The sequence below is a fragment of the Beauveria bassiana genome (assembly GCF_000280675.1).
Source record: "Beauveria bassiana ARSEF 2860 unplaced genomic scaffold BBA_S00002, whole genome shotgun sequence".
Lineage (NCBI taxonomy): Eukaryota > Fungi > Ascomycota > Sordariomycetes > Hypocreales > Cordycipitaceae > Beauveria > Beauveria bassiana.
The window spans coordinates 371,931-643,745 of NW_007930837.1; the positions used below are offsets into that span (position 1 = coordinate 371,931).

A 271,815-nucleotide genomic window follows, 5' to 3' on the forward strand; every position below is an offset into this window, starting at 1 on the left:
GAACAAGTACAACCGCTTCTAAAGCTTCGAGAGATTGCCGTCGGTATTGGTATGCATTTACTTGACCATTCAGCCGCACTATAGGTACTTTAACATCTTGACTGACATTGTACAGCGGGAAAATGCGGCGCAACATATGTGGACAGAAACTTTTTCAAGCTAATGGCTGATCGATTCGGAGAGGCCTTTACCGACCTCGATCCTGAACAGATTGGCCCTGGAAGTACTTTCATGAACCAATTCGAGCAGCGCAAGAAAGATTTCAGCTATGGCAACATCAGCCGAAGAGCACACCGAATCCCACTCTTCATGCCTGCCTTGAAGTACACTTCCAGAACAGAAACCTTTTACGAGAAGCGCTCCTCGTCCATTCTCTTGACTCATGGGGATCTGATGGATATTTTCAGACCGGTTGTCAAAAGAATTCTTCTCTTGATTGAGGATCAAGTCTATCGAACGAAAGAAAAGGGGGAGACGCCTATCGGTACCATTGTACTCGTCGGTGGATTCGCCTCTTCACCGTACCTGAGGGAGTCCATTCAAGACTGGTGCGATGAGAATGAGATGCGCCTGACCACACCAATGTCTGGAGCGTAAGTATTTCTATCCCCTTGTATTAGGTTTTAAAAATAACAGCCATTTAGTTGGTCTGCAATTGTTTGCGGGGCTGTCCTCAGAGGCTTGGAAGGATCCATTGTTCGGGAGAAGAAGTGTCGTAGACACTACGGGACCGAGTTGGGCCAAAGATATATTCCTGCCCAGCATGAGAACTATGACCGTAGCAAGCGGCGTGTCTACATTCATGCATTTTACAACCACGAATACTTGGACGGATTCCTTCATTGGCAAATTAGCAAGGTGCGTTTACTATTAGCTAGATCGGACAATTGCGATACCTAACCCGAAATCACATATAGGGGGAAAAAATCGACAAGGACACGGAGATCAACGTTAATATCTATGCGAGTGTCAAAAGAACTCAGACTCACTCTAGAGAGGTGAAGTTATACTCATGCAACTTGGACACCGCTCCCGAGTCGATCGAGTCTCCCCGTGAGTAATTCGCACCTGTAGACCGTCGCTTGCTCTAACCTAGGAACTCAGGCGTGGAGTTGGTTGGCAAACTCATCTACAATCTGACTGAAGAACATATCTCCAGAGGGAAGAAAAAGATTCACGGAAGTGTCACTTGTTACCGAATCCCGCTTGTGGTCAATGTCAGGCTCAACGATGAGGCAGGCCATCTGGTCTATCGAGTGCTGCAAGATGGCGAGGAAATTGGAAAGGCGAACATTTTGTTGGATGATTAAGATTTGAGTAATATTTATGTGACGCCGGAGACTGCGCTTCAAGTGCGAGTCCTGGTCCGGGGCTGGGATGTCTGGTGTACGGCACGGACGACTTTTTCTCTTGGTGTGCCGACATGTGCGCTCCAGAGATTGACTGAAGCAAAGGCCACGAGCAGATCCTTGACTGCTACACCATTGACCATCCAGGTTGTCGCGCAAGGAGGGTCATGTGGTTGCGTAGTGATGGTCGAGATGTGGTGCTCATGATTGATGGCATGGTGCGATGGTGAATGAAGCTTGTCGCGATGGCTGCAAGTTTACTTTTGGGTGTCTGGTGATGTCCACTATAACCGCAGACTATTACCGCGATTTTATTTACAGAAGTACTCTGAATATCGAGCTGATACGATTCAGCTCGCAAGAATGTCTTTTGTCTTGGCATCTTTGCGAAATGGGTTGACGGTTCGTGAAGTCAGGCGGGCCAAGTTCTGGCAGACCCAACATTGAGCTTCCGAATTACACCTTCTCCTGAACTCCTTGATGTCAGTAGTTATCTAGGCGCGCATAAAAAGGTGTCTCATCCCACAGCGGTTGAAGTACTATTTGTACTTCCTTCACGCCTCTTCGTGCCACCCAACAACAACACGTAGTTGCTGTGCTCACCGTGCACACACGACGCTTCACTTCCACACTGCCCGCTTTCTACTAAATAACAAATACGGTGTCTTCTCCCAACAGACAAATCTCAGCATCGAAAAGGCCCCTCGGCAAAGACCCAACTCTATTTCATCATGTATTTCGCGCCGTCGCCAGAGCATCCGTGTCCAGACCATCTCCTCGACAACCGCACCAAGAGCTTCCAAGCGTCCATCAACCTCGATTTGGTAAAGGACCTGGCCCGCAGACACAATGACGACAAGTTTTGCCGCATATCAGAAGCTGTCCAGCATGGATATTACTTTTCCTGCATAAGTGTCACGTTTCCCGACGAAGGTAAAGAGTGGGTGGTGCGTATTCCGGTGCCGACGACTGTGGACAAGACGTGGGAAATGATTCAGAGTGAAGTGGCGACAACGAGGTATGAGACAAAACCCTCACCAGTTTGGTTTGTAATAATCTTTCTTTACTAACCTATGAAACTAGGTATATCCAGCGTCACACCTCTATTCCAGTTCCCACTGTCCACGCCTACGGAAAAGATGAACGCTTGACCGACGACGACACCACCCTCCAGTCATACATTATTACAGACCGAATTAGTGGTAATCCTCTTTCTTTGGATGATTTACTCGTTCTGAACCGAGAGAAGCGGGCAAGACTCTTTTCTCAGCTCGGTAATGCACTTGCACAGCTGCAGGAGTTGACATTTCCCACCACTGGCTCCTTGTATCCCGATGAAAAAGACGACACAAAAGTTCGCATCGGCCCTTCTCTCTGCCAGTGGGAAGTCGACATTTCCAACCGCGACGGCGTCAAACACGAGCGTCCTCCATTAACCACTGCCTGGGACTCTATCCACCTGCATCTCGGTGCCCTCGCTCGCGGCCCTGCTTTGCGAAAGCTCTTTTACTCTGAGAATGGCCGAGAACGTATTACCCGCGAAATGTTTGCGCTAGACGCCATAACTCGTCACGTCGAGGACAAACGCCACACCTATTGGCGGGAAGACGCCGGCTTCACACTGAACCACTCTGGCCTGTACTACCAAAACATACTTATAGACGGACAAGGCAACATCCAGGGCATCATCAACTAGTCCAAAGCTGAAATTTTGCCTCGCCAGCTCTCCGGCCCGCCAACTTGGATCTTGTGCGTCGGCAACGAGGACAACTGGCAAGAATACGACAATGTCTGGGCCGAGTTCCAAGACGCCATCCACCCAAAACACCCTTACCGTAAGCATCTCCAGTACTACCTGGACAACCTCGAGCACGCGTACTTTGCTACGACGCTGCGCTGGCCGCGCCACATTACCGACGTGTACTTTTGGCGCCGCTTCTACGACACGCAGCACGATAAACCCATTGACGAGCTGCTTGTCGAGTTTTTTGAAAAAGAGCCAGCGCGAAAGATAGAGCTGGAGAGGCGCATCGCAGAGCATAGGGAATATGCGGTCGAGGATATTGGACAGCGTGCTGGCGTGCTGTCTACGGAGCTGCCGAAACTGCTCGAGTTGTATATCAAGGTGAGGGATTTGATTGTGAATGCGACAACGGCGGGGATATTGTGTAAAGAGCCCTGTGCGTCCGACTCTCTTGAGCTTTTGGTTCCTTTGGTCGAGTCTGGGGGCTCGCCTCTGCCATCTGATGACTCTGGCAGATCTGGTAATGCTGCTTTCGTGGCCGACGAGTCGGTTTAGTATAAAAGGTTTGTGGTGTTTGGTGGGTTCTTTGTGCACAACAATGCTTTTGCTCGCTGAGGGTTTTTCTATTCTGCCTATTCTGCCGGTGTTCAATTGTCCTGGTCTTGACTACTTTGCAAATAACCTCGCAAACTCTTGTGTCCTTTCCCCCGCGCTCTTTTACTTTCTTCACGAGCCCTCAAAACAGCAAAAAAAAGTGACTACTTTCACCATCATTTTGCTTTTTAGAAAGAGCCCCGGTCTCCCCTTTCGCCCTCCCATCCATCCATCCACAGTCTCTCCTAGTGCCCGTTTCCGAGCCGCCGCATCAGATCCCTTTGCTGCGACTCGGCGACGGCCTTTCTATTATGCAGCGTCGTCAGGGTGTTTCGAATCTGGTTGAGCGCCGTCGAGTGATTGTTGACCGCCACCGACACCGAGTGCTCGGGCAGTTGGCCGACCGACGTGTACTGCCGCAGACTGAGCATGGCCATGTCGAGCTGCGCGGCCACCTCTTGCTCGTGGCGCCGCCAGTAGTCAATCTCTTGCTCAATCTGCGCAATCTTGGTGGCGAGCGCGGCGATGCGGCTGCGGTCCGACATGGTTATACGAAATCAATGGTTGTTGCTTCCAGTTTGGTAGGAACGGCTAATGCAGGACTTTAGTATCAAGTAGTAGCCAAGATGGCACGACAATTGTACAACCAGTTTGACCCATACCTTGTTGTATTTTGTATATCTCGAGAGATTAAAAAGATTCTGCAGCTTGTAAAAGATTGTTTGTATTGTCTTTGAGTCTAGTTTTTCAATTTCCCTCCTCATTGTCAGAAACCGTTCAATTGGCCGCCTGTACTTATACATCATGGCCTGTCTACAACCAGCGCCCGACGCCGTGCAACTCGAAAGCGAACGGAAAAAGTTTTTTTTTCTTCATGGTGGTGTTTTTGTGAGGCGGTCAAAATAGATTTTCTTTTTGGATGTGGAACATTTTTCAACCTGTAGAAACTGACTTGGCATCATGCCACACAAGAAAAAAGGCAGACAAAATCATTGCCCGAGCAAACCAAACAACCTGTACCGATGCATCATCCAGTGCTGCCCAGTACCACCACTACAAGTCGGTTCGCGATGTTTGCCCACCGGCGTTCCTTGCTGCTTTACACTCCAATAGCGCAAGAAGAAAAAAATGAGGCTGAAACACACCTCCCCCTCCTCCCCTGTCGTGACACATTTGCGCCTGCCTGCCAGTACGGATAGTGTCCCGTTGGGTAGGCTTGCAGACCGTTTACTTATGCATGCGTCAAGACGTGCACAAAGGTGTCGGCCGAGGGGAGCACATTGCCCGGAGGCTTGACTCGATAGTTGGGCAGACATGGAACATGATATATATCTTTGTTCAATCTCGGGTGGACGCAGGGGTCATGTGAGTCAATGTAAAAAGGGAATGGATGTAGAAGGAAGGATAAAGACGACGTAGGGCTGAGTTATACACAGCACTTTTTTCGGCCGCGACGGAGGTTAAATGAAATGGGACGCCTGTTTGGGTTAGCTTTGCGATTTTAGCGTCGATCGGGCGCCGACAGCGGACCGGGGGAAATTATTACAGGAAAAACGGAAAACGGATAAAAATGTACAAGTTTCTCATCTCCTCCATCTTTCATAAATCGTCAACACGGGCACGGGCAGACAGAGCAAGTTTGAATCAAGTGCGTTATTATGCATATACTATATATAACTCTAATCAATCTTTTGGTATTTTTTAAACAAAAAAACAAAAAACTCCCATGTACAATGAATCCACAAACATCATAATCATTAGGTGCTGCCAAAGTGGGGGGCGTTGAGCATGAGGCCCATCAGGCAGCCACCAATGAGACCAGCAATGGGAATAGTCATGATCCAGGAGAAAACCAGGAGGAAGACACGCTTCCAGTTGACGGCCTTGAGAGTGCCGTTGCATAGACCGACACCAACCGTGGCGCCAGTGATGCACATGGACGTGGAAACGGGCAGAGAGTATTGGGAGAAGATGAGGACGGTAATGGCCGCACCCAGCTCCATCGAGGTACCACGGCTAGGAGAGTGGTAGGTGATTTTGTTACCCATGACTAGTAGGAAATTGTTAGCAAAATTGAAGATTTGGGCAAAAAAAAAAAAGACAAAAAGAGGACAAAAGCTTACCCTTCATAATGTTGTAACCATATGTGATGAAGCCAATGCAAATGGTGAGGGCAATGACGGCAATCTGCCACAGAGGAACGGGAGCTTTGGCACCAGCAGCCTTGCCAGTGGACCAAGCAGCATACATGACAGCCCAGACACCGACGGCGTTGCCGACATCGTTGGCACCGTGGGCAAAAGAGGCAGTGCAGGCAGTGATGATTTGGACAAAAGAGTACAGGTACTCAACCTCGTTGGGGTACTTGGTAGCGTGGTCATAGACGCGAGCCATGCGCTGGCCCTCGGGAGTACCCTCGATGCCAACCTGAGCAGTGTGAATGTCGTAGTGAGCGCCGTAGAGGAGAGCACAGACAATCATGGCAGGGAAGCGCTTGCAGGCAGTGATGAGGTTCTTGGTCTCGTGAATCGAACCGGCGCCCATGGGATTGTTGTGCAGGGTGCGCATGGCCCAGGCCAGAGGGCCACGGCCCTGGCGGAGTCTGGCGTGGTGAGCCTCAAGAGCCTCCTGCATGAGCCTCTGGTAGCCTTGCTGGTTGCACTCGGCCAAGATGAGCTTGTTGTTGGTTCTGGGCACCTCTTTGCTGGCAAACGCGGTATCATCCTGGCCCTTGAGATTGTCGCTGGGAGGGCGGACGTCGGACTCGCTCTCAGGCTCGGGGGTATCGTGCTGGATGACGGCGTAGTTGGGGACCCTGGCCTTTTCGGCATCCGGGGGAGCAGGGCGCCAGAAGAGCATAGGACCGTAGAAGACGTGCCAGAGTCTGAGGGTATAGTCCTTCTTGACAACCTTGCCGTGGACATAGGGGACGAAGAAAAGCGCAGACATGGCAAACAGTCCGAAGCCAACACCAAGCGTGACAGCCACGATGTACCAGGCAGGCTTCTTGGAGAGACCCAGGCGGGGGGAGCCCTTGTAGACAATGGAGAGGGTGCAGACGGTGCCGGCAATGAGGAAAAAGAAGGGGGAAGTCCAAACGGCCCAGGGCACAGGGTTCTTGCGCACATGGACAGTGAGCTTGATGAGCATAAAGGTGATGGCGGCAAAGACGGCGGCAATGGCCGGGGCCATGCCGAGACCAGCAAAGATGGCACCGAGACCAGAGCCCTTGTTCCACCCCCACTGGACGCCGCCGGCGCCAACAGTAGCGACACCAACACCGGCAAGCGACGAGATGAGAGAGTAGGTGGAAGAGACGTGGGCAGAGTGGCGAGTGCACCACATCACCCACAAAGAGGCACCGGCAGAGGCGCAAGCAAAGGCAAGAAGCTGCACGCCAGCATCGTTTTGGAAGGCGGCGACGGGGATGATACCGTTCTTGATGGTCGAGGCACTTCGAGCACCGACAGTGAGCGCACCGAGCATTTCAAAAATGAGGCAGAGAATCATGGCTCCTCTGTATGAGACGGATCGGGACGAGACACTCGTGGCCCAGGCGTTGGCGACATCATCTGAGGAAAAGACGTGGTTAGTAAAGATGTATGTGACCCGGATTGATCGGTGAGTAGCGTACTGGCACCGTTGTTGAATGCTTCAAGAAGGGCAAAGCAAGTGCCAATGGCAAAGATGTAAGTGTACTCGTGCAGAACCATCTTGGCGGCTTCTTGGGTCCAACTCGGACCAGGGGCAAGCAAGACTTTTTTGGAGGAAGTAGGGGGGTGATATGTATAGCTTGATTGACACGAGGAAAGCACAAAGGGCTCTGCAGCTTTCTGGGGAATGCATTTACCTTTATAATGTGATATGGAGGAGCTCGCAGGACGCAGTGGCCCCATGTAGAGCCGTGTGGCGTTTCAATAGCCAACCCCCATAACGAGAAGTCTGTCGCATGTGCACGAATTGACAGGCTGCGAGGACCCCTACCAATGTCAGAAAATGGACACCGAGAGCAACATGGCATTGCCGCAAGGATTTCATGCCAGCAACGGTGGCGGTTTGGCGACGCTGGTATAGACTCCACGCTTCAACTGGTCCGGAAGTGGAACTAGCGATGCGCCACCAAATACGGTCCTTTTAAGCTTAATGCTTGGCAAAAGAACCACTTAATTACCCCGGGAGAGCCATTCATTCATCTGGGTTTACCCACGTGGGATCTCTCTTTGTGCCTCGTAGGCTGAGATTCCCCCTCCTCCTTGTAGCCCTCGGGGCGGCCTTGTTGACCCAGCTTGTCGTCGGTCGGGAAAGCAAGTCGCTCAGCGTCGCAACCGGGACAAAAGTTTCTTTCTCTTCCCTTTCCTACTCCACCCGGCCCTTCTCGAACCTGTGTACAGCCCGTAAGAACTACCAACAGTTTTCGCTGTCCAACTTCAGACACAGTCCATGTGCGCGTGCGTGCCTTGCGTGATTGGCAGGATCTGCATTCTCTCAGCCCGCCCTCCCCCCGACTCGCTTCCGTAGCTTTTCCTTGTCAAAAATGAACAGGGCGAGCCGAGGTGAAGAATTGATTTCCTTTTTCTTCCCTTCTAATATCACTTCCATGATTGGATTGTAATGCAACAGTCAACTCGAAAGGAAACATGCCAATAGACAACCCAGACGCCGCACGCCGTCGCCAAGCCCAACTTCGGTCAAGAATTAAGGAACCGACTTGGCAGATGCTTGTACTTGGCAGCCGCTTCCCCCCGTGTCTCTGGTAGTGGTGATCGCGCCCGCCAAGAGGCACGCGACAGCTGTACAACACTTTTGAAGCAGGCAGCCAATGACCAAACAATCGTTTTCGGGCGCTTTTTGCTTTGCGTGTTTTTTTTTCTCGCTTTTTTTTTCCGTATTCAAGAATAAATACCGCTCATCGGAGGCTGTACCATGATGGTAGGTATTCTCTTGCCTAGTGCATGTGCAGTGCCAAGATGTCAACAGCGACAGGGGGCACCCTCTCGTGTCCATCATCTTCTCTTGTCAGTATTTGCGGCTTAATTTATCCGAATGCTGCAGCTTTCAGCGCGCTGCAAAATTCCAAATCGGGGCTCTGTCCCGCGCCACGGGCGTAGCGACAGTTGTTGGGCGCTGACAGCCCTGGTGTCAGCTTTCATGCAGATCACTGTCGGCGCGGGGATGCGCCCCAATCTCCTGCAGCGACATGGCGAAACACCAAAACCTTCAAGACGAGAAAAAAACGATAAAGTCATGCGTGTATTGGTTCGGCGCGACCGTAGCGCTGCCGACAGTACGCCTGTGCCGGACGCTTGGTTTCGGCATGTGGCCGACGTGCCAGTCGTCGTGGAGCCGCTTGTCGACGAGCCGGTCGCACGGTCTAACGGCGATCCGCGGCGACTCTGGAAGCCCTGCCGCGCTAACTAGCTGCAGAGAATAAGGCGAATGTTCTTGAGCTCCTGTGGCCATGCGCATTTCAAGCTGTTCAAGGGAGTCCGCGCCCATGAAGATGAAGGACTATGAGAAACACGGGGCTGGTGATGGAGGAGCGCGTCACCTCTGAATATCTGAAAACGCTCATCAAAACTCTGAAAAACAATTGTGAAGAATCTCAATGAAAGTCTTGAATGCGCAGCAAAGTCTACAACGTTGTCAATCAACTCGATCAACTCGTCCAGCTTCTGCCTCTGGTAGAAGGCTTGGGGAAACAAGCTCGCAGCTCGCAGCAAGAAGTTGCAAGGGTCAGCCATTTCAGAATTGATCCAGTTCGAGTCGACATCGGTTTTCCGCCGTTTCCTATTGATACTTGTCATTATTGACTCGTGTGCAGCTTCTCGCTGGTTACTTCGCCAATCACATGGCTTTATCACTATCGCTGAAGTGTAGGCGTGCTGGGAAAGCGAAGCACGAATTCTGCAACCTGCTTCCTCAAAACACTTCGAAATTCTTGTCGCGCCTGTCAAGTGTGTATTCGTGCATGCTCAAGTATCAAGTGCGTGCGGCTTGCCACTTATCAAGGAAAGCAGCTCTCGAGCCTACCGAAATGTCGCTGGAGACAGTGATTGGAATCTGCCTGCTCAAAACGAGAAGCTGGCGCAATGGGCGGCACCAAGGGAGAAAATCTCTCAAGACAATTCAACGAAACAGACCCAAATATGCCGAAATGGATTTTCGCGAGCGCTCAAGTCAGCTATCGGCAATCATGAAAGCTACACGAGTTCAACGACGAAACTATTGGTACTTTGCTGATGAAAGTTTGTCGCTGGGCGCGATTTCTAGAAAACTGGTACTTTGGATTCGACGGCAGGTCCTGGCTGTGATAATTCTATGCTGACGCGGGCTCTCATCAAAGACGGGCTTTCATCAAAGACGGGCTCACATGGAAGTCGGGCACTTTGAAAACACTACCACCACTGTCAGTACTGCATCTTCGTTGCAGAAGTCACGATATGTCACTCCCTCTTCAAAGACGCGAAAATCACAACAGAGCAAAACCACCACTTGTTCCTGTCCGCCCTTATGCATCGGCTCTTTTCCAAAGAATCTGGCCTGCTTGAGCTGCGCTGCCAGCTGTCGGAGGAATCGAAAGGTACTTGACCGAAAGCTCTGGGGATCTTGGAGCAGTCTGGTTACTCGCGCCGAGGGGAATCGACCTGCGGTCACATTGTGAGTCTTTGGCTGCCTTGGAGAGATGCAATGGTGCAGATTGGAATCAACTTCGTCGCAGCTTGACAATTCCAACCGCGAGGACCATTCAGCTGCGAGGTCGATTCACAAACTCTTGGTAACAAAGCAGATTCTATAACGCCATTCAGCCACGACATTGACCTCGTAATTGATGCAGAAATGTAAGGGTTTGCGAGTGATTCAGCGACATCAACCGCCAGAAGATGGGAAAAGTCCAAAGAGAAAAAGGAACAAGAATTTACTCGTGGCTCACTCGTGGCTCCATATGACCTTGGATATCGTAAAAGGCGATCCCAGTCAGTACAGTCGAGATTGAGATGTCGATGCGCTACTTGCAAAAGTACCGACCAAACAGAAAACGGCTTGGAGACACACGTGCAGTTGAAGGCCTACCCCTGGAAGATCGGGTTCAAGACAATAGTGAAAGGTCTTTCTGTTTGGCAGGCTATTTTTTTTTTTTCAATCGACAGCAAAAGAGGATCTCGTCCAAACGTTTGACTCTGCCTCACCGGCCACGCAATGTTGAGGCCGCTTCGCCGATGGTGGCGCTGTCCACGCGTTGATGTCCCGCTGCTGCATGAAACACCTTTTCCGTTCAAGATTCGCATCGCTCCTTTCAGAATTCGCGTCGCGGACGAAACCATTCCCGTCAAATGATGTGCAGCTTCGAATGGATTATTTCAACACGCAGTTAGTCTTGAAATTGTTCATGTGTTTCTCGAGCTTCCAAGGTGCACAGTGCAGAACCCTTTTGGTCAATCCAAAATATGTTGCGCCGGCGAACGGATCGTTTCCACATGTTTCAAAGTCATAACGAGACCTGGTGGGAAAAGTTGAACAATAATTTGCAATATTACACTGAGGAAGAAGACATGATTGATGCAAGCCTCAAGCCTTTGAATAGATGGGGGGGCAAAGTCTCGCGGCAAAGACGTGGTCCAGTGGCTGCTCGAGCTCGGTGACGGTCAATCGTTTGATTGCAGCTCTTCATGAAGCCACCTCAGACAAGATGGAGCCTCGCAAGTCGTTCGGCGCTCGTTTTGCATTTTGCTGATGGCGTGAGTGGCAAAGTTGAAGCCAATGTGAAGCGCTTATCACCAAGATGTCCCAAGTGGCCAATCAAATTGACAAAGACCCACCTTAACATTGTACTCAGCCATCCACCCAACCACCCAGCCACCCGGGTGCACTGGGGCAGGCAACACCGGCCTCTGAGCCGCCAGCGTTTCGTTCTACCTTTCAGGGCCTCGCGGGCCATTCCCAGCGGGTTTGCGCCCACTACAATCGAAACCCCCGACTCCACCCGTTGTCGTCATCTTCCAGAAATAGCAACACGGCAAAGACATGAGCAACTTCGTTTTGAAGCTGTCCTGACAATATAATTTTTGCTGATTTGGCATTTTTTCTCAGACTGATTTATTGTTTCAGAAACCTTCATCTTATTCTTTCTTTGAATGGACTATAGTCGTGTCAATGGGAATACATGTTAATCCGTAACGGTTAACCGCTCGGATTTCGGATTCAGAGTTACGTCAACCCATCCTTGAAGATGCAGGGATCATAGACCCCCGTTTAAACCAACCAGCCGGGCAGTGCATCTGTAAAACGCCTTGCACTGCACCGCCAAACAACCTGCTTACTGGTTCGAGTAAGCCAGCCCGGGGCCAACCAAAATATCTTTTGCCTTGACGAACCTCTCTGTTTGCTTACACTTGGGTCATTGATGCGTGGCGTTTTTTCCATCTCCCAAGTCCTATTCACTCCGATCCGAATCGCGATTGCCTCCATTTCTTTCTCCTCTTACATCTATCTCCTCAGCAAATTCCGTCAACACCTTTTACAAGCCCTTTTTGCGTCTGATGCTACTCTCTTCTCCATCGCTACGCCAACCTCCAACACCTACCTACTAGTTACCCCGCCGGCCGCGACGAATCCCGCCCAACCATGGCCCGCGGCACCTCACTCGGCCTCAAGACCGTCCAGTGGCTCATCCGCCTCGTGCAGCTCCTCTGCGCCGTCATCATCCTCGGCATCTACTCGTACCTGCTCGCCGCCCTCGCCAACCACAACCTGCCCACGCCCACCAACGTCCGCGCCGTCGAGGGCGTCGTCGGCGTGGCCGTTGCCTACGCCCTGCTCGGCCTGCTGCTGCTGTGCTGCTTTGCCGGCCGCACCCTCACGTCCTTTGTCGCCATGTGTTTTGATTTTGCGTTTTTGGCAGCCTACATTTTCGTGGCGGTGGCGAACAAAAACGGCGCGGGGAGCTGCACCGGTGAGGTGACGACGGTGTTTGGAAAGGGCAAGGCCGAGGACACGCTCGATGCCGGAGGTGGCTTTACCAAGATTCCGAGCTATCGCACGGCGTGCAAGCTCGAGACGGCGTGTCTCGCCATTGCCATTATTGCCATGTAAGTCGCGGCATACGAGAAATCTGCCAGCACAGAACGAGGATGGGCTGCTAACAATAGAGATTAGCTTCTTCTACATCTTTTCCATCTTTGTCGAGCTCGCTCTTGGCCGCCACCACCAGCGCGAGAAGCGCCTCGCCAACTCGCCGCCCCAGATGCAGATGCCCTACGCCGAGAATCCCTACAACAACAACCCCGACCAACCCGACTCGCCCCAGCAGCAAGCCCCGGCCGCCGGCTTTCTCGGCCGCGTCTTTGGTCGTCGCCGTCGCGGCCAGCAGGCCCTTGCCCAAGACGACCCCAACATCCTCCCCGAGCACGCCCACCCCGCCGACATGGTCTCGGGCGGCGCCGCGGCGGCGCCCAACAACCGCGACTCGCAGGCCACCGCCGTCGGCCAGGATCCGCAGTCCCCGTACAACAGCAACAAGTACGAGACGGGTTATGGAAATGCCGGCAGCTTACCGACGTCGCCGCACCCCCACAATCCCATGGTGACGGGCCAGACGCATGCGTACGCCGGCGACTCGTACGCGCACGCCGGTGACTCGTACATGCACGCTGGCGGATCGTACACGCATGCCGGCGACCACTACGGTCATGCCGGCGACCACTACCACCACCATTACCGCGGAGACAACGCGGCGGCGGCGACGACTGCGCTGCCGTACCCAGACGATGGCCCGTATGACGGCCCGTACGAACCGCATCGGGCAGAGCCGGCGACAATTCCTCATTACCAGATGGGCCCGAGATATCCGGCCCCGAGTTATCGTTATGATGATGGCATCTATGATCGCCCGTAAAGAAGCAAATAAATGTATGATTTAAAACAACACACAAACGCACATGCACGTCTACACCACATTGGGTACACATTGAGTACACAGTTTTTTGTTTTTCTTTTCCTTTTTCGATGGGACGATTGAAAAGGGATGAGCATGGATATAGGTCACTGTCACTAGATATGGGTCAATGGATGATACCCCTACACGACGCCACTTTTCATCATTGAACAATACCTGTTAATAATAATGATATCAACAATTCTATAACCTCAACTCACGCTACTGACTGCTGTCTCCCACTACCAATTCTCCATCTCGCCTGTGCCATCATCTCCACCTACTTCTGCCCAGTTCAGGTCCAGCTTCTCCAGCTCGCGGGTGAAAAAGTCTTGCTGAAACGTTTGCCCACGCTGCTTCTGCTGCTGCTGCTGCTGCCTATCCTTGTGCTCAGTCGCCGTGGTGGGTATGTCGCCGAGCGTCTTATCCGGGTACCGCCGGACGTTGAACCAGTGGGTGAGGCCGCGCAGCGCCTGTTCGAGTGGCAGCGCCGAGTCCACCTCGGCGTCAATGTCGCTACCAGCCAGCCACTCGTCGCGCAGCTCCGGCCGGCAGTGCAGGTACACTGCCGTTATGACGCGCATGTTGCTCTGGCGCCATTTCCGCCCGCAGTATGGCACCTGGTTCTTGAATAGCTTTAGCGTGTACAGCCGCAGCTCCGGCTGCGGGATCCGTAGTGACTTGCGCAGTATCGTCGACGACTTGTACTGCACCAGAAGCAGGTTGCGGTGCGCCTTGCCCTTGCATATCTTTTGCATCACGCGCAAGTAATTGATCAGCGAAAAGAAATTGCGCCACGAAAAGTCGGTAATTGGCTCCATAGGCAGATCGTTGACTGGGTAGCCGAGCTCGTCTACCTCGGGTCGCATATTCCGATTGCCATCTGTCTCGGAAGGCTGGCTTGTCGGCTCTGCTGTCTGTTCATTATGTACCCCCTCTGCTGGCGGGGACCGGCGTCTTCTAATCGGTGGCGGCGCTGCGCTGTCGTCACTTTCCTCGGCCTCGTTTTCCGGCTCGCCCGCACCTTTAGGTTGGTCTTCGCCTTCTTCATCTTCATCCTCATGCTCAAGATCGCTATCCATCCTGTCCTTAAATCGGCATCGTAGATTGCAAAAAGTGAAGAAACTGTTGCAAAAGTGTTAGCCAGAGGATACCCATCAGTCAATCACTGGACAAACCTGTTCTCCAGCCGATCCATTTTGCTGTCGACAACTTGCTGTACGTCTTGATGTGCGAAGAGCTTGAGCACAAGGGGTATATAATTGGAGTCCAACAAAAGTTGAGTCAAATACTCGAATCGTAAAACATCTGCTTCACGTTAGCACCATGACCTGTCACTCGTCTTATCTGAAAGAGACTCACGCGATAGTCGCAGCCATTTTAGCAGCAACACCAGGATACCCGACATGGCCTTTGTCGTGACCTCCCTAGTTCTAGCAGCATCCACTTCCTCCGGCGACTGTTCGGGGGGTTCGCCGCCTGGTTTTCCATTATCGGCATTGGGCCCGTTGTTCATGCCGGGCCCGTTGTTCATGCCAGGCCCGTTGCGTCCCGATGTGCCTTGGTTCGTATGCGACTGCGGAGCCTGCTGTGCTACTATGGCCGCAACATTGGCAAACACTGGCCGCAGCAAAACAATAACCAAAGACTGTAAATGTGGCACTGCTTGGTGCTGTATGGGAGTTAGCATCGATTCGTCGGCTCAACAACAAGACACTCACATAAAAGCTTTCCACAGCTTCCAAGCGCTTCTTGTCCCGGTCGCTCATCTTCTCTTTCCGCGGACCATAATCGACAACTTCTGCTGGCACAGTTGGTTTGCGTACTTCCTTAAGTTCGCCTTTGGCCTCCTTGATCAATTCTCGTTCTTCTTCTGTGAGCTCGCTCAAGTCTAGTAGCTCTTCAATGTCATCATCTTCTTCCTCATCCGGTTCCCACCCACGCTCAAATTTGAGAAATGCCTCTCTCTCGTCCCACAACTGCCTCGTGGCTCTTGTCATCCGTACTCTCGTAGAGAACAGTTCGCCCGCTTCAAGGATGGACGCGGGAATATCGCTCCCTTCCCATCGGCGGTTGATGGTGTCGTTGAGAGCCGCTAGCCCCTTGCCGCCAGCGCTATTACTTGTGGCGTCAAGCGGTGGGTACATGAATGGAAAGTTCTGGTTTGTCTGATAATTTTGTTTCTTGCCGCCTTTGCCTCCGACACCCGGCGATGGCGGCGGTGATGGGGCTGGGGTAGCAATGTGCACTGGCTGATGTAGAATACTGGCGCCACCAATTTGTGAGTTCGTCGGCCCAGAAAGAATGCCATTGGAGCCGTTATTTCTGGTTGTATGTTGAGGAAGCGGGGGAAGTAAAGAGGTATTTTCGTCTTCGAGGGGAATGACGGGTCGTGGAGGCACGTATGCTGGATATTTGGAGGTTATTTCTTGGCGAAAGACATGGTAGTCTAGCGGCGAGGCAGTGATTGTTTGCTTCTCTTGGTTGTCGCTGAGCTCGCTGGTGGCCTTTTTGACTCTTTGCAGGTCATTGGTGCCGCCAAACACGAGCAAGATCGACTTCCAAAATAGCAGTAGTATTTGTGTTTGCGGGAGAACATTGTGGTCATCCCATCTCAGTTTGATTGTCGCCGTCATCATGAATTCGGTAAGAGGTGGCTGCAGCTCGAGCAGTTTCCCGTATGACGCAGCCATGTCTTCAGGATCGCTAAGAACTTCTTGCAGAGCAATATACATAATGGTCATGAGATTCATCAACTCATCGTATGGCTCCTGGGGACTACCCTGGCCAGCTGACTGTGGGTTCGGTACGTCTCCAGACCAATGCAGCTCAAATGCATGCCTCAGAGCCTCCCACACGACCGGTAACCCCTCCAGTGACGCGAGGCATTCGACACCGGCCTTGATCGCCTGTAGCTGCATCGTGCTTGCAATTGATTTTCCGGGTCCCTTGCTCCTGGTCGCTCCATCGCCAGATTTCTCATGTTCATCGTCAGACGCCGCGGTATTTGGCATAGCCGTGTCCCCCCAGCGCCCCAGTACCAGATAGACCAGCTTTCCGATCGAGGCCGAGCGCAGCGCCGCGTCATTGCATTGCACACCCGCGATCGCCGCCTGCACGAAGCGGGTGCGGGTGTCGTTGTCCGCATCCTCCCAGGCCACCTCGTGACCGCTCTGGCCGCTGGCCATCGTTTCGTGGTTCCAGTGCCACTCGAATGCCTTTTGCGCGGAGCTGAGGCGCACCCACTGCCAGAACTGGTACATGAACCACTCGTCAATCTCTTCTGCGTGTGGTCCCATGTCGGCGTAAACAAAGTCGTAGGCCGGCTGCTCGGGCCTGTTCACCTCGTTGACAATCTTGCGAAGCTGCGCCAGGGAGAGGGAGTCGGTGGGGAGCGGCGGCGCGGGCGCCTGCGGCATCGGGGTCGCAGAGTTGCCTCCGTGCTGCGATGAGTCGAGAGCTGCCCGCTGCAAAGCGTTGCGTTGTAGGATTGGCCTCGTGGTCGACGGAGGCGGTGCGACGAGGGGCTTCTCGGTCGCCAGCGTCCTGTCAGCCACATGGCCCATGTCCTGGACGTCCATATCCATGTCGGGGTCTGTAGGTTCGTCTTCTGCCGGCACCTCGGTCACAGTGGCAGTGGGAGCTGATGGGTGTGCAGCTAGGCCTTCCGCTCGCCCGTCGTTCTGTGCGCCGTCGAGCAAGCTCATTGTTGTGGACGACGCTTTGCTTTCCAAGGCCGGCCCCCGATTCGGCACCAAGGCGGAACTATAGACGTGGAGGCTCAATATATTCAGTCGAAGTATCTATAGGCGCTTCTCTTGCCGCAGGGTCCCCTTGTCGATCGTCGGGCGTCGAGCGTCGGGTTCGATGGCTCAGCGAAAACGGACCTGACCTGTTGGATTCGTGACTGGTCCTTAATGCTCCATCTATCGTCGATACGCGGGAGAGCTTAGCCTAAGATGTAAAGCGTCTTCCCCGGCATGTAAATCGTAAATGCTATTCGAAAAGCTCTGTCTTGTCTCAGAGCCTTGTCTGCTGATGATACAATGTTGTCGCGTGTTTGATGGTATTTTAGGTCTGCGGACCCAAAGCTATCCAGATTGGGGTGGCAGGACCGCCGCGCGCGACCGCCGCTCTCGCAGGAGCTCATTGGCTGGTGGGGTTGTTGTAGAAGTTGTCTACTTTTCTTCGTACAAGGTTTCCACGTCGTCATGTAAATACAACACACTCTCTTTTCTTCTCATCTCACAAATTCTTCTCAACTCATAAATTCATTATAACATTATTTACAGATGTTGTGCTCTTTGACTGGAAGGGCACACTCAATCGTTGCCACCAGAGTCGCTAGCAGTGTCAACGCCATCAGCCTCGCCCCCAGCCGCCACCTTCTTTTCCTTCTCCTTGGCACGTTTCCTCAGCTTCTTAATCCTATTCAGCCTCTTCTTCTTTTCCTTGAGGTTCTCCGCCTTTTCCGTCTGTTTCTTGGCAGCCTCATCCGCTGTCTGCGCCTCTTTCTTTGTGCGCTGACGCAGCAGAATCCGCTGCTTCTTGCCTGGCCTCTTCCTCTTGGCAGCCTGTTCCGTGTCAGGCTTGTCGCCAGGCCTTGCCTTGCGAGTCGCGCTCGTTGTGATTACCCTCCACGGCATCGTCACGCCCCATGACGGTCGCGTAGACCACTGCACAATCGTATCCGCCGTGACAGCCGCGTACCTGTACTGCTCCTTCTCCATGGCCGACGGTGCCTTTGCCACGTAGTATGAGCAAGGCCGTCGCCGAAGAAATGCGCCGTCACCCAGAAGTTCGTTTTCGTCCTCCAGAATCACCTTGGCAAGCTTATTTGTGCCGCCGGGGCCGGCTGTGCTGAAAAGATTGAATTCGTAGCCTTGTTCTGCGGCGCGCTTGTCATCCTCGACTTGAGCGACGTTCATCATTTGCTCAGGTAAGTCGGCATTATTTGGCAGTCGCTCTGAGGGTGCAGAAGGCTCGTCGTCGTCGTCCAGACCCAGCGCCGCGGCGATCTGGGCTCTCACTCGGGCTTGCATCGCCTCATCGTGGCCAATTGTATCGTATAAATCTGCGCCAGAGTCCCCCAAGTCTTCGCGTCGAACTCTGCGATCGACAAAGGTCAGCAAGGCGTCTTGTATTCTTTTGCTTTGCATCTTGAGAACAGCAAGCGCGCGTTCCACATTCGCGTGCTTTAGTGGCCAGTTTCGGGAATGCGCAATATCGTGGGCAGGAAACAGCTAGTCTTACCTCTTTGCTTCTGGAACTTCAAACATTGCACTTCGAAGACTCAGCTTGCTAAGAGGGTTGTGTGGTGGGAGGGTCGAGGATGCCGGGTGAACCGTGGCAGGATGGCGTGGCACTTGCTCCTGTCGTCGAATGCGAGCGCGCGGGTGCTGGATCACGAGGAGTCTGGGAAATAGGGCCTCTTTCCGAAATTGATTTTGTAGCGATAGTGATGCGCTCAATGGGAGAAGCGCGGGCTGAAATGAGCTGTCGCAGAAGATGCAGAGGCGTCGGCGAGCGTGGTCTCGCAACTTTTTTGGTGTCTCGCCCCACTAACCCGTCACTTTCTCTTGAAGCCTCGACGGGCGCAAAGTATTGTTGCAAGTGACCATCTCACAAAAAAGTATCCTAAAGAAAAAAAAAAAGTTCAGTTGTGTATATGACCTTAAAAAATAATATATCCAGAAAAGAAAAAAGCTGCTTCTTATCTCTTTTCTACTTCATCTCTGAACCAGATCTTATCTTCTTAGCCACCTTCTTTCCCGGGGGGCCTAGTCTCGACAACTTGCTAATCAAGAGCAAGCAAAGCTCGACTTTGTATTTAAATGAAATCCTGAACCCTCAGGTTCTATAAAAAAACCTGATATTTATTTCTTTGTCAAATTTTCAATCACCAAAATGTTGCAATATGTCCATAAGCGCCAAATCAGATATCCCAGCTGACAATGCTTGCTTACTGCAACGCCCAGACTTTATCAAATCGATATTCAGAGGCTCATCAACAAGCTTAAAACAACAAGCAGGGAGCTGAAATCACGTGTGCTACTACAAATGCGTAATCCAAGTCATTGTTTGCGTCAAAAGACAGCTGAAAGGTGTGTAGGTGCGCCACGGAACTACTCGTCGTCACTATCGCTAGCAAGCAGAAGCCCCAATTACGACGGAATTTCAGGATGCCATCTATTCAATCAATCAAAAATCTATAAGAGTTACACTCTTGCCAAGAAAATGGCCAGTCTCGACCAAAGGCACCCTAGTCGTTTCAGTCAGTCTCCGTACAATCGGAAATCGGGCGGCGCCTTCCGTCCGTCAGCTCGAGTCGTCGTGATTAGATCGGGATTTGTGGAGCAGCCTGCACCAGAGCGCAGCAGCCACGGATCAGCATGCCGAATTTTTCACCAAGGCCACTATATTCTTGCTCGGGATACATATTTACGAATGAATAATGCAAAGTTTGAAAACAGGCCAGAAACGCGGGCGACGATTGCAAGACCCAGTTGGGGGCCAAAAAGCAACGCTATAGTTGCTGTGTAGCATTGCATCTTGAAAGAAAGCCACCCCCCTCCCCCTCATTTGGCCCGCCACCATGTGGGCATTTGCATGATTCTTTTACTGGTATTTGGGACCAATGTCGCTTTCGTTATTGGTATAAGCTGTATAATATAATTGGACATGTCAACCCGCAAAAAGAAAAAAAAACAAGAAGAAGAAGGAAAATGAGAAAAAAGAAAACAAGTAGAGAAGAATACGAAAGATGGAAAGAAGGAAAAAGAAAGGAAAAAAAGAAGAAAAGGAAAAGAAAAAGGAAAAGAAAAAGGAAAAGAAAAAGGAAAAGGAAAAGGAAAAAGAAAAGGAGAAAACAAGGCAAATGGCTCGGAAAACCAAACTAGGAAATGGGGCGGCGGACAGACCCAGCGCGCGTGCAGTGTAACCTTTGCCACAAAGGTTACTCCGTACGGAATAAACAAGCATACAATACGGAGTATAGCATCACACGGAGTACCCTATTCATCAGTGAGCGAGGCGAGTGAGGGTTGCCAGTTGGAGACGTTAGTAGCTGTGGCCCATCTTGTCCTTGAAGGGAATACTAACCGGTTTTGATGAAAATCAAAAGGTACAGTTGCGAAATGGCGCATCCACTGGATGTTATCTCCAGCGCTTTATGCGGCGCTTCAAGATGGCGTTTTGTTACTGCGCTGACTGACTGGTATCAGTCAATCAGCGTTACCATGACCTCGATGCGAAGAAGACGAAACGTGTGTATTCATGAAGAAAATTGTGTGCAGTATTGTATGTAGTGGAGCAGAAATTCACATCATTGCCAACCAACTCCGGATATAAGAAAAAACGAAAGCCTCCCTTTGGTACTCCCAAAACAATCCTGCCCGTATGCTGTCCTTGTTGTCATGTCCTTGGTCGACAGAACGTGTGGCGTGACATGTTGTAGCAGGATTCGCAGAAGATCCTCCCAAGTGTACAATCCGCCATGGCCCAATTTAGAAGCAAACAATAATAGAGAAAAGAAAAATCAACGCATGCAATCCTCCCAATAATAATGTCTTGCGCCATATATAACTCAGAGAAAGCAAAGTCCCCGGCCGCCCAGTTCTGGTGGAACATGGAGGCATAAACCAAATCAGTCAAACTTTCCCACACAAAAGGCAGTCATGCTTATACATGAAGCAACCTAGTAATGAAGTTGTTGAAGCGATAAAGCAGAGCTTCAGGCTAACAGTCCGCCCACGTGGATCGGAACCAATTCCTAATTGGCACTCCACGAATAGTTGCTCATCGACTCAAAGGCACCTTTAGCGCCAGGTTGATAGAGAGCATTAGGGAGAGTGCTCTCCTGCTTCGCAGACCGATCAAAGGCATACGGGCGATGCGCGGCACTGTTGCCAGGATGGCTGGAGTAGCTCATGTTCGTGTTGGGCTCTGCCGCGCTGGGCGTCCAAGTACCGCCAGATGATGGGTAGTAGTCTCGTTGAGTAGCGGCAGGTGTGCTATCGGAGGTGTAACCCATAGTACCAGCATCGCTAGCGATAGAGGCGCGATAAGATGAATAGCGGTAGTCAGAGGCACTATCTGAGGCGGAGATGGAGCCATGCACAGACGACTGGCCATGGTGTCTGGGGCTCTTTGTCGTTCTGCCGTTGTCAATGTATCGTGGAACGTTTTCCGAAGCAAGTGCTCCAGCGGTGGGAGCATATTGCGATAGCGAGACAGGAGGTGCTAGTGAGGTGCCCAGAGGGAGTTCCGAGCCGTCACTCGCAAAAGCAGAGGCACTTGCCATGCCCATCGTCGTCGTCGGGAGTTGGCTCAGAGAATCAGTTTGCTGGTTCCATGAAGGGTAAGAGCTGTACAATTCATTGTCAGTTTTGCGGTGAGTTTGTGAGCAAAAGTCTACTAACTTGGACCGCAGAGCAGCCGGCTGGCCAGCCGTGGATTTCGGCGGGCTGAATGTAAAGCCAGATCGGGGGACCTGCATGTCTATGCTTCCTCCCCGCTTGATTTCCGGTTTGGTAGAAAGCGCACTAGCAATGACACCTACGCCAGTCTCAACCAGAGCCTGGCCCCGAGAACCGGCGCTTGATCCAAGTAGAGGAATCTCCTTGCGGGCCTGGAAGTTGCGCGGGCTGCGGCCGCGAACAACAATCGGTGAGGTGATGGACTCGGTCAATACCACCTTGCTATTGTCAGCAAGAGTGCCGTGGACCTTGAGGTGCAAGACAAAGTGCTGTTGCAGCTCTTTGCGGCGGCCATTGTTGGCAGTGGCACTGTTTCCGTCTCGTCAGCGAATAGTCGTCTTTACAGGCAAGGAATCATAGCTCACATTCGGAACTGGAGACGGCGCCAGCCGACGGGATATACAGCATATTCGCCATCAGAGTTGGGGCTGCTATCCTGAAAGGGGATCAAAGGCAGAGCCGGAGGCTCCTGATCAGGGTTCTGCGTCTGTTCGGGCGAGTTGGGTGGCGGTGTCTTCCAGGGAATTACAATGAGGCGAACGGGGTTGCCATCGACAGATTCGATTGCAGAGATGGTAACTTCCATGTTGCTCACGGGTACAGTCTCGTTGGTCTCGTTGACCACCGAAATAGGGCCTCTCGGCGTGACAAAAGAGCCGCTGATCTGGAAGAGGTTGCGTCGGTAACAAGTAAGCTCAGGTTGAAGTGCGCCGCCGTCGCTGGGATTAGAGGGCATCTCCGAGAGAAAGAACATTCCGTGCAGTTGAGCGGAAAGCTCAAGCTGCTGCACGCGGCCATGCTGATCAACCACAGTGCTCTTTTCTTGGGAGCGGCGGAAGGCGAGAAGCTTGTGGTCTTGGCTGACTGTGAGTCTGGAGGTATCGTCACGAAGATCCTGGACAATCTCTTGATAAGGCTGAGGTTCGGTCTGGGAAAACGATCTTTTCAGAGGAGGGTAATTTTGATGCGAGGAGAGAGGTGCAGGCTGAGGTCGATCAAAACTAGATCCCTCGTCCTGTGAGTAGCGGCCATATGGGTAGTGGTCCTGGCCAGCACGAGGTCGAACGCCAGAGGAAGAGAAGGTTGCGTCTATGGAACTGCCGAGGCGTGCAGAAATCTGCGAGGCACCGTAGTTGGGCCAGACATTTGCGTGAGGGGCATCTCCCCTCAAGTCAGTCATAGTTGGAGGATATGCTGTCGCGGTCATCATTGGCGCATTCTCGAACGGGATGTAAACGAGGTTTGCGAAGCCGCCTCGAGAGACGAGAGTCTACTAAAATGCAGAGAGGAGAGGCAAAGAAACAGAGGCTCAAGTGTTGGCTGCGTAGAGGGAACAAGTTATACAACTGGCGGTGCAGAGGAGCCAAGCAGATGCAAGAAAGATGTATGTAATGATGAAGAAAGCAATGAAGACAAGGAAGGGGGAAGTTGGGGGCGAAGTGGATGGTCTTGTATACTTGTAGAATCTCGCTGCATGAATGGAGCCCGATGGGACCCCAGTGCAAGAGCAACGACAGACGGCAGATGGTGAAGGGGCGTGTCCAACAAAAAGGCCGGCAGTGTGCCCGTGTGGCGGAGATCGAGGTTGGGGGGGACCGTCTTGACGCCCAGGAACGGGAGCTAATAAACTCTCTACCAGGCCAGTCGCTCTAATCAGAGCAGGCAAGTCTGGTGGCTCTCAATGGAACCCCCTTGTCCGTTTAGTCGGTGGGGGAGACCATGGCGGCCAACTGTGTACTTTTGTTCGAACGGAGTACAATGCTGCAGAGTACCCCTACAAGCACACCACCCATACCCGTCCTGGGTACAGGGTGCAACAGGTTCGAAAAGTCAGACGGGGGGTGGGAAGGGGGTGAGGTGGAGGCAGATCTCGTGCTTTACCGGCCACGATGGTAATTAGGCCATGAAGGGATAATTGGGCCTTGCAGGCAGAGCGGCGAGCGAGGTGCGTGCAAGAATAAGTGCGGCTGGTCACGACTTCTCAGAGGCCAAGCTGCTGCTCATTTGAAGACACCCCGTCTTAGAGACACAACTCGGCCGAAGCGATAGGCGGCGCATGAATCCATGCCGGCGTGAATGTCGGTGAAACCCAGACAGGTTTCTGCCATCAGTTTTTCCAATACTAGCAATTTAGCTTTGGGCTGCTTGTAATGAGATTCAACGTTGGGGTGAGCGACATAGTTGACAGGTTACTGAACAACGGGCCAGGTGGCTCCAGTTCAACGCTGCTTTCTCGGCCAGGCTGAATCTGCACAAAATGAGCGCGAGCAAGAAGAAGGAGGAGGCGAGTGGACTGTGGTGGGCTACCTTGATTTGGGCCGATGAATACTCGTAGTCACTCTGGGGGAGGGGTGCGTCGTCGGCACGCCCCCCTGTGGCAAGCGATATCTGTGATGTTCCGCGGGGACTTGACCTCTCATGGTCACACTCTCTGGGTGCTAGAACAGCGCCTATCTCAAGGTGGCTTTGGGGCAGTCTTGAGGAGACCATGGTGAAAAGAGCCACAATTAACGCTGTCGGGCTAATAAGAGGAACAAACTAATCGCTCCAGATGGTGCCCAAGCCATAGCCGGGGCCTGTGGATATCATTAAATGGGGGCAGGACTAAGATATGAGCGCACTGTGCGAGATGAGAAGGGGATGGGTGTGCTGGGTGTGCTGGGTGTGCTGGGTGTGCTGGGTGTGCTGGGTGTGCTGGGTGTGCTTGTACCGAGCTACCCTAGGCCAGCCTCCTTGGTTGTGAACATCTTGGGAAGTGACCAGCTCACTACTCACCGGAGATTTGGGCGGATCTCGCAAAGGAAAAGAGCATGCCATAACACTGTTGCCTACTAATCGAGAATTGCGAATTGAGGCGGTGCGAAAACTGCAAGAAAGGCGACGGTACTGCTTCGTTGCTTTCTGAAAAGGGCGCACGTTTGGCTGCTTGGTAGCGTTGGCGCAACGGGTCTACACTGGAGGTGACGGGAGAGGCGCAGCTAACTAGCATGCTAGAGCTAGTCCCTGCACACGAGGTCCTGGTGCACGAAGAATAGAACTCCTGCGGGATAACCTGCGGCCATCGGAGTGGCGATGCGTGAACGTCTTGACGGTGAGATGACCGGTCCACCGCGGCGCCGGATGATTTTGAGTGCCATGGATCGACCTGCCTTGTCGGCTGGTGAGCCGACCGCAACGCTCGTGTGAGGAAATGGCAAGTAATGGGAGGACACTGGTCGTGTTCATCAGTCAGGCGGTGGTCGAAAAGGGTGTCAGATGGTTTGTATGCTAAGAAAAGCACCATAGCGAAAGGAGCTGGCGCTATTGCAAATGTGGGCGGACTGGATGGTGGAGACTCTGGAGAGCAGTGGCGGCATTTCACTAAAAGGACTGACAGACTGCTGCGGAGCAGAGGCGGCGCTTCAACGCCACGGGTCTTGTTGTCTGGCGTAAAATAGCTGCTATCGCTCTTCATTGGTGTGTTGGTGTGCACCATGACAAGTCCGGAATGCCGAGCCACGGCATTCAAGCATCTATTTTTGGGGCATGGTACAGATATCGGGGGGGAATACCATCGCTAGCGACCAGTCAGGCCTGTGATTAGCGAAAGCGGTTTGTCGTGACATGGTGTGCCACATGGTGTCATGCTTCTTCTTCGTCTGAAGCAGAAATCGCCAAGTTGACCGATCGTTTTGTTTCTCGTGTCCAGAATAAATCGCTGTAGTATCCGTAGAATTGATCAAAAGAGCAGGCCTAAGTGTCCGCTGGTTGGCGCAACAGCTCGTCGCCGCTTGGCGCAGCTGGGGTATTAGAAGTTACCAGTAGCTAGACGTTGCCAGTAGGCGATGAATAGGGCTCTTTGTCTCAGCACTGTGCGACTCGGTTGGCTTGCAAGCCAGTCAGAGACTCAGAGTCAACTAGTGTCTTTAGAAGCTCCCACATGGAGCTGCTAGATAGCCTCTAGAGCAGTTGACCAGCAAGTCTTTGGCTTTATTGTGGATGCCAGGCAGTAAATGAAGTGTTTACCAGCACACCAGTTCTCACCAGTATTTAACGGTAGACACACAGCGCGAGGTCCGACGTGGATGGACATGCTGATAACAAGACATAATTTAGATGGGCGGAACACGCAGCATCTGGATCTGATTCCGTTCTAGTTAGCGAATGAGCTCGGACGGGGAATCAGGTCATTTTTTAACTAGGAAAAATGTCAGGGCGGCTTGGAGCATGGCACGGGAAGGGTGTCTCATTTTCGCAGCCACGGGCTACTTACCGCCTGGCAACTTGGCAACTTAGCAAAGCCCAAATGTCAAGAGGGTGTTGTCACTCTCGTATCTCAGCTCGATGATGCAGATGGCGTTCCATGGCCAAACGGCTTAGCTTCAAAAAGTTTGTAGGTAATTCGATGTGGCTTTGATGTGCAACGGATTTTTCTTTCCGTCTGCGCATCAAACGGCGGCGAATCTCGTTGACAGCTGCCAGTCTCAGCCACAGCAGGTGGCACATCAAGACCTGCGGACTATTACAAGTGGCTTGTGGCTTGCCGGACGGTTTGGGTAATGAAGAGGTCGTACAAGAAAATGTCAGATTATGCGACCCCTCATTAGCCCGCACAAGCTGCCGCCATCGACGACGATACACGAGTACGTGGACGGAACTGCACCAAGACCCGCAATTACTCAATATCATATGGGCACGCAAATCAAGGAAACAAGGAGAGTAGACAAGTTTTCGGCTCCGGGCCTAGTTACAGCACAGCAGGCTATTACACTGCACGCTCCGCGAAGACGGACGCCTAAGCCGTTAGAATTTTGCCGCACCCCACATGGCTCCGTGGATACCAGCCAAGGTATTGAAGCCGATTTGCGCAGAGAAAGGAGATTGAGAGAAATGGTCTGTCGCGTCAAAACGTTGAACTTCAGTACCGCCAAAGTGTCTATCCTTGCGCTCATGCATCGAGAGAGCAGGCATGGGCCTGAGAGATTGAGGACTGCAGAACTTTTGGTAGCGTCCTTTGCTAGCGTGCACATGTCTAGCCAAGCCCAGTAGCCACACAGTAATGAGGAGAGAAAGACACTGTACTGCTACCAGTGCTGCGGGACTGGTAGGCCATCAGTGCGAGAGCCGCCATCGCTATTGGGATCGCCCTTGGGGGCCGCCGCGGGCACTAACTCATTTGGCTCGCCTGCGATTCCGTGGACTATGCCGTCATGGTATTCCGGCTACGTTTGTGGGTGCTCTACGGACTAGAGAGGGGGACATTTCCGGGTCTGTGTGTATCCTTGAATCCTTGTTGGCATCTGCACCCGAAAATGACGCTATGGCTACCGCTGCGCCTGACTCGACAGCGGTCGAGCCGCAAAGACCTATCTTGATGCTCACAAGATGCAGAGTAGTACTGGAGAGGAGATGAGGCCAGGCGACAAGGCGCCTCTATGTAGGAAAGTAGACTGCATGCCGGGCACTCAGCGACAGTCATTGAGCGATGCAGTCATTGAGCGATGTGCAGATGATCAACCTCACCGTGATACGGTAACCAGAAAATCTCTCATCGCAGTGCATATCGTTGTGCTTGCGGCTTCCACAGCTAGATATGGCAGATGCTAGCCAAGCCCTGTTCGCTGGTTAGCTTGGTCTGCGCCACGCGGTCATTGTCACTGGTCATCAATTCGAGGGCGTTGCAAAAGTCCTTGATTGCTAAAGCTTACTAGTGCAGGTGACTGAGCCAAGAAATAGAAATATGCCATCGAGAGCGGTGCAAGGCACATGCAACCTGTATTTGCTGATTCAACGGCTGCATCAGAGGGGCGCAACAGTCGCTTGGGGGAGCGAAAAGGGTTCCTGTGGGCGCTTGGGGTCTAGTCAAGCCACACTGACCGTTACTAATGCTGATTGGGCAGTGGCTGGGAAGCCGTGGTTGCGTGGGCAAGAGGGTAGGTAATAATAAGAGGGGGACTTGGAGCGTAAGTACCTGCTGGGGGGCGGCCTGGAGCACCAGCCACTGCAGACTCGCCCGTGCGTCCACCCCTCCCTGGTTCCTCTACTGACAGCTGCCCTGTAAGGCAGGTACAAGACAACAGAACTGCCTACCAGTAGCTCTGCCCGTCACACAGTGTCGCACTGTCTGCTCATCATGGATACCCTGCTGTGGCGCCACAGATTTCACTGATACCTTCATCGTAGCCTTGCCTTGCCTCGCAGCCCACTTGCCCATCTACCCACTGTCTCCGATGACCTGTAGCATTGCTGGCGGAGCTGCTTGTTCGCCGTAAGATGGCAGGATTTCAGGGCTCTACCCATTCAAGACTCGAGTGAGGAAGAGAAATTACCCTCTGCAGCACGCCATCTCCCATGAAGAGCTCCAAGTACGGATAGCAAGCCCTAAGAGTAAGCCAAGGCGCCGATACCTAGGTACCTGGTACTACCTAGATAGTAGTTGTACCTACCTACCTAGGTACCTAGGCGTGCCGTGCCAACGGCTTGGGGGCGCACTGCGGTGACGATAGCAGGCATCCGCCTGCCTGTTCAGTCTACGTGCATCTGCCCAACGCCTTGGCTTCTGCGCCCTGGACAGCCACAACCTGCCCACCTGTTTGTCCTCCCGCAACTAATTACCCGTCACCGTTGTCGTATTCCCTCACCCAGCTACAAGCTGCGCATATCGCACATTAGAGTCATCTCAACTCACCTGGTGTTGCCATTCAAGAAACCTTTTTCGCTCCTGTCAGCCTGTCAGCCTGTCCTGTACGTCCCTCCGCACCACTGCCGCTAGGCCAAGGCACGTTCAACGTTCTGATCCGTGCAGCCATTCCAACCTGCTAGCATTACGGTGACGAATTTGGGCACCGCAAACTCTGGTGGGGGGGAGGGGCACAAGGACGAAATTGTACATACTGTGCTGTGCAAAGTACACTAGCAAAAGAGTGTCATGAAGACGCCGTCGGCCGCCCTTTTGGGGGAGGGGAATCGTGCCTGTCCTTCTGCCTGGGCCTGGAGCCAACTTCAAAGACCAATCGACACGCCACGGCAGAGGCTACCCCCACCGTAACATTCGGAACGGCCGCCGTCTTGATCTGCTCTTCTTCCCTTTCGTCAGTTCACCCGCCGGCTTCCACTGCCAATGCCCAGCGCCGCGTCTTCGTGATTCGCTGCGCACGCCATACCGGGACTATCACCTTCCGAGCTGAACAATGCTGCGGACTTCGCTCGAGATACCTTTACAGTCGCCCAGTCTACTGTGCTCCGTACCTTATCGCCTCTTCTCTTTTGCTGGAATTGAGCCTTGGGTGCTAGTCATCACTCCGGACATTATCGTATGCGGCGTGATGCACCCCAGGCCTTTGGAACTTCGATCTCAACGATTCTATGCTACCTCACAGCGAGGAATCGTCTTTGGGAACGCCACAGTCACCGCCAATACCACCTTTGAACGGCAGTTGCTCTCCGGGGAGGGGTGGTGCTGTCACCGGTTTCTCTGCGATGTAACCATCAGGGGGTGATCGGCCGTCTTCGGGCTCTGTGAGATCTAATAACTGCTCACTGGCCCCTCTGCTTCTCCTACCCGCCAGCCGGCCCTTCCAAGCCGACCAACTAGGCATCCAGTGCACCAGTAACGGTCGAAATCCTGCAACACTGTACGGATAATATGGACCGATCTCATCAGTAGCCCATCACATTCCTCATCTACTCGAAAAGCTTCATCATGGGACGCTACAGGCCAGTCATTACGGCGGATAATTGCAAAACCAAGTTATGAGTCCAGGAATCACACTGGCGTAGAGTGAATCTCTCTCAATTCACTCACCACAGGTGCTATTCCTGTAGCATCGGCTCGGTCCTCAGCACGTTTCTGATTTGTGTTCACAAACACTATTGGTGCTCGGCAGTCTGCCCTTGAGCTAGCCAAACTCTATCGACGGTTTGGGCAATGCATGAACAGCCAGAGCCACCGCGGAAATCAGGCATCTGCTCGGCAGGAAGCCCGCTCACGATTCAAGTTGGTCATTCATTTTCGAGATTTCGGAATGATCATAGTTAATGAAGACGGCCCGAAATGCTACCATAAGGCAATTGCTAGGCTAGTGTGCAGGTTGCCGACCATTGACCACACGATGGCACCTCCCATCGCACAGACCATTGGTCTTGGTACATGTTCAGAGCATCTGCAGCTCATGGCCATGTGGAACAATCTAGCCATCCTTTGTCTCGCTTTGGCCAATCAGTCCCCGGATCCTGCAGGAAGCAGTCTGTGGAATGGGCCAAGTTTTGTCTTAGCGTGGTGTGCCAGGGTGGAGGTCCCCAACGCTGAAGCTCATTTGTCTGTGTGGCTAGCCGAAAGCCAGCAAATTTGCGCCCAGCATGAAAGAAGGTTCCGACACACACCGAGCAGCAAGCAGCTCAACAGTTTGACGTCGTGAGCGCTTAATCGTGTGGCATGACAGGTCCGATCCTGGGTCGTGAGTTAGTCCAGGAGAACAGACGTATGTCTGATGACTCTCAATATAGTTCAGTCCAGACGCACTTGCTGCAAAACCACGAGAGATTCAACTAGGAATTACTGCGGCTGCCAAGAATCGACACAAACCTCTTCTTTCGCGCTTGCTTATTCCCCGGTATGAGAAATCACTCGTCGTGTTTTGTATGGATCGTGCGAGCAGCTATTGCAGGGAGGATCATAGAAACCAAAGAGGGGAAATATGCCTCGTTACGCTTCCCACATCCTTGGGGTATTCCAAGCTAAATCAATCAGGAAAGAATAGGGCAATTTCTCGAGACCTTCTCAGGGGAAGCCAGTGCCGTCAACTATGCCAGTATGGGCACCCAAAAACACGTTTCGACCACGATGTCGCAGCTGCTTCTTTCGGCCAGTGGATGAGTTCGCCGCCCTTTGGCAGATTGCCATGCAGGGCGTTGCCTCGTTTGCCTGTGACATGCTCATCAACCACGGCACGGGCTTGACCCGTTTTACGCACTAATTAGAACATGGCTTGCTTGTGGCGTAAGCAAACGCTGCGGGGAACGGGGTCTAGTGATGAAGGGGGCGTGAATTTCGGGATCACACACCCAAGCTGCAGCCTGCCAAACTCGTGGCGTGTTTGCCTCCCACCAAAGAGACTCGAGACGCCTGTGTACTAGAATTCATCCGAGGCGACACTCTCTATGTTGACTCGGTGACGGCGTTTTCGAAAGAGTCTGTAATCAGTGTAATCAGGCGAAGCGAAACGCGCGAATTCCCGCTGCTTTGCCATGGTCGACTCCGCCTACCTAGGATAGGCAATTCTTTGTCGTCGCAGTCCTCGCGTCGCGGCAGACGAGTTCAAGACGACCTCGCTCGACCCAACTGCTGCATCAAGTGGCGTATTGAACTGAGCATGCCAACTATAGCGCAATGCCGGGCCACATGCCCGAAATGGCTTCTATATCAGGACATGATTCCTGCGATGGCTTGTGCTGCACAAGTAAGTCAGTGAGAGGTCGCAAGCCACATCAAGGTAGGTTAAGTGATTTGGGGTTGTGCACTCGGTCTCTCTTTTGGCCATTGCCTGCAAGCTCCGAAAGCATATCGACTTCCCGCAAGGTTCAGACGAGAGAGACTTGGTCGCTCGACGGCTGGCACACATAACTACTCACACACACGCACCACGCAGACGCCACACGGCCTGCTCTCGAAGTTTCCGATATTAAGCTGAAGAGGGTGCGAACAATGTTTCCACACATGTATGTTTTATCCTGCACTGAGGTCTACGAGGTACACCGATGAACTTTACCATCCCCCCCGCGCATTTGCCCCGTAGCTACCTGAACGCTAACCCAGCACTAAAGGCAAAGGTGTCCCGCTTAGTTGAGAAGTTGAATGGTTGGGGCCTGTCATATTTTGCCCGGAGCGCACTCCAGGATCGCAGAACGAGAAGAGCGCTGAACGTCTGCTCGTTCGGCTCATGCCTGTCGATCTCTACAACGAGGCATGTCCAAGCTGTTTGTTTCGTAAGGTAACGCCATGGCAGCTTTTCGTTCTGCCTACGAAGCATGCTCTGGCTGTTAGTGCTCTGATGACGAATGCTTGTTGTCCGTCTGTAAGGTAAACTCTATTTGACTGATTCACGTTGGTTTCTTCGGCAAGGAAGTAGCCGAGTGGGCTAGGCGATGGACCTCACTTTAGCCTCTTGCACATCCGTGTGTCTGTGCAAGAGGCGAGGCAGCCGACGTCCGGAAATGAGACGCTCAACAACGAGATGAAAGCCCTAAATGCACAAAAAACATGAGGAGGCTCGAGACGAGGACAGGAAATGGGAGACTCTACTACATCGGAAGCCGCCCGTAGCGCCCAATGCTGTATGCGCTGATTTACATGCCTAGCCTCATCCTCTTTCATGACCAGTGGCAGTCTCCTGTCGTGTCTACCTGCCAAGATGCGCGAAGAATTTGAAAGGCTGCCAGGGATGCCAGAGGCGGCTACCGAGGAGATAGGGAGCAAGCAAGCGAGTACACGAAGGTATTGCACAATCTCACAGGGGACCCCCACACAACGAAACCTGCATTCGAAGCCTTGCCAAGCATTGCAAAGGGCAACGGCTCTTTCTCCTTCACCACTACCTTCAAGATCTTGGCATTTTCCAATGCAACCTTTCGAAGCTCTTTTCTGTTCTCTGATGCAGAAGTTCCCGGACAAGTAGTAGTGATTTGTCACGGACGTTTACATCAGTGGTACTTGGATGCCACTTGGTTATGTGTTCTGTTTTCCTTCTTTCTCCTCGAGAGAGCCAGGAGAGCGGAAAAACGCCCCGTATGGAGACATAACGATCATCTACAAAGACCTGTGTCTCAATTTCGTCTACTCGGTCGTCTCGAGAGCCGCTGTTCTAGGCACTGGCTCAAGTGATGGGCGTTGGAAACCCCCAGAGACAGCGTAGCGTAGCATTCAAGTGGCAACGTGCCAAGAACATCTGCCAACAGAAGAGAGGCGAGTGACTTGCCTGGCCGCCTTGCAGTAGCAAATCCTCATCGCAATGGGAAGTCAGCTTCCGCCCCTAACGAAACATGGACGGAGCAAACGAGATTGGCCGAACAGAACGGTCACTTGTTCGCACAAAAGGACCAAAGCGAAGAGATCAACCACGGTAGCGAGGTGAACTAGCCCTGGTATAGCTGAAAGGCCGGTATGCGAAGAGGGTCAAACAATGTGCAGTAGCCCATCTTTTGCCTGATCTGTCCTTGTTGGAGACTGGTGCGTTTTCACGTACAGGACATCTTGGTATGATCCGTCCAGTGACACGCGAGGTTGCCTTCCGCTTGACCTCATTTCAGCTCCCGACTGCAAGAGCCGGACAAGAAAGACATGAACTAGACGGGACGAGCAGCTCACTGGTACTTGGATTGACCTTGGTCTAGCTTCACCTCGGTTCGAGTGTTTTGAGACACTTGGTTCATGACCTTTCCACAGCTTCACCCCTTCTTTGCTGCGTCTATTTGATCACCTGGCTAGGTGTTTCCGCTCTTGTCCCTTGGCTCTACGCTCTCCGGGGCCGAAACGGTGTACTGTTTTCTCCGACTGATATCTTGTTACTTGAAGGCATTACTGATATAACAGGAACCTCGCAAGACAAAGGAACGAAGTTGAGATCGCGACTGAATAGAAAGGCTACATGCCGGGGGCCAAGGGAGCTTCTTTCAGTTTGCAAGTGCCCAGAGAGCCCAGCCGAAGATTTCTCATTGGGAGCTACAAGGCTCGCCTTTCGCAGAGTTAAGACATGCCGCATCAGTAGGGCTGTCGACTTGGATCACTTTCATTCCGCACTATTTCAGAGGCGGCGATGATCACCGCCACCAGATCTCAAGGCAGGCTTGTTGCTCTTTTCTCGTATTCTTAATCGTGGCAAAAACTGCTTCGACCCAAGTCTTGCCAGGTCTTGCCATGGCAGACTCACTCATTGGCAAAGAAAACGTGCCTCTTTGCGTCTGCGCCAACACGGGCCGGGGTTACGTGTGTGGCTGGCCCGGCACGCACCCTCCCTCCACCACGACATAAATCGTGAGACTAGGCCGCCAAGCCACCCACCCTCCTCCGTTCCATGGTAATAGCACCTATATTACTATACGGCCTGAATCCCGAGACGTGTGGTGAAGCTAAGCGGTCCCAGGGAAAAAGTCAACCGAGGCGACACGAGACTGCGCCGGAAAGGCGGCGGCTGCCTAGACACGGTATCCATTTGTGACAGCCAGAGCGGTTGCACGGAAAATCCACAAAATGCAACGGGGACTTGTTGATTAGTCGGACGGAGAGTTAATATAAACAAAGTTCAATCAGACTTTGATGAGAAAGTGGGTAGAAAAGTTGGCTACACTGGGCACGCCATGGAAAACATGCGATTCGTCCAACTCGTGATAGGTCGCCTGCGCTGGTGGGGGCCGATGATATAGTTGCGGTGCACGGCATATAGCCCGCACAGGATCTTTGTGCCATCTTTCTTGTTGGAGAGCCGGGCGTCGATTGGAGTCCGAGCTGCATATCCAGCGGTGCGAGCAACCCATGGGCTTTCAAGCACGTGCCAAACTCTTTCGGTGCAACGAGGCCGGAGAGAGTCGTTTTCTGGGAATATCCTGTATCTCATGGCGTCGCAGCGCAACTGCGGATCTAGAAAACCTTGCAACCGTTCTGCCCAGGGCACTGGGTACAGGTGCTTGGCAGGGCATGGTTATTTGGGGGGGAGGGGGGGGGGGGGGGGGCCGGGATGTGCTGACTTGATATCCAGGGTGGACATGGCTGAATATGGAGTTTACACCGAAACAGGCACTGAATGACCAACGGAACAAGACAAGAGCAGGCAAGACTAGCGAGACATGTTCTATGCTGGAATCAACAGGGCAGTGCTTTTGCTCTTTCAACAGAGGTCGCCGTCATGGGCCTGAAAAACGGGGTACATCTCCCACCCTGCATTGGAGAAGGGCAAAGGAAAAGCTTGTTCCGCGCAGCAGATGTGGTTCTTGTTGATATGGGCCTGATGTGGTTCACGATGTGATTTGTCGAATCAGTGGCCGAATTCGCGTGGGTAAGAGGTGAGCCGTTGTTAGCCCATGGTCAGCGCCGACGGGAAGTAACTGCTTGGCGGTGGATCGTCGCCCTCTGCATTGGTTTTTGTTCTTGTCTTTCCATTATAAATGCTTGAAATATTACAACAAAGATGAGGCAGAGACTGGCAACTCGATTCTAGGGCAGCAAGTGCTTCTACTGATGGCCTTTTCCGCGCCTTTCACTTGGCTGATGACGGCCCGACGGGCCAAAGGGTATTTGACTTGCGGGCGGCCGAAGGCGCGGCCAGGCCAGAGAATAGATTGTTATATCCTATCCTGGTCATAATGGCAAGGGGGGGAGGGGAGGGGGTGTGGCGATTTGAGGAAAGTGAAGGCATGGACGGGCACTGTTCATCGGCCGCCAGCTAGAAGTTGTAAATTCGGGTATGAAATACGTACGACACAGTCTGAGGTATGAAGGGTTTATCGACAGAGAGTAAGTTTGCACCGAAGATGAAGTCCTTTACTTGGCCCATAAAGTTTGCTCCGCGATCAAGGAGGCTCAACAGCGGAAACAGCAACGGCAATCTCAAAACAGAGTTCCGAGAAGGGCGACGGGAATTTCCCGGCAAGGCAAAGCTGATGGCGAGCAAAACGGGGATTCCCGGCGAGGCCAACAGATGATGAGAAGACGAAAAAGCAAAGTTGGCTCATCCGAGTCATCGCAAGGGAACAGAATGAGCACATGGCACATTCTGAAGACATGGCACAGAGTCCGAGAAATGGGAAACGTGACGATTGAAGATGCTGCCGAATCGGGACGACATCAGAAATCGAAACCTACACGGTTGTATCGCAGATTAATCTAGACCTGGCATCCACCGACCGGCCTTACGAAGGGGCAGGGAGGGAGCTTGCTTCTTTTACTTTTTTTTTTCTGGGGAATGTGCCCAGAATAATAAATGACCAGATGGATGCATTAGAACTCCCACTGTTTTGAACTGTACCACGCCAATCATGTCATGTATAATTTGAGAACTTTGGAAACCAGGGAGACGAACCCGGTTCGATATAGATTAGATGCGCCATTGTCCAGATCGGGCAAAAAAAGGGAGTCGTACCCCCCCGGAAACCCCCCAAGCGGCTAATAAATAAACTTTGTTGCTGCAGACGGAGGATGCTTTCTTTTTCCAACGTGGCGTCCGCTTGTCAATTTCTGTACTTAAAAAACTCGATGTTTATAATTTTGTTTGTTTCCGCACACGGCAAAAATCTGTTTCTATTTTCGCTACCCTCCTGTACCGCAAAAGTCGAACGACTGTAAATAGTTACATGTTGCCAGAGATGTCGCGGTGTTAACAAGTGGTCTGGCACTGAAAAGAAGAGATGAAGAGGCCCAACTGCCATAATTCCAACACTGAGCCTATGACTGCAAATCTTGTGCTACTAATTCGTCGTGGTTTAGCCCTGTAGCTGCTGCAGTTTTGCTGCAAAAAGCTTGTTGCCTGTATCGACAGGGATGTTTGCGATTATCGATACTCTATTATTAGAGGCCTATCACGATAGTTTGACTCATCTTGGCAAGCCCCATGTTTCCTTTTTTTCCCTCCTTCCCAGCACGGATTGATTGACATGATGCCGGAAACCATGATTTGAGCGCAACTTTCATGTCAAATGCCCAAACTACTCGTACAAAGTTGTATATTCCGCTAAGATTCCGGTATTAGTATCCTCTCCACAGTGATCATATATCATGCGTAGTATATCCTCACACCCGCGTTCCCCCTCCCTTGTCAACTATATACCCAGTAATAGGCTACAGACAAGAAGAAAAAAAAAAGAGACAGGTTGCTTCAGGTAGTCGTCACCCCCCCCCCCCCCCCTAACTTTTCAGCACCCCTTTTCCCCCCTAGACCTAAATAATTTCAACCTGGCCCTCTTTCGGAAAGACCTAGAAATCCGAGCCAAAAAAGGCCGCGGGAAAAAAATTCACCCAAGGGGAAGCGAGAGATATCAATCACGCGCTCCACTCCCCAACCTTGGGGGAGGGTCATAATTGCATTGGTGGGTGTGGCTAGGATGAGGATGAGGGGAAAGGGGGGCCCGCCACCACCAAGGTAATATAATTCGCAGGCTTTATTAGGACAACTGAATAATAATGCGAATATGCGCATCGGCATACGAATGTTTGGCTAAAGGGGGGGGGGGGGGGGGGCGAATATAACGCAACAAGGAAGCACATTGATTCGTTATGTCCTTGCCTTGTTTCCGTCTACCTTGACATTGTGCCGGTTTGTTCCGGGGGGTAGCGGGCTTATTCTTCTGCATTTTTTTGCTGTTCTTTTGCATCAACATACTGGTATACATATTTGGGTTATTTACCAGGACAATCCCCAGTCCCTTGTTTTTCTGTGCATGGGGGGTTGGACACACACACATGAAAAAAGATACTTGTCAGACATGTAGATTGGATCCCAGACGAAAGCAATATGCATTGGCGCTTTTGCCCCTGCCTTTTTGTTCTTGCAGCGGAACCTATGAGCATTTCGCCTGAATTTATTTGACAAGAATAAAAAAAAAAAAGAAATCAAAGTAGTTGTTGTAAAAAATTAGTTGTCGTAGTGGCATGAGAGCGAGCGCCTCAAACAAGCCGGAGCAATAGCTCGATCCGGTCGTCGTCTAACCCCTTCTCCGCGGAGTATGTTGTGTTACTTTTTTTTTTTTTTTTTTTTTAAATTATTCGCTACTTTGCTTTGCCGCCTATGCAGATGTGCTTTCTCTCAATCTGCACCATTGCCTAAAAGTAAGATGCAATGTGACTAATAAAAGGAACATGATTCGCGCCACACCTGACATGAAAAGATGCTTCTAATGGACCTTTGATATCATCAAAGTCGAATGCATGAAAAAGGTCAATGCACACAAATAGAAAAAAGAAATTGGGCAAAATTGAACGGCCTTTGCCCGCAAGGAAACCTCTGGTTACAGAGTTGCAATGGCTTAAAGCCGAAAGTGGTCGGGGTCTCTGCGGGAAACGCCGCCTCTAGCTCAAACAAAGCGACGAATTGGTTATCCCTCTTTGATTTTTGCGACGAGTTATATATCAACCTCATGACGCTTCATTACTTTTTGGCAGAGTTTATGAAAGACCTCAAGGCCAAGTCGGATTTCGGTATACAAAGCAATAATCTTCCTTTACCAGCCACATGCCAAAGACTCTAGAGCAAAACATAAATGTCACTCTATTTTTACCGTAATAATTAATGTACAGCCCCCAAAGGCGCTCGCTTGCTTTTCAGCGCCCACCTAAGTATTTAGTCAAAAGAGGCAAGTCTATCGGTACAAGGCACCGCTGGTACAGATACAATAATGAGGGAAAAGGAAGGGAGGGAAGGGGGTGAGCGTTGAAAGGCGGGTGTGTGTGTGTGTGACTGATTGGATTTCTACATCAACAGAAAAGATCAACATTGATCCATGACCGTGTGTGGTGATGGCTGACCAAACCGCTGAGACATGGTCGTCTGCCCTTTTTCTGCGTTTGTCCCTCCCAGCCTGCCGGACACACGCCACGATAGTACATACTCCCCTCCCCCCCTTCCCTTTTTCTTTTTTCTACTCAACTGTCAGCATACACGATCCGTCTCGCAGCGGATGGATAGTGTGAGACATGACACAGCATTTCTTGTGATTGTAAAAGTCCCCCGACCACGTCAATGGTGGGAAAAAAAAAGAAAAGGTAGCTAGCTGATGTTTCCTCGCAAATCTAAATATTTGGGGGCTTTTTTTCTCCGCGGGTACGGCGCGGCGCCGGCCGCCCGAGATGCTGTCAGAAATTAGGCGAAAAAAAAAAAAAGGTGAGGACAAAAGTACTTTTCTCAATATGGAAAGCGACTTGCTGCAAAAAGAGGACATGTGTAAAAACTCACACATACATTTTGGAGGAGGGGGGGCGTAGGAGAAGACAAGAGACACAGAGAGATAGATAGAGACGCAGGGCAAGGGTAAAAGGGAGGGAGGGATGGGGGTGTGGTCGTGACCTTGGCACATGGCCATGATGATTGTTTTAGTTTCTTTCTTTTTTTTGTTTGCCTTCTTCTTCTTCTTCTTCTTCTTCTTTTTCTTCTTCTCTTCTTCTTCCTTCTCCGGGACTTCTTCTCCCCCTTCGTGTAGGCAGTCCCCCCCCCCCCCCCCCCTGCAACCTGCCGGCTTTTCCGTCTTTTTTCGCCTCAAAGTGCGGCGGTCGCGTGTAAATGGTCATGTTCCAGTTTGATAGCGGCAACAACATGTCGATCCCTCCCCCAGCGACACGAGACGATGTATGATTCTCATCGGCTCCCGCTGGAATAAAAAAGGCAGGACTTTAAATCATCCCTCCCTTCACCTGTAATACTGTCATCTGTTACTTCCGTACTTGCAGGGTCTATCCCGGGCACGAGGCTGAGAAAGGGCAAGAACTGGGAGGGGGGAAAGAGGGCTTGGGCTGGCCGGGCTGGCTTTTTCTTCCCTTCTCTTGCCATGTCGCAGGTGTAACATTGGATGGATCACGGTACCGAGAGAACGGATGAGGGGGGGACGATGTCCGCTGGAGCAGCTGCCCGTGAGAAGCCCACATTGCATTCCTGCTTGACCTCTTTTTCTTTTTTCTTTCTTTTTTTTTTTCTTTCTTTTTTTTCTTCTGACTAGTTTTCTTTAGAGAAACTTGTCCCCTGCTTCTTACATTTACTGCTGGCTGCGCATGACTAACTAATAAGGAGTATATACGGAGAAAAAGACTGAACCTTTTTTGAGTGTTGTCATCACTGCGCCCCCCAAGCGTCTGATTTCTTCTCTCTTTTCGAGACAAGATCATGCACTCCAGACTTTTGTTATGGTTTGCTTTTCTTTTCTTTTTTTTTTGTTTCCGCCCAAAGATGGCCTCGTGTAGCATTTCATGTCCCCTCTTCTCTTCTCATCTGGCATATGCCTCCCCCCCCCATGCAACGTTGAAGCTGTAACCCACCACCACCACCCAACCACCCAGAACAGTAAAAGCGCAGAATGCGGGCTGAAACAACACAACTCTTTTAGTATAAACGAGCAAAAGAAAAAAAAAATCAATCAGTCCTACTCAAGACATTTTTTCGTATTCTTTTGCTCGTGATGGCCGCGAGAATCGAAAGTAGAGGGGGGGGGAGGAAAGGCAATGACGCACCGTGCCTGCAGGGCGTCCCGTCACCTGTGCCACCTTTTTTAACTCTGACGTTGGCTCCGGGCCGATGGAATCAAGTACGAGGTTGGTGAGTAGGTTGCTTTTCCGATAATGGTCACCTCGTAGCTGGTAGACTCCAAGGTCGTCGCGTCTTTTGCTCCGGCAAGAAATGCATCTCTTGGCGGCGGATTGTCGCCGGATTGGTCTGCACCTCGGTGACGATCCAAACAAGCCTCGTCCGTGTTCCAGGCTGGGGGGAAGGGGGGTATGCCTTGTGCTTGTTCTAGTAGCCCATACGGAGTAGAATGCGCTTTCCGAGTACGACGAGTCTGGATATCAGTCCCAGGTCGTTGTTGTATCGAGAGTGACTAGCGAAAAGGTCAGTGTACTTTGGCTGTCATGTACGAGCTGGATGAGCGTCGGCAGTGACGTATTTGTTCACGATAGGTTCTGTTCCTCTATTATTGTTGACTCAAATCATTCTTCGCTTTGAATTGTAGTTGCATGTCGCTAGAAATCAAGCAATGTATTGCCATGCCAAGCAACCCGATGTCGCCATTCCATTCTCTAATTATGAAGTAACGTCTTGCCATGATTCTTCCCCCTCGAAACCTCTACTCAGCGCATCATAAAGTCAAAATCTTCATCGTCCGACTCATCATGAAGGCCATCTTCCTCATCATCCAGCGCCATTTCCAGAAACCTGCGAATCCACGCTTGCTGCGCCGGGTTGAGCTGCGCATCTAACCGCTCCAACTCTCGCTCCACCACTTCTTGCTCTCGTCCGACCAAGGGAATAAACTGCCGTCTCGCACGACCCTCCCCATGCAAGTTCCGTCGCCCCCCTCCACGTCCCGGGGCTGCACCGCCCCGTCCTCGACCGCGCGCCGCAGCTCCTCCGCGACCGGGTCCCCTCTGCCCTCTGTCGTTGTTGTTGTTGCCGCCACCACGGCCGCGGCCACCGCGTCGTCCGTCTTGGCCCGGCGCTACTGTAGCAGCATCTGCGGCATCGTTTCTGTGCACACGCGCTGCTGGGTCATCCATGACTCGCAGAACAAGGGGCGCTTCTCGTGCAACAGCTGGCCCTCGCGGCTGAGGCTGCTGCTCTTCCGGCAGAGGTTCATCATTGGCGCCATTCTCATCAAGAACTGATTCTTCGCCGTCGCTTTCCTCGTCTTCAGGGGGTAGAACCAGCATGTCCTCCTCCACAGGCGCTGGCATCGCCGCGGGGCCCGGCGCTTGGCCTTGTCCGCCGCCGAACCCGAGCCCGACGTCGTTACCATCACCACCCTCCAGCTCCCAGAGCCGCATGTAGCAGGAGGTCACCTTGCCATTGGGCTGCATGTTGTAGTGCTTGTACGGGTTGCTCGGGTCTAGCCACGCTGAGCAGAGGTAGCAAAAGTGCGTGTCGCAGCGCGAGCAGACCATGTGGTTGCAGCCATGCGTCTTTTGTGCCGGGGCAGAGCATGTCGGGCAGGGCGAGGTGTGCAGTTCGAGATATGCCACTGAAGCCTTTTCCTCGTCCGTGAGCTCTTCTTTCGTCTTCTTCCCTGTACAGCGCACGAATTCGCCATGCCAGGACTGAAGACACCTGCTGCAGAAAGCGAAGCTGCAGTCATCGCACACGCACAGTAAGTCGGCCGGGTTGAATTTGGCTTTTGTGGTAGCTTTTCCCTTCTTCTTGATGCTGTCCTCCACTTCCGTATCTTGGTCTTCTTCGTCATCATCGTCTGACACGTCAACGAGTTCGAGACCCCGAGGCTTTTTGTGCTTTTTGGAGCGGGCGGCGCCGTTGCACCACTGCCGCGGACAATAGATGGTGTTTCTGTCTGACTCCAGCTCCGTCTTGTACTTGAGCGTGACATATCTCTTGACGAGCTCCTCCGACAGGCCGATTTGAAGCAATTCGCTAGGGCTGATGAACGTCTTTAGCTTCTTGGTGGGACGCCCAGCGGAAGCGGCAGGACTCTTTGAGGCTCGCTCCTTGGCACAGTTGGGTGCCAAGCACCGTACAGTGATAATTTCGCCGCTTTTGATGGCGTCCCCGTAAAAGTCGCATAGACACTGAACGCAGAATATGTGGCCGCAGTCCATCAGTTTGTGGCAGCTCGTGCCTTTCTTCGGGTCTGCATATATCGTCAGCGAGAGTTGATAAAAACGGGACGTCATTCCAGCTTACCCAAGCATACGCCACACTCGACCGTTTCCCTATCAAAGGCTGCCTGTTTTGCCTTGATATCGTAATCCAGTACAGCGAGCTTGTGCTCCGGGTCGACAGCGAGGGTACCGTCAGTCCTAATGGTGCCAAAGACGTCATCAGCACCACGCTGGATATGATCAATGTATGTGTATGCGACCATGTCACGCCCCATTTCTTCCCAGAGTCGCGGCGCATCCCTCTCCAGTTGGGCGAGGGTTTCATCGCGCAGCCACTGCGACGTCATTTTCAGCTGGACCTGTGGAGGACACGATTCTGGGTAGCCATCCGGAAGATTGAAGAGTATCGAAATGGGTGGGAGATGCGACACTTGAAGAGAGTCGAGGGGTGGCGGTAGTGCTGCTGCTGCTGCTGCTGCCGCGCCTGGGTAGCCATTCTGCGATGCCGGGTCCTCATCGATGGTGTTTCCAACGGGCGGAAAAGTAACCGTCAAAGGCTCGGCCAGCTCGACAGGAATCTCGAGCTCAAAAGTGAACGGCGAATCGGCGCCCTCGGGCCGGTGCAGCTCCGGGAAGATGGCCTCGAGCGTTTCCAGCTCTGTGCGACGCACGTCGTCGCTGTCATCGATGGGATCCATGGTAGTATGTGTCGCGCGGCTGCGTCATTATTATGTGTCTCAGTCTTTGGGATCAAAACTGTAGACCGAAGAACTTTTGTTTTCTTTTTGCTTGATAAAGTAGGATCGATCATGTAGACATAACGAATATCGTACGTGGCGTGGCAATGTAGTTGGCGCTAGACGGAGGATTTTGTGTGCAATGTGGCGACGGGTTTTGATGGTGTGGCCCGTGCAGCGCGAAATGGATATCGCGGCGGTTGATGGTAATTATATCTCGAGCATGAATATGGAAGAGGAGAAGAACTTGTTGATGAACGGCTCCTGTTTGGGGTCCTAATGGGGTTGACCTTTGAGGATGGCGGTATGACTCTTCTTGGTTGGTAATGTAGGTACTTGCTTGGGCTGATGAAGGCGCTACAACTTTTTGGCTGGTTTGCCGCTGACTTGCGGCCGGCCGGCCCGCCTGGCCCACGCGTCTTCACCCGCCCACCGACAAACCTCCGCGCTGCTAGCTTCCCATTGCATCACCAGCATCTTCACGCAGCCTTCTGGAAGCACAAAAGGGGTCGCGGGCGAGTGTTTTGGCTCGGTTCTTTTTCCTCTCAAAATACTGCGGTGTCAGTAATTTTGGTTTCTTTTTTCCCTCTTCGATTACAGGTGCAGCATGCAATAAAACTCGACGCCCTCACACTCTATCCTCCACCCATCTGCGCGCATATTGCCTCCCCTTCGCCACCATGGGCTACGACGAAGCCGCCGCGCCACTGGCGTCTCTCTCCATCACGCACGTTTACTATGTGAGTCCCATTCCCCCCCCTCCAATCCATCCTGCACGCCCTTCCTCTCTCCCCCCAAGCGCCGTCATTTACTGATCCTTTGTCCGTTTTCACCGCCCTCCGACCCTCAGGACCCCGACGATCGCATCTCGCTTCTCTGCGCCTACCTCGCCCTCCTCCCGCAAGCCCTCGGCATCGTCTACCTCACCCTCATTTTCGCCTCGCGCGAGGCCGAGGTCGCGCTGCTCTTTGCCGGCCAGCTCGCCTGCGAAGCCCTCAACTTTCTCCTCAAGCGCCTCATCAAGGAGGAGCGCCCGCGCCGCATACACGGCAAGGGCTACGGCATGCCCTCGTCCCATGCCCAGTTTGTCTTTTTCTGGAGCGTCGCCCTCTCTCTCTTTCTCCTGGTGCGCCACCGACCAACAAACCCCGGCAGGGCGACGACGACGACGACGACGCCAGGCGGCGCTAGGCTCGTCGCGCGCCTCGCCGTCAGCGCCGCGAGCCTCGGCCTGGCCGCCGCCACCGCCTGGAGCCGTGTCTACCTCAACTACCACACCCCGAAGCAGGTCCTCGTCGGCAGCTCCGTCGGCGTGCTGTCGGCCGTCACGTGGTTCGGCGTTACCGCGGCGCTGCGCAGCTCCGGTCTGCTGGCGTGGGCGCTCGACCTGCCCCTCGTGCGCGCGTTTCGGGTAAGGGACCTCGTCGTGGAGGAGGACCTCAGCGAGGCGGGCTGGCGCCGTTGGGAGGAGAAGAGGTTGGCCAGGAACAGAAACTCGAAAAGCTCAAAGTCTCAATGAGAACAAGATGCATCCGACGATGGAACTCCCTCCTGACACTAAAGGACCATCAAAGGAATTTTGGCATCTCTCGTAAGATTACGTCGCTGCTACGCTACTTTGCTCATTCACATAAATATACCCCATGTACAGTAGCAAAATGAATCATGTTTATAGACCTCAGAGCTGAAATAGAACAAAGAAAAATAAGTATAAATCGTCTAATCGTATAGGAAACAGGGGAAGAAAACGCTAAGAAAAGAATAGCAAGGCCACGCCTGTATACAGCCCATGTTCCCGTCTATGCTTAGAAAACAAGATGATACAGTGTAGTACACGTCTCACAGACCTATTTCCCCTGTGCAACTTTCGACTCAAAAGAAAAGAAAGAAAGCCCTTCAAATCCATTCCGAGGGCCGCTTCTCCGTTACCGACCCCGTGCGCTCCCACGGCGACATCCGAGGATCCTTGTCCGACGGGCTCGACATGGTCGCGCTGTTTGCCGGGCCATCGGGACTGTACACCGTCGGGCTGAGCAGCATCTGGCTGTCACGCTCCTTTTGCTTGCGCTCCTTCTTGGCTGGCTGCAGTGGCGCCGGCGGCAGCTGCTTGGCCGGGTCGACCCAGACGGTACTTCCGACGCGCACAGAGCTGCGAGGAGACACGGGTTCCCTCGCCGCCACCACCGCGGTGGAGCGGACGGTCTGAGGGTAGATGGACGAAGTCGGGCGCGGCGTGGGCATGCGCTCTTGCAGGTACGAAAGACCGCCGCCGTCGGCCGTGCGGGGCATGTCGTTGACGTTGGAAAGGCGGAGGCCAATCTGCACCGTAGCAGAGGACCCCATAGACGAGTCCCGCTGGTGGCTCGGCACAAAGCCGGGCATCGGCGGCAGCAGACTGGAAATGTCCCGCCGTATGATGTCAATCTCCATGGCCTCAAGATCCTCGTCATTCACCTCGGCACTTTCGCCACGGGCGAGCGTGGGCGGCGTATAGGTGGCGGCGGGTAGAATCGACAGTGGCTTGGCGTTGAGTGCCGGAGTTTGCTGCTGCTGCGGCGGCGGCGGTTGCTGCTGCGGAAAGACACTGTACGACGCCTTGCGGGCGTGAGACCTGTTTGGCGAACCGGCAGAGTTGACAGATCCCGTCGCGCTCGATGTCTGCGCTAGGCCAATCTGGCTTTCCGCAACCATGCTTTGGCGGTTTGCGCCGCTAGGTGAGTCTGACTGGTACACGCGCGGGGGTAGAGAGACGGGCTGCTCCATCTGGTTCGTATACGTCTCCGCCATGAGTGATTTGCGAACCTGCCGCCTCCTCGTCTGCTTCTGCTGCTTCTCACGATCCATCTCGAAATAGCCCTTGCGACCGATGTTACTTCTATGGCAGGTACGCAAGAAAACGTAGAGGCCGCCATTCGTCAGAGCGGTCAAATTGGTGGCCACCATGGCAGCCATGGACAAATTACCGCGCAACTGAGAAACCTCCATGTCGTTGTGGATAGTAAGACTGGCGAAGAATGGTATCACAATGCTCTACTGAAGCGTTAGTGGTCGTTGTATACCAAGGTGGGTGGCAGATGAAGTCTTACGTTTGTAATGGCGCCAATGCACATGTAGTAGACCATTCGTGAGGCTGCAATCCTCTCGATGACGCCGCCTGTCGAGCTTTGATAGAGTCTTATAAATGTGATGACGCTGCCGAGCAGCAGACTTCCGGATATGATGGTAAAGAGGGCAAAGCATAGAACTCGATACCTTTGCACGAACCAAAATAGTGAGGCGAAGCAAAAGTTGGGCGGCTGCACCACACGGGTGACTACATATGTTGCAATGAGAGAGACGACGACCAGCGCTACGCAGACGGAGATTGTCCACTTGCCAAAGCTGTCAAAGGCCCGTCGTCGAAAGGCGCGCGCGGTGGTCTCCATCCCAAAAACAAACTGGATATATGGTACAATGAAAATGGCTATGGCAAGTTAGAAACTGCTTGATTCATGTCGAACTGATAGGCTGAGGCACTTACTGGGCAACATGACTTGTGAAATGGGCAAACAGCCAAGAATCAGCAGTCCTTGCAGGCCCTTTGACTGCTCAACAGCAGTAATGATCCCTTGAATGAATATTCCGATTGCCAAAGTGAATGGGAAGATATTCATGGGACCTATTATTTTATACATTGACGTCCTGTACAAATTGGTCAGTACATTGGCATCTTTTTCGTCACCGCCTTTCATGATTCCGTACCTCAATTTCATCTTGGGATCGGCCCTCTTGGCAGACCAGTAGCAGTCTCCAAAGATTCCCAGCGCCAAGACGAGTCCTACCACTGCATTGAAGCTCGCGAGAATAATACTCGACTGCCGTACCGTCTTGGAGGTGGCGAATCGTAGCTGGTTGATGACCGCGTTTGTCGAATTGGCTTGGAACTGAAAGCCGGTCCAGTCTGTGGTGAAAGATCCATTACCAATGATTCCCTCTGCAGCTGCCCTGATATCGAATACGTGGAGATTTCTGGCGCCCATATTTTCTTTCTCTTTGAACTTGGCTGGCTGGATTAAAGATTTGCTTGTTTCTCTGCTAGAAATAAGTCGGGTGCGGGAAAGCACACTGGCCTGGCCAGATGTCTATTCGGTATTGGCCGACATCTAGCTTTCGATGACTTTCAGGTGACTTTTCAAGCCAAGCCGTTGATGCTGTTGATGTGCTGTTTGTGCTGTCGTGCCTGTAGTTACTGTTCTTGCTGTTGTTGGACGTTGTTGCACTTTCGAGCTCGTTTGTCGACAAACACGAATGTAGGTAGGAGACGGATTGAATCGCTATTAGTGGGATGTAGGTAGAAGATGAGACTTGGAGAAGAGAGAAACAAACATGCAAAGAAAAAAGAACCTTTTTCAAAACGTGAGGAGAGACACTTCTTGAATCAGGGACCCGTGGGGGATCAAGACAGCTCCAGGCAGCCTCCAGCATAGATGTCAGGTCCACCACGCATAATCGGCATACCAAGCCCTCAGGGTATACACCCTTTCTGGTCCTCTATTGACCCCAAACGGTCGAACAAAGCTTCCTTCGGCATCTATATCTGCCGGCTCCAACAGGCTTGTACATCTCCCAAACACACCAAGCCAGCCCACCTCGCTGGCTCCCTCACTCCTCGGCGCCACCCTCATCAGAGAAGAACCCGGGGTTCGATTTTCCTTTCTTTTTTCCCGCCACAAAAATGCATGGGCTGTGCATGGCATCCGGTTCTCTTGGCATGCAAGATCCATAAAAGGGTCGGGGCTTTTCTGGGGGAATGAAGAAACGCCACGAGTCACGGAAGGTGGCAGCCAAGGTCGTATCGAGACTCCATCTGCATCAGCATACCACCTGCGGCAAAGCAAGGAGCAGTGCTAGTACAGCTGCAAGACAGCTGCAAGTCAGCCGCGAGTAATTTTAAAATCCCCATGAAAAAGAAAGCATTGGTTCGAACCAATGTTTTTTTGCTTTTCCTTTGTTCTTTTGACAAGATGAACAGGACTAACAGTGGCTTCCGCTGCCCTGCATTGAAGCCACATGGTGACAGTATACTCGATATAGTATTAATGCCCTTGACACACTCAGTCCACATATCGGGCCGGGGGTTACCATCGTGCATAAAAGACGGCTTGACATGACAATTTTGGAATATTAAATGGAATTCCAGCGGCAGACTCCGATATTCTCCGCCAGCAGTGGCTGGTGCGATGTAAAGTGGGTGGCGGCAGTGTGAAGCATCGATGCAACACTCTACAGTTTCGGGTGGCGGACCCTGGCGATTCAGTTTGAGCAAGGAGACGGCGACTTGCGTCGACAACTGGATTGGCCAATTCAGCCATCTTCTGGGGCTACCATCTTCCATTTCAAGATTTAGGCAGTCCACTTTGGGAGTTTTCGGGCCGGAAAAAGTGCCGCCTGTCAGACAGCAGCCGGCTATTCGCGTGCTATCACCAGGCAAGCATATAGCATGGCATGCGTGCACAAAAGGGTACGGCTTGAGGAGAGTAAGTCGGCGACTGCCGCTTTCCCGGCTATTGCAGTCCATCGGTCGAGTTCAACAAAATCGATTCGACCAAATCAATCAGTCATTCGTAAATCACAGACAGAATCATGCCATCTCTTGACGGTAGCTGCATACGCTGCAACACATTGCAATGCACCCTCGATATGGTTCCTTGCCGTAGGCACCTTGAACCTGCCGCACTATCGTTTCCGCTCGCAACATGTTCGAAGGGGAACCTCCGTGCGCGGGTGCAGAACGATTTAGCAGCGATGAGGCACAGCGGGTATCAGCTAGTGGCCGCTAACTGTTTGGCCGCTAACTGGCATGGCGTCGTTTTTATTCTGGGGAAAGATGTTGGAGCTCCTTGCCTGCGCTGTTCTTAAAGAAGACGGAATCGAATTGTCATTATTCGCCATGTTTGAGATGTCCTGCAGAAGCTAGACACTAGAGAAAATCGCCGTATTTTGGCTCGCTTGGTGGGTCAAATCGAGTTTCTAGAAAGGGAGGAAAGCAGCAATGCGACTGCTAGACGTGATTTGGAATGTAGTTTGGGTCAAGGGATACATCCGGCAGATTTTCGTTCTTTTTAAAAACCCTCGACGAGTAATAGAAGTTGTAACAGTTCGCCGTGCGTGAAAGATAGATCGGTGGCAAGGTCGAAGGCTTGGCTCAGAGTCAGTGGCGCGTTTCTTGACAATGCCTTGGTCAATGGTTCAATGCATCAAAGGCGAGAAGCGGCACCAGTTTGCAGGCACGCAGGCACGCAGGCACGGCAGGCAGCAAGGCAGGCACAGGGTATTCGTGTCGAGATTCACAAGCCAATCTGGCTTGTTGCATCATGATGAAGTTGCTCCCCAACCAGCGAGGCTGCTGACCTTTCATTTCGATTAGCGTCACTGGGGAACGTACATGGGCAAATTCTACTTTTCTCTGACGCCGTCATGAATGCCTCATAGAAACTGAAAGCGGAGAAGATAGTCTAGTTCTTCGGAGCCAAGTTTCCGGCGGCATCTCGATGGAGTAGTAGAAGTGCTAGAATGAGGTAGCTGACACGTCATGAACAGGCTCGTAGACGAGTAGAAATGCGTGACAACCTTGATTGTGGGTTTTTGTGCCACACTGTGGCACCCCGCCCCGTCACTTCACTGTGGCTTGCGCAACATCAAAAGATGCAATTGTCAAGACGGCAAAAGAGTCGTCGATTCGTCGTCCAAGTATTGGCCAGGATGCCTATATTCTGTGGAAATCGTGTCCTATATTCCTTCGTTGCTGGTAGTCCGCCACCTTTTAGACGGCTGTGCAACCTTGGCCTCCAGGCCGGAAAATGCAGATGACGTCAAGGACTCTGGCACGCCGCCTCCAACTCTTCCGTTTGATGGACAGGAACGGCCGATCACGAGCATCACAAGCAAGAAAGACGGCGCAAACGCCACGTACATACGTAATTACAAGTGAGGGGTATGAACCCTTTGACTTTGTTTGCAAGCCCACTTCCCGTATTCAGTTGTCTATATAAGTCCCATCTCTGCGCCCAGATCTCGCATCTAATTTCTATATCCTCCACACAATCTCTACAAACAAAACAAACCTCAAACTTTTCAAACAATCAAACAATCCCATCACAATGGATTCCATCAAGCAGGGTGTCAACTACGTCTCCGAGCAGGCCCAGAAGGCCACCTCCGGCACCAGCAAGGAAGCTAACAAGGAGGTTGCCAAGGACAGCAACGCCAACACCGGCACTCGGTAAGCACCCTTGGTCTATAAGCACAATGCTATATCCCTAGGTAGCTAACACTCCTTCAGTCTCAATGCCGCCAAGGATGCCGTCGGCGACAAGATCAACGAAAGCGGCCACGATGCCAAGGCCAGTGCTCACAAGCAGCAAATCTAAGCCTACCATTCTACGACAGCCAAGGGATGCTAGGAATGATTGCTCTCGATTGCTATAGAATATGAATACCCTATATTAGTCCGAATAACAAGATCTTTTGGTAAAATGGCCCTTTAATGTCGAGTGTCGAGAGTGATTCGTGCAAGTTGTCATGACCACTTCCAAAACCGATAGTTACAGCGGCGCCAAACGAACAAATCAAACAGTCGAAGATTTCTCACTTTATTGATCCTTCTTTGACGCACGAACAGCAAACGCGTGGGAGATGTCACGGTACGAGTACCATATAGCGTACAGCGGAATGACCACCCACAGCATATTGAAGAAGACGAGGTACACCCACATGTACATAAAGTTGCTACCATCCAGATTGATATTGCCAACGAGCCACTCGGGACAAAACGTCATGAAACCTGACTCACAATGTTAGCTTCCATCTTTTTCATCCTCCGTTCCATCAGCGTCCCCACGCTGATTGGATCGCCTTACCGCCGTACAGCTCGCACGTAGCCAGCACCACCATCCAGAAGCTCGCCTTGTCGTCCTTCTTGGCAATCAGGTACGCGACGTACAGCGCCACCGGCCCGTCAAAGAAGACGGTCAGCAGCTCGAGGCTGATGACGCCGAGATCCGCGCCGGCCCAGCGCCTGTCCGCGCGGGCATACACCATCCACAGCTGCGCAAACGGGTTGCTGGCGCCGCCCGCCTGCGCGCCGTAAACCCGCGCCGCGCCGTGCCCGAGGTAGTTGAACGGCGACGCCGTGAGCCCCGCGGCGGCCGGCGCCGAAGCCTCGACGTACGAGAAGAAGCAGTGGTACAGGAAGCTGCCCTCGAGGATGAAATGGCACAGCGCGTCGGCGAGATGCCACACAAAGAGGAAGCGCAGTGCCGAGGGGGTGTTGCCTCGCGGCGGCAGGAACTGGCGCGACGCCGCGTAGGCGACGCCGACAATGCCGACTGTCGCGGCGAGCGACACGAGCGTCGCGGTGTCGAACAGATCAGGGGGCAGAGCGGGCGAGCTCATTTTGTGTGTGTGTGTGTGTGTGTGTGGCTTGTATGCAATACAATCCGTTAGATGCAAGTTTGAACCGGCTCGTTGTTGGGCAGAAAGCGATTATAGAAGCTGGGGGTTGGGTTCAGGGGGGGAAAGGCGCCGAATTGGATCGGCGGGGGTCTGGCATCATGGGTGTGGTTGTACATGCGGCCGCAGACACAAATTGCAGAAGGAAGCCAGCCTCGAATGTGTTGATCGCTGCGTAGCGGGGGCAAGCACACCAGGCAAAACTTAGGTAGACGATATCAATGAATTCTATGCATGTCTCAAGAGCAAATGTCAGGCCACTTTTCGTCGTTTTGGTGCAAAAGAACTAATATGGGCTGAATGGCCCCATACTGAAGATGTGCCCTTTGAGATGGCCGTCGTCAATGTACATATATATACTTGTTCATTATCCAACCCTTATAAGATCCCATATAATACTATCCTCCGGCCCTCGACCACAAGTACAGAAGGAAAACGGCATCCGCAGCCCTCCCGTCTATATGCAAAGTAAAAAAAAAGACGCCATTCGAAGGAGCCTCACTGGTCCCAAGTCTTGAATTCCTTTTGCTTCTGCCTCGTGTTCCATCCCAACTTTCCGCTGATGCTATTCACCCAGTCCTCGCTTCGCCGGCCCTCGGTCTGCACCGACGCAAACGGGTACCGGCTCGCGCTAATCGTCACGTAGTCGCCTGGCTTGAGCTCGATGCGCTCGCGGCCATCAAAGCTGGCCCACGACGATGTCCGCGCGCCGTACGGCACGCCCACGCGCAGCACAATCGTGTCGGGCAGGATAATGGGCCGAAACGAGAGCGTGTGCGCGCAGACCGACGTCACGAGCATCACGGGATTCTCCGGATGGCACAGCGAGCCGCCGGCCGCGAGGTTGTACGCCGTCGAGCCCGTCGGTGTGGACACGCAGATGCCATCGGCCAGGATCGAGGAAAAGTGCTCGTCGTCGCCAAAGAGTTCCGTATACGACATGGCTGTTGGGGGAGGGCGGGGGGGGGGGGGGCTAGTTAGCTCATCTGCATCGGTTTGGCATAGATGACGATACTTACTCGGGTTCGGCCCGCGATCAACGACAACCTCGTTGAGAATCTCAAACGTTCCGTCTGGCCGATGCGTGTGGGCATCTTCTCTCTCCTCGCCAATGAGTTCTTCGACGAGATCTCGCTTCTTGTGCGTCTCGTTCTCGTCTTCTTCCTCACTTGTCGTGCCGCCCTCTCCGATTTTGAGGCCATCCAGTTGCTCGGACGCAGTCTTTGTACGCCGTATGCTGCGCATAACGGTGCTTTCGAATCGCAGCCGCAGACTGACGGTGACACCTTTGGTGAAAGCCGAGGTGAGGGTCGGCGCATACTCGTCAAAATCAAACTTGGTCAGAAATCCCAGGCTGCCTAGCGCAAAGCTGAGCACCGGAGGCACGATGCGCTGAAACAGCCAACTCGCATACAACACGGTCCCGTCACCGCCCAGCGTGATGACGAAATCAAAAACATGTGGCCTAGTACGGCACATGTCTTCATCCCAGAAGCGTAGTCTCTTCTTGACGTCTTCATATGCTTGAGCCCGATCCAGGCTGGAGTCTTCGGCCGCATACTTGTCGCAGATATCGTTGATGAGACCGTTCACGTTGAACTTTTTGTTGTCTCGCAGTTTATCCTGAACATACACTACGTATTTGACGTCGCGGTTAAGGCACAGCAGCCAGGATGCCAGCTCTCTCGTGGTAGGTATCAAGTCCTGGTCGTATATCTTGGTCAATAGCATAATGGACTTGACGCGCACACGGATGCGCATACTGCTGATCCGTCTGCTCAGCTCACGCACGCCCCAGGCCATGTCGCTGAGCTGCTTCTTGGTGAGCATGCGCGATGGGGCCTCGCGGTTCTCGGCATTCGTGTTCTCGTGGTGTCGCTGCTGCATGGCGAGGAAGTCCACCTCGGACGCGCTCCGCATCATCTCGCGAGTCCAATCCTGCTGGTCGGGCTGGCCAACCTCACCGCTGTCTAGACTCGTGGGATCGACAATAGCGCGAGAATGGCGCCGCTCGGAGCCGTGCGCGACGGTGGTCGCCAGCGACACGCTATTCGAAATGGAAGCTGGTACAAGCATAGAACCGTCGCCCTGGGAGCTGGCGCCTCCCAGCGCGGGATGCGCCCGGTATGACTTGGCTGGCTGGGGTTCGCCGCCATGTCGCTGGCTCTCAAGGTACTGCTGCACCATGCCTTGCCTGCGCTGCACAGTGACGGAGTTCCAGGTCGGATGTTCCGAGGACACAAGGGAAGATTTTCGTCTATATGGATTCGTGGGATCAAACACAACCTATATTGGTCACAATCTCACGGCATTAGCATCGCAATTCCGTGCACAGCCATGATGCCGACCCGCTCTCCCTCGAGAGATCGGATGCAACGGAAACGTGGCAGACTCGTACGAACCTCTACTGCTTTGCACTCCTCATCACTGCCATCGGAGCCATCTTCGAATACCAGGTCATGCTGCTTATCTGTCGTCTTTGGCACTTTGTCCTCGCTCGGGACTTTGTCGGCCTCCATTCTGTTTCTGCGATGATCGGCAAAGGCTTCCGGAAGCTATCGCGCAGTCGCCGAGTATATCTTGTAGCTCGAGTAGTATGGTCGCGCAAGTAAATCTGGTCGCACAGTACCAGCCAGTGCTAGGTGTTTAGCTTGGCAGTCAAAGTGCGCAAAACTATGTTGCCAGACAAAGTTTAAATTATGAAGCCAATGTTCGTCGGAGCTAGAGAGGTCGGGTTCAACCCCACCAAAAAGGTCGGAGCTTGTGATGACGCGGGGCATTGCCGCTGCTTGAGAGAACAGATCAACTGCGGGCGGATGATATATGGCAGTCTAAGGAAATTTTTTGTACATTTCTCGGCATGATTATCGCGACTCCCCGACTGGCAAATTGTCGCCTTTACGAGCCCGGGTCTTCTTCTTGACCGACGCTGGAGCATCCCACGTCAATAGCGCAATTGGGTAGAACGCCAATACGCTCAATTATACCCCCTCCGATAGCTCCTTCCACTCGTATTCCAGATGGCCGCTGTTTAATCGTGCCCTATCTTCGTGTGTTTGTCCTTCTACCACGCATCGCGTAGCATTCCCGTTGCTCCTATTTGGAGATTGATCTAGGGTAAGTCATGTTACCACGTCATAGAGCCTGCATTGATACGGGTCTGCCTGCGAGTATGTGCCTGGGACGGATGAGGAGAAGATTCTATTGCAGGAAATGTTGAAATCGGTAATTTGATGCATGTCTCTATGTGCTGTAATTTCACGGCATGTGCTTTCCTCTAATTGTTGTTGAAGCTGGAGATTTGATGGAGCCGAATTCAGGCTGCTTCTAGTCACCCGTGTCGACGGGTGTCGACGACATCTTCAGCCTCACAACACAGCCAACGACTTCGCAACAGAGACCTTAAGAAAACGGCGCTCTGATACCGCTCTGATACGGCGAACATGGACATCGTAATGGTAGGGGCCTGCTACCTGGACACCATTCTCACGCAAGTACCCTTGCCGCCATACGTACGACGCTCTCTGATTACTCCAACGCTAATTCATTGTCTTTGCACCTCAGTGTGCCACACTACCCAGAAGAGGACACAAAGCTGCGAGCCTCTAATCTGGAAATAAGACGCGGTGGAAACTGCGCAAACACGCTAGAAGTGCTTCAGCAACTGAATGATGTGCGTCCCGCCGACGCCTCCGCTCGCGGCGCCAACAGAGACGTCCCGGATGACGACCCCTCGCGACCGGACGAGACGGCCAAGAACCGCCTTTACCTGCTCGCATGTTTGCCAAAGCAGGACAGCCCAGCGACAAGGCAAGTGATGCAGTCGTTTGGCAATGGCACGCCCATTAGCTTCAAGCACTGCCTCTACCGCGCGGACGCGGCCGAGGCGGCGAGCAGCTACATTATCCGGAGCAGCAAGACGGGCAGCCGCACGCTCGTCAACTACAACGCGCTCGAGGAAATGACAGTCGCCGAGTTTGAGGCCGTCGCGCGCGATTTCCAAGCAGAGGGCCAATCTTGGTGGCACTTTGAGGTAAGCGACAACATTCGCTCATATATGTATTAGCATCATCAAAGGGCGAAATTATTGCCAGCCCCAATGATGTAGACCTGCAATCCTCATGGCAGTGGGAACAGAATCGGCTCATATTCGAGTCATGCAAAATCTAGGGTCGCATACCGGAAACCACGCTCGAATGCATTCGGATATTACGCCGCATTCTCCCTGGATCCAAAATCAGCGTCGAAGTCGAGAAGCCGGGGCGACAAGGGCTGCGTGCGCTGGCCGCCGAAGCAGACGTTGTCTTTTACTCGAAAGTCTGGGCAGAGGTAGGTTGCGAGGAGAGACGAGCAATCAGACGGCAACGCACCCCCTTTGCCGGACTGCTCATGCTGATTTGGGCTTTGTGAACAACAGGATCGCGGGTATAATTCGGCAATGGACTGTCTCACGGCCGAGCCCGCAGGACAAGCGTGCGTTCCGTGCTCTTCATGTTTTTAATTCCCCTTGCAACGGCTCCCTGCTATTTGAAAATCTAACCATGTGGCCAATTAATAGATCCCTGTCCGTGTGCCCTTGGGGAGCTGGGGGGGCCTATGCAATGTCTCACTTATCGGGGGACCAGATTCACTGCCCTATCGAGCAACAGCCTGACGAAATTACCGTCGTAGAGTATGTCTCTCTTTTCGTTTCTTCCCGTTTTGCCTTGCCCCCCACCGATTTCCGGATATGTCTGTCATGAGAGATTGGAAGAAATTTAGAAGGGGACTACGAGAATGAGACAAGGAAACTAACGTGGACCGACAAAACAACTAGCTCCGTGGGAGCGGGAGACACATTCATTGCCGGAATGCTCTACGGCCTCACTACAGGTGGTTACGAGAATACGCCCTGGGATGCGCGTCGCTGCGTGCGCTTCGCTGTCGACTTGGCTACGCTCAAAGTTCAGCGCGAAGGCTTCGCCGGGTTGGGCCACGACGTGATACAAACCCAGAAGCGCTGCCCTGTGACGACGGCGTGATTTCGGGGGCGTAGCCGTACATACCCAGCAGAAGCAAAACAAAACACACCCCGTGCCATCACACACAGCATGGATGGTTCTACATACATGCACAACTGTCCGATACCCGACTGCTGGTTAGCGAACTGCGCGCCCATTCTGGTTTGTGCTGATGCGTCTCATATTCTCCACCGCACCTCTTCATCTCAGGAGGTGTCGAGATATGAGGATGGCTGGTGGGTGTCCTTTGATAAATACGGAAAGAAACAGCCGAAAAGTCTCTTTTTGCGCAGGCCCAAAATCCGAGACACTCGAGTCGCGATCCCGTTATTAGACAGTATTGATGGAATTGGAGCTTGTGCGCTTGTGAAGCTCGAGGGCGGTGAAACAACCAAGGAGTTTTGAAGCACTAATAAAATAAGTTAAAAGCAAAAAGTTCTTGTTCGATACGGTGCAGTGTGAGTGGCAGCCATTGTGGGCTTGGCTTCAACTCGATGACTCACTGATCTCAGTGTCAGGTAGGCAGGAATAACCTAGTATCAGTATGCTTGCATGCCAGTCGCCATGTATGTTTGAGCGCCACATGCTAACCAAGTACCCCGAGTTTTCTGAGCCGGCGGCTCGCTGTTGACCATGTTCTTCTGAATTTGATGCAAAAGACCGAAGCCCTGCGACCATGCGGCTTACACTACAAAAGAGCTGGCCCGTTTTGCTAGTGGTGGTGGTGCGACGCGACGAGAAACAAAAAAAAAACACCATCTGTGCTCCCCGACCAGAAGAAATTCGCATCTTGCTTTTTGTCACGACTGTGGTGGTAGCGAGGTTGTGCCCTGCAAGGGCCGCAGCAAAAGCTGTTTGGCTGTGGTGCTGTCGCTTCTTGTCACCTGAACGTGGCGTCGCGACAAAGCAAAATTGGGCAAAACGGGCGGCAACAGATGGCTGCACATGCAAATGAGAGAGAGAGAAAAAAGTGACATGTCAATCATGTACAGTGCCTACCTACATGCGATTCCGAACAGCAAAGTAAGGCGATTTGATTTGCTCACAATCACTCGGGCTACCTCGAATGCACTGCAGCCAGAGCTGAGTTGCAGCAGCCTGAAAACATGGCCGACATGGTAAGTAACGGCTTGGTGACTTGTTAACCAGGTGCCAGCGAAACGCTTTCTGGGCCTTCTCGAATAGGTGTGGTTCCGCGGATATTACCTTCCCACCAGGCCCAAGGAACTCGGGTTAGCTGCAGAGAAAAGGGAGGTTGTCTTCCGCCTCGATTATAACGGCTTGCCGGGCGGGAACCGCGCGATCTAGCACCAGTATATGTGCGCGGAGAAAGGGAGCGTTGGCATAAATTGTCCTGCATCTCGGTACAACCAAGGCGCCAAACTGGTTGCATGGCGGCCCCCAATTCAATGACGAGAGGGGGTCTGCTGTCGGCTCGTTGAATATAGAAACACTCAAACACTCCCACCTCGAACAGATTTGCGGCCAAACCTCGACCCGGTGTCTCACCTCGTCCCTTCTATTGAGGTGCTTACACAGGCGAGTGGCGAGAAGAGCTGCGGCGGCAGCAGCAGCAGCAGCAGCAGCAGCAGCAGAGTTGCGAACTTGCGACCCTGTCACCTGTCCCCTGGCGCGATGCTTCAAGTCCCAAATTAAAACCCTTTTGAGGCTGTCCCGTTCTTAGGCATGCTTTGTTATGCCCGTGTCTTCTGGATCGTCGCGTAGAGGGGCGTGTGCTGTTTCTCGCTAGTTTCCTCCCAACATTGCGCCGCCTGCAGCTCAATCAAGGCGGGCAAAAGCACCTCATTGCTTTGTGGTGCCTGGCGCTGATCAGTGTGAGAATATGGCCCGGCAGGATCCTGTGCCGTCTGGCGAATACGGAGGACGTGCACACTTTATCGCCCGCATGAGCACTGTTCCCCTGCGACGGTTGTTGGCCCTTCAATTGTGCAAGGTAAATGACGGTGACGAGTCCGGTGGTGCATATTTGCCAACTATCCCACACACCCACTGAGTTGAAATGACAGAGCTGGGCAAACTGGGCTGCCTGCGCTCGCCAAGGACAATGTCCAGCGACCAAGCTTGAAATTGTTACACAGGCCTGGCCGATCCATCATGCGCCCCAGTAAGGGGAGGGAGGCAAGATGCGGAATGATGAGTAGCATTCCTCGTCAGGTGTAACGATGCTGTTGGCGATTCACATTACGTCGGGTGCCTTTCTTATATCAGTGTGGGTAATAAAGATGCTACAAGGATGGTCTGCTGCAAGTCCCTCACCATGGGACTGGCGCTGAGAAAGAGGCATTATTAGCATCAGCACGCTCTCGATATATGTAGCCTCCACGCTGTACGGATAGTTTCGAGCATCCCCAGGGAGTTTGGTTGCAAAGAACATTTCGCATATGAGCACTGGCAATCTGCGCCCGTGACAAGAGGAAGGGTTGAGGGAGAGGTTGCCGGTTTGCACATGTCACGGGACAGGTTGCCGCACCCAGACGGTCGACGCAGGTGCTTTGAAGTTAGCATCGCTGTTCAAGTCGCCCGGTCACTAGGTCCCGGTGATGCCGTCCCTGCCGCAAGATTTCTCTCCATCGAAGCGGGATGCCAATGACAGTATTACATTGCGTAACGGCAAGAGTTCGAGGACAGGGCCCCTCCTCCAGGGAATGTAGGTTTTTTTTTAACAGCTGCGCTGGGGCGAGCGAAAAAGACGTGTCAGGGAGGGCCACACCCAGCTACGAAATTGTTAGCATGGACAGGGTTGGTTTGGGCGAGAGTTCAGCCTCAGCTTCTAAGTTAGCAGACGGTGAGCAGCGGCATTAGAAACTCAACTAGCGCTCTTTTCCGTGGGACCAAGGAGAAAATTTCCAACTGTCAGCCGATGGCCAGACGAGACCCGGACGGGGGCGAGCAAGATGGAGAACCTGACGGAGGTGCCATCGGAGGAGCCGCTACCGCTCATGTGGACCCTGTACCGACGGGGGATCGTCCGTGACCCGGACATGGCTGGCGCAGTGGGAACGCATGGGTAGGCGTAGGCTCCTGGTCGTCATAACTTATTCTCAACTGGGCAGGTCCCTGAAGGAGAACAGAAGGGTGGTGTCGAACAAGAGGCATGATGTGGGCTCCGTCAAGATGCAACGCAGTGAGCATCCTGCGCATATAGATTTAGTCTCTGTTTTCTTCTTTGCGCAGCTCCTGCAGCGTCTGGGAGGCTTTTGCTCTGAATTGCCGTGCCATCGTCAGCTGGGAACCAGAGGGATCGTATTGGTACCAGTCATCACCGGTGGCCGCCGACAACATGAAGCACAGCTGGCAAACGACGGATGAGAAGGCGGCTCTGGTGTTGCTGCAGCCATGTAGTACTGTGGCGGCGTGAACTTTGCTTGTTAGGGCGAGCCATGCAACTCGGCTGTGCAAAGAATGCGGGTGACGAAATAAGGCGCCCATGGGGCTTTGAGTTTCCTACCGAGACTCATGGGTTTCGGCTGTCAAGCATGCATCCAACACTGCGGTAAGAATACCTTGCTTGGCCTCTGCTGTTGGTGGCAGAACGCACGGTATTGCGCTTCCGGTTGCCAGGTATGGCCACCATGAGCATGACGGCAGTTTTCCGAATCACTGAGGCACGTCACAATATATCAGGCTTTACTTCAGCCTTGGCACTATGGGCAAGCCACGCTGCTAACCATCATTGATGCCTTCACCCCCCGCCGGTTTCGGTACGCATGCTGAGCAGATCTATCGAGGGTCAGGTGGCTCCTGACCAAGAGAGAAACTTAGCTTATTAGCTAGCATGCAATACTGTAATGCCAACAGAGTGCATGACGAGTCACGAAGCTAATTAGTTCTACCGTACGGGAGCAGCGGAACGTCGAGATTTTTTTTTTAGCCGAGTCGGGGTAGAAGGGGGCGTGTGGGGGCAGGGCGTATCAGTAAAAATACAAGGCGAGCCCAGGAGGCCGGGATTACTACCAAGTAGTATGGGCATGGGGCTGCTATCACACTCCCAGGCTTGTGGTGCTTGGTGGCGTCGAAAGCCGCTGTGAGCCCGTCTCTGGCCTAGGCGTAGGAAAAGAGATTGAGAAAAAAGTGAGCCGCCTCCGTGTGGCAGCATTTGGGCGACTTGACCACGGTGAGCGGCCCAACCAAAAGAAAAACGAGGACTGAAACGTACAAAAAGACATGCTACCCGAGAGGGCAGCCGAGAGGGAGCAGGTGGATGGATGGTCTCACTGCGTCCCGTGGTGACGAGATGTGTTGGAGGGCCATGGGCCATCCATATCTCGTTACGCATCAAACAGGATCTCACTCCACTCGCCGTCAATAATAATGCCGAAGAAAAAAGAACAATAGCTGGCGAGCCATGAAACCTTACCTGTACATTGGCAACAGGTCTGGGGACTCTGGCTGCCAAGCACTGTTCCCTGACAGACGGATAGAGGTTGGCTAGAGTTGGCCCCAGTGTGTAACGTTATGCAAATGTCACTGCTCAATAGCCGAGAAGATGCGCGTGTGTAAATAGATTCTACACAACGAAAAGAGAGCACAGGCGATGTTGTTGCCTCCTCGTAGGCCTTGCCTTTGCGGCGCGCCACAGAATGAGCCCACGTCGTACATCTATTGCTGGTTGAATGCCAGTGCGAGGCTTGCCTCCACACTCGCGGGATTATCTAGGCAGCCCGCAAGGGGACCTACTGGCACATCACAACAATTGCTCAGTCTCCATCATGTCCACCCGTTGCTGCAGAACTGTGGTTGTGTATATTTAGGCCACTCCCACACGTTTTCGCACGACCAGGGGTTTGTCGTAGGATGGGGGCGTGCCAGCGGCTACAAGCATCGAGTAGCTGCTCAACTCAGTATTGTTCTGGCCAAAAGATGGCGGAGTGGAGCCAGGGAGGGAATAAAGGAAAATAAAGAGCAGGGTCAATCGTCAAAGAAACGGGAAGCAAGTCACCTTTCCAAACCTTTCCAAATGGAGGCACACATACCAGTACGGCGTGCAGGGCCGCAGATGCGGAAAGAGCATCGCCGTTGTTTGCATCTTGACTTGGTTCTGACTCAGTATACGCACCGGTACCACGGGCCTAACTGTCCCAAACAGTTGCCTTTTTTAGCTTTGGTAAAGTTGCGAGGTCCTTGGTATTACAGGGTGTTAGCTTCATTTCGTGAGAGCAGAAAAGACATGCGCCCCAAACAGAATAGAGAAGCCTTACAAGGGGACAAGTCTTGTTTTCTTTGCCCAGCCCCCGTTTGGCTCGGGCACTCACATGCATGCTGCCTGCTCACGGGGCAGTCCAAACTTAGATATGGAACACGTTCATCTCGATTTGTGTTGCAGTTGCAGCACCGAATTTGCACGTCCGTCAGCCACGAGGCGCACTTCCGCAACCGTAATGACATGGTCTCCCTGGGTTTGCGCATTCATGGCAGAGCACAACGGCATTGCCGTTTTTATGGTCCTGCCTGTGTCATGGCACGGGGCAGGCGTGAGGTTGCCGTGTCCGCAGCGCCGCCAAGCACGCGAAGTGCCCATCATTGTGCAGCGATGGCCCCAAAGCTAAAACGGGATGCCGACCGACAGTCTTTTAGCAGAAGCTCCTGTAACTGGCTAGGTCCGGCCATGGCTGCTTACCAGAACTTTGGAGTTGTTTGAGCCCCTCAGTAAGGAGTAGCGTGTCCAATATTGCAGGGCACGGCTTTCGGTGTCCCATGGGTCAGGCTACGGCGTGGCCTCGTATGGCATGAGTTGGATGGCTCTCGTTCGTCTCATTTGTTGGCGACTGCATGCTGGGAAGGGACGCACACACACATTCCGTGCCCACCGCAGAACCACGCCTTCCAAAGGGCGCATAATGAGCGGCGAAATAGTGACTTCGTAAGTGACGAGCAGGGGCCTGGTCGAGAAGCTTTGCAGAGAGCGCAGCCCACCAAAGCCAGCCATATTTTGCGTCGCCCCGCTGGAGACAGAGCAGGACGTTGACGGTGGGCTTTTCGCGGTGGCGGAGTCTAGAGGCTAGCGTCGCTTGAGCAATTCGAACAGTCAAGTTCTAGTTATTGCAACGAGACACGAGTTATTAACGAGTTGTGAGTGGTATTCGTCGTGCTGAACTGAACCATCCACCTCCACCTCTGACCGCCCCTGCCTTTCGCCCCTCCTTTTCGTCAGTATGGAGGATTTGCTGTAGGTAACTCTGGATCGCCGAAACCTGCCATTTTCCGTCCGTTTGCTCGACCGGGGATGCTACAGAGCGCACTTGGTGTCCGTCACGAGGAGTGACCACAGCGCCACCTACCGAACGCAGCATCACAATCCGGGGAGGGAGTGCGCCGGGGTGTAGGCATCATCGCGGACTGACCCGACTTGCATTGCGCGCCGTTTGGAGGGCGTGATGTGCTTCTGTCGTGGGAGGGCCGTCGCAAGACGCCTTGATGTCGGCTATTGTCAGCTCCCGTGAAGGAATCCAATGTTGAAGGGCTCCAATGTTTCGAAGTGAGGGTCCGCCTGACATATTTAACTATTACCACTGTAATCTGATTCAAGGCGCCGTAGCACAAATCGGTTTGAGCGCCTAGGATGGGTTCGAGAGAATGGGAAATGTTGAGACCAGCGGGTGGTGACACGGGCTAACGTCGCCACCAACCTATATCACGGCTAACATATCTTCACGAGCTCCTTGCCTGTCGGACATATTATTATTTTCTAGACAGAGCTCTCTGTAGCGCTGTGTGCTCGGATGGATGAAACCAGACGAGTGACAAGCCACATGTGCTGCACTCGAGGCGAATGGGACTTGATGGAGTAACAATTGCCGTAGGTTGAGCGTTGATATGCAGTTTGGTGATGCAACTCGTGTGTTGGTGTTGAAAGCTTGGACGCAGTGCTGTGAAGCATGCAACAAACGAGAAATGAGTAGGTACTAATCCGTACTGGTAGATGTGAAGGTGCTTCGCAGGGATTTTCACGCCGCGTTGTTCCGCCGCGGCGGGGCTCCGCTTCCGCTGGAAGAGGGGATCTGGTTGGCTGGCCGTCGCCGCGGGCTGAAAGTGCAAACGCGTCACGTTGGGAAAAAATCAAGAAGAGGAAAATAAATTAAATCTAGCCACTAATAATAACGGAGGAAACCTTGGACGAATAATTAGTTATCTTCTTGTATAGGAATAAAGTTCCAATATGGTAAAAGATGGGCAGCAGAGTCTAGCATGCTGGTGGCGGTAGGTGGATTTAGCATGTTCTAGCTGTGGGTGGTGGGCGCTGTAATGCTGCAGCGTGCCCTGTAGGTAGGTACCACCACTCAAAGCAGGGCGAGACCGAGACCGTCAAAGAGTTCGCCAGAAGCAGCACACCATCGTGTGGGTGTGCCTTTGCGGTCAGGCAGCAGGCAAAGTAATACCGAGCTGTTCATGCTGTGATTTGGCTGTGACAGCGTGTTGCTACCAGTAATCGCCATTGTCTTGGAGAGCGAGGAAATGCCGAAGCCCTGAGCTCGACTGCCTGAAGCCCAAAGGCACAGCTGGACACGGGCTGCGGTAGGCGGTGGATGCGTGGAGCCAACTGGACGCAACGCCGCCAAGCACTTGACAGCCGGCAATACCTCGCTAATAAAGGGACCTCTTACAAGGAGGAGAAGGTTGTACTTACCTACTCAGGCCCGCGGGTGACAAAAAACATCGCCGATGGACTCTGAATATTCCATAAGGTACACCACGTATAGAATAAGATAATTAAAAAGAAAAAGAGGAATTAGTCCTCTAATACCATCTATAATTCTTAGTATTTTAAAAATATTTATTTTGAACGGATTTAGCTGACAAGAGCGAATCTTAGCCGGGCAGGGCGGCGATGTTTTTTGTCACCCGCGTGTCAGGTAGTTGCAAACTTGAGCAAAGCGTGCCACCTGCAAACTAGCCGCTTCTTCAAGCTCAGCCGCCCTGGTCTGGAATCGCCTGTAGTTGAGAAAGAGATGGCGAATAGTGCACACACTCTCGGACACGTAAGCCATCCAGCATCCTCATGACTGATCCCGACATGATCATGTTTGACGCCCGTCGTGCGCATGCAGCAACACTGCAGGCAGAGCAAAACTCTGCTCGTGTCGCCACACTGTGGAACGGACATTGCCAACATTGCGTGAGTCTTGCACTTGATGCTTCTCCATAATATTGAACTAGACCTCAGATATCGCTTTGCTCATTGCACCGCATCACCGTCGTTCGTCCCTACGTGCTTAGTCCTGTCAGCGTCGGTCAGAACAAGCGAGAACCCTCAGCCCAAGAGCACAGTTGCACGGAGCAAATCTCACGAGTGGCAGTGGCGACGTTGATGAGATCGGCTTCATTTTACAACCCTCAACTGACATGCCGCTTGCCCTTGTTTTGCTACGTCAACGCCCAGCACGCCCTCCTAGGTGAAAATCTAGGCTGTGGGGAGCCATGTCTTTTCAAGGGTGCGACTAGTCAAGCCCGGTGAATGGGCGAGCAACCGGCGGGTTCAATCAACCTCAAGCCGAAAAGAAGAGCAAGAGGGAAAAAGTGATGTGCATACTGGTACCTCCGAACAACGCATACGAATAGACATCATACATGTCGGTGGCCCTGCGACAATGGCCGTACCCCTCTCCACATCATCCGCTCCCAGTCCAAGACAGGCATTGATGGAGCTGGAAACTCCCCACTCACAAGCCTTGTTGCGTTTGAATCCCAAGAAACTTCGACGAGGTCTGGGCTCACGCCCACCGACATCCACGCCACCCTCCAGATTAGGCCCTCTTGCCTCCTGTCCGCAGCATGCGAATGGCTGATGTACCGTCTGCGTCACCACTAAGTCGACACCACAGCGTGTCCCCAGCAACACCCTTCCGTATCCCTTCCATCAGCCCATCGGGCAAGAGCATATTTACATTTTATTTTATCTTACTCCTTTCCGTCATTGCCCCAGCTGCCTCTGGCGGTTCAAGCGGGGTCGGTTTGGCTGGTGCTGGGTTGTCCTACCCGTACCAGTAGTTTTTTTTTTTTTAACCAAGCTACTGGACTTGGTTCTTGCCGCTAACTCGCTCGCTACTGAAACAGCAATATTCTGTTGTCATTGATTGTCGGACGTGTCCCGTCCGCATCGCAAACTGTGTGCAGGCCGCAAAAACGCAGATCAGTCACAGGCGCTCGCTCGTCTCTGGCATTCCCGACATCCACAGCAAACATTAATCAAGAGCCGTGTTTACTGGCTGTGGCAGCCAGCCCGTCATGACCACCCCAACTCCTACTCTAGAGTTCAAGATCGATATCCGTACTCCGTACTTGACGGGCATTCGCCAGGAAAGCGGAACTAGTAGGTGGTTGGAGCGTCACGATAAAATTTCTGGTGATGAGAGAGGAGCATTCTTGACAGCATGTCCATGTGCATGTCCATGGTCCCATGCGGGACTGAGTCGCACAGCGCAAATGCACCGTCAAGACGGAGCACGATGCCGCTTGGAGCCTGCGCGGCTGTGTTAACGTCCTGATGCAAAGTCAGCTAAAAACGAAGTAAAAAAGTGATGAAAGCTCCACAAGGTCGCCCACACTTTTTGACGACACGCCATCGACATGGCTGGGACTCGGCTGGCGCTGCACTATTGTTGCCCCCCCCCCCCCCCCCGCCAGCCAGGTTGCTAGGGTGCTGGGCTAGGGTATTGGCGCCGCTCAGATGGAAGCTAGGTATGTCTTCTCCATCCCTTCTGCTCTTCTGCTGGCTGTGATGCATCAAACAGGTCTTTGCACCTGGAATCCATCTGATGAGACACCCCTTGCGCCTGCCCCGTATGGAACCACACCTCTTTTTCATCATCTTTTTCATCAGAGCCCACATCCAGCCATACTAGGCAGGCATGGACACCAATCCTTGGCCTTTTGGGAGGGGCGGCTCGGAAGACCTGCCCACTACATGCGATACAAGCTGGAGCAGAAACGTTGAGCCACCAAAATGATAGCAAAGGGCGAGAGCCCGAGCCCAGGATGCTGAGGCAAATCTAAAAAACAAACGACCCTGCCGTGCAAGTATACTCAGTATGCGAATAGCACGCTTAACCAGCAACGCGTCGTCGTGCCCAGCATTACTGGTATCGTACGAAGCACCCCTGCAGCGACTCAAGGACTCGGCGTCTTTCCCCAGGCGTCACCCACACGTTTGGCGACCCCAAGGATGCCTGCCTGCCTGCATGCATCCATCACAGCGCCGGCCAACCGCCAAGCTTGCTCCAGGCACAGAAAGCCCACCAACCCTGCATGGTCGGCGCAGCGTGTGCTGTGTGTGTGCCTCTTGTGCGAGAGTGTCCAGAGACTTCGAGAGTGCGTGTGTGCTGCGGCGATGTTAGTTAAGCCATCAAGCCCGCTCGACAAAGGCAAAAAGCGAGATCCCTGTTCGTGGTTGCAAGGGCTGGTGGCTGCTATCCGGCCCACATCAAGATCCGAAGGCCTGAATTGGGGCGTGTGCGTTTTGTGTGTCTTCAAATTGGATCTGGCGTTGCACTAGTTCAACCTAGCCATTCTATAACCTACCGCCGGGCTTTGATCGACCTCTTTCCTGTTTGAACGCCATTACCCAACTCCTGCCCCTGCCTGTGGTCCCGCACGACACTCCCCATGGAACTAATAAACGCCCCTTTCGATTTCGCCCTATTTGCTCCTTGTCGTGGCCATGAACTTGCAACCATACTTAATCCACGCCGGATCCATTCCTCCTCAGACTTGGATCTTGGAATTTTCACATCGACCAAAGTCTTTTTCATCCTTCGACAATCATTCTCCTGAAATACGCAGTTGCTACGAACAAAGAGCCCGTTCCTGCGTGCTTGAAGCAGCTCTCACACACTATTCGACAATCTTATACATACACCCCACCATCAACCACGAATAACACCAACACTGAGGGCAAGATGATGCAGCATCCTGCTCATGGGATGCCCGCGCACACTGCCGTAGGCTATCCTCAACAAATGTACTATGATGATTTCTACACGGGCCAAGCAATAGGCCGTCGACTTTCACGAGGATCCGCGGGACAACGAACAGGCACAGCTATGCGAGTCGTGAAGCCTGCCAGCGCCAACAACAGCCCTAGATCCGCCATGATGGCTGCCAGGAGGAGAACCATGATGACTGACGGCAGCAACAGTCGCCGCCAGAAGCAAGTCCTTGTGTATCTCAACACCGCCCAGAACCTGGGACCCCAAAGCCAAGAGACCTTTACCAATCAGGGACGACCACTGAGCTGGCATCCGTCTTCGCATCTCCTCCCTGCTCAAACCAACTTTCAACACACACCCGGCACCAACCCTCTCTCCACGCCAAACATGTATGCCGACTATCAAGACATGTACTTTGGCGTCGGCTCTCATTATTCTCCCATGGTTGAGTCGTATTCGACAAACACGTCTCCAGCTTCCACCTTTTCGCCACTTCCGGCCGCCTTTCCTCCCCTGGAGAATGACCAGTACTTTGGTGCAGACGGTTGGGGGATGACACAGAAGCCTGGCACGATCTACACACCGACTGAGGAGGGCCAGATAATTTCCAATTCCCTTCCTTCGAGCATGGAATCTGGCCATATGCAGCCCAATAACAGCGTCGATTGGAACAACTTTATCATGCATGGCTTCAACAGAACTTCGCCGCCCACACCAGAAGTCTTTCTGCAACCGCCACAACAGCAGCAAATGTCTGTACTGGAGCGGACAGAATCTCTTCATCAGGTAGAACCCGAAGAGGAGGACGAGGGTGAAATTTTGGTTGGCATGGGTCTGTATGATACGCCTGACAAGCGTCAGGAGGATCCGCAGCTCAACAACTATCGCTCGACTGTGACGTCTCTGCTGGGCTCTACTTTTTACCACACCGAGCCTATTGGCAAAGGCTTGAAACTCGAAGAGACGTGGGAGCCTCCTCCTCCCAAGCCGGATGACGAAGACGAGGATGAAGACGAGGGGAAAGACGCCGAAGGCGAAGAGGAAGCTGCCGGCGCTGCTTGAATTGAAGGGGACGCCAGCTTTACATTCTCACCTGTTTACATTTTACACATACTCCTGTTTTGGGACATTGCCAGGGGCAAATAATTTTGGGATACCAAGCGTTGATTTTGGGAAATATCATGAACGCACAGTACAGCATAGAAGGGACCTGGGACAAACGCATAGCATATCATGGGATTGGCCACGGAGTTATTGTACTGAGGGCGAAATAGCCACAGAGCTTTTAATTGTACTGTTTTTCAATGATTTATGGTTAATTTGGCAGATGCCAGAATTTCAACTATTGGCGATGGCGACCACAGGTATATGCTTTTCACAAGTCATCCTTAATACCTGACGCGTGTATGCTAGTTCCCCTACATGCGAGACTAGCCATTCGCTGCGGTTGTTGGTAGGGAGGAGCCAATTGCGGCAGACTGCAATTGCAAGATTGGCCAGTTCCGCACTGGTTCATAAAACAGAGAGTTTCCCGGAGAAAGGGAGGCAAAAATAGCGTGGAGGAGGGCGTGCGTGCAAGACATTACTGGCGCTCGCATTTCAACACACCCCCTTAAGCAACCCCCACCCCCTTCTCAGCATCCGTACTCCGTACTCTGTGCTACCTACTAAGAGACGTTGTACTCCGTACTGGTTGGTATCCGTACAAGGCTGTCACTAATAAGTTGTGCTACTTTCACACGCGCAAGACAGCGTTTTGCTGCAACGCAGCACAAGAAGAAGAAATGGAATGGCAGAAGCAGAAGCAGAAGCATATGCTTGTGCACACGTTTTGATACGAATGTTTTTGGTTTCGGTTTCTGTTTGGTCAAGTCCCTGTTTAAAAAATAGCAAGATCCTTTCTCACATGGGTCCCGCCCGGGGTCATCATTGATGGATGCAAGAGAGAGGCGGGGGGGGGGGGGGGGGGGTAGGCCAAGAGGGCCGGATGCTGATGACTGACGGTTATGGCCCCCCCTTGCAGAAAGCAAGAAGCCAGGCACGCAGTACGGATACTGTTGCCTGGCCTAACTAGGTTATACCACTCTTTCAATAATGAACAAGTGAGAGAATTTGCATCTCCGTATATGCTTTCCCCCATGTCAGCGTCAATAAAAAAAAAAAAGGAAAAAAAGAACAACTGGGTACTAATGTTTGAGCAAGTGCGCAGGGCTGCGTAGGTCTTTGGCGAAATGCGCACGCCCATCCATACAGGGGCGAAAAACCCCCAGACCTCAAAACCAGCCCTGTGACAAGGGAAACACTTCTGCACCTCGGCCTTTGCTTTTTCTCCCCTTGCGCGAAAGTGATTGGGTAGGGCAAAGACTTTTGTGTCGTGTGTTTGCTGCGGAAGGAACAAGGCGGCTGCGAAAGGCATGTATCTGCATTTGCCACTTTTTGCGAAACCCCCGGTATTCATTCAGAGAACCGAACTTGGGTCTTTTTGTGACGGTGACTACTGGTTAGAGGGCCCCTTTAAACGAGATGGACAAGGTTGCACGAAACTTGATGACGTTACTGAACAATCGCACAGGTTTGGCCCCTCCTCGAGACGCCCTCCTCGAGGCTTTTTAATTTTTATTAGAAATTCATTTTTTTCTTCTGCCGAGTATCCAAAACATGGCATCAAAATACTTAGCCACACCGTGGGAAAGCGGTCCAAGTTGTGCAACGAGTCACAAGTTACGAGGCAGGCTGCACACCAAAGGGCTTCTGTTTTCGTGTCACGGCCAACCCTGCCTTTTCTTTGGAGGCTGATCTGCTGCAGCTCCTGCGCAATCAATGGCGGCGAAAACAAGTGACTGTTTGGGCTGTACAAGTACAACCGCCTGCAGGGAGAGGAATAGAGAGAAAGCGCATGTGAGCAACGTGATTGACGCAACATCAGAGTATGTATACCTATTTATACAGTCGTACGCGCGGTGACATGCATGCCTGGCCGTCTTTGCGCCCGACCCTCCGTTCCCTCCACCCGCCGTGGACAGGTAAATAAATAGGCAGGCACAATCCGAAAGAGCTTGAATGAACAAAGACGGCATGCCGCGCCGCCGCTCGGCAAAAAGCGCACGCCCCTCCCCTCCAATCCCCGCAAATGCAGGCTGTTTTCTCTTGTAGATTGTGGTTGCAGAGTTGACGGAGAGGGGGGTCCATTAATAGTACACCGGTGCCTTGTCCCACAGGCCCTCTTTGCGGTACGTATTATTTGAATATTGTGTTGTGAAAAAAAAAAGTAGTTAATGCACACTGCCGCTGCAGTGTGAGTGGTATTGGAAATGGATGAACGAGGCAAGTGATTTGCTACTGCAGCAGAAGCAAGAAGAGACTCTGACAGTGGAAATGGAATGGGTTACACATGGCTGCTCTGCGCGACACGCGGCATATGCCGTGTGTGGGTGTTGAGCCGAAAAGCATAAAAAAAAAGAAAATAGTAAGGATAGGGAAAAAAAAAAAGAAATATTGCCGTTGCGAGTCATTGCAGCCGATTTTGAGACCAGTACAACAAGTAAAGTCATCTATTGTAAATAATTGACGAGAGGAAACCCTTCACGGGCATGGCGATGAGCAAAGAGGGCTTTGCCTCGGTCGTTGCCCGTCTGCCGTAATCAGACGATTTGATCATGACAAAATCCAGCAAGAAAACGGAGTCCTGACGCCACGGAAAAGCTAGGTTGGAAAATTGTCATTCGCATGGCTTTTTAGCCCGCCCAAAACAAGGCGATTACGAAGTGCTTGTCGAGTGGAGTTTGCAAAACGACCTGCCGTGATAATTAGACAAGAAGGCTACTTTCCCTGCAAACGAGCAAACTGCGCATTGTGATACCAGCGCAAGCAGCGGTGGACGACAAATGACCGGCAAAGGCTAGATGGGGGAGGGATTGAAAGTTCTCTCCATCCACAACTGTTTAAAAAGGGAAAGAAAGCTTGGCAATTCCAGAATTCGCGTACGGAACAAGCGGATAGAGTGGGTGAAAAGAGGGTACACCATGCTAGAAAAGAGTCATAGAATCGAAAGGGGGTGTGTGGGTGGAAAGAGAGGCACATGTTGGCTTTCTTTTCCGCTTGCTTTGTGCCTTCCTTAGAGTCCCGTAGCCGATCACGGACTTGACTATGAATTACGGCGTCATTATTGTGCCTAGAACTGGAGGGCTTTTCTCGGCTTCTTGTTTGTAGTCCCCACGGCATCCATCGGCAGACGATGCGTTTTTCGCTCATCTTTATTCAAGCTTTTCTTGTTGAATGATGATGTAGGAATAACTGGGACCGGGCCGGAGGCTGGATCCTCGCTCACGCCCCAGAAGGTTACGTGATGAGTCTGTTCGCCTCACCTGAGGGGCCAGCAAGATGGAGCACCGCGGAAGACTAGATTTGCTTCGATGGTTCAATTGGGGCCTCGCGGTTTGAATTAAAAACGTTTCCACATGGCTTTTGACGGGGGGGTTCTCAAGGGCCACCCTGGTGGTGGCTGACCGCCGGCAAGTGGCTTGCAAGTTGGGCCTTTATTTAATTTTCTCACTGGCCTGCTCTGCCTATCACGCTATTGCTGAGGACGAGAACCACGAACTGAGCAAGTAGTTAGAGAAGCAGTCAGGTGCGGCCTGATCAGGGTGAGGGGAGAGCAGAGAATGACGGCCGGTTAAACGAGGTTGAAGAGGTTTGTTGTGGTGCCAACTTGTCGAGCAAGGGTGCTGCGACATTGCATCGCCCCTGTGATGGATGGTTGACGAGTGGATGGGAAAAAGGACCAAATATAGTAGGGAGTTGAGGCAATATCAGATTGAAGTTGCGGGCTGCAGCAAACAGCTGCAATGTGAGGCAGTAGCCTGTCCCTGGGCAGACCAAGGCTCCTCATTATTATTAGTAGGTACCTTTCTAGATTATGTGATGTTGATAATGCTCCTTTATATTAGCGGGAGAGATAAATAGTAGAGATGACTGCACACCGCTATATGTAATTTTGTATCATTTGATCAATAGCTACATAATGATTCGTGGTCTCCTTCTGTTCACTGTTAAACCACTGGCGGGTGCTAAGAAGGCCACAGCTAGGGCTCGATTCATGTACTGCATGGGGTCTGAAGCCACTGTTGTCGGTACCTACTCAGTAGATTACGCGCTGCTGCTGTCGGTCGACAGCCATTAGGTAGGTACCTACAGTTTGATGGCGATTTGCTTTGAAATACCTTGGACCCACTGTCCTTGGCAAAACTATCAGTAGAGAGAGGCACCTGCGCCACTCCACACCTCAGCCACCAAACGTCAGCCATTATTACTGACATTTGCAAGCTTTTCTTCAGTAGTTTTCACCCCTCCCTCCATCAACCAGTCAAGGCAAATAGGAAGAAATAAACTCAATACAACCCTGTTCATCGGTTTCGGCTGCCAAAACCCTGGGCTTGCATTGTCATTGTTCATCTCTTTCCCTCTTTCCCTCTTTCCCTCTCAGTCAACGAACCCACTTCTTCAGCTTGCTTCTGAACGACGCCATGCTTCGCCAAACGATAACGACGTAGCAGCGCATACACACACCGCACCACGCACCACGCACTACACGTATACCAATGGTCCAGTACATCTTTACCCCGTGGCGCGACCGCCAGGAGCTGCTCCTCGTCCGCGACCAGCTCTACGCCGACACACAAGACGATGCCGATCCCGATGCCCGTCGCGCCCGTCAAAACCTCGCCGTCGCCCGCATCTCCATGTGGGTGCATCGAGGCAACTGCCCGCACATGGTGGAGTCGACCGCCCTGCTCTTCGCTGCGGTCCTCAGCGATGATATGGCCGCTACTCAGAGCGCCGGCTCTTCCACTTATGCCGTCCGAGCAGCTTATTCGGCGGCCTTTAGTCGGTGAGCTTTTTCTTGTGACCTCGCTTGTCTTCCCTCTACGTCCTCGCCTGTCCGCTTTTCGAAAGTTTAGAAACGAACCCTGTATCGTTACATCCTCCCAGCGACGCGGAAGCGGCGACGGAGTCTGGCGTGTACGCAGTACAATACGGCACGAACTCCGGAAACAAGTCGCACAATCGTACAAATATTCGGTCATCGTAAAAAAGAAACTGAGGAGAAATCACTGTATGCTGTAGGGCCATAAATTCGGCTAACTGGTTTGGGGTCTGTTCCCTCCACTCTCCTACAGATTCGTCACTGGTCTCCTCGACGGCCACCAAGACAAGCTGCGCAAGCAGAGCATGTATTCACTCGCCAAGACGATAGGCTTGCCGGCAACCTTTGTCGAGCTGCGCCATCAGGCCACCCACGAGCAGCTGCCTTCTCTCGCAAAGCTGCGCCCGGCCGCGCATACGGCCCTGGACTGGATCTGGCACTATTACTGGAAGCAGCTCGACCAAGCCAGCGACGCTCCTGCGCCGCAAGATCCTTGCAAAGAGGCGATCCTATGCTACCTACGCGAAGAGGACGAGAATCGCAGGCAGACGCTGATTGCGCGCGAGCTGAGCAGGTGGAAGATGGACAAGCTCATGGCTGCCATCAAAGAGTTGCAAGCGACGCTCCCCGGAAACCAGGTATATCTGAAATGTATGAAGCTGAAGCAAGAGCTGCTCGCGATGGAAAAGGCCAAGCCGCATGCGCCAGCAGCCGCAGAAACCGATCCTGCTTCGCAAGTATCGAAGCCGGCAACGTCTGAAGGAAATGGTACTCAGGAAGACGAATCAGACGACGACGATATTGGCTGGTCCAAATACAAAGGACAGTGGAAGCCAAAACCGATTGGCATTGTATGATGTAGTGCTCTGTATGCAAGGCGTTTCCTTTCAACTAGATACCCCAGCTCGACGCTATTCAACGGCGTAGACCTTGACAGATCACCGCGAACCGACATGTCAAGTACGTTGCTCTGGCATTTAATCAAGAATAAAGTCAAAGAAATGAGAAACAAAGAATTAGATGATCTCGCCATGATTAGTCGTCGCGTAAATTGTCGCATTGTGTCAACAGTCGTCCCAATATTGATGCTTACAAATCGACGTCATACATGTGGATGACCTCGGGGAGCTTCACATAGCTTCCCTTTCCACCCCGCCTTAGTACACAGCGTTCTGACAGCTCTCCAATCGATAGCGTTTCGCGAATAAGCACCATCTTAAGTGCGCACTTGTATAAAAACTCATGAATAGACTGATTCCGCGACGGCCCTTTTTACGACACAATATCGGGTATATTTCTGCGGCCGTACGCTTCTCTCCTCGCCAACATATCCACCACCCATTTCGACCGGGACTCCAAGTGCTGACGTATTTCATAGCTCGCCGTCTCTCGCGCCATGCATATCCAATCCATTCCCATGTGTAAGTTTCGCGAAGCCAAGTCGGCGGTGAGAGCAGCGAGAGGAAAGGAGGTGATGACCCCGAGAGACGTTGACATGATGAGATGCGGCGAGTTCTAACACGCATCACAGGGGTGGGCACCAGCAACAACTATGCCTATCTCGTGGTCGACGATAAATCTAAAGATGCCGTCATAATTGACCCGGCCAATCCCCCAGAGTATGTGTTATCGCATGTAGACAGGATAGGAGGGCAGCACACCAGAGACTGACTGTTGCAGAGTCGCGCCTGTTCTCAAGGATGCCACCGCCGCCGGCAAGATTAATCTGACGAGCATCGTCAACACTCACCAGTAGGGGCCCCCTTGTCATATTGCATTGTTAGGCCGGGCTAACGGCAGTCTAGCCACTGGGATCATGCGGGAGGCAATAAGCAGCTGGTAAGCTTCATCACCAACGGATGTACAAGGTTGTTGGTTCGCTAACATGGCGCAGCTTGAGGATCTTGGCAACCCCAAGCTCGGAATCATTGGCGGCAAAGACTGCGAAGGCGTTACGCAGACCCCCAAGCACGGGGAAGTCTTCAAGATTGGCGACATTTCCGTCAGAGCCGTCCATACGCCCTGCCACACCCAGGACAGCATCTGCTACTACATGGAGGACAACACGGGCAAGGCCGTCTTTACCGGCGACACGCTCTTTATCAGCGGTGAGTACTGCTCTCCTCTCTCCTCCGCTCTCATTGTCGAACTGTGTCTGATCACTGACTCAATTTCAGGATGCGGTCGCTTCTTTGAAGGCAACGCCACCGAGATGGACGAGGCTCTGAACAAGCGATTAGCTGCCCTTCCGGATGACACTGTCGTCTACGTGAGTTTCTGCCAAACTAGCCACCTAGCACGAAGCCGCAACCAGAGTGCTAATAAAGATGTAGCCTGGCCACGAATACACCAAGGCCAACGTGCAGTTTGCCATTTCTGTTCTGCAAAGCGAGCCCGTCAAGGCGCTGCAGGACTTTGCCGAGAACAACAAAGTCACCACTGGCCGATTCACCATTGGCGATGAAAAGGTGCGTTGATGTCGGGCAGTTTGGCAGTGGAAAAGAGGTTCTCTGACTGACCGATCGCTAGAAACACAATGTCTTTATGCGTCTCGACGACCCCGTCGTGCAAAAGGCCACTGGCGCCACCGACCCTGTGAAGGTCATGGCCCAGCTGCGCGAGATGAAGAACAGCTTCAAGTGAGAAGTAAATCTAGCTCTCGATTACAGGCGACGCAGGAAGAATGTGCTAACGCGGGCGTGCAGGCCACCTGAACCCAAAATGTAGAATCACATGTAGTAGTTGTTGCTCATGATTTGTTTTATAGATGGAAAATGTTGGCGAGACAATATCTATGGTTCATCCCGGGCATAGGGGGCAGATAATATGAGAATGCCAAATGTCGTAGCAGCGCGAATTTTCACGAATATTGAAGCAAGTCACAGAAGAGATAATGTCTCCAAGAACAGAGAGGCAAAGCTGGACGAGCCAGAACATATGCCGCGGGCCACTCGTTGGAACCAAGACTTATTTTTTGAAGGAAAAACAGTCTTGGCTGGTATTTGTTATTGCTTCACTGTCCACACTTGCTCGCCCTGGTGAAGAAAGAGGCGGCAAGCTCTAGCAAATTTTGAAGCGAGTTTTTGTGTGTCATCGGTCACGGTCAAGTAATATCGGTTCGGCAGTCACGTAAGATCGTTGTGCGTCGCGCGTCGAAACAAACCTGTTTGAGAGCAGTTTACATGAAACAATTGGAGACTGAAGAGTACTATTCGCCGTCGATCCAACGTTTGAACTGTCATCGAGGGCAAAAAGGAGTTGGGCTGCGGTAACTCTTTCATGCTTGTTGGTAGGGAAAATAAAATTTGAAAAGTAGTTAAAAGATATTTGTACACTTGTTGTAGTGGGTTCCAGCAGCACCGCACTGTCTGACAACAGCTTTCGCACTGTATGCCAGCACTGTGAGTGACCCGTGAAGATCGAGCTGCATCACCGATTTGACCTGTCCCTGGTGCACAACACAACCACGTCGCGAGACCTCAACCTGTACTCTGAATAATTTGCAAATGGTAACTCTTGCCACTAACAAATGCCATTCTCATCTTTTCTGTCGACTGCTAACGTTGTACCGCTACTCAGCCACCGAAGCGCAAGCCCGCGGCGGCGGCGACCACCGCGCCCAGAGCACCGCGCCAGTCCAAGCTCGCAAAGGAGCACAACGTGTCGGCGCAAGAAGAAAACGAGATCCAGGAAGCCTACAGTCTATTTGCGGAGCCCATGGATGGGGAAAAGCACGGCGTGTTGCCGATAGACGACGTAAAGTCTGCGCTCATGTACGTTGTTTTCTTTGGGGGGGGGGGGGTGTCATTTCTCCCGCTGATGATTCGAAGATGCAACCATGAAGAAGAAGATGCTGACTTTTTTTTCTGATTACACAAAAAAAAACAGCGCTCTTGGGATACCACCCTCCTCCCCTGCCGAGCTCAGAGAATTTCTCTCCATCCTGGACCCCGACGATGAAGGCTACGCGACCTACGAGCCCTTTTTCGCCATTGCCGCGCTCAAGTTTCACAATCAGGCAGAAGACGACAATGACGGCGCCGGCGCGGCGCACAGGGCGGCGCTGGACGAAGCGTTTGGGTTGTTTACGAACCACCAGGGCGGGCCAATCTCGCTGGCGCACCTGCGGAGGGTGGCGGCGGTGCTCAAGGAGGATGTGGACGAGGAGCTGCTCAAGGACATGATCCTCGAGGCGAATGGAGGTGCGGGGGTAGCGCGGGGCGTGAAGATGGATGAATTTGACGAGGTGATGCGGAGGGCGGGCGTGTGGCGGTGACCCGGGGGAAAGGGTTGGTTAGAGGTGATGAAGGGAAGCAAAGGGATGAGAGGATTATTAGGTGGGTAGATGTAGAGGTTGTGATGAGTTGTGTATTGATTCAAGGCGTTGGGTTTGCATACGTGGGTTTAGCTAGCATGGCGTTGGTTGGACTGTTATTGAGAGACACTTTCCTCTACACAAGAATATAAAACTTTATAGAGTGATACAGTCGTTACTTTGCAAGTCATTTGTCAAAGTCAAGACTCCGTGCTTTTCATCCCGATAGGCCAGCTATATGCGTATTATGCTATATGCTATAATTTAGGCCTTGGGTTTGCACACGCAGGTTTGGCCGCTGTTGAGACACTTATTTCTACATAACAATGAACGGATCTCTAGAATGTGGTGCCGTCGTAGTTTCCAGATGATGCGTCAAGACTGCATGCTTTTCATTCTGATAGGCCAGCTATGTTCGTATCCCAGCGTAAGAAAATGCCGATTAAAAACAAAATGAAGTAAAACGCCATGGGAGTCGATCCCTTGTACCCTTATGTATCCCGTTCTGTACATATTCCAAGACACGTACTCAAACCAAATAGCCCACATCATGCCGACAGAAGCAGCAACCCGTCTATTGCGGCGACTGCACAGACACCAGCGGCGCACCCCCACGCGTGACCGTCACGGGGGAGCCGGCGGCGCCCGGGGAGCCGCGGTTGTGCGCGTCCACCAAGCCCTGCAACTCCGGCGGCACCTTGAAGCCCTCGTGATCGGAGTGCTTTTTGTAGAAGTAGTTTTCAGAGCGGGCCTGCAGGTCCTCGGGCAGCTCGCGGAAGACGCAGTCAAAGATACCGTCGATGGATTGCTTTTTGCTTGCGTCGCGATTCCACACGGTGACGAGGTGGTACTTGAAGCGAACCGAAAGACCAACGCCGCAGATTGTATCGTCGCTGTCTTTTTTCCCTGTTAGCAAAACACATGGAGGAGATGATGAAGAGGGGGGGAAGGGGGGCTGTTACTCTCTCCCAACGCCTCTTGCAGCTTTTCGCCAATAGCCAGCAGCTGCACCTTTGTCCAAAACTCGGGCCCCTGAGCGCGGGGCACGCGAAAGGTCCAGCTGCCGCCGTTGATGTTGCGGCGGTCCTCCCAGACGGGGCGGAAGCCCGACTTGAAGAGGTATATCGACTCGCGCATCTTGATCTGCGCGACGGGGGTGTTGTTGTTATAGCGCCAAAAGTCCTGGACCGACTCAATCTGCGTGCCGAGCCGCTCGAGCTGGACTTTGTACTCGCCATTCGCGGCGGCGGCGGTCTGGTCACTGGACTGGCTTCTAATTATCCATCCGCCGGTTAGCCCTGCTCAGATCGTGTCGAGATCAAAGGCAATGGCCAAGAGCCAAAAGTAAAACAAGGGTGGGACTTTACCGATCAAAGTAGACGTCCCAGTAGTGCTGGGTAGGCAGCGTCCGCATCGCCTTGAGAAAGTTGCGCTTAGCCTCGTCGCGTTGCTCGGCGGGCGAGTTGGTCTCTGGGGTCGCGGAGACGCCCGAGAGATTGCGAGTGAAGAGCTGCGGGCGGGCGGCCATTTTGAAGGGAAAGTCTATTTCGAATGAGCCAAGAGAAAGAGAGAGAGAAAAAGGATAAGACTGCGTAAGTGAAGAGAAGAAAAGACTGCGGGATGCAAAGCAGCAAGATTGGCCAAGCTGGAATCGTCGTAGTTTGACAGACGGAGGAGGGCGGGGCTGGCGGTTAGCGACGCCACATGCTAAATAGGTACGGAGGTAGGACCCAGTAACTTAGAGTTCCGCAACAGCAGAACACCCCCTCGTAGCAAACAAGAATGGCCTTAGCGGCTAGCAATCGACCGTCTCTTGTACGGGCACAAGATTTGTCTCCAGATCAAGAGCACCAAGTTGAAGAGTGGGTTGCTAAGGAGCGGCGCTCTGGCGCCCTAGTAGGCAGAAAGTTGCTCAGATGGTACATTCAGCGCCTTACGCAGATGCCCGACGACAATTTAGAACCAGGCGTGGTCGACAACTTTCTCCGCCGCCATCCAGAAATCGCTAAAATGTTTACTCCCTTACCGCAGCCTAGCCCTAAGAAAGCGCAGGCGGACAAGCCCCTCACTGGCGACAATCGTTTGAGGGGCCTTGCATTTTTAAAGGAGCAGAGGAGGCAGGATGCCAGGAAGGCACTGTATGGTGACTCGCCGCCGCCGCCACGACAGCCAGCGCCGTACCCCGAGGGCGAGATCATATACCACTGCCACAATCGCTATGTCGTGCGGCATGGCGACTTGATTACGAAATACACAATCAGCCGCGATGGCATGGGCTCAGGCGACCATCCAAACGAGGCGCTTGCCCTACGCTTTGTCAAGGAGCATACCACTATTCCAGTTCCGGACGTCATTAGCAGCGATTGGGATCGTATAACCATGTCGTTTGTTGAGGGGCAGACTTTACAACAGGCTTGGCCTGTTCTGACACAAGATGAGCGCTCAGCCATCTTGCGAGACCTCAAAGAGTACATCACACAGCTCCGTGCCATTTCCGGCAATCATGTTGGCCGGCTTGACGGTCAGGGAGCTGTGGTTCCAAGCATTCTGACGCGTTCGGGAGGGCCATTTGCGACGCAAGGCGAGTTTCATCATTGGCTTGTTCGGCCGTCGAAGCGCGTAAACTCGCAGAGCATGTACTGGCACCAAATAACAATGCAGCTCAGCAACGATTGTCCCATTGTGTTTACGCATGGCGACATTGCTGCAAGGAATATAATGGTACGAAATGGGCACATTGTTGCGCTTTTGGACTGGGAGTTTGCGGGTTGGTATCCCGAGTATTGGGAGTATGTGTTTTCACTTCGTGGTTTGGACAATATTGAATGGGAAACACTCGGCGAACATGTCCCGTCTCTGTTTTCTACCCGCTATGACTTGGAATACATTCTTATCCAGTTTATCTTAAGTCTCTCCTGAATATATCTGTTGCAAGTTGATCAAGCCCTCGTACGTTGCGGGGCTCTTCTTCGATAGGTACCTTGGCACACTTGGTACCTAGTGGTGGCCGGGGTGGGAGGGGGAGGGGAACTTTTAGGGGGGATGATGGGACGAGCATGGGGCAGATCTGCAAGGCCGCTTCATTGTTTGCTCGACATTTCTAAAATGTCCGCAATCTCTGCCAAAGAAAGCTGCTAAATCAAACTTGCCGTTTCAAAAGATCGCAACCTCTTTCAAGGTACGCCGTCCATCGTCCTGGCATAACTAGGGGTCCGCTCTCGACCAACCGACCCAGCAAAGATGAAGCACCCACCTTGAAACAGCCACCGTCTGGCTACCTGACGAGATTACAACACCCAGCAGAGTATTGGCTCCTCGACTCCTAACCAGTCATCGCTCGATAAAGCCCGGACAGCCCCTCCTCATTCCGGCCCTCGAAACAGTACTGCCGATTGTGGCCAGTCATCCCCATTGCTGCCAGTTGGTTGACGAGCAACAATGCCCGTTCGTAACCGGGGGGCTCGTTCTCCGTTCATTGTCCAACAACTGGGTCTCGTGTGTTGGAGAACCTTGACTCCGCCGTCCTTGATTCGCCAGCACGCTAATGGCGATGAGGGACGGGTCCCGCTGTCATGATCCATCAGACGACTCGTTCAGGTCGCGCGGCAGCTTGGCAACTTGGCTAGTGCCAGACAGACTTGTTGCCTACGGATATATACATGGCAGCGGTACAATTGCATCATCACGAGCATAAACAGTGGCCAGTGGCCATCAATTCATTCGCCTCTATGCAGCAAGCTCGTCAGTACTTATATACGGATAATCAAGCGGTGTACCTCTTCCGCAGGGGTTCATCTCAGGGTTCATCGCGCAACCACATCGGCTGGAGCAAGCAATGACTCGCTTAATCCGTACAAGACGGTCCAATGAGGACGACGCGGGCGCACCACCACTCAATACCCGTCAATACCGATCCAGCCTACGAGCAGAATGGCTCTCATGCAAGAGCAGCCTGCATGAAAGGAAGGTCTTGATAGTGTTTCGTGTTTGAACGCGAGTGCCCGCCGTCCTAGGCTGCACGATGCCGTATCCCATCGGGATTGAGCGAGATGGCAATCAGCTTTCGCACTTGCAACGAGCAAAGCAAAAGAGGTTGCAGAACTCCATACCACACCATTCCTAGCTTAGCCCGCGTCGGCTCGCCACCCGGCCCTCTGCATTTCGGGCCGCCCGCCTTTTCGAACTAACACCAGCCACGACTCCACGCTACTGGACCACACCATCAGCCCAGAGATCAGCTAAAAGAAGCCTCCAACTCGCCAATGTGAAAGTCGGCCAAGGAGGTAGTCTCTGCAGCAGCTTTTCGCAAGATATGGTAGGCGCTACTTCTTATCACTCTTGGCCTAGACGTTCGAGGCTCGGCTGGATGGGGCCGGAGAAGAATCGCGACAGCTGCGAGCTGCGCCAACTACAAAGAATGCTATAATGCCCTTGTCTACGCCTTTTTACTATAGATCTCACTTTATTTAGCCAATATATTGCGCCCAAAGATTGAAAATCCATGACAAATCGGTTCACTCTCGAAGAAGACTGGCCAGGAGCCTTATAAATAGCTTGGCCCATCCCACCTTGATAGAGGAACTTGACTTCGTCGTCTCCTCCAGTCCACTGCTTCGACCAATACGACTTTTTGCACATTTTCTCTCCCAAGCTCAACAGTAGAATGCGCGTTTCTATTATTGCTATCGTCGCTTTCTTCGCCGCCGCCGTCGCTGCTAACGGCGGCTTCGTCGATAACACGTTTGGCGGAAAGTGCAAGTACCTCACCCAGCTGGGCGGTGGAAAGAAGGACCAGACGTCCATTACCGCCTGGTGCCTCGACAAAGCCGGCAAACGCTGGCAGACTACCATCAACTTGAACCGGTGTATTGGCAACAAACGCGGCAAGCTGGTCTGGAGGAACAAGTGCGTTGATGTTCCGCTGCAGCGACGTTGGTGACATGATGCTGATGATAACTTTTTTGCTAGTGGTAATTTTGACCACACTTGCCACCCTTGTATTCTCCATAAGCTCCCCCAAAGCCCAGACGACAACGTCGGCCTCAAGTGCGCCTGCTCGCGCCGTGGCAAGAAGCCCAGGTACACCGAGCTTGCTCTCTCCCCCTATCACAAGAGTGAGTTCTACTTTACCCTACGAGAACGGTCTTGATGTTCAAGATGCACTAATTTTTGAAAATAGAAAAGAGGCGTCGATTTACGCTCCTCAAGCTCAAGAACGGTCGCTTCGTCTGTGGCGTTCACCTGGGCGACAAGACGGAGAGGAGGGTACCCGACGAGACGGGGGTAAGAGAGCCCGACAAGACGGAGAGAGGGGGACTCGACAAGACGGAGAAAATGATATCCGACGAGATGGGGAGAAGGGAACCCGACAATATGGAGAGAGGGGAACTTGACAAGACGGAGAGAATGGTATCCGTCGAGATGGGGAAAGGGGATCACAACAAGACGGAGAGAAGCGGAGACAACAAGACGGAGACAGTGGAAGCTTCAATCTAAGCATGTACATGAGAATGATATGCTTTTTAATCAGGTAGACAAGATATGGCTTATTTGTCTGTCGGTCGTGGGTGGCGGCGCCGAGATTGTTGTGGCGTAGAGTGACACTCCAAAACTCTAAAAGTCCTATCAAATGCCTCTGAAGATGCCCAAGCTGTTTGAAAAGATATGTGGTCATCTATGAATCAACTGATAACATGATAACCTTGATGAACACAAATCTACTTTGTGCAGTCGGCACTTGCCTTGGCGTCGGGTGGTGCCCTGACAACGGCTTCGCCGAGTCTTGCCCCGACCAACACCGACGAGCTGGTCTATGACGCCGTGGCCCATGGTTGGGACCGACACGTGCTCTAGCGCAGGGATTTCGGCCACAGGTTTTTTTTTCATTTTTTTTTTTTTCATGTCCCTGCGATGGGCTTTTTCATTTGCTTCTGTGGCGTGCGAAGTGAAAATGGCAAATGTTGGCTGTCAAGGAAGCGACATATCAACAAGAATCGAGTTTAATCCATATGGAAGGACGCCACATGGAGCATGTGGCTGCGTCAACTTGAAAATAATAGAGGATGCACTCAGCCCTAATCGTCCAGGATAAGCTTCTTTTTACAAGTCGGCGGCGCCGGCGGCCGGCACCAAAGTTTCTTTATTTTGGCTCGGTCACGGCGCCGGCCAGGCGTGATAGTCTGACTGAGCCACCGCCAGAAGTAAAGGCCCCGGTGGCCCAGACCGACAAGATGGACAAACAAAGAGACGGCGCGTTTGATTATTCCAGCCATACTAGTAGATCTCCTACGGTTGGCGTAGTAATATGTACCTCTTCTATAGCGTTATCAACACCAACATTGGATTCGCGTTGAGCGAGTAAGTACAACTTCTAGAAGACACAATATCTGTGAAATGCGCTGGCAAGGTAAATAGATGGTAGGCTAGAAATATGACAAAGTATATGAGAGTTGTCAAAGTATAAGTGGCTGATACTGAAAGCCAAGCCGCTGTGTGACGCCATTAAAGTTAGTATACTGATTTACTTGTTGAAAAGTGGATATCATATAAAACATTCTCTACTTATACAAGGTATGTTCTTGCCTGTTTGTTATCTCTTCTCACTTCTCCTTCTGCATTTTGCTTCTGACAATTGTTCTCTTTATGACTCGCCGAAGAGCAGTTATACACTTGTCAAGTCTCTAGAATCCCTATCACGGCCTTTTATCCTCGTCTTACTTCTTCCTCTCATCCTTTAGTTCAGTGCGTGTTTGTGGTTGTCATTCTTGGCCGTCTTTGTCCATCACGAACAAGGCCTGATTCCTCCCACACAAGACCCAAAGACGATGTCATCAAGAGTCGGTCGTCTTCTTCACGCCATCTATCCACCATACCCGTCCACTATCCAAAAAGATCAACAGGAAATCCCAACATCTACCACTGTGAGCTCTCATCGTCCCACATCTCCGCGCGAGCTCCCGTCGCATCACGCCTGCACCTTGGACAGCACCTGCGTCCGCAACGTCGAGAACCAGCTCATCTCGGGCCTCGGCATTCTCATCGACTACCTGAACAAGGGCAACGGCGAGCTGCAGCTGTCTCGCCTGCGGCGCCGCGCCGAGCTCTGGTGCCAGGCTTACTTTGACTCCCTCGACTACACCATCGCCCATCGCGGCGCCGTCGTGCCGCAGAGCGTCCTCGATGTGCATCCGCACCTCTTTGACGTGCGCATCGAGTCGCACTCGCGGCTCGACCCTCCTCCTCCTCCTCCTCCTCCGGCGGCGTCGGCAGAATCGGCGTCGTCGTCGGCGCGCTCTACACCGTCGCTCGTCTCCGATAATGACACCGAGATGGAGTCGGACTCGGACGCCAACTCCCAATCGCCCGCCAGCATCGAAAAGGACGCCGATGCCGGCGACACCAAACAGTTCCCGCCGTACACGGAGCCTGTGCTGCTGCCCGACAAGGCCATCGATGCGCTCCTGGACCGATACGACCGCGACAAGGCGCTGCAGGAAGCCCGCCGGCAGAAACGTCTCCTCGCCGCCCTGTACGAAGGAGCCGGCATCGGCGCCTCGATGCCCCCGGAGCACCGCTCCCTGCTCTTTGACAGCTCCGTGCGCGCCGCCGACCTGCGCGGCTCGCCACTCCTGCACCACATGCCCGAGCTGCTCGCTTATCTGGCGCGCCTGCCGCCCGCGCCGACATACACGCAGTTTCTGCGCAACAAGCAGCGCCGCGTCGACGAGCACGACGTTGCGCAAAAGATTTACCGAGAGTCGCTGCCGTACGGGCCAATGACGCAGCCGTGCCCGCTGCCCGGCCTGGCGGGGTCGGTGCGCATGCCGCGTCTGGGCGCGGCCGAGATGGCGAGGCGCGCAAAGGCGGCCGAGGAGAAGACCGAAGATAAAGACGTCTTTATGTGCTGGTCCACGGACTGCGCCAAAGATCCGCACTTTAATCAGAATTCGCCGTCGTGCAAGAGGCCTCACAGCAGCAGCGACACTGACGACTCGGATTCGGACGACTCTGACTCTTACTCTGACGATGCTGATTTTCTTCCTAGAGCGCCGAAGCGCTTGGTTATTGGAGTGAGGTGTTGGTAACAATCTCACCGTTTGATAGAGAGTCAGTCTCTCGGTCAGTCGACACATCCTTTGTCGTTGTCCGATGGAGCTCCTATTTCTCTCAAGTTGACAAGTGAAGAAGATATATTTCTTCTTTTTGCCACATACAATGACGCTTTCAAATCTTGATCCAAAAAGAACCTTGATTTGACGTCTTTCACTTCTTCCCCTTTTGGTCATTTTTCCTCCCCAACTCAGCAAGCACGCGGGCTTTCACTACATTCGCTACATTCACCACAAGTAGCCTCATCTTCATCAGCCTCTTTCACTCGAATTTTTGTCTTTTGCTGGCCTTGTCACTCTTTGCGTTTTTCACTTATTCCAATACAGGAACAAGTACACGATTCCACGCCTCTATAACGCTCAGACATTTGGCGGCAATACTCCGCAGTCACTTCTTTCTCGGGTGTTTTGCTTTCCGCCACCCTACTGCTCTTCTTCAAAGCAGGGCTGTAAGAACATGTTTTGTTTATCCTGTTTCTCTCTTTTCTTTTTGTACTTTGGCTCCAACTCCATATGGAGCAGTTTCTTGGTTTCGGGGTGCTTTTCTAGCGAGTCACTTGGCCTAGCTGTTCGCGTGATTTTCTGTATAGTTAATGAAGAGCCCTTGAAGTGTTCGCAGGGCTCACGCACCTTTATATAAATAGAGCTTATAATTCAAGTGTTTAAATAATTCCTGTCCAATATACTACGCCGACTAATCATAAGGCGTAAGAAATGAATATTCATATTGCTAAATAAGCCCAAACACCGCGCTGCATTTAAAATTTCCAAGCTTAAAAGTCGCAACACAGTCTTTGCTTATACATTCTCCCTCACGCCAAGTGGCATGCGCACACTCGTCTCATCCTTGAAGCGTGACAGATCGCCACCAATGAGCTTGCGAAGGTTGCTCATATCTTGCAAGTAGCGCTGCATCTCCTCCTGCAAGTCGTGTCCACCATTGACTGTGTTGTCAGAGTCGTACTCGTACTCGTCGTCATCTACGTCGGATTGGTCTTCGTGAATACTGTGCGCAGCATTCTCCTTGTCATCATGGCCAAACTCTTCCTTGACCTGCACAGGGGGAATGGGGTTCTTGATGCTTTCAATGGCAAGCTTGAGATGCAACTTCAGGGCCTCATTCTCAGTCTGCAACTGCTTGATCTTGTTCTCAGCCACCATGGTGCGCTCCTCCATGAGACGCTGCATTGTCGAGACGCGTTGCTGGTACTCGTCGAGGCGCTCTTCGGCGTCTTTGGCATTCTTTTCGCGCTGTCGCGACGAGTCGGTCACAGACATTTGCAGCATACGGATTTCTTCGGCCATGGCGGATATTTGGGCGTCGCGTTCGGCAGTGGACATTTGGTCCTGGTTGACAACGGCACGGGTACGGATACGCTTGGCCTGGTCGGCATATCGCAGCGTCGAGAGGGTCTCGTCGTAATCGGAAGGCGCGATGCACGCAATCATGGCAGTTTTACTGTTACCTCCGAGGGAATCCTTGAGCAACCAAGTGAGAATGGAGTCACGGTAAGGGACCACCTCTTTGCGCTTGGCGCCGGGGCGTAGCGTCTTGGGATCGGCGAGGGCGGCAATGACGCGGCCGAGAGTGGTGAGCGACTTGTTGATGTTGGAGCCTTCGCGCAGACGAGCTCCTGTAGCCTCGGTAGACTTGGCGCGCTCACTGCCAGCCAGGTCAACGAGGCGAATGCGTGAGCTACGCTCCGTCGTCTCGTCCGTCTCCATGTCGTGATGAATTTGGCGCAACATAATGGTAAAGACCGCGTGACTTCTGCTACTGGTATCGTTCATCTTGGTGCTCGCCGTAGTTCTCGAGGCGTCGCCATTTTTCATGTGACGAAGAATCTCGTCGATGCTGCGAACGGGCACTTCAGTGAGATCCTTGACGTAGGGGCCCTCGGTCGGGGATTCGCGAATCTTGAGATAGTTGGGCGGATGATGTGTGTTGACAGGAACGAGCAGGTCACGGACATGTTCGTTGTAGACCTCGAAATAGGAGACGCGCACATTGTAGGCAATATTTGTATCTTCGTTTTGGGCCGCTTCGATGCGCTCAAACAAGTCTTCGCATGTGCGAGGGATCAGGCCTGGCTGATCGGGCGTGCCCATCATGGTATAACTCTTGCCAGAGCCAGTCTGGCCATAGGCAAATATGCATGTATGGTAGCCTTCAAAGTTGTGGTCGAGAAACTCTTCGCCGAGGGCATTGTAAACGTCTTCTTGGTGGGCGTAGTGGCTGTCATTTGTATCGTGGCTCCAAAAAGAAGAGTCAAATGTAAACTTTTTGTCCTCGACGACTTTGCGTGACTTGGATTTGGGGCCGGGCTCGTCGTCTTGGTCTGGAGCAAGCAGCGTGGTTTGCTGAGTAACGGGGTCCATTTGGACCAAGCATCGTGTGTTGCGTTGGAGCTCTGAATATGGTCAGATGGGGAGGACAAGGCGTGATGAAGAGCAAATGCACATACCTCTATTGAGAAAGGCTCTCACGCGAACGACGACTCTGACATTGCCGCCTCCATCCATCCTTGCGAGCATGGGCAGTGTACCATCGCGGGATCGCAGGGAAGGTGTTGAGGCGGTCGAGCGAACAAGGTGAGGCTCGGGGGTGTTGGGAGAAGAGTTGGGCAATAAACGAGCATCCACAGCCATGGCAATGAGAGTGTCGATAACTTGGTCGATGCTATCACGGCGTCGTTGACAGAGAATGTTCCACATTCGCAAGATTGGGGCATTGCCACATTTGTTTACTAGTGGGTGATGCTGTTGCCGGGGTAAACAGATGAAGGACCAGGGGTTGAAGTTTATTTGGCGTGCTTGGGCCAAGGTAATATTGGGCCATGGCTCTACTCTACTTGCTCGATACGGTCATTATGGAGCGAATAAAATGGTTTAAAAAATATCAAGAAATTGAATCGTATCATCTTACTGACTTTAGATTTTTTTTGCATGATTTCCACGCCTTGTAATCTGCCAAAGTGCAACCTTTCAGCAGTCTCATATGTAGGTACCTAGGTACCTGACTGACACTGGACAGGCCTGCGTGCCACCACATTCCCTGCAATCCCCAGTTACTGCGTGTGGCTGAAGCGCTGTGAGCCTGTGGCTCAGCTCAACAAGCCCCAGACTACTCCGTATTACCTCCACCCCTCCGTACTCCGTAACAAACGGTGAATAAAAATATCAGTTCATCAACTGCGAACTTCAAGCTAACCCATATCGGGCTGCGTGGCTCGCACCGTCGTCCCCTCTCAGACACAGCCAATCACAGAGAAGTGTCTGCCAGCCTCTCACCTCTCATTGGCTCGCTAATTCGTCGCGTCTTATCCCCGCCCCGTCAAAGCATGTATTTATGTACCTTTGTAACTTTGCTTCTCTCTCTCCAACCACCGCCACCAGCTTTCTCTAAATTGCCAGTCGCGTCGCGCGCGCTCCTCTGAAAACATCACTCTTCATCGCAATCTGTTTGCGCGTTCATCTCCTATCGTCGCTTTTTGCACTTGCGATTCATCCATTTTTTTCTCCTATTTTCGCCGCGTCTCAATCGCCCAGCTTTGAGCTCCGCGACCGTTGCCTTTTGCTCCATCGCGTCTCCGTTGGCCGTTTTCTTGTTCTGCGCGCAAAGCTATCAGCCATCACCATCACGCCTCTTTTCAGGCCCACCAGCACCCGTCGTCTTGCCCATTCCTCCTTGACTTCATTCATTTACTTCACACGCCAGACAAGTATTTTACATCATGGCAAGGACTGTCGAAGAGTCCAAAGTTTCCGCCGCCAGCGAAGCGCCCGTCAAACGCGGTCGCGGTCGTCCCCCCAAGGGCAGCGGTGTTGTCAAGAAGCAGCCTTATGTGCCGTCGGGTAAGCCTCGAGGTCGGCCGCCCACCGGCAGAACCAAGCCCGCCTATGTTCCTACAGGCAAGCCCCGTGGCCGTCCCAAGGGCTCTGGCAAGGCTGCCTCGGCCACCACTCCCAAGAAGGCCGCTGCTGGCACTGGTCGGGGTCGCGGAAGACCCCCGTCCGCTGCCACAACTACCACTGATGGAAGCGCCAAACGCGGCCGTCGTCCGCGTGCCTCCAATGCCGTTGGTCTGCAGACACCCACTACCTCCCAGCGTGGCAAGGGTCGCGGCCGCAAGAGCAACGCTGATGCCGCCGAGGAGCAGCTGGCCCAGGAGGATCAGGAGGCCAATGCCGATACTGTCGATGAGGACGCCGAAGATGCCGAGGACTTTGAGACTGGTGAGGACGCCGAGGGTGTTGAGGATGCTGAGGATGCCGAAGATGCAGAGAGAGATGACTGAAGCTCCGTGTAATGCTTTCGCGGAAGGATACGTTTTGTGTACTATTGAATTCATACCAAATAATTTTTCTTAAAAAGAGAAGCGTGCAACACTCGGAGATTCTTGGTCGGATTAGGTTAGGAATTTAGCAGGAACATGAAGTTTGCAAAATGATTCATGAGTACGTTTTGGTTCTGTAAAAACAAACGAGACGGCACACTTTGACACACAGTTTCGTCTTCTTATTCACATCTCTTGTGAAATTTATAGCGAGTACACAAACGATAGTTTACAAACGATAGTTCGTGTATCGCTTGCGCCGTTGGATTGGAGCGTGGCTAGTTGCCGGATCGGGCAGCCTGTTCTAGTAAAGTGGCGACTTGCGTGAACTTTGGACTCTTCAGCCTTGCTCAAGCAGGATCCAGTCCCAATCTCCCTCCCAGCACAGAAACCCAAAAAATAACATCATGGGCGATCCAGAGCCGAGTGCCGAAGAAGCCCTCACTAAAGAGGAGATTCAAAGCGGCCCCGAGGCGGTTCCCGCTGGGGAAAAGCGTAAAAACCCATGTACGCCTTTGTCCTTTGATACCCAGATCATCTCTCGCGCCCTATGGCTAACGCAAAAGAACCAAAAACCCCCTTTTTCAGTCGCCGCGCTCATGGCACCCAAGAAAAAAGCTCCAGCGCGCCCTTTACCCGGCGGCGGCCACTTGTTCAAGGACCGCATGGGCCTAGGCGCCTATCTCGCGGAACCCTCAGCCTTTCCCGCGTCAGTCGTCGTCGCCCACGACGCCGACTTTGTCGTCATCCGCGACAAGTTCCCCAAAGCCACAGTCCACACGCTCATCCTGCCGCGGTCCTCCGCCATTAACCTGCTGCACCCGTTTGACGCTCTCGCCGACCCGACGCTGCTGGCGGACGTCCGCGTGCAAGTTGCGCGCACGCGCGCGCTGGTAGCGGCGGAGCTGCAACGGCAGCTCGGACGGTTCAGCAGGGCCGAGGCGGCGCGGCAAGCCGTGCTCGACGGGGAAGAAGCAGCGGTCCAGGGCCAAGGTGGTGGTGGTGGTGGTGGTGGTGGAGAGATGATGCTGCCGCCGGGGAGGGACTGGGCGGCCGAGGTCATTTGCGGCGTGCATGCGGTGCCGAGTATGAGCCACGTGCACGTGCACGTGTTGTCAAGGGACATGCACTCGCACAAGATGAAGCACAGGAAGCATTACAATTCGTTTGTGACGCCGTTTTTGGTGGATATTGACGACTTTCCGCTGGCAGAGGACGATCCGAGGAGGGATACGAGGCGCGAGGGCTATCTGAACTGGGACCTGCGGTGCTGGCGGTGCGAGCGCAACTTTGGGAACAAGTTTGCGCAGCTAAAAGATCATCTAGAGCAAGAGTTTGACGAGTGGAAGCGAGAGTAAGTAATAGAAGTATCACTAAAACGACGTACGAGAAGACGTGGATAGAGATGCGGGCCTCGGCTTTCATACAGCATGAGCGAGGTGTAGATGGTGAAAAAAAGTCTACTCCAGAATATAATGATTTCATTCCACCATTCTTGTCTATGATATATCCATCTCATGTGTCAGCTCTATGCATGCGTACTCGAGAGCTTCAAGTCTTCCCCGGTGTCATCAAACGTTTTTTTCCCAAACCATGCAATTCCATCTACGCATCCAACCCGTTTAGCTCAATCAGCTTCGTCACCAACTTAATAACCTCGTTACCACGCAAGTCCAAGCCCGGCTTTTCCACCTTTTCCGCAATCAAGTCATCCACCATGCCGCGCAACCGCGCGACCAAGACGCCGATGCGCGCCCACCCCCGCAGCCTCAGCCAGCCATCCACCAACAGGCCGCGGCCCAGCGTGTCAAGCTCAATGGGGCCCGAAAACATGAGCAACGTATACACGTTGAATGCTAATTTGTGTCTCTGGTTAGCTGTTTTTGCTCTCGCAAGGTTTTTTTTTTTTTTTGGAGGGGGGGGGCAGTGTGATGGCATCAACTTACGAGAGAGATCCCGGATAAACACCTTGGATGTGGCAATGATGGAAAAGTACGCCATGTACGCCGCGTGCCCGGAAAAGCCCTGACTGTCAAAGATTGTGCTGCTCGGGTGCACAAACACCCGCCCGTTCTCCTGGTTAAAGTACTTGATGGACCGCGCCTCCGGATCCAGCTCCACCGCGCCCGACATGGAGCTTGCAAACTTCTTGTCCGGGTACTGGATCCTCGCAATCTGTGGCGTAAACGCCGACGCGACGAGCGCCCGCAGCAGCTGCGAGTTCTTCTTCCGGCCGCTTCCCGCATCGCCCGCCGCGGCCGCACCGACGGCATCCTCCTCCGCAGCCGCCGCTTCCCTTGGCGACACGAGACCCATCTCCGCGAGCGCCGTGTAGTACTGCGACTTGGTGTTGGAAATGTCCGACAGGGTCAGGTGCGAGAGGAAATTGTCGTCGCAAAACGCGCGGACCTGCTTCATCGGGAGTCGGTCGCGCATCAGGCCCTTCCACTCCGTGTACGCGGCCAAGTCGGTCAGCAGGTCGCCATCGCCGGCAAAGAAGCGCATGCGGGCGTCCTTGGCCGCATCGCGCTTGTCCTGCGGCGATATGAACGGGCTTCTAGTGCTGAGAATCGCCGCAATCGTCACGCAGTCGTCCAGGCAGCCAAAGATAGCACCAAACACCATGAGCTTGCCGCAGCGTAGGTCCGCCGGCAGCATGGCCAGCTGCTGGCCCATGGCCGTCAGCTCGTCGCCATCCAGCGCGCCCATGCGGCGGAGCAGCTTCATTGCCCCTTCAATGGCCAGTGCCTCTGGCGGCGTCGGCGATCTGCCCAGAAAACGCGCGACGTCGCGCATACCCATGGCGCGCACCGACAGGCACAGCTGCTCGAGCGGCACGCGGCGAATCTCAGGCTCGGGCCGCTCAGCCATTTGGTTCTCGAGATTCTGCGTGTAGAGCTTGTAGCACTTGCCTTCCTGTACACGACCAGCACGACCGCGACGCTGCTTGCAGGCCGCGCGTGAGGCCCACGTCTCTTCGAGTTTACGCATATTGTTGCCGGGGTCAAAGCTGGTTTCCTTGACCTTTCCGCTATCAATGACGGCGACAATGTCATCGATGGTAATGGATGTTTCGGCCACGTTGGTGGCCACGACAACCTTGCGCTTGCCGTGAGGTGCGCTCGCAAACACGCGCTTCTGCTCTCTGGTTTCCAGAGAGGCATGTAGTGGGAGCACATGCAGCGAGGTGATTGCTTGTAGCGCTCTGCAAGCCTGGCCAATTTCACCCACTCCCGGGAGAAAGATGAGTATTCCGCCTGGCTGCTTGTCATAGGTTAGCTCATAATCAATGGCTTTGACGGTCTCGACAATGAGGTTGTAATTGATGCGGTGACCGAGCTTCTGGATAATCTTGCCCATGAGCTCATCGCCAATGAACTCGCCGTCTGGCGTCTCTGCGTTATATCCCGTCATGCGGATAACATCGTCCAGGAAATAATTGTCGACAGGATATGTCCTGCCTTCGATTTCGACAGCGCCAACTTTCAGGCCTTCAGACGCAAAGTAGTTTATAAACGAAGCGGCATCCAGCGTAGCAGACATCAGTATCAGCTTCAGGGCGTCCTTTTTCATGCGCATCACTTCGCGAATCAAGTTGAGCAAAAAGTCTGTATCTAGACTTCGCTCGTGAACCTCGTCAACAATGACATGGCTAACATCGGCAAGTGAGGCAACCACATCGTCAACACGACCACCAGACGTTTGCAAGCGGCGAAGTAAGATACCTGTCGTCATAAATGTGATTCTTGTATCCTTGGATTGACGCGCTTCACCGCGAATCGCATAACCGACCTCTTGTCCCACACGGCCGCATCGTTCTTCTGCAACACGGTCGGCGAGACCGAGTGCCGAGATACGGCGCGGCTGTGTGACGAGCATGTTGGCACAGTCTCCCAGGCCCTTTTCGTACAAATCATCGAGGATAAACTGAACCGATTGCGTTGATTTCCCTGAACCCGTCTCGCCGCTAATGATGGTGACGTGGTTGTCCATGACTGTCTTGACGATTCTTTCGCGCATCTGCCAAGCCGGCAATTTCTGTCTCTTGCCGAGCATCTCCTTGTACGCTGAGCTTTCTTGGCGCTTGAACCAGGCTTCCTTGCTGCGCGCATCAGGGTTCCATTTGATGGCTCTTGGCATTGTCCGTTGTCTCCTTTTAGATTTGACTGCGTCACCTGGCTTTTGCTCGGCGGCGGCAGATGAGACTGCTGAGATGTCGACCAGCTGTCCCGGATGTTCAATGATATCGTTTATGTTTTGTTGAATCCAGTCCAGTACCAAATACACCTTCATCGGCTCTTCTCGCAGTGACGAATCCATGTATTCCAGAGCTTTGCGAATGATGCTCAATTTGATGTATGAAGGCAAGTTGGCAACGATGCCGAGGATCAGTGTATTCGGATAGTCTGAACCTCGTCGAACTTGTAGCGAGGCTTCAACCTGGTGAGGCGGATTCTTGACTGATTCAAGCTGTATCTTGACAGTGTCGGCGCCATCTCTTGAGAACAAGTTTCCGTACATTGATTCTAAGCTCTCCATCTCCTCGCGCCACTGTTCCTCTGGCGACCCCATATCCAGAAAGTCGAGCGACTCTTGTTCGCCCTCGGCCCCGTTCTTGGGCCCCGAGAACAACAGGTTCTGAAGTGCCTCTGCCGTCTTGCTCTCATCGCCGCCAACCTGGTCGTACACCCTCGCGCACAGTTCGAGCGAGTATCCGTTCTGCGAGAGACGTTGGATGGTACCATCCCTCTTGAGATCGTTTGTGCCGATTGTCACACCGGCGGCATATTTCTCAGGCAACGCCCACCGTGGCAAATCATCCTCGGGCACGTGGATGAGGAGCCACTCCAGCGTCTCTTCTCGGTCCTTGCAGTACTCGACAGCTTCAGCGACGTGTGTCTTGCGGAAGCCAATCTTGCAAAGCTCGGCCACGACACCGTCCTTTATAGCCTGTGACATCTGCACCGCATACGGGTTCCACGAGACACCACCGCGCAAGAGGGTTTCCAGTTGCGATCGCGTCTGCCGGCCCATTTCCACGTTGGGCGCATTCGTCCAACCCTTCATGATGTTCGACCCCCTATCACCACCGCCGTTACTACTGCCACCACCGCCTCGACCGCCCCCCGCATTGCTTAGGAGCACTAGACCAGCAGCACCAGGCATCTCCTTGGCCTTGGCCTTGAGCGCATCGGCCTCTTTGCGCTTCTTCTCCGCCGCCGCTTTCGCCTCCTGCCTCTCATGAAAGGTCTTGAAAGGGTCCGCGTCATAGATCCAGCCCTTGCCATCCCTGACGTCCTGCGCCTTGAGCGCCTGAAAGTCCTTCCAAAGCGCCTTGTGGTCTGGCGGCAGCACCGTGTGCTTGTTCTGCATGCTACAGACGCGGAAGAGCGCGTACGTCGCCGCTGCGTGCTTGGCCTCGATTGCCGTGTCCCGCATGATGAGGTGCTTGTGCGTCGGCGGGATCTTGAATGGCTCCAGCCGCGTCGTCAGCTGAGTCTTGGGGTCCTTGGCGCTCAGCGTCACAAACACGGAGAAACCATCGGGCGTTTTGCGCGTGTCGTAGTCGGGGCGATCCCACTTCTGCTTTTGACAGTACTCGCTCAGCAGATTCACCGGCAGCTTGCCCGTCCACGAGGAACCGCCGATGAGCTGCTTCACAGTGGGCTTGGGAGGGCCGACGGGACCGAGCTCGGGAGGCACTGCCGCCTCCGACTTGGCGCCCTTTTTGCCCTTTCCCCCATCTTTTACTGTAGCAGCCGGAGGAACAGCAGGTTTGGCTGGCTCCGTGAGCTTGGCTTTACCCTTTTTCACCATGGTGGGCGACTTTATGTCACACCGAGTGGAAGCTGTCTCGTCTGCGGACAAAATTTTCGGTGAGGCTTCAGGCTGCCATTAGTTCGCAGATGGGGCAGGATCGCGCGCTCAGTAATGAAAAAGAAGTGTGCTGGGCCTATATAAGCGAACTATATGCGGACGAGGCCTCAGGCGATGTCTTGAAAAGGCTTGTGGCGAATTGACTGCTGTCCGCACTGCAACACATGTATCCGTCCGGCGGCGACATCTAACAGTCACGCCCCACATGCACACCAACACCAAACTCTCTTCAGTCGTCCACAGAGAAGTGTAGCATGGTGTGAATTCATACAGATTGTCTGCTTTGATATTTTTGAAACTGATTTGATCCAAGTCAAGAGTTTTTACCCAATTGGCCGTGTACCCCGGACGTTGATCGCCGAATTACTTCATGCACTACAGCAGCAACTACAATTCGCATCACGAGACAGGGGGTGGCTTGGGGGAATTGGTTCTTTATTTCGCTACAACTAGAAGCGAGAATCCCTGGAGCGAGAATGAGCCACTTGGCAACAAAGTCTCCGGCTGATTCCGTTCTTCGCGGTGCAGGCTGCACTAGCATTGACTGCCCGAGTTGTATCGCTCCATCAATAGGCGAAGCTCACCATCAACAACTGCCGCCCCAGTAAATGTACTGGCGCTGTGCATAGACACTGAGCGGTCTATATGGAGCCTCTTCATTTTCCATCTGTTAAGGCTTGCGCTGAAGCCAAGGCTTGATGTCGCTCATCAAATCATCTCGAGGCTGGAGCTTTCAAGCTACCATAGGGCCTTTTATACTCTTCTTCCTTCCGTGCGAATGCATTAAACTGATTAAAAAAAGGACTAGTGCTATGTTGATGTTGGGGAATGTAGGGTCAACGAGTAACGAGGGGTATGTAGTGTTATGTCCAGGGAATAGCTTTTGCTCGCAAGCAGGAGCAGGCACGCACTGATGGGCATGGCCGTGTTGTGTTTGTTGTCGTCATGAGGAGTTGTAGTGGTGTGTCGGGAGACTGGATTGACATGTTGGTATATCATCCAGCGAGTTCATTCGCATTTCGCAGCGCGGCATAATTCATCGTCTCTACTGCAGACGCTTTACATGTCCATCGAGTCACCGCCGTTGGCAAAGTTGAAGCCACCAGCCTGGCCGGAGCCATTGGTACCGAAACCGAACTGACCGTTGGGGCCAGCAGGCTGGGCCATGCCCTCATCAGCGTTCTCCTCCTCGTCAGAAAAGTACTTTTCGATGATGTTGTAGGCCTTCATGTAAATTTCCTCGTTGGCGTTGTTTTGACAGTCGTGGATCTTTTCCATGCCACCACACTCCTCAATAAAGAGGGCGTACTTGTTGAGGTTCTCAACGCCTTCGCCAGCAGCCTGCTTGTCGAGGTCACCGATCTTGAGAATATTCTCAAGACCGTCAAGGGCAACCTGGATGATCTTGTTGTCAGGGCAGATGAGAAGATCACATAGGGGCTTGATGCAACCTTGACCGACAAGGTAGCGAATCTGCTCAGGCTTCTGCAGGCCACCCGATGTAGCGTTGCTGATAGCCCAGCAGGCCTCCTTACGGGTCTTGAGATCACCATTCTGTAGAAGGTGGATCAGAGGAGGGATGATGTTGGCATCGATCACAGCCTGGATCTGAGCTGAATTGCCGGCAGTGATGTTAGAAATGGTCCAGCAGGCCTCTTTACGGATGCCGTCCTTAGTGGAGCTGAGGAGAGACAGCAGGCAGGGAAGAGCACCACAGTTGATGATAACCTGAGTTTGCATGTCGTCGCCAGTGACTATGTTGCCAACAGAGCGCAGAGCAGGGGTCTGGACAGAGGTGGAGGCGTGGAGCAGAAGCTCGACAAGTCTGCGAGGAATGCCAGCCTCGATCACGGCCTGGATCTTCTCGTTGGGACCATCGGAAAGATACGAGATGGCCCAGCACGCATCAATAAGGACCTCGTCATCAAGAGAGTACACGAGCTTGGAGAGAACGGGCAGAGCGGGGGCAATCTAAACGGTCTATCAGCATACAAACACAGCCAACAGCGTATTAGCCAGCTTGCAATCTAGACTTACAGTGTTCCAATCCGGCTGGGGAGTCTTGCCACGGCAAAAGTTGCTCAGAGTCCAGGTGGCATTTCGAAGCATGCTTAGCTTGCGGCTGTCGCCAAGTAGGTTGAGTAGAGGCTTGAGAGCACCGCAGCTCAGGACGTAATCACGGCAGTGAGGGCTATCACCAGCAATGTTACCGAGAGCCCAGACGGCTTGCTCACGCACATCAGGTTCTGGACTGGCCAAGAGCTCAACAAAGATGGGCACGGCGCCGGCCTCGATGACGACCTGAGTCTGAGTAGCGGAACCGGAGGCAATGTTGGTCAGAGCCCAGGCAGCTTCGAACTGGACAAGGGTGTGAGGAGATCGGAGGAATTCGACAAAGCGGCTGACGACACCAGTCTTGATCACCTCCTCGATGGGCGGATTGCGTTCCTTTGATAGCAGCTTGCGAAACTTGGTCGTGGCCGCGATCTGCTGCTCCATCTGGTCGGAGAAGACACCCTGGACCATCTGGGGAAGGTCCTCATTGAGCTGCGAGGTTGACAAAAGTTAGCGACATGCTTGAAAATTGATACAGCATAGTGCAATGACAGGCTAACAGCTGTGCCGAAGCTCCTGAAGCTGCCGCAAATTCTTTTTGGCTGTGGTGGTGAGGCTCTGTGGGGTTGACCACAGTGTGATATCCCCCACATCCACAGCCGAATCATGCCAAGCACAGGACTTGCGTGAGTTGCAGACGAAAAACAGCCAACGCAGCGCGTTAGGGAGGCACGTTACTGTGCAAAATGTGTAGATCTCGGGATTGTGCATACCTGAGATTCTGTTGGAGTGGACTCATCGTCACTGTCGGGAGCAGCGCCGAGCGAGGCACCGGGACGGTTCTCGCCAGTAGCAATACCACGACGCTTGGCGAGGTTATCCTCGCGCTTGGCCTTTCGAATTTCAATCTGCTGCTCCTCACGACGGCGACGGAGCTCCTCGGGCTTAAAGGCGCCTTTGGCCTTGAACTGCGTTCGGCGATGTTCGGGGATGTAGCGATCAGTCATGTTGATTGCTTCGAGGTGTGTTTTTGGCGAGGAGGGGTTGAAGGAGGAGACAAGGTGGCGGCGAGCCCACGGTAGAAACACGCCTAGGAGAGGAAAGTGATAAACGAAAAGTCGACTATTCAGCTATATCGACGGAAGAAGGAGGATCTGCGGAAGAGAAGCAGTCCGAAAGAGAAAAGAATAACGGGTGGTGCAAGATGCAAAAAGCAGAAGTGTGACGGCGGGCAGAGTTTGGCAGAGCGGTTCAAATTGCGGTAGAAAGTGGACGTCCAAGGAGGGTCCTTTTTCGGTTGCCAGAGAGAAAGCGGTGCGGGGGGGGTCACTAAAGTGTGACGCTAACCTTTTTCGGCGGTGCACCACCCGCTGAAGCGGTACGTTTTGCTCCCTGTAACCGTCTGTAGCCCCCTGTAGCTCGCTACCAGTTGGCCTCCAACTCGCTAGGTCACAGAGCTTCCACCGCCCTTGGTCTTGCAGGAGGGGCGGCGCCCGTTCTCAAGCGTTTTGAAACCTGAGGCATCAGTCAGCTACAAGTACCGAGGACTTTGTCAGACAGTCAATACAGACGGTCTGACTCGTACTTGCTGCGAGCAGATACATACTCCGGCCCCCCTTTCGCCTGTCACATTTTGATGCCTTCTTTCTGCTCCACCAATCATCAGCTTCTCCAGCTTAGCCTGTCACGTGCTTCCGTGCCGCCCATGCCATTTCCTCGACAGCTAAACGCGTATAGCTTCGCTCAGACGCGACGAACCAGCCAGAATCACCTCTTCACCCATGCTACCAGTGCACGCTGCTGACACACGTCGTTGTTGTCAAGGCTCATTCTTCTTTGACTTATATACAATACACATGTCCTAATCAACAAATGGCCCCCGCAGCCACTTCCTTTACCGCTGCTGACCATGTCCTCGAGGGTCGATGCCCTACGCTAACCTTGGTCAACACGATTGGAGTAGTCGTAGATTTCAGAGCTCCAATTCCAACGAGGCGAGAGGGTACGCCATTTTAACCCTTCACCAGCCTTCTCGCAAGTATTAATCCAGTAAAAATCCAGATTTCAAAGCCCAGATCCGTTTTTACGACGAATCTACCCAGGATGACGACCTCAAGTCATTAACACTGAATCTCTTTGGTAATCCCAAAGACATGCCAGTACCCTCTTGTGGCGATGTTGTCGTCATTCTTGGCGCAAAGGTCGGTCAAATCATGACCCTCGTTCTTGGCCAGCCGCACTGACCGTACTGGCAGGTCCAATCATACCAATCCGAATTTTCTCTGATGACGAATCGGAACACTGACATCTATATATTTGCGGCTTCGGGTATTCCAAAACCTCCGCAAGACGCACAAGATGCCTTGCAACCACTTGTCAAGAAAGCAAGCAAGGTTCTTACAAAGACTGACCTTGCCTTTGTATCAACCTTCTACCATCGACTCGATAAGAGAAGGGTACCAGCAGCCGCTGAATACCACTCCAAGATGGAAATGTCCATGAATATCAAAGAAAAATTCAGCCTCCTCAAAGACGTAGCAAGCGATCGCTTCGTCAACGTCATTGTTGAAGTAGTCAAAAAGCCGTACGACTTGGGGGATAGGTTCACTCTGTGGATATCCGACTACACGGAGCACCCAAATTTCTTCAACTTTGCTATACAAAGCCTCGGATCTCATGCGCCCTCTGACCCATACAATTACGGCGTTTGCTCCAGCACTACAGACGCTGACTGGAGCGGCCCGTACGGCAAGCACAGCATGCAGATTACATGCTGGCAGCCGCACGCAGAGGCAATCAGGGCCAACGACATATCTGTTGGCTCCTGGGTTTCTATTCGGAATCTGCAAATCAAGTTCGGCCGTAACAGCAGCAACCTGGAGGGCTTTCTCCGCGGAGACCAGCTGTATCCAAACAAAATTTATATCTCGGTGCTCGATCCCCACGAAGATGGCGATTCCATGGATTCCCGATTGAAGGAGACAATTCGCCGACGCCGAGACTATAATCTGGAGAAGAAGAAGCAACTCAAGTCATTGAAAGACGCTGCGAATGCTGGTCAGAAACGACGTGCAGCGCTGCAAGATGATTCAAAACCTCGTAAAAAAAACGCGAAAGAAAGACGGGCTGAGAAACGGCAGGCTGCTGGGAATGCTGCAGTGCTTAAACCTAGCTCGAAGAACGGCCAACCCCTCATACCTGAACCGGTTGTTCCCGGAATCAAATTCAACCCTACCAGTCAGTGCTTGTTCTTCTGCCGACTGCACCTCAATTAACAATTATATCGCAGTCAAGTGTGAAAATGAGAAGCAACCACTCAGCACCGTACCAGAGCTGCTAGAACAAATCTACGTTGACACTGTGATCGGCAAGGACGCTGCCAAATTGCCGCTTCCCTTTATCAACGCCAATTACCGTGCGAGTGTCCGCGTCAAGGACTATCTCCCTCACAAACTCGAAGGTTTTGCATATCCAAAACTCAAAGGCAACATAAACGATTGTCTGTCTGACGAAGAACACGAGCCGTCAGACGACGAGGATGCTAACGAAATGGTTCGATTCGTCTCACGCGAAAAGATTGCTGGATGGGAGTGGCGCTTCTATCTGCTCCTAGAGGACGTCCGAGATTCGGAGACGGAACCCAAGGACCATGTCTGGGTCACCGTCGACAACCACGCCGCGCAGTGTCTGTTGAGCATGGATGCATGCGATCTCCGCAACAGCAAGGACACGCTGTCGAAGCTACGTCAGAAGCTGTTTTACCTCTGGGGCGACCTGGAAGAACGCAAGTCGCAGAAGCTGCTGCGCATAGAAAAGGCGGAGAAGCAGGCCCGCGCCCATGCCGCGCCAGCGCACAGCGACGATGAAGAAGTCAGCGCGGCCGTGGAGCCGACTAATATCCCATTCACGTGCTGCATCAAGCAGTACGGTGTTAAACTGCGGGAAGCAGACGAGGGCAAAGCCGACGCGGGCGAAGGCAAGCGCTGGCAGCGCATGTACGGTCTGTTTGGGACGCAAATTTCCCTGTAAGATGTGGTCAAGATAAGAATAGGCGTCATGCACAAACTCTTATCTATAATGCAGAATTACTCATCGAACTTCACAAAATTCCAAGATTCCAAGCATCCCTCTGTCAGATGGTGTATAAAGCTACTATGCAGAAACCACCAGAACATATATGCATGCATGACGGCAACTTCAGTGTAAACACCGTTGCGCGACAAATCAATTCTTCTCATTACACAAAAGACACTCCGCCAGGTGACCAGAGACCTAGAAAAAAACAAAAGAAAAAGACGAGTATACTATAACGAAGCGCGCGCATACAGCCGACACGAACAATAGTAATGAAAAAAAGCCCGCATCCTGAATCACAAATAGAAACGCAAAACATGACAAAGATCCGCAGATACGAGACCACCCCGTTGCCTTTTTTTTTTTTTTGCAAGAGAGGAAAAGTTGAACATATACAACAGAAGAAGAGGGCAAAAGAGAGGGCCCGTATGTGGGAAAAGGGGCTCAGGTCGCAGATAAGAAACCAAAGAGAGTAGATCCCTGATATACGCTGTCGTATCTTCTTCCTTCTTTCACAGCGTGACAAAATTTCTAAACCAAAGCAATGTCGGGTTAACCCCCCTTGAGCTCCTCTTCGTTGCTACTTTGATGCAACATCTCGCTCTTCAAGCATCGCCCAGTTTGGCAACATCGCTAACCCATGTTTTTTTTCCTAACTTTCTTTGCTTTATTCTGCGACAAAAACAGCGGCTAATCACCTAGGACATCGTCCTCGAAGCGGCTTTCTTGTTGGCCGTGATCATGGTCGTCATCGTCGTCAATCGGATCGTCCTCGAGCAGGCCCTTGCGGCGCAGGTCCTCGCGCGATCCCTCCTCAGGCTCGGGCTCCTCTTCAAACATGTTGTCAAGGTCATGCGCCGCCGGCGTCGTCTCCTTTTCAGCGGGCTTGTGAGCGGTGCTGGGCTTGGGCGCGGCCTTTCTCGCCGCGCGCGCCATCTTGTCCTCGTCGAGAAACGCCACCACCTCCTTGAAGTTGTTGCCGAGCTTGGTTTGATTGCGGAGCAGGCGGCGGCGCAGCTTGTCCACGAGCCCGCCGCGGTCGTCGATGAGGCGGCCGCTGATGGCGAGCACATACTTGGCTGTCAACTCGCAGAGTGACTTTTCGGCCCGTAGCTCGTTGGCGAGGCGCTGCTCGGAGGTGAGCTCGGCGTCCTCATCGTCCTCATCATCATCCTCTTCTTCGTCGGACATGGGGTCCTCGTCCTCCGCTGGCTCGTTGAGCACCTTGTCTTTCTTGGACTTTTTGGCGAATTGCTTTTCCGCGCCGTCAAAGATTGACGTCAGTTCGGGTACGAGGCCAGGCTCTATCTGCTGGATGAGGACTCTGAACATGTCGGCGCGGGCTGGCTCGCCAGAGCTTCGGAGCGCATTGATCCTGGGCCGAAGTGTGGCAAAAGATAGATGCAGGTCGCAGAGGCTGCCAGTCGCAAAGAGACGCAATTGATCGATGGCAGCGCGAGACGAGAACGTCTCAATGACGTGACGGCGGTAGGATTGGCGAAGTACAGAGCAACGGTCAATCTCAGCGTCGGGAATACTGACACCAGCTGCCAGTCGCTTTGATAGAGAGCGAATTTTCCACATGAAATAAAATTGACAGGCCTTGATCGCGAGCGTCACAATCTCATCCTCCAGATCATCAATCTCGTCCTCCTGTGGCTCGTATTTACCGCGATGGACAATGTTGATGAGGGTCTGGATCGCTGATGAGTCCGCATTCGTAGACCTCGGCTCAGCTTCCAAGATATCCACGCAATCCGCAATACTAGCCAGCTTGCTAATCTTCATCAACAGCGTTGATAATTGGTGAAGAGGCGCTGCCGCGAGATTTCCGCGAACAGAGAGTTCGCACGTATTGCTCACATTGCGCAGCGCGTCAATAACATTGTCCCACAAAAGTGACAGCTTGCTATCTGTGAGCTCTTCCAGTTCGTCATATTGACGGGCATGGAGCAACGCAGTAGCAGCTTCTGACAAGACTCTCTTATCGTCGTGTCTAATGAATTGTGTGCTTATTTCGTCCAGTAGTCTTCCATATTTGCTCGAGTCTTGGCGGAGCTGCTGGAAAACGTCGAGATCGAGGTTGTGCTCCAAACGCAAGACGATGGCAGCCGTTTCAGGCTCGGCGCCAAACTTGCTAAGAAGTTTCGGAATAATACTGGCAAGTTCAATTGCAATGTCCTCTTGAGCATCAGCAGCTTCACGATTCCCTCTCCGTCGGCTGCGATCAACGTCACCTCCAGAATGTGTAAGGGAAGATCTGATCCCAGAGCTGAGAACTTCGAGAAGAATGGATTCTTCTTCCCTCAGTGGCGCAATGGCTTTCTTGAAAGCAGCCTCTGGAGACGCGCTCTTGCCCTTGGCTTTGCTACGCGACTTTGTGCTCGTCGAGTGATCAAAGAGAAGATATCCAGCCAGAATCTCCCAGGACTTGATTTCGGGTATCTTCTCGTAAAGGGCCTGCGCAGCAAGTGTTATCCTCGTCTCAGGTACAACAGACTCAATGAGATCCAAGGAAACTTCGGTGCCAATGGAGCCATTATTCTGCTGCGCCTCATCAACCTGTGCATTGTAGATGGCTAAGGTTTCGGCGAGGCACTTGATGTCCAGCCACTCTTTGCGTGGTGATTCAAAATCTTCCTCATCGCCAACATCAATCTCGTCCAGGGCATCTTGGCCACCAAGCTCTTCCATCTTGCCTTCCTTCACATCTTCAACGCAAGCACCAAAGAAATTCACGACAGCCTTGCGTATTCTGATTTCATTGTCGAAAATGAGCCTGCCAATGGCGTCAATCTCACTAGGTTCGAGAAGAGCGGCGGCGCGCAGTGTGTCAATGACCGAGATGGCAGTAACTCGTACGGAAATTTCGGAGTCAAGCGTGGCTATTTCAATCAGTCGCGGCCGAAATCGATCGATGAAGTGGATAAGCTGTTGGGCGCTGCGCTTGAAGACCTTCCACAGCTGACGCAAAACTTCGAGTCGAGTGGGAGCGTTGACATCGGACAACATCCATCCCAGATAGCGGAGGTATCCAGGCTCCATGAAGACGGTAGGAAGGTCCCAGATCCAGGAACCAAGGGCCTCAACGCATTCAGTGCGGATTTTGGGGTCAACATCACGGTAGCGATGTACAAAAACGGTATCGAAATACGACTGAATAGCTTCACTGCAAAGGCTTCGGTGGCTATTTGCCTCCTCCAAGTTGCGCTGCACTTCCGCAGTCTTGATCTTGTTCTTACCGCGCTTAGCGGCTTGTAGCTGTTGCTCGATGTTGGCAATGCGACGATCGAGTGTACCGGCTACATCGACAAGTCCGGTCTGGGCCGCCAATGCGATGGTTGTGGCGGTGTGGCGAAACGGTCGCAGTGAGGATGAGGACATACTGGCCAGCCAAGCATGAAGGTTTTCCATCAGTTCTGTGTCCTGGTACATGAGATCCGTGTCGTGAAGCAGGGCGATAAGAGCGTGGAAGAAGGTGACGAGAAGGTCCCGGAACGATCGTGTACCTTTGGCTCGCGAAATGAGAGGGTATTCGAGAATATTTTGCTACTAAGCGTCAGCATATAACGGGCATGAAAATATGTTTCTGTAGCATATACCTCTTGATAGATGCCTTGAAGGTCGACAAGTCTATTGGGGATATTTTCGGGGTCGCGAATGTCGTCAGGCGTGACTTCGAGGTCGCAGCCAGCGCATTGCAGAATACAGTTGACTAGGTCACTCAGAGCAGCAGCATTGTCTGCCTTGTATCTTTCGAGCCATTGGTGGGCGACGGTTTGTGAAGGCTCTCCGGAGCCGAAAATGTCCACTATCGAGCGTGTTAGCCCAGTGAGGAGTGAGTGCGGTGAGGAATAGCGTACCGAACAGACCCGTTCCCTTGGTTCCTGCTTCAATTCGGACAGTCTTCTTTGGCCTGCTGGGAATACGCGCTGTGTGGCCGCCGGCGCCATTGGTCTTGGGCTTCTTAAGAGAGGGTTTCTTTTGGCGGCCGGCGCCACCAGCTCGTCGCGACCGGGGAGCGGGATGGTCCTCGTCGCCGTGGTCGTCATCCTCGCCGCTTTCGTGTTCGTCGGATTCGAGATCGTCGTCTCCCTCCTCGCCCTCGCCGCCGCGTTTGCGCTTGGTTGAAGCCGGGTGTGCGGACGCCTCTGGCTCCCACTTCTCGGGAACTTTGACGACGCGTCCAGATCGGCGGGGCGCATCGCCATCCTGGCTGGAAGCCACTGTGTCGTTCTCCATTATATTTCGTGCGTCTGTCAGTGTCGGCTATGCGACATCAGCAGGAACGTCGATGTAGTGTGGGAGGAAATTGTGCGATCGCGAGGCGCGCGACGGATGTTTGCTGCGACCGGCGCGTCTTTGGCGTCTTGGAGTCGTTAAGCTACCAGGGGACTGCTTTCCAGCAGGGGAGCAGCTATTTGTGGGTCAATGATCCTCACTGGCCTGTCGGATGATTGACGGTTAATATACAGATACACATACTCTCATAAAAAAACCACAGAAGCCAAGGTACCGGTAATTTAACGGGGGCATTGTCCTCGTTCCCGTTCTCTGATTCGTTCTTTGCCGTTCGCTCAGTGGGTAAGTGGGGTGCCAATGCCCCGCTAATCGGCTTCTGCGCAAAAAGACCGCCTCGGCCTGTCATGTCACGCATTCACATCTTCAATATTATCACGCCAAAGACAACCGCGAAACTGAACTCGTTGAGAGAATCATACTACATACCTTCACAAATGGGCAAAATAGACTATGCGCCACGTAAAATGAAGTCAAACATCTACGATCAAGACCTGCTCTCACCCGTCGCCTGACACAGTTTGCTATGGCTTCCTTCGTTCGGATGAAAGTGCAACAAGCTCTCAGTTTTTAACGTTAGTCCTGCGATCAAAGTCCTTGACCTTCAAATCACGCCACATGGCGACAGTAAATATGGTGACAATCAAGACGGACGTCGCTGAGATCATCATGATTCTCTGAGCATCGCCATACGCCTTATCGATGGCCAACCGAGCTGCGGAACCCACAGGGTATGACAGCTGCTTGGGTAAACTCGCGATAATCAAAGGAGCATCCTGTTTTGCCTCTGCTGGAAGATACTCCTGTACCTTTCTGGGGAAGACACCTGTCCAGATGGCCGCAGAGACGGTGCTTCCGATGGCACCACCGATGGAGGAGAACATGGCAAGCAGTGCCAGGACAACTGCGACATGCTTATGGGCGACAGCGGCCATGATGGCAATTTGCTCACAAATTACCAGGGTTCCGCCCGCCACAGCGATGAAAATTTGCGCCATAACGATATACCCAAGAGGTCTACCGGGTTGGCGAAAGTAAATCATCAAACCAGCGCCCAGGATTTGCAACGGCACGCCAAAGTAGAGCGAGAGCCACTTGAAGCGCCCGGTCCAGCGAATGAGTACACCGACAATCAATCCCCAGAAGCAACTTCCGATGTTGTAAATGCGGCCCACCCATGTCGCCTGCACAATGGACGCTCCGGTGACGACTTGGAGAAACGAGGAGAAGAAGGCCGACCAAATGTAGAAGGATATAAATGATAACGATACGGTCAGGCAGGCGCCGATGATGGTGCGGTCCACAAGGAGCTCAAAAGGGATAAACTTGACGGGAGCAAGATACTTTTCGTAGAGAGCGAATAAGGCGATGATCACGATGCCAAAGACGAGCATGCAGATGATCATGGGAGAGTGCCACCCCTCCTTCTGGTATGAATAAATGTTAAACGGGAGCAGAAATAGTGCCATGCCGGTTGCAGCAAGTAGGATGCCAAAAAGATCGAACTGAATCGCGTAGTACTTGACTGACTGCAGTAGAGTGCGTCCGCTGGGCTGCCTTGGGGGGAGAGCTCCCATTCTCTTGGCCTTGCGATGATTGTATAGAAACAAGAAGAATATGGGTGCTACGACTACGGGAACAATGATGCTGAAAGCACCAAAAGCCCATCGCCAGCCTTGAGGGCCGTTGGCGACGAACCTTTCCGCTGCGTAGCCGCTGGTCGGTGTTGAGATGATGAAGGGGGTGTTGATGAAGGCGAAGACAAAAGCACGATTCTTGAGCGCTGATGTATCGGCGGTGAAAACGAGTAGGCTGTAACCCACGCCGTTGAAGCTGCAAAACGATGCGAAAAGTTATTAGTTGACATCCTCTGGCAGTAGTAGGGAAAGGCGAGAGCACAAAGGGAACTGATTGCATGATCAACACCATGCGTCGAAAGGGGAAAAGATCGAGTCCCTTTGCCTGCACTGCAACGATTCACTCACCCAACCCAGTAGAATACTTGTGCTGCCGCATACGTCTCGACGTTCTGGCATGCCGCCATCATGATCAGACCAACGACCATGAAGAACACAGTCAGCGCCACGCCCTGAGGACGACCCCAGATGTCCAAAACTTTAGCGAGTGGTAGCTTGATGAGGGCGCCAATGAGCTGCGAAAAGACACCGGTCGTGGCCGTGAGACCGTGCTTGGAGAATGAGCTCGTCACGTAGGCGGTCAGTGTGACGCCCATCCCCGAGTGCATGGAATCTGCGAAATACACGAGCCAGATGCTGTGGTTCGCTCAAGTCAGCATCACAGTCCAGGTTTTTTTTTAACAAGTCAGACGGTCCGGACGCAAACTTACAAGGCCCATGCGAGGTAAATGTGAAATGGACTCCAGACTTTGACGCTGGCCTCGACCTCCTCGACACCTTTCTGCACCTCGTCATCTTCACTCTTCTCATGGCTGTCGCGCTCGGCATTAGTGACGGCGGGTGTCTTGCTGCTGTCCAACGGCCCAGCATTCGAATGCGACGTCGGTGAGACGTCGACTGACGACTCGTCTTTGCTGGACCAGATTTTTGGTAGGAACATCATCTTGGCCGAAAGACCAGCGGCAGACCAAATGTCCTCGAGTGGTTTTGATGAAGACTTTCAAGCGAGAAGTTCTCCTTGCCCTAGGTGTTGAACAGGAACAAAGCTTCGTCCTTTAGCGCTCGACTTTTAGGGTGTTGGGTTGGATCTACCTTGAAGAGGGTACAAGCCCAGGTTCAGGGTGTTAGCTAAGCAAGTCTCCTCTCCGGAAATAGATCGTACATATGCTTCCAATTGCGAGGTCTGGACCCTTGTGCAGGTCGCCGAGGCTTTTCGGGCAGAGAATCAAGTATGCCTGTTGTGTCGAAAAACTCGTCTCATGTGCAGGATGGGGGGGATGACCAGCAAAGGTTTCGCCTGAAGTGTATTGATCGGGTCGTATCCGTACAGGGACGCAACAGGGAAAAAGGCCTACGGCGCATCGGACAATGCCGAAAAGAGATATGGCTGCCTGTTGCTTTCTGCGGCTTCAGCTCGCAACAGTATTGATCGCCATCCCACTTGACCAACGACGGGGCCTAAAACTTCATGGCTGGAGCGCCACGCGAGCGCCAAGCAAATAGCGAGAGCAAATTTACAGGGATGCTGCATAGAAAATGCCTCATGCAAGTGAGGCTTGAAATCGGTGTTCAGCCGAACAGGCGAAGTTGTTTTATCAGATGATCTTATCTTATCTGATCCCACCTGCAATCCTCCACCTCCCCATGTAAATACTAAATTTCGGGGCATTTCCGAGAAGGCTGGTAGCGGCATTCACTCCGCTCGCCGGTATCGACGATTTTCTTCTCGCGTAACCCTGGATCCGGTTTTGACAGCAGTTCCATCAAAGTGCTAAGATCGCCATGCTGTCGACTTCCTCCAGGCCGCTCTCCAGGCCGCAAGTCTTGCCGGAGGCGAACAATGATGAAAGGCACGCAAGCAACTAGATTTTCCGAACGAGAGAGGCCCTTTGCGCCACTATGTAGCCCAATGATGGTGCATCAATCAAAGCCACGAACACTACTACGATGGGCTTCGTCGTAACCATCTCTGTGGGCTAGTGAGAACGCCGAGTGCCACACCGGAACCAGTTTCAATCACATCAGAAATTAGTCTTCCACCCTGCGAGGCTGTCAAAGCACTGGCAAAAACTGTGGCAAGGTAAAGAAACCCTCGGGTCGCGACCATCATAATTCTTCTCATGGCCTGCCGGTCTCTTTGCCGATGACAGCTGGGTTTCGAAGATGCGCTGGCGTATGTCGCTGACGCAAGGCCCTGACGAGTCACAAATTTCCCAATAGAGCCGGAATTGAAAGGACTAATCGGGATCAGTATCTGGTATAACTGGTCGACGCGCTTTTTCAGGATGCGACTGCTCAAGTGCGCCAAATTGGAGGTTGGCGCCGCGCTCGCTGGCATTTAGGTCAGTGGTGCGCGATGTAAGAGAATCCACGAGGAAGTGAAAGAGTTCCAATATTCTAGATCAAATCGCTAACCTTTGTGACGGGCCCGTCTGGATGAGAGAGCTATGTCGTTTGTTCGGATATCCGTCTCGCTCGGCGACGGCTCTCGCCCTTGCCTCAAGGCGCCATTCTTGTCGTTCCTGGCGTTACCAGCTGCTCAATACGCCTTTCTCTCGATTACAAACTGTAGTTTCTGCAGAGTCTCTGCACCTTGTTTTGTTTGTTAACGCGCTGACCAGAGAACAATGACATACCCATGGGATCCAAGCACCTGGCCATCGCTCTCCACGAGCACTCTTGTCATGAACCAAGACAGGTTGAGGAGGCCCGTGTGAAACATTAGACTTAATGTCAAGCTTGAAAACAGTGGCATGGAACTTTGGTCGCTGTAATCTAGATTGAAAACTGCTCGGTGCAGTCCAACCTCGGAGCACGAGATCTCGAGCTCCGTACAGGAAAGCAAGGGGCTACGAGCATAGCTTGTCGGCATCATACATCGGAACCTAAATCTTTCGTAGGCATCCAAACAAGTCGTATTCCGCAAATAGCCGTGTCGGTCAATCCTTTGCGCTATGTAGCGTACGGTCTTCACTCAGTTGACTTCATCTTCGAGGCATTGGGCATCAACATCACCAGTCGTAAGTCGTTGATCAGCTTGCAATGGCGATACAAGCAGCCATGCCAATGTTTATCGGCAAATATGTGACCCATCATGATGTGAGAAGCTTCTAAGCTGAGCGACAATTTTAAGGTCATTATCAATGCGGCTACCTGAAATTCCGCAGAGCATGACGCGCATCGTTGCAAAGTGCTACTCGGCAATGGTCGAAGGCACCGACTGGCACATTAAAGAGCCCATTTACAACGAGCGCTTCTTTGCGTGTCGAAACAAAAAATTGGTCGATCCAATGACTTGTGATAGAAAATGATGTCTGCGCATCATCTTTCCTGCGATAGAGTCTAAATTGGTGGCCGAGGAAAATATGAATAACCAGGCGTGGTCGCCCATCAAAATAGGACGGTGTGCAGCACCAATCAAATGCCTCCGGTTTCGGCTTCGCATCAGCATCATCAACACCAACAGCCATGCATTGACAGCGTGAAGCTCTTGAGCGTACTGACGAATTCACTGATCATTGACCATCTTCAGCTTCTTTATATCGGAATGTTCGGACAGAATCGGCTCCGATTTCGCGAACGTCAGGCAGCCCTCCGAAATGGCCTCGCCTTTCCCCCAGTCTACGGCCACCGCAGGAGGAGGTAGCATCGTGGCCGGACCACTGCCTTCCGGCGGCACCGGGCTCGAAATCATGCAATATCAATACCCTCTCAAGCTCATTTCGCCATCTGCTTCGAGCGATCAGAGCAGCGTCCTCGTTTTTCTGCTCTCGTACGGTGGTGGCCTGGTCGGCGGCGACTCAGTCGACCTTTCCGTCAAGGTGAAAAATGGCTCAAAACTCAGCCTGGTGACACAGGGACACACAAAGGTCTTCAAATCTCCGTCACCATCTGTCTTGACTAGTCAGGTCATGCGCGTCGAGGTTGAGCCGGGTGCTGCCATGTGCCTTCTCCCGGATCCCGTTCAGCCGTTCGAAGGGAGCGTCTACTCACAGACGCAGATTTTCAATACCAGGCCAAGTTCATCGCTCTGTCTGTTGGATTGGGTTACCCAGGGGAGAACCGCAAGAGGCGAGAATTGGAGCTTTGTGCAGTGGACAGGCCGCAACGAGGTGTGGCTGCAGGACGATGCAGGTAAAGGCAGGCTGCTCGTCCGGGACAAGGTCATTCTTGCTGGGGACGGCGGTTCCTCAAGCGATGGGCCTTTGCGCGAAATCATGCACGAGAACGGAATTTTTGGTACTCTAATTCTACGGGGGGATCTCATGAAGTCTCTGGGCGACTTCTTCCTGACCGAGTTCGCCGCTCTACCTCGACTGGGCTCCAGAGACTTTCGCACGGCCGAAGCTCGCAAAGCAGAAGATGACAGCATGACGGAACACGAGAAATGGCGCTCTTGGAGAATTGATTTGGAGACGGTGGAAGGCGTATTGTGGTCGGCTGCTAATGTCCGTGGCTGCGTTGTGGTCAAGTTTGCCGCGACGGCAGTAGAAGCTGGCCGAGAATGGATAGGATCGATGCTTCTCAGAGAAGGTAGTATCGAGGACACTTTCGGAGAAGATGCCTTGATGTGTGTTCGATAGTTTCTGCATATGGCGCGTTTCTTCTTGATACCCATAGAGCACAGTTGTGGTTGATACAGCATAAATTCGTTGGTGTAAATATTCGAAGATGCTCGAGATTGACCAGAAATTCTTCATTGTACATCTTCCATTATGTATCATTCATTAGTTTTCATAAATTTCTTGCGCATACCATTCGTCAATCAATCATTACCATCTACCGCCGGGGTCTTAGTGGGCAATGCGCTGTAGATGCCGCCAACTTGCCCACCAACATGGCAGAATCCAGCCCCACCACTTCTTCACTCCACCGCCTAAATTTTCCCCAAGCTTCGTCCAGCTTCAATTGTTCTCTTCCACAGCTATCTGCCCATTGACGCCATCGTTTTTGCTTTTATACTTTTGCGATTCTTGTCAACATGGTTCGCGGAAGAGCCCCAGCCCGCGGCACCCGCCGAGGGGCGGCCAGCGGCGGCACCGAACGACCAGCAACCGATGCGCCAGCGCCAGCGCCTACACCAACGTCCACTGACGCTCCGGCTACTTCCACCAGCGAGACGACAACTGCGCGACGCGGGTCTTCCACGCGAGGTACACGAGCCCCAGCTGCGGGACGATTCCGGCCGAGAAATGTTCGTCGAGACGAGGCCGAGCGAGATAGCTTGGCGCGGCAGGAGGAGAAGAAGGCAAGCGAGCGTGCTGCGGAAGAGCGCAGAGCTCGTGGGCGCTCACGTTTCCGCAGCAAACGCAGTCGCGGTGACACCATGGGAAGAGGAGGTTTCGGTCGCATCATTTCGGGGGCCAGCGGTCCATTTTCCTCGGGCATCGGAGGTGGTAAGTCTAGCAGAGAGGTACCGACTTTTGGAACAGAGCTCTGATACAAAATACAGGCCCGAGCAGAGGTGGCAGCGGGTGGTTTGGGGGTGGTGCCGGTGGCATCGGCGGTGGCGGCGGCTTTGGCGGTCGCGGGATGAAGCATGAGTCTAAGGGCCCCAACTTCGCACAAGGCCGGGACATCTACAGAGAAGCGCGAATCAACGCCGATAAACTACACATTATGTCGCCCGAGGAGGAATTGGACAGCGAAGACGAGGCCATGATTGCCGCTCTTAGCTCCAAGGACACTAGCAAAATGCCCATGGGTATATATCGCAAGGAGCACAAGAAAACCGGGATCATCGTGGCTACAACGGCTGAACTGGAAGCCAAGGAGAATGCTACCGGTGAGGAGGAGAGCCTCTGGGTGGACGGGGAGTCGGGGACGCTGCCGCCTCAAGACCAGCCCGAGGAGGGTGTTTGGGCGATGGGCTCTAAATCTTTAATTAAGGAGGAGCCTGAAGCAGAAGACTCCATGGATGTCGACCTTGATGCCGTGCCCGAGATGCAAGATAGGGCTGCTACTGCGGTACCAGCAAAGGTCAAGAAGGTTGTGCCCCAAGACCCCGAGAGCAAGATGATTCAATCAGATCTGGATCTACTAGCTCGGGAGCTTGGCGCCGTGTCTGTCAACGGTGAGAGCGCGCCCGAGCTCGCCAACAAGGACGGCCGTCTTTACTTGTTCCAATTCCCGCCTCTTATGCCGCCGCTCAGGGAGAGCAGCACGCCGCAAGGGCCAGCCAAGGTCAAGGCAGAAACCTCGGCGGTCAGCGTGGACGACATTCCCGCCATCACGGATAGCACGGCCGTGGATCTCACTGGCGAAAACGCCGCCGCCGCCGATGACGACGATGATGATGATGATTCCGACGAGGAGACGGAAGAGGAGCGCGCGCAGGCCGAGCTCAAGCACGGCTTCAAGTCGCAGTTTCTGTCGCAGGGCGGCATGATTGGACGCCTCAACGTGCGCAGGTCCGGCAAGGTCGAGCTGGACTGGGGCGGCCATGTCCTCGAGATGAGCCCGGCCGCCGGCATGAACTTTTTGACGACGGCTGTCATTGTCGAGGAGAGCGACGAGAAGCCAGTGGTCAGCGCCGCGGCGTCGGCGCGCCCAACGGGCGGCGACTGCGTCGGCATGGGCAAGATCATGGGCCGCTTCACGGTCGCGCCCGTCTGGAGCGAGGAGGAGGACTGGAACGTGGCGCCGGAAGAGCTCGAGTGCGCGTAAGATGAAGGGCGGAGCAGCTACGGAGAAGACGAAGACAGAAAATCAGAAGAAGAGGTCGAAGCCACGAGACTTTTGCTTCCCCTCGGCCGCGGAATGCTATTACTTCCTCTGTTCCTCCTGAACACCAGGTTTGGTTGTGCGTGCGACAGCTCTTGCGACGGGTTGCTCCGAGATGAGCACAAAGGCCGTATTCCGCCCATCGCAGATGGCCCATGGCCGTCGCATATCCTGCGCCGTACGCATCAGTCCCCCTCTTTTTTTTTCTTTTTTTTCTTTTGCCCTATTTCGTCGACCCTACCTCGTTCTTCTACTCCTTTCCTCCCCTAGCCCCCAAAGGAAAATTTTAACTGGGCTTTCTACCTGCATAACAAAAGACGACGCCCTGCGGGGAACACGGACATGCGCACTCATCCACGCTCTGTTACGCCCCCCTTACAGGTATTACTCTCGCCTTCGTCCGACTGAACAGGGGGGGGGTTCGCAAATAGCAGCAAATAAAAAGGCCGAATGGGGGAAAACGGTCCGGGATCTATCCCACCCGAGAGTTCTAGACTATCTGCAGAAAGTAACCCTTCTGCTTTTTTTTCCCTCTTTCTTCTGGAAAAGAGCGGAGTCGATAACGCCTTCCGGGTCGGCAAGCCGTTTCAAGCGTGGAGACCCTTGTTGCTCTTTTTCTTCAGCCTGATCCAGTCGCGGCGTCGTCTAGGGGGGCTGGAGGGGGGCCGGGGGGGGCCTTTGACTCGGGAAGAGGGCGCGATATTGCGTCTACCCGTCTAGCTGCAGCCAAAATGGACAATTCCCCGGTCGATTTCTGTTCACGTCTCCATCGTCTCTTCTCTGGTGTTTGCTATCATTCGCTCTTCAAGAAACAAGCGTGGGGAAGGGGTGTTTTAGGAGAAAAGTATTTGATGTGGACTTTTTTTTCTTTTTCTTTTTAATCGGGTCTTGCATGAGGCGGCGGGTGCCGGCTCTTTCCTTTTTTCTCTTTTTCTATACAGCGCTGCATTTTATGGTTTGTATTTGATGACTTGCATGACTAGAATATTGTTGACAATACAAAAATCATCTCATGTATTCTAGAAGCGAAACTGTCAAGTCGTGCCCACCTATAACCCAATGCCTCTATACAACCCGTGCCAGTGGAGTGTGCATGCCGTGGTTGCCTCCTCTCGGCAATACCACGTCCCATCTCATAACAGGTGGGGGGGGCAAGTCTTTGCTTATAGCTTTTGTTATTACCATTCCGTTTTTATTCCCTCTCTTGTTGCTTCAGATTTACGCCAAGAGATGCTGCCCTGAGAAAACGTGTCGACATATAGCCTCATATAGGGGCCTCTCCATCCAGGGATCCGGGTTCCCAGCGATCCCAGGCACAAGTTTCTCATAGATGAACGCTCGTCTTCCCCTCCCCCCCACCCATCCATCTGACGATTTCGAGGGTAAAGTGAACAAATATGACTCTGCTGCTATACGTCCAGGGAGCGCAGCTATTGACCTGCTCGCCTCTGGGTCTGTAACAATGCTCTGGTTTGGGAATTGGGTGGTTTTCGTTTCATTCGAATATATTTTACGAGACAAAGTGGTGCCGAGCGTTGTGTGATTGTAGTAGGCACATGTGTAGCCGGAGCAAAATGCCGACACCGCTCGAGTGAAAAGCGTCAGCAGACTTGTATACACTTGTGTCATGAGTGGTCGCTACCATGCGGTGCAAGGTGGTTAATGTAGTGCGTTGTGTAGTGCGTTGTGTAGTGCGTTGTGTAGTGCGTTATGATGCGTTGTGAATTATTTAGATGTAATATTCCATTGCCCTTCTATCTTGCCCTTGTATCTCTATAAAGCCAAGACGCTGCGATTTCCAAGTGTCATTGATACATGTAGCAATTCTTGTATACGCAATCATATGTAAAGATCATTTGCGAGCAATCATAGTCGCTTGAGAACGTTGGGTCCGTTGCCATCATAAGAGAAAATAAAAACCACTCCGTGCCTGGTATACTGTAAAGGTGCCGAAATGTACGCCGTAAAAAATGAATAGTACAACATTTAATCTATTCAAGGCCGGCGCCCATGCCGACTCGATGTACCATTGCCCAGATCCTGGCTCTGCTCCTCCAGGGCACTCATGTCCTCGACGGATCTGTCTGAGGCCGGGTATTCGCGTGGACTCCATGTCGGGGAAACTGTTTTGCCCTCAATGATGTAGACCTCACTGTTGGAATCTTTCCGTACAGGTGTGCCGCTACCACCAGCAGAGATGCTGACCTTGTTTCCCAGCATCGGGTCGTTATTGTAAGCCAAGGGCGGCGGATGCGAAGTTAGTCCGGCCGCATGGCGATGGTACTCGTCATAGGCCATGGCCTCACTGCGACTCTCAGAATCAACGACAGTGACGCGGTGCAGCGAGACATCGTTGGGTCCATATCCCGGCATAGAGCTTCCCTGCTTCTTGCCCGACAATCCTGTAGATCGCGTGCGGTGCGTTGATTCGAAGCCACGGATCTTGAGAACGCGCAGCAAGGGTCGAATGGTTGCGAGGCTCGAGGCGATGATTGCAACGCCAGGCTCTACCATACTCCAGAGTAAGGCATCGGTTGCAGAAACTATTACCAGATTAGTGTCAAACGGACAAGAAGATTTTCGTGGGACCACCTACAGAGCAGATCATCCGTCTCTGTCAGAGAAGCCAAGAACTTGACACGTATTAGTGTAGCAATGCTGGCGCTGCAAAATTGTCAGTAAGCTGCAAGTTTCTCAATAGCGCTTGTACTCACAAAATACCAAGACCAAGAATAAGGACTACCGTGACCTTGGCTTGCTTGGTCATTTTGACGTTCCACAGCATGGGGATTGGCAGCAGCGCCTACGCAGTGTCAGTCAGTATGGCAAACATTACTCAATAGAGGCGGTACATCACGTACGTAGAGCCAATCCGAAACAACAGTGAGGACACTGATGGCGTAGGCGGCATTGATAATGTCTTGCCCACTAGCGCAATGGCCCTCTGTGATTCTGTAATCCCACTGCTTGGCGACGGGCATGCACTGGAAAACATCCCAGAAAAAGACGCCCAGCGTATATAGGGTGACAACGACGAGACTGATTTTGATGATGATGGTGTAGACTTTTCTGGCGGATAGTCGAAGAAGAAAGACACCGATGCTGAGTTTGACGAACATCATGGACAGGATGTAGGCAATCGTCGCAATCGCTTGCCACTATTTCATGTTAGACAAATTTGGCCGGGTAAAGGACTGATTCGAGTTCGTACCATGAGGGCAGCAACTGTATCATCGTCAGACTCGATAGCTGCGTTGTGTCGTCCCATGCCTCTACGCACGCCTTCGAAGATGAACGCGCACATTGATGTAAAGATGATCTGTATTTAGTGTGAGCAGCTTGGCCTCGGGGGAGTTTGGCTGGCAGGTGGACAACTAACCTGAGCCACCAACATCAACCAATCGTCGGACTGGAAACTCCTCATGATCACGGCTCGGGTATATGTGCGTAGTCCAATCGTGATCCAACTCAGAACCAGTAGAGCGATGGTGGCGCCGACCAAGCGGCCGCCATTGTATTCGTTGAGATCGACTTCGGCCATTGTGAAAGAAACTGTGCTGATCTGCGTCTCGAGCCGCCGGGACTGACAATCGCGCGGAGGCGCGCTATGGTCGACGACGAGTCGACGAAACTGGAGTAGAGATGAGACGGGACGCAGGTTGAGGAAAGATGGCGAGGGCGGTTTCTATATAGAGTTGCGGGTCGTCATAGCCAGTGATATGAGGGGCGTATGCAAGGCACAGTAGCGCTAAAGCTTGGCAGGTCTGAATCAATGCATCGGCGACCTTGTAGTGTAGCAAGTAACTCTATCACAGTAGACGGCGGTTCGTGCCTGTGTCCCCAGTTCGGACAGTTCGTGAGAAGCCCAAGTTGAGAGAAGGGAAGTATGTAGATCGATGGATTGGCAAGAAACAAAAGCAAAGCCTAGCGAAGTTAAAGCAGTTAATATAAATGCTTGCCTCCTTCTGACTTTCGGCTTCCACTCAATATTTTACTACGACCGGGTGCTGCAATGCAGGCAGGCCAGACAGGCGCATGCATTGGTGGCTGCAAGTGTGTAGGGGCTCCGCCGGATGCGGTTCTCACTAGTTACTTAGTGAGTGCCACCACAATGCCACATTGCCACCACAGCTATGATTGGCAAGGTTTGCAGCTGATTAATTGTGACCCATGGGGGAGGAAAGCCCATCTCTCAGCAGGGTTCAATTGCAGGGGTAAAGGAGGGGCGGCATAATGGCACGCCCTCTGAGAAAGAGACCGTTGAAACGTTGCCCATCCTTCACTTGTACCGCGGTTCCTGAGTCGCGGTGGGCATGAAAGGAGACTCTGTACCCCGTAGGAAAATCTGCAGCGAGTGAATGAGTGGCTGACAATGTCGATGCATCGCCACCAGTCCTAAGTTGTCCGAGTGCAGAACCAGCGTCAACCGTGCAGCGGCTTCCTAATACCCCCGTCTTGGTGACGAGCCATCGATATTGAAAAGCGAGCATTGGTGCTGAGAGCCTAGCACATGCATCTCGCAACCTTGGCTTCCAGAACTGGCCTGGGAATTAGAGCAGAGGTTGTTGGTGCGCAGATATTCGTAGGGTGCGGATGTGGTTGGACAACAGATCGGTAGTAGCTTTCGCCGGTACCTCTGATCCACAACGTACGTCTGGCTGAAACTCTGTCGTCAACAAGGTGTGCTAGCTAAGCCAACCGCCATAAACTTTCCAGCCAACCACTGACAAGAAGCAGGCCCTGAGAGATTGGCCAATACACTGGCTCGGGGTACTCTGATGTTGGCCAGTTGTTATCTGTCTTATTATAGTGACTTGTTGGTTCTGATGGGATGTTTCGTTGCTGCTGTGTTGAAGGTCTCTGGCCGGGATTTTCAGTTCACCAAGAGACGAGTCAGCGACACGCAGCCAGAGCCGGGGCAGTTGCCTAGCTCGCTGCCAGAGCAGGGGGTTTTGGATGTCGCGTAACGAAAAGAATTCTCCGTAATTAGTCCACTCTGCAAGGAGGAGTTGGGTTGGCAGCGGGTGCTACCGATTGTGCCGTGTAATATGTACGACAGAGAGTCATTGCTCAGGGTGAGTGAATAACAGCGCCTGTACTATTTGCACGCTTTTTCTGACGGTCACTCTTTGCGCGTCTCGTGGCTACACCATACATCTCCCTGAAGAGCGACGAGGCTCCTATCGGGCCTGTTGCTTATAGCTGCGTCAATACTATTTCCGTGTACATGGCCGTCTAAATCATAAGCGGCTTCCCATTGCAGGTTTGCAAGCTTGGAATAGCAGCCCAGTGATCCATCTCGAGATCTCACCATTACTGCAATATAGCACTAGGGCTGCTACTCGGTAAATAGACCCTGATATTGACGAGAGATAGAGCACCAAACGATGGCACAGTGGTAATGAACACATGTCAAGCTTGGGTCGAAAAGATCGGCAGTGACAGTCGGCACAAGAGCCACTGTGGTAGGTTGCACATGGTTGAAAGGTGTCACCAAACTGACCTATCCATCCGGTCAATAATCAGTATCGCACAAGACGTGGACGCCAGGGGGTTCAGCTCGCAGCGGGGAGGTGAGACAGGCCAGGATGGCACATGGCAAGTCGACAATGGATGTGACAATTAATCGGGGATGGAATCTCAGAGTATCCCGGCGCAAGCGGACCAGCAGACTCGCGCCGCGCATACGCACAGACTGACAGGCATAGGTGAAAGGTTGCAGTAATTAATGAGGCGCGAATTGGCAGGCAAGCAGGGTTGTTTGTGAGTTGATCTGCTCACTGAATTCGAGACATGCGGCCCTGCCATCTTGAGCCATGACCGTTCCGATAATGTTCGATGGGCGTGTGCGAGACGGGAGAGGCGCACCTAGACTTCGCACAGACTGCGCATCATAGGTGGCCCCATGAGCAGCGAATAGCTGACCAGCGGGCGGCAGATATCCCCACGAGCATAAGCAGCACTTTGCGCTTTGGCTTCATTAGTAGATTCTGTTGAAATGAGCAAGCTATCCCGATTGCACCATTCACAGGGTGTGGTGGGCCAGGCTCGGTCAGGACAGAGTGTCTGTGTTGTCGATGTTCCGCAGATTGTTCTCCTCTCTGGTAGAAGTCGCGACCGCGTCACATGAGCCAATTCACGTAGCTTTGACAGGTGATGCAGATGTACACAGGACGATGCTCTGTTGCATGACGATGGAATTTGTGCTTGTTTGTCTCTGGCAGGGGGATGCCTGTTCGGCGAGGCACCTTTTGATGATGACGAATCATGAGCGCTGACTAAGAAGATCAATGCTGGGTGACCAGATGTCACAACTTTTAAAACCTACAGCGGTCTACAGCGCTATCTCTGATAACAGCCAAGAGCGCTGAAACCTGTGGCGCATTCAGTGTCCGCTATTTATGAGGCCCTGGTGCCTGTACGTAGGTACCTTAACATGTCTTGGATCGCTGAAGACAAACCCGTGATGAGACCCCCAGCATCTCGGGAAAACAAATAGGTCGGGCAACGAATGCAAGCCATCATAATTAATCTGCATCATACAACCCTTCTTCGTCGGCATCATCCAACCCGCAACATGCCAACGCGAACCGCCAAGAGGTCCTAGTATCATAAAAATTAGACGACAGATAGGTACCTTGGCACTGAAGGTTCATCAAAAGTCATTTGACCAGCTCTGGATGTTAACGCTGCGGTGGACAGTTCGGGTAGCGTGCCCGCGTCCGCAGCCGACAGCATCGGAATAAGCACCCCTCGCCAGTCATGGATTATTACAGCTATGTATGCTAGCTTCTCTTTTTACTTTCTTGAAAGCTAACCCATCAAGTCCAAGTAGCGCACATCTGCCGATGTCACGAACTCTCTGTTTCTGCATGGCACCCTGGACTGTCAGAAGCCATCAAAACGTTGACGACGTGGGCACCAGGTCGATCAGAGGCGGTCCAAGCTTTCGACGCTTCATCGTAGGCTGGCCCATCAGTTGGCGAGTCGTCGAATTCATTAAGCAACCTCTGGCTCGGAGCAAATTGTTCAGCGTGGCTTCACAGCAAAATGTCTGGCTAGACTGAGACAAATTCGCGCCGTGGCTGCTGGTCCAACTCCGCTACTCAACCATATAGCACTTTGCCTGGCTTCGCAAACCAAAAAGTATTATCGCAAAGCCAATCAACTACGTTGTTGGCGTACGGCAATTGTTCGTTCTAGCTTCCCAACCGGCTCCCCTAGCCGAAGGTCACGCGCCGTGCTTCTCATAATAGGTTCCTCTGGCTTGGACTAGCGACAAGCCGCCCACCACTTCATGTCCCTGGTATCCTACCATCCGTGGTCTTGTCCACTTTGTCCACTCTCTCTTCCGACTCCTCCGCAGCCCTACTTGAGCCGAAATCGTCACATCCGCGTCACAGAGGTTATCGAAGATGCCCACTTCTGCTCCCGCTGAAGCTCGGTACTTTTAGGCCACATTTCTTCCCAACTTTACTCTTCAAAGCCTCTTTTCTTCCCTTTTCATTATTGTCAACCTTATCTTGACCGGAATTCTACAGCGATACCTGTGCGCTCTGACACCTTTCTGTCTCACCCCTTTGTACGCGTGCGAGTGACTCGGACCTGTGTGCCCACCACCGTCGTCGCCACATTAAAATCGCCGGTCAAGGCCATCCGACTCCAATCCGCGATATTTTCGCATCGTGGGCTGGCTCCGAGCCTCCCGCACTTCATTTCATCTCTGGACGCTCGAGCACAGACATAATCACCCTGCCGAAAGAGGCAGGCCTGTGGCGCCAATCTCAGAGACAGCAAGAATGGGTATCGGCAAGGGCCACAAGGCTGGTGGAATCCGTGACGATGCTCCAGACCTCGAATTTACGTATCTTCGCTATGGAAAGCATAGTCTTCATCGAATCGGTGTCTGGGAGCAGCGCCGACCTGCCAAACCCAATACCTCCTACTGGCTCATGTATGTCTTATTAGGCAGTGCTTGTCAGAGGGAGACGCCCATCTCCCATATAACTCCGAACATGTACATCTGTGCTAACTTGTGCTCGTGCGAAAGATTTATCCATGGTGGGGCATGGAGGGACCCTCGCAACAAGCCAACCGACTTTGCTCCTTCCATCAGGCATCTGATAACTGCCGGTGCGCTTCCGGACGCGGTTCGTGGGTTCATTAGTATAGACTACCGGCTGTCTCCGTACCAAGAGGAATTTCCGCAATGTTTAGACCAGACACCATCCACAGAGCAACGCATTGCGCAGCACCCGGACCATGTCCACGATGTGCGCTCAGCCATGGACTTTCTGAGTCAACGATTCGATCTTGCCGACAAGTACATTCTCGTTGGCCACTCGGCCGGGGCCATGCTAGCTTTCCAGTTGCTCATGAGCAATGCGCAGTGGCAGCTGCAGTCTCCCGTATCGCTTCCGAAACCCGCTGCCATCATTGGCATCTCCGGCATCTACGACCTTGTCAACTTGAATCGTCGTTGTGACGGCAATTACACCGACTTTATCACCAATGCCTTTGGTGAGGATCAGGATGTTTGGATGCAGGCTTCTCCAGCGCAATATGACGGCTCTTTTAGACAAGCACTCCTACCACGTGGGACGCCGCTGTGGCTTGCCATCTCGCCCAATGATGGGCTACTCGACCTGGCCGAGACGGAGGCCATGGCCGAGAAGCTTAGAGCTGATGGCTTCCAACCTACCATTGTCAACGACTTGCATGGCGAGCACGACTTTGTGTGGCAGGACGGTGCGCAGGTTGCCAGTCTTGTGAACCGTGTGCTTGCCGAGCTGAGCTCCAACGATGTGGCTCGGATGATGCGGCTGCCGCAAAAAGTTTCCATGGCAGACTAAAGTTTTTTATCCCTTGTATATTTTACCTACATCAAGTACATAATCATTTCGTACATACGACGCATACAAGGAGTGAGTCAGGCGTGCTCTCTTGCACACTTGACCACCATTCAGACGATCTCTACTGTTGGCGCTCGCCTTCTAACTGGTGTCGCTGGGTTTTTTCTCTTCTTTCCTCTTTCCACATTGTGAGCTTTCATTCGCCCAGTGAAGATGCAAATCATCACACTTCTCGCCTCATCTGCAACGTTGTACCAGAAACGTGCAAGACATTGCCCCGCTCGCGTTTGTAGAACACCACCACTGGAGTAAAGCAAAGATCACACGCCGGTCTGTTCTTTTGCCAAGCAACATGATGCTTCTTGCAGTGGCGGTGAACCGAGGCCAATAGGCTGTCTCGGGGAGGTTTCAGTCCTCTTGGCCTCCTTGGCACTATTTACGCATTCCTGAGATTTACCAGTAACCCTCCCTGAGAAAGGCTCGAGACAAGGGAGACTGATGTTGATGAAAAGTAGTACGGTGGACTCTTCTTTGAGCAATTTTATCTTTAAAAAGCCAGAAAAACAAATGAAAGAGGCAGGAAAGAGAGCAATATCGCGGGGATAAGTTGCACGAATGCGCGTCAAACTGGTCAAGAAACGGCAACGGTTTGCGTCGGCTGCCAGGTTGTGTCGTACGCAATCCGTCATGACGTCTTGTTGTCGGTCGCTATAAATTTTAAACAGAGAAAGAGAAGGGTCATTCAGGCCATGGTTTGCTCGTCAGGAAAAGATGTCATGGCCAATTCGGGCTGCCCAATTCACGAGATCGGGATGGTTGTCGATCTTAATTCAGTCTCGTGGGACAACGTCGGCTTTGGCCCCTTCCCTAATCCCAAGCTACTAGATCAACTTTAGCCAGGATTTTGCGGCCGAAGAAATCCATACTTGAAGCCGTCTCGCTGCAACGATCGCCAGACACGCCCTGCCGTCATCACCGAGAGGCCAATCATTGAAACAATTTCTCATATACTTTCTTCTCGCATCAATCTGTCTCTCGATTAAAATCGCATCCATGCACCGCACCAGTCTTGCTGCTAAATCCCGTAAGCGACTACCGCATGCGTCGACAAAATTGGTGGAGGGAGGCGCCGTAGAATCTAGTGCGTGTGCACGGCGGCACTCGGCCACAGTTCCGGCCAACGCCTGGCTCATCCGCTGGGTGAACGTTGTCAGTATAAAGAAAAGACACGATTCACTGCCTCTTTACTCTTTTGAGCGCTACGTGCGACGATGTGGTCGGCGCGTCAGGACGGTCTGTCGTGGCTGCAATCGCGCGGACCAGGGAATAGAGCTAACACCCCCGAGTAGGCAGTCTCTGGCTGCAAGGGGAGTAGAGGCCAGCTTTCTTGCAATCAAATCAAGGCTGCGCGGAAAATTCCGAGTTGCTGCATCTTCGTATCCTCGCAAAGGAAGCAGAGACCAATCTCCATTCTCCAACGACCCGAAAGGGCCAGCTGCTGTCAATGTCGGGATCCTTGGCCAATTCTGGTGTCATTCGTCTCGTAATCGATGCAGTTCTGTATGGAGGGTTCTCGCATGAAAATAGTGCTTTCAAACACGAAGCCCTTCAACCGCAAGTAGTTTTCTTTTGCGGCCGTCTAATAGAAAAAGCCGCGAGCAACAAACACAAGCTTGTTGCCTACAGCCAGCACAAAAAGCCCCCAAACTGGCCAGCTTCCCCTAGACCAGGAACCTCGTGTGTCAGAAAGCTAGCAAAATTCCATACACGAGAGAGGCACCTTGCGCAAACTTCGCCGCGTCATATTCACTCAAAATTTTACCCTCCCAGAATACGGTGATACCCTACAACAGAATTATGACGTAGTTCTCGAAACCACACACACCGCCAGTGCGCCACCACCACAAAACACGTGATTACCCGATTTGGCAAGTCTCTCAGCCCGATAGTCCGCTCCACACCCTCTTGTCGATAACGATAACGCGTCCCCGGATCAAGCCGGCGCCGCCGCCAGCCGCCGCACAGGTTCAGGGTAGGCTGTTTTCTGTTACTGTGCGGGGAGAGGGGGGACTGCCGAGCCCCGCAGCGTGGTACTGACAAGAAGAAAAGAAGGGAAACCCCGCCGCTCAACCGGGTTAAATCGCGTGCCGATGCAACCCACACAAACCACCAATACACCGCTGCCCAAAAGCAAAAAAAAAAAAAAAGCCCGCGGAGCCACGTTGGCGACCGACCAGTGCGTGCGGTGCGGTGTGTGTGTGTGTGTGTGTGTGTGTGTGCGTGCAATCTTTGCGCCGCGCAAGACTACATCACCACGCCGCGTCGGCGCATGCATTTCAGACGCGGAAATGGTGTCGCGTTGGGGGGAAGCATTGGATGATGCCATTTTGAATTTTTCCTTTTGCGCGCGCACAGCTGAAACTAGATGATGTCGGGCGGGGGGAAGAGAGAGGGGGGGGCAGATCGAAATCGCCACCGTTTTCTTGGTGCGCGTTGGGATGTGAACGGTCGTGGTGGTGCGCTTGTAACTGAAAAAGCCAGTTCTCGCTAAAAGGGTCGTTCTCACTCGATTAGGGAAAGGACCTTACAAAAAGGAAATAATAAAATAATCAGTAGGGAATTATAGAGAAATCCGGTGTGCGCCTCGCCTCGTGCGGCACCCACCAAAGAAAACAGTCGCACAAACAGACACACTTTGTCATAATAAAAGATCAGTTAAAATCAAATGGCAACAAGAAAGCAACTAAAATAAGCGTACGCAATCAAAATCGATCGGGAAGTAAACAAACCGTAGAAGCAAAAGAAGATGACAACAAAAAAGGCCAAAAAACCAAGAAACAAATGGCACAAACAGCCAACCCGAAGCCTCAGGTAACAAATCTCTTCCCTCGAGACAATTTCGCAGATATAAAAAAAAAAAAAAGGACCTGAAAGATAATATAAAGAAACAAGCATACAGAAAAGCAAAAACATGCGCGACCCCAGTGCCTCCCCATCTTCTTTTTTTCCCGTTCCTCTGCCGTGTACCATGTGCGCGCATCCTCGGTAGGCGCGCGCGATTCCAACAAAACATCGTGCGCTTACCAGAGCGTACACTGTCCAAGTATCAAAATACTATCCTCCTCCCTCGCATCCGCCTCCTCTTTGCAAGTCCTTTTTCTCTTCTCTTTACCTGTCAATGCCTCTCCCGGCTTTTCTGTTTCTATCCCTTATCATTCAACAACTTCCTTCATCTCCCGATTCGACAGTCCTTGACGGGACGCCTTGGCAATTGTAGCAAGAAAGCAATCGCGGGCAAGAAAGGAATCATTGCCAAAAAAAAAAAAAACACGGAACCAAGAGCAGTAATAAAAAGGTAATAAGCAGAAAGTAAACACAAAATAAACAACTCCTACAATGAGCCCAACGCCAGTCTAGGGAGCGTAGTTGACCTTGTCCAAAGGCCGTCGTAATTACATCCTTTCAGCGCCATATATCGAACGCGCCACGAAACTTCGGAGGCAGCCAAAAAAACAAAAGGAACCGAGATAAACAGACGTAGCTTCGTACCGTGAATCACGCGAGCGACTTGCAAAGTCAAGGTCTGGCAGCAGTTATGCCGACCTTCATCGAGACAGCTGCATGCTAATACAGTTGACTGTCAATAGTATTGGCTATTCCGACGCTTACCGCTTCCGCTTCTTGTTCTTGTCGACGGCTACCGCCATTATCGGGGCGATAGGAGCCGCCGGAAGCAGAGTCGGCTGAACCGCGACAGGAGCATCATTAGTCTTGATGGGCACGCCCATATGGCGCCCATAGCGGCCCTTGCGGCCATTGCCTTCATCTTCACTGATGCACTGATCGGCGGACAGGCCGGCGTCACGGCAGCGGCCGCAGGGGCGCTGACGATCGCAACCCTTTTTGCTCTTGCGACACCTCTGGCAGCGTGGCTTGGTAGACAGATCGGCTTCGTCGTCGCCAGGGGGAGGAGGAGGCATGCCGCTGATGGAAGCGACCGAAGGCTTCCGCGAGTGCGGAGCAGAAGCGGGGGACATGGGTACATTGGTAAGCACCGGGGGTTTTTTCATCTTCAAGCTATTGGACGGCTTGTGTATCTTAGGCTTGGCCGGTGGCTTGGGCATGGAGGGAGTGGGCTTGTGCTTGGGGATAGGCTTGGTCATGGCCTGTCCTGACTTGCCATCGTCATCATCGCCCTGGTCGCTGCTGTACTCGGCTTGAGCGTGCGTCAGGCTGCTCTCCGTTGTTGGGTAAATGAGTTTGGAGGCTCCCGACATGTCAAGCTTCTGGCGACGAGCAGCAGGGAGCTCCTCGTCGCTCTCGCTTTCCCCCTCGCTAGTAGCTCCAGTTGAGGAAGTATTATCGGCTCTGCCGCTGAAGGTGTCGTCCAATGTGGAGGCAGAGGTACGGCCATGTGAGATGTTGGACATTTCACCCAGGCGCATCAGCTGAATGGCAACATCCTTGTCCTCTTCAGACATGCAGCTGCCGACAGTCGGGTCTGGAGTAGGTAGAATACCCATGGCGCCACTACTACCATAGCTGATACTGCCACGATGATGACGGCGGCCTTCAGTGCTGGGAGTTGCATAAACGCCGGTCTGGTAGCTGTTGCCATAACTTGAGGAAGCATGTAGGGATCGCGGGTTCGTGAATGGGTTCGTCCCATGTGGCACGTAGGACAGGGGTGCCCGGGAGTCAATTCGGCGAGCAGGGGACACAGATGGGTTGGAGGTGGCGGCTGGCATTTGGGGAGGCGCAAAAAGAGGAAGTTCCTATTAGACAAGAAGAGGAGGATTAGAATCAAACGGCTCTTTGGTGGCATCCATCTCGATGATGCAGAAACAAACATGTCCTTACCGAGCTCTCAAACTTTGCTCGTTTGCGTCGACCACCCTCGACAATGTTCTCGACGCTGATATCAGTGGTACCGAGCTGCTCTTTGCTTCGGCCAGAAACACTGCCTTGCTCTCCGTCGCCGCTGCTATAGCCATCGACGCTCGCGCTGTACGAGTCGCCGTGAAGAGTATTGGAGGCGCGGCTCTTGACAGATCGAGAGCGGCTCTTCTTGCTGCTCACAGAGCCGCTGCGGCTGGCGCCAGCGACCCGAGGAGACTGGCTTCTCTGGCGCGGCAATCGGCCATTGGGGGCTTCATCGCCCTGCTGGCGATTTGTTGCATATTGATCGCCCTCATAGTAAGCGTCGGGTGCTGCAGAAGTCTGGTAATTTTGTTGGGAGAAGCCGGTAGCAGCGACAGGGGGCTCCTCAATGACACGGACATAGACAATCATGTTGTTGCTGAAGTTTTCATACCGCGCGATCAGAGTATTGCCCTGGTCGTCCTCGAAGCTGACGCCCTTGGAGCCAGCCCGACCGGAGTAGAGGCCATAAAAATTCTTGACCGTAGTGACAATGGAGTCGGTTGTGTCATGGGGGTAAATTTGCACGCGCATAGGGAGCCGCGCACGATATTGAGGAGAGTCGAGGAACAACAACTCGAATGCGACATTCTTTGGCGGCGAGGGCTGTCTCGGGGAGACGCTGCCGTTATGGGAGGAGGGGCCGGACATGGCGGCAGCAGTATTTATGGGCGACATGGAAGTCATGGTGCGCATATGTGTGATATAGAGGTTGATCGATCCAAGCGATGGAAAGATTAGACAGTCGGCGGCGGCAAAATGCCAACGTACCGTCTGGGGTGGGTTGCGGTTTTTGCGGACGCAGGTGCTAAGAGGCCCGGGTCAAGGGCACAAGGCACACAGGAGTAAACGAGGACCGCAAAGACCAGGGAGCGGAAAGAATTCCAGTAGGTGATTATAACAGCAGGATATGCCTGATTGTAGCGATCGATGGGTTCGAAGAAGCGGCGTGAGATTGGTAAGATGCAGTTCAAGGCTGCATCACCGCCGTGAGGGCTTGAAGAGGAGGGCGGGCTAGCGCCGAGTCGTCAGCACCGGGCTGGCGCAGAAGACGGGAAAACGAGGGTGCGGTTTTGCGAGTGCGTCGACAAAGCAGCCGGCTAGAGATTTAGAGAAGAGTCTGTGGCAATTAGCGATGGGAATGACTTTGGATGCGAGGCAGAAAATGGTGCGATGATGGAGAGGAACAAGGAGACTTGAGGCAGAGTCTGGCGGTCGAACCGTCGCAGCCAGATGTGTGTGCATGTATGGACAAGGCGGAAGAAGGCGCAGAGGAACGGCGCGGCGAGGAAGATGATGGGACGGGGTAGAGAAGAGCAAATGGAGGATCGCGATAGCAAATGGAAGCAACAGGACTCACCCAAGATGTATATCAGTTGGTAGATGGAAGTGGTTGAGGCAGAAGAGGTCGATGGACTGGTGTGCATGGGGAAAAGAGGAGCAAGTAGCAGGACGCCGAACGATTTTATCGAGTGAGAGAGAGCGGCTTGGGCCTGAGCCTGGGCTGCGCCTTGGTGTGGCTGGTTTACAGTGGGAGAAGTCTGATAAACAGTGTACAGAAAAGAGGGTTACAGCGAGGAACCATACGCTGAGAGCGCTGTAGGCCGCCCAAGACGGCCGCCCCAGGCCGCTGTGGCCGCTGTGGCCCATTGGCTGACCCGCTAACACACAGCGCCCAGAAGCCAAACAGGCATCTGTAATGTGCTGTAATGCGCTGTAGAGAAGCCAGCGCCTCATGCAACCATCCTTTGGCCTGATGTGCCACCGACGTGCGATCGCCGCATTGTCCGAGGGCCATGGGAGGCTTCCTCATTCTCTCTTGGTGTGAGAAAGCGCATTAGAAGAATGTACGAAAGCATTTACTGGTAACGCGATTGTTCTGTTAGTCAACCATTGAGCAATGCATCGCGTAGGTGGATGCTGTAGAGTCGTCTTGCGACAGAACTTGAATTGGCGCAGTGCTCTGTTTGCGCCGGCATTGGTTCCTCGTCCCGTACAGTGCGGGCAGGCTGGGCATTGGAGGCGCTACACATCTAGGTGACCTACCTTTTCCCACACAAAACGCAAAGGAGCCTGCCTCTCACCGTTCTTCGCTCTTTACTCTTCATTCGTAATAAACATGTCCACTACTCACACAAGTCACAACATCCACTGATCAGAGGCTGGCGAGTCACCTGAAAGGAAGCCAAAACGAGAGCGTGTGTGTGGGTGGCACTGTGCCGGGCCAGCCAGCCTTGGCTCAGGTATGGAACTGCCTAAAACGTGCCCAAGGTTTCGCAAGCCGATGGATCGAGTTGGTACCGGTTGAGATGGAAGCTTTCCACTAGAATACACTCCAGATAAGCTGATCCTAAAAAATATCACCGCTGGAAAATTCTTTATTTGTCCATCTTGTGAATGTCTTTGCCCCGCGTGAGTGTCTTTTTTGTTCAAATCTTCTCTTCGCCTCACCTTGGGTCTCAATCCACAACAAGCTCCTCCGCCATTTGGCCTCGAGTCTCCACATGCGCCAAGTAACTGGACCAGCTGCTCGCAGGCAAAGCAGATAGCGCAGAGTGTGATGCTTTCATGAGCCAAAGGGCACATTGCTAACAAAAAAGGGTTCTCCCGCCTAATCGACCAGAAGGGTTGCCCATGTACATCACGTATTGCCTGCATATACACGACAACTACATGGATGCGTTGGTGTGAGTGGGATGCGACAGGTGCTAGCGCTGCGCGAAGAGCTTGTTGGGACCCATGACGGCAGTCAGTCCATTGCATTTGCGCCGGACGGCGACAACGGCTCGGGCGGGCTGGATGGATGGCGTGAGCCTACGGGACGAGATGGTGTGACTGGCGTCTTCATCTACCATTGTGTCCATGGCATGGCCGCAGTGGAACAAGGCCAGACAACATCAGACGCGGAGAAGGGAGGAAGCTGGTCCTGAAGCTCCCTATACAGTGCCGCCCGTGCTAACGCATCTATACCAGCTGCATCGGCCCGCCATGGTCATCAGTCACTTGGAGCGGTGATGGCTGCATCGGCCCTGGAAACTGCGAGCATGAGGTACGAGGCAAGACAGTGGATATAGATAGTCCCATAGCCAGGCAGCGGCGGTGATGGCCATCTGCAGCCTTCCGCAGTTCGAGGGTGGACGGCTCGTGTGCCTGGGCAGTGGATAGAGCATGTAAAATAAGAGACTAAATGATGTCTGACTGCAATGGTGGAATAATATCGAGAATTAAGATGATGAAATCAACAGCAAGAAAGAAGGCAATTCGGTTGCTCCTACAAAGAGCGTGTCATATGCCCATCCTGGCTCCAACCTTGGCCCGCTTTGGCACACATTCTGGCCATTTCGCCAGCGCATAAGTAGGTAGGTAGGTAGGCACGATTCATTCGCTGGCGGCGATTTACTGCCAGACGCAAAAGGCATTTCCCCTATCGACCAAGATGAAAAGGGAGACTGGAATGCGCAATAGTCCAAAGGCCGAAACAAGACGATCACTTTGCCCTTATTCCTCAAACAGATTTCACGGGCGGCTAATTTGGTCCTTGAGGGGGGGCGGGCGGACGGTGGCAGGTGGGCAGGCGAGCAGCTATCTGATTGGCAAGCCGGCGCCGAAACAACCTCTGGTTATTTACCAGTAAATAATATTTCCTCACCTGAAATCATGGTTATGAGCACAGATACAGGATTACACTATTCAATACTTGGCTGATAGTGGCGGCACAGTGCTCAGCTGCCCCAGCTCAGATTCTTTGTTTTAGCGTGCACACAAGCATCACGCAACACCCGCAGGTTACAGGACATGATGTTTCTGATACAAGCCTGCACCCCGCGCAGGCGCGCGCTGCACCAACGAGAGGGTTCAAACAGGTTTGCAAGCTAGATATTTGCAAAGCTCTGTCCATCATTTACCTGTATGTATCCCACAGCGCTCCCACCCCATGCCCTGCGCCGTGCGTTTTCCCCAGGCGCTGCCAACTGCCGTCTACCGCACAAGCCCCGAGATCGATCTGCGCAGCCATCCGGGATGCTGTTGGAATTTACCTGCCTGCTGAGGGCAATTACCTGCAGGAGCTGCCAAAAGGAACCAAAAAAAAAAAAAAAAAAAAAAGGCAAGCGAGGCAGGCCGGTCGGCGAGCAGACACCCTTACTCCCTTGTCACATCCGTGGTTGGTGGAAGATCACTCGGTTCAACTTTTGGTGATGAAGACCTAGTCTGCTAGTTAGTTGGTTTACTGGCCTGGCTGGCGGAAAGACGACCAGCACGCGGTGTGCTCTGGCCCTTTTTTCTTTCCAACTTTTAAATCTGTGTAGTTTACGCAAACAGCCACTAATTGCCCTTTGTGCGTACAAATCTACCTGTACATTGGCCATGTTTATATCCTCTCTCGCTTCGCCGGCTCCGCGGAGGGCTCCCCAGATGGGCCGCATTTGGGTCGTAGTGGTGGTCACTGGTCAGCCACAAAGCCTTGGTTCGGAACCAAATGGTTTTGCAACCAGGGGGGGCGGGTTCCCAACATATATATGATGTACTCCGTATACATTGTACTATATAGATACTGTATCAATAGACCTTGCCAGAGTCTTATTAGACAGCAAGGGGCATATGGATGATGCGCCAACCTAGGCATGTCCGGCTCATCAACCCAAGACATGAGCAGCGTCTTCTCGCACAAAAGACAAGGGGCACCATGATGTCGCCGCTCGTGAATGGGCAGGTTGCACAAGAAAGAGACTGTCAAAGGCGGCTCTTTTCGAATGCGCGCCCCAAATCTGCGACATGGCCTGTAACCTGGCGTTTTCTTGCCGACGGGCCTCGCTCGGCATTTCTCAGGCTTCGATATCGCACGCTAAAATCACGAAAGAGTCAAAAAAACCCTCCAAGGCAGAATCAGCAGCAACAGCCAGAAACGAAAGGCTAATTATTACAAACTGTTTGGCGCCCAGCCCGTCATGCCACCAACGAAGCGAATGGCACTCGATGTGAATTGCGCACCAATCAACGCCGCTTGTTGAGGCTAGGCTGTTTGATAAAGAGTAAGAATTCCTAGGCGGCTGCCTGCATAGCAACCGTTTTTGAACCAGCGTTTCTGGTGAGCAACCTCGGGGTCCCTCCCCTGGACTGTTGTCTGCCACTGCGAGACGATATCGAACAGAGGGAATGACTAGTAGCCCTTGCCCAGATGGCCTCTTTTGCGACAAGGGGACCACATTGCTTGTGGCTTAATCCTAGCGAGCCCAGTTGTGGCGGTTAATGAAAAAACGTGCCAGCAAAGCAAAATCCTTTATCAGCACGGGGTTCCCATCCGGCTGCGCGTGGAGTTGCACAAAGGCTGGTGCTAAATAATGATTGCGTTTCAAGCACTTGATGATGCTCTCTGCCAGCCATTCGTCTTCGTTATTAGCATCACCCCGCCCTCGTGCTGTGATACACGGTACACGACAGCGCTACCATCTACTAGATATGCCATCTGGTGTTCTTTTCGTCTTTTTTTGTCCATGTACCGAGTACGACATGATGCGGTTCCGTCATGGACCGTCATGAGCACGTTGACTCTGGTTTAGTTTCTGGGGGCTGGTTTGGCGCTTTTCAATCAGAACTTCCAGACACTACTAGTTAAGGCTGTCTTTCTACCTGATCAACTTGCCTAACTATGCGCAATAGTTAGACCCATGGCTTCATCAACCCCGTCATAATCATCACCGTCTCAAATCACACAAACCGCTGCGGACCCTTGCATGCTGTCCTTGCCCCGCTCATCCTTGACCGCGATCTCTACAGACTATTGCAGACCACTTTTGCGACAGGGTCGGCTGCACCCTGTCAATCTTGGTTTGCGACGAGTCGCCTTCTCTCTTCTTTGCGTCGCGACACATTTCTACTCTTGACCACTTTCTTCTTTCTCGCTGCCCGACAATGTTCGTTTCTCGCTGCCCAGATGTCAACAACATGGAATTCAGATACTGCATTAGCTCGACAAGTCTGCCCAAGAGACCACTCCGTCTGTCCAACCATTGAACCTGTGGCTTCTCTCGCCCCGCCAAAAAGGGCTCCGGGGATGCAGTTTCCGCCCAATTAATGTAAATGGGGGCTTCTCGGCGGCGCCAGGAGGGCACTGGGCTTGACTTGGACTGCACCTTGGTCTGGTGGCTTCGTCACCGCTCTCGTCAAAATCCCCGCACGCTGCTGCTAACATTGAACAAGAACTGCGCCGTATGCACGCACTATTGCATGATTAGCCTCTTTACTTGCCCATGGGTCACGCTGCCTTTGGAAGTGGACTAGGCGGCTTTTTCTTCTTGTCTGCTCTTTTGTTTTCGCGATTTCAATTTGATCTATCCGGCACAGGTTGTGCGTTGTCAAAGGGGCCGCCACGCAGAAATTTAAGCTACCTGTAATATCCGGTGGAAATGAGAATCCAGGGTCACCAATATCGACAATAGCATTTCCCACCAGTGGGTGCAAATCAAACATATCGCCACCCGAATAATCAGCAGTACGAAGTAAATATTGAAACAGAGAGGCCCCCCCATACGCTGAGCTAGGACCAGTGAGCGCGCGCAGAATTGAATCTTGCTGGGCTCAACCTGAGGCTCGGTAGCCGCTCGAGGGACTGACCTTGTGTGCGCCGCGTTGCCTGCAAATGCTATCGCAATCTATGTAGAATCTTTGGCTATTATCATCGCAAATTGACATTGTTGCTAATATCGCGCGCGCACAAATTTCTGTGAGTCATCACTAGATAGTCAATCCGACCGACATCTCTCTGCTATGCATACCAAGAGTCGCCGGCCAGCAAAGCCATTGCGCGCGCGTGAAGCCGGCCACGAAAAGACCAAAAGGTTCATACTTCATTATTTGCGCCACGGCCCTTGCTCTGCCTTTTTAAGGTTTTCCGCCTCGCTGGCCAGTGTCGCGCCATGACACAGTTGGGTGGAGGGCCGCGACAGTGCAAACGGCCACTTGCGCAATGGCGTCGCCGGCGCGCGTGAACCTGGGCAGCAACAAGTTTTCTCCGTCGCGCACGGCGCAAAACGGCGCAAACATGGTCAATGAGCTGGTCAAGGTACAATTGGTAGTCTCGCGATAGCTTGCGATGCGATGCGACCAGCCGACGTTCCTCCCTGGCTGCCGGCGCAGATCTTGTCTCGGTCCATTGCGACGCAGCATCTGCGTTTGACTTGACCCCAGGCCAGAACTCTACCTACCGAATTGCTCTTCGTGTTCGCGCCGCACTACGCGCATACTTGAAAACGGGCGCAAACGGTTCTACGCAGGCTAGATGTAAATTCCAGTCGATAGAGGCGGTCTTTGCTCACTAGTACGTCTTGTGCGACGCAGCGCAACGTTGCGCAAACCCGTAGCCGCCCGGGGCTCAGTTTCCCAACATGGGGGGAAGGGCCCATCAAGGGACATGCGCGAACGGGCAAATGACAAACGGGCGATGAGCGCACGATAACGCGATGCTGGGAAGCCGTTGCAGACTGTAATCTCAGAGACACCCTATCACGGGGGATTCGTCGCGAGTGGTTCACAGAGGTTCTCGGGCTTTTCTTTGGTGAGATTGCGCGAGGCTGGGTATGTGAGTGTGTGGGCCACGGGTCAAGGTCACTACGTGGCGAATAAAAAGAGAACATTGAAGAAAGGCCCAGGGATCTTGACTCTTTGCGCAACGCCGAGACTGGCGAGCGATCCATTGGCCTTGAGTTTTTGGGCACGGAAACATACTATCGGATGACGTGGGAGTTAGGGACGGTGAGGCGGAGTCAAAGGTAAGAAGGAGGCTTTGTTGGCGGCTTCGACCCCTCCTCGCCGACGTCTGCCGGCGTCGGTAGGGGAGACGGCCAGCTTTGACCTCGAATGGCATGAACAGCTGGAAAGAGATAAAGAGGAGACACCTGTCTATCGTAGGTGTGCGCGGTTTCCTGTTTCCGACAGCTTTTACGATTGCGCAGAGTTGACGTAGGGTAGGCGCAAGATGAGAGGCTACACGACGAGCTCGATGAACGCGACATTGGTGATCCTGGCGCGCAGATGCGCAGCGCATGTTTCGCCTAATTATAGCTGATGTTCACAAAGCAAGATGACAGTGAAAGAGAAAATTAGCCTTCAGGTATGCTGTTGTCAGTAAATCCCTATGACGGCATGCGCGGAAGGGAAATTGATACACTCCACTTGCCGAGTTCTTGAAACGAGCCCTTTTGCTGTCCTCGGCGGCTAACGGGATGCGAGTGTTTCTCATGTCAGCTGCAGCACATCCATTGGCGCAGGTCATTGTGTACGAGTAAGCCAGTAAAAAGAAAGAAGAAAAGGTCAAAAACCTACCCATCCATCATTCTACGATGCGCGATGAAGGGGGTTTGTGCGCGCCGGCACATGCTTTTATGCATATGCTCTTTTCTCTCTGCCACCATCTGCTGCGGCCGCCCGCTCGAACATTTCACAGTGCGAATTCCGATTCGTTGCCAAAAGATCCGGGGCTCAGATCACGTGCGAGCGTGACTATTTGGTGTCGATGTGGGCCCAAGCCACGACGCGGGTGCGCAGAGGACAACTATAGCCACGCCAGCCGCACTACCATCTGAAATTATGCCCCGAAAGTCTTTGTGCTGATATCGCGGAATATGTAAATTTCTTAATCTGTATTGGACTAGATTGTATAGTGCTGGGTTGCTGCTGTGGCGCTTATACAACGAATATAGAACCGAATTGCTGCACGGGGGTAAGACGCGACGGGCCGCAGCACGACTCCCGATATGGACTAGCTTAGGCGTAGGTGTCGTTGTGCCGGCCACTACCGCTCTTGGCAGCCGTTTGTTTTGGCACATGGTTAGTCAGCCTCGGAAAATCGTCATCGCCGTGACGACCAGGTCCTGGTCGCCCTTTTTTTGCCTGGCGCGCGCTGGAGCCACAGCGAGATCCGTGCGTCGCATACCAGATGTTGTGCTGCTTCAGCTTCCCCAGGCAGAGAAAGGGTTGGAGCGAGCAAAAAATCCCGTGCAACCAAAGGAAGCCTTCAGCAACGCTTTCGCAGATGCTATTACTATTGGACGAGACGGTAGCGGACTCGTCTCTCACTCCTCTACGAAGCACCAAGCTGGCAGACTATCTCCCACTCACCCCGCCCACTCAATGGCTTGTCTGGCCCCGCTTGTACCTCTACACTGTATTTTGCTGCGCTAGGTACCTCGCGGATCCTCCGACTCGTAACATTTATTTAGGTACCTACTGGTAAACAAATAAACAACACAGCACTTGGCCGCTGTGTACATTACATGGGACCAGGAACATGTCATCTCGTACTTGTCCCTTTTTTGTATCAATACTCGGCTATTTACTGCTCTCCCTTTCTTTTCCTCTTTCCCCTTGCTTGGATAACAACCCGGTACCAAGTACCTTTTCTAATTTTGGCTCCGAACGCTGCTGCGTTGCCATTATTTTTCTTCTTCCTTGTCGTCTCGCGCATTCCCCAGTACATGCTCATCTTTGGTGTTGCTGGTGTAATCTCTTTGCCCCCCAGAGCTACCCAATCCGACTCATTGCGCGTCTGTCCCATTTCAACTTTTTGCATCAGCATCTATCATTTTCGTCTCTTCGTCTTATTTGGCTCCTTGCTTTTCTGCATTTGTCGCTCAGCTTCTCCTCGTATCGAAGCGACTGCGACTCTCTGTTTGGCGATCGATTCTTCTTTTTGGCTGTTTGTTCTCAGGCCGGCCCTCTTTTGCGTTGTCGCCGGAAGCTACGCCATCGTCTCAGAAATCTTGCGCTGGCCCAATTCGCGTCGAACGCTTCAACATCACAAAAGGAAACCACAGGAACGAGCAAAAGAGGAAATAGAAAAATACCGATGAAATAGAATCGCTCTTGCGATTCGTCAATTCCGCGAGACCGCCGGGACTCTCCCATCTCGCATCCGTTGGCGGCAATCGCAGCTCTGCCAGTTGAGACTGTTGTCCCAGAGCCGAAATCACACTGCCTGGCAGCTGCCAAACAACATGGACACTCGGGTGAGTTTGCTCCAAACGTGCTGTCCTCTCCCACCCAGCAATTTTTGCTTCCCACTTCTCGCCTCGCCATAGACGGCAATTGTTACCGTCTTTATTATTTCATTTTATTCCGACTTGTTCTTCCCGTTGCAGCTTTGTCTGCCTTGCTTCTTCGTTTATACCCCCTGTGCGAGCATATTGGTTGTGAGTACTAACAACATTGCCTTTACGATCCGTAGCAGCGTTTCCGACCCCTTGCTTCCGAGAAGAGCATTGCACCTAGCCTGCATCATCGTCACAAGTCTACCGGAAGTCTTGCCGGCATGGTGTCCGCCGCCACCGCTGGCTTTCGCGGCCCGGCCAAGCGCGCTGCCTTTGGCGATGTCACCAACAACATGTCTAGGCACTCTGCTGCCCACCATGACGCCAAAGCTGGCCTCAAGGCCCAGCCTGCTACGGTGTCGGTGCTCGGTCCCATAGGTTCGAATCTGAATAAGGAGAATACCGCTTACAGCAAGGAAACCTTGACTCGTGCAGCTCTGCGGCACGGTGCTCTTGGGAACAAACCCATCAAGCCGCTTTCTGAGAGTCAGTCAATCCAGGCACCAAAGCCTCCTCTTCACCAACATAAACCCCTTGCCCAGCAAGATCACACTGTAGCTTCGAACCTGCATCCTACACGAATCTCCAGGGAAAGCCAGGACCAGCTCTCTGCTCTTGAAGCCAACACATCACACGCTGCAAAGCAACCTCGACACTACAAGAGTCAGCCCCAGCTTAAGCCCCAGCAGCCCTCCTTGCGTAGAACGCAGAGCAAGTTTTTCGAAAGAATTGATTACGAGTCAACACATTTCGACATTCCGGAAGAACCTGAGCTTGCCAAGTTGCACGTTCCTGCCCTCGAACAAGCGAGCGGCCACACCGTCTATTTCGACACGGGCCCATACCACATTGATTCTGAGTCACAGCACCCATTGTACGCGGCTGAAGCAATGCCACTCGCGGCTAGCGGCTCTTCTCTAGCCGAGATTCGGCCCACCACGAGCCATTCGTTTAAAGAATCTTCATACCCTGCCCTCTCCGAGCCGGAGGAGTGGGACGAGGAAGAAGACGAAGAATACGACGACCAAGATCAAGCCTTCACCACTGCGCATAGTTTCCGATCAAGAGACTATACTACTGTTGGTGCCACAACGCTGCTCGCTCCCCGTCTGACGGCCCGTGTTCAACGGGAGCTGGAGGAGGCTAGACTTGAGGTGGAGGAATCGAGATTTACTGCCGATTTTGAAGAAGAAGCTTGGGACGTCAGCATGGTGGCAGAGTATGGTGACGAAATATTTGACTATCTGCACGAGCTCGAGGCAAGTAGATGTGACTAAACGGATCCAGAAGGGATGACTGAGCTAACCGCTTAGCAGATCAAGATGCTCCCCAACCCCCACTACATGGAGGTGCAAACAGAAATTCAATGGTCAATGCGATCGGTTTTGATGGACTGGCTGGTGCAAGTTCACAGCCGTTTTGCTCTCCTGCCCGAAACGTTATTTCTCACCGTCAACTACATTGACCGCTTTCTGTCATACAAGATCATCTCGGTCACGAAGTTGCAGCTGGTCGGCGCTACCGCGTTGCTCGTGGCATCCAAGTATGAGGAAATCAACTGCCCGTCTATGGATGAAATTGTCTTCATGGTCGACAATGGCTACTCCCCCGAGGAGATTCTCAAAGCTGAGCGCTTTATGCTCAGCATGCTCAACTTTGAGCTCGGCTGGCCCGGCCCAATGAGCTTCCTGCGCAGAGTCAGCAAGGCTGATGATTATGATTTGGACACGCGCACGCTGGCCAAGTACTTTCTTGAGCTCACAATCATGGATGAGCGCTTTGTAGCCTCACCACCCAGCTTTCTGGCAGCTGGTGCGCACTGCTTGTCGAGGTTAATTCTGAACAAGGGTGACTGGGTACGTGCGACACAGATGCAATCGCACTATGAGTTACTAACATAATTTGACAGACCAAGGCTCATGTCTACTTTTCAGGCTACACCTGGAGCCAGCTGAAGCCACTGGTAACGATGCTGATTGAATGCTGCGAGCACCCGCGTTTACATCATGCAGCAGTCTACGAAAAGTATCGCGAAAAGAGGTTCAAAGAGGCTGCAACGCTTGTGCAGCTCGCTCTGGATCGTGGGTTCACACTACCACAACACACTGCGCCTATGCGGGCGTTCAAATCTCAACCCGTGCAATCGCACGACACTATGGAGCATTTACAGTATACAAGCGGGTTTATACCGCCAATTGAGGGATAAAGGTTGTTTCGGTGTTCCGGATTCGGTCTGTTTTGTCTTTGACAATTTTTAGTGTAGTTTGTGTATCATGACTTGCATGAGGGCTCGCTTGCGAGATGGAAATTTCTCTAATGGCTCAAAATACTTAATTCGACGAGCATGTCTTATGAAAATAGATAAAAATGGCAACCTGGTATTGCATTCATACTTGTTTGTCTTTTGACGTTGTTCAATGTCGAGTATGTTTGTACCAAGCAGCGTGTTGCACTGGCAGTCGACGATAGACAGCAATGTATGCTTGAAGCTGTGCAGACTTTTTGGTTAGCCCTACCGCTTTGAGCCTTTTGATGGCGCCGATGGTCCAGGTAAGAAGAGAAGCGCGTTAGGCGGCGCAATTGCTGTTGTCTTGTAAACAGGTGCCCTGTCGAGACGCAGGCCTACTACTTACCTGCCTAGGTACAGGGCCCAGGCTACACACACGTATACTATTTAGCCGCCGGTTGGGTGTGACGTTGTGTGGTCCGACGTCGCATGCAGATGGGCTGCACGAGGCGCGCAGCGTTTGACGGACGAACCGCGTGGGATGTACTGTGGCTGCATAATGTATCTTTTTTTTCTACAAGGTGTTTTGTGTCGGTCTTTCCTTGGCGTCTTTGATACGCATTTTTGTTGTTATCTTTGTTCTTTCTTCGGTGCGCCACGCCCGCAGATACCCAAGAGCGTTGGAAATAAGCGGCTGATCTTATAGCCGGGTCCGCCGCCCGGTATTTTCCTAGGGAAAGGGTACGCGAAGGTGAGTGAGGTATCAATACCTCGGTGTGCGATAGTCACTCGGACGAACATTTTCTATGGTCGTGCGCGTGTGTGCTGATCATTACAGCTGCATCATTTCAAACAAAGATTTACCCAGAGCGAGGCCGCTCGCCCCGCGCCTACCGGAACCCGCCGTTTTGGCAACTTGTTCGGCGTGAACCTTTGTGGACAGCGCAGGTTCATTTTCGTGGCGGTTCGCGTGCGTGGGCCTGTGGCTAGTTGGTTCCGCAGGGCGGATGGCGGACAAGACGGAGTAAGGTGGCTGCTCAAGCCACAAGCTTGACACACCGAGGAGACCGTTTTTTTCTCACATTGTCCACCACGAGTGACGGGGTTCACTTTTTTCTTCTTCTCTTGTTGTATATGTGTCACAATGTTTGTTGCCAGCCCACCTCAGGAGGACCCTGCAAACAAGGCAATCGGTTCGACTTACGCAGGCTTATGCCGCCCCGTCCGACATTCTCTCGTAAGCCGTGGCCTGGGAGCTGGGCCGCGCTGTAGTGGGTGCTCCAGCGCCTGTAGTAAGAGGTAAAATAATAAGCGGGCTCTGTCCAGGTGTGGTTGGTCTTGTGATGGGGTACCTGCGAAGTACCTCTTGTTCAGGACACACTCGGTCGAAAGACATTGAGCGTTGCTGCGTGTAGGCACATGCCGCTGACGTTTTATGAAAGGGGGGTTTGGAGGGAGAGAAAGGAGGAGAGCCGAAGCCACTAAATAATCTTTAGGGTGCATTTCGGCATCACAGGGGGACCAAAGCGCCCCGACTAAAGCGAGGGCCCGGGTCCAGGTACCTGACAGATGGAAGGTTTAGAACAACGGGCCAGGCTTATTATGCATTCATTAGACGCAACACTACGAGGTACTTTCGCGGTACCTTTTGGCCAGCTCAGCCAGTCTCTTCCCGAGCCATTACCGGTCCGCCGCGCGCTCCGACTTGTCCCCGATTTTGGTACTCTGAATTTCTGTCCCCAAACGCCGTTTGAAGGTTGTTTCCTCTCCCCCAATTGACCAAACTTTTTTTTTGTTTGCTCAGCCAGATCTTCCACGCCCCCTTCCGATCTCTCTCTTCCTCCCCCGTCCCCTCCCGTCCGTACCCCGGATTTCCCTGGATTGCGATTTTTTTTTTATCCTTGTATCCTTACAACTCCTTTGGAATTGAGAGTCGGCACATCAGTCATGGCGAAAACGGCATCCGCAGTCAAGGAGGCTGTTAAGGAGACGGTCCTCGGCTCCGACGACGTCGCTGGACCGTCCTCCCAGAGCAAGGCGCGCTTTACGAAAAGGGCCGTCAAGGATGAGAATGGCGAGCTCTTCATGGGTCCGGACGAGTTCATCAATGCCGTGGCTCCTGAAAATGAGGACTTTGTAAGGCTTTCCTTGTTTTTCTCGTCACCGTCTTTTAGTCATTGCCCCGTTTGCTGTTGCGCGCAGGGAGTCGCGTGCACTCGGTGCTTCTACAGACGAAGAATTCGCGCAAGCGAGGAGAGGACACCGAAAAAAAAGAAAAGGATTTCCACGATTGAACACGTCTTGCTAACTGATCGTCTACCAACGTAGCACAAAATCCGTCGTGAACAGTACTTGATCCTGTTCCGCGTCGCCGACCGTCACGGCCAGGGCAGGGTCTCCCTTAGCGACTGGCACTTCTTTGAAAACATCCTTGCCAAACCGGACGCCGAGTACGAAATCGCCTTTCGCCTCTTTGACGTGGAGCGCACTGGCAACGTCAAATACGACGACTTTCGCCGCCTCTACGAGCTCAACAAGGGCCCCGAGAACATTCCCTTTGACTGGGACTGCGAATGGGCCAAGCTCTACATTGGCAGTCGCTCCAAACGCCACAACCTTGACTACCCCCAGTTCTCCCAAATGTTGCGCGGGCTCCAGGGCGAGCGCATCCGCCAGGCCTTTCAGCTCCTCGACAAGGACGGCGACGGCTACATTGAGCCCGACGAGTTTGAGCGCATCATCCTCGAGACCTCCAAGCACAAACTCTCCGACCACCTCCTCAACAACCTTCACACCCTCTGCAACATCTCCAAGGGCACCAAGATCTCCTACGCGAACGTCCGCGCCTTCCAGAACATGATTAAGGAGATGGATCTGGTCGAGCAGATTATCCGCCGCGCCGTCCGCGGTAGCTCCGACGGCAAGATTACTCGCACCGAGTTCCTTCACGAGGCCGCCAAGGTCACCCGCTTTTCCCTTTTCACCCCGATGGAGGCCGACATTCTGTTCCATTTTGCCAGCCTCGACGAGCCCTCGGGACGTCTCGGCCTGCGCGACTTTGCCAAGGTCCTTGACCCCTCGTGGAGGACCCCGGCCGAGTCGCTCGACGAGGCTTTGACGGCCATTGTCAAGGCCACCAAGCCCGCCGGTGGCAGTATCCTGCACAGCATCGCCCAGTCTGCCTACAACTTTGGTCTCGGCAGTTTGGCTGGTGCTTTTGGTGCCTTTATGGTCTACCCTATTGATCTGGTCAAGACCCGCCTGCAGAACCAGCGTGGTGCCCAGCCTGGCCAGCGTCTGTACAAGAACTCGATTGACTGCTTCCAAAAGGTCGTCAAGAATGAGGGCTTCCGTGGTCTCTACTCTGGTGTCCTACCCCAGCTGGTCGGTGTCGCTCCGGAAAAGGCCATCAAGCTGACTGTCAATGACCTCGTCCGCGGCCACTTTACCAACAAGAAGGGCGAAATCAACCTCTGGGCTGAGATCTTTGCTGGCGCCAGTGCTGGTGGTTGCCAAGTCGTAAGTAACAGAGGCTTGCTCCTCGTACAATTCTAGCTGACGCATCCAGGTCTTCACCAACCCTCTCGAAATCGTCAAGATTCGTCTGCAGGTCCAGGGCGAGGTCGCCAAGACTGTCGATGGCGCCCCCAAGCGCTCTGCCATGTGGATAGTTCGCAATCTCGGTCTCGTTGGCCTCTACAAGGGCGCCTCTGCCTGTCTGCTCCGCGATGTGCCCTTTTCCGCCATTTACTTCCCGACCTACAGCCACCTGAAGAAGGACTTTTTCGGTGAGAGCCCGACCCACAAGCTGAGCATCCTGCAGCTCCTCACCGCCGGTGCCATTGCCGGCATGCCCGCCGCCTACCTGACGACGCCCTGCGACGTCATCAAGACTCGTCTCCAGGTCGAAGCCCGCAAGGGCGAGGCCCAGTACACTGGCCTGCGCCACGCCGCCAAGACCATCTGGCAAGAGGAGGGCTTCAGGGCCTTCTTCAAGGGCGGCCCCGCGCGCATCTTCCGCTCGTCGCCTCAATTCGGTTTCACCCTCGCTGCCTACGAATTCCTACAAAACGTCCTGCCTATGCCCGGCGGCCAAAAGGCCGAGCTCCCTAAGATGACTGGCGGGCCGTCGGAAACGGCCCCCGTCCAGGACACGACTCCTTTTGGCCGCAGCCGCAACGCGCTCAAGATTATCCTCGATCTCGACGAGGACTTTGGCCGCGCCAAGCTTCCCAACGAGCAGGGCTGGAAGACTCTGCCTCGCGCAATCGGCGGTGGCGGCGCGTCTCAATGAATCCATTTCTTTTCACCCGAAAGGTACTTGATAGCAAAAAGACCTTGCTGTTTCTTTTTCTGCGCGACGGCAAGAAGAAAACTCATGGGATAGATGGTTGTGCAAAGAGATGAACTGGAGATTTGTTTCCTTTGTTTGGGCATTGATGATGCAAAGTATGGTCTTTTCTCTTCTTCTTTATATTTTTATCCTTGCATCATATCTGATTTTACAACGGCGTTTTTTTTTACTCGGACACAAAGAGGGCATTGCGGCGCACCCGATGTTTACAGTTCCCCCCCCGTACTCTCAGTCTCTCTTGTTGCGCGTTTCTTCCCTTGCTAGATTCTGCTAGGTTCTGTTTTTGCGCGCCTTTTTTTACCAATGCCCAAGCCACCGAGTCATGTACAACAAAAGAAGGAAAGCGACAAGAATTTTTGATAAATGGATATATCGGTAGACTGGCGAGAGAAGAACAAATCAGAGAATGGATAGAGAAAACAAACATATTACGAAATTGAGATGATGGAAGCTGGGTGACGGATTGTCTGCCAGTCGTGTAATTGCCAGATGGACAGTGGATTAATGTGAATTGTCTCTGATATAAATTATCTTCTACACTTGCTAGGCGAGTGACGACTCCTTTGCCTGAACCTATGTCGTTGATGAACGCCGCTTCTTGCCGATTGTCATGACCAGCGGGTACACCAACAATGTATATATCTATAAAGATCAGGTTCTGGGAGAATTTTGCGTTTGCTGCAGTCTGAATATGGGGACCCGTCAATTTACACTTGTTTAAGAAAGCTAAATGACTGATGAGCAAATTGTGACGACAATACACACCAATCTCTTCACTGAAAGGTTTCGAGAGAGCGAGACTATGCCCGTCTGGCGCTTCCCAGATCTGTGTGACTTCCCAAAACCCGGCGGCGCCGGCCCTGTTCCGCACGAGTCGTTGCGGCCCCGCGACGGAGAAGCCGCAAGAGGGCATAGCGTGCGAGCCGGCGTAGGCCGTTTGAGGAGTGTTCGTATCTGAGAAGCAGCTATCATGGACGCGGGGCTGGTGGAGGGAGGCGATGCGGGATAGTGGAAGGAGGCTTCCGGGAAGAAGATGGGGAGCTGGGTGTATGAGACAGAGGTATCCGTAGTAGAATCCTGGCCGTTTTGTTGTGTCCGTTTGCTGAGATCGCACATTCATATATTGACACCATTAGGCCCTATGTCGATTTTAGAGTGCATCCAAGTCATCCCTGTCATCAAGGCAAAGCGATACCGGTGAGTTCGTCTTCATCGATTCGGCGACGAGACTGGGCGACTGATGTGCACCCGGTGTTCTTTCACACGGGCCGAGAGCGACACGACATAGCGCTCGTTCCCAAGGCCCAATGGCACACTCCAGTCTCTCACCTCGCCATAATCACCCGACCAGCATCACCGTGTTCTTCCTCTGACTCCGCGAAAGGCATCGCCTTGGTGCCCGGTGGGCTCCGCATCAAGCGCGCTAGCCACTCGACGTACTTTTCGAAGCCCGTGGTGCTCCCGCAAATCGTGAGCCCCCGCACGCCACGCACGTCCTCGAGCGTGGCCAGGTTCTCCTTGCCGGCGCTGAGGAAGAAGGTCTGGACGACGCGGATGTGCAGCTCCTCGGCGCCGGCAAACGCGGCGGCGGCGCGGCGACGGTCAAACCCGGGGTCGCAATCGAGGCGCAGCGTCAGGTGGAAGCGGCGGATGCGCGGCAGCGGCGCGGCGGCGCAGACGGGCGTGTACCAGCGGCGCAGACGCGGAAAGTCGGCAAGCAGCGAGGGATGTGCGAGGAAAACGTTGTCGCCGTATAGCACGGCCGCGGCCTCGGCGTGGATCTGCTGGCTGGTGCGCAGGATGCCGGCGGAGACGCGGGGCTCGTCGATGTTGGTGGTGGTGGTGGCGGTGAGGGGTGGGAGGCGTAGGAGGTAGCCGTAGATTTGGAGACGCACCTCGGGGGGAAGCACCATGAAGCTGGTTCTGCGAGGCGGTGGTGGCGGTGAGGCGGCCGAGGGTGCCGAGGGGTCGGCCGGCATGGCGTCGGGCAGTGGAGTACTGCTGCGAGCAAAGGTGGCAGTAGGAAGATGCGGATTGACGACCATGTAATTAGTCTTTGTGTGGTCCTGGATCAATACCAAATCCGCTTTCACAGAGGACCCCTTCAAGGGATATATAAAATGCGAGGAGAAATGAAAGCAGAGCTCTGATAAGAGCCTTGTCGTCTTGCCTGACCATTTCCGAGCAGGATGACGCCACACACTTACTCGGGGCCAGAGGACGACGCACCACAATCACGACAAAGCCTCTCTTTGGAAATGTTTTGACCGTATCATCAAGAAAACCTGGACCTTGTCATTCCACTAATTACAGTTGGAGATGGGCAACCCCCCTTTTAAGAGAAAGAATACTCTAAATGCATGTTCCGAATCGCCGAAAGAGCGACGCCTGTTGAGGCAACCCCACTGTTTGTGTAAGTTCGATCGGGAGTAGATGGCGTGTTGCGCGTGCTTTCGGTGAGATGATGGTGGCGAGACGAGAAGCTTTTCGTTTGATTTGATGGCAAAGATGGCGGTGGATTGGAAAGGGCCGATTTGAGGGCGGTGCTGAGGTGAAATAGCCGGATGTTTGCGCAACGGGGAGAATTAAAAAAGACCATTCTCTTAAGGATGTTCTGAACAAGTAGACAAACTTGCAAAACGTAAACTGCAAATTGCTAAATGAAAAAATAATAAAAATAATAAAAAAATAAAATAAAAGAAAAACCAAGAAGTTAAACTACCTGGCATGGAGACATTGGCGACGTTAGTGCCAGCGGCGCACAGAGCCACAGCAACGGCAATCGTCGATTTCACACGATTCAACATCCATGCTCATCCGCAGGCCTCACGGCGATACGGTCGGAACCACCGAGATGATGGCTCATTGGAATTTTACTTTGACATTATGTCGCAGCTGGCACTGACAATGCTCTCGAGCCTGAGCTCGATGTTTACAGGGAAGCAGCACATGCGTCGCGAGGTACCTCCTAATACGTAGGCCGCTTTTACTATTACCAAGTATTATAGATGCTTATCAGAAGCCGAGGATTCGACGAGGTTTGGATCATGATATCAAGGCGCCCATCTTTTGAAATAATACTGACAAAACGATGACGCCAAGTGTTTTGGCGTCGCTGAGAGCGCATAAGTCAAAGCACGCCTGCATTATCGAGCACATGGATAATCTAAAAGAACAAGCTCATCCTCAGCTCTGGTAACATTTCATCCAGTGAATTTTCTTGCTTCACTGGAACTTCTTCACACCGGCCTTTGCGATGTTTTCATCTTCTTGAGGCTTATTATGGCTCTTAAACTCACAGTGGCTCGTCTCTTGCACTGGTACTATCAAGGAATCGTGGAGGCGACCGTTGGCGTGACCAATATTCACGGCTAGGCCGATCTGGAATGCAACCAGAGTTGGAGAAAACAAGCTGGTCCAATCTTGCGAGATAGATTAAATGCCCATCGTGGAATTGAGGCTGACAGCCCGGCTCCGCTGCGTCAGACTAGCCGCAACGCCTCGTTTTCTTGTCTTGTCTGGGCATCACCTCGGCAGAGCAAGCTTCCTCGCGAAATCGGGCTTTGGCCCAAAATGCCATTGTAACTGGTCTATGAAGCATTTCCGCTCATCAGAGAATGCACTCCATCAATTGCTGCTCAGAATGGATCGACTATCGCAGGAAATCATTGACCGCATCGCCGCGCTGCTTCCCGAGGAGAAGCTTGAGATGACCGGCCTCCCAGCGGCAGGCAATAGTACATCGGACACGAAGTCCAGCATGGCGAAGAAGCTAATGTGCAAGATGCGTCGTGGAAAGGACAGTTTCCAAACGCAGCAGCAAAGAAATGCGCTGTCCAAGCCCTCGACGCAGTGCTGGACTCGCGCGTCCGCCGCCACGATTTCTCTCCGATGGCAGCGTGCCATCGAGCCCATTGTCTACGCCAACTTGCATCTCGGCTATTCCGGCCTTGCAAATCTCCGATCCGCGCTGCAGAGCCGTCCCGAGCGCCGCGCCTACCTGCGGTCGCTCACCGTCGTCCTCGCCCTCACACACGAGCATTGGACTGGTCTCGGCGTCCGCCAGAACGCCCTGCAGCCTCTGTTTGATGCTCTCGGTGGCGGCGGCGAGGACCGAAATGCCGCGGTGGTGGATCTGACGCTGCGATTTCGAGCCGGGCATCCGGACCTACGGCACCGCACGTGCCAAGGCATCGTCTTTGACTGCCACCACCCCGGCAAGCCCCTGCTGGGCGCGATGCCGTGTGTCGGCACGCTAGATTTCACGCCGGCGCGGCCGACGACGGAAAAGAAGCGGCGCAACGTGCTGCAACTACATCTCACCGAGCAGGCGCAGTTGGTGGCGCGCTGCCCCAACCTACAGGCCGTGTTGTGGCACTACGCAGAGGAGCAGATTGCGTCACAGGCCGTCCGGGACGCAGCGCGCGACGCCTTTGCCGATTGTTTGGCTGACCAGCTCGCCCCAAGACGGCGCATCACAAAGGTGAGTCTGACGCTGCGAATCGGGCGGCTGGGCTTGTGCATCTGCGCGCCGAGTGGCGTCGGTGCCAACAGCTACGAGGACCTTTACAAGAAGCTGCGCGCGGCGACGACGCATGCCACAGAATTTTGCTACGCCGGCGTCGTGGGGCCGTCGCTTCTGCACGAGGATGGCGATGCGGGATGCTGGCTGGCACTGCGGAACCTGACTGTCGGCATGGCGCTGCTCACGCCCGCTGGGCAGTTTTACTTTGGAGGCGACGCCGCGTTACCCCCCATCGACCTCGACACGCCGCTGGGATGGCGCGTGGCGCGACACGACGGCGAGCGCTCCCCGGGCCGGCCGTTGTTGTTTCGCGAGGCAACGACGACGACGACGACGACGATGCCGGACGAGGCGACCATGGGCCCGCTGCTGAGCGCGTTTGCGCAGCTGCTCGCGCGGCTGCCGGTGCTGGAGACGGCGAATCTTCTGGCGCGGTGCGGCGGTGGCGCAGAGGAGGAGGAGGAGGAGGAGGAGGAGGAGGAGGAGGAGGAGGAGGAGGAGGCGGTGTCGTGGGCGGTGTGCTACTGTGCGCCGGGCAGGACGAGCGCGTGGGTGGGCAGTAGTGGGATGGATATGGAGAGGCCCCGGGTCTGGTTCGTAACCGGGCGATGGAGACCTGGCGACGGTCTTGTGCGGGCGTTTCGCAGAGCGGGTGAGGGAGCGGGACATGGGGATAGGGCTTCCGTGATATATCGGTCTGCTGGAGATGCCTCGGTCTGTATATAGAGTTTCAAGTATCAACAGAACTCAGTTGTCCCTCGTTTGCATCTTGCATGCTTTGACACATTGCCATCTGCAGGCGTACCAAGTTTATCTCATTTAACCGACTATGCATTTTTTATAAGAAATTTCATCTCTTATTAGAGAAATGTCGTTTCCCAGAATCTGAACATCACGCTACAGACCCTGCGCTAGCTATAAGACTGCAAATAAGTCAAGCGCAAACAAGGCAGAGTGCCCTAGTGGTTAAGGAATACTTGACATCAGATGGTTTAGGCCGCGCAGGTTCGAGTCCTGTCTCCGTCGTATAGGCGGAGTGTCCGAGTGGTTAAGGAGTCTGACTCGAACGTTTCCTGCTCTGTCCTTATTTTCTTTTTTTCTTTTCAATATTTTTTTTGGTCTCGTTTTCGGGACGGGCATATTGTGTTATTTTGCCATGCTCATGGATATTTACTGTACGGGAACAACGAAAAGTTGTGTAGTGTGGCGGGGATGTGGCGCCCATACTACATGTACATGCGCCAAAGAATCCGGGGTACATCTGGACGATGCCGTGGAGGGGCAAACATGACCATGACGATCATGTACTAGGTGTCAACATCAAACTTATCTGGCAGACTCGAAATGCCTTTTTCTTCTTTTATGTTTGCGCTGCTTGAATGCATGCAAAACTAGACTCCATCTCAGACAGCCGCTTTCAATTTCTGTACTCCGTGCAAGTATCGGTGACGTGGCGTCTCAGTCGGGCTGAAACCGACATTCCAGTCTGATTCGAATAATTTGTACCGGTAACGTTTGTGAAAATGTCCCCAGAATATGACTCGGCGCTCGACGTACTGGGCTAGGCTAATAAGAGGTTCTTCTTATTAGCAACTCGAGCATCATCCGCCGAGTTGTTGTGTGCGCCACATCAGGCGGAAGCGCTCCCGTCATTTCGTCACCGAATCGCGACACCAAGCCCGCATGACCCTCCCAAGACATTCAACAATTCTTCACTTTGACCACGGCCCGATTCGAGACCACCACGCTCCCTTTTCTTCAATTTATACGCGCGCTTCCTCGTCGCACTGACGCTCCTTTGAGTGCCTTTTCCTATTTTATAATTTTGTTAAAAAGACTTTGTTCGGCGCCCGCCGCTCCAAAGTACAGGCAGGCAGGCCTGGCGCGCAGACTTGTCGCAGCTCGTCATCGCTTTGCTCACGAGACCGACTTCGCTGCCCCCCCCCCGTCCTTCGCCCGCAACCATGACTAGTACGGACGACAGCGGCGGCGGATTTCTGCCCTTTATATCAGCCAGCTTTGGCTGGATCTACTTTACCCTCTGGAGCCTCTCATTTTACCCGCAGGCGCTGCTCAATTTCCGGCGGCGCTCGACGACGGGCACCACGGTCGACTTTCCCTGGCTTAACGTCCTCGGTATGCAGAAAGCCCCTGCTCCCCCTCCCGGGGCTCTTTCGCTTTGCCCCCAAATCACACTCAACTGCTTCTGATGCTAATTTCGTCTCTCACCCCCCAGGCTTCTCCGCCTATTCTGCGTCCAACATCGCCCTGTACTACTCCCCCGCCGTCCGCCGCCAGTATGCCGCGCGCAACAGCGGTCTCACCCCGACTGTACAGTTCAACGACGTCGTCTTTGCCCTGCACGGCCTCGTCCTCTCCGCCATCACCGCCTCGCAGTACCTCGTCGGCGGCTCCCTCTGGCGCTTCCCCCGCACCACCCACCACCACCACAACAACAACGTGAACCCGGGCGCGCGACCCAGTCGCCTCGCCCTCGGGCTGACTGCCGGCGCATTCGTCGGCGTCGGCGCCACGGCTCTGCTCGTTCTCGGTGCGCGGTCCGGCGGCCGCGACGTCGATCCCGAGGTGGACTGGTGCGACCTCGATGTCGTCTACGCGCTCGGCTACGTCAAGATCGCGGTCACACTGGTCAAGTACACGCCGCAGCTGCTGACGAATATCCGAAATCAGAGCACAGAGGGCTGGAGCATCTGGCAGATATTGCTGGACATTACCGGCGGTTTGCTGAGCATCGCGCAGCAGGGCATCGACAGCTACCTCCAGCACGACTGGAGCGGCATTACGAGCAACCCGGTCAAGTTTGGCCTCGGCCAGATTAGCATCTTCTTTGATTTGCTGTTTATTCTGCAGCATTATGTTTTATATCGCAAGAAGGGGGCCGATGGAACGGAGACGGAGCGGCTGCTACCGCCAGGCGAGGAGAGACGTCTCGACTAAATGGTCCTTGAAATGGACCATGATTTTACAGTGATAGAATATTGTACATACATGCCAAAAAGACTTCTTTCATAATGAGTCACTGATATAGACACATTGGAACGAGATGGACACGTCTCTTGCTAGCCTTGTAGTGCTTCTAATTGATTCTATAATGCACGATGCTTACATGCTCTCTATGCCACGTTGCGTCCGACTAATAATACATGACAAAATACATGCTGTTACATGACAAAGTTAATCAGCGCCCCATTTGAGACGGCAATCGCCCGCTTTGCCTTGCTGATATCGTATTGGCCTCGACCAAATTTTGCTCGTCCTTCCTCCGTAGCCAGGATCTGCTCCACCATCCAGTCCTTGAGCGCATCACCGGCAAGACCACCTTCGGGTGCCGGCAGCTCCAGGTTGCCGCGTACCTTGCCGTTCACTTGAATCACACTCGTCTGAGACTGGGGCTTCAGAATTTCCAACGACCCGTCCATCTTGGGAAAGCTCGCCGACTTAAACAACGACCCAGCGGAAGGATGAAGAACGCTCCAGCATTCTTCCGCGACGGCTGGAACGACGGGCGCCATGAGTCTTGTCATGGTATCGGCCACATGCCACTTGATCATGGCACTGGCGTCCTTGGCGCCGACGAGCGCGTTTGTGAGCGTCATCAGGTCCGACACAATAACATTCAGCGCGTACACCTGGTCGTATGCGCGGGTAATGTTGCCGATGATGCGCTGCGTCTCACGCCAGAGAAGAATGTCATTACTTAGCTGCTTCGCATCCGCTTTGCTCATGTTGCCAACTTTAGCCTGCTTGGCTTGCAGATAGTCCAAAGCAGTCTCGGTCGACGCAGCAGTAGCAGCTCCGACTTTGACCACAGCGTCGTGCAGCCGCTGCAGCCAGCGCGTAACGCCCGAAATTTTGGAATCATCCCACTTGAGCTCATCTGCTACCGGAGCCTGGAACAGCATATGCGCTCGTGTGGCGTCGGCGCCATACTTGGCGATGAACTTGGTCGGGTCCACGCCGTTGTGCTTGGATTTCGACATCTTCTCGTAGCGCACCTCGGCGGGGCTGCCAGTGGCTACTATTTTGGGCTCAGTTGCATCGCTCAGATCAATCTCGTTTGGCTTCAGAAATTTACCATTGGCTGGGTCAACAAATGTCTTGCCATGAACCATGCCCTGTGTAATCAAGCGCTTGAACGGCTCTGCGCTACCGGCAGTCTCATCAGTGTATTGAGGCATCAACGATGTGCCAGCCAAAAACTTGAAAATGAAGCGCGAATATAGGAGATGCAGAATCGCGTGCTCAACGCCCCCGATATAAACATCAACGGGTAGGGCCTTGGTCGACTCGGGCGAGAAGAGCTCCTTGCTGTTGTGAGGATCGGCGAAGCGTGCAAAATACCAACTCGAGTCCACAAACGTGTCCATGGTGTCTGTATCACGACGCGCAGGTCCCTTGCACTTGGGGCATTCGGTGTTGACAAAGTCAGGGGATGTCTCCAGCGCATTACCGGCCTTGCCAGCCTGCCAGTGCTGTTCCACATCAGGAAGCTTCACAGGGAGGGCTTCTTCTGGTACAGGTACGCTGCCACAGCTGTCGCAATGAATGATGGGAATGGGTGGCCCCCAGTACCTCTGCCGACTGATCAACCAGTCACGAAGACGCCATTTCTCCACAGGGCTGGCCAGGTCGGCCGCTTTCAGCATGTTGACCATAATCTCACCAGCGTGTTTGGAGTGCTTGCCCTTGAAGAGTCCGCTATGCTCTGTCATGAAGCCGTGCTCCACGTAAGGCTCGGTCGGAATGACGGCTGTAGACTCATCAGGCGATTCTGTGATTACATACCGGACAGGCTGTTCGCTGTTGTGCGTCTTCCAAAAAGTGTGATCTCGAACATCATGACCCGGAACGCCCATGACTGCGCCCTCGCCGTAATCACCAAGCACATATGGCGCAACAAAAACTGGCAGAGACGCCTTAGTAGCATCAGGGGTATCGTCGTGATATGCAAGAGGGTTAATGACGCGAAATTGTGGCAAGAGATAGCCCACTTTGGAGTCTGATGGCAGGCCAGGGAGGGTATCCAGGAACGCGCGCAGCTCAGGATCTGCCCCAGCAAGTTGCTGGACTACAGGGTGAGAGGCCGCAAGGGCGACGTATTGCACACCAAAGAGAGTGTCTGGGCGTGTGGTGAATACCTCAATAGCAGAGCCCATGTCATGACCCATGGCCATGACTGGGAACTTGATGAGGGCTCCAGTAGATTTGCCGAGCCAGTTGCGCTGCTGTGCGAGGACATGCTCTGGCCATGCATCGTCTTTGGCAAGCGTATCTAGTCCACGCAGAAGATCCTCGCGATAGTCTGAGATGCGAAGGAACCACTGTTTGAGGAGCTTCTTTTCTACCTTGGCACCAGAGCGCCAAGAGAAACCATTGGCGTCAACTTGCTCATTGGCCAAGACTGTTTTATCAACTGGGTCATAGTTGACTTCGGCTTCGGCTTGGTAGGCAAGGCCCTTTTCGTAGAGCATAAGGAAGAGCTTCTGAGTGTGCTTGTAAAAGTCGGGGTCGCAAGAAGCTAACTCCTATATGGTGTTAGACGAGTATCGACAGCATTGAGGAGGACTCACGTTGCTCCAGTCCCAGCTGCCATTCATGACCCCGAGTTGCTCCTTCATTTTGGCAATGTTGTTTTCGGTCCAGCCGGCTGGGGGAACGCCGCGCTCCAGGGCAGCGTTTTCAGCTGGAAGACCAAAGGCGTCCCAGCCCATGGGCAGCAGCACATCGTAGCCTTGCAAACCATGATATCGTGCGACGACATCGGCAATTGCATACACTCGCAGGTGACCGAGATGTAGAGCCCCCGAGGGGTAAGGGAACATGGGAAGAACATATTTGGTATTAGTCGAACTCTGGATACGGTCTTTCTGGGTGGGTTCATTGGCGGCAATATTTTGCCAGTTCTTGCGCCAATTCGCGTCAATCGAGGTGAGATTTAGGCTATAACACCGCCGCAGCTGGGGAATCGCGCCGAAATGAGAGGTCGTGGTGGCGCTCGATCGGTTGTTGAATAGTATTGACTGGTGAGAGGCGCCAGAAGACACAACGCGAGATCGGAGCAGGACAGCTGCACGCGCAGGAAGCTGCCTTTTGTAGAGGACCTGCATCATGATGTGACCATGATGCGCTCGTATACGATTAGATATTATACGCCTTTTCAAGTTGCGATATGATGGTGGTGACAGCAACGAAGTTTGCCCGTTGTAAAAAGTTGGAGCTCTCTTGACTCTATTGCTAGTGTGGCTGAAGGGTTGCCAACTTTCAAGGGTGGTGCGATGGTTTAGTTAGCGGCTGGTGGTTCTGTGGCGCAGGGATCTAGCAGCGCGTGACCGCTAAAGAGTGCCGTCGTTCCGCACTCCGGCACCGCTCAGGTGACTCGGATGAGGGCTCAAGACCACTGTGAAATTCCCCGCCATCGGTGCAACTTTATGTCGATCAATTATCAATATGTAATTAGTGGCCTTGTGTTGTGCAAGCCAACCAACGAGGCGGCTCCCTATTATCAAGTCGTCTCCTGAACCCGCCAAACCTCTTTCGCCCCGCGTGGGGCTCCGAAAAGCTCAGGCGGCTGGCTCCTTCCGCTTTACCTCTGGCTTGGCGGTTGAGGGGTTTCGCATTCAATTCGATCAATGAAAATTCTCGGTTTTCTACTTCTTTCCGAGTTTTACAGCACGGCTGCTATCCTTTAAATCATACTTCAGCGTGAAGCCGACGACCCGAACCTTGTGTGCTGCTGTCGCCTCCCGCTTCCGGTTGCTGCGAGTTAACCCCACTATCGGCGGCAACAAACGCCAAAACGACGAGACGACTTGTCGACGACTCGCCACCAAGTCGAAATCTTCTCTTCTTTCCCAAAATAGGCTTCGCAGCCTAATCCGATCGATTCGATATGGAAAGGATAACAGATAAGATTGCCGCGCTGCCGGCCGATGGGGAGTACTTTTCTCTCGAGTTCTTCCCGCCCAAGACGGCCATGGGCTTCTCCAATCTGCGCGACCGATTGCACCGCATGGAACAGGGCCTGCGTCCGCTCTTTGTCAACGTCACCTGGGGCGCCGGTGGCTCGACGGCCGACAAGTCGCTCGAGCTGGCCGAGCTGTGCCAGCGCGAGCTCGGCATGACGACGTGCCTGCACCTCACTTGCACTAATATGAGTCGCAAGCTCATTGACAAAGCCCTCGAAGACGCCAAGGCCCTCGGCATCCGCAACATTCTCGCCCTACGCGGCGACCCCCCACGCACAGACGAGTACCGCACCACTGACGACGACGAGTCCGACAACGACGGCGCTGCCGACGGACAAGCCTTTGTTTGGGCCATTGACCTGGTCAAGTACATTCGCAAAAAGCACGGCGACTACTTTTGCGTCGGCGTCGCCGCCTACCCAGAGGGCCATGCCGACGAGAGCCACCCGCTTGGCCAGTCACTCGCGCACGACCTACCGTATCTGGTCGAAAAGGTGCAGGCCGGTGCCGACTTCATCATGACGCAGCTCTTCTTCGACATTGAGGCGTACGACACTTTTGAGGCGACGCTGCGCGGCCACCCCAGCGGAGCCTTCCAGACCATTCCCATCCTCCCCGGTCTGATGCCCATCCAGAGCTACGCCATGATCAAGCGCACCGCCAAGCTTAGCCACGCCGCCATGCCGCCCGCCCTTCTCGATCGCCTCAACGCCGTTAAGGGCGACGATGAGCGCGTCAAAGCCGTGGGCGTCGATATTCTCAGCGAGCTCGTCGAGCAGGTTCGCACTGTCAAGACCAAGACGACACCCGGCCGCCCGCGAGGCTTTCATTTCTACACTCTGAACCTCGAAAAGGCCGTTACCTTCATCCTTGAGCGCACGCACCTCATCCCTGACGCGCCCGATGAGGAGGAGGTTGTCATTGTCGACGCTGGGCCGACGTCGGCGCCGTTCCTCCAGGTCAACGGCCACGCGATTCCGCCGCCGCAGCGCAGCCACTCGCGGTCCTCGCGGCGCCACTCGTCTGTCGGCTCAGATCCACACAATCGCGTTATCGTCGGCAGCGGTAGCGGGCGGCGAACCAACCCGGAGTGGGAGGCAACGGGCGCCGAGGCGGCCGTGCCGGCGGCAGTGTCGCAGCTCAACGCGCGCGCCAACACGCTCGCCATCTCTGAGGGCGAGGGTGCGCTCGGCCGCGAGGCCACCTGGGATGACTTCCCCAACGGCCGCTTCGGCGACTCGCGCTCGCCCGCCTACGGCGAGATTGATGGCTACGGCGTCAGCCTGCACATGTCGGTCGCCCAGGCCGTCCGCCTCTGGGGCCATCCGGCCAGCTCCCGCGACATTGACGACATGTTTGTCCGCCACGTCCGCGGCGAGCTTTCCGCCCTGCCCTGGAGCGAAGAGGAGCTGCTCGCCGAGTCGAGCACTATCACAACGCACCTCGCCGCCCTTAACCGCCGCGGCTGGTGGACCGTCGCCTCGCAACCCGCCGTTAACAGCGTCCGCTCCACCGATCCCACCTTTGGCTGGGGCCCTGCCAACGGCTTCGTCTTCCAAAAGGCCTTTGTTGAGTTTTTCCTCTCCTCCGCCGACTGGGCCTCTCTGAAAGACAGGCTGCAAGCGCCGGGCGTCCGCGAAGTCGTTTGCTTCTACGCCGGCAACGCCAAGGGCGACCTCGTTAGCTCGGACAACTCTGGTAGCGCGGCGGCAGCAACGGCAGCAGCCAGCACAAACGCGGTGACGTGGGGCGTCTTCCCCAGCAAGGAGATCGTGACACCGACTATTATCGAAGAGGTCTCGTTCCGCGCGTGGTGTGAAGAAGCCTTTGACATTTGGGACGAGTGGTCGCGCGTCTACGCCAAGGGCTCGCCGAGCGCGACGCTGCTGAGCGGCATCCGCGACGACTACTGGCTGGTGAATGTTATTCACCACGATTTTGTGGACCAGCAGGCTCTGTGGGATCTGCTGCTCGCGTAGAGGGCTTTGCTGCCTTTGAGAGGTAGCGATTATACAAGAGTGCTGAGGGGCAGAAAATTTCGCATGACTGAAGGAATAGGGAGAGATACCAATTGAGAACATGTATAAAGGCTAGGTCACGAGAGGGTGGGAGGAACCCCGTTTCTGGGAGGAGGCATACATTAGGATTTTATTCGTTGCGGATGCAATGTAGCATTCACATAATTGTACCATGCATGGTATCAATGTGTTTCATTGAAAGAATTGCTAATTCTGCGCGATTGTTCTCCTGCCGACATCTCTGTGGCTCCCATGGCTCCCGAAGAGCTCCCTCTCTCAAGCATCCAAATCGCATCCCTTTTCCGTGCCGTTCTGTGACTAAGCTAATCTGTTTTTTGTTGTCGTCCCTGACTCCAGAAACTAGAAAGGGGAAAAATAGGAAACAAGGAAATTAAGAAACCAAATTTTATCGTCTGTTGCAAAGAAAGAAAGACAAATCCAGAAACAGATGATGAGAAGAACCAAACTCTGAAAAAGGCCATCAAATAGAGGCAGCAATGACGAAATGACATCAACATGTGCAAGGATCTGAAAACAACACATCAAGTAAGGGATCGATTCCTCAGCAATGCGAATAGTGTGGGTATAAAAGACCTGTAGCAAAGAAAATGCAAGACGGCTGAAGGAAGAAAGAGATTAGCATCTCGTGTGCCGAGAGTCTAACACTCGCCATCAATTGGATCATGGTCGTCGTAGAATGCGCTGTCTGCGGCCGAAGTGCCAAAGTCGCGATGGCTGCCGCCGCCGCTCAAGTACACGTCTGTGCCCGAGGTTCTAAACGGGTTGCTGCTCGCAACTCCGGCTGCCGTCGACGTGGGTGCTGACAACGGCGCGGGTTGCTGAAATTCAGAGACGTTGCCAAATATAGAGGGAGTGGCACGCTGCTGCGGCTGCTGCTGCTGCGCCAGGGAGCGGCCCGGAGCGGCGGCTGTGGTAGTGGCCGTGGCAAAGGATGACGAGGGACGAACAGCGCTTCCGGCACCGTTGGAAGCTTGCGCAGAGAATTCGGGCACGGAGAACGCGGGTGTCTCGGTCTCGGACTCGCTCGTCTGCAGCTGGGCCGAAGAGTCAGCGATGGTAGCGCTGGCTCTGGCGGCGGCGAGGCGCGAGGGCGTCCCAGTCCTCTGGCCTGAGGAGGCCCCAGTGGCGTCAAATTTGCGCGGCCGCTTCGAGGGCGTGGACTCCATCTCGCTCCAGTTGTGCGTCGATTCCGAGTCGAGGTCGTCGTCGTCCGATTCTATCTTGACGACGGGGGGACCGGCGCGGCTGCGTTTCGCCGTGCTACCGCCGCCGCCGGCGGTAGAGGGCGTGGTAACGTTTCGTGATCGAGACGTCTTGGGCGTCGAGGTGGGCGTAAAGGAAGAGCCGCTGGAGGTACCTAAATCGAGACAGGTAGAGGGGTCGCCACCGCCATCCGCCGTAGCGCGCATCTTATCGGCGTCCTTCTTGATGGTGCGGAACTGGAACTGAATGCCATCGCCGGTGGACTGACCAAAATACTTGGCAATGTCTATGAAATGCTGGTTAGCGCATGAACTTTTGATGCATTGAATGAAAACATGTATTGTGATGGTGGCTCCAGGAAACAGTCGCGATCCGATGAACAAAGCGTTGGCGGCGTACTTTTCTTGTCCACGGCGCCAACAGTCTTAGGCAGGGAAGACTCATCCGTGGTGAGATTTTTGACGTCGAGATTGAGTTTGCGTCCTTCCATAATAATCTCGGTCTGCGCCCGAATGTGTCGGAAACGGTGGTTGAGCGCATGCTCAGTCATGTCTGAACCGTAACAGGCAGCAATCTCTGCCGAGCAACAGTCAATCACTATCCAACTCAATCCTCGTTTCCTGTGAGAGCCGCGAAGACAGAAACTAAAACACGCATATATGTGAAAAGGGCAAGGGGCAAATAGTAGATGTTTTACCTTTGTAATTCCATTTAGTTGAGGGATGGGCTGCGACAATGGCGCGAACCAGACGAGCTTGGGCCTCGTAGGTCTTGTAGTTTGCTTTGGAGGCTGAAGGGGCCATGTTTCTGCAACCGGAAGTTAGTAAATCAGAGGGAAGCTGGTTCTAGAAGAGCAAATACATGATCTGGCGCCGGGAATTGGACAGCGGAAGTGGTGCGATGCGGGGAGAAATTCTTGCTGCAACGAGAAAAAGGTCAGATGGCGTTTGTAAAGGTAAATAAAAGGAACAAATAATGGAAATGAGTCAATTGGAAAACAGAGGTAAAGCTCTTGGCGTGCGTTGATAAAAGAGAGGTGTGAAAGAAGCGGGCTGCAGCAAGTGTTGGCTAGGTGCTTGCACGTGGCAGCTGGCAAAAATTCTCCTGCGCTGCGCTTAAGTGACTGACCGACAAACGAGCAATTATTGCTTCCTGCGACAGTAGAACATCATGGGAATGCCAGCACTCGCTGGGAGTGTGAAATGCTTTCGCGGTAGTTGGCTCGGGGGCGGCAGTGTAAAGAATAGAGCTAGAAACGTAGCAATTGAGCATCGCAGTCAGACTGAGGACTTGCCTGTAAATATGAAACGAAGCTGAATAAAAGAATTCTGAATGATCTTTTATAGTCTCATACAATCTAGATGGCGGGGCTTTGCAAACGGGCGTTGTACAAGAGTCTCCGTCAGATTGACAATGAGGCGATTGCTCCTTTCTTAGCGTAAGTTTCAGAAGTCGAGAGCATTAAGAGCAGTTGAGTTACCAATGATGAAGTCAATCGAGCACTCGGTACTTCGTAGATTGAGGCTTAAATCGCCGGCTTGTCGTGATAAAAAGCTCGGACAACGCAGTCGGCGGGAAGCTAGCAACGGCTCGTCCCGCGACGGGATCAACGGCGACGGCTTTTCTTGGCACGTGCACTATCTCCGACTGGCGTGTCAACGAAAGGGCGTCTGATTGAGAAAATTTCGGAAGACACTGTTGGAAGAGTCAAACTGCAAGAACGAAGCAATCGCTGCTTGATAACAGTGAGGATGTAGCTCAGGAGTGTCGATGTTAAAGTGAGGTGGCTGGGTCCTCTGGGTCCAGGTGCTCTTTGGTGCTGATGAGATAGAACAGTACAAGCAAAGTGAGCCGCATCTGCGCAGCGACGCGACAAAGCTACAGTAACACACAAGTAAAAATTGGGAGACTTGCAAGGATTCGCCGTGTACAGTTACTGGATTTTTGATTGATGAAATCCCCAAAGTACGCCAGTGTATCGTGTAGTCTATACCCATCGCCTAGTGTCCCTTCATAACAGGTGCTAACGCCCTACTCGCTCCGACTGAGAACGCCATAGCTCCAGGCATGATCCAGGTCTGACCAAGGCGACTCTACTACAGCTGATAATGATAGGTAAACCCCAGAAAATCAATGGGTGCTGAAATTAGCCCACTATTCCCAATTCTCCAAGACGCCGATTTAATGAATTACAAGTAGTATCTTTCATGGCCGCTTGGTTCTCTTAGATCAAAATCTCACACGGCGCGCAAATATGCAGAGGGTGAAAGCAGGGGAGCGGCGGCGACTTGCTAGCTTGCCTGAACTAATTGACAGGTCGTATGGGGCCTCTATTCCGCATCGTCATCGCTAAAAGGCGCAGGCCGTCTCGTAGGGGTGAGGCTTCTCGAGGGCGCATGCATGGAGGGTCTGTATTCGGGCTGGTGGTGGGGGTGGTTGTCCCAGCCAGTTTCCTGCATCTGCTGCATCTGGTGGTATTGGACACCGTGGGGACTGCTGCTGCTGTTGCCGAACGGGGTTGACTGGAGCAGCTGGGCGCCGGCCTGGGTCTCGAAAAAAAAGTATTGCAGGCCGAGAAGGCAGTCGCAGCTGGCCTGGAAGACACCGCAGACTTTGAAGATCCAGGGAATCTCCGATGTCGATGTGAAGAACCAAATCATCTTCATGGCGTCACCGATGAGCCAGCTGGCGAGGACGGATATGCGGAAGCCCTTGCAGGCGCGGGTCTGGATGTTGGCGACGATTTGCGGTAGCGGAAGGGTGGCCTCAACAGAGAGACCTACGATACCCAGCATCTCGGAGTAGAAGCCGTAGAAAGAGTGGATCGGCGCGAAGAGGAGCTGGAGGACGCAGAGGGCGAGAACAAAGTACATGAGAAATTGCCAGAACCTGTAGTGTACTGTTAGCGTGTCGAAGCGCACCGGGATGGTTTCCTCCATTGGCCGTCGGGGACGTACGGCTTGTCAGCCTTCCACTGCCAGAAGCTGTACGGTCGCTCAAAGTTTATAATGGCCTCGACGAAACCCTTTTCGTTGGCCTGCATGCCGTTAAAGGGCTGACTGGACTCGCCACCTTTGGACGACGGGCTGGGGCGGTTGTCGAGGGCGATTTTGAGCAGCGCCAGCTGCATGCCGACCATGATGACGGACTGGACAAGTAGACTCGTGTCGTATCGCGCGCCGGGCCAGTAAAAGATGCTGTGAATCAAATTTATAAGCACGTGAGAGCAAAAAAGGTGATGCCCGCGATAGCCTTGGCGATATGGTGGGGGAGGAGAGCCTAGAGAGGGAGAGGTGCGCGCGCGCAGCGTGTCGCGGGATGACGTACCGCAGAAAGGAAGCGATGAGCATGATCAGCGGAATGTCAAGCGAGAAGCCGGAACTCGACTTGCTGCGGTGCATGGCGAGAGCCTGGTCGCCGTAGGACAGCACCGGCGACAGTGCGATCATGAGGGGGGCCAAGAAGCCAATCAAGGCCGTGAAGAAGCTCATGATGGGCCGAGACAGCGCTGGTGCGCCTGGGCGATGAATGTGAGGAAAACGAGTGTTGAGAGGTAAGAGACAGCCAGGAAAATCGATGCAAAGATTCAGAGATTGTTTGAACAGGTTAGACCAACGGGCAGAAGCGAGTGTGGTGCAAAGAAAAAAAAGAAAAAAAAAAGCTGTAAGCGCAAACTGGTCTTTGCTCAAGCAAAGGGGGAGAGACGATCGACGACGAGGTCCAGATTGGACATTGACAGGGTAAAAAATAAAATAAAAAGCGGGTCCATGCCACTTGGGACGACGCACTGCTGTCCATTGGTATTGCGTCGATGGGCGTTGTTTAGGGGGGGCTTTCAAAGGACATATAGGCGGCCTGTCTCCTGTATTTTGTCACGAGAGAGCGTGTTATGCTGCCTCTTACAGGACCTCCAACCACTAAAACGTGCTATATTTGGACCCCAAGCCCCATTCTGCTAACCCCACACAATTGGCTCTCTGTGGCTTTGTTCATTCCACAGCGTGCCCCTTTTCCCGTTGTCCAGCGGCTTGATTCTACACCACTCGGCATCTGAAAAAATTCGCAAAATTATGAATCGATAAAAGAAAAGGCTTCTAATTTCCTACGGCATGTCCTTATGCAATAAAGATGCCATGTCCGCCACCCAGATCGTTCTGAATCTCACCTCCGCTGTCGCGTGACCACCTCCCTTAGCGTGGCGCCTCCTAAATCAATGTATCGAACATCTATATACTCCATAAGCCATATTTAGTCGATTAATGCTCGTATTGAGGTCAATGCCTCGTCTTTTGCCAGTTGGCGTGGCGGTACAGTGATGCGCCACAGTCGATGACTAGAGCATTGTCTTATCTCTTTCCCTATTATGATAGTTTTCTCGAACGGGTCTTGCATTCCATGAAGTATAGACACTTGAAGGTAACGTTTCTGATGTTTCCATTACTGTCATGCTGGCGATCAACCAGCAGTAGCATATTTTGAAAAAGTCGTATCTCGACTTCTCGTTCATTTGTCTATATTCGTAATCGCAACATGGTAAATGACGTGCTACCTACATCTCTTCGCCATGGCCAGGCTGCAGCATATCGGCGAGCACATCCCACCGCACGGCATACTCATCGCTGACGGCCCTCGCTACACTCCTCAGCGTGCCGCATATGAACCGTACCAGCCGCGCAAAATCTGCTCTAATCTGCCTCAGCACAATCACGTAACTGTCGCCGGCGCCGCCCATGACATCGTCACCATCTCGGTCCATCCTCGCGACGCCATTTTCGGCGCGCGCATGCGCGAGCCGGAGGCCAAGGTTCAGCACCTCGAGGAGCGCCGCCCGCAGGGGCGCCAGCTTCGCGCCAAGGCACAGCTGGTCCGTCATGTGCTTGACGCAGCGGGCATGCGCGGCCATCATGCCGTCGACGTCGGCCGCGGCGCGGAGCTCGCGCTGCATGCGCGCCGTTTGCGGGACCAGCACAACCGTCACGAGGTACGTCTGCAGCGTGTTGACGAACCAGACAAGGCTGCTGCGGGCAGCGTAAAAGAGACCGCGCGCCTCGCTCTGCGCGCCGTCGTCAAAGGCGTCATTTTCGAAGTTCAGGTCACCGCGGAGCTTGGCCGCGTGCAGCGCGTGCGCGGCGCGCTTGATCTGCAGGCTGAAAGTAAAGACGGACTGGTAGTGTGCGGCGCTCGGCTCGTCGAGAATCATTTGCACGGGCCATTCCGGTCTGTACGCAACCTGAACGAGCGGCAGCGCGGCCGTAACGGAGTTGCGCGCTTCCGTGGCCGACACATGCCGAGCGTCGGCGGCGTCGACGCTGATGGACAGGCGGCTGGCGTCGACGGTGCCCGCAAACGCTTCCTGCGCGGATGTCGTCAGGACGCGGCGGTTTTGCCAAGTGGCGTCCTTGGTGTCGAGCTTAGCAAATAGACGCTCGCAAAACGCCGAGGCGGCAGCGCCATCCTCCATGAGGTAGACGCTATGCAGGGCGCGCAGCGCGGCCTCAAAAGCGCAGTCGTCAAAGAGGGCCGTCTTGAGGCTTGAGGACACAGCCGTGTATGTGCGGTCGATCCACTGGCCGAGGGCCAAGTTAAAGAGGTCCGGGAACGGAGCCGACTCGAACCCGGGAGGGCAGATAGACTCATAGGTAAGAATCTGATCCTGGTCGCTGCGCAGAGTATCCTCGACCTTGAGACGACCGAGGAGGCGCAGTATGACGATGCTCTTACCTGTCGTATAGATTTTATCGGCAGCTGGATGTACAAATATTGGGGCGAGGAGCTGTCCGTCCTCCGTCCGGCGTAGCTTGAATCGGTGCTGCCAGATGCCACCCAATGGCACATCCTTTTGGCCGTTGTAAATGAAAAAGGCCTCGTCGCTGGGCAGCAGCCTACCCTCCTGGACCCAGCTGCGGATCTCGCGCAGGTAGACGATGAAGCATTCTAGAAATATGCGTGCTAGAAACTCGTAGAGCTCTTGGTTTCCAGTCAGCTGCGCCATACTCGACTCGTCAAACAGCAGCTCAAGGTATCGAAAATTATCCGACGTTGGGTTCTGCTGCACCTTTAGAATCACTCCAGACAACCTAAACAGCGGCTCCAGCACGGGTGTCAGCTCCTCTCTGGCCGCGATGAGACTGACTACGACTTGGTCGGTAGGGCTAGCGAGTCGCTCTTGGATGCGCACGAGGTGGTCATCTAACACACGTACCCGCTTCGCCACGCAGTCTTGAAGAGCTTGGAGCTGCGGCTCTTTTTCGACTTGAGCCGCAAAGCGCCGCAGAATGTTAATATATCCGCCAGCTTCAGAAAATGCTGTCAGCAGAGACTTCTGAGTCTGCCATGCTATGTTGAATATCTGAAACGCCGGATCTGGTGCGCCATCCGCGTCGAATAATGTGGTGGGTAGGCCGTGAAGCATGAACAAGACTTCACGAAGGGCCTGCGTTTCCGACAGGCCAATCTTGCGCACCTTTCCACTGAGGTCTCGTGTCGGCTCTTCTTGTTTCCATTTCTGCTGCTTTATGACCGCCTCTAATGCGTCATTGTCTTGTGGATGGATGATGAGATCTTGAACTGTTCTGCCAGAAGGGGCATCACCACCAAAATGCGAACTCTCATCGGACTTATCATCGGGATCATCTTCAAAGATCTCATCTCCGGACCCTTCGCTGTAGTTGATGGAGTCCCAGATGTCCGAGTCCTGTGCCCACCCATCTTCTTGGGCAATGTCTTCCCATCGTAGCTTGGGTCCACCATCGTCGTCTGCGGAGATGCGTGGTATGTTCTCAAGCTTGGTGTTGTATGTAGGCTGATCTGAAAGTTCTAGTAATAGATGTAAAGCTTCCGGGTACCACTTGAAGCCAAGGTGAGATAGCAGATCGAGGCGCGCCTTGAGCTCATTCGCAAGGGCATCTCTGTTGTGAACGCGGAATTTTTCCTCAAGTCCACATAGTGACTTTTCTACTTCAAAGTGGTTGGTTCGAAGAAACTTGTTAGTCTTAAACGCCCGAAGAGCAGCATCACGCGTGCGAAGAAAGCTCTTGTCAGTCTATCAGATGATCAGTCGCCTGGAGACTTAGGAGTGATGGTAAGGAACGCACAGTGGCTCTCGACTGGCTCAGTGCCTTGATCAGGTCACCAGTAAGGCCTTCTATCTCTGCAGCAAACGCCATGATGCGACCATAGGCATCTTGGACACCGGCATTCTACTAGGGAGAGCTTGGTGAGGGTTGATGTGAAGGCAACGCGTTAAGCGGTTTGGCGGGGCACGGTACGGTACGGTAGTCCCGATAGCACTACAGCGGATCTTGGTGTGTCTTTTGGTTTGCGCGCCATGTTACGGCAAGACCAGCATAACGCCTTGTTGCATCTTCAGAACATAAACCAAAACTCATTTTGTTAGATATGATCCGATTGGAAGTTTTCCTCTGACATCATCAACTGAGGCGCGATGGCTCGCTGTTTGGCTGTTCACACGAGGTTCAAGCCCAGATCGCGCAAGCGCCCCACTATGCTCAGTGCTGCTTCCCTACAGCAATTGTCCTTGACCACTAAATAGCCCCTATCTCTGACCTTAGCGTCTCTGTCTCGCCCCCGTCCTCAATTTTCGCCCATAGACTTTCAAAGCTTTGTCTGCGAATAGCCTCAGGAGCATCATCACTCTACTCCTTAGGCATTTCCGAAGCATCATCCTGCGTCACTGTCCCAACGCGACCAACTTCATGTTTCGCTGATACAGCCTTGCTCGACCACACGAGTTTCCGACTGCGCCACATTACAGCTTCCGCCACCATGGCGATCGCGCGTCCCGTCAGGATGCTCGGCCTGTTGGCCCTTGTGCTCTGGTGCTTTTTTCTTTACCAAGTGTTCAAGCCCACAGCCTCTATTTTCGGTCCCGCCGGCAGATATGCCAACTTTGAGCGAGACCCTAACCTGGATCGTGAGGATTTCCATTCCTTCGTAGCAATAGGCGCGTCAAGACAGCGTTGCTAACCCCTTATCAGCGACCGGCGAACCAGAGGGCATCCTCGTCCGCACGTCTTCCAAATATGCCCCCGATGCCAAAGATACCGACCGTATACCAGCGACCCTGCTAGCACTTGTTCGAAACAGCGAAGTGGATGATATGGTGGCCTCCATGGTCGACCTCGAGAGGACATGGAATCACAAGTTCAACTACCCTTGGACTTTTTTCAATGACGAGCCCTTCTCGGAAGAATTCAAAAGAAAGACCAGCGCAGCAACAAAAGCTAAGTGCAACTACGGTAGGTGAAGACGAAGTATGGCACGCCGACGCAATAAGCGATACTAATGGCTGGCCGCAGAGGTCATCCCTGACGAGCACTGGGCAGTTCCCTCCTGGATCGACATGGACATGTTCGAAGCCTCTGCTACCGTTCTCGAGAAGAATGGCGTGCAGTATGCCAGGATGATGTCGTACCACCAGATGTGCCGTTGGAATAGCGGCATGTTCTACAAGCATCCTGCTCTCAAGGATGTCCGCTACTACTGGCGCGTCGAGCCCAAAGTACACTTCTTCTGCGATGTCGACTACGATGTCTTCCGCTACATGCACGACAACAACAAGACATATGGCTTCACAATTACCCTCTACGACGATCCAAATACTCTGCCCACACTTTGGCCCGAAACCGCCAAGTTTCTCGCAGACCACCCAACATACCTCAAAGAGAACAATGCCGTGAAGTGGGTGACTGACAGCGAGCGCCGACCTGAGCACAATTACAACGCCCAAGGTTTCTCGACATGTCACTTCTGGACCAATTTTGAGGTCGCCGACATGGAGTTTTGGCGCAGCCAGGTGTACGACGACTACTTTAACCACCTGGACAAGGCAGGCGGCTTCTTCTACGAGCGCTGGGGTGACGCCCCTGTCCACAGTATCGCAGTTGGTCTTTTTGAAGACAAGAGTAAGATTCATTGGTTCCGCGATATCGGCTACCAACATATTCCCTTCTTCAACTGTCCCAACTCGCCCAAGTGCAAGGGATGCGTGACTGGCCGGTTAACAGACGGAGAGCCATTCCTTCACCGCGAAGATTGCCGACCAAATTGGTTCAAGTACGCTCACATGGACTGAACCTCGCGACAGGGCCGTCTCAAGTGAAGTTGTGCGATTCATCATTCTTACGAAACAACAACGCTCATGTAAACGAAAAATGCATCATTTGTTCCACATCGAGGTGGAAATTCTAATATTATTCAAGCACTTGATGAGAAACACTGAAAAATAAGTCAGCTCATAGGGAAATGGGAGACGAGGCGCACAAGCGTGTAATCTGGACCTTTGTTTTCTGGCCGGCGTTTGGGGTGCATTGCTATTGGAGACCAGCGGCCGTACACACGTATATAGGATTGATGGGCAGGGTGTTTGCAGCTAGAGCTTACGATTTCGAGTCACCTACAATGCATATTGTATTCATCATGCTCTCTCCTCGCGAAACGGCCGCCCAATTGGAAAAGCAGCATGTACACACAACTCTATAAATGCAAAGGGGATATCATAATCATGTGGCAAACACAGTGACAACGCCCGACGTACCTCCCACGCAAAACTGGTCTCCCCAGCCATCGTCCCGCCAAGCCATGCAGCTTATCACGTTCTTCCTCACCTTTTCCTTGCCATCTCTACCCACGACCTTTTTTCGCGCGTCATAGCCCTCGGGCCCCCATGGCACCGCTATCTTACCGGCAAGCTTGCCGCTCAGCAGGTCCCACGCCAGAACCCTGCCCTCGCCTGGGCGCGCCTCGTCCGCCCCCGTCATCTCGTCGCCGACCAGCACGTACTTTTCCTTGGCGCCCAGCACCGACTGCAGACGCAGTTCCTCATTGCGCCAGGTAGAGTCCGCGTACGCCCTCAAGCAGGTGCCGTCGTCGCGGTCCATGAGGCGGAGCCTGCTGTCGAGGGTGCCGACAAGCATGGCGCGGCCGTCGCGGGTGAGGGCGACGCTGGTGACGCCGCTGCGGCCGCCGACCACGTCGGTGGTGCACGTGCCCATGCGGATGTCGTAGCTACGCACGCGGCCGTCGACGCTGCCCGCGACCACCTCGGTCCCGCGCACCGCCAGGCACGTAATGGCGTCGCGCGCCTCGTCGAGCACCTGGATGGGCTTGGCGCTGCCGCTGCGCGCGTCCCACAGCCGCACCGTCGTGTCGAAGCCGCCGCTGGCGACGATGGAGTCACCCTCGCCCGCAAACGCCACGCAGTTGACGCGGGATGTGTGTCCGTGGGCGCTGGCGCCGCCGAAGCGACGCGTCGTCACCGCCGCGGCCACGTCCCAGAGGAACACGGCGCGATCGCCGCCGCCCGACACAAACGATGTGTTGTTTGCGGCGACGGCCAGGCTCAGCACCTCGTAGCCGTGCGCCTCGTAGCTCTGAATGAGCCGGCCCTGCGGCAGGCTCGACGAGGCGGCGAGAGATGCCTCCGAGGCCGTCTTGGGCACAGAAGAGGTAGGCTGTGGGTTGTACAGCCGAATGGCGCGGTCCGCGGAACCGGTGAGGATGTAGGTGCCAGGTGATGAAGAATATGTCACCGCATGTACGGGGCCTTTAGATATAGGGTTTCAGTGGTGTACAATCAATGCAACGAGAGGGAAGCTCATACTGTTGGAGCCCGTTAGGTGAGCCACTGGCTGGCAGGAAAAGGCCATTTTGGGCTGAGTAGGAACGGTTCGGGAAGAGGTGGGATCAGCGCGTATATACCATTGTAGTATTAGAGGCCCAATACATGAACTTGAATTGATGGTTTTTAGAATGCAATGCAAAGTCTTGGTTTGTCAAGTTGATGTTGTGGCCAGGTCCTCGTGCAATCGAAGTTGTGAAGCCATCACGTGCTGGTGGGTACACGCAGCACGGGAAGCCATCAGCTTCCAACTTTGCAACTTGGACAAAACAAAGAAGTGTATTATTGATGAAGATTTTGACTCCTCCGCCGACTTGCTGAATTGATCCCGGGATGAGCGATGTGCTTCCGCAACATGCCTACAGAGCCCCATGCTAAATTGTACCGAGCTCCTTGAGGGCCTCATGGCTTTTGGCAACCCGTCCCACAGTGCGGGCCTCCAAACCTGCGAAACAAAAGGCTTTCGTCCTTCGAGCAGTGGCTCATCATGAAGCGAGGTTGAAACCGCCCATTTATATAAGCAAGCGGAATAATGGAATAGGTAGATCGCTGTACCGGAACACGGGCCTCGTGTCAATGTTCTCGCGAGCAGGTTAGGCACTTTTCTATCTATGAAGCCATGTCGATCCACGCAGAAGCCAGGAAGCGGCGTAGAAATTTCAAAGAAAAAGGCTTCTAATCGTTCAAAGCGTCTTGCTCTTTTGGCAGCAGGCTGACACTGATTGATCGGATCCGCCCCGCTGGATCGTGGTAGTTAGTGATCAGCATGGACGAACTGATGATCGACCGGATCATCACCAGAGACTAAAGCTACGTTTGTACACATTCGGCAAAATTGGCAGCCGAAAGTCTCGAGCTATCCGAAAAATGTTAAGGAGCCGGCAAGATCCCTCAATTTAGGAGTAGAGAGGCAGCAGTGGATGTTTGCAAAATATTCCTGTTTGTGATATAACGTGTTCAACGGTCTGTTAAGACGTTTCTTCCTGTCCCGAGATGCCACAGCTTATCTGTAGGCTATCCAACCAAAAACGTATCGTGCTAGCCAACAGAGTGGCTTTTTTCGCATGCATTTTCCATTATGCACCCAAATTGTCTACCAAAAATATCCAAGGTTCCGTTTCAACCCGCTTCCCGATTTGAGGGGAGTATATACCAAGAGCGCCAGCCAACGACAAAGTACGCAAGATTTGCAAGGACACATACAGTGCTTGCGAGCAAATTTTAAAAAAAAAATGAAATGAAAAGGTTGAGAGCAGCATACCTTAGAGAGGAAGTGTATATACAATATCCATCTCCCTGGGTAGTAGAGCATCGATTGGCTCACACATTTGCCAGTGGCTGCCGCTGCTCGTCTCCAGCACGATGTAGCCACGGGTAGGGCTCCCCGGTCTTGCGCCATGCTTCTGAATGTAGACAATCTCGTCCAGACGCTTGTGTAGTGCGATTCTGGAGCGAGTGGCATCTTCCCATGTGCTTGCTAGACGCTCAACTGCCATGAGAGCATCTCTGGCACTTTTTATCTGGTCCGAGAGGCTTGACAAGGTGCCATTCGCGGTCAGGACATCGACGGCTTCGACAGTAGCCACGGCTGTGACACGGGGTAGCATAATGAGAGATGCCTGTGTGCGGCGCAGATTGTCAACCGTCTGCAGCACATCCACTATGCCAGCGGCATGGCCGAAGCAATTGTGCGCATAGCCATTTTGCACCTGTACCGTGGCGGCGGAGCCATGACGGTTCACTTTGATCATTGCGTGATGATACAAAAGGTGCAGGGAGAGAAACGAAGAAGCATTACCAGCGCCAGCCGAGGCCTTGAGGTTGTTCATGGAGAATGAGAGGTGCTCGGGGAGAGATGAGAACCAACTCCTAATCGTTCTTGCCAGAGTTTGTATTCTGGTTGACTCGTCCGACGCGGCAGCTGGACGGCACGCAATGCGATAAAGTGTGACTTGGCAATAAGACCATAGATATGCCATCTCTACAAGACTGGCTAGAACGTTGTGCGAGCCTAGCCTCGCAGACGTTGTGAGGTTGTAGGGGTCAAACATGGGCTCGTCTCGCTCAATTTGCTTCTCAAAGCTATCGTTGTCGGTGGGCAGACGAATATAGAGATCTTCCGCGTTGATAATAGCTAATCTGTTGGGAAAGATGCCATTAAACCTCTCAAGCATGAAAAGCGACCACAGTGTGCGACGACGACTCTCCTTATACCCTGTTCTAGACATGCCAAAAGGATAGGTCGTCATGTTCGCTTCTGTAGACTTTTCAAGTTCCACATTGAGCTGCAAACTGTTGGAGACTGCCAGAGCTGACGATAGCAACTCGTTGGCGTCGTGAATACGATCAATAGAGATGTAATACACAGCCATGAGGATACGGCTCTGGACGAGCTGCAGGCAATCAAATCCGAGGTTCTTCTGCGCATAATGCGCGACTTGAGCGTACTCGGAAGCAATATGCTTTGGGCCGCCGGAAAGGGCAACTCCAATAGTCAGAACGCTGTAAAGAAGCATCAAGTCTTCCGGGAGCTTTCTATCGCCCGAGAGGGCAAGATGCGTTTTCCAAATGGTCTCGGGCAAGAAGTTTATGAGCATTGTAGAATCAATGTGGACAAAAAACTGCATGACAACATCGTTGATGGATCGAGGGTCAGACATGTACACGTCAGTACGCCAGGCACGGCATAGATCATTGTCTGAAATGCGCGAAAAGTCGGACGGGCGTCGATATGGTGGGCGAGGAGACTTTGAATGATCCAGAGCGTCGGAAGCAGCAAGCGAGGTGCCCTTTGAATGGCTGAAGGAATTTGCTCCGAGCTTTAAACGCTTGTGGTAGCCATCTTCGAAGCTTTGGTGAGAGGCAGGCTGGACAACAGGGGACCTGGAGTCTCGCGAAGCTCGTGGAGAAGACAAGTTCTTTCCACTGTATAGTTCGGCAGATTGTGCAGATGGCGAAGTCGTTTGGCCACCTCTAGGCGCATTTTTGAATTTGCAAACTCTGCCAAACTTGTCGCATTGGACACATCGAGGAAAGTCGGGGTCGCATTTGATCTTCTTCTCGCGGCATGTAATGCATGCAATGGCAAGCCTCTTTCTTGGCTTGCCGGCTTTTGTGACACCCCAAAGTGCATTCACATTCTCGCCGTCAATCACTGTCTTGCAGTGAGTTCCATCGTCGTAAAAGTAGCACATTCCTTCGCCGGGAACTTCGGCAGCCCGCAAAAAGCGTGGCAAGAACTGTGCGCCTGTCCAAGTTCTTGGTGGAAGAGAGTCTTTGGAAGCAAGGCTTTCCGGAGTACATGCGGCATGGGAAGTCGAGCTTGAGGCTTCTTTTTTGCCCTCGGTCGCTTCGTCTCTTGATTCAGGGAGATGCCTGCGAGTCGTATTTGGGGTGCCCAGCATGTAGTCCTGCCGACCGGCATCTTGCTGAGACCATCTTGACTCCGTCCTGATCTGGCTTCTTGATTCGCCAGCTCCTGGTAATTGTGAGTCGGAAACTGGTCGGACCAAATCATACGGAGAAGCTTCGTAGGTGGTTCTGGGCTGCGCAGCTAGCGATGGCAAGTAAGAGGACGAGCTTTGAGGTCCAGCAGCCAACGTATGAGGACGATCGAGGGTTGAGTGCATCTGATAATGGGCAGGGCGGCTGGAGAGAGGGTTGAGAGGCCGCATAGAGGATGGAGGCCCGAACAAGCTGCTGAGGGGAGGCAGTTGTGGGCGCTGGTGGTTGTTGGAGGCTTGGGGTGGCGTGCTTTCCCGACGGTCCTCGCGATCATCACGGCCTGTTGTCTTGTCATAATTTGACATTGGCAAAGATGCTAGTGCTTGTGAGGCCCAGATGTGATCTGCTGAAGGAGACGATCTTGAAGAGAATGAAGTCGCCGTCGGGCTCGCCAATTCTGGTGGAGTGTCTGGCAGGGCCATTCGTAGACAAGACTCTAGCGATGCAAGGGAGCCCATTGAGAGGGATCCTTGCAGCGGGATAGAGATATATGATATCAAGGCACCCTCTGTGGGATACTACCTTGCCAGTAGCGCTTGGCGGTCGGCAAAAGCTCTGTGCGTATAGTCAAGGTTCGGTACCAATCTGCCGACCAAGTATGATGATGCAGTGTGGCGGTTACAGTAGTGCGTCAAAAGACTGAGACCTCGATTCTGTTGGTAGAGAGGAAGTGGCAAAAGCCGGCCAATAAGTCTATGATGCATGCAGTTGTTGTGTTGGGTCGGTACGAGTTGATCGAGAAGAAAGAGCAAAGAGGACGGGAACGGGCGTTTTTAGGACAAAACAACTAACAAGAAAGAAATGGGGCAGCTGAGCCAAAGGATGAGAAAATACGACCGAGCAATGCAAAATCAGCCAAGGAAAGCCGTTACCAGATTGCCGGGACGAACGTGAAGCGTTTATTTGCTGGATGCAAAGCCATGTTGCACTCTCGTAGGAGTATAGGGATGGGGCCAGACTAACACATCTCCTACCGACTAACATGCGTCGTTCAGGGCTCCCCCAACCTTGCTTGACACATCCTGAGCCACCCCCCCTCCCCCCCCTCTATCGGGGAGCGGCGGCGGCACTGGCAAAGGGGAGGGTGTGAGAACTGTCTCCACGACTTAGGGGGGGTGGCGAGTGCGGTTGGCTTCGAGTCAAAAGAACCAGCACAAGGCACTAACGCCGCAGCCTGTTGCCTTTTCGGTTATGAAGCGATGGTGGGCAAGCAACAATGGTGGTAGGCAGACGAGAGCAACCAGCCAGCCAGCTTGTGGCATTGACGAGTGGTGACAGCTTCCAAAAGTCTGCTTCTGTATATCATGACCACTATTAAGTTAGTTCTAGGATCCTGCCTACAGCCCCCCCCCCCTCCTTGGCTATAGCTCGTGCCACCGCAACGGCTCTCAAAGGTCTAATTAATGCAAAAGCCCATCACTCAGGACCCGACTGAAACTGGGCAACTATTTCTTGTCTACGACACAGAAGGACTTTTTGCAACCCTAGCGCTTTGAAAGCCAGCACTTTGTTCATGTTGATGTTGATGTTGATCCGTTGACTTGTCGCGGTACTGTCAACTTGCAGTGTGGGTGTGGGCATAGCACCTTTTAAAGAATGGGAGAGATTGACCGCTCCCTCACCCTAGGGTGACCGGACCGGAAGTAAGGTCATAATAAACGGTGCCACATGGAAGTAATGAACTGGGCTTTCATAACCGCCAACGGATAATTAGTGGATGGCGACAATCTGGTAGGTGGACCGAGGACACACAATCCCATACAAAGTGTGGCTACCACGCCGGAGCCGCTGTATTAGTGACGACTTGATGCCGTTCTCCACGTTTTGCTGCTTCAGCACCCGAGGCATCGGGGGGGCGATCTGGATTTCGGCCGCACCAGAAGCAGTGTCCAGCCTTCTGTGCGATCCCTGCAGGTACGGAGCTTCAGCGCCTTGGCTGGGGGGGCGACGCGAAATTTGAGCTCAAGACGGCGCTTGCTGAACAGACCACACACTCTTGGCAGTCAGCAACGGCTAGAATACTCGTTTGGTTGACAGCTTCTTCACATATGGGTATTCCTACGGATTAGCGGCGGCATTGGTTCGTAACAAGACTCCAAATTTCCGGCCGAGAGCCAGGCTTAGTACCCGCGGTTCATACTGGCGCAAGTCTTGGCAGCTTTTTACCAATTCAAGCTTTGTTAGTGCCAATGGTAGCTGACTTTGTCCTGTACTGCAGGGTCCCAGGCCAGGACAACAGTGCCTAAATTAGCCTCTTGCCTTCCCATCAAGCATCTTCCACTCTTAGTTGGATATAAGACGTCTACCAGTGGTCGCTTCACAAAGTACGAATGGGCTCGGAGTAGTTGCCGCCCGGTCCGGTGGGCTGATGGTCGCGGCAAATTATGTAGCATTTCCACATAGCGTGCCAACGTGCCAACGTGCCAACGTGCCAACGTTGAGTCCAGTGTCTCTTTTTACGCCTTGCGAGCAGCGTGTGGGTTCAGCATTTGGTGGCGAAGCAATCAAGCGGTTGCTATTTTTTTTTTTTCGAGTTGCAAGTCATACAAGCCTGGTTTGGCAGGATTCGCTGCGTTCTTGCGCAACTTGACTCGCTCAACCGAGTCGGCGAACACCGGCTCGGCGTAGAACAGCAGCCAACGAACGACGTTGCGAAAAGCTAGCGCCGATGGCACAGACTGCTAATAATACGAGTGGTGGTACAGCAGTTCAGAGGGCCTCCCGACCCCTAATTATAACCCAGATGCTTTCCAACAGTCGGTCTTGGCCTTGCTTGCTGAGTAAGTTTAGCACCTGCGTGTCTGCCGTTGGCCGTGAGGTCTGCCTCAGGCGACCTCAGTCTCCGATTCGTTTTGTTGTATCGCTGCCACGCTGCGACATTGTAGCATGAGCTGAAAAGCCCCGAAAGAGGCCAGCAATGGTAGGGCTTGCCACCTGCGCGTCATTGCCGGGACCGCTTTGTCCTTACGTTTCGCAATAGCACCAGCCGCTGGCCCGAACAACTCACTGGCTAGCGGGGGGGCAAGGCGTAAAGACAGCACATCAGGCCGTTCAATGTCACATTCGTTGGCATTGCCGAGTCTTCGCCAAGCATCAGCGGGAAGCTAGGGGGGAGGGAAGAATCGATACGTGTTTGTACTGTACTGTACTGTACAAACGAGAGGAGTGCGCCTGGAACCACCCACCCCGTGTTTCTTTGCTGTCGCCGCGCTGGAAAGAGAGCGATGCTGCGCTCCGAGAGACTGCCGAAGGGGGAGGGGGGAGGGGGAGGGCTCCGCTGTTGCGGGAGAAGGGGTCCGGCTTGAATGTGAAAATTTCTTTTTCGTTAGTTGTCTGCAGGGTTCGTCGTCCGTCGGCACTCATGGCAAGAGCCGGCTTGGTGGGGGTGGGCCAACGCTCTGTCCACCGTCCGGTAATTTTCTCTTCTTTTTTAAATAATTCAGTCGTCAGCAAAAAATAATGAGATAGTGGGGGAGTTGTGGTGAATCTGTGTCACGATGACTGCAAAGTTGACCGCCGGGATCGGTTGCTGGCAATGGTGAGGGTTTTTCGTGAGCATAGTAGTTAAAGGCCGATTTGACCGCAGCAACTGTTAATGGCTACTGGTAAATGCCTACCAGTAGTTGGTTAATAGTTGGACATGTTATTGATTGAGGCCATGGCTGCTCTTCACTGTTGCTCGCAGCCACCACCCATAAGCCATCCTCCACTTCAACCTTGCCAGATACAATAGTTCATACGTATTTACCAATGGATGGCTTGAACTACTTTGTTTGACTGCAGGCAACGGGAATTTCGAGCCTGACTGGGCATCACCAAAACCCTCGCGTAAACACCACGACGGATTTCTTTACGTGCCACAGGCGTCTCTTCTCGAAACGACAATCGTGTACGGGTCATTAAATAAACTCGACGACAAAGTACGGAGATATGCACTGAATAACCGACAGTGGTACATCTCAATGTACAGACTTCTGCTGTGGATGGCGCGCCATCGGAGCCTTTGCTGGAATGTCCACTCGGCGGCAGAAGGGGGCGAGAGCATGGCACCCCCGTCAACAAAGATACAGTTTGTTCCAGTTTGGGCATCATCTCCGTCCCGTGTCCATAGCTCATCCCAAAGAGGCGAAATGGTGCGCTCTGAACCTATGAGACGGCTCGCCCCCCCAGATGACACACAAACTACCGTGTCCCCGATGCAAGTGGCCATTCTTGCTACACCCACCCCCCCTCCTCTCCTCCCCCGGGGTCTTGACTGCCAGGAAGGAGAAAATGGCGAGGCCCGGACTAGACAGCATCATCTAATATTGCAAGTCGTCATCGCTCTGTCAGTTTCGGACCTCGCCTGTGGATAATCGCTCCCGCAGAAATTGGAGACGGCTTTTCAAAGCAACTTCACTTGCTCTTATCGTGGCACAAGCTTGATGTGAAGAAATGCGGTCTAGGCCGGCATTTTTTTAGTGTCATATGTGTGTCTCGAGCGATCATCCATCTGAGAACAAAGAATATTATAGCGCCGGCATCTAGAAATCTCAGTCCATCGATGCATATGCCGAGCGATGAAGGCTTCCGTGTATCATTATTTCCCTTTATTTTGTCTCATGCGATGCACTAGTCTTTTAGCCCTTGGCTGCCACGCTATCTTTTAACCAGGGCGCTCAGCTCTCTCAACCAGCCCTGGCAAGCTGGAGCTCAAGTCGTACAGTTGCGAGGACCCCTCACAAAAAGCAAAGCAAACTCAGTCACCGTTAGGGACTAGCCTGCTGGTAGTTGGTGTGGCACGGCAGATGCTGGCCGAGCTACAACCCACTGTAGTTTTCAGAGCGATGCAGCCTGCACTTGGCGGTGCCGACGTGGTAGTTGACTCGCCCGGAGCTGAGCCAAGATTTATGTTTGAGACCTTTCTCTCGGCAGGCACCGCAGAGAGTGCGCAGCACGACTCACCAGAGTCTGATTCTCCCTTGCCTGGTTGTCAGGTGAGTACAATACATGCCTGGCGCCGAAGCCAAGGCCTGACCTGGGTCGGAGTCGGGAGTCAGGAAAACAGACTGGCCCCAAGGGTGACAGAACAGATCGCCGGCACACTGAGTAAGGCTCATTTTTAATGATAGAAAAAAAAGACAATATTAAGAGCAAATCCCATAATTAAATTATCTGCTACGTATAGAATGATATAAAGAATTTGATCATATTTATCTTATATTTTACAAAATATTGTGCGTGGAGAAATACACTGCTGTTGCTGACACGTCTGCTTAAGCACCGGCGGTCTGTTTTGTCACCCTTGTGACTGGGTCTAGTACCAGGACCCGAGCAAACAGGCTTGTCTCCCTCCGTCAATGGAGCAGCTATTACCAGGGAGTAAGGGACGCTGGCGACGCCATAATGTAACCATTCATCGCCGAGGCGCTTTGCCGGCAATACAAATGGGGAAGTAGCCAGAGCCAGATCTTGTAGGGGTGTGTCCTGTAGTGTCCACAGGACCACAGCCATGCAAGGGTTTGTGCTCAGCCACCACCAACAAAGATGTCCTATTTAATGACAGAGACAGAGTAGCGTGGTAACACGTACCGTATTAGCATCGATCCAACTTGCCATTTTGTCCACAGTCACAGTGGTCTGGCCAACTATAATGAAGTTTTGAATACAGACGGCCGATGACACAAGTGCCTTGGACTGCCGTTGTTCTCGATATAATAGTAGCAAGCAGTGCGGCAAAGGCAGCCTTGCTTGCAACCTACACTAAAGTCAATATTGGCTTGAGATATCGATAACGGGGACAAATACACTCGGTCCCCGAGAAAGAGGCAAGGCCGAGTTACTGGTACAGTGGTAAGATGTAAGATATCCCCCGCTTGCTGACACATCTACTCTGTAATTACCTAGTAGATGGTTCGCCGACGCCCACAGCAAACCGGCTGAGAGTTCGGTGACCCGCTGGGTGTCCGTTTGCTTGGCACCACACTGAGAAGCGTAGACAGTATTCAGCAGTGTGCTCATAATCCACCACTGTCTTTTTTTTTTTTGCTTATGTTGGTTTTGGTCAATTAAAGTCTCACGGGAAGATTTTATACGACAATCACACGACAACACGGTACACCATCCGGCGCGCGCATCACCAACCCTCGCCAAGCAAGATTTACCAACGCAAATGCTAGAGAATGCCGCAACACCCGAGTAACTGTACAGCTGATCAGCTGAAAGACGAGAGAAATACTGCGACACACGAGGATCTGAGCTGAACATGTACTCGGTAGTCCAGCAACGGAAAACTCTCGGGGGTTTTCCCACTGCACTTATTTAGCAGCTCGTTGTGCTAGAGACGGAAAGAGAACAGGCTCGCTCTTTGACCAACCAGCATGCCAGCCACCTAACCGCGCGCCTTGCTCCTCTTTCCAGTGGGTTCGCTTCTTCGCACTGACGTAGAAGATTGCAGGTGCACTTCCTCGTCGCGACTTCCCCTCGAATGACAGACGAGAGTCGGTGGGGAAACAGGCGACCTTGGCCCAAGAACATACTCGCGTCGAGACACTAGTTATTCCCAGGTCGCCGAATTGCAAAACGGAGAGATGCTTGGCTGCCAACTGCCAGGCACATAGTGCGTGGCGGCGCCAGATCAGTTCCATTCATGGGCCAGCGCTACCGCGCGTGATTGGTGAAGTCGTTTAAGAGCGCCATTCTTTCGGCAGTCCGTGTCTTCGTCCCCGAGAGCCACCCCTGCCTTGCCTCCTCCCGGCCGATACCAGGCCTAAGAGCAGCGAAGCCACAACACAGTCGCAGCTTTGTACCAGGAGAGCACGTGGAGAGATGGCTACGTTCCTCCTTACTGTGTGGTTTTCACTCGGCCGTCATACTTGGTAGACAAGTAGACTTTGCATCCCCCACCGGCCCGCCCGTTGCAAGTCCCGACGTGAGACACCCCGCAGCCCATGCCGCCGACTATCGCAGACACGACAGTTGAGTAGACACGCACGACACAGTAACTCACGGTTCCCACTGACCACAGCTGTAGCTTCCCATGCTGAACCTCGTTAGAGCTGCCGCTGATACAAGGGAGAGCAAGCTGCTCAAGCTCGCGCTGGCACAATTGACGAGATGGGCTCAACGACTCATTGGTAGGCGCAGGTATCCGTACATGGGCGGCAGAGGTTCATGGGCGATTGCGCCAGCCACAGGCTCACTCGACTCGACCAGAGCGGAATAGCGAGGTAACAGTGTGCATGGCGCCAGCAATCACCTGCAGGGCCGGGGGCACAGGAGGATTGGCACGCGCTGGTTGTGGCGGGCCTGCGGGCTTGCGGGCAAACTAATTTGGATGATGAATTCCCGGTTCGGCAAAATAATTCATCTCGTGACTGACGCTATCCAATGCCCACCTGCGATTCGGGCGTCTACGGTCAGGCGGTCGGGTAGAGGCGTCCAGGTGCAGCCCGATGCGAAGAAGGCGCCGTCAAGGCGCGAGCGAGCACGGAACTAGCACTTTAAAATCAGCATCGAGTCTACCAGCCCAGCCTCCGGAACTCCGGAAAGTGACTACCTGCTTGAACTTCGCTTCTCCTTCTATTTAACGCTGTCAGCTCGAGTGACCACTCGCTTTCTATCCGTACAGCGTCGGCTGTGAGAAAAGTAGTGTATGGGTACATACCCAGCAGGCTGGCAGTGGGGCGGGTCTTCCGGAGCGCTTTGCATCCTGGCCACCCCAGCATAACTAAACATGCGGAATGACAACTATTACGGCGATCTTGGCCAGGTAGTTAGCAGCTCGGCTGAAATCCAGGGCTCGCCGCCATGGTCAGTCCGCAGCCAGTCTCGCCAGGCGCCTAAGATTACCTATATCACACATGTATGTTACACGCAGCGGGAGAGGCTGGTTCACAATGTCTCGGCCCCCGAGAACTAGAGGGGAGATCCAAGTTAGGGTGCTCTGCTTCTACTTCAAGCACCGCGACCGACTCTGCCTGAGGTCGCACATTGATACTCTGGGGCGACAAGAGAGCTGGAAAGGACACCAGCTAATCACTCTGGTCCCGACAGTATGGATTTCCGACGGCAGCATCTGCAAAATCCATCGTCTCCTGCAAAACGCCAGCAAGTGGCCTGGCAATCTAGGTTGATTTCGGCGGCGGTCGGAGCAAAGGAGGGGCGTGAATGGAAAGCGACATGGAGTTCCGGTGACACTGGGAATTGATATGGCATGGGCTTGCGCAAAAGGTCCTGGGTACCTCCCCGCCGCCCATACTGGTGCTGGTAAAGAGAGAGTCGGCGATATTTCGTACCATGAACCAGACTGTCGGGATGATGGAGGGTGGCCTGGTAGTTGTAGTTTTTCCGCTTAGTGGCCAGACGATGGGCGGCAGCTAAAAAATAGATTGCAGCCCATGGACTGGGGGCTCGGATGGCCCCAATTGCTCCATTGCTAGGTCTCGGTGGACAGCCATTACGTCGAGATGGTCCCGCTGATGCAGTGCGTCTCGGTCGATTAGTACCTCTCTTCCAATGAAAAGGCGCGTCTTTGTCATTGTGACGGCGGCAAGGCGTGACCAGAGGCCGACTTTGTAACCCAGGGAACCCCGGGGGACGATTTGTCTGAATGGTGCCATGCTTTACAGTTGGTGGCGTGTAAAGCATGCGCTTGCATGCTGATCCACGCGGCCACGCCAAGCTAACCTACGGGCTAGAAAGCTCTAGAGACGGCCCCCGACCGCCGCCAGCGAGGGAAGAGGGGCGGGCAGGAAAGGTAGGGTTACCATGGTTGTTGGAGGGACGGGCTAGCTGTCTTTCTGTTCCAAGTCGTACGGTCACCCGGGATGCCGGCAATTCTTCTTTGTGTAACTCGGGCTTGATCTCAGACAACATGAGCTGACTGGCGGGCAAGCAAAGCGGTTCCTTTGCTGCGTGGCTACGGCTAATGGCAGGTGAGTAGCAGCATAGATTGGCCCAGCCTAGGCAAGGGTGCAAAACAAGTTTGAGGTATTGCAGCCGCTCTTCAACAGTCTTCATCCCGTTGATAGCCCGCTTCACCTGAAAGTCATCTTGGCTTATGACTAACTAGGTCGAATGAGGGGAGGGGGGCCGTGATGTTGGTTCACTCATCATCTCAAAAGGATGACTTACTCACTCCTCTTCATCTTGTTCTGTAACATGTGGCGTGTAGTCCCCACGAACGGCTGTAGCATGTGCAAATGCAACTGGTAGCTTTGAAGATGGAATGGGGCTAGGGCGAATGAGCATTACATGGTTTGTTGTAAGAGCAAAGCACAGAGCACTTTGATTTTATTTCATTTTATTTTGTTATTTTAGTTTATTACTTGCCTCTCTCCGCTTCTCTAGCGCCGGCTTGGGATGTCCGGCGTCCGCCGCAGGAGTCAACTGAGAGCAGAACTGCTTGATGAGTTGTTGTTGTTGTTACTTGGTTTGTTACTAGTGGTGCTTGATGATGGCTATTGCGGGATAGGCTAATGCGGTTGAAAATGGATCTGGCAGGTCAGTTAGTTGCCCTGGCGCCCCCCATCAACACATTTACCGAGTTCATGAATTTTTTTTTTTTTTTTTTACAAGCAAACCAGCAAACTTGGCGGACGGCAGTCGGCCGCCGACACCGAGTGCGCCCGCAGAGTGAGTGAAACGTGGGCAAAGGAAAAGAATACGGCAAGTAGGAATAAGTCCGTATGCTGCATGTAATGAGATGATGGTGCGAGCTCCAGCAGCCGCGGAGATGGCATCATTGTTCTCAATCCGTTCTCAATTTGTTCCCAATCTGTTCGTTTTTATTATAAATTCAACAAATACTTTTCATCCGTTCGCATGTAGCCTTCATTTATTCTGCAGATGGCGAAATAATGACGCTCACACAGTCACAACGGATCGTCGGGTGGTCTGCTAGATTGACTTATAGCAGGCGCTGTTATACAATGTCCAAGGGGGGGCCCTTTGTTCGGTGCTCGCCTGACAACGACCAGGGTCGGTACCAGTGTTGGGGGAAGGCATGGTATGGTGTGAGTAATAGCTGACCGCTCCGGATATTCTATTGTATACATCATCATTGTGTACCCCGTAGCTTGTATTCAATCTGTCTGCATTGTACATGAGGGGGCCCATCCTTGCCGATATGAACCTCGATTGGCATTGCGATGCCTGTAGATATTTCCGCCCCTGCCCTAATATCCGAGCAAGTGTCGGAAAGTAGCATAAGAAACAGAAACTGGTTCACTGCAGGGATAGCATGAGTAAGTGCCGACAAGTATTGAAACGGTGACGACGCAACAGAATAGTCAGAAGTGGGCAGATTGACTCTCTAGCTTCTACTCTCTGCGCCGTAGGGGAGGGGGCTCGTGAGAACAAAAAGAGGAGTAGAGTAGTAGCCGAAGAGATGAGATGTGTGGTCAGATTCGTCTCGGCCCTCGATGACATGCTGCTCTCCTAGATGGTTGGCTGTCCTGCGCACTAATAGGATGAACGCCAAGAGAATGCTTGCAGAAAGTGCTGACATTCTGTTTGCGGGGTGTACACTGGCACACTGGCACTTGGTGGACAAAAGATACCTTATGGCGCTAGTCTACCTACAACCCCCGCTAATCATGGGCGAAAAGCCGTGTATACCTAGGTACCCGCCATGATTTCTTGTCCACTAATTTGGCTGGCTACATCATACTGGTACATCATAACTGGTGCTGGCAGCTGGTATTTACTGCGGTAAACCAGAGTAGCATTCCGGCCCCAGTACGGATTACCAGTAACTACCTTAGTTATGGAGTTGCTCGTTTACTATTCTGGGTCCAGCTAGTTGCCATATTATGTAACTGCTGCCTATAGGCGTCATCAGACTTTTTCTCTGTCCATTAGCCTCACCATTATTACTGATTTTTTGACTAACAGCAGCACGCGGGTTGGCGGGCAAGAGCCTCGAAAAAAAAGGGAGGGTGCCAGGGCGGATGCGCCCGGCGATCCCTTCTTGATGCAATATGCAGCCGCGGCTGGTCGTCCTTGCCCATGTACAACAACAACAACAACAACAACAACAACAAGTACAGTCATCTTGACGAGACCTGAAACCAATCTTCATCCTGCGCTCCGTGCCGGCCGGCCAAACATGCACAGTGTCAAGTCGAAGCCACATGTGAGCAAGTATTGATCCCCTCTAACCCTCCCACGTAGCAGAAGTGAGGCCAAGTTGGGAAAACAGGCTCCGAGGGCCCGCCATGGAGTACTTTGCTATTGTCGTAGCAAAGCGGGCGACCACACTCATTTACAAATCCCCATTACCACCCATCTTAGAGATTAGCTGCAATGCATCCAGTGTATGCAATCAGTCATGCAGGCCACAAGAGAGGCGTGCAGTCGGCGTGGAAGATTTCAGCCCCCCAGCATCGATGCCGTGTACCAGTAGGCCCGTTTTTAGCACATCATATGCACAGGCGCATGTACTATCTGAGTCGACGGTGGCCCGTAATATCTTGGAGCATGTGTGAGGCTGCTTCGGCGCCCCTCCCTCCTCGTCCCGTCGTTGTCTTGCACTTCTCTTTTCGGCTCCAGGCACACTGTCCATGCTGGAATCAGAGCATCTTTATCTCTCACCGGTCGACCTGCATTGGAACGTGCATGAATGTTGGGGGTGTTCCCCAGTACATGTTGTTCGTGGCGTGCTTGTCCCGCCCCCCCTTTGAATCGCACAAAGACCCCACGGCACAGCATCTGCAATTGGAAATATCTCCATGATACTACTTGAACGGCAGCCCGCAGAGAGGGAAAAACAAGATAGATGATTACCGATAGTCATCTTTTTTTTTGCGCAGATGATGGGCCTTGTTCTCTGCAGGCTTCGTGGTGTGTATTCATCTTGCTCCTCCATAGTTGCAAGGGGGTGACTGCAAAAGAGAGCCGCGGAGGTCTGCCCATCGTTCCGTAGCCCGCTAATTAGTTAGCTCTCCAACAAGGGAGGAACGGACGGGGCCGAGTGCGAGAAAACGCTTGCTGCACAATCCACATCATGGCTTGTCTCGTAGATCTCGCGCGGGCATCTTGGTTACGCTGGAACAAGGTTACATCCACTAGTCTCATCGACCTGTCTGTCCAACGAGACCTTGCCCCAAACCCCCAGTATGGGAGTAATACGGCGCATAGCGAAGCCCGGTCGTGATCAGACTCGCTTACATCGGGTAAACGGAGAGCGAATGGTCTGGAGCAAGGGGGGGGGTGTGCTGGTCACCAAATAGCCGGGCTGATAGTAGAGGGTTGCTTTCTTTTCTGTTTGCTTTCGTAATTGCCTCTTTCCGGCGAAAGTCGTCGACGACCAACGCTCAGCTGCTGTCTTGGGTGCCTTAGTGTGTCTGCAGCAGTACCAAAAGGGAAATACCTCTGCGTCACATGGAAAGGAGGATAACTCCCATCCCAGACGATTGGGGTACAATTTTGCCGAGTAGGCAGATTTTCTCAGACAAGGTCATTGCTTTAGTTATGGACAAGGTCTTTTGAGGCCAAAAGCATCGATAAACTGTGCTCCTGCGTCGGGGGCTCCATGTGGTCGGCCTCTGCGCATGCAGTTCGCGCCTGGGGAAACTAAAAAGTTACGATGGGGTCGACGGAATTATTTCGACACTAGCTGCGGCACTTGATAATTAGACACGGCGCTGTACAATTCCGAACTGGGCAGGGTCGATCGAGCTGGCCGTCCTCCTCCTCGCATCAGAGCCCAGGCAGCAAGGCACACAGGGGAGCAAGGTGCACAGGCACAACACACCACAACTCTCGGTCTCTCTGTTGGGTTGTGTCGAGTCCAGGTGGCGTTGCGCTTGCCCAGCTGAAGAGCCGTCCCAGGAACCAGGGAATCCATCAGGGCGACCAACAAGAATTCTTTATAGACGCCCATCTCCGCTGCTTGTTCCCACTACGGCACTTGAAACTGCCTAGTTTCTCCAAAGATATCATCAAGGTTCGGCCTACGACCAGCTTGGGTAATAGACCGAAAGGAGCAACCTCGCAACAAGCACCAAGTTGGCTCCGGAAAAAGGCGCCGTCGCCGCCGCCACGCCATGTGGAAGGGAAGGGTTGGAGGAGTGGTTCCGCGCGCGCGGGCGCCAGGATGGATCCTGCTGAAGAAAGCTTTTGGGGGGGGGGGCTTCGGTTCCGGCCTCAATACCTCCCTACCCGCTCCTTCCCCTCTCGATCCTCTTCTTTGTCGACTTGAGAGCTTCGATTCTTTGATGGCGAAGCGGCGCAATGATGCAAAGCGTCAGGTAGAGTGTGGCTTGACGCAAGCATTGATTGGGCGTCTACCTGTGGAGATTGCGTTGCCCTCCCCTCACACACCCGCACACTATTGGTATTCAGAACAAGAAAACTTGTTCGCAATCAGGCTGCCGGGGTTCGCAGAAGGGGGAGGGGAGCGGTGGGGAGGGAGGGGTGGCTACCTAACAAGCTTCAAGCCCTGCTCTTGGCCACATTACCTCGTCACACAACCACGAGAGAGGGTTTTCAAGGCAAGACGCAGTAAAACCGGTATAGATGCACGCCCCTGCATTTCATTTTTGGGGGACTTTTTTTTTTTTCTATATTTCTCCCCGTGGATGGGTTCCAGTCAGAAAAGGCACACGCTATTGATTGTAGTGGTGGGTTACACAAGAAATCTCAAGTACAGGTAGTCAGTCTTTCAGCCGTTCATGGACTACCAACATATGGGCCGAGAAGGAGAGGATGAAACAAGACGTCCCAGGATTCATGTTGTGAATTTAAGCTGACTTCGGTAGAGCATTACATTGCTCCATCACTATGCGTATTCCCGGTAGTCGGGGGTTTTTTCTTTAATTCTGTAAAGAGAATCCTCCGTGCCCTGTGTGTGGGATTGAAACGTGGCAGGTGATGTGGATGATCTTCCGTTATACTACGATCTTGAGTACTCTCAACCAAGCAATCAGAGAAACCCTCCGACTCGGGTGCGGAGAATACTTCTCTTGTAAAGCTGCATTTCCTCTACAATGCGTCATCGTAAAAGTGTCGTAAAAGTTCCTAGTTGGGCGATGCCAATAGCTAGCCCTCAGCCCTGGATCGATAGCTGGGTCGTAATGCTGAGCTCCGTTGGCTACGTAAACGAGCTGTTGCGGCTAACTCTCCGCTATTCAGCTTGTCTGGTATAACTTGGCAGATGATCTTGCCGCTACATGTTACTCGGCGCAGAAAAACTGCCAGTAGAAAGCCGAAGCTGACTTCATCCGTCTTGACGCTGTGTCTAAGTGGGTGGCAAAGGCTAGTAGTATCGGTTCGAGAACTGTGATGCGTGGGCAGGATAAGTAGATGTCATCCATCGCGATTCTTCTCGGAAGTGTTACTGACACAGTCAAACCTTCTTCTGTTCTTTGGTATAGCTACTCAAATGCAGATATATTCCGGCTTGTAGCATCTCACGATGGAGGCGGCCTTCGTTTGATAAACACGAGGTGAATGAGCATCAGCTGCACCATTGTCTGGTCTCTTTGGCATTCTCTGTCAAAACAATGCTCAAGTTCCCCTGCATAATCATGTCTTGGTCATGTCTGGGTAGCGGTCATGTCGCGGTCAAGTCGTCGGGCCGCGACGCCATCGTGGTTGCAGGGTAGGCTGTGCTGCGATTCAAGTTTCGCGATAACTGGCCAGCTCTTTGTCTTGCAACGGCCTTCCGGGCCTAGAGCGCTTGTAGTGCTGTCATTTGAATGTAAAGAACTTAGAACGTCATAACTTCTGCGCATCGACAAATGTCCCCGTCAAATTGGGCAGAAGGCCTAACAACTGGTGAGCATACTAAGTACATTAACGAAGTATTTGTATCTGCAACAGAATCGGCCAAAGAAACTTCCAAACTGGCTCCAGAGTCCAAAAGATATAATACATCAATTCAAAGTAGCTTTGATACCCTTGGCCTAATTTAATCCTCATGTGCTGCTATATGATCAAATTGCGGGTGGCAGACCGCACTGTAAGTGGTGGCGTGGAAACTCGCTTTGCAGGCCTCGATGCAGCATGCATCGCTCTTCAAATTCACACAGCTTCTAACGGTCAAGAATCGAGGACTGGTGGTGTCGTTTATTATAACCACCTGCAGATTAGTGGCCAGTCAAGGTTTACTAGGCGGGTGGCCTACACTCCAGAGCTCTCGAAGAGGGCAAGAAGTAGTAGAGCCACTGCTCGTACGCTAATAGTTCAGACTACGGACGCTTTTGACTACTTCCAAGGCCCAGATTCGGCTCTTCGAAAGGCTGTAACCGGTACAGACGGACCGTAGCGGCAATAGATGAATCATTCATGCCTCAGCTTGCTCCTATGAACCGAACTTGCGGAGTATATTCGATTCTTCTAAATCGTCATGTACTGAGTGTTGTAAATACATTGCAACTGCGTGAACCAAAATTCTGTCTATAGTATATGCTCGTGTATGAAAATTCTTTACTTGGAAGGGCCTGCTGCCATTTCTGTCCATTCGCCATCCTTGCTCCAGACCCCCGCCTTTGTATAATCACCAGCATCACTTTCGACCATGAAGCCGAAGCGGAAGTACTCTGGCAGGCCGAGGCTCGAGTTGCGCGTCCACGTGTATTCTTGCGCCGGCGAGAGCGTGTCGTCAAAGTAGGCGCGGTACCGCTCCACGTCATTCACGAGGATACTGATGCCGTCGTACTCGTCAAGCGGTGGGAGGTCCCATTTAAAGGTAATGGATGACTGGGCAGCCGTGTCGTTGGACCAGGCAATGACCGGGGCGCGGATGCCGGGAAGCAGCGTGCCGAGCTGAGCGTCACCCTGCAGAGCGCTGTCGGTCTCGAGGAAGGAGCCAAAGCCCCAGCGGGCGATACCATTGATGAAGAGCCCGACGAGGAGGCCCTGGTAGAGCAGCGAGGGCCGCGTCTGCATGCTTGTGCCGGGCAGCAGCAGCAGCGCAAGCACGTAATGATGGATCCGCAGGTTCAGCCCGGGCAGGATGAGGGAGAGAACGATGCCACCGAGAAACAGGGCGTAGAGCTTGATGTACTTGTTGAAGCGCGCCTCCTGGCGGAAGCACCAGGCTTGAAAGACGATGATGAAGAAGAGACCAATTACGATGATGGCGAGGGCAGCGCGGGCGCCGGGCTGCTGCGCGAGGTCGTGCCCGTTGAGGCGCTGGATGGGGATGAAATCGAGCGTGTAGTTGTCGAGCGCGCCGACCCAGCACGCGCCGAGCCAAAGGACAATCTTCTCGACCTGCGCGGTGAGGCCCTGCAAGGTGCGCCGCACACCCATCTTGTCGTACATGACCCAGCCGGCAAACATGGCAGGCACAAACTTGCCGAGAATGTTGGAGAAGAGTGCCGCCACGGTGGTGTAGGATGGCGTGTCCGTGGCCATGCCCACGGTCCAAAAGGCGCCGATGAATGCTGGAAAGTAGAATGCGGCGGGCGACGAGGTGAAGAGGCCGAGCACGGCGGTGAAGACGACGGACAGCGCGAGAATGGAGAAGCGGGCGTCGGTGGCGTGGCAGTCGACCTTGATAAACTGAAACGCCTGCGGAAAGTACGAGTGAAACGGCACGCTAGTAATACCGTTGCGGACCGACGAGACAAAGTTTTCTTGGCGGCCGACGAGCTTCACCACGCCGCAGCCACCGTTGGTGTTGGAGACGACGCCCGCATGCACAGCCGCGCCGCAAATGTACGAGTCGCCGCGATATGTCGCCAATTCGGGCTCGAGATCCGTCGTGGGCCCACCCACAATCAGCGGCCGGTAAATGACCTCCTGGTCGCCGACGGCGCGCGGGTTCAGCACGCGGTAGCTGGCGCAGTTGCCTGGGCAGCGGAACGGTAGGGCACTGCCGTTGAAGGGCCGGCAGTCGTTGCCGTCGAGGCCACAGATGTTGCTGCGCGAGAAGTAGGCCGCGCCGCAGCCAATGGGTTTGGGCCGGCCCCAGTCCGCAATGTTGCCCGCGAGTGTCTCCTGGCGCTTAATGAGCGCAAACGCCACGACCCATATGGCTAGGTAGAAGAACAGCAGCCAGCGGCGGCGCCGGCGGCCCGGTAGCAGCCTGTCGAGGACGCGCAGCGGGAACTCCTGGACAGCGGGGAAGATGGGCCTGATGCGGTAGGGCTGAGCGTTGGGAGGCCCCCGCGACCAGCGTGCGATGGCGCGGCCGGTGCGCTCGACGGAATACGGCACCCATTTCGGCCACTTGTGGTGATGGCTCCGCTGAGAAGAAGCATCGCCGGCATCCCGCTGCTGTTGCTGTTGATCTTGGATGAAACGTGGAGTCGGCGTGTCGTCGCTATTGTCGTGATAGAGAGCAGATGTCACACTGGACGAGCCATCCTCGGGCGTGGCAGTCGTAGATGTCATGGTATTTTTGTTTGTGCCGTCGTCGTCGGGGCGCCTGCGCCCGCGCTCCTCGGCGCCGTGAATATGGTCGTGGGTGGCCATTAGCGGTCTGTTTTCGTCGTCAGGCTCATCGGTCATGATGCGGCCATGGCGTGTGAGCAAAGCAAGACAGCAACAGAGCGATAGGAAGGGTTAATAAAATATGCTTAGGGAAGGGGGAAGCAATTCGTCAAGGACAAAAGTCCAAGAACTGCTTTGGTGCTTTTCTATCTTGGGGTTTAGATGGCGAAGTTACAATCGTTGGGCCTGGCTGGCTGACCCGTCGCTGCTGTGGGGGGGCAAACGGAACGGTTGGTCCAGTCGGAAGCTTGGCCAGTGGGGCTTATCACTTGTGTGTCCGCGTCAGCTCAGACTCGTCTTAACAAGATATATGTTCTGACAAATTTTCTCGGATAATTTCGTCGATGTTCTTTTTGTCAGGTCCATCAATCTCTTACGTCTTCATCGACATGAACCATCTATCAGTATGTGACTCACTCGTCGCATGCAGATTCGCTGGGATCCTCAGACATTTTCGTCTCTAATTCCGGCACCTCTCTGAGACAACGTCTGCGGCAGTGCGGCCTAGACCAGGGGAGCAGCGCGACCGGCCAGAGACACCGGGGATAATTTCTTTTTTTGCCCTGTTCTCGATGTGTTAATTACGTCTCTTGGCGCAGGTCTGTGCTTCAATATTGGCATGCATAGTTACCCCGATGTTTCGAGAATGTCCGGTTGACAAAAAAAATTCCTTCTCTACTTCTAAGTTTAGATAGCATATTCTTCCTTTGATGTTCCCCCAATTGTGCTCTGCGCTGCAGCTCAATCTTGTGCTCCGAGTGGGCCAGCGATCGGGATGCCTCAAAGACTTCATTCGGAAAGGACGTGAGCTGCTAAGCTGCGTGACAAGTTGCTCCATCTAGAAGTGTAGCAAGTTTTGACTGAAATTTAAGAGAAGCTGATCCGTATGCATTCTGCCGCCCATGAGTACCTAAATAGCCCGTTCTAGATACTGGCCAATTACATAGCAATATAATGATCAACTCACATATCAAGACCCTTCCTTCATATATGCATCAGTGCTGAGTAGTATCGTTTGTTTACCAGCATACCACAATCCGTGCTCATTTATGCTTCTGTCTCGGCCTGCACCGCCAGCGTCGCCTCGACATCGACCCACGTTGTCTTGTTGATCTGTTTCTGGCCGTACTCGCTCTTAAAATGGTGTCCCCGTGCCCGCGGCCTCTCCCCCGTCCCGTCGGGGAAGGCCGCCACATACACCTGCGCAAACCGCTCCGCCGCGACACCAAAAGTGCCGTCCCGCAGCGCCGCGCGAACACCTTCGAAGAAGTCGTCCATGACGCGGTGGTTGTGTATTTGCAGCAGGCTCCAGCCCAACATCTCCTTTGCGTTGAGCAGATGCCGCAGGTAGGCGCGGTGGTGCGTAGTGCACACGTAGCATTTGCAACCCGCGCGCAGCGGCTGCAGGGCTGTCGCGTGCTCCTCAGACCACATGTTAGTGCCGAGTGGCTGCGGCGCAGAGGCAGAGGAGCAGGAAGTTGCAGGAAAGGTGAAGGTGAGGGCGACGCCCGCGTCGGAGACGGTGTTGATGAAGGGTAGGACACAGACGTCGACGCCGAGGGCGATCTGCTTCAGCACTTCGTGGGGCGTCTCGGGGGGGTCCAAGGATAGGCGTGGTAGTTTGCGAAGCGGTGCATAGTTTGGTATGATATCAGTCAGGAGCTGTGTGTCGTATAGAGCAAGACCGGACAGAGACTCGAGGACGTCCTCTGCGAGATGTTGAAGGTAGGCCCATTGCAGCGGGTATTCTACAGCCAATACTGGCGCGAACACGGCACTCTGCCGCGCCGCGCTTGGCTCTGGTGCTGTCGCCTCGAGAAACTGGTCGACCCATTCCTCTGTCCTGTCCACCATGCGGACCAGTTTCTTGGATGGCGGCGTGGTGCTGATGTGAAACAAATCGGCCAAGGGCACGACAATGTCGGGTCTCAGCAGGGCAGTGGCCTCAACGTACTCTGGGATGGTGAGGCTCCGGAATCCTGTCGAGGTGAAGAGCGTGACCGATTTGGCCGTGTTTCCCATGGGTGTGGTAACGGCCTGGCTGCGCCTGGCTGCCAGGATTGTGGTATTGCACAATGGCAGACCAGTGAAGCTGTGCAGTCTATTTTCCCGACTCACGGGTATCCTGTAGATTGGAGGCTGCTTTTTCTCAATAACTGCGCGGACACCCTCACGTTAGCGGTGGGCCTCCACTCACGATGAAGAGCAGGAAGAATCAACATACAATCTTCCAGGGCCATATATGTAGAGCCCGGCGACATGTGTCTCGTCATGTTATCCGGGGTCAGGTGCGGCACGGCGCCGCGGCTTGCGACGGACGTGTAGTTGGGCGTGTCAAAGGCGGCACGACCCGGCAGGGCCAGACGGCCGAGCCGGGCAGTGGCGCCCTCGACGGCCGCTGATGTGAAGAGCGTTCGCGCAGCAGCCATTTCTACACCCTCCGTCCGACTGCCATCCGCAGAGCTCATTGTTGGTGGTGCTAGGGCTGGGTTGGTGACAGGAACAGGGATTGTTGGAGGAATGCAGTCTCGAATTTTCTCCTGGTAGCATCGGCGGCCTGTTAGTGGGTGGGGCGCCCTGAACCGTCCGTTGTTTGGCGCTATTAATTCAGGGTTAGTGTGCACTGTGGTGTGCCCATGCATTTACATGAAGGACGTTGATATTTACGAATACCTGCGGAAGAATATAGAAGCTGTTCCTCGTGCAGTTAGTAGACCGGTCAATGGTGTTATCTTGATCCTCGACTGCATATTCTCCGTGGCTAAGCAGCTCTTACAGCAGGGATGATTGGCTGTCAGAGAAAGAGGGATGCGAGAGCCAAAAAGCACTGCATCTGTTAATGTTGACTCGAAGCAGAAGAATCTCCCTTCTTAGCAAGTACATGGCCAGCCGTCCACTCCTACCTAGGTAGCGTCCACGTACCACCTTGCACTTTGTCCGTCACATGACAGGTGTACCTTTCTTTTGCCGTCGTGAACGGTGAAAGCGGGGATGTTCAGAAACCGGCACAACATTAAGAAAAGGATCCCGCTGTCATCACTTGGAGTACCACATTGCCGCACTCGTCCTTTCGAGGCCTCGAACTCAAAATGAACAAGTTTCTTCGTTGCTTACATATTGGTATGCAATAGAGCCCCGCTACGCAAATTGCCTCGTCTTTGCTAACTCAGTCTAGTCGATGCCTCTTCTCATCGGTGTAGCCATGTTTGTTGCCTTTCCCTCATCCTCAGATGTTATGCTGATCTGTGCAAGATATCAGCACATCTCATCCGCCAAATTGTCACTACCCATTTCTGAGCTTACCATTAGCACTATTCTCCTTTTATTATTCGCCTTGATCGATTCAACCTTTTACTACCGATGGGCTAAGGAAACCCGTGCGTACAGAGCGATTGGCCGTGGGGTGTGGCTATCTCAGGGTGTGGCGACGATTATATTGGCGACGCTCTTCTTCTCGTACATCCCATCCTCTGACGCACGCGATTGCTTGCTTTCGACTGTTTGGCAACGCATTTTCAGTAGCCATGATGCTCAGACCATCCGTCGTATACAGGATGCATTCGATTGTTGCGGTTTCAATACAGTCAGAGACAGAGCATGGCCGTTTCCGACCCATGAAACGGCCCGCAGCTGCGAGGAAATGTATGGCAGAACAATTGCCTGCAATCAACCCTTCCGGGCGACGCTACAAAGAGCATCTGGGGTCGAGTTTGGAGTCTTAATGATCAGTGGTCTGATCAAGGTATGTCTGCTTTCGTGGTGGACATTACGACTGACTAACATGAAACGCTGATATAGATTTTATACTTGCTGCTCGAAGACTACTATGCTTCCGCCACCAGTGCAGCGACTGCAGCAAATCGAGTTGGCTTTGGGAATACGGCAAGGGCCCCATTATTACCCCGTGCATATGAGGAGTCGGGCCGAAGCTCGGAAGAAGATGATGTCGCCAACCAAACAACCAACCGAGAGAATACTGGGATTCAAGAGCGTAGTCCCTGGGGTCCGTAGCCCCCAGCTGATCATGTGCTCATGAGTGGCGATTTCTGAGACAAGGCATGACATTACCACGGTCGCTTCCAGCTGAGAAGATTATGACAGTCTGAATCTCACAAATCACTGAAGTTTTTATCACATGCGTTTTTCAAGAAGGAAACAAGGTTATTCGATTACCATAGCTTTGGAAATATGCGATGTAGGTTGTCTCGCATATACTTGAGGAGCAACCTCGGCCTCTACTTACAATCCCCGAACAAAACTTCTTCCCGTAAATTAATGCTTGAGGGCCTCCGACTTCTTTCTTCGTGGTCTTCTGGGTGATGCCACTGGCGGAGCTGTGGTTTGGCGTAAGGTTGTCCTTCATCGTGACCTTTTACAAGATAAGCGCGAGTAGACAACTACTGAACAACGATATCACGATCGGGGCAAAAAGACGATTGGGAGTTGATATATTGAAATGGAGCTGGAGCGGCAGTACACATTGCCATTATGAAGCCCGTACTGACGGGGCTGGTACGTGTAAGCCTGGTGGCTATCTCCAGATGCAGCATGAGACTATATTTGAAGCTGAATAATATATATCTGGCTAACAATTCGATGGTCCGCGGCGTCTCGCAGTCGAAATAAGAAGCAGTGGATGCGCAGGTAGCCGAACCTCGTTTGGTCATACTCAAGCCCGAGGTGGAGATTCTTGGATCGAACTAGAGGTATAGATCATATGGTCTCGAGAGTCAGTTTCCAACTTTTTTGCTTATTTGTCTCAAATGTGGCGATAATAGCAGGGGGCTGTATCGAGTTCAAGCCACAATCGAAGCATCAATGTGCGATGTGACGAGATGACATTCTCGCAAGTCGAATAGGGAGACCAAAAGACGCCTGATGGTTCCGAAGATCCATTATCAAGTTGGCATGGAGGTTTGGGTATCAAGTAGGACGCAAATCCCCATCGAAGAGCCCGTTGGTCTCCGAGTGTTTAGGTCCATGGTACGCAGGTCCATCAGCACGTGGGTGCTGGGTCCATCGTTGGCATTAGCTGGCTGGCAGCAATACGTAGGTTTCTCTCGACATGAAAATTCGGGATCTAGTCACTGGATGAACAACCAGTCGGCATCCCGAGCCCTAGGCGCGTCCACGTTCCTAGCGTTACATTGGTCGTTCCGGGCCGTATTCTACGCTTACCATGTATGGAAAGCCGTGTAATTAATTGGAGTGCGGCAACGTGCTAGACTGATTAATGGTGTCGTTTCTCGACTCTGGAATTGTTGACTGAATCTTACTTTTTCCAGATCAGTACTAGAGAACGTGGCCCGGCGGCTTCCACCCTGGCCAGAATTGGAAGGGTCAGTAAGTCGACGAAGCATGACGAACGACTTCTGCTCGATCGCCGAAACGGACAGACTAGCGAAATGAAGAGAACTTGTGCGCTGTGGATATAACGCCATGCAATGCAAAGACCATGTCACTGCGGCAATGAAATGATAATTGATGCAGCTCATGACTAGCGCTGGCAGAGGCGTAGTTTGGTTGCTGATGGATCATCACCCCGTTTTCATCTCCAACTTGGAAGGCGGCTTTTGTCAGTTTGTGACCCTGTTCAGATGAGTCTCTTTACTCGTTTTGTACTCGTTTTAATGACTCTAGTGCTGGCCATTGCAACGGCTCTCCATTTTGTCTACGAAGTACAAATGTTGCACCGAAAGCCCGATACCGACCTGGAATAAAAAGTCCAAAATTGGAACGATTGCAAAGCCAGAATCCAATTCACAAACACCCACCTTCATGACATTTTCGCGCGCCAATGACGCTCCAGTTTTGACGCACGAGGCGTGGATCGCATCTGTGAGAAGACGCCAAGGGCCGGCCGCTGTGGAGCCGCTAAGACAAGCGTACAGGTTAACCTTATTACCTAAAGTACCTTAGGTACCTGAGTACCTATGTAGGTACCTACCTAGGTATGTACCTATACTCTGTACAGCAGAGCCCTGTAATATAGGTACTGGTCCAGCTGCTGCCACCACCTGCGTAGCCTTGTTCTAGCCAAAGCCACAACGACCACTTGCATCCTCGCATCAACATCACATCCAGCCGCTAGGTATGCAAAGTAACGGCCTTTGCCGACTCTCGTTTCTGCATTAATCCTTCCTCTCCACTCCCCCAGATATCCAGCCCGCACTAAATACCAACATCGACCAAATGGGGCGTGGCGCACGCACGTGGCTGTCTTGCTTGATGGTGAAGGGTTTGTCCAACAAAGTGACCTTGCGTTGAGACCGCGGGAGCAGAGCACGCAACAATCTACCTACACATCGGGAGGAGAAAGAGCAATATCGCACGACAATTTTACACTCACTCCACAGCCTCCTGCTTATCGCAGCATGACGCTATTTGACAGTGCATCCACTGGCCAAGACTCTCCAGTAGCCTCGCGCCTGTCAACGTGCTGATCTTTGCTACACCAAGCTCCCTGCAACTAACTTTTGATGGCTTTTTTGTTCCCAACTAGCGTCGCTAGCTCACCGTACGGCACCCGGATCAGGGCCCAGGTCGTGGAAAACGTGGCAGTCATCGCCGAGAAGAGAGCTGCGCCAAGCATATAAAAAGCAATGTCCCTCCTCATTTCACAAAGCTGGCTTCCAAGCTTTGTCAACTTTGGTCCAAGCCTTGTCGCGAGGAAGTCAATTTGGTTATTTCTTTTCTTTAATCGGAAGCTTCGTTACTATGCTTGCCAAGTCTACCACAGCCACCGCGCTCATTGCGGCCGCCGTCATTGGCCAGGTCTCTGCGCAGACATTCCAGCGTCTCGGAGGCTGCCCCGATCTTGGCTGCGTTCTACCCCCCGATCAAAGCGATTTCCTACCCGGCCAGCTTTTTGATCTTCGCGTCGAGGTTCACGCTCCCGTCAACGGCTCCGAGGCTGCCCACGACGGCAAGCCCGACGAGAAGTTCAAGGTCACCATCACCAAGGAGGGCGAGCAGCCCAAGGACTTTGCCAAAGCCTTCAACATCCCCGAGCCCCAGCTCGAAAAGTGGAAGTTCAAGTGGTATGAGGATCTTTACGCTGAGGATGCCAAAACCCCCTCCGTCGTCAACGTCGCCGCCAAGGCCTATCGCAGCATTGCCCTCTACGAACCCGGCAAGTACAAGGTCACCCTCGACTACTACAATGGCAGCAAGACCACCGCCAACTGGCTTGTTCGCGACATCTCAAAGGAGCGCAAGGTCAAGAACGTCGTCTTCTTCATTGGTGATGGTATGACTACCAACATGGTAAGTACTAGCCACAGCGCGCAACGGCGCAGAGCTGACAGATGCCCCAGATCACCGCCGCCCGTCTGCTGGGACACCAGAGCATCAACGGAAAGTATCAGTCCGTCCTCAAGATGGATGAGTTTCCTGTTATCGGTCACCAAATGACTCACTCCCTCGACTCCTACATTACCGACTCTGCCAATTCTGCTTCTGCTCTCTACTGTGGCCACAAGAGCACTGTTAACGCCATGGGGTAGGGATTTTCTCAATGCATGGCATTCCATATAGCTAACCAGCTTTAGCGTCCACGTTGACTCTTCGCCTGATGCTTTTGATGACCCCAAGGTTGAGACCATTGTTGAAATCTTTCAGCGTGTCTGGGTAAGCCTGTCCATGTTTTCCAACAGACTATTAATATTAACATTGTCAGGGCGGCGCATGGGGTGCCGTTTCTACTGCCTTCCTTGCTGATGCCACTCCGATTGCCCTCACTGGCCACACCCGCAAGCGTGCCGAGTACGGCGCTCTCATTGATCAGGCTCTCAACGGTGTCACCAACTGGACCTGGACTGCCAATAAGGGCCCCGACGTCTTCTTTGGCGGCGGCGCCGAGCAGTTCATCGCCGGCAAGGGCTCTTACAAGGGCAAGGATTATTATCAGGAGTTTTTCAAGAAGGGCTACTCCGTCAGCCTCAACAACACTGCCCTCCAGGCTGCCGACAACAGCAAGCCTGCTCTCGGTGTCTTTTGCCAGAGCAACCTTCCCGTCTGGCTGGACCGCAACGTGTACAAGGACAACATCAAGAATCTGACCAACGACCCTTCTGGCAAAAACAGCTCTGCTACTGATATTCCTGGCCTCAAGGAGATGTCCGTCAAAGCTGTCGAGATTCTCGCTACGCGTGGCAAGGAGAAGGGGTTCTTCCTCATGTCTGAGGGTGCTTCCATTGACAAGCAGATGCATACTCTTGACTATGACCGCGCCCTGGGTGATCTCCTTGAAATGGACGACGCCATCACCGCCACCATCAAGAAGCTCGAGGAGCTCGGAATCCGTGACGAGACTCTGGTCCTCGTCTCCGCTGACCACGGTCACGGTTTCGAGTAAGTTATCCTATCCCACCAAATCAGAGTCAATTCCTAATTCATTGCAGTGTCTACGGTTCTGCCGATACCAAGTACCTGAAGGAGCAGCCTGATCAGCGTGGCAAGCGCCGTGCCATTGGCACCTACGAAAAGTCTGGTCTTTCTCAGTATCACAAGGCCGACGGCGTCACATACGGCACTGGCGCCAACTTTCCTACCAATTGGGAGCCTCGTTACGCCATTGCTGGTGGTGTCGCCGCGCACCCCGACATCCGCGAGAACTTTGCTGTCCACAAGGAGGGCCCGCGCATCCCCGCCGTCAAGATTGGCGACGAGTACTACCTCAACCCTAAAGACAGCCCCGACGGCTTCGTCGTCAACGGCACCTTTCACACGGACGAGGCCGTTGGTGTCCACTCCCTGACCGATGTCCCCGTCTATGCCTGGGGTCCCTGTCAAGACATTTTTGGCGGCACCTACGGCAACGTCGATGTCTTTTACAAGATTGCTACGTGCCTAGGTCTTGCCCGCCACCAGCCCGGCACACCACCCCGTCCCGGCGGCAATAGCACCAGCACAGTCAAGCCCGACCCCGCTCACACCAGCCCGGCTGGCTGCGCCGTGCCTCACCCCAGTCCGTAGATGGGACGAGGTGGATGATGAAATGCAAGAATTCATTTTCGGTGCTGTGTCGCCCAATATCATTATGATGTATATAATTTGACGAAAACAACATAAGTTGATGTATAAATAGGGGTTGAGGGGGGGCGTAAACGGATTGGTTGAAGCAATAGACTGCGTTTGGTGTTTCCATGCAAATAATGTCTCCATATATACAATTCGAGGCGTGTTTTGTGTGACTGTTCGTCCATGACCCTCCCATGCAAAACCCGTTGTTTTAACACTCAAGTCGCTAGCCCCTCTGTCAATCGAATCAGCTCGTCTTTATCCATCGTCGTCCCCTCCACGCCCATGGCCGCCGTGTGCAACCACACCCGTTGGTACCTCGCCAGCCTCGCCGCCAGCGCCCGGGCGTTGTGGTGCCGCACGCCGCCGCCTGCGACCACCTCCATCCTGCCCGCGACGCGGTCGCAGATGCTCTCCAGCCTGTCCAGGTTCGCCGCGCACCCGCCCTCGGCCCTTCCGCCCGCCGTCAGCACGCCCGCGAAGCCGCACCGAATCAGCGCCTCGACGCCCTCGTCCACATTGCGCACCAAGTCAAACGCGCGGTGAAACGTGCATTCAAACGGCCGCGCGAGGCGCACTAGCTCCGCGCACGTCTCCACGTCGATTTCGAGATGCTCCTCTCCTTCTTCTTCTTCTTCCTCTGTCCCTTTCCGCTTCAGCACCCCAAAGACGAAGCCGTCGCCGCGGCTGGTGTGCATGACCGGCACGAGGCGCGCTATATCGGCGCGCATGGCGTCAATCTCGGCGGGCGCGTAGAGAAAGTCGGGACCGGAGGGCGGAGGCCCGCGCGGCCGGATCATGACCCGCACGGGGATCGACAGGTCGGAGGGGGCGGGTAGAGAGGCAGGCGGAGTGAGGCCGCCGAGGGAGTAGCTGTCGGGTGCGTTTATCTCGACGCGGGCGGCGCCGTGGTGGCTGGCGTTGAGTGCGTCGGAGGTGTTGAAGACGGCGACCTCGAGTGGCAGGACCATGGTGAGGGGGCGGGGAGGGGCGCACGGGGTGCGGGTTGTAAGGAGAGAGATGAGACGTGGGAATGGAGGAGGGGGGGAGAAGGGACTCGGTCCTTGGCCTTGTTTTTTTTTGGGTAGTGTACGGCGAATATAAAAGTGATGGGCCAAGATGAGAGGTAAGAGGGGGAAACCGTTGTTGAAGTGGGATGAACATTGGTGGAACTTGTGGGTAAGTAGAAGACGACGACCAGCAACCGTCAAGCACATTGTGCTTGCTCAACGACCATGGACGGAAACAATTGAAATGGCCACTACAATGCAATTTACAGAGGAGGATCCCCAAGCCTATCAAATTAACAACAAATTACTCGAAACAGAGGTCAATCACGCGGGCGAAGCATTCGACGGCCAAGACCGAATAGATACATCTTATATTAACAGCTCATTCGCTCACTACCTATACATCGTCATCTTTTCCATCTAACCCCAACTCTAAAGTATACACAACCAATATTGCTCCTTGTCCAATTACATCTATACACGCTAAAGCAAAGACACCGTAGCGTCCAAACATCCTCCCATATGTCCACCTGTATGTAGAAACTGCGACATCAATCCGATGACATCGTCCTCGCGCAAATGACAGAAAGCAATAGAAACAACGAATAAAAATATGTGCGGGATATCATAGCGCGCAGGTCAATGACAACAAAAACGGAACCAGAAAAGCCATCAAAAAGGTAATCAGCAATAATTGCTGCCACGCTTATAAGCGTACTATGCACGTACGACTTCTTGGTGCACCAGCCGCAGCACCCAGTTGGCTTCCGCAGCTGTTGACAGCTGGAAACACCACTTCCTAATCTTGCCGCCAGGGTTACTCTTCGCAGGAACCGTGCCAACCACACCGTCGGCCCCCTGGACCTCTTCCCAGATGCCGCAGACGATTCCGCGACTACCCATGGCAGAGAAGCAACCACTTCCCAGGACCGCATCTAGCAGCATTTTGGGCTCTTCATCCTCCTTCTTTGGTTGCGATAAAACGGTGATGCGCTTCTCGAGCCCGTGATCGGCAAGGAGAGCTTGGTGCCAACCAACGGGCGGTGTGCGAATCTTGAGAATGCAGTTACCACAGTCTTCCCATTTCGTAGATGAGACGAGAAGATGGAGTCGAATTTGAATGTTTTCAGCATCCATAGGGCCGCGTTGTCTCATTGCGTGGCCGGTACTGACAGATGGGGAGCGGGGCGACGCGCCGCCACTCGCCGAAGATGAGCCAGATGTATACAGACTATTTCTGCCGCTACCGCCACGGCTGTGCCTGTCGATTGTTGAATGCTCGAGATTGAAAGCAGAATTGCTGGATTGGGTGAGGCGCTTCAGGAAGCTAGTTGCGGACGGTGTCGATGAGTGTGCGGCGCTCTCGCCGTCCTGAGAGCGAGCTGCGCCTCTTGGCGAGCTACGATAGCTATTCTTGCGGCTGAACCAGCTACGACGCCGTCCGGCTCGATCGTCTCCCTCGACGTCATGTCTCTCTCCAAAACTTCTGAAGCGCGCTTCATTCTCCAACTGAATGAATTTTTGATTGCTGAGGCGTGCTTGATGAACAGCCATGTACAGTGCAAAGCACTCCGGGGCACTGTGGCATCGGAAGCGGAAATTGCCGCCATTGTACGTCTCGTAGAGACGCGAGTGCATTTGAACCGACGATCTGACTTCCAGATCTAAAGCCGTACTTTGTCTGACAAGCACAAGTGGTGTTAGGTCGAGAGCAATCAGCGGCTGCTCGTCTAACTTGATGGATTCGACCCGTCCGCCAGCAGCGCGGAGAGCATAGGCCTCTACCATACCAGCAGAGACAACGATTGCGCAGGATTGCGGGCTCAGGTCCTTCCATGCTCCCCGATCGGACCATCGTGAGAGTGATGCCATATAGCGAGTAGTACTGCCGTGCTGTTCGGTAGTGCTTCGTGGAGGATAAACTCCACAAGCCTGCGAGGCCGAATTGGATGGCGAAACACTGCACTCCGACTGAGATAGCAGGCTTTCAATCTTTGGCTGAGCCAATGAGGGTTGATGAGACTCCTTGGGGATGCTTACACCAAGCTCAGTCTCTGGTATGTCCATACTATCGAGATCATCGTCTGAAGACTCATCATCCGAATGCTCGGGACTTGGGCTGCTCGATCCGCCCGAGGAAGCATCCGAAGGTAGGTACTCATGTTTGAGCGGCGATGATCTACGCCGTTTAACTCGCTCAGTTGGCTCTGGCGGTACAAGGAGGTTGATGTCCTTCTGTTGCTGGTCTGTCGTCGACGGAAGAGTGCGGTGGACTGGGGGAGGAGGAGCGCCATTTTCTCGCGAAATTCTCGAGGGGGATGGTTTTTTGATATTGAGAGGTTGAGGTAGTAAATTTTCTTCTTCTTGGTAGCTGCCATCATCCCAGTTCATGACGTTGTAGGTGGGTGGAGCGGGAGCTTGGTCTTGGCCGCTCTCTGGAGACGAACGTAGCTTCTTCTCATCGTGGCCGGCATCAGCTTTCTGTTCTGAAGGTGTCTGAGGTTTCTTGTAAGTGCTGATAAGAGGTGATTGCGCTCTAGCTGTGCGGACAGCAGGATCTGAAAACTCGGGGCCACGTTGGGTAACTGGTCTAGCGACACCGACCGGCACGTCGCGTGAGTTATCTGGCTCGTCATCGCCAACGACGCTTGGTTCAGGCTCTCTTGGTGGTACTGGGTTTACCGGTAGGAGATCTAGCCAGTCGAGTATTTGGTCCTCGTCATTGGCCGTCAAGAACAGTAGTTCATGCCAAGTGCGGTTATGGTGATGACCTCGAAGCATAATGACCATGTCGAAATGGCCATCGCCAGTCCTGGCAGAGCAAAAACGCATCTGAAATGGTGGAAATAGGAGATATGAGTTCCTGCCCTTTTTACTGTCACCAGGTTCTCGAATGAGCAAATCGCCTGGCTGATTGGGCTGTAAAGGATTGTCACGGTAGACAAGCTCGACTCGGCACTGCAAGCGCTGCCCGTTGGAGTGGGCCAAAGACAGGGAGAACGTATCCTTGGCATTGACCTGCAAGCTGGCGTCGATGACAGGAGGCGTGACGGCCCCCAACGTCCTGAGGTCTCGACACCTGGTGACATCAGTATTTATAGCATCTTCATCCTCGATTCGTGCTGTCTCTTCACGGTGGCGGCGTCGAGACTTGTCCTGGAGGTTCTCGAAATCGCGCAGGAGTTGGTTTGTATCCTGACTGTCAATAATGCTATCGATGCATTTGATAAGTTTTGTCATGTGTTTTATGCGGACTAAAGGCCGCTTCAGCAGATAACCGACGGCCACGCTCTCTCCCTTCTCATTGACGATATCGCCATTTTCGTTTCTCGGGAGCGCATCTAATAGTGAGTCTTCTTCTTCGAGCCGACCAGTGGCCGGGGCAAGGTTCACGACCAAATCTTGAAAGCCAAGTCTCCAAGCACTGAGATAGCTGTTGTACATGGGTACGACGCCATGAGCCCAGTGAGCTAGGCGACGAATGTCTTGATGAGGTGCTTTTTTATGGGCGTTTTTAAGTTTTTCAAGCGCCACACCCATGCCAACAACAGCTCTGGAGGTTGCATCAGCCTGGCTGCCACCGCCAGTTGAAAAGAGGGCCGTTGCGTCGCTGTTGTTCACGACATCGCCCAGAAGAACAGGAATCACGCCGTCGACCAAAGTCTTGAGCTCTCGGTTGTATAGGTTCTCATCATCTTCGAATTCTTGCAAGAGATCGTTTTCAGAGAAGCCGGCTGGGATGCCGTGCTTTCGGCGGAGGCTGGGACGGGATCGGGTTTTCATGCTTTGGGGAACAGAAGCTTGATCCGGTAGCGACAGAACTGACATGAGATCAGAATGGCTAGTAATGCGCCTTTTCGTCAGGCCATCTTTCTTCTTGAGAGAGGCATGACTAGACTTGGACATGACAGTTGACTCAGTCCCGGTAGATTGTGTGACACGAGACGTAGCATCGGAGCTTGTAAGCGCTGAGCTTATGGCACTAGATCCGTCATCGGACACAATCGTCGACAATTCGTAATTCCCTTTGGTAGGAGGGGGGTTCCTAGGGGCGGTCATTTTATGAGATTTGGTGTGATGACCACTGGCAGTGGAATCCGTGAGCTGTGACTGCGAATCTCTGCTAGACAGAGCTGAGCCCTCGGTGTAGTCATCGCTACATTCCTGATCGTAGAGTTCATGTTGTTGCGGTTCTTCGGTCCGATACGCCTTGCCAGTCCCAGAAAACGCTGCAGACTCTCCTAAGAGAGCATTTTTAAACATGCCGAGAAAGTCTTTCTTGTTTCTAAGGGGCGAGGACGTTGCTCGCTTCGCCCGTGTTCTCTTCAGCTCCATGGGGCTCTCTCCTCTGGCGCCAACGTCCTTTGCCTGTTCTTCAGGATCCTTCTTTCCTTCCAGAGTTTCCGTTGCTGTTTCATCGGTGACAGCTGTAGATACATCTGAGGTCTGTTCCGATGCAGCATCTCTGCTCGAGTGGCGTCTTTGCGATCCAACGGTATGGGCGCGTCGCCTGCGATGTGTGTGGGCTCTTGTATGATCTTCAGAAGCTTCGCCCGTGCTAGTCAAGTCGTTGGAGCTGGGTGCGTTGGATGATTTGGCAGGAGCTTCCTTCCGTAGTGAAGGCATTGACGTTCTTGAAACGGCAGCTTCCTCTGTGACAACGGATTCTTCAACCAGGTGTTGCCTCTTGATGGTCGGCGCCGGTACTTCTTTTGGAGTCTCAATGAATGGATCAACAGTCGTGTTGAGCCATTTTTCAATGCTCGGGGGTTTGTTTGGACCTTGTGGCCGGGGTGGTTCATTCATATCCTTCATCATTTTCTTTCCTTCCTCGACAACCTTTCTGAAGACATGAGGGACTCCCTTGAAGCTTGTCTTGCGGTCAACGTTAAGCTTCTTGGGCCGATACCTGCCAGAGAGATCGAGCTCGCTGAAAGCAGAATGACCAAAAGGGATATCGCCAGGGATATCGGCAAGGGTCTTCGAGGTAAGTCTAGAATCAAGATCAGAGTCAGGCCGCAGCGAGCTGCTGAGATTGGACCCTTCATCGCCAAGGTGTGACAATGTATCCGCTTCTGCCGTTGTCGTGGATAGATATGAGCTAGCAGCCGTCTCTTTTCTAGCTTCTGATCGCCTTGACTTTGTCTTGGTTGGTGTATAACTGGTAGACTCTTTATTGTCGGCCGATATACTCTTGCTCCGCCGACGAACAGGCTCCTTGGTGCCTTCTGAGGACGAAGAGGAGATGTCGCTCAGTCCGGCACTCAATGCTGACCGTGACGAGTCCGCAACACTTTTGCTCCGCCGGCTCGTCGGTGGGCGATATGTTTGTCCTGGGAAAGACATGTCGGACCCAGTAGTAGTGGGACGGACGCGAATGCCATCGTCTCGAATCACTGAAGAATCATTTGAGCCAGTGACATGGATTCCATCATCGTCGCCAAACTGCTTGTATTTCGGTTTTAAGCGCGCCGTCGAGCGGCTAGCGGCGCTGCCAACCTGGGAACCAGATTCGTGTTCGTCTGGCATTTCGATCTTGGCTGCCCAGGCTTTGATCTTGCTGGAAACGGGGGGATTTGGAATCGGATGCAAAACAAAGGCTTTCGATTTTGGCGGACTGGGTCCTTTGGAAGTTGAAGGCGAGACTTTTCGCGAAGGTGACTTCTTCGATTTTTGACGCATCCAATTTGAGTCACTCACCACACGCTTCTTAGGCGTGGCAGGTGATCTGACATCGTCTGTGCCATCGTTTTTTCCAGAGGAACCAGGATTGTCGTTGTGTTTTGGCGTATTGGGCACAAATTTGGGCACGGGTGGGTTCGATCGCAATCGCATCTTGATCCTCACACGGTCCTCCTCGGTAACACTATCGAGATCCTCGCCGTCAAAGGCCACGTCGTCGGGCTCGGTGGCTGCATAGTTTGGGTTGGATGTGGCCATGGTTGCACCGTGCTTGCGCTGCCACACCTGCACGCGATCTCGGACACCGCCTGGCTGCTGCAGCTTGCGGACTGAATTCTGCCTCATCTCATGGCGCATGGCGGCGCGCGACTCCGCCTTGACAGCGCCGACGCTCTGACGTCGTTTCCGGTCAGCGGCAACGCGGGCAGCGGTTTGTCTGCCTTGGAAGAAGTCGGACAAGAGAGTAGGCTCCGATTTTTTGGAATCGTGGCGCCTGCCCCCTTGGGCGGCGGCAGGAGCGGAATGAGGCGCATCTCCGGGGTTGCGTTGAATCTTTTCTTGTGGCGTCTCGAGGGATGTTTGATTTCGTGGCTTGCGCGGCGTCGTGGGAGGAGGTGGCCGTTCAGATTCGCTCGGGGACGGTTCAGACGACATTGTTCCCTGAGCAAGGTGGCGGTATTAGCATAATGGCGGCTTTGCGTAAAGCGATGCGCTCGAATGCAGCAGCGATACTGGGAGCAGAGAACGAGGAAGAGTCAAGAGCGTACTTTGAGTAGGAGAAAGCCGCATGCTTGAGTATCCCGCGAGCAGAAAGTGATACTCTGTGCTACCTAAACATGGCCAGGGACGAAGACCCGAGGTGGCAGAGGAGCCTCTTTGTTGTAGCGTCAAGAACGGCGGGCAGGCCCAGAAACAGGCTCAGAAAGACGAGATTCTGACTTGAATATGTGTACGTGAAGGAGGCTCGGGCCGCAATATGGGCAATGCCGGGCGGTGAGTATGGGCTGAAAGTCGATGGTTGCAGCTATTTACAAACGGAGGTGTGTGTAACCAGGTGGGTATGTATGCAATGTAAGTGCAAGGTTGGATTCGATTGGGCTCGTACGGAGTACAGAGAGTTGAGTCTGTGCCGAGCGGTAATGTACAAAAGAACAGCGAAAAAAAAATGAAATGAGCGGTAATAATAGGTGATGATGGAGGAGGAGGGCAACAAAGAGGGAGTGCAAGACGTAGCCCGCCGCGTCTGAATCGCAGGTGATGCAACGATGCGACGAAAGCTTGTGAGATGGTGGTCGCAGCTAACGTGAATGAGGTAGCGCAAGGTAGCCAGGTGCCAACCTGCCTGTAGGTAGCTTGGATCCTAAGGTCGAGGCGCTGGATGCCGCAGTAACCAACGGGGCCCGCTACATTGGTGGGGGCATGGCAACATGGGTAGGTTGGTATTGGTAAACAATGGGAGGGGGCTTGGGCCTGCGCGCAGCTTGACAGGGGACTGACGGAGCTACAGGGATATGACACTATTTTAGTACCAGTAAATCAATATCAAGTGGTTTTTTGTCGTCCGTCTTATCAAAACAATAACCCAAATCACTTGCTAACAATATTCCGATTACAGTGGTCTCGGCCACATAGCTAGGTACCTATACATCAACTCTCATAATAAATAGTGGCCGACGCACCTCAAACGCCACCCCACTTGGCTGCAGCACCGCCGGCTGCGCGTCCTTTTAGGGCCCCCCTCTTCAAGTACTCTTTCCACCAACAATACACCCACAAGGTACTTTTACTCGGCTGTCCCAGACTCCACCACCATCGCCTTGTTATGATCCCAGCCAGCCTCTGTCTCTCCTACACTCGCCGACACATCATCATCGCCAGCACAAGCATCATCATTCATACCACGCCCGCTGAGCACAAATCCTACTACCGGCGCATGCATGTTCTGCATGGCAGAATTTTATGCAGATTGTTTTTGCCCCTCCTACTCCGTGCGCCTCCGTCCCGTCTTTCTTCTCCAGTGCCGTCCCTCTGCCGATTCGTTGCCTTACTTATGCCTCCGAGTTGTACCTTCGTGTGCGATCCGGCCTCAGATCCAGACTGATTCAAGTAAACACTGTCTGCCAGAACTCCGCTATACTTCACGTCATCATGTCCAGCCTCCCTACAGAAGAAGGAGTCTGCTTACTGAGACCAAGAATAAGAAGGAGAGGGAGAGATGGGAAACTCCAAAACAGCAAGTAACCACCCACCTCCCTTCTTAGCTATCGTCAGGTGGTTGTGCCCGCCCTTCTAGAGAAGGTGTGGCTGGGACATATGACTGTGACACGAGGCTCCTGGCTTTCGTTAGGTGTGCACCCAATCTAGCTACTTGTTGCAGCCACCTCTGGAAAGGCAGCCAGCCATCGCCTCAATGCTTTTTTGATAGCCTGCTGTCTGATATCTTTGAGGCTTCTGATCGGCACAGAAATTAGTAATATCATGGCACTGGGGTACGCACAAAGCTCTTTGAATAAGAGTCGACATTTTTTTTTCATTTAATCTGTTAGAGTAACTACTTTTACTTGGGAGTCTAGATCACTCATCATCTGATGTCGATGACGACTGGAACGCTTTTAGCAATCTCTCGTCCAGCAGGGAATTTTGACAGTGCCGTTGCCCAGCTCACCCTTAGGCTGGGTAATGTTGCTGATCTGGGGCAGAGTAAAGGCGGACACCTGGCTCAGACTGTCGATGCGACCCAGGAGCTTCTCCAGGATACGGAACGACGCAGAAGGCGTGTACTCGGGTCCCTCATGTCCGGCCAGCTGCGAAACCACAAACCAGAGACCGCGCTCATGGTGAGAGGTTCCCATGACACCGAAGCCGGCTGGGAGCTCGTGGCCATAAAAGTTGGAATCGTAGTCATCGTCGTACATCTTTTCAGGGTCGTAGCCATAGGCGGGAACGTAAAAGGGGTCGCTGGGAGCCTGCTGGAAGCCAAGCTTGCCACCCCAGGTCATGTTCTGGATACCTAAGAGGATGCCATTGAGTGACAAGAGGTAATCGCTCGTGCCCTCCGCGATGATGACGTTCTTGGTTTGCTCAATCACCTGCGGGAGAGCATGCACACCCGCGGGCTCCGACTGGTCTTCGACGCCGTCGGGGAACACCTGCTTGCACTGCGCCCACTTGACGTGCGGCTTGACGTGAATTGCCGACTGCACATCGCGGCGGTTGAACCAGGAGTCCTTGCCGGACAGCGGATCGTTGCGCTCCGGGCAACGGTCCACAATGTTGTAAATGTTGAAGCACGGGTTCTTCTTGAGCGCTTCAATGTAGATGAGATCAAAAATCTCGGCGCAGCCGCGGTCGACGTAGCTCCCGTTGGGATGCACCTTGGCATGGGGCAACGGGCTAGGGATCGGGCCTTTGGGCGGGTACACAAAATACTCGCGGCGGAAGTCGGCGAAGCCGCAGGACTTGTCGAGGTCGCGCAGCTTCGCAAAGGCAGGCTGGTCGACGGGCATCAGGTTGTAGTGCTGGTCCAGGTACGGAAAGGCGACTGGCGACGACTGCAGCTCGTCGCCCCACGAGATGCCGTCGTAGACGAGCAGGCCGCTCAGGTCGTAGTACTTCTTGTCCTTTTGGTCGAGCATGTGCTTGGCGAGATAAGGGCCGTACATGCCGGCGTACGACTCGCCGGCAATGTAGACCTTCCATCCCTCCAGGCCAAAGGTCTTGGAGAAGTTCTTCCAGAAGCCGATGAACTGCTTGGCAATGTCGTCTTCGTTGTAAATGGTCTCATTGCCCTTGGTGAAGCCGACGCCGACGGGCTGCTCGAGCCAGACAACGTTGGACAGAAGATGAAAGCTAAATGGGTTGCGCTTGGGCTTTTCCATGCCCTCGCCCCAGGAAATGGGACCGTTCTCTTCGAGGAATCCGAGCAGCGAGGAGCATCCAGGCTATTTCGCTTTGGTCAGCAGGCCTTCTGCCAATCGCGCATGTCCTTCCCCGCTTCTTACTTACACCGCCGTTGAGCCAGATGACAATCTCCTTCTTCTCCACGAACTCCTTGGTCGCAGTGGGGAAGAACCAGAAGAAGAGCTCGCTCGTCTCATTCTTCTTGTCCGTGATTGGGAGGTTGCCCGCGTAGGATTCACCAACATCCCAGTTGATCAGCGGCAGCTTCTTGCCGTCGACGAAGAATTCTGCCCCGAGAGCCGGTTAGCAAAAACAATGTTGAGAACAAAAGAGAGAGAGAGAGAGAGACAAAGACAACGCCGGTGGCGCCCGCCAAGCCCGGTCTCGCGGCGGAGGTGGGAAGCCCGCAAAACGGGCGGCTCGACCTCTTGGCAGTGTCACTTACTCTCGGTGCCGTTGTCGCGGAAGCGCGGCGGCAGGACCTCTCCGGTCTGGTTCTTGGGCTCGGCGGCGGCCACCGCGCGACGGCGCATGTGGTGCGCCGCCTGAAACTCGGGCATGTGTCGGCGGAGGAACGCGTCGCCCGATTGGCTGCTTCGGCCAGCGCTGACGAGGCTGGCCAGGCCGATGAGGCCACTCAGGATGAATTGGCTCTTCATTTCTCTGTACAGAACAAACAAGTAAAAGTTTGAGCTTCTCAGATACCGGCTACATCTCAGGGCATGTCTCGGGTGGGAGGCCAGGCTCTACATATACCGCGGCCAACAGGCCCCTGCAAATAGGGGCCGGCCAAACTGGACGGCGCGCAAACATGCAGTGCCGCTAGGCAATGAGGCTCTCGGTCCCATCATGGGCAAGCGTCACTGAGAATCAGGGATAGCTGGAAGACGTGATGATCGGAAAACCCACACTATCCGTATTTATCGTGAGAATTCACCACCTGATTAGATGAAGACAGTGGGGGCAATCACTATCAGACTCTTCCTCCCCCCACTGCTTCGTAAGATGCACAAAAGGTCCTTCGTCATTCTCGGCATGGTTTCTGTATATGCTCAGCCTTGGCTCCCGCCGCCGCAGCTTCCGCGACCTACCTAGGACAAAAGTTTGTGCCCTGTGCTACCAAATCAATCCCGAAAGTTTCGGCGTCGTGTTCCGTCCGGCATAGCACTCACTCTTTACCCTCAATACCACCTGGCTAGCTAGGTATAGCGTCACGGCTAGACTCGGGGCCCTACTAATTAGCCCGCACGCCGGCTAACATGCTGACCCATATTAGAAGCAGAGGCAGCATGACCAACATCATTTGGACAGAAAACTTTCGTAAGTCGAGAAATGGGGGAAACAAATATCTACTATTTTTTATATCCGTATTAGAACAGGCTCGATAACTCAGACTACTGTCTAAAATCTACATACTTGAATGTAATGTCTCTCTTATAACACTTGCGTATTAGCAGACACCGCCTCAACCACTCGGCCAAAGTGTTTTTAATGAAGTTCAGAGTTTTAATTATTTGTATGATGGTATCAACATCTGGGTCACAGTGTCGGTGTTCGAGGGATTGACGACAGGCCATCTGGGGTTCGAGCGACACCCGCAGCCTTTTTCTGGAGATTAAAAAGGAACAAAAAAATGAATGCATAAGTTCCATTTTGACTTAAAATGATACAAACTACGTAAGTGGTATGCCTTAATCTTCATTATATATAATCATACACGTTCGTGAATGACACTCTGCAATTTACCAAGTCTTGGGCCCAAATTTCTCGCCATCGGCAAGAGGCCTGATGATCGCAGTATCCTGAACATCCATGGTATTCAGAGCTCCCACAGAACCCCACCAGGGAGCCATCTCCGTACCCGACAAGCTCAGGGCAAAGAAGATGAGGATGGTGCTCAACGCCAAGCCGACATCAAGGCCGGCAGAGGTGATGTAGTTGAACTGCATCCACCAGCCGCGGTACTTGTTACGGATGTATTTGTTGAATAAGAAGCCAACCCAGGCCCAGGAAAGATAGTTGAGGGCCGTGGCGGGTGGAATCATACCACCGCCACCAAAGATAATGGGCCAGTTGACGAAGCGCACAATAGAACGTGGGTTGCGGCGTAGAATAAACCAAGTCACAACCGGGCAGATGGTACCAATGAGGAAGAACCAGAGCATGGACGAGTATAGGGCTCCGATGCCAAACATGCGCTGGGCGCCAATGACACCCCAGATAACAGAGGCGTTGAAGTAGACCTTGGCACCCGGACAGGTAAAATGATTCTCCTGCTTTGCTGTGCAAATGTCGTTGATGGCACCGAGCGCCCAATTCAACACGGCAATCTGGACAATGGAAGACCAAATCACAGCTATAACCTGGCCCATGAAGACGGTTTTCGGTGGGACCTTCATATACATGGCCATCTTCATGTCGCTGACAAAGGCAAGACCCTGGTACAAGGCATTGTATCCGTAAGCCTTGAAGAGCATGTTGGCAACGGGACGGCCCTCGAGCATGTAACTGGCCATAAACTCGGTCAAGACATTGAGACCCAGCTGAACATTGGTTGCACCCTGAATGATGCCCGTAGGAAGGATGAAGAGCCAAGCAATAACCATGGCCACAATGTAGCCCCAAGCAGGCATGTGAGTTTCATAGCCAAGAACCGTTCCGAGACCCATGCCAAAGATGGAAAAGAAGAGGATGGCGTACCACCAGAATGGAACTGGATCGTACTTTGCATACATTCTCGTGTGGACGTCTTCGTCATCCTTGCCCATGGTAGTGAGTCGTAGCCAGATCTCTTTGCTGTGGTTGAGAAAGGTGTGGACCACCAATGAAGAGATGGCGGCGAAAGAAATGCCGTAAGCCATGGTGAAGGTGGCAGAAAGAAAGAGTGGCGAATAAGCTTGGTACTTTTCTAGATCGAGCTCGTAGTTTGGAGTAAGCACGCGGCTGACATTATAAGGCTGAGCAGTATTGTCGTAGCTCTCAGAGTCACTAATGGGGAGGTAGAGGTTGTAGAAGACGTTGCTGTAATGGATGCCAATGTTGGTAATCATCATGAAGATGACAACACCTACAGTGGTATTGGCAATGGCGTGCCACGGGAAAATGAGCGGCGAGGTTGTGTAACCACTAATCTGGGTCCAGTCAAAGGTAATTGGAATCAGAGATATACCAGTCCAGCCTCCAAAGAGCTGATTGACCACTGGACTCTGGGGCTTGATCCAGGTGACAAAGGCGAAGACGCTGAGGAACGGCGCGATGAAACCGGGGAACCAGTACCACAGAAAAGATCCCAGACAGACATACGAAAACCACCTATATCGACCAATAGACCAGCCATTGGTCCTGGCGGGATCGGAGGGGGAGTGGTCGTGCAGGGCGTAGAAAAGTGATGTGTTGATGAGGTTGGTGGGCCAAATCATGGCGGCGGGCTCAACCAGATAGCGACGAAACAAGCCCGCCATACCGAAGCCGCACATGGAAATGGTAAAGGTGAGAAGAAGCTGGAATCCCCCTGCAATTACAGACAACTTAGACTTGAGCCGGTCACTCGTTTAGTCAATGAAGACTTACATCCGAAATCCTGCTTGTAGAATTGCTTCAGGGCCAGAATAATGTCGGTGCTGAAGGCAGAGCCACCTCCAAAACTGACATTGGCCATGATAACAACGAGCGTGTGCTCTTTCTTGTTCCACGGGCCAGGATTCAAGTTGAACTTCAGGCCAAAGAGGCTGAACTGACGATTCGGCAGCGCCCAGGACCAGGCGACACCGACGGGATGGCAGAGTAGCTGGGCCACGTAGGTGGTGATGGTGATGGAAGGCGCGCGCATGCTGAAGAGCATGTTCAGGCCGGAACCGACAGTGGTGAAAAGCATGCCGATGACCCAGGCGCGGATCGTGTTGGCGGGCACATCCTCGTCGGAGATGCGCACGGCGGCGCGGACTTCGGGGTACGGCGAGTCCTCGAGGATGTGCTCGACCTCGGCAATCACCGTCTTGGGGTCCGTCGAGGCCAGCGCGTCGGCAACCTCGTCGATGAACTCATCGGGCAGATTGGGGTCATTGAGATGGTGCCGTTGCACGTTGCGCAGCTGCTCCTGCGCCTCGAGCTGCAAGATATCGCCGACGGCTTGGCTAGCAACGCTGACGCCGCTGGAGTGCTTTTCACCCATGATTCTTGGTTGGACGTCGCATTAAGAGTGCAAAAGGGGAGTTGCTTGGTTTGGGGGCAGGTCCTCGCTAATGGGCCCTTTTGCTGCTGCACATGTGCAACCACGATGCAGCTCTCGTAACTGTTGGGAGAGAATCAATGGAGAACATGAGGAGGGTCAGACGCAGATCCCTGGAAAGCCGTTAATATATATAAACGCCAGGCGTCGGAACCTACACTAGACGACTACCTACATCGTCAACGGGGACAAAAGGTCCCTTGCCATCCTGGTTGTATGGGACACCGGGAAGTTGCCTTCATTGAGCCGGCACGTTATCTCTGTGCTCATGCTATTACCACAAAAGGACCTCTTAAAACCGGGCTGCATCAAACTATGGCTACCCTTGTAGCAAGAAGCACAACCGAGCCACAGAAGCCCCGAATTCTCATCAACGACACCCACTTACAGAGTCTTGTGCGCTCTTGTCATGTGCTATGAGCCCACTAGAATCAAAGAACCCCTACATGGGAACGATAATGGGTTGCAGCGAGGCTGGATCCTCGTCGTCTGTCTGTCAGCAACCAGCCTGGCAGCCTGGCAGGTGCCCGACCGGTGCCAAATCTCCATCGACAGCAGTATCATAAAAGCGATAAGTGGTCACTAGTTGTCAGTCCCCCAAGACCCCAAATTTGGGCGTATCAGTAGTCGAAAGCTCAGGACCGGTGGCCATTGCTATTTGTGGCTTTCTTCCCCGGCCTTGGTGGCTGGTGGGGGTTGATATTAGGGGGCGGTTCGTCGGCGCCGTCTCGGTGACGGGGGCCCGGAAAAGCCGGCACAAGCGCTGTGTGGGCAGAGAGACTTTTGCTCGCGAAAACAATAGGGCCATCAAGATGGGCCTCTCATATAGCAAGGTCTGGTAATAGAATGCCAATGAACTAGAGCTTGCACCGACCCGCTAGTTACGGAGCGCGCCGCTTGAGGTAGAGTTCCCGGGCGTGGCAGCTGATAACATTGACTGATATTACGCATTTAATCATTTATTAGTGGCCTGCAGCTTATCATGCCTATTTGCAGCAGCGGCAAGAGCGGGTAGGCTTCGAACGAGTGAGTATTGGGCAAGGTGCTGGGATGCGCCTGGCTCTGGGGCACACTTTCCACAGAGATTCGCTTGGATACAGTGGCTCCCCGCCTGGGCCTCCGATCCGCTATTTGGATCGCCTTGGCGTCTAGGAGCTCCTTCGCTCCTTTGAAGCCTGAACAAGGGTAGAAATGGCAAAACAAGATGCTGCTTTATTCGCCATGTTGCCGGTTTTCCGACCGTGGCAATGAATGACCCGAATTTCCCTTGCCACCTGCTGGAACGAGACGCAAAGAACCCAGATATGCCAACGCTCGCCGATGATGGCGCTCAACTCTGGGCATTAAAACGCCAGGCGAAGAGCACTATCAACGCCATCGGTAATATGAGGCACATGATTGGCAGCTCCTCCACCCCGCAATGCAGACAAAATGACTTGGCAACTTTTTTCTGCAGAGACATGTCTCACGAGACCAGATACAAAGTTGACTCGAGCAAGTCGAGGTCATGGCTTGCAAAAGTTCGCAGCGTCCCTGCGGACACATATTGACATACTAGTCGCTCAACGAGTACGCGTCACAATCTCTCGTCGTGGCAAGCCACCACATCTCAAAGGTTTATTCCGGGCCGGCGCCGACCTTGGGTGCCTGACCTGCCAGGCTCGTCGCCAATCCCGAGTTCCCCATTTGTCCTGATAGCTTTGGCGGCCGAGCCTGACGATGGACAATGGCGCAGAGAATCGAGTTTGGAGCGGAGACTCGGCCATAGTCCGTACATGTCTAGATCGAACCGCACACCACCTAGACAGGACTGAGACATGCCCGTCGATTTGTTTCACATACGCTCAGGAACTCGCAAAGCTGCGCATCCGCCAGCGAGACAAGCAAACCATCTATATGCTTTGCATGGCGAGCGTCGCAGCCTGTTGAGCAGCCAGCCTTGTCTGATCATCACAAGCCAGCAATCATTCGCTTAGACTCAGACTAGTCGTCGACTGCAGGCGGGATTGATGTCTCACCGGTTCGTGAATGTGAATCTTTCATCTGTCGAGCGCAGTCATGCCTCGCAAGCACTACTACACGTGTCAATTTGAGCCAGCAACTAATGGAAGATTATGCAGTTTCCTCTTTCTGATTCTTCCAATTAGGCTCGAGGCTGCCGGTTCGGGTCCTGCAGCCGCGCCAGCTCCAGCATCAGCCTGTACACGTAAATCGCCATGTCCTCCCTGCGCATAGCCTTACTGTACCACTCACGCCCCTTGACCGCCATCTCTTTCGCCCGCTCCCGCCCCGACGCCGTCGACGTCAGGTACGCGACGAGCTCGGGCAGCTCCTCGAGGCTCTGGCTCACGGGCGCGTAGTGCACCCACGGCACGAGGCGCTCGTCGTGCCACTCGCGCAGCAGCGTCTGCTTCAGCGGCAACGACCCCGACGCCAGAAGCTTATAGTAGCGTCCGCTGATGCCGTTGCCGTCGAGGTCGAACGCGAGCCGCGACCGCAGCGCCGCATCCTTGTCCGCCCATGCGCCCCCTGGGAAGAAGGCGCGCTGCGCCCGGCACGCCCACGCCGCGCACTGAAAGATGCGCGTAAAGGCTACGTTGTATAGACGGCCGTTGAGAAAGGATGACGCTACGCGCTCGACGCTGTCGTTCTCTTCTCGCAGGTAGTAATACTGCTCCCGACCGAGATTTTGCGCAAACCGGACGAAGCGCTGCCGGTGGTAGGCTCGCCAGCCATCATCGTGGGCGAACGCGCCCGTGGTCGAGCCCGCCCAGTACAAGTTGTTGGTCTTTTTGTCAAAGGATGGCTCCTGGTCGGAGTCGTATACGAACTCAGTTTCCATGTAAGCTGGGCTAGGCATCAGAATGTCGCCCATTGTGGAAGGTGCTCCAGTGGAGAGGACGGGCACCATGCCCTCGGTAAGCCGGAAAGAGACTGGGCTGATGAAGAGGCCATGCAAGTGCTCATACTCTGGATGTCGACAAATATCCATTGCCGAAGCCGCATCCTTGATGAATGGCAACGCATATGATTCCCTCTCGTCCTTTGCGTGAGAATTATCGGCTCTATGAGCTACGCATTCTCGTGTGATATTCGTCCATGTCGGCTGGCGAGATAGATTAGTGACTCGTACTTCTATCGTCTTGTCGCTTGGCAGGACGACGGTTGGTTCGTCGAGGTGATTGACCAGGAATCTGACGTCAGGCAGCTCTGCGCCAGCGAATTTGCCTACAGTCTCAAATAAGGAGGAAATGTGACGATCGTACGAGCGATGCGGGTGGTTGCATCGAGCTCTCGCCTCTTTACGGTTATACTCGCAGGACCAAAGCTCACTCCCATCTGCATAAAATGCCGCATCCATAATTCGCTGAAGCTCTACGCCGCTCAGCTTTAAAAATGGCGCGACTTGCTTATGGATCATGTCAAACTCGTCGATTATGGGCGACTTGTGCGCCACTGCAAATCTATACCAGCCTTCAAACCCAGGCGGGGGGTCAATTGCATAGCGCCGACGGTACTCGGCCTGCGCTTCCTCGAAGGATTTCGACTGCCGATGCAGCAGACCGCTAAACTGCGCGTTGGCTCCGCGCATCAAGATATCGACGGGATGCTCGCGATTTGCGCCAAACGTATGCTGCACGGCGCTCTCGGCGCGTCGAATAGCAACCATATTTGCCCCGTAGGGAATCAGCGTCACGAGCATGAATACCCAAAGCGTTGATCGTGATTTGGAGCGGCTGGGAAGTGTATATATTACCTGGCCCAGAGAGAACCCGGACACTGCAATGTGCAGCAGGGGCCGAAAGGCGGATGATTGAAAAAAGGGGCTTTCTCCGGCCATGAGGGTGAATACTCCCATGGACGGAAGAACTGCCCATGACACATCTCGAGTCTGGTTGGCCCCGTCAGTCAAATCACAGTTCATGTCTGCAATAAGTGGGCTCAGGCTTACTAGATGTATGGCAAAGAACCAAGTCAAGCACTTGAATACGGCGGCGGCAACGGTCCTTGATAAAGAACCGGTGGTGAGACCAAATACTAGGGTTTGGATTATGAACGCGAAGGCGACACCAAAAACAACCCATTTCGACAGCTGCTCAATGTCTTGCTCAATGCTGACGGGCGGAACAATGACTGCTTTTCGCCGCCTCCGAGGCAAAAGCGTCATGTAGGCGACAGCAACTGCCATCAGTGCCACGCTGGCATATATACACTTCCTCAGATCCCATATAAAAAGATCCAGAACTGCAACGGCAGCAATGACGCAAGCGGCGCCAAGCGACGTGAAAATGAGCGATGCAGATCCCGAATGATCCCACGTCGCATCTGCGGCGTCACCTTGCATATACCGCTGCGCCGCTAGCAGAATCGGTACTAAAGCAGGCTGCGCTCCCTTGTTAGCATCACCAACAGAGGTTCATTTTATTTCGAGTTACGATGCCCTCTTACATGGAAGCGCGCGGTGCCGTTTTCCGCCCTGCAAAACGACGCCGCGGCGATGCCCGCCGCAAACAGCACAGCGCCGGATTCCTTGGCCGTGGAGGAGGACGGCGGCGCAATCTCCTCGCCTTCGCCGCCGCGTCGTTGGCGCCCGCCCGCTCGCACCAGGAGCGGTAGCAGGACCCAGGCCAGAGCCTCGGAGGGCAGTTCTGTCGAGCGCGTGAGCAGTCGCTGGGTGAGCAGCTCGCAAAACAAGGTCGCTGCGGCCAATGCGGCCATGCGATCCTGGCTTTTCGGTGACAGTGGAGGAGTCATGGCCAACAATAAAAGGAAGGTGGCCAACAAGACACTATGTGACCAAGAATGGGGTTGTTGGCCGCCATATGTAATGCAAACATGGTCACGCTGTCATGTGACTCCTTTTAGTGAGCTGGACCCCCTGTTAGTGTGGGTTAAAGGGGACTCAGCGGCTAATGACGCATCTCTTGTCACTTTGATAAAAAGCCCGAGTTGGAGAGCTTCGACGAGCTTCAAAACTATATTGTGGGACTCGGACTGCCCAAGTTATAGGCATAAGACCGCGGAAGTAGCATCCCGAATTTTCAAGAGACACATGACGTGCGCATTGCTATGACTATGTTATCTCTCTTATCCCACGTGCCCCGTGTCCCGATTTGCTCGAGGTTAAACAGTGTTTCTGGTCTCATTTGACATCCCAGGTTAATTTCTGACCTTTATTCGACATCCCAAGTTACAAAAAAGAAACAATTGGCAAAAAGAGTGAGTGATTTCCACATGCTATACAAGAAAATAAAGGTGGTGGTAAACTCCTCGAGCGCCTGTGCAATAGCATTAAAAATTTCAAATCACGCGACGAAAATGTCCATGATCAGTTTGGCCTGCAAAAAACAAAGAGACAAATTTGCGATTCCCGTTTCCTCCTCTTTTTGCAACGAGGAAAACTCCGAATGCCGTACTGGTGGCACGCCCTGAGTATCAAGCCAAAGCCAGTCGGCATCCGATGCAGTATAGTATTCATAAACAACGTCGTTGAGCACAAATGTCATGTCTTGTGTCTAGACTGCTGATGTAGGGTTATGAGATAGAGGTGTGACTGTATTGGTGGAATCGTCGGAGCTAGATTCGGAGTCGTCATCCTCGGCTGCTTCGGACGTAGAGCGCTCCGAGTCGAAGCTGCTCCGCCTGCGCTGACCGGCCCCCTGTTCGAGAGCATCGCTGTAGCTCGGTAGCGGGAGATTATTGACGGTGGTTCCAGGTGCAGCGGCTGAATTGCCGCGGCTACGGTTCATGACTTGAATCAAGGGCGTGTCGTCGCTGTCCGTGCTTTGTCGGCGACTGCTGCTATCACCATCGGAGCCAGTGGGGCTCGTGTAATCAGGCGGCGGGTTTGTGGCGTCCAGCAGATGCAGGTGAAGAGGGTTCTCGTTGTGTTCTTCCTCCCGCTGTTGGTGGGCAGAGCTGCTTGTCTCACCACCGTCATCAGTGCGAACGAGCTGGGCGAGGGAAATATCGGTTGGACTTCGTAGGGGCCCCGGGCTTGTGGGAAGGATTCGAAAGTTGCCGCTGCGTGTTCGGCCGTGTGAGGCATTGGCGGGTTGCTGTCCTCCGCGGACGCTATACGTAGAACCGCTGAATGAGTGGCCATGACGACGTCCCTGTGGTGGTGCGTAGCCGTCCTTTGTGCCGGACTCGAGAAGAATACTGCCCTGCTCGGAACCGTACGGGGGTGGCGGCGCGAGACTGCCGGTAACCGGGGCGAGTCCCCATTTCTTGACGTTGGCCTCGATGAAGACAAAGCCGGACTGGCCGAGATTTACATGAACCGTGGCCGGGCCGTTGGCGCCAACAGCAGGGAAGAAGTTTTGCGACTTGAGACCGTGAACGACTTCCTCGAGCTTCTTGCCGTTGCGAGTAAAGAACATGGCTCCGGTCCGAGGTCGATACCCAACACCTACGACATCGCCCTGGACTAGGCGGGGACCGTAGGGAATTTCGCTAAAAGGTTGATTGTAGTGGCGCGAACCGTTTGAGTGGTACGCAACCGAGTATTTGTGATAGCCTGATGAGTTAGTCAAAGAGCGTTAGGACAGATCAGTGCAGCATACCTGGCAGGCGGAAGAGCGGGTAGGGCTTGGTGGCCATGCCGATGCCGAGCAGGGTAGATTCAGGCTTTTCGTAAATCTTGGCTTCCCAGTAATAGACGTCGTTCTGTTTGGGCACGGGCAGGTTGCACATGACGGTACATTCTGAATCATAAAACTCAATTTCGGTACGTGCTTCGACGAAGCAATTTGCGATTTCGAGCTCGGGCTCAAACTCCCAGGCGGAGACGCCCTTCTCCTGGATGGCGAGGTACTGGGAGAGGGAAATATCGGTTTGTAGTGATTCGGGAGGGTTAGCGGTTACAAAAGCTGCGCGCAGTTCATGTTGATTAGTCTCGACACAACAGGGACACGAGCGGGACTCGAAATATTTCATCGTGGCGAGACGCACCTTTTGCTCTTAGATAGTCTGTACGGGCCATCTCGTCCATCGTCTCCAAGGCCTCCTCCTCCTCGCGCAAGAAAGCTTGCTCATCATCGTACTCTCCAGGGCGGCCGAGGCGGTCGAGCAGGATGCGGCCGGAGCCGGCGCAGCCCGAGGCCCAAAAGACGAAGACGACAAGGCCGATCAGGAGGATAGAGCCAAATGACGAGACAAGGCCAATGACGACGCCCGTCAAAGCCGACGAGGGGTCTGACATGACGGCGGAGGGCGGCCAGGCAGAGTTGTTGAGGGTTGTGGTGGCTGGAGAAGGCCAGAGCAGCCGCGCGTGACGGTGGTTCGAAAGCAGCAACCGTCGTGGGTGCGACGAGCGGCCCCGTCAGGAATATCGTAGTCGATGTGAAAGTGGACAGTGACGCCGGCGATGCCGCCGCAGCGGTGATCGAGGACGAGAGTGAAGAAACGGCGAGCACTGTGATTTGCTTCGTCGGGTTGCGTGGCGGACGGGCGGGCGGGAGGAGAGTAGGTAGGTAATACGTAGTACCTTATGCTTGCGGGGAGAGCGATGGCAGGCGGTGGCGAAGCGCTCTTCGAGGCGGGATAGAATAAACGGGTTATCGCAGGAGTGAGAAGTGGTCAAGCCACGAGAAAAACAGAGAAAAAAAATGACAAGATGCAGCAAGGTGATACAGGATGGGAAAGGTCGGGGTGCACGGGCAATGACGAAGCAGGGGATTGACTTTTGGGCGTCGGTTTGGGGATTGTTTTGGAGGGAGAAGGAGAAAGCGTCGGAGAAGTGAAAGCGTCTGACGAGACAAAAAGGCGAGCCAAGCAAGGAAAGGCAGGCAGAAGATCGGGGCCAGTGGGTATGGCTGCGCTGGGCAGTGGACGCTCTAAGCGGGTAAACAGAAACTGCCGCTGCAAGACTGACTACACATTGCCCATGTATTGAATAAATTGTGCAGCTTGATACTGTGTGAATCTAGCTCTATTCCAAATCGTCTTTAGTTCTATGTTCTAGTTACCCATCTGTGGCATTCCACGGCTAGGAGAGGGGAAGAGAAGGATCGCGCAAGTGGAGATGCTTTACTGGGCAAGCAGTCAAGCAGTACAGTGGTCCCAGTGGTTGGACGACATCACTCTCAGTCTCAGGCTCAGCGGCTGCTGCGGAGACAAACAGTGGCACTCACAGTTTCAACCCACCGCGCAACCTCTGCGCTCACGCCTCGGGCCAGCATCTACATATCATGTAATATCTTGGAGGAGTGCGGCATGTCTTTACGATATAACACCCCCGCCTGCTTTTCCCCATCTGCAAGTCTATTCCATCGGCCGGCAGACGACATGTAAATGGCTTGCTCTAACTACTCCCACAATGGCCCCATCAGGCATAGCCCCCACTCGCGCGTCGATGACGGAAGTGGGCGGCAGGCGGAGGCGGCGGAATCGTCGTCGTAGGGCAGTTTTTGCTTACCTACATATCCGCGCCATTATCCAGACTTTTATTGCATCCAGCGATACATTCGCGGTTTTGACGAGATCGTGAGTCCATCGTAACTACCGCCTAGGTGGTTACCTACATGGTCTTGAACATCGGCATAGCGCATGATGACCCTGATTTGTCGCCTTGGATGCGACGTAATACATGCCTTTAAATTATGGGGAGCCCTTTTCCCATCTTCCATCTTTTGGGGGGGCAGACAACTCGATGCCGGAGCGGGGCGGCTTCGGTCTCTTGCAGCCACAGGGCAAAGCATAATGCGCGTGAGAAGGCCATCCATCACCAGACATGGAGACAACACACAACGACTGGCAAATAAGAGACCACAAGGAAATAGAAAACAATTTTGAACAGGCAGTGAACTCAAAACTTCAACTGTGGAACTCGATAGGTGAAAGGCTAGCAGACTCTAGTCGTGACCCCTGCTCCGTAATTTCTGGCCCTGCGCTCTTGACGCAGTCCTTGTCACACCTTGCTGGGGTGCTACATAGAGTGCCCGAGCTCCTTATCAGATTTCCATCCTTCCATATCGAATTCTCTAATAAACGCGCAGCGTTGGACTCAGTGGCAGTGCGGAAATCTCATGAATCTCATGTTCAATTTAAAGACGTTACTGTCAAATGCTAATCTACAAGTATCAATCTGGCTGATTGCATCGCGGCTCACGTCATGGCTAGCAACATATCATAGCCTTGACATCATAATTGATCCCAGCTCATCCAACAAGCAATTCCATCGCGCATACCCCTAAAGCTCATCATCCCCTCGTCCACGTCTATAACCCCCCCTTTTCGCCCTCCTCTCCTCCCTCTCCCTCTCCCTCTGCGCCCTCGAAATCTCCGGTCGCGGGTGATGATAGCTCTTGGTGCCCAGCTCGCTGCTATCCCCACCACTTGTCATCTCGCTCCTGCTTCCTGTGCCGCTGCCTGACAGCAAGCTATCCGTTGCCTTGGCGCGCTGAAACGAAAAGTCTCGGCGGTGCGTGCGCCCCTCGTCCCGTAGCCTCCTCGCTTCGACACGCTTCTTCTCCGCCTCGCGCTCCGCGTTGCGATCCGCCGTCGAGTACACCTTGCGTATGCCACCCCCACGCTTCTTGTCCTTGGTCGGTGTGCTTGTCGGCGTGCTCTGCTTGTTGGGGAGGAGCTCCGACTCCGTGCCAGTGTGGCTCATCGTCGCGTTCGAGCCGTCCCACGACGAGCCTTCCGACTGCTTGTTCAGGCCGCCAACCCGTGCCGCCTTTTCGTGCCGGTAGCTGCGCAGCTCATTGCGTGCCTTCATCTCCGCCTCCTCATCCTGCACCTCGCCGTCCTCAACGCGTCGTCTGTTCTGCTTCTCGTCGTACTCGCCGCCGCCGCCGCTGACATCACTGCGCTTCTTGCCTTTTTTGCGCTTCTCGCGTTCCTGACGCCTCTGAGCGCGCTTTTCCTCTCTCTTCTCCCGCGCTGCAATGTCGCTCGCGCCCGCCGTAATGCCGCTCAACCCTGTGCTGTCTGTAATTGTCGTCTTGCCATCGTCCGCCACGTCTTTGTACACGCTACCGCCTCCCAGGTTCGTCGACTCGGTTGCACCCGAAAGTAGCGTACCGTTGGGACCGCGCCGGCGCAGCACCGCCGTCTTGTAGTCTTCCCAATCCGTCTGTTTAAAGTAGAAGCCGCCATTCCGCGCCCAAAAGAAGAACCAAATGATTCCCCCAACGAATGACAGCCCGAGCAGCGCAAAGAGCACAAAGAAGCCCACGTTGGAAATGTCGTGCGGGTCTAGCACGCCCGTTGACGGGTCCTGCTTATTGTTGCTGGGCGTGTCCCGGGTGATGTGCATGCGTGTGGCGTCCGCCAGAGGACCATCAGCCGCGCCGTCCACGACCGCCGATGTTGGCAGCGGAGAGGCGCCGACGACGGCAAACGCTCGTCGGAGTAGCGGTGTCAGAACCGGTGCCATGGTGTCTTGGCCTCTCGATGACCTTCAGGCCTCGTTCCAGTTGTGGTGGATCAGATCGGGGAATAAAGAGATGATTGTCCAAGTTTGAGATATGGATTGGAATGAGAACCCTCTTCGTAGCCGAAAAAGAGGTTAATTGAGGTACGAGGAATGTTTTGTCTGAAATTGTGGGTGAGATGAAAGGCGATCCAAAGGCACGAAGAGGCTATGCGCGACCGGAACGAAGAAAAAGAATCGTTGGTCGTTATGGTTGCGTGAAATGTCAGAAACTGGTCGTCGGGAAGAATGACAGATAATTAGTGTGGTGCAAGAATGGGCAGTCTGCAGGAGAGAGAAAAGCATTGCAGCAAGGATGCTGGTGTTCCTACAGAAACCAGCATCGGGTGGGTGGCTGGGCGGTGGCGGCAAGTGACGAGGTTGGGCTGCCGTGCACCCAACACATCTCATGTAAATAACTAGCTACACTAGGCCCGAAAGAGCATCATAATATACAGACAAGATCTGCGTCATTGAACTCTTAGACGCATTTAGTAGAAAATAGTTTTTGTAACCGTCGTATCGCATCTGATTCAGCCCTTGGTGCGCATTTTGCTCGGCCTGGTCACGCCCGGTGACGCTCAAAGTCAACAAACCCAGTGGATCTCATCTCTGACCCAGCAACCACCGTCACCAAGCACTCAAGTCACTTCACGGGTCCCTCTCTTCCATGTCTAGAACGCACAGGATATTATCAGTCTTATTGCTGTTATCTGTCATAAGTTCCATCGCTCGTATCGCTCCAATCTTTTTGCTGCAACATGCCGTAACCTTTTTTCAAACCAAGGAAACAATTACCGAGGAGAAGGAAGAGGAGCAGAAAGAGAAAAGCATTTGTCTAACCCGTAGCACAAAAAGAAAACCAAAGAAATAACCCCCGACAGATGGCGCCGGTTATTACCGGCCCCAGATCGGCAGGCACACGGTAAAGAGGCGCGAACCTCGTCCGCCTGTACAGTCTATAATATGGCGATGTGCAGTTTCAGCAAAACAAATGAAAGCAAGTGCTCAACAGTCTGGGTGCGTAGCAACCACTTCGCACAGGGTGAGGCGGTGCAACGTACACAACTCTCATCGTACAAGATAGTACTGACGCAAGTTCAGCATGGCTGGCATGCGTCGGAATCTGCTGAACGAAACAAGCACCACACGGCCAGTACAAGTATGAAAGTAAATGAGAAAGAGAAAAAGAAACGAGTGGCAGACAAACTTGCCACTTCAACAGCACTCTAGATCCAAATTCCAGAGAAACAACTGCCAGTCTCCGTTATACACTCCAAATAACGTCCTCGCTAATTAGGTGTGGGTATCATAACTGCTTCGCTCGGCACGGCATCAGCCAGACTGCCTAGCAAACAAGGACAACAGAGTACATGCAGGAGTGAACAACGTTGAGAAAATTTGAGAAGAGTCCAGAAAAAAAAAGACGGGTAAGATTCGGAAAAGAAGCGCAAGTCATAAATGTGTTGATCTGTCGTAGTCAAGGCTCATACTGTGTCATGATGCAAGATATGTCGTGTCGTCATTAAATCGTCGTAACTGTCGGTCGTCGATAGGTTGTCCAGTCAGCGCCCTCAAACGTAATTGCTCCCTTCGACGTACTCATAAGGCGAGTAGGCTGTAGACGTGTATCCACGGGGCCGGTGTTCCGAGTGGCTTGGTGCGCGAATCCGATGGGGAAGAGTCATACGCTGCGGCTCTCGTTCTTGGTCACGACCGTCCTCGAGTTGAAAGACGGTGCTCGACTTGTCACTGCCAGATCGAATCTGCTGCGCGTGACCCCGAGAACTAAAGGTAATATCCGCTCCGCCCTTAAATTTGAGTTCAGATTCGCCGATTTTGATGGTGACGTCGTCTGTGCCGTTGTTTGATGATGAGCGTGTGATGCCCGTGGTGTAGCTGCGACGATACTCACTATCATCACGGCTGCCGCTACTGCGCGTGGACTGACTGCCAGGGTTACCGCGAGTTGCCTTTTGCAGCATCTCGGCGGTGAGCGGCATCTTGGGTCCGCCAGTGACAGCATCCTGATAATCCTGAGCATCTCGAATCTTGGAGTCTGCGTAATGGGCCTCGTATTTGGCGGCAGCACGAGGCGGTCCACCGTAGGCGGGGGCCTTGCGGTTACGCCGCCCGGCCGGAATGATGTCAACGGTTTCGTAGTGTGAGCCACGCCTGGGCCGTGCCGGGTCTATGTAGCGCCTCTGCCGATAAGAGGGCTCAGGAGACATGTCTTGGAACAGCTCGTGGCCGGGATCATACTCTTGATAGTCGTAATCATCACCATAGTTGACCGAGTGCCTGCTGGCAGATGGCCTTCGAGGCTGCTGGCTTACCTGGGGGCGGCCAGGAGGTGGACGGTAGGGACCGTTGTGCTGTGGGGCAGCGGACATGGTGCGCTGGGGCATACGGTCGGGAGGCGGCATCATTCTGCGATCACTTTCAGCTCTGGATGGGCGCGAGGGACGGCGCATGGTATTAGGTGCCGACTCGTCGCTATATTCATCTGGGCTATAGCCTGGAGGAATACGCTCGGGGCCACCGAGGGCACCCATGGCGGAGGGAGGTCTCGACTCGAACCTAGCCTTGAGATGGTCACTGTAACCAGGGTGGGGAGGACCAACAAAGTAGCCAGGGGGAACCATGCCCATAGGCGAAGGCGGAGGCATGCGAGGAGACATGTCATGCAAGTGAGGAGGAAAAGGCATGGGAGGACCGTGAGGACCAGGCGGAAAGTGACCAGGCGGAAAAGGAGGGTGATGCCAGACCATGCCCGGTGGCGGCGGCGGAGGAGGGAATGGCTGTCCGTCATAGTAGGTGGCAGACCTCGAGGCAGGGCGAGGGCGGGAAGCGGGCGCAGCAGGTTGCTGATAAACGTAGCGCGGGTATTCATCAGATACGCCTCGAGCCATGGAGAGAGGAGGACCATGCTGAACGGCAGGCCTCGTCTTTTTGGAGGATTCCTTGGGGGAATGGCCCTGAGAGCGGCGAGCCTCGGACTCGCGCGTCTTTCTCTCGTGGCGGAGGCGCTGATGCTCGCGCTCGCGATCACTCTCGTACTGGAGAGAGGACCTGCGACAGTCGGTCTGGCGAGCCCTTTCGCGGCGGGCGTCTGAATCTCTGTGTTTGTCGGAGCTCTTGTGGGAGGAGCGAGCCGAGTCGGACTCGGTCAAGCTGGCGCGTTTGGAGGAGGAGCCTGTCATGATCCTGCTACCGACGTTGGGTCGATTTTTGGATGGTGGAAAGTCGTCGGCGACGGCATAAATTCTGGTGCCCTCGATGGAGCTGCCAGTATCCTCGTTGGCATCGTCGACGTATGCCGCATATGTGCCGTGCTGGGCGGGCGCCATGACGAGGAAAAGTGAGAAGCGTCGAGGCGCTGAGGGTCAGGCAGCGCCTGGGACAGGACGAAACGGTGTCTCCAGTCGATGGCGGTAGCGCAGAGCGAAAACGATTAGGGCGGAATCTTGTGTGCGGAGCGTTCTGCGCAGGAATAATAGATCCTATTCGAACAAGTCGCAGTACTCAATAAAAAAAGAAGAGAGTCGAGAGAGAATGTTTCGCTGAGGTGAGCGAGTGATTAAGCGTCAGAAAAAAACGACAAAAGCGCAAAGGGTGGACGATGGGCGGTGACGAGAGGGCAGGAAAGGAATAGCGGCAATAAGATAAACGGGGGGAAAAAAAGTAGCGAGGCAGCTTAAAAAAGCAGCAGTAGCTAAATGGGAAGGGAAGGGACGGGACGTGAGGAGCTGGCTGGAGCTGGGGCAAAGCGGGTGAGTGGGCGAGTGGGGTCGGGCACGAAGACCAAGGGCTCAATGGCACCCAGAAGTTGGTGGGCGAAACGAGAGGCTGGATAGGCAGCAGATGGTGCAGGGTTGTGTTTGTGGTGAAAGCGAGTGAGGAGGGGAGATGAAAGAAGTGAGGAAAAAAATCAGCGAGCGAAGGGGGGCAAAGAGAAGGGAAAAAAGCAAAATGGCAGCAAGCAAGGCGATGAAGAGAGGACGAGGCGAGGGGATACAAGGGACGACAGCAACGACGCTAGGCCAGAGCGTCGATTCGTACGAGCAGAATGCGATAGGGAAGAAGTAGACAGGGACCTACCTTGACCCGGATATTGGTGCACTGATCGTGCACGATAATATCAAGTAGCGAGCACAGCAGTGGTGACAATAGGTACGAGATGCTTGGTATCAGCGCTGTCGAGCGAGGTAATACCAGCAGGCAGTTGGCAGGGTGGCGTGCAAGCAGACAACTCCGTGGGGAGGCGAAACAAGCAGTGCACGGGGTTGGATGATGATGCTTATTATCATAAGCCAAGGGTGGTCTGATGCGTGAATGGCTGATGGGCAGACAGAGTGCAAAGACAGCAATTGCTGGTGGTACAGCTGCAAGGTTGCTACCAGGCGCACGACATAATATTTATTACCTTATTGGCACGTACTGTTCTTTGGTACCTACTTATTTATCTCTTTTTCTACAGGACTACCTCTTGAGCCTTGAGTGAATCATGGCGCAGTTACTGGGCCACCAACGCAGTTTCAGCGCTCTAGCAACGCTCAAAGCACGCCGCGCGCACAACGAAGTAACTCATGTACCATTGTTAACGTACGATTGGCCCAACTCAAACTACTCTCTGCCACAGACGCACATCTATTGAGTGTCTGCTACATTGATTCCTGCAGCAGTACCTATTTAGTTAGCAGCTGGTATTGGCGAACTTCTACTAAAGTCGCGACCACAGCAAACCACTAAGAATACCTGCCTCGACCATCATCATTTGCCCTGAGCTCCATGTACCTACCTGGGCTAACCAGCCAACCACCTGGAATGCAAAGGAAAGAACAATTTTTTTCTTATATATGCCTCGAAAATGCTGCATGTCTCTGCCACAAGCTCATGCAAGCCCGGACACTAGTGCGGCCAGATGCCGGACACCACAGAACAAGTGACTTGGGGTGGGAGTAGAGGCAGAATTTCTTTCTTCCTCCTTTTTCGCCTCTTGTTCATTCGTACGGCGGCCTCGGCCCGGAGGGTGGATGGATGCGCCTCGCGAATGTCGTGAAACGTCGAGGGGGCCATATAAGAGGAGCATCGTTGTTGGCGGGAAAAAATGGAAGGAGTCATGGCGTAAGAATAGCAAACAAGGGAACCGATAACGGAAAAGGAAACAGGGTTGACATGAAATGACAAAGTTTTGCCCTAATTGAATGAAAAAGGTCGCAGAGAGAGTCACAAATCGGCTGTCAACTGTGTAAGGAGCCTTTCGGGCTGCCATTCATTCCGTCTAGCTGGCAAGCTGGGTGTCCTGGTATCACGGACAACGATCTCGGTAGCGCAGCAACCCGCGGTCGTGATTTGGCCTGAAATGCGCGCCGTGTCAAATTCTTCTTTACATTGCCCCTGAATTATTTCATGATCAAAATTACCTTGGTCTTGCCATCCCAGCAACTTATTCACGCCGAATTCAGAGAAGGAAGGTAAATTTTAAGAGTGCATCGACTGCAGGCGTGCAAGACACACATCCATCACCAGGTGCAGCCAGCCCAAGGAGGTGGGGAGCGAACAAAGTGCAAGGTACACCGTACAGACAAGTAATAACTTGCGCGTGTGCACAGAAATGCCAGCGCAGCAAACCGACCGGGGGGAAAGTAAGGAAAGAGAACAAGCCACTTTTCACTTTCTCATTACCATGCGATGGCGGAGCAAATCAAATAATAAAAATAAAAATAAGACAGAGGAGGCAATTTGAACTAGCCAGGCCCGTCTAGCCTTGGGGGGCGATTGAGCGTCCCAAGGCTGTGGCGCTCGGCATATGGCGGGTCCATCTTTTGCTTTCCTTCACGTTGTGTGCCCAACCCATCTTGGGCTGCGGGTGATTTTGCCAGGCTGTCCCTGAAATTGTAAACATGCCAAAATCCCAACTTTGCAAACAAATGGCATTACTAAAACAAAAAGAAACGATGTTTGCTTTTACTCCATTTCAGTCGGCTAGTGACCGTTGCTGGGCAAGAAAGTAGTCAACGGCTCGTCCCGTTCTACACGCCTGGAATGAACTAGTCTCGTCGGCCTTGTCGCCCTTGGACAGCCCAAGTTACTGCGACGTAAACGGCTGGGACATGATACAAGAAATTCGAAGTGTCGAATTTTCGGGACCATCAAATCAAGCCAATTCACAGACAGGCAGTGCAAGATGACATATCTGTTCTTGCGTCCAAAGTAGTCGTGTTACGTCAGCAACTGATGCCAGCTGGCTCTATTGCTTCCAAGTAATCTGCCCATTTATGCTGATGATTGATACTGATGGTGAAATTGATTTTCATTCTCTTTTCAATTAGATATTCATGCAGCAGGCCCCGCTCTTCAGCCAATCGTTGTCGACGCTACCCATGTCGATCCAATGTGTACCAGAGTCACCACTCACCTCCCCATCGCCCAAAGTGGAACCTTGGCTCGTAAGTCATTTGCTTGTTTGGTCTGTCTCTGCTGCCCAACATCAAATGCTTGTTTTCTGTCGGTTGGCGGAAAAGAATGGACTGGTGCGTCGTGCAACAAAAGACACTGACTGTGTTTCTGTTTACTGGACGGTCTGGACCCAATTCCGGACTTCCACATCCATCACCGATTGACTTCTTATCGTGTCAGTTACTCTCTTGCTTTGCAGGTACTGATCGATAACCGCCCCTCCTTTCTTGCCCCGAGCCGCGTTTCCATTCTCCCCCCATTGATAGAGTACATCGCGGCTGCTGCATCTCGCATCAGTGGCATCACACACGCACATCTCGCAGCCCAACCTTGCGTATGTAGCCATTTGATCCTTCTCAAACAAACCACCAGGGCGAAGGCTCTTGCGATTGGCATTTAACGGGCCCAGTGACCTTGTTCTCGTGCATTCAACAAAATCACCTCCCCACCATCTCCACCACGATGAAGCAGGAAAGCTGGTCCGGAAAAGTCACTGGACTTTTCGCTGTACACACAGCATCTCGAGATGATGCCGTCCGACTTCCTGGCTGCATTGCGCTGGTTTCTGTTGGCAGCGTCGTACCATGATGGCACAAATGGCTTCATATCAGGTATCTACCGGTGCAGCACGAGCCTGAGCCCCCGTCGACGGTCGTTTTGCCACACTGCCAACTGCCCATTTCCTTATTCATCGCTGCGACGGTACGGATACTTGCAACCACCAGCCTTTGCTGCTGCAACTTCCAAGTACCTCGCTCGCCAGCCTCCAAGATTAAAAACTAAATAAGTTAGTTCAAAATCCTTCCACATCTTCCCGATGGAAGCCCAACTGTGGGGAAGGCGGAAAAAGCATCTGGCTTGGGCTTGGCTACTTGCTAAACTCAACCTGTCCCTCTCCTCTCCGCCGCGGCCCCTCCAAAAAGCTTCTTTGCTTTGGATCAGCGAGGTGCTCCGCCCAGTCTCGTTTCTACCTTTTTTTTATTCCGTTTTATTTCTATCATGAATTTTCCTTTGTAGCGGCCAGTCAGGCGGGTCCTAGCAACTTTGTCGTGGTCATCTTGCTCCAAAGCGGGGCTGATGTCTCACCCTGCGAGCTTCCCATTGAACACAAGCTCGTTGAAATTCGGAATGCTACATCCCGATTTTCACGCTTGGAAATCGGCATCATCATCTCTGAAGCACTAGACACAGACCTATAAGCAATAATCAGCCCATATCACCGCGGCTTCGACGATGCTGACGGCGCCAAACAAAAATACCGTGGCAGCATCGACACTTGCTCAAATAGGCCCTCACCTGCTGTCGTGCAATTGCAGAATCGAGAACGAGAAAACATCACCACCAAAGGTTGACTCATCTCGTCCGACCATCCCCCACCCAGGAATCGAGCAGTAAAAAAGTGTCGCAGCTTCTAACTAGTTCGCATCGCAAGCACCGCGTCAGCCACCACCATAATGCCCCCATGCAACTACCGTGGCTTATCGATGCAACCTCGGCCGCCAAGTGAGCTCTCACATCCGGTGTCGTGCTTCTGCACTCTTCCCGCTCCCAGAACCTTGATGATTACCAGAGGAACGCTTACGCCAGAGGCCAAGAAATAACAAAGCAGGGAAAATAAGAATGGCTAGTGGTGCGATCCAGGTTGGAACACAAGCCGCGAAGCCCAAGAAAACTACCTATCGACATACACCACATCATCGCCCTTACCCCATTGGCTCTCCTTCTCGACGGCAAGTCGCTCTTTTCCTGACCACCTAGCCAGCGCATCAGGTGGCGTCTCAGTAAGGCATTTCTGCGGCCCCCCCCCCCCCCCCCTCCCCGGGATGAGTAATTATCGTGTCTATCGACTGCTACTTCCTATCCTACACCCGTCCGCTTAGCTGGGCACGTCAGAGCTGGGCGAGCATTTAATAGCTTGAACGGCTCTGGTTTCAAGTACAGCCCGTTGTGGCTGACTGGTCTGAACCTGACTCGATCACGGCTTTCGCCCATTTCATGCAGCCCGTTCTAGCCTCTCCTTTGCGAATTACTCGCAGGCGTTAGCTGACCAAGATCAAGAAGTCCGCCTGTATACTAGTCGAGCCCGGACAGTTGATGCAGCACATCATTGGCGGGCACCTGATGTGCTGCAATGTATCCTTTCTGTCAATGCAGCAGGCACACAACAAGAGAAAAGATACAAAAAGTTGTTACAAGTCATTCCCGCCGCTTCAAGCTGCATGCATCGCGGGCATATGACTATCTTGTCAACAGAATGGGTAGAATAAAACAACAACACGTACCGCTGGCTGCTGCTGCCTTGCCGTGTGCCCTGGACGTGGTGCAGCATGTCGGTGGCGTGTTGGAGTTGAGAGCGCTCTGCAAGACTTGCCCGCCTCATGCTAGGCCATGTCTGGCACTTTTGCCACTCGAATACACGAGGACGCCCGCTGAGAGCACGGCGAGCTCCGTCTACCTTTGTTGAGTGCGTGGTCGGGGCCCCGGGCACACGTGGTTGGTGATGGCTTCATCTCGGCAGTCTGCTAGGCGGGCTCAATTAGGCCAAACAGCCGATGGAGAGACTTGCTAGATCTCGGGGCATCGCGCATGCTGCTACCGCTCTTTCTACTGCTCAGTTCTTGCCAATGCCTCTCGCTGCAGTTTTCTTGGTTTGGCTTTCGGTGAAGCCACAATCCACCATGCAATGCAGCAGCACTCAAGAGGGCACGCCCACATGTTGGGTCGCGTAGCCGTCATGACTCTCTTGACAGCTCACGCAGCGACATTCCTAACAACGGTACCTGCCGTGGGCGAAAAAGAACTTACTGTCCATTTTTCATCTGCAAAGCTAATCGAACACGAGTAGCGGTGTGCTCCTATCCTGCGGATAGGGAGACACGAAGACTGCATACATGCCTCGCTTATATTGATGTTGCCACCACCACTACTCTGCCCCCCAATTTCACGTACTTGGTACTGCTGTGAAACCACACTCTTATTCCAGAAACCGGGATATCGCGCCATTACCGATCCTCCCTCGCTCCAGACTCCGAAGACCATCATCCACTCCCCCACGTCTGATCTCTATCGTGTCGGCAGCTGCACCCTTGTCCCGACTCCCGGGGTTGACACGACGTACTTTGTTCCGCAATTCCAGCAACGCCACTCGTTGCAAAATGTCCTTATTAAAGTCTGCTTCTCTGGTGACTCGTATGCTCGGAAATGGCCGCTGCGGATACCACGCGGGCTTTATTTGCATGATTAATGGCGCGGGAAGGCCCGTCGTCGTTGTCTGCGTTGGCGGCGGCGGCGGCGGCGGCGGCGGCGGCGGCGGCGGCGGCGGCGATGACGCATCAACCGCGGTGCTTGTCGTGTGCCGTGGTGGTTGCAGGCCGACGTGGGCTCCGCGCGACCTCGGACAATACTCTGGGGTTGCACAAGGTTACCTGCGACGACGATGCAGACATGGCCAAAGGATTGCCGTTTCCATTTCGTCACACATATCTCTAGGACAGCATGAGGTGCGGTCGGTTTTCATGTTACTCGTCCTCTGATGCTGTAACTCATTGCTGCCATTGTAGTCTTGATCATACATGTATTTTTGATTGTAAATCTATCATTGCAAATGAAAACCATATAAACAAGGAAGATCTAAACGGGAATATCCAGGTCCGCAACCACGGGTCGATGGTCCGAGATGCGCACATTGTCGTCGAAACTGTTGGCCAGGACGCCAAAAGTCTTGATCTTGGCCGCCCGCGGCTCCTGAATGAATAAAAAGTCAATGCGCTGCGGCCATTCGCCAGGCTCGCCAAAGCTCGTGTACGTCAGGTCGTTCCCGTAGCGCTCCTCGGGCGGCACCAGCTCTGCAACATCTGACATGCCCGAGCCCTCGGCCACCATGACCTTGTACGCGCCGTCATCCGGAGTGCTGTTGAAGTCGCCGCCGACCAGCACGGCCGCGAGCCCCTCACCGCCGCCGCCGCCGCCGCTCCACTCCTTCGCAATAGACAGCAGCAGGCGGGCGCTGTTCTCGCGGGCCTTGACGCCAATGTGATCAAAGTGCGTGCTCATGACCACCACTTTCGTCCCGCGCGCTCGGTGTGTAAACTCGCCAATCGTGACGATGCGGTTCAGCGCCGCGTCCCACCCACGGGACGGCCGGTCTGGCGTCTCGCTCAGCCACCGCGTCTCGCTGTGCGTGCAAGCCCACGTGTCGGACCGGTAGAATATGGGTGAGAACTCGCCGTCCGAGGGGCGCGCGTCTCGTCCGCGCCCGATGTGCGCCCACCCGGAGCCTAGCCGCGCCTGCACGTCCTGCACCTGCGACTGGAAGCACTCCTGCAGGCATAGGAAGGCACTCTCGTGGCCCTCGGTCAGGAAGCGCAGCTGCGTGGCCAGCTTGGGTCCGCGCACGCGCCACGGCTGCTCGCCCGTCACGGGGAAGGGGTTGGCGTTGCGCACGTTGTACGAGACTAGCCGCAGCGGTATCGTGGCCTGCTGCGCCGCCGCCGCCGTGTCAATGGCGACGTGCAACGCCGTGTCGGTCGCAATCGGGCCGGGGGTCTGCTGCTGGTTCGACTCGCCGCCAGCGGGAGGGACGTAGACAAAGGTGCCGGGCTTGCCGCCGCCGTTTTGAGACGTCATAGTGGGTAGCCGCTGCGTCGCGTAGAGGTGCCAGGTGAGGGCGGCGAAGAAGGCGAAGAGCGAAATGAGGGCCAATTGGAAAGTATACGAGTTGCGTGCCGACCGTCTTTTCGCCGCCAGTGATGTGCCGGGCATCAGATGAGAGCGATGAGGGATAGATGAGAAGAAGCTACTTTAAAGTAATTTCCCCTCCGAGTTAATAAATATGTTCCCCAGAGAAATGTAGTACCGTCACGTGTGTGTTTTTGAATCGTTGTTGCGGGACGCGAGCGTGGTGGAGAGGTGCTACGTCAGGACCCAGGAGGATAGGCTCGGGCTGCGGGGAAAATCAACAGAAATGAGCTAATCTGGCCCGATTTCGAGAGATGGCGTGGCACACGAAGAAGCTCTAAATAATCGGAGACATGTTCATCATTAACAAGAAACAGTCAAAACAGGGTTGGTGGTGGATCAAAGGAATTGCGATGAAAATCTGCGAGAAACATGACCACCTCGTGGCTCCTCCCAGTCTCCCCGCTCCGGACCCTTGGCACCCCGACAAGCCCGAGAAACACGAGCCCCGTTTTCCGGCCCCTCAAGGTGGTAATGGTGGAAACTTGCCAGCTTGATGGTTGCAATGCTGTTTGCAGTTTACAGGCGAGAATCAGAGGCCATGTGCAAAGAAGGTCTAGCCAGCTTGGACGCAAACCAATAGTTAATACCAAAGTGCTTTATATAAGAGTTGCTCAGGGGATCAGACGCCGCTCGGTGTGTCGTTCCGTAGGACAAAGGGCTCTGCTTTCAATACGCTAGCAATCTGCAGCCGACTTTTAGGAGGTAGGAGTACGCAACTAGAAAAAGGGTAACTGAAAAGAAAGAAGGGCATAATGAGCAATTCACACTTGCAAGGAGATGGCTTCTGTCATATGGTGCGGCCAGAGCCATAAGTATACGTTAAGACACGTTGCCAAAAGCTTCTGGTGCAGTAAACGATGGCTGTTTCGCTCATGTAATTTAGTTATTGTAAGTGTCTGTGTTCTCAGAACTTCAGCATGTCTCATTAAATCCTTTAAAAGCATACGCAGAGGTCTTTCCGCATAGAATCTTTGGACAGTCAATGCATGGCCTGCCACCAAACTCACGACCTATCGATACAAGACCGCATCCAACGCTATATGGTGTGTTCCAACTCTCTGGTTGAAGATCTATAGGGGATTAAAAAGGGAAATGCTGCGTATAGACTTACTGGCAATCTACTCCCTCAAGTCCCTGTAGACTCAAGGAAAAGTGCCAAATGTCTGGCTACTGGGTCACTACCGATTGATGTCGCTTCCGCTCTGTAGGAAACATTTGGAACAGCTCTCTGCTAATGATCATGATGTCGGTTGTCTACGGATCTACTGGGGTTGGCGCTGAAGAATTCGAGGTCGCCACGAATGCTATGTCGCATGTGGCAACCAGAGATGCAACATGTGATCTCACGAAAAGATTGCAAACTGAATCAACATCTGTTTGCAACAAGATACCGAATAAAGGTATTGAATTTGCGTATATATTCACTCGGGATGGACATATTTACTAGGAAAAATACTTGGCGCCTGCATGTCAAAATCGTGATGCCAACTGCCGTTGTTTAAAACTATTCGGGGCGGATGCATGCCCGGTGTGGCGGCGTCGCCTTGTTTCGGGTGTATCATAGTCGTCCATCATCTGACCACAGCATGAGATGTATACTTCGGTGATATAGTGGTTGCACGAAAAATGGCACCGGTATTAACGCTGTTGGAAAAGGTAAAATCCTGGGTAGTGTCGCTGTGCAGTCGTGGCCAAAAAGCCTGCGGGAAAGGCCAGCTCGTCAAAGAAAATGTATACCCTGCGCGTATTTGCATACTGTAGACTTCCATATGTCCGTGTATCGAGAAAAATATCTTGCTTCCGATATCAAACGCAAGAGATGTGCTTTATGATGGTCGTCATACCTGGTAGCACGAATGACGTCGGATTCAACACCATCAGAGGCAACATAGCCCCAGATCACGACAGCAACGCGTCAGTCGCATTCATCGCTACTCTTGTACGCACGCCAGATTGCGCAGTTGATCAACCTGTTTCTCGCCCTTGCACAATCCAAACGCGACCAGCTGCGCCCTTTCCCGGCACTTCCGCTGAGCAGCCTCCCAAGTGTGAGCGGCGGCAGCAGCATGACGACATTCCCGACGCAGTGCGGAATAACGTGTGGTATCTCCGGGGTCTTGCAGGCTCGCGGCCAATATTAGGCCAAGGTGCGAAACGAAGTGGTCATGGGACTCACGCAGTCGGTTGTTTTCAATCGAGTGGGGGGAAAGTGCGACATGGACGAACAGAAGTCACAGTACAGTGCCGTGCTTTTGATTTGCTAGACCAGAGATGGGAAAAGCTACCGACTGTGTCTTGCATTCCCGGCTGCCCTCTCCGTGCATGAACGGGTTGGGTTGGTTCGAGCTGCGCTTGGAAGGGTGCGTGTGTAAGTGATGCCAAGGGTACGTATGGTGCGCGAGGGCCGTCGCGGTCGTACTGAACTTCTCCACCCACACACAGCACGATACTGGAGAAATGGGATAGTGGCGGGCCGTGATCAGAATGCAAGATGCGTTTATACTTTTTCTTAGCTCTTTTACACGAAGAGATGGCAGCTATCATGACGGGTTTCAGCTGGAGAGGCCACTGGTGTTTAGGCATGCATGGTGGGGCCATGTCTAGCGGCAGCGTGGTGCAGATGACTAGTTTTAGCGCATGGCGGAGTACCATTAGAGGGTTGTGGCCAGCCAATGGACGGCCTGGAGTGCGTACAGGCCAAATCCCGACGGCAGCTTCAACAGTCTTGTAATGTCTTTAGCTTTTACAATGCACATGCAGGCGGCAGCTGTCAAGAAAAAAAAATACAGGATGCCTTATATCAACTAATGGATGCAAAGTCTCGCCAAACTTGTGTAGGCGTGTATCTATGTGTATGTACTTTTTAGCGTGAGAGAAGACCATGGCTTCAGAAGGCGGTGCGCTAACCATGCCCCTAAGACTCACAGCGAGCCACTATTAGAACGGCGCTGTATTACATCTCTTCTGCTTCCCCAGTCCTCACTGGCTGACGAACACCACCATCGATTTGTCTCTTCCCCATGGTCACTATTTTATGTACCATATGATCAGCTTTTTCTATTTCGTCATCACGGAACATCATGTCCGATATTCCCATGGTCACGCAGAGCACGAGGCCGGCCCTGCATGATGTGCATTTGCCATAATGCATCAAGCCGGAAGGATGGGAGACTGGGCTTCTTTGGTTCGGATCGTCTTCTCTTTTGGGCCCTTTCTCAGCTGCTCACGGTCGCCGGCCACAGCCCCCGCGCGTCGTGCCTTGCATGAGCGAGGTCACCTACATCCAGCCCGTGCGTGGCGGCTTATACGTGCCCCTTTTCGTCACTGTATTGCGTCTTCTCTCATCGCACCTTTTATTTCCGAGCTTGGCTTGGAAACATTACGCAAACGGGAGGAACAAAAAGTGCGAAGAAGTGACGACACAAGGAAACGTCGCGTTTTGGCTACTACCAGGCGGCCGACTTTCTGGTTTTGATACTCCCGTACACAAGCATCGTTTCCCCCCTTCTCTTGGGGCACATTCATGCATCGTTCAAGTATAGCCCGCGTGAGAGATGACGCCGAAATTCTTGCTAGCTTTACGGCATAAGAACACGAGTCAAAAGGCACAACGCCCGCGCCATATCCAAGGCAGACGACATCGACAGGCTGAAGCCCTCGCGCCGCCGTCGACCAAAAAAGGCAATGTGACAGGTCGGCAGTTGCTCATACTCTCTCTCGACAGATTTGTCCTCCCTCATCGCCGCGCCACCACCACACTTTCTCGACAAGGAAAGCTGCGCCACCGTAGATAGCAATCTTTGCCTCCCGTCGAGGGATCCCCGTGGCTCCTCCTCCGGCCGATGACACCAAAGCCTGCGACCTGAGCGTTGCACTCAGAACGGGTATTGTTGGCTGCGCACGCCCTCGCGACGAGTGCTGCTCATCTGTCCCCCTCTTTTTGTTGCCCCAAAACTGGACCGCCGTCTTGGCGAATGCTCGCTGCCCTCTTGCTCTCCATTGTCTAGTTCGGGATAGCCCACGGCACGGCCCACGTTTTTGCTTGTACTCCATCGTCCGCGCCATCGATTCTTCACCGTCGTAGTGTGTGTGTGTGGTGGTGATAGTGGCGGTGGGGGGTAACATGACCATGTGCTCCCCACCCATTCCCTGCTCTCAGTAGGTGAGTTGTGAGTTGTGACTGGCCGCGCGCGCGGTGCAAAGACCGATTTATTTCGAGCACAACGGGGGGTTGCGTTGCGATTCTGTCTCGCCGGTGGCTGGTCAGGCCGGCCGTGCTCCTGCTCCACCGACCACCAGTCAAGTCGCTTTTTCTGTAGCAGTGATGGGCAGCTAGCTATCAGTTCGTGGGCGCGGGAACAGGAATGGAAACTAACATTAGCTCGCGAGGAGGCTTGCATGTGCCCATCTTGATCAAAATGGCACAGGCGGCTGCTGCGTTTCCGCTTTTGCTCCGCCATCGTCTATATATGACCGCGCGGGCTCTCGCTCTCCCTTCATTCCAAGCTCATTGTCTGGATGAGACAAGGTTGTTTCTGTCGGTGGCAAAATATAAATACCATTTCTCAGATTATGGTAGAGACAATACATGCACCAGCACTCGCCTCTTTCTGCGTTCGCTTTCGCGGGGGTACATACAACTGAGCCATTCCTAACAGGCAACGCCACCACTTACACCAACTCCTTTGCTTTGGTTCAAGAGCCACTACACCCTTGAACTTCGCATCATAGTTACCCTCGGCCTTTTTCAGTTGATCAAAATTCTACCGAAATTCACCAACATGCCTTCACTTGCCAACATAGACTCCCGCCGTCAATCCTGGCCACCCACGCAGCTCCGCCTGGTCCGCTCCGTCTCCGCGAAGAGCATCGAGCCGCGCCCTCTCCTCGACGATATCGATGAGGATCCGCTCACCTACTTTCTCACCCCGAACCTGGACAACGATGAAGTTTGCTTCACTTCCGATGAGGACACCGAGGACGACGACGATGACTTTGACGCCGGCATCGAGGTTGCCGGCCATCCCCGCGACCTGGTCCGCAGCGTGAGCCCCTCGACCCTCGAAGGCCTCGGCAGGCCCCGCCGCGTCGCGTCGCCCGACTTAGACTCAGATGGCCTGATATCAGACGACGATGACGAGGAAAATGAGGACTATCTCCGCTACTTTTCCTCGTCGCCCGCGTCGCCGCCCCGCAGCCCCAGCGGGTTGCTCGGCGCTATGCCAAGGCACAGCTTCAGCAGCTACCCCTTTAGGCTTCGTCCGCGCAGCCCCGGGTTTAGGCGAGAGAGCGGCAGATCCTCCACCGCTTTTACGTCGTCGTCGTCGTCGTTTCCGGCACCCGCACGTCCATCGTCCACCGCCGCGGCGGCTATGTTTTACGGGCGAGCCCCTTGGGCCGCGCGACGCGGGCCTGACGCCCCGGCCGCCCGGCGTGTCAGCAGGCCTGGCCATCTGTGGCGCGAGCCGAGCGCGGATGTCTGGTCCATTGAGGAAGAGACGGCGGAGGAGCTGACGATGAGCGAGACGCGGGGACGTGGCGTCGCCAGGAGAGAGGGCGGCCGCGGCAGTGAGGCCGCCGAGGCGAAGCCAATTAAGAGAGTTCGGTTTGTGCTTCCTGGAGAGGAGTGATGTCACGATAGGAAGTGGGACGAAACATTAGTCAGATCTAGTGTGAGGTCTTGTTATTTTTTGGACGGAACTTTGCCCCTGCATATGTCCTGCATGTCTATGGCGTTTTGATGGTCATCGGACCGGGGTTATCTGTTTCTGGTCGGCCGGCACTACTGGCATCTTTCTTTACATTGTGTCGTTTCTTCCACTTCTTCTCCGCATCGCATCGGCGTTGGTGGGTGATTGGTCAAGTTATTACAGGCTGTCGGGTCCGCGACAGACCTCAAGGCTATGTTGCGTCTATTTTCGGCGTCTGGTGTCTTTGATAATTTCATTTTGATTCATCGTCCCAGCTCTGGAGGCTTTTTCTTCATCTCCCCTTTTTATCTAGCACACCACAGGCATGGTCATTCACAGTTCTCTTTCTTTTACTTTTAGGTTGCAGTTTCGTTGCCAGTATCACATAGGCACGCAGCTAATAGTCATTCCACACTGATTCTCAAATATCATCACAATTACCTTAAGACGGCCCGCTCAAAAAAAATCCAATGTGAAACAACAGTATCTTGCCCTTCATGATCGATTATCGATGCGAAGACTGTTTCTGCTCGTCAGACTACTGCTTACTGTATGCCAAAGAGTTGGCCCACAGGCGGCCCGGGGTAGTTTCGACTGGCGTGCCCGGGTCGTTGCAGCGTCCAGGCCACGAACTCTACTGTAAACAAGACGGGAATAAAAAAGGACCAGAGACATGAGAAGGATACCAGGATTACGCACTGTATGAGGTACGAGCATTGATATCTAAAATGAGTCTTGTTTTGCCAAAAACTACGCCCGCAGCTGTGCTTACAACGACTAACCTTGGCGACGCTTGTCTGGGTAAGATTTCCCGCTTCAGCGTCGCAGCACGACGCCCACTTCATGTCAGAAAATATTCCTCTTTGGGACAAATCAACAGCAACACTCCACAGCACTCTTCCTCGAGCTCATGATTGGCTCCGTCTGCTTTCCCGCCATGTGTTGCTAACTGTTGATCGGCCCCTATTCTCCACTCCCGCGCCGGCCGGGCAATGCGGTTGTGCGGCACCGAATCCTGGCTCTCACCAGCATATTTGGCTGATATCTTGAGTCTCCGCAGCCAGGATGTTGTTCTATTCCCCTTCTCTCCCCCTTCTCTCCCCCTTCTCTTCCACTTCTCGCTTGCCACCTGATTGGTCGTGGATATCTTGCACAGCCTTACTGGTGACGCGCCAGCGTGTGACACTTGACCCGACACCTTATCATACCGAGGCTGCAGCCTGAAAGAGCCTTTAAATGACCCTCTTCAGCCCAGTAAGATTCAAACTTCCCCGCTCTCAAGCCGCTTGAGCCTAGTCGGTTGACTTCATCCAACGCCCCTGGTGATATACTGGGGTCGGCCGCTCCTCATTCCTTCATCGCTGCCAAGAAACCCCCGCCACATTATCGTCTTTGCGTCATTTCGTGAATGAAATATATGTGAAATATCACCGGAGAATGGAGCGCCAAAGAGTCTATCGTGTCGTTGAAAGGATTGGGCATGGTTCGCCCGAGGTTGTCTTCACCACGGAAACGGTCGACAAGCCAGCACAGAAACCTCGTCAACGTCGCTGGACCCCCAAGGTCAAGACTGGCTGCATTACTTGTCGGTGAGTCTACCTTGCAACTTTTATCCACTTGGATGAGGCTTTTTTCTTGCCGCCACGGCCAGCAAGAAAAGTCGCAGTCGCCTCAGCTCAATGACTGACGCGTTTCTCTCGCAGCATCCGCCGCGTGAAGTGCGATGAAGGCCGACCCGAGTGCAAGAAATGCATTTCGACCGGGCGAAAGTGTGACGGCTTCGAGATTGCTCCAGAGACCGTCCAATGCTCCTCGCCCATCGTCACGCAATGCCTCCACGGGCTCACCCCCATCTACGGCCGGGCAACGGCGCACGAGAGGGAAATGTTCAACCTGTTTCGCACCAGGACGGTCACGCAAGTCGCGGGCGCCTTTTACCAACCGTTTTGGCACGTCGACGTGCTGCTGGCCGCGCAGACGCAACCGGCCATCTGGCACGCCAGCCTCTCCATGGCGGCCATGTACTCGTGGTTCAAGATACCGGCTGACGACACCCAGGGCCAGATTATACGGCAGGATCACTATAAGTTTGCGTTGCGGCAGTACAACGAGGCGATCACGCACATGGTAGCACTGGCGCGCCGCCAAGACGCGCGCTCGGCTGAGGCGCTGCTCATGGCCAGCGTACTCTTCACAGGCCTGAGCAGCCTGCGCGGCGACCCCAAGGAGGCCATGATGCATGCCAGCCACGGACTGCGTGTGGCGCAACAGTGGGAGTTTCTGGAGAGAACAGAGGGGGCGGCAGCCGCGGGCGGCCCGCAGCAGCAGGCGACGGAGCACATGCTGCCGACAAAGTCGCTCGTCGGCCTCGTCGACGGCTTCGAGGTCCAGTACATGTGGACGGGCGCACGGCAGCCTATCCTGCGGCGCAGTAGCATCCCGCGCGAGGTGCCCGTCGCCCCATTTCGCTCCGCGACCGAGGCGTGCTTCGAGCTGCAGCGGCTGGTGGGCGGGCTGCTGATGGCGGTCCGCAACGAAAAGGTGCGGCGGTCGACGACGACAACGACAACGGCGACGGCAGACCCGAGGCCGCAGCATCCGGTGCCTGATCTGCGGCAGCCGTATCGCCACGCCTTGTCAGCGTGGAAGGTCAAGTTTTCGCACCTCAAGTGGTCGCAACGGCTGCGGCAGACGGACCTCGACTGCGCGCTGGTGCTCGACATCTGGCTGTGCGGCGCAGAAATCGCATCGAGCATCGACCTCCGCCTATACGAGCTCGCGTGGGACAAGTTTGCCGCCAAGTTTCGCCGCATCGTCAAGCTCACGCAGAAGCTCGTCGCCGAGGAGGCGCTACGCGAGGAGCAGCGCGGGCGCCCAGTCTATTCCTTTTCGCCGTCGGTTTGCGAGCCGCTCTTCATGGTCGCGAGCAGCTGCCGCGACGGCGCGCTCAGGCGAAAAGCCATGTCGCTGCTCCGGCAGAGGCCCCGACGAGAGGGCATCTGGGACGCCAAGCTCATGGCGGCCATTGCGGAGGCCAAGATGCTGATTGAGGAGCGCGCCGTCGCGGCGGAAGTAGACGGCGCGGGGTGTGGGTGCATTCCTGGCGTTTACATTTGCAACACACATCGCGTATTCTTCATGGATATCGAGTTCTTACCGGAGAGGGCGGCGACGGCGGTCATGAAGACGCTGCACGACGTCACGATTAACTCGAAGGGGCAGGTCTTGACCATTACGTACTGAGATGGTAGCTGTGGCCCTAGGAATCTTGCCTCTGATATCTGCTCAAAGCTCGTCAAAACATCTTAGACTCGCAGTCGGGCTGGACTCACCGCCGAGTCTGCGTTGGCGCACAACCATTGCGTACCACAGCATCACGACAATGGAGATGAGCAAATTCAAGTGTAAATACTGCTATTGCCCTATTTTGCGTATATGGTTAATCAAGTAGCGCCAATAACGATAGCTATCAAGAATATATTCAGCTGTCATCATCTTACGAAGATCTCGAGTCGTGCGCTACAAGTGTTTTATATCCGTCTCGTGCCTCCAGCTTTCCTCGTCTCTCTTTCTCTGCTTGCGTTCTTCTCAGCTTCTGTCGGGCTCTTCTTTCTCTTCTTACCACTCTGTTCCTCTCATCCTTGTCTTTCCTCTCCTTATCCGCGTCTTTTTGCTTTTCGGTCGGTTCCGTGCTTGACATCTCATTGTTCCGGCCCTGCTGAGTCGTAGGCTTCGAATGAATGGACGTCCTCTGAAGATGACTGCTCGTAGTTATCGCACGTCGCTTTTTCTCTAACGGAACCGTTCCAATCACATTTGCTAGCACCTGGAAGCTCTCGGGATCAATGAACCCGCCCAACGAAAGAAAAGTAACAACTCACCGCAACGTGCCAGTACACGGCCGCCCCGCTTGTGTAGAGAACATATTCTCCAGGATTGTGGCTCGCGTTTGTGGCAGCTCACTGCGACGACTGCTGCTTAACGTCCCAACTGCGGCTCTTCCACCGTTGCACGACTTCCGCTCCCGGATACCGCGCTATCCACTCGTCGACGCGGTCCGTCGGCCAGTACTCGTATATATCATCTCTGGCCGCCTGGATCCTCGGATGCACAAACATGATCTCGAATCTTTCTTCATCACGGCACGCCTTCAGACACGACTTTTCAATCTGCTGTACGACGTGTCGTATGGGTTCAGCCGCTGCGGCGGATGCGGTGTCAGCACCACCACCCCGGTCCCGGTGCTGATAAACAGCGTAAATAGAACCGCACTGCGCAGGCGTTCTGAAGTCGTGGCGGCAGGCCGGGTCCGACTTGTTCATCAAGGAGCCCATGGCCTGCGTGAGGCCGATGTTATCTCGTGTCTGCTTTATGGAGATGCGTAGAAGCGCAAACCATCCACTAGTTTGACATGAAGAATTCCGTGACTGCCGAACGTGAAAAGGGTGCGAAGCGTTGTTGTTACGCTGCCAGATCACAGCATGAGAGTGATTGTGTTGATGAATTGCCTATCTGACCGTGCTGGCTTTGCTGTTTATGCACGCGATTGTCCAGAGGGCCGTTCTTCTGATCATCGTACCGTCTACCAGCAAGCCCGTTACGTAGGTTTGCGTTTGCTGTTATTGTCGTCTGTTTGAGCTAGGCGTTTGCTCATATTTTTTATCGGTTCAGGGAGCAAATGGCGGACTGGCTACGTCTCGCACTCGAAATTGGATATCATATATTGAAGTGGCAGTTAGTAGTCGTCTGTCGATTTGATTGTATATCAAGACGCTGGACTATTTGGCGGCATTGTAGTCCTGGTGGCGTGGTCTGGCGATGACGAGGCAGAATTGGGCACCAAGGACTTAGCTCCCGGACAGTTAGTGGACTCGAACAGATTCTCCATGTCCTCCTGTAGGATATTTGGGTGTCGTTTAAAGATGTTTATTCTATTACCATTCGTGAATGCTCTACGTGTGTCGTGATGCCTCATTGTGTTTGATAAGGCTAGGCCTAAACCAAAGTGAAAAGCATAGATTGTAGCAACCATCTTCACTCCATATCAAACTCTGCAGAAACTACATCTGAACACAATACGAGATCGTATCTACCTCGAAACAGTTCTGCACAATACGCAACCACTAGCAAACTCTTGACTTAGGCGTAGCATAGCAACCTAGCAAAAACCCGGCAAAGCAACATAGCAGAGCACTAAACAAGGGAGAAGTCTCACCAATGCAGCGCGAGTGCGCATACTCGGAAACTCCGCCTGCATGTTTAAACTTTACAAGCGAGAATTCGAATACGAAGTCCACGTCCACACAACCCCGAAGGTTTCCGATACAGATCCGGCGGGTCAGTACAAGCACGACAAATACTGCTACTAGTATCTCCTGTACCGTGTATGCCAAGCTATTTTTACGTGCTGTCGACGAGGTCGTCGGTTCTGCATTCTGCTTCCGACTGCCCGCGTGCCAAGGGACCAGATAACCCCAGGATGAATCCCCATGTCTGTTCAACTGAAACTTAGGACTCATTCGGCAGTGAGTAATGGTTGTGTTAGATAAGAGAAACGGTTTAAAAATAGCATATAATATCTTGCTTGAGGGCAATTATTCACCGCAACAAAGTGGCCTGCGCCGCGCGCCGCGGAGTCTTTTCATTTTGCATCTTCTTTTGGATTAATTCAATTGAACAAATTTCAATAGTCTCGTCAATCTGAAACATGTTGAAAGGAATACTATTGCGTCAACCCAAAAATTCGCCGACAAATGAGAATGCATACGCCCTCCCTCCAAGTAGCAAGTCAATAAGCTGGTGGGCACCAGCAAGTGCGCATACGTAACATCGATGAGGCGCAGTTACCCATATTTACCACCACAGTGACGAACATTCGGAAGGACACTTGAGTCAATCAACACCCCTATATCAAACTCCCGAAATTAGGCTATAACAATGACAATCTACGGAGTACACTTTTTACCAATTACAATTTATCATGACAGATGTATGGCGTTCTCCGGGTACGCAAGGGCATTGTTGGAATTTCTCGGCATCCACCTACGGCATCCACCCACACATTCTTGCATACTACATATTAATAACCCTTAAGCATGAACCTGTGACCCATGTAGAATCATCAGCTGCGGGGATGACTACTTTGGCAAGACAGGGAGGTCTGACGTGAGCAATAGTGTCGGTGGCAGCAATGAGAGAATTTCATTGACTTCTCCATGCAACGCGCACTGACGACACGCCGTTTGCCGACCTGCAAAGTCGTTTGGTTGCTCCCATACTACAAGCTCTTGATTATCAGCAACTATCCTGCATGCTTCTGAGCAAGCTAGCAATCAGCTGCCGTGCTTTGCCTGGTGCTGCAACAGCCTGCACAATATCTGTTCGCCAGCATCACTTTTCATAGTTTGTTACCCAGCTATTGCATGTACTGAATTCAAGATAGCATAATTCGTATCATGTGTTGCTATCGAAAGCTGCTGCTAATTACATCCATCATTTTCAAGAGGGTTGATTTTCACGATAGTGTAGCATTGACCATATCATTATGATCGGTAAATTGTACCGGATAAAGCTATTGAACTACTTTTGCTTAGTTGAGCTTGTACAAAAGATTACTTGATCTATTTCTAAATACAATATCAAAAAAAGCTTGATCCGAGTGTATAGGTGTTTATCTAGGTACTTTAACCTTCCTTTTCTTACTTCTCCAAAGGTATTCTTTCTACAACTACCTTTTCATGACCATGTTTATCAGAATAAAAAGGACAACTGCTCGCAGGAATGAAAGCTGGCCCAATCCATACAGCCAACCCTGCCGGGCCTCGTGGCGTAGACATGCTTTCTTCTTGCTTTACCCAGTACGGCAATGAAACGGAGCTTTCTTTCCTCTTGTGTGTCTTTAGATAGCCCTTTCTTAACGGTCTACCGGCGTTTCGCCAGCTTGATTACTGATCGCAGGGCTTGTGTCAGTCTCTGGCATGGATTTCCATCTTTCAGCTTGAGGAGCGTTGTTCGCTAAACGAAATCGGGCATATTGGCTGGCTCTGGTTAGAATGTCACAGAAACTACACTATATCCAGGCGGGTATAGAGAAGCGCCAAAAGACAAGAATAGCAAAGTGATGTGAACGGCGACGCGCGGCTCGATTATGGCAGACATGGCTGCTACTATAAAATAGAGACTCAAGGTCATCAAATCATTATCCTACCATAGTGCAATCCATCAAATAAAACCGATTTTGATATGGCTTTGTAGCCCCAATAAAAATCAAGTATTTCCAAGCAATAGGGGAAAGTCCCAAAGCAAATTTTCCGAGAACAAACCAAATCAAATCCCAGTGAATAAAGCAACCTCATATTACAGTCCCTGTCCAGGGTGATTCGGTTGAATCAAAATCAAATCAAAAACTCCCTTCGCCTTGCTTAAATCAAAATGCTGTGTTCGCTGACCCATGTATCTGGTGGTCCGTAAGGAATGTATGTATATATGCTGATGGTGATGGTCGTTACAGCGTCGTAAAAAGGAGTGTCTAATGTTGGGTATCATTGCCGTATTAAGGAAGGTCGGATGAAATGTATCCTGGTGGTATCATAAGGAGTGTGGCGCGTATTATGTATAATACGTTGGCGCTGTGGGCAAGGAGCGTGGTCGAGATCAACTCGAAAGGAGTGCCGTGGCGTGGTTGTATAGTATAACCAATCGGTCCGTGGTAAGCGAGTGTGGAAGGAGTGTGGTGTACATGGTGTCCTTGCAAATTGCAGAAGATCAATTGCCGTGAATGCAACAGAAATAGAGAATCGAATTCCGTCTCGGGTGAAAGGGTGTCAGCTAGGTGGCTCGTCCTTTGCCCTTTGGGTCCTGCTCGGGCACCAGGGGTGCTTGAGTAAGAGGCGACGGCGGGTGAGGCCCGGACGAGACCGAGGGGTTGTGGCGGTGTCGAAATTGCACGGGTGAGCTGGTCGAAGGCATCGGAGACTCGGGTCGAGGAAGCATGGTCAACATGTCCGAGTTGTAACGGGACATGTCGCCAGCATAGGGCGGCGCGCGCATGGAGGAGGCGTCCTGGTGAGACGATGCATAGGTAGAGTGGCTGGCCAAAGAGGGGCTCGGGTTCCTGAGGTAGAGAGAAAACGTCAATCCGAAATGGTCTTTGCCGGTATAGAGGGCGCCGGTGTGAAGGGCGAGGGGTACCTTAAATCCACACCGGTTGGTTGGGAGTGACGAACCCGACTCCGTAGTTGAATTGCGAACCGCCGAGCATGGGCGAGTGGCCAGGCTGTAAATTGTGCATGTCAAAGGCTGCATATTCCTCGGGGTCGCTGTAGGCGACGGAACCCTCAAAGGTGGATGAGGCGGGAGAGTAGGCCACAAAGGAAGGCGAGGGAACATTGAGGTACTGGCCAGCAACAAAAGGCGAAGACATCATCATGGGACTACCCTCGGTAGGCACAGCGACGGCATTGTTGAGCATGGGCATCTCATCGGCGCTGTAGCTAAAAGCAGGGCTGTTGTACATGTATGACTCGGTTCCGACAGCCATGGCAACTTCGTCGTGAGCAACGTGAAAGTTAGGAGGATTAAACTGAGGGAACGAACGGGTCCTCTCGGGATTGGCCCAGCCCATGCGAGAACGGAACTCGGTGACGGTGTCAATGGGGAATTCCATCAAGGTTAGAGGAGTGTGGGCGCTTTTGGGAACGCCAGCAACGTTCATAGACATGAGGCGGCGGGCAATTTCCTCAACAGGCAGGATGGAGAGGGAGCCAAAGTAGGCAGCACCAATCTCGGGAAAGAGGCGTTCCATGAGGAGAGCCACAGTATAGAGGTGGGCAATGACGACGAGAGAGTTAGCAGAACCACTGTAATTCTGCAGGTATCCGACGGGCATCCAAAAGAGCCAGGTGCGTAGAGGCTGGAGGCGCTCGTACTGCTGAGCAATAGAAAGGCTAGGGCTTATCTTACGAGCACCCTTGAGGAAACCAATAAGATGCTGAATCTGAGTCGTCTCTTCCCCGTGCTGACGAAGATGTGACTCGACCTGTTGAACCTGGTCCAGTGTGCGCTGGAAAGCGTCGAGATCGGCCTTGCGCGGCTGGCTAGGGCGATGCTCGGGATCGGGCGAGGCGGGAGCAGTAGGGAAAGTGCAGCTTTCGGCGATGAAGTCGGTGAAAAGGGACTCGTGTTTCCAGGGTTCCATGGCGTCGATGACTGTAGAAGTGCCTTGCATGAGCTGAGTCCAGCTACGCCAGTCGTTAGCCTGCCAGGATAAGACGAGAGAGGCAGCGAGGATGGCATCTGAGGTTTCGCGAGAAAACGAGCCAATAGCAGCGTGGAGACCGCTCAAGGCAATACCGCGGTGTTCAAAAGCCATGTTACTAACACGGCGGCAGTCGGTGAGAAAGGCAATGTGCATGGCGGAAAAGGCGAGGAGGGCATGCATGACGTAGGGAGTATTGGCGCCAATCTGGAGAAGAGTTGGGATATGGCGAGTCCAAAGAGTAAAGTTATTGGCATCCATGGCAGCAAGCTGCTGGTAGAGAGCGGCGAGATGGTAAATGAGACGAAGGTTTTCGACCGAGTAGAGCTGAGCAATGGGGGCCGGATAGAGACCGAGGGAAGGAAAGGGGAAAACACCGGTTCGCTGCCACTCGGCAATGTCAGCCTCGATCTGAGGAGTCCACATCAGATCAGGCTTATCGGGAGTGGCGGATCGCTCAGGCTCGGGAGTAACCTGCAAGTCATTGTAAGGGCAGCGAATCTTATGCTTGGTGCAGTTGCGGCACTGAGGAAAGCTCTCGTCGCAGCGAATGTGACGGCGTTTGCAGGTTTCACAGCCCTTGCGAGACTTGGTGTGGGAGCGGCGAGGAGGACCACCACCGGGACCGGCCATTGTGTTGAAGAAGAGACTGTTCGAAAAGCGAGAGACCTGGAATTGTCAGTAAAGTCATGAGAAGCTCGCAGTGAGGAAGCAGACGGACGGAAATAATAGACCACAGGCAATGAAGCTGTAGTCAAGAGTAATAATGGATAGTTCTGAACTAGACGGTGTGAAGCGTGCAGTGACCAAGAGCGTCAGGGCAAACAGACACAGAGCGAGAAAATCAAGTCGGCGGAGTAGCAGAGAACCAAGGTGCCGAGAAGATCAAAGAAGAGTCTCTGAAATACCTGCTGTAGGCAGAACGAATCCAAATTTTCGAAAATAAGAGGTAGCGATCGTAAGTGACTTGAAGTCGGTTGTTGCGGAGGTGGAATTGACGTATCCAGCAAAATGAATTGTGGAATGTTGGGAACCGGGAATCTGGCGGTGCAGAGTAGAGTTGAACAGAAGAGGTTACAGAAGGTAGATTGAAATGTGCATCTAGAGGACACTGGTGGAGTGTAGGCGGTCTTGGACTGGCGACCTTGCCCTCGAGGTGAAATTGGCCTTCTTGCTATTCTTTGGGGGCGAGAAAAGGCTCGTTTGCGACAAATGTAGACAAACAAGCGTATTTTTGGAGCGGTAGAGAGGCTGAATTCGGTCGAGAAACAAAGTAATAGTTGTTGGAGACGAAGACAGCGGAGAGGAGGATGGTTGGGCGGTTGACGGTGGGCAACAAGCGCGGAGAATCAAACAAGACACTGATAAGCGAATGACAGGAGTCAACGAGGACTTCCTAGGAGCGAGAGTAAGAGGAGCGAGAGTGGGAGGAGAAAGCGAAGGTGTGAGCCAGCGATGAAGCTTGAAGATGGATATGATGGGAATATCAGGCGAGGTGGGAGGAAGAGGATGGGGGGACGAGGATTGTTAAATAGAAACAGTGGAGTGGTGGTGGTGGTGGTGGTGGTGGTGTAGAGACGTAGGTGGGTGGTATTAGGTGCTATGGCAGACGGGCAAAGTGGGCAGTGTGCGTTTGGAGAGGTGGAAGAGGGGGCGTGTGTGGGTGGTTGGGGGGAGGGGTGTGCTCAAGGTAAGCTGGCAAGCTGGCAGCAACGGACGAAGAGGGGGGTCCTTGGCAGGTTGGGCTGGCTGGCTGGCTGGCTGGCTGGCCATCAGGTAGTGGTAAGCAGGCGACGAATCGGTGCTGCTACAGGTATTGTACCTGTGCATTTGTTACATATCATGATATGATTCGGTATTACTTGCTGCAAGCCTGCTGGTGCGCTGTTCGACCTACCTATCTACTAAGGCACGCACCTCTCTCTGTATAACGGCATACCTTAGCACCTTGCTGGTGCAGGCCACAGCGGATCCCTGTGCATCGCATGTCTGAAGCATGAACCCTGTGACGACAGCCGAGGGGGTGTCAAGGGTGATGGAATGGACAGCCGGAAACCTTGCACAGCGCACCCACGCGCTACAGTGTTGCAGCTCCAGCCAGCCAGCCTGCCAGCCTGCCTGCCAGCCCCAAGGCAGGGCGTATCTTTTCGTCTCCAGAGGGGGGGTGTGTCGGGCGCCTTGTCAAGATGGTGGAGCCGACGTTCTTTTGGGGGGTCATCAATTCTGGTGAAGGATAATAGTAATGAGAATGCATTAAAAAAAAATCCGCCACTAAATCTAACCCGCTCTTTTGACTGACCGACAGGGCAGCTTGGTCAAGTGGGTGGTCCTTTTGTTCCCACCGTACCGCGTACCGTACCGACAAGCCTGAAAAACAGGCGCGGCGTGGACCAGGGCACATTATCAGGCCTGCCAGTAGAAAAGCAGGGCTACCAAAATAGAAACGAGAGTGGACAGGTCAAACGTCTAAATAAATGGTTCAGGTACTATTTGTTTTTTCCTTATTCATCTATACCCCACGATGCATATCCGTACTATTCCATCATCTCTTCCTCGTTGGGTAATCTGCATCATGTTTCTTCACCCTCGGGCCATGTCTCGCTGCGCTCCATCTAGCCGAATTTGCATGTCGACGACGGGAGGGGCACGTCGCACAAGAGACGGCTGCTCTCCACAGCCATTTAAGTAGCATAATTTCAGGATAAAATGTACACAATTCATCGGAGCACCATGCCTCAGTAACGAGGGTTACAATGATTCCAACGCAAGAGGAGGATTTTTTTATTGCCTTGTCTGGTCGCTTGTCGCTAGCCCTCTTCACAATGACGCACATTTCAGTTGCGGGTCAAACACACCAGACACATCCGCACCGCACTCTAACTTCTCCAACTTTTGGCAGGCTAACCAACTATAACTAGTCAAGCAGACGAGACAAAAATAACTTTTTTTCATTTTTGCGCCATGTCACTCATTGTCCCATCTATCAACTAGTTAGCCACCCCCGCCTAAACCAAACTTGACCTAAACCGCCCAACAACTCCAACTGCTAGACCCAAGCAGGCGGCTCGCGTCCACAACGCTGGCCGGGGAACTCGTTTTCTCTTGCCTGCCGAACGGTCTACTCCAAAATTATATGAAGAAAATAAAATAGAACGAAAACAAAAAGAAGCGAAGAAGAAAGGCACCAGCCCACCCTTGCCCGCTCCTTCGGTCGGCCCTGATTACCTGACCGGTGGCCAAGACTCCTGGTAGTTAGCTACCTTTTCTTAACACCCCCATTTTTGTCTCCATGTTGCGCTTTTGCCCAAGCACACCAATGGTAGCATGTTTTTCATCTTGCCTTCCAGGTCCGCGAAGCACAATCTTGCGCCTTTACTCACAATCGGCCAGAAGTTGCCGCCACCACCCACATCTGACGTACCGCGGCAAAGGCCTTGCCTGCATGCGCGAGACGCCCCTTGCACGCACTACCGAAATTGCCGTTGCGGCTTATTCATGGCAGCGTTGCACTCACAACGACTCGTACCTTTTCCTCTTCTTCTTGTCTTCCTTCTTCTTCTGCTTTGCCAGAGTGTAGCCGCAACTGCTTCGTAGAGTACTGTTCAATCTCGAATCTTGCGAGACCAAAATTGAGTTAGACTGCCGGAAGTCTGTAGCACTCGCTCCCTCAATATCCCTTTGCTCGATACAGTGTACAACCGCGGCACCACCCATCGCCCTCCAAATCACCGTCGACTTACACGCCAATCAATTACATATTCCGTCCTGCCACGTCAGACAAAGTACCAGGTACCCCAACCCATGGCTACCGCCCTAGTCGAGTATTCCCACTCCGCGCACCCTCGTCGTCCTACTCCCCATTGCTGAGTCACACAACTTTAGCATCCCATCACAGCTACCAGGATCCTTCATTAGAAGCGAGGAATCCGCTCCCCCCTCCCCTCTCCTCTCATCCCTCCCTCCCCCAAAAGGGGTCACGAACTTGGTCACATTTTACACTTTTTAGAGCGCGTCTATTCGTAAAGGGCCAACGGCTAGCAATCCTCGTATGGGCAGGAATGGAGGGTCAACATGCTGCTGCGCCTCCACATGGCCTTGATTCATTTGGTCGCGAGATCCCTTGGCAGCAATGGAGGCTCTAAAAAGGGTTCCGAGCTGGCAAGTACAAACTTTGCCGCAATGACACTTCGGAGAGAAAGGGGCATGGAGGGCGAAAGGTGGGGTCTCCTTCAACGTTGCGTGGTTTCCTGATGATGACTTTTAACTAGAGAACGAAGAGCAAGTTGAAAGATGCCCAAGTTGTCATTGCCATCCAATAGCCCATACGCCCCTCCCCCCCGCCAGCAAGCGGCCAATAATGGCACTTCGCTCTCTCTGGCGGGGATCGGCCAGTTGGGGCCGAAGACCAACTAGTTTGCCTAATAAGTGCCCTTGTTGCGCTCGCTGCCCGCGTGACCCACGCAAGCCGATAATAGCAGCCACTCCCACATGCGCTTTTCGTCATGCCAAGGCCTTTTTCTTGCTCTTGCTCTTTCTCTAGTGCCGTGTTCTTCACAGGCCAAAAAATGCGATTACTCGCTCCTTAGGTCAAACGACAGTCGCCAATACTTCTAGTGGCAAATGTCATGGGGCTTTTTTTTTTGTTTAGCCTGAATCCCTTAATTCGCGACTTTGTGAGCAGTCAGCCATCCATCTTGCGGCCTTGGTCGAGGGATTGGCTTGTGCGTGTGTCATTGGCGTCAAGTCATGAAATCCAGCGTCAACCAGTATACAGCAGGGCGCCATTAAATAGCATAGACTGATATTGTCTGAGTATGGCCATGTGCCCACTGGAAGCTGGCGGAGGGGCCGGGCGGGTGCCTCGCACACACGGCAATGTGTCCAGGGTGCGCGAATGTCTCCATTTCCTGGTTATTGTTTTTTTTCCTCTTGCTTTACCCTACCCTTTCACTGAATTCTTATTTTTGCCCATGTCTCTGGTACTGCGAACCCGTGGGCTGCGCAGGCAACACCACCGATGCCGCTCTTCACGCAGCTCCACGAGCCTCTTTTGCGGCACAAACAGCTGCGCTGTCCAAAAATAGAACATACACGCAACCGCTAACCACACACATGCACAACTAACACGGCTCACACACCGTAACTACCACAATGTACCAGCTTACCAGCCATCGATGCAGCACTCCAATTCCACAACGCTGCGTGCGTTGGATAGCGGGCGTTCCCCCCTCGCTCCAAGTGCCGCTCGCTGCGTCCACGTTGCCATCGAATCCTCTCTATCTACTCTTCGACCCATTTTCGTCATGTAGCCTGCGGCGTCTCCGCCTCGGCTGATATGTATTAGAATGGCCAAAATCGCCAGGATTTGTAACTGTCCGCCTCTACAGAAGCGTGATCCCCCGAGACCCCCATCAGCGGGCCAGCGGCGGACACACGGAAGCGGAGCGGTATCGCTCACCGGGGGGGCCAATACTTACTGGTAGTAGCTGGTGGGAGTAGCGACTAACTTTTTTGACAAGTCAGCAACCTTGTCTGCTCTGCTATAAAATACAACGGCAGCATGACTTGCTTGTATTATCGAGTAGTGCCGTTGCCCATTCTGCCAGCCCCTGCCCTTAACAGATGCCGCGCGATCTAGAACTCTGTCTGTCAACGTCATTTTTCATCTAATAATTTGCGAAAGGGATCGGTGGTTTGTATCGCCGACCCGCCTATCTGGGTCGTCTGTAGAGACGCGCAATGAAAATTGTTTGCCGCGCTGTTGAACACGACTCGAAATGAGTATTTCGGGACCCAGTCTGTTAAAGTAGTTGTTTCATGTTCTGTTCTTCCCTTGTCGCAGTTGCCCACCCATTTGTGGCTCTACATCATTCGAGATGTCAGACGAACACAGAACGGCCCATCTATTGTTGGTATTTGTGCCATCAAAGACGCCGTGTTGAAAGCCTAATAACTAATCAATTCGATTCAGAGTCTTAGCAGCAATTCAGCGCTAGGACGCCGCTTCTTTTCTTTTTGCAACAGCGCTGGCTCGCATATCGTCGCTGGCCGACGGATAATTATAGGCGTGCGTGCTGGGGTGTAACCATCCGTGTCGGTCAAGTGATCAACCGCGCCTGCGCCTGAGTTTGTTATCCCGATAAGTCAGTCGGCACCCTCTACTAATCCACTTGCTAGCAGTGGCCCTCCGTGAAGCTCGTCCGAGGTCATGTACATTTTGCTCCTTGAGAAGAATCTCGATGCCGTGACTTTGTCTACTTGGCGACAGAATATGCGGATCCTGTCAGTGCAAAGACGCTCTGGAGGGGCTCCGCCTTTGATCGACATCTCCTCCGCAGCCATAGAAACTCGCTCTGTCAAAGCCTCTGCTGGCTCGAGACCACCCAAACATGTCCAACAAAGATTGCAATCAGCTATTCAGTCGGATCCCATCGGATCCCATAGCACAGCCAGCAGCTATTGGTTAGCGTGTAAGCCGAGCCGACAGGGCCAATGGGCATCACAGATACCGACAACTACAGTGGAGTCATACTAGCAGATCAGCAACAGACTTTGCTTTTTTCACCACTAAGCTTTTTTCTACCCGAGTTGTGGCTCACGGCTCTAAAACCACTGGGAGGCTGGAGAATGTGGCACCGCCCAGCACGTTGTCTCGTCCGAGAAGCAGACCACGACCCTTTTTTGCACTCTGGTGGGGCATCTGCAATTGCTTTTTCTTTCTTTGAATTAGATCTCATGATATCATTCTCTAGTTCGTCTTTGCCAAGCCGTGCAGACGTCTGCGCTACGACCAAAGGAGTCATAGGAATTGCAAGCCGCAAGTCATTTTAGCGCCAACGATGGATGGCAAGGTGCGAAGTGGAGGTCAACACAAGGGGAGAGTCAGAGGAAGACGGGCGACTTTTTGGTGCTTCTGCACAGATTGCGGTTTGTGAGAATGGGAAGCGGTCAAGAGGCCCTGCCAATAGATGTAGCCGCAACGCATGATGGAACCTGCTCGGCGGTCATGGCCGAGACGACTAACTATGAATGGATGGCATCGACAGCCCCAGCACCAGTCAAACCGTAACCAGTTATCACTAGCGATTATAGCGATTGCTCCTCCCATCGGCGGCAGGCAACAAGTGTACTCTACTTCGTTCCGGCTGCGACGGCCGCTTTTTCGGGCTTCCTTGACACGTTTCTTGAGAGGCTCTGCCGCATATTCACCACCGGCACCGGAGAGGCAAGCACCTTTTTCAACGCTGACCCTCGAACCCCTGTGACTTAAGAGCCCTTACTGAGCAAATGGAAGCCTTTCTCTCTTGCCCGCCCCAATAAAAGAACTTTTTCAAAAACATGTCGCCGTACTTGGTAAACGAGGCAAAGGAGCGACTAGTCAGGGTCCTCCCCCCGGTTTGCAGGGGACGGGCAGGACGGGCCACCCTCGAGGCCTGTTCCATGACGGAGACCCTTTTTTCCTATACTCAAACCCCAGGCCCAAAAGGATTGCGGCTCACATTCTTTAGTCCTTTCTTGCCCTTTCCCTTGCCGACGCCAGATCTCGTGAATGCCCACCGGAAATCTCGTGTCCCGAATTGGCATCTTGTTTCGGCCATTGCCCATTACGTGGACCCTTGTTCCTACCCGTTGGCCCCCAGCATGGCCTGCGCAGGAGTAGCAACATCCCTTCGAGGTCATGCGCTTAAACTAGGTGATAAGATGGACTCACCGTCAGCGTCTCGGATCAGGAATCGGCAACTCATTGGTTTCACGGCTTCTGTAGCTACAAAGAGCAAACTCTCTTACATTGGGCCGTGCCAGCGCCTCCCGATTACCTTCCTGATCTGTGCTGGGACAAGAGTAGTGGACGCGCGTGCTCTCTCCATTCTGTGCCATTCTGTGAATAACATCTTTATTGCCCCTGGTCCTCTCCACTAAGAGGGGGGGGCTGCCACTTCGTAGGTCATCCGCGGGAAAAAGGTAGCATGGTCTCCAAGAATCAGTACTCTCTTCATTTCCATTGCGGTTCCTCCAGTTTGTCTACTTTCTTGATATAATTCTTCTCATAGATTGACCAGCCGGTTTTTGCTTCTTGTGAAGAAATGGCATGGTCATGGAAAGCCTCCCGCATGCGTTTTGCATGACAAGCCCCATGGGCAAAGATCAGATTCCAGTCGCTCCTGCGGCGGCCTTTGTTCTCAAACAGCATCTGCCTCAGAGGGCTGGGAATCTAACTACTGATCATACTCCATAATTGCCTCACAGCAAAACTATGCCTCAGTCGGCCGAGCTACAGTAGCGTTGGCGGAGGGGGTGAGGGTGGGCGGCGGCTTGAATCCCGTAGCTTGGCAGGTGGTGGACCAAAAACATGGCGTATACACTGTTTTCCACCCATGATTAGCGGTGTTGTAGGTAGACAAGCGCCATATTTTCTGTCCACCGGGTGCCTGGTTGCCTGCTTCAGAGGTTAGCTCTGCTAGCGTGTCCACTGGCAAGTGCTGGATATTGTGTCGCCTAGGTACGTGACTGCCCGTTCATTTGTTTGGCCTACTCTCTCTCGATCTTTGTCACACCGAGTTCCATCTTCCCAGACTTGATCCCGTAATAAATTCACCGGCACGGCTAGATGCTACTTATTGCTCACCGCATTAACCTGCTACGTCATACGGTACGGCAGCCAGCCTAGTCGACTTGCACTTGGTTTGGCCCTAATTCTCACCGTAGCAAAAGTCCGCCGACGCGAGGCACCTAGTCAATCATCCAGTATGCCGATTCCACCTCGACTATCTCTTTCGAACTCTGATATGGCAAATCGTGATCAATCTAATTGGTCATGTGCAATATGAACGAACTGCAAATCAACCCCGGCGCTATAGACTCCGCAGCTTCGCTGCCAGTTGCCTGACTAGGAAATAACGGATCACCGCACCCGTCGGATGAGAGAATCCATTGTGCTGGAAGGAAACTAATTTGAATTGTTGGAGCAGGATTGCTTAGTCTTTTACTTGTGCGTGCATAGTAGCCTCATTCGGCAGAAAATATGGGGGAGGGGTTGGCCCATTCACTCTGTTACCTCCGTCGTCTATTCGACCCGTGGTGCAGCAACAGGGAGTGACGTATCTTTTCCCTCCTCCGACAGCCGAACTCTGTCCATAGCTCTGGGGTGGCAAACTAAGCAGGGCTGTGCCCGGCCCTCATGGCGCACAGCATAGTTAGGGATGGCACGCTGGCTGTTCGGTCTGTGTGCTGGAGGCGAAAATGGAACGTTTCATGCCGACTTCCCCGTTCCCTTGGTCGCAACTAAAACAAGGCACATAGATCCCCAGTTTGCAATCATTAGCACGGGCGCAGCAAACGCGGCCGTGTCTGCGCATCTCTACTGGATGCCGCTGATATCTAGAGTTCACGGCCGTGAGGCGTTGGCTCTGGCAAGAGTTGACGTGCCCGGACCGGCCGCTCCGACTTTACCCCTCGTGGTGAAGCAAAGGTCGTCGCCCTTGGACACGCCCCCCTCTCTCTCACCAGTCGTTAGGGCAGAGATCGGGGGCGGCTCTACGTTCGACGTCGAACTTGTGGGCTTATCTACTAGCTCGCTCGCCATAGCTGCTACGATCGCTTGGACTAGTTGACATCCGACGGCGTAAAATAGAGACGCGACCAAGTTCTGCTTGTGAGGCTAAGCCCTGCGCCAAACGCCTCACAATAGGTAATATCCGGCGAGATCATGGCTCGTGCGGTTCCATTGTCGTCGCTTTCGTCTCCGAGCACCGCCCGAACACAGAAGAAAGATGTGCGCCGCTGCCATCAGGACCTGTTAAAACAGCGATCTCCGCGCAGACCGTTTCTGGCACATGGCAAGTGGATAGGAAACCGTGGAGATGTTCGGACAGTGGCCCAGTAGTCCAGAGGGTCCTGCGCACATGGTGTGGCGTGATTACAGTGACCGTGAAATCTACGCCGGCGCGCGCGCCTCCGCCGCTAATTCGGCCGCCCTTCTTATCAACCCAAAGAAAGAATGGGAATCTGAAGAGCAGTACCCGCGGTGGCGAGTAAGTTTCCAAGCATTCATGGCTATCTCGGCAGAGAACCCGGAGGCTTCTCGGGCGAGGGCCGTAAGAATTTTGTCGCTCGGCGAAACAGGTCGCGAAAGTTCAAAATGACTCGATCTTTTAGCCCTTCAATCCCACGTTTTTTTTCCTGCGGCCTTGGTCGCACGGCTTCGGCCAGCTATTGAACGCCACAGCGTGGTAAAACAATGGCGGCAATGGGTCAGTACATGTTGAATCGCAGGGAGAGCTATTCAAAGACGGCATCATTGTACCGCTCGAACACAAGAAGATGGATGAGCTTGCGGTGCGGCGTAGTCGCTGGTTCTACCAATTTCCAAGCTTAGTTCCCATGAGCGTTGAAGGCTTTCTCTGCGTTGACACGTCACAGACAGGGCACGATATCACCGCCCATTTTTTTGACTCACATGGTGTTGCTTCATCCTCAATAACTCGAAAGTCTATTTTCTAACAATAGTATCAGACCATGCATGTAACGAGAACTACAGCCGGCGTCGGGAAATACCAGAGTGCATTGCCTGGCAGGTCGATACTGCAGATTTCAGGCGGAAACTTTGTGCAGATTCCACCATTCAGCGAAGAGGCATATGCCAGCAGACAAGACGGCCACGTCAAAGTAAAGTTATGGGAGATGGCTAAGAATAGCAACGGGTCCCAATTATCGACTGTGCATAGATCGAGTTAAGTGAATGGGATGTAGCCACAACCTGCCGCTCATGCTACAAGGTATGATTCTGTTTCAAGAGCCAAGATAATTCGCAGTAATAGAATGCCATAATCAAGCAATGATTGTCTAATAATTATGGGGCGGCGCAGCTGGTGCTACTGGCCCCTCGTGGCTTATTGGGCAAGCGACCCAATCAGAAGCTAAAACACGAAACTTGAGCTATATTTAGCAACGCCTCCCATGCATGTTGCGGAGGATGGGCTCTTTCGGTGGCGGCCTTGGACGGGTCTCTGAGAAGCAACGTGAGGAGGAAAAAGAAACTGCGCACTTTGTGCTTCATTGCTAGCAGACAAGGTCTACTACGTATGCTAGCAGTCAGGAATGAGGCCAGCTTCTGCCAGCGGACAAGGCACTGATTTTGCAGCAACTTGAGTTCTACCAGGGACGAATATGCAGTGAGGGTACCCGAGAATTACTGCAGCAATTTTTCCGTGGTCAGAGGCTAAAAAGACCCTTGTGGGCATCTCCCCAGCCTTGTGTGGCAGAAAAAAATTACCCCAACGCAGCCAGCCTCGGTTTCTATTTTCGGGAAGCACCATCGCATTCAACGCTGCAATGCATGAGTATTTGCATCTTTCACACTTCCGTTCAAGAGAGCGGAGAGAAGTGACGGGAGGGCCGTGTGTGCGATTTCAACGGTCCACCAATTCCTTCTGCAAGGCGGTGGCTAGTTTGGCGGGTCACAACGTACAGCGCACAGCAAGTTATAAGCCCGGCGACGTTGCGGAAATCGGTCAACTGTCCTCATAGCAGCGAGCTACTTCGAAGAAACTGGAGAGGCGCGCACGGCGCGTTATCGGGTAAATGCCCTAAAAACACGGTTATTTGGAGCAATGTGCCTCGGGTACATCGTAACCTCTCGCACACTGTCGTCATAGTCCATCTGCGCTTATAGCCGGACCACCAGGTCCTACCGCGTCGGCCCTATAAGGGACGTGCTGTACATACACGAGAAAAGGCAATTCAGTAGACCGATCACCCACTTCCTGCCAACGCGCTCATCTTGCCCAAACTAGGCAAATAGACAACCATTGACATGCGGTGTGCTGTGTGGACGACTTGCGGCTGAATTCCCCGAATAGCCTTTGCTCCTTTAGCCCCGTAGTCGAGAGAATCAAAAAAGAAAATTGGCCACATCATAACAGATCATCTGTCTCCAGCCTCATGCGTTTGCCAGCTGAGTGGCGCTTTTGATTTTTTGGTTTCTCTTTTTTTGGGTTGCATTGGTTCCCAGCCGGCCCGAAGTTTGGGTCGACTAGCTCGGCTTGCAGGGACTCGGTTTCTATTTTTGCACATTTCGACAATTAGACCCTGAACTTGCAACCACGAACAAGGCTGCCAGAATTTTCTTTTTCTGCTTTTCGGTATATCTCTCTCGACGTGGAGAAAGAGGGGGGTTATGACGCTGGGCCCGGTGAAGGTCTCGGCTATTCGGGTCAAACTTGGCCGACAAAGTTCCCGACAGCCGCTCGGTGTTTATCTCCCGGGTAGGTAGCAATCCAGCCTTTTGGATGATTTTTGTCGTTTTCCAATCAATAAAAATAGCAGAGGTGTCTAAACAATGATGATGAACATTGGTGTGGGACGTAGAAATCGGCTCAGTGGTACGTAACATCTTGGTGATTGTTCCTTTTTTTTGGTGCCAAGTGAAGTGGCATCTCTAAGTAATGCCATGAGCATCTGGGGTATGACGACTTTGGCACACACAGTGGCTGCAACGGCGTGCGACATTGCACACGAGTACTGGCAATCTCCACGAGGCAGGTTTTCTAGAAGACGACGTGCTATGACAACCAGAGAAGAAGGCATCATAAAAAAAAAGGCCGCGTCCGGTGATGGTGGTGGTGGTGCAGACATGATTTTGGCAGCCTACACGGCGATGGGGTGGCACGGCATCTTTCCAAGCGACCAGTCAGGTCCTGTCACGGCCAAGAGCTGAACCTTTCTCTAAAGCACACGCAAATGAGGCGCAAATAGCGGTGAAAGTATGATTCCACCAGCGTAGAAATTTTCCACCAAAATAGAAGAAGACGCCGTGCGACGGCGTCTATTGTTTCATTATGCCCGGCTGCCAGGTATTAACGCCATTATGCTGTGGTCTCGAACAATTGAGGTTCTCTGCAGTCTTCCGCCGCCCTGATATCATTACAATATTTGACAAACCGACGGTATACAGCATAAATGAGTGGGTGTCAAAGCTCGAATTGGAGCAGGAGCAATCACGCATCGTTCTACTGTCTCGGCCGTACATCAAGGTGATCAACCTCCCGCCTCCGCTGTAGTAGGGCAGATGTACCTTCCTGCCTTTCTACGGCAGATGACCCGTGTGATACCTCGCAATGAGCACGATGAGGAGACGCATCGACTCTTGCCAGGGCACGTCGTGGTGGCTGCTTGTATGGGGCGTACGCAAGTCAACGTTGCCCAAATAAGCCCTGTATACACCGGAATACACGGGGGTTTCGCAAATAATGGTTCTGTCCGAGAATAGTATATGCTCCGAAAGTATCGTAGCATACCATACTTGGCACATCCGTGTGCCTGGCTGAGACGTCCTGCCCCCCCCCCCCTGGAAGTGAGAACTCGATGGAGAATCCTGGACCAAACATGAGCGAGCAAAGGGACATGTTCAGTAGCTAGTTCTCGAACGTTTGTTTTGAAGGACAGTAATGCGGCCACCATTGATAGGGTATATACCGTCTTCAACAGTTTTAGATAACCAAGGCAAATTGAAAAGAGGGGTGTAAGCCAGTTCAATCCTCGAATATCATTCTTTTGCAGACTATATGTCAGCAACCCATACCAGAACGACATGGTATTGATCTTGAATAGCAAAAAAAGCAAAACTGACACGCAAAATCAACTATCTACTAGGTCGTTGGCTTGTCAAAGCCATGCTATATCGTGCCCTTCTTTATATCCATGTCGTAACTTCCAATCATGCTTTAGTAATTTTCCTCCTTCTGTCCCATGCCGATACACTTTTCAGTTAAGCTTCTACCAATAATTCACTTCCCATCAGCCCATATTATACTTCAAGAATTCCCTCTTACCATATTCCTTTTTCAGATGTATTGCCTCGCATTTATCCCAACTGCCACACTCTTTCTCACCGACGAGCTTCAAGTTGCTCATTCGTCCCCAATCATCAAGTCATTTAGAGGGTGTAACTTGCTCTGAGCTTCTCCTGGGAGGCGGCATTGAGCTGGCCGATGAACCTATCGAACTGAGGAATATTTGCTTTGTAAATGTTGATAATCTGGACGCATGTTAGCAACGCGTCTTTTTTCGTCACTCGAGAAGGCAAAACTTACGTCTTGAAAGGCAGCTTGAAGTTGCTGCTTCAAAGGATTCTGCAAGTCCATATTGTAATTGGCAATCGTGCTAAAGTACTCGAGTAGTACTGGCTCCATGGCCAGCGGATTCTCGCGAACAATGGCAGTGAATCCCTTCATTGCTGAAGCTTTCTCATCCATCGTTACGACGTCTTCCATCGCTCCGAGGTACAAAGCAGCATAGTTTCCTAGCCCGTGGGCCATGATGTGGGCATTGTTCTGACCGAGCCTTCCCAGAGCCGTCGCCGCGTTCTCGACTAACCCGCGCGGCACGCGTGGGTTTCCCATCATTTCAACAAATTTGGTCATGAGATCTTGCACAAAAGGCTTCATGCCGTCTCCATAACGCACGGCGATTTCACCAGCAGACCAGCATGCGTTGTTGACGACCCCAAAGCCAGTTTCAATTGCTTCATCCAAAACCTCATCCATGTCAAGCTGTTTGACAAGAAAAGGTAAAAGCTTGGGCAAATGTGGCTCCAAAAGTGGAAAGAGGAATCTGGCACAATCACCAAGTAGAGCATAGGCGGACTGGCGCACCTCATCTGTGGGGTCTTCCATACAAAAGCTCAGCAGCTCAAACACGGGCTGCGGTGAGTTGCTGACTAGTTGAGAAGCCTGCTCCGGACTCAGAGCTTGAATGATCGCGCTAAGAAGATCCAAAGCTGTAATCAAAAAATCCTTATCCGGAGCGTCAATCGAGGTATTGGTCACAGAGGCCAGTGATTGTTCGAGGTTGTTGTGAATAATGTTGATACAACGCTGGAAAATGGGGCCAGCGTACGGAGCAAACGCCGTGTCCATAGCTAGAGCGACGTAGGATAGACACTCGAGCAGCGGGAACATTTCGCGAGACTCGTCGTTCATCATGTTATAGCGTGCCAAGAGTGCATCCAACAGCTGCTTTGCGATGTGGGGCGTAGCAAGTGTTGGGCCAACTTGCTCTGCAAGAGTCTGCACACAGTCATACAAGATGTACATGTTGCGATCCTTGTATCTCTGGAAGCAAATGACGAATTGCTTGACAATGGGTTCTGTGAAAGGAATCAAAGCCTTACCAGCGCGCTCCTCAACGTTCGCAAACGCCGAAGCGCCGGCTTCTTGCACCTTCTTGTTGCGATCGAGCATCTTCTGTAACATGCCATCCATCAAAGGTAGGAAAAACTGCTCTCGTTCCGCATCCGGTAAATTCGCTGCCCAGCCAGAATAGCGGCCAAGAGTCCAGCAGGTAATAGTCCGTATCACCGGTTCGGGATCCGTCAACAGCGAAATGAGATACGGCACCAACATCGGCAGATGGGGTAGAATAGCGCTCTCGCAGCCCTCGGCAACGGCGCCGAGGGCCAATACAGCAGCTTCACGCTGGGGCCAGTCCTGGTGCCTAAGATTTTGTTCCAGATAAGGCAGAATAAATTCGAAGACGGGGGCCCCGAAATTTCGAGCAAAGACGTCGAGCGCAGCTGCAGAGCACTTGCGAACAGTCCAACGCTGGTCGGGGTTGTCATCGCCATCGTCGTCGTCGTCGTCGTCGATTTCTCCGTCTTCCAGGTCATTCTCCATTCCCGGCACAGAATTGTACCCATCTTTGCTAGAGTCGGGGGTCATTGTACCTTCGCCATTAAGTGCACGAGTCAAATTTTTCTTGGCGAAGGCGGGCTTGATGTCTTCCACTCTGTCTTCCTCATCTTCATCATCAGACTGACCGCCGAGGAGGGCAATGTCTTCACCGCTGTATACCATGTACTCGAGAAGTAGAGGAATAATTTGTTCGATGTAGGGTCGAAGATGTTGCCAAAGGTCGTCGTGCTCGCCGACTGTAAGCCAGAACTCAGCGGCTTCGCAGGAGAGTTCTTCGTCGTCACTTCTTTGCTGACGGATCGTGTAGTCAACCAAGCCAGCCATGTGAGGGATTAGCTTCTCGGGACGGCGGTCTGCCAGCGACACAAAAGAGCGACAGACTTGTCTGCGAACGTCGGGGCTTTCGTCATTGGCGAGGGTGAACAGGTGCTGCAGAAGATCGTCGATGGAGTTGTTCATGGCTTGCGACTCGCGAGGCGTAAAGACATTGATAGCTGTCAGAGCACCGATTCGGACCTTGGGGAGTGGGCTCTTGGTGGCAGCAATGAGCTGGGGGAGGATATAATTGAGGGGTCGCTGACCATTGACCTCCCGAGTAAGCATGCGGGTGTTGTCTTCGCAAATCTTGGACATGGCAGACATGGCACCTTCTTGAGCCTCGTTCGAGACTTGTCCGGAGACATTACCAAAAGTCTCAATCAGTTGGGGAAGAAGGTCTGGCCAGCTTAGCAAGCCACCCTTCTGAACTATCTCGGTCGCGACATTGCCGGCAAAGTTGCGAATTTGGATATTCTTGTCTTGCAGCGCAATTGGTATAGCTAGCTTGATAAGCTGCAGACTCGACTCGGGAATGGTCTTCCAATCCGATTTGAGATTGTTCTTAAGCATGATACCAGCGGCAGAACGGACAAGATGGTACTCGGACTGCGAGAAGGCAGCGCCCTCGGGGGGCTCAGGGCTGGAGAGAATGTAGGCGAGATAGTTGTTGATATCAGGAGAACCTTTTGCTTGTTTGAGCATCTATAAATAGCACCGGGAGTTAGTTTATGCAAAGGGAGTATAGACAAGCTGCTAATAGCCCACAAGTTCAGCCTGTTTCTGCGCATTCTTATCGAAGCCGCTCAGAGAGTCCTTGAGACAAGCGGCAAGCTGCCTCAAGGACTCCGGGGCAGGCTGCCAAGACATGGTAGCCGGGGGCGACGCGATAGGTATAACGGGTGTTATATCGATTTTCGGCCTAAATCATCGATCTCGTCGCAGGAAAGAACCTAGCAATGGAGAGTGGTTAGCAGGGAAAGTTTGAAGTTACGTGGCAGAAGCCGAGCAAAAGCAGGAGAGCTCAATGTCAGGCAATCGATGAATGGAGGACAGGATAACGGCGCGGTGGGTGATGAGGTGTGCAGTCGAGAAACAAAGCTGCCACAAGCCCGTGACGGTGGGAGTAGAGAATGAAGGAGAGCAGACAAGGCGGTGCCTTGGGTACCTCTGTCGTAGCGCTTACCCTTCTTTGCATGCGCTCTCAATCCAAGATATCTCAGTGACACCGAACCGATCATGAGAAGTGGTTCGAAGACTGGTATATGAGGGATCTGTGGTGCAATCGACCGGCTGAGGGGAAATAGACTGTCAGATCAAGTGTCGTCAAGGTCAAAGCCCATGAAGTCGAGGATTCAGGCCCCTCTCTGGAAGCCCCCACCAAAGAAAAATTGGCGCTGGCGCACGGTAGAAGGTGGAGGGCAGTAGTGGGGGGCGAAAAGTAGGAGGTATTAGCTACCTTAGTGTATCAGGCCAGGCTAGGTAGGTATGCACTCGTGACACCGAGAAAAGTAACTCACTTTTTTCTTGCCAGCAGTAAAACGCAGGCACTGAATAAGATGTTGCCTGTAATAAATTTCTTCTGGCCTTTGCTCCAGCTACAAGTGTTTTTTTGTGGCAGTAGCCGGTTGCCATTTCTGATGATAACTAGGTAGAGGCGGTGGGTTGGCGGGGTGCGATAACGATAACCCGCCGTTTCAAGAAACATATTTGGCACAAACAGGCTTTTCACCTGTCCAGTCTACACCTGGCTCAAGCTTGACATGATGATTTAATCACTTGACAGCGCAAACACGAGCAAACAAGTTACACAACTATATTAAAATCGTTTCCTGCACCTTTTTTCACGGCTAACAAAGATGCACAATCAACGTATGCAGTCGCCAAGGAGCAGCTCTGTTCTGCAGGCTATATAGTCGGACAATGGCTCGGTCAATGCGTCTCGCGTTGGGTAGGCGTTCCTCGAGAAACAGTTTCCTCCATCTATCAAGAGCTGCCGCCCGGCCGCGTTTGCTAATGTGCCCAATCGTGGCGAGCTTCTGTAGGCGCTCGCGGCAGAAAGTGACAAATAGCGAACATGGCCAAGCCCCTGCAATAAATTCCTTCATAATAACGTTGCGCCTAGTTATTGTTTTCGGCGCCCTTGGTTTTGACAATGACTACGAGATGATTAGAACCTCGGCCTTCATGAAAGCTGCCAGCCCATTGAATATCTACAACCTCCATGACTTGCCTATGCAGGTACAGAATTTGCCAGTCACCAACTGCCGGAAGGTTCAGTTCCAAAACGCTCCATTGCGGCATGACGTGGCTCGGGCGATGCGTAGGCTTCCGTCTGGCTTGCCTGAGACTAAGTATGCTGCGGAATATCGAATTCTTGGTATGGTGCTATGAAGCTCCATTGATTTCAGTGCTGGAGAGCAGCCCCTCTTTCTTTAGCTGGCCAGAGACAACTTCAATCACATTCTTCAGTGCCTCCATTTCTTCTTCCACGGTGCCGCCCATGCCGGCATTCACAAAGCTGATTGAATTTGTCACATAGAACGGGCGATTTGCCTTTCTAGCCAGGATTCTCGCGGTTCGTGTTGTGAACTCGAGAGTGGCCTCCGCCGTGAAAATTGTTGTGGCCAGTGGCTGCTGTGGGTTGAATCTCTGCTGATGGTCAGAGCGCTTCCTCAAAAGGAAAACTCGCAAAACGTACATCAGGAAGTGCATAGACCATGGAGCCCATTGGCGTTGTAGCTCCCATTTCCTCTTGCGACGCCGTCGTGAGGGATACCATCACCGCCTTATCGAGGGTCACGACGCGGATGTAGATGCGCGTGTCGAGCGATCTTGGCAGCGGTATCGACACCTCGGCAGTCTGTGTCTCTTTGAAGGCCATTTTTAGTACTGATATGACTTCTTGTTCAGCTTCTGGTGTCGAACGGGGGGTGATTTCGAGTCTGGAGCTACCCTTCGCAAAGGTCACATGATTGGTTGGCATCGCAGCCCGCCCAAATCGGGACGATGTCAACCCACACAGAAAAGATCGAAGAGAACAAGATTTGTCGAGAGTCAATATATTAACGAAATTTTCTGTTCAGACGCCGAAGCAGCTTTAAACTAGGCACTATCGTCGCAGACTGCACGTATTCGGATCTTTCCTCGTTGTCCCGCACCTAATTGCTACCTCAGACGCCTACTCGGAATCCTCGTTAAGCCCTCAGAGCATGACGGCTGAGACAGATCGGGCGGAGCAAAATGCATTGGCTCAAGCTCAATCCTTGGATGAAGGAGTATGGCGAGGCGTGGAGGATAACATGGAAGACCCGGAGGAAGTGAGGGTCATTTTCTCTGCTTTAGACTCTTTCTCGTATGTACCTTGTCAGGGGTTGAAGATGGATGGAAAGCTGATCGCAAGCAGTCAATACGCCAAAATCGCTCATTTCAATGTCACACATCTCCGAAGACGCTCCTTCTATGCCTTGCCACAGTCTCAGTGGCAAATGCTGGCAGGACCTCCCTTTAATTTCCTGGAAACCCTCGACAAAGTCGATGCGGCCATCGACTCGAATGCGGAGCTCGCCAGAGCGATTCTCCAGTCTGGTTTGAAAGCCTTCCAAAGTATGACGGATCCATCGGATGGAACAGGCTCGAGCATGCCACAAAGTATGACGGATCCATCGGATGGAACAGGCTCGAGCATGCCACACGAATGGGCAGGAGTGGCAAAGCACGTAGACATTGACAAGGCCAGAAGCACCCTTCGCCAATTCTATC

General features: G+C 53.2%; 70 protein-coding genes across 70 annotated transcripts in view; 30 read left to right on the top strand and 40 right to left on the bottom strand.

Annotated features, from left to right (window-relative positions):
• BBA_00796 (hsp70-like protein) overlaps nt 1-1,310 on the top strand; it is a gene marked incomplete at both ends in the record, with an annotated part of 2,187 nt that extends 877 nt beyond the window's left edge. Inside the window, 5 exons of the mRNA XM_008595893.1 lie at nt 1-49; nt 116-593; nt 645-858; nt 918-1,053; nt 1,105-1,310. The exon at nt 1-49 is cut by the window's left edge and continues 21 nt beyond it. Coding sequence (XP_008594115.1) covers nt 1-49; nt 116-593; nt 645-858; nt 918-1,053; nt 1,105-1,310 — 1,083 coding nt within the window. The remainder of the gene's footprint in view (nt 50-115; nt 594-644; nt 859-917; nt 1,054-1,104) is intronic.
• Nucleotides 1,311-2,080: 770 nt separating this feature from the next.
• On the top strand, nt 2,081-3,045 carry BBA_00797 (phosphotransferase enzyme family protein; the record flags this gene model as incomplete). The annotated part of the gene is made up of 2 exons (XM_008595894.1): nt 2,081-2,367; nt 2,433-3,045. 2 exons carry the CDS (start codon nt 2,081-2,083, stop codon nt 3,043-3,045), a joined length of 900 nt encoding a protein of 299 aa, XP_008594116.1.
• Nucleotides 3,046-3,932: 887 nt separating this feature from the next.
• BBA_00798 (uncharacterized protein) lies at nt 3,933-4,232 on the bottom strand (the record flags this gene model as incomplete). Its single annotated transcript, XM_008595895.1, has 1 exon — nt 3,933-4,232. One exon carries the CDS (start codon nt 4,230-4,232, stop codon nt 3,933-3,935), a length of 300 nt encoding a protein of 99 aa, XP_008594117.1.
• A 1,212-nt stretch (nt 4,233-5,444) lies between these two features.
• BBA_00799 (phosphate transporter) lies at nt 5,445-7,400 on the bottom strand (the record flags this gene model as incomplete). The annotated part of the gene is made up of 3 exons (XM_008595896.1): nt 5,445-5,737; nt 5,811-7,259; nt 7,322-7,400. The coding sequence occupies 3 exons, from the start codon at nt 7,398-7,400 to the stop codon at nt 5,445-5,447; spliced, it is 1,821 nt and encodes a 606-aa protein (XP_008594118.1).
• A 4,909-nt stretch (nt 7,401-12,309) lies between these two features.
• Nucleotides 12,310-13,579, top strand: BBA_00800 (uncharacterized protein; the record flags this gene model as incomplete). The annotated part of the gene is made up of 2 exons (XM_008595897.1): nt 12,310-12,773; nt 12,841-13,579. 2 exons carry the CDS (start codon nt 12,310-12,312, stop codon nt 13,577-13,579), a joined length of 1,203 nt encoding a protein of 400 aa, XP_008594119.1.
• A 281-nt stretch (nt 13,580-13,860) lies between these two features.
• BBA_00801 (HAM-2 protein) lies at nt 13,861-17,325 on the bottom strand (the record flags this gene model as incomplete). Its single annotated transcript, XM_008595898.1, has 4 exons — nt 13,861-14,743; nt 14,797-14,926; nt 14,981-15,290; nt 15,340-17,325. The coding sequence occupies 4 exons, from the start codon at nt 17,323-17,325 to the stop codon at nt 13,861-13,863; spliced, it is 3,309 nt and encodes a 1,102-aa protein (XP_008594120.1).
• A 615-nt stretch (nt 17,326-17,940) lies between these two features.
• BBA_00802 (uncharacterized protein) lies at nt 17,941-18,777 on the bottom strand (the record flags this gene model as incomplete). The annotated part of the gene is made up of 1 exon (XM_008595899.1): nt 17,941-18,777. One exon carries the CDS (start codon nt 18,775-18,777, stop codon nt 17,941-17,943), a length of 837 nt encoding a protein of 278 aa, XP_008594121.1.
• Nucleotides 18,778-21,389: 2,612 nt separating this feature from the next.
• On the bottom strand, nt 21,390-23,302 carry BBA_00803 (NDT80/PhoG like DNA-binding family protein; the record flags this gene model as incomplete). The annotated part of the gene is made up of 3 exons (XM_008595900.1): nt 21,390-21,984; nt 22,039-22,404; nt 22,461-23,302. 3 exons carry the CDS (start codon nt 23,300-23,302, stop codon nt 21,390-21,392), a joined length of 1,803 nt encoding a protein of 600 aa, XP_008594122.1.
• A 17,586-nt stretch (nt 23,303-40,888) lies between these two features.
• Nucleotides 40,889-43,065, bottom strand: BBA_00804 (RWD domain-containing protein; the record flags this gene model as incomplete). The annotated part of the gene is made up of 2 exons (XM_008595901.1): nt 40,889-42,396; nt 42,450-43,065. The coding sequence occupies 2 exons, from the start codon at nt 43,063-43,065 to the stop codon at nt 40,889-40,891; spliced, it is 2,124 nt and encodes a 707-aa protein (XP_008594123.1).
• Nucleotides 43,066-43,784: 719 nt separating this feature from the next.
• Nucleotides 43,785-44,623, top strand: BBA_00805 (PAP2 superfamily protein; the record flags this gene model as incomplete). Its single annotated transcript, XM_008595902.1, has 2 exons — nt 43,785-43,844; nt 43,955-44,623. 2 exons carry the CDS (start codon nt 43,785-43,787, stop codon nt 44,621-44,623), a joined length of 729 nt encoding a protein of 242 aa, XP_008594124.1.
• A 377-nt stretch (nt 44,624-45,000) lies between these two features.
• BBA_00806 (uncharacterized protein) lies at nt 45,001-47,123 on the bottom strand (the record flags this gene model as incomplete). The annotated part of the gene is made up of 4 exons (XM_008595903.1): nt 45,001-46,134; nt 46,191-46,567; nt 46,625-46,785; nt 46,846-47,123. 4 exons carry the CDS (start codon nt 47,121-47,123, stop codon nt 45,001-45,003), a joined length of 1,950 nt encoding a protein of 649 aa, XP_008594125.1.
• A 3,120-nt stretch (nt 47,124-50,243) lies between these two features.
• On the top strand, nt 50,244-50,513 carry BBA_00807 (glucose repressible protein Grg1; the record flags this gene model as incomplete). The annotated part of the gene is made up of 2 exons (XM_008595904.1): nt 50,244-50,365; nt 50,426-50,513. The coding sequence occupies 2 exons, from the start codon at nt 50,244-50,246 to the stop codon at nt 50,511-50,513; spliced, it is 210 nt and encodes a 69-aa protein (XP_008594126.1).
• Nucleotides 50,514-50,735: 222 nt separating this feature from the next.
• On the bottom strand, nt 50,736-51,537 carry BBA_00808 (emopamil binding protein; the record flags this gene model as incomplete). Its single annotated transcript, XM_008595905.1, has 2 exons — nt 50,736-50,926; nt 51,003-51,537. The coding sequence occupies 2 exons, from the start codon at nt 51,535-51,537 to the stop codon at nt 50,736-50,738; spliced, it is 726 nt and encodes a 241-aa protein (XP_008594127.1).
• Nucleotides 51,538-52,092: 555 nt separating this feature from the next.
• On the bottom strand, nt 52,093-54,113 carry BBA_00809 (ATP-NAD kinase; the record flags this gene model as incomplete). Its single annotated transcript, XM_008595906.1, has 3 exons — nt 52,093-52,538; nt 52,614-53,880; nt 53,997-54,113. 3 exons carry the CDS (start codon nt 54,111-54,113, stop codon nt 52,093-52,095), a joined length of 1,830 nt encoding a protein of 609 aa, XP_008594128.1.
• Nucleotides 54,114-55,037: 924 nt separating this feature from the next.
• Nucleotides 55,038-56,615, top strand: BBA_00810 (Carbohydrate/purine kinase; the record flags this gene model as incomplete). Its single annotated transcript, XM_008595907.1, has 6 exons — nt 55,038-55,106; nt 55,181-55,627; nt 55,765-55,923; nt 56,012-56,067; nt 56,153-56,266; nt 56,411-56,615. 6 exons carry the CDS (start codon nt 55,038-55,040, stop codon nt 56,613-56,615), a joined length of 1,050 nt encoding a protein of 349 aa, XP_008594129.1.
• Nucleotides 56,616-59,762: 3,147 nt separating this feature from the next.
• BBA_00811 (uncharacterized protein) lies at nt 59,763-60,195 on the bottom strand (the record flags this gene model as incomplete). The annotated part of the gene is made up of 2 exons (XM_008595908.1): nt 59,763-59,943; nt 60,119-60,195. 2 exons carry the CDS (start codon nt 60,193-60,195, stop codon nt 59,763-59,765), a joined length of 258 nt encoding a protein of 85 aa, XP_008594130.1.
• Nucleotides 60,196-67,507: 7,312 nt separating this feature from the next.
• BBA_00812 (uncharacterized protein) lies at nt 67,508-68,599 on the top strand (the record flags this gene model as incomplete). The annotated part of the gene is made up of 1 exon (XM_008595909.1): nt 67,508-68,599. The coding sequence occupies one exon, from the start codon at nt 67,508-67,510 to the stop codon at nt 68,597-68,599; it is 1,092 nt and encodes a 363-aa protein (XP_008594131.1).
• Nucleotides 68,600-73,134: 4,535 nt separating this feature from the next.
• On the top strand, nt 73,135-77,736 carry BBA_00813 (hydroxyacylglutathione hydrolase; the record flags this gene model as incomplete). The annotated part of the gene is made up of 13 exons (XM_008595910.1): nt 73,135-73,424; nt 73,714-74,311; nt 74,839-74,881; nt 74,992-75,079; nt 75,141-75,212; nt 75,266-75,299; nt 75,355-75,568; nt 75,638-75,729; nt 75,794-75,928; nt 75,990-76,099; nt 76,839-76,848; nt 77,040-77,233; nt 77,349-77,736. 13 exons carry the CDS (start codon nt 73,135-73,137, stop codon nt 77,734-77,736), a joined length of 2,268 nt encoding a protein of 755 aa, XP_008594132.1.
• A 613-nt stretch (nt 77,737-78,349) lies between these two features.
• Nucleotides 78,350-79,303, bottom strand: BBA_00814 (eukaryotic initiation factor 4E; the record flags this gene model as incomplete). The annotated part of the gene is made up of 3 exons (XM_008595911.1): nt 78,350-78,681; nt 78,738-79,048; nt 79,143-79,303. 3 exons carry the CDS (start codon nt 79,301-79,303, stop codon nt 78,350-78,352), a joined length of 804 nt encoding a protein of 267 aa, XP_008594133.1.
• Nucleotides 79,304-79,557: 254 nt separating this feature from the next.
• Nucleotides 79,558-80,694, top strand: BBA_00815 (phosphotransferase enzyme family protein; the record flags this gene model as incomplete). Its single annotated transcript, XM_008595912.1, has 1 exon — nt 79,558-80,694. The coding sequence occupies one exon, from the start codon at nt 79,558-79,560 to the stop codon at nt 80,692-80,694; it is 1,137 nt and encodes a 378-aa protein (XP_008594134.1).
• A 1,744-nt stretch (nt 80,695-82,438) lies between these two features.
• BBA_00816 (uncharacterized protein) lies at nt 82,439-83,628 on the top strand (the record flags this gene model as incomplete). The annotated part of the gene is made up of 4 exons (XM_008595913.1): nt 82,439-82,680; nt 82,744-82,889; nt 82,955-83,058; nt 83,506-83,628. The coding sequence occupies 4 exons, from the start codon at nt 82,439-82,441 to the stop codon at nt 83,626-83,628; spliced, it is 615 nt and encodes a 204-aa protein (XP_008594135.1).
• Nucleotides 83,629-84,599: 971 nt separating this feature from the next.
• On the top strand, nt 84,600-85,859 carry BBA_00817 (uncharacterized protein; the record flags this gene model as incomplete). Its single annotated transcript, XM_008595914.1, has 1 exon — nt 84,600-85,859. One exon carries the CDS (start codon nt 84,600-84,602, stop codon nt 85,857-85,859), a length of 1,260 nt encoding a protein of 419 aa, XP_008594136.1.
• An 822-nt stretch (nt 85,860-86,681) lies between these two features.
• On the bottom strand, nt 86,682-88,598 carry BBA_00818 (kinesin-like protein; the record flags this gene model as incomplete). The annotated part of the gene is made up of 2 exons (XM_008595915.1): nt 86,682-88,294; nt 88,349-88,598. The coding sequence occupies 2 exons, from the start codon at nt 88,596-88,598 to the stop codon at nt 86,682-86,684; spliced, it is 1,863 nt and encodes a 620-aa protein (XP_008594137.1).
• Nucleotides 88,599-89,617: 1,019 nt separating this feature from the next.
• BBA_00819 (uncharacterized protein) lies at nt 89,618-90,181 on the top strand (the record flags this gene model as incomplete). Its single annotated transcript, XM_008595916.1, has 1 exon — nt 89,618-90,181. One exon carries the CDS (start codon nt 89,618-89,620, stop codon nt 90,179-90,181), a length of 564 nt encoding a protein of 187 aa, XP_008594138.1.
• A 446-nt stretch (nt 90,182-90,627) lies between these two features.
• Nucleotides 90,628-91,654, top strand: BBA_00820 (HIT domain-containing protein; the record flags this gene model as incomplete). The annotated part of the gene is made up of 2 exons (XM_008595917.1): nt 90,628-91,574; nt 91,624-91,654. The coding sequence occupies 2 exons, from the start codon at nt 90,628-90,630 to the stop codon at nt 91,652-91,654; spliced, it is 978 nt and encodes a 325-aa protein (XP_008594139.1).
• A 171-nt stretch (nt 91,655-91,825) lies between these two features.
• BBA_00821 (helicase associated domain-containing protein) lies at nt 91,826-96,037 on the bottom strand (the record flags this gene model as incomplete). Its single annotated transcript, XM_008595918.1, has 2 exons — nt 91,826-92,076; nt 92,167-96,037. The coding sequence occupies 2 exons, from the start codon at nt 96,035-96,037 to the stop codon at nt 91,826-91,828; spliced, it is 4,122 nt and encodes a 1,373-aa protein (XP_008594140.1).
• Nucleotides 96,038-97,156: 1,119 nt separating this feature from the next.
• On the bottom strand, nt 97,157-99,159 carry BBA_00822 (importin alpha subunit; the record flags this gene model as incomplete). The annotated part of the gene is made up of 3 exons (XM_008595919.1): nt 97,157-98,068; nt 98,135-98,644; nt 98,926-99,159. 3 exons carry the CDS (start codon nt 99,157-99,159, stop codon nt 97,157-97,159), a joined length of 1,656 nt encoding a protein of 551 aa, XP_008594141.1.
• An 865-nt stretch (nt 99,160-100,024) lies between these two features.
• BBA_00823 (telomere-binding alpha subunit central domain-containing protein) lies at nt 100,025-102,299 on the top strand (the record flags this gene model as incomplete). Its single annotated transcript, XM_008595920.1, has 5 exons — nt 100,025-100,154; nt 100,214-100,353; nt 100,408-101,389; nt 101,442-102,177; nt 102,236-102,299. The coding sequence occupies 5 exons, from the start codon at nt 100,025-100,027 to the stop codon at nt 102,297-102,299; spliced, it is 2,052 nt and encodes a 683-aa protein (XP_008594142.1).
• A 617-nt stretch (nt 102,300-102,916) lies between these two features.
• Nucleotides 102,917-106,468, bottom strand: BBA_00824 (STAG domain-containing protein; the record flags this gene model as incomplete). The annotated part of the gene is made up of 3 exons (XM_008595921.1): nt 102,917-105,775; nt 105,829-106,037; nt 106,090-106,468. 3 exons carry the CDS (start codon nt 106,466-106,468, stop codon nt 102,917-102,919), a joined length of 3,447 nt encoding a protein of 1,148 aa, XP_008594143.1.
• A 620-nt stretch (nt 106,469-107,088) lies between these two features.
• On the bottom strand, nt 107,089-109,105 carry BBA_00825 (Major Facilitator Superfamily protein; the record flags this gene model as incomplete). Its single annotated transcript, XM_008595922.1, has 3 exons — nt 107,089-108,358; nt 108,511-108,798; nt 108,873-109,105. 3 exons carry the CDS (start codon nt 109,103-109,105, stop codon nt 107,089-107,091), a joined length of 1,791 nt encoding a protein of 596 aa, XP_008594144.1.
• A 2,656-nt stretch (nt 109,106-111,761) lies between these two features.
• Nucleotides 111,762-112,745, top strand: BBA_00826 (UreD urease accessory protein; the record flags this gene model as incomplete). Its single annotated transcript, XM_008595923.1, has 1 exon — nt 111,762-112,745. One exon carries the CDS (start codon nt 111,762-111,764, stop codon nt 112,743-112,745), a length of 984 nt encoding a protein of 327 aa, XP_008594145.1.
• Nucleotides 112,746-113,143: 398 nt separating this feature from the next.
• On the top strand, nt 113,144-114,828 carry BBA_00827 (RNA polymerase III RPC4; the record flags this gene model as incomplete). Its single annotated transcript, XM_008595924.1, has 2 exons — nt 113,144-113,558; nt 113,615-114,828. The coding sequence occupies 2 exons, from the start codon at nt 113,144-113,146 to the stop codon at nt 114,826-114,828; spliced, it is 1,629 nt and encodes a 542-aa protein (XP_008594146.1).
• A 2,052-nt stretch (nt 114,829-116,880) lies between these two features.
• BBA_00828 (integral membrane family protein) lies at nt 116,881-118,426 on the bottom strand (the record flags this gene model as incomplete). The annotated part of the gene is made up of 6 exons (XM_008595925.1): nt 116,881-117,428; nt 117,482-117,549; nt 117,600-117,688; nt 117,747-118,043; nt 118,097-118,204; nt 118,265-118,426. The coding sequence occupies 6 exons, from the start codon at nt 118,424-118,426 to the stop codon at nt 116,881-116,883; spliced, it is 1,272 nt and encodes a 423-aa protein (XP_008594147.1).
• A 4,258-nt stretch (nt 118,427-122,684) lies between these two features.
• On the top strand, nt 122,685-123,737 carry BBA_00829 (carbohydrate esterase, putative; the record flags this gene model as incomplete). Its single annotated transcript, XM_008595926.1, has 2 exons — nt 122,685-122,839; nt 122,936-123,737. The coding sequence occupies 2 exons, from the start codon at nt 122,685-122,687 to the stop codon at nt 123,735-123,737; spliced, it is 957 nt and encodes a 318-aa protein (XP_008594148.1).
• Nucleotides 123,738-127,402: 3,665 nt separating this feature from the next.
• BBA_00830 (Putative Zn(II)2Cys6 transcription factor) lies at nt 127,403-129,344 on the bottom strand (the record flags this gene model as incomplete). Its single annotated transcript, XM_008595927.1, has 2 exons — nt 127,403-128,512; nt 128,598-129,344. 2 exons carry the CDS (start codon nt 129,342-129,344, stop codon nt 127,403-127,405), a joined length of 1,857 nt encoding a protein of 618 aa, XP_008594149.1.
• A 6,277-nt stretch (nt 129,345-135,621) lies between these two features.
• On the top strand, nt 135,622-136,709 carry BBA_00831 (uncharacterized protein; the record flags this gene model as incomplete). The annotated part of the gene is made up of 2 exons (XM_008595928.1): nt 135,622-135,717; nt 136,623-136,709. 2 exons carry the CDS (start codon nt 135,622-135,624, stop codon nt 136,707-136,709), a joined length of 183 nt encoding a protein of 60 aa, XP_008594150.1.
• Nucleotides 136,710-138,646: 1,937 nt separating this feature from the next.
• BBA_00832 (cyclin domain-containing protein) lies at nt 138,647-140,945 on the top strand (the record flags this gene model as incomplete). Its single annotated transcript, XM_008595929.1, has 4 exons — nt 138,647-138,658; nt 138,877-139,950; nt 140,056-140,595; nt 140,649-140,945. 4 exons carry the CDS (start codon nt 138,647-138,649, stop codon nt 140,943-140,945), a joined length of 1,923 nt encoding a protein of 640 aa, XP_008594151.1.
• Nucleotides 140,946-142,913: 1,968 nt separating this feature from the next.
• On the top strand, nt 142,914-145,260 carry BBA_00833 (putative mitochondrial carrier protein ARALAR1; the record flags this gene model as incomplete). The annotated part of the gene is made up of 3 exons (XM_008595930.1): nt 142,914-143,102; nt 143,295-144,485; nt 144,535-145,260. The coding sequence occupies 3 exons, from the start codon at nt 142,914-142,916 to the stop codon at nt 145,258-145,260; spliced, it is 2,106 nt and encodes a 701-aa protein (XP_008594152.1).
• A 1,385-nt stretch (nt 145,261-146,645) lies between these two features.
• Nucleotides 146,646-147,299, bottom strand: BBA_00834 (uncharacterized protein; the record flags this gene model as incomplete). The annotated part of the gene is made up of 1 exon (XM_008595931.1): nt 146,646-147,299. One exon carries the CDS (start codon nt 147,297-147,299, stop codon nt 146,646-146,648), a length of 654 nt encoding a protein of 217 aa, XP_008594153.1.
• Nucleotides 147,300-148,963: 1,664 nt separating this feature from the next.
• BBA_00835 (uncharacterized protein) lies at nt 148,964-150,571 on the top strand (the record flags this gene model as incomplete). Its single annotated transcript, XM_008595932.1, has 1 exon — nt 148,964-150,571. One exon carries the CDS (start codon nt 148,964-148,966, stop codon nt 150,569-150,571), a length of 1,608 nt encoding a protein of 535 aa, XP_008594154.1.
• Nucleotides 150,572-151,809: 1,238 nt separating this feature from the next.
• Nucleotides 151,810-152,803, top strand: BBA_00836 (Cystinosin/ERS1p; the record flags this gene model as incomplete). Its single annotated transcript, XM_008595933.1, has 2 exons — nt 151,810-151,981; nt 152,082-152,803. 2 exons carry the CDS (start codon nt 151,810-151,812, stop codon nt 152,801-152,803), a joined length of 894 nt encoding a protein of 297 aa, XP_008594155.1.
• Nucleotides 152,804-153,027: 224 nt separating this feature from the next.
• On the bottom strand, nt 153,028-155,976 carry BBA_00837 (leucyl-tRNA synthetase; the record flags this gene model as incomplete). The annotated part of the gene is made up of 2 exons (XM_008595934.1): nt 153,028-155,391; nt 155,437-155,976. 2 exons carry the CDS (start codon nt 155,974-155,976, stop codon nt 153,028-153,030), a joined length of 2,904 nt encoding a protein of 967 aa, XP_008594156.1.
• Nucleotides 155,977-156,755: 779 nt separating this feature from the next.
• BBA_00838 (methylenetetrahydrofolate reductase) lies at nt 156,756-158,810 on the top strand (the record flags this gene model as incomplete). Its single annotated transcript, XM_008595935.1, has 1 exon — nt 156,756-158,810. The coding sequence occupies one exon, from the start codon at nt 156,756-156,758 to the stop codon at nt 158,808-158,810; it is 2,055 nt and encodes a 684-aa protein (XP_008594157.1).
• Nucleotides 158,811-159,508: 698 nt separating this feature from the next.
• On the bottom strand, nt 159,509-160,876 carry BBA_00839 (uncharacterized protein; the record flags this gene model as incomplete). The annotated part of the gene is made up of 3 exons (XM_008595936.1): nt 159,509-160,359; nt 160,473-160,649; nt 160,771-160,876. 3 exons carry the CDS (start codon nt 160,874-160,876, stop codon nt 159,509-159,511), a joined length of 1,134 nt encoding a protein of 377 aa, XP_008594158.1.
• Nucleotides 160,877-162,403: 1,527 nt separating this feature from the next.
• BBA_00840 (PQ loop repeat protein) lies at nt 162,404-163,564 on the bottom strand (the record flags this gene model as incomplete). The annotated part of the gene is made up of 3 exons (XM_008595937.1): nt 162,404-162,962; nt 163,031-163,270; nt 163,401-163,564. The coding sequence occupies 3 exons, from the start codon at nt 163,562-163,564 to the stop codon at nt 162,404-162,406; spliced, it is 963 nt and encodes a 320-aa protein (XP_008594159.1).
• Nucleotides 163,565-164,622: 1,058 nt separating this feature from the next.
• Nucleotides 164,623-167,239, bottom strand: BBA_00841 (Spc97/Spc98 family protein; the record flags this gene model as incomplete). The annotated part of the gene is made up of 2 exons (XM_008595938.1): nt 164,623-167,115; nt 167,168-167,239. 2 exons carry the CDS (start codon nt 167,237-167,239, stop codon nt 164,623-164,625), a joined length of 2,565 nt encoding a protein of 854 aa, XP_008594160.1.
• Nucleotides 167,240-167,858: 619 nt separating this feature from the next.
• BBA_00842 (glycosyltransferase family 15) lies at nt 167,859-169,167 on the top strand (the record flags this gene model as incomplete). The annotated part of the gene is made up of 3 exons (XM_008595939.1): nt 167,859-168,006; nt 168,071-168,331; nt 168,392-169,167. 3 exons carry the CDS (start codon nt 167,859-167,861, stop codon nt 169,165-169,167), a joined length of 1,185 nt encoding a protein of 394 aa, XP_008594161.1.
• A 427-nt stretch (nt 169,168-169,594) lies between these two features.
• On the bottom strand, nt 169,595-170,740 carry BBA_00843 (WD domain-containing protein; the record flags this gene model as incomplete). Its single annotated transcript, XM_008595940.1, has 2 exons — nt 169,595-170,637; nt 170,695-170,740. 2 exons carry the CDS (start codon nt 170,738-170,740, stop codon nt 169,595-169,597), a joined length of 1,089 nt encoding a protein of 362 aa, XP_008594162.1.
• Nucleotides 170,741-171,974: 1,234 nt separating this feature from the next.
• Nucleotides 171,975-174,674, bottom strand: BBA_00844 (fungal specific transcription factor; the record flags this gene model as incomplete). The annotated part of the gene is made up of 1 exon (XM_008595941.1): nt 171,975-174,674. One exon carries the CDS (start codon nt 174,672-174,674, stop codon nt 171,975-171,977), a length of 2,700 nt encoding a protein of 899 aa, XP_008594163.1.
• A 14,953-nt stretch (nt 174,675-189,627) lies between these two features.
• BBA_00845 (LCCL domain-containing protein) lies at nt 189,628-191,658 on the bottom strand (the record flags this gene model as incomplete). The annotated part of the gene is made up of 1 exon (XM_008595942.1): nt 189,628-191,658. One exon carries the CDS (start codon nt 191,656-191,658, stop codon nt 189,628-189,630), a length of 2,031 nt encoding a protein of 676 aa, XP_008594164.1.
• A 1,029-nt stretch (nt 191,659-192,687) lies between these two features.
• Nucleotides 192,688-194,108, bottom strand: BBA_00846 (tRNA-guanine transglycosylase; the record flags this gene model as incomplete). Its single annotated transcript, XM_008595943.1, has 2 exons — nt 192,688-193,796; nt 193,865-194,108. 2 exons carry the CDS (start codon nt 194,106-194,108, stop codon nt 192,688-192,690), a joined length of 1,353 nt encoding a protein of 450 aa, XP_008594165.1.
• Nucleotides 194,109-198,357: 4,249 nt separating this feature from the next.
• BBA_00847 (alkaline phosphatase) lies at nt 198,358-200,616 on the top strand (the record flags this gene model as incomplete). Its single annotated transcript, XM_008595944.1, has 5 exons — nt 198,358-198,906; nt 198,957-199,141; nt 199,191-199,269; nt 199,319-199,992; nt 200,043-200,616. The coding sequence occupies 5 exons, from the start codon at nt 198,358-198,360 to the stop codon at nt 200,614-200,616; spliced, it is 2,061 nt and encodes a 686-aa protein (XP_008594166.1).
• Nucleotides 200,617-200,879: 263 nt separating this feature from the next.
• BBA_00848 (copper homeostasis protein cutC) lies at nt 200,880-201,632 on the bottom strand (the record flags this gene model as incomplete). Its single annotated transcript, XM_008595945.1, has 1 exon — nt 200,880-201,632. The coding sequence occupies one exon, from the start codon at nt 201,630-201,632 to the stop codon at nt 200,880-200,882; it is 753 nt and encodes a 250-aa protein (XP_008594167.1).
• Nucleotides 201,633-202,053: 421 nt separating this feature from the next.
• BBA_00849 (glucan 1, 4-alpha-glucosidase) lies at nt 202,054-208,007 on the bottom strand (the record flags this gene model as incomplete). Its single annotated transcript, XM_008595946.1, has 2 exons — nt 202,054-202,068; nt 202,401-208,007. The coding sequence occupies 2 exons, from the start codon at nt 208,005-208,007 to the stop codon at nt 202,054-202,056; spliced, it is 5,622 nt and encodes a 1,873-aa protein (XP_008594168.1).
• Nucleotides 208,008-209,965: 1,958 nt separating this feature from the next.
• BBA_00850 (putative SERINE-TYPE CARBOXYPEPTIDASE F PRECURSOR) lies at nt 209,966-211,912 on the bottom strand (the record flags this gene model as incomplete). Its single annotated transcript, XM_008595947.1, has 3 exons — nt 209,966-211,294; nt 211,359-211,540; nt 211,699-211,912. The coding sequence occupies 3 exons, from the start codon at nt 211,910-211,912 to the stop codon at nt 209,966-209,968; spliced, it is 1,725 nt and encodes a 574-aa protein (XP_008594169.1).
• Nucleotides 211,913-212,995: 1,083 nt separating this feature from the next.
• BBA_00851 (small oligopeptide transporter, OPT family) lies at nt 212,996-215,424 on the bottom strand (the record flags this gene model as incomplete). Its single annotated transcript, XM_008595948.1, has 2 exons — nt 212,996-214,764; nt 214,824-215,424. 2 exons carry the CDS (start codon nt 215,422-215,424, stop codon nt 212,996-212,998), a joined length of 2,370 nt encoding a protein of 789 aa, XP_008594170.1.
• Nucleotides 215,425-217,624: 2,200 nt separating this feature from the next.
• Nucleotides 217,625-220,236, bottom strand: BBA_00852 (capsule-associated protein CAP1; the record flags this gene model as incomplete). The annotated part of the gene is made up of 2 exons (XM_008595949.1): nt 217,625-219,865; nt 219,931-220,236. The coding sequence occupies 2 exons, from the start codon at nt 220,234-220,236 to the stop codon at nt 217,625-217,627; spliced, it is 2,547 nt and encodes an 848-aa protein (XP_008594171.1).
• A 761-nt stretch (nt 220,237-220,997) lies between these two features.
• On the bottom strand, nt 220,998-222,685 carry BBA_00853 (SPRY domain-containing protein; the record flags this gene model as incomplete). The annotated part of the gene is made up of 3 exons (XM_008595950.1): nt 220,998-222,001; nt 222,048-222,353; nt 222,436-222,685. 3 exons carry the CDS (start codon nt 222,683-222,685, stop codon nt 220,998-221,000), a joined length of 1,560 nt encoding a protein of 519 aa, XP_008594172.1.
• Nucleotides 222,686-224,674: 1,989 nt separating this feature from the next.
• On the bottom strand, nt 224,675-225,865 carry BBA_00854 (uncharacterized protein; the record flags this gene model as incomplete). The annotated part of the gene is made up of 1 exon (XM_008595951.1): nt 224,675-225,865. One exon carries the CDS (start codon nt 225,863-225,865, stop codon nt 224,675-224,677), a length of 1,191 nt encoding a protein of 396 aa, XP_008594173.1.
• A 1,610-nt stretch (nt 225,866-227,475) lies between these two features.
• On the bottom strand, nt 227,476-229,251 carry BBA_00855 (uncharacterized protein; the record flags this gene model as incomplete). The annotated part of the gene is made up of 1 exon (XM_008595952.1): nt 227,476-229,251. The coding sequence occupies one exon, from the start codon at nt 229,249-229,251 to the stop codon at nt 227,476-227,478; it is 1,776 nt and encodes a 591-aa protein (XP_008594174.1).
• A 6,267-nt stretch (nt 229,252-235,518) lies between these two features.
• BBA_00856 (uncharacterized protein) lies at nt 235,519-235,896 on the top strand (the record flags this gene model as incomplete). Its single annotated transcript, XM_008595953.1, has 1 exon — nt 235,519-235,896. The coding sequence occupies one exon, from the start codon at nt 235,519-235,521 to the stop codon at nt 235,894-235,896; it is 378 nt and encodes a 125-aa protein (XP_008594175.1).
• A 97-nt stretch (nt 235,897-235,993) lies between these two features.
• On the bottom strand, nt 235,994-237,124 carry BBA_00857 (endonuclease/Exonuclease/phosphatase protein; the record flags this gene model as incomplete). The annotated part of the gene is made up of 1 exon (XM_008595954.1): nt 235,994-237,124. One exon carries the CDS (start codon nt 237,122-237,124, stop codon nt 235,994-235,996), a length of 1,131 nt encoding a protein of 376 aa, XP_008594176.1.
• A 4,760-nt stretch (nt 237,125-241,884) lies between these two features.
• BBA_00858 (uncharacterized protein) lies at nt 241,885-242,733 on the top strand (the record flags this gene model as incomplete). Its single annotated transcript, XM_008595955.1, has 1 exon — nt 241,885-242,733. One exon carries the CDS (start codon nt 241,885-241,887, stop codon nt 242,731-242,733), a length of 849 nt encoding a protein of 282 aa, XP_008594177.1.
• Nucleotides 242,734-244,230: 1,497 nt separating this feature from the next.
• BBA_00859 (Putative Zn(II)2Cys6 transcription factor) lies at nt 244,231-246,036 on the top strand (the record flags this gene model as incomplete). The annotated part of the gene is made up of 2 exons (XM_008595956.1): nt 244,231-244,382; nt 244,497-246,036. The coding sequence occupies 2 exons, from the start codon at nt 244,231-244,233 to the stop codon at nt 246,034-246,036; spliced, it is 1,692 nt and encodes a 563-aa protein (XP_008594178.1).
• A 716-nt stretch (nt 246,037-246,752) lies between these two features.
• BBA_00860 (uncharacterized protein) lies at nt 246,753-247,127 on the bottom strand (the record flags this gene model as incomplete). Its single annotated transcript, XM_008595957.1, has 1 exon — nt 246,753-247,127. The coding sequence occupies one exon, from the start codon at nt 247,125-247,127 to the stop codon at nt 246,753-246,755; it is 375 nt and encodes a 124-aa protein (XP_008594179.1).
• Nucleotides 247,128-250,620: 3,493 nt separating this feature from the next.
• On the bottom strand, nt 250,621-252,682 carry BBA_00861 (C6 transcription factor; the record flags this gene model as incomplete). The annotated part of the gene is made up of 2 exons (XM_008595958.1): nt 250,621-250,854; nt 250,997-252,682. 2 exons carry the CDS (start codon nt 252,680-252,682, stop codon nt 250,621-250,623), a joined length of 1,920 nt encoding a protein of 639 aa, XP_008594180.1.
• Nucleotides 252,683-261,909: 9,227 nt separating this feature from the next.
• On the top strand, nt 261,910-262,783 carry BBA_00862 (uncharacterized protein; the record flags this gene model as incomplete). The annotated part of the gene is made up of 2 exons (XM_008595959.1): nt 261,910-262,080; nt 262,562-262,783. 2 exons carry the CDS (start codon nt 261,910-261,912, stop codon nt 262,781-262,783), a joined length of 393 nt encoding a protein of 130 aa, XP_008594181.1.
• A 3,199-nt stretch (nt 262,784-265,982) lies between these two features.
• Nucleotides 265,983-268,923, bottom strand: BBA_00863 (Importin beta-2 subunit; the record flags this gene model as incomplete). The annotated part of the gene is made up of 3 exons (XM_008595960.1): nt 265,983-266,084; nt 266,140-268,758; nt 268,822-268,923. The coding sequence occupies 3 exons, from the start codon at nt 268,921-268,923 to the stop codon at nt 265,983-265,985; spliced, it is 2,823 nt and encodes a 940-aa protein (XP_008594182.1).
• A 1,518-nt stretch (nt 268,924-270,441) lies between these two features.
• Nucleotides 270,442-270,937, bottom strand: BBA_00864 (uncharacterized protein; the record flags this gene model as incomplete). Its single annotated transcript, XM_008595961.1, has 2 exons — nt 270,442-270,705; nt 270,755-270,937. The coding sequence occupies 2 exons, from the start codon at nt 270,935-270,937 to the stop codon at nt 270,442-270,444; spliced, it is 447 nt and encodes a 148-aa protein (XP_008594183.1).
• A 418-nt stretch (nt 270,938-271,355) lies between these two features.
• The window catches only part of BBA_00865 (methyltransferase-like protein), a gene marked incomplete at both ends in the record, with an annotated part of 1,290 nt that continues 830 nt past the window's right edge, over nt 271,356-271,815 (top strand). The window contains 2 exons of the mRNA XM_008595962.1: nt 271,356-271,408; nt 271,460-271,815. The exon at nt 271,460-271,815 is cut by the window's right edge and continues 830 nt beyond it. Coding sequence (XP_008594184.1) covers nt 271,356-271,408; nt 271,460-271,815 — 409 coding nt within the window. The remainder of the gene's footprint in view (nt 271,409-271,459) is intronic.